At 51.3% G+C, this 257,400-nt stretch overlaps 9 protein-coding genes across 28 annotated transcripts; 4 read left to right on the top strand and 5 right to left on the bottom strand.

The window, feature by feature from the left end:
- Positions 1-3,411: 3,411 nt before the first annotated feature.
- LOC129469500 (TBC1 domain family member 3G-like) lies at positions 3,412-20,736 on the top strand. Of its 2 annotated transcripts, XM_063629679.1 has the most exons (16): positions 3,412-3,535; positions 6,115-6,268; positions 6,546-6,618; positions 6,781-6,863; positions 8,131-8,170; positions 8,644-8,724; positions 9,177-9,284; positions 9,611-9,720; positions 10,976-11,024; positions 11,550-11,670; positions 12,385-12,476; positions 12,871-12,936; positions 13,399-13,498; positions 13,868-14,020; positions 15,001-15,439; positions 15,480-20,736. In XM_063629679.1, the coding sequence occupies exons 3-16, from the start codon at positions 6,547-6,549 to the stop codon at positions 15,610-15,612; spliced, it is 1,647 nt and encodes a 548-aa protein (XP_063485749.1). In that variant the 5' UTR covers positions 3,412-3,535; positions 6,115-6,268; position 6,546; the 3' UTR covers positions 15,613-20,736. The 2 variants fall into 2 exon arrangements, with proteins under 2 accessions (XP_063485749.1, XP_063485750.1); XM_063629680.1 differs by having other exon boundaries at positions 12,385-12,479; positions 12,865-12,936; positions 15,001-20,736.
- Positions 20,329-63,657, bottom strand: SHPK (sedoheptulokinase). 5 transcript variants are annotated; one of them, XR_010118319.1, is made up of 9 exons: positions 62,998-63,419; positions 57,134-57,275; positions 50,985-51,168; positions 50,274-50,426; positions 48,023-48,198; positions 43,241-43,441; positions 37,274-38,926; positions 33,062-33,803; positions 20,329-20,704 (listed from the first exon to the last, which is right to left on the bottom strand). XR_010118319.1 is itself a non-coding variant. In XM_063629713.1 (7 exons), exons 1-7 carry the CDS (start codon positions 63,163-63,165, stop codon positions 38,514-38,516), a joined length of 1,437 nt encoding a protein of 478 aa, XP_063485783.1. In that variant the 5' UTR covers positions 63,166-63,657; the 3' UTR covers positions 36,847-38,513. The 5 variants fall into 5 exon arrangements, 1 of the variants encoding a protein (XP_063485783.1); XR_010118318.1 differs by lacking the exon at positions 33,062-33,803 and having other exon boundaries at positions 20,329-20,509; positions 20,598-20,704; XR_010118317.1 differs by lacking the exon at positions 33,062-33,803.
- CTNS (cystinosin, lysosomal cystine transporter) lies at positions 63,645-88,233 on the top strand. Its single transcript, XM_055256181.2, has 13 exons — positions 63,645-63,777; positions 64,053-64,260; positions 67,118-67,197; positions 74,331-74,409; positions 75,736-75,820; positions 81,892-81,995; positions 82,114-82,245; positions 83,294-83,393; positions 83,483-83,602; positions 84,811-84,981; positions 86,554-86,671; positions 86,932-87,046; positions 87,313-88,233. The coding sequence occupies exons 3-13, from the start codon at positions 67,137-67,139 to the stop codon at positions 87,428-87,430; spliced, it is 1,203 nt and encodes a 400-aa protein (XP_055112156.1). The 5' UTR covers positions 63,645-63,777; positions 64,053-64,260; positions 67,118-67,136; the 3' UTR covers positions 87,431-88,233.
- Positions 88,234-89,576: 1,343 nt separating this feature from the next.
- On the bottom strand, positions 89,577-94,761 carry TAX1BP3 (Tax1 binding protein 3). Of its 2 annotated transcripts, XM_055256188.2 has the most exons (4): positions 94,518-94,660; positions 91,338-91,457; positions 90,872-90,949; positions 89,577-90,563 (listed from the first exon to the last, which is right to left on the bottom strand). In XM_055256188.2, the coding sequence occupies exons 1-4, from the start codon at positions 94,554-94,556 to the stop codon at positions 90,426-90,428; spliced, it is 375 nt and encodes a 124-aa protein (XP_055112163.1). In that variant the 5' UTR covers positions 94,557-94,660; the 3' UTR covers positions 89,577-90,425. The 2 variants fall into 2 exon arrangements, with proteins under 2 accessions (XP_055112163.1, XP_055112164.1); XM_055256189.2 differs by lacking the exon at positions 90,872-90,949 and having other exon boundaries at positions 94,518-94,761.
- Positions 94,727-95,695, top strand: EMC6 (ER membrane protein complex subunit 6). 2 transcript variants are annotated; one of them, XM_055256191.2, is made up of 2 exons: positions 94,727-95,042; positions 95,128-95,695. In XM_055256191.2, exon 2 carries the CDS (start codon positions 95,177-95,179, stop codon positions 95,507-95,509), a length of 333 nt encoding a protein of 110 aa, XP_055112166.1. In that variant the 5' UTR covers positions 94,727-95,042; positions 95,128-95,176; the 3' UTR covers positions 95,510-95,695. The 2 variants fall into 2 exon arrangements, with proteins under 2 accessions (XP_055112166.1, XP_055112165.1); XM_055256190.2 differs by having other exon boundaries at positions 94,742-94,929.
- Positions 95,696-98,772: 3,077 nt separating this feature from the next.
- P2RX5 (purinergic receptor P2X 5) lies at positions 98,773-114,976 on the bottom strand. 11 transcript variants are annotated; one of them, XM_063629701.1, is made up of 13 exons: positions 114,517-114,976; positions 110,039-110,189; positions 109,351-109,422; positions 108,999-109,074; positions 108,821-108,917; positions 108,526-108,606; positions 107,905-108,043; positions 107,061-107,194; positions 106,454-106,547; positions 105,815-105,880; positions 102,932-103,014; positions 101,451-101,645; positions 98,773-99,390 (listed from the first exon to the last, which is right to left on the bottom strand). In XM_063629701.1, exons 1-13 carry the CDS (start codon positions 114,651-114,653, stop codon positions 99,381-99,383), a joined length of 1,335 nt encoding a protein of 444 aa, XP_063485771.1. In that variant the 5' UTR covers positions 114,654-114,976; the 3' UTR covers positions 98,773-99,380. The 11 variants fall into 11 exon arrangements, with proteins under 11 accessions (XP_063485771.1, XP_055112151.1, XP_055112148.1 ...); XM_055256176.2 differs by having other exon boundaries at positions 98,773-100,037; positions 114,517-114,901; XM_055256173.2 differs by having other exon boundaries at positions 98,773-100,037; positions 107,905-108,163; positions 114,517-114,803.
- Positions 114,977-132,201: 17,225 nt separating this feature from the next.
- Positions 132,202-206,206, bottom strand: ITGAE (integrin subunit alpha E). The gene is made up of 32 exons (XM_063628408.1): positions 206,061-206,206; positions 205,793-205,869; positions 195,054-195,174; positions 180,839-180,930; positions 178,249-178,316; positions 177,734-177,851; positions 177,344-177,508; positions 176,522-176,637; positions 175,753-175,904; positions 174,080-174,233; positions 173,341-173,491; positions 172,207-172,274; positions 171,219-171,363; positions 170,061-170,203; positions 169,565-169,705; positions 168,063-168,287; positions 166,829-166,959; positions 163,660-163,790; positions 162,375-162,538; positions 160,084-160,212; positions 156,446-156,519; positions 151,800-151,932; positions 149,724-149,822; positions 148,462-148,541; positions 146,814-146,891; positions 145,590-145,653; positions 145,404-145,511; positions 141,254-141,310; positions 140,853-140,948; positions 137,854-137,949; positions 134,249-134,359; positions 132,202-132,516 (listed from the first exon to the last, which is right to left on the bottom strand). The coding sequence occupies exons 1-32, from the start codon at positions 206,204-206,206 to the stop codon at positions 132,421-132,423; spliced, it is 3,729 nt and encodes a 1,242-aa protein (XP_063484478.1). The 3' UTR covers positions 132,202-132,420.
- Positions 141,412-145,400, top strand: HASPIN (histone H3 associated protein kinase). The gene has a single exon (XM_055256163.2). It carries the CDS (start codon positions 141,502-141,504, stop codon positions 143,872-143,874), a length of 2,373 nt encoding a protein of 790 aa, XP_055112138.1. The 5' UTR covers positions 141,412-141,501; the 3' UTR covers positions 143,875-145,400.
- Positions 206,207-209,946: 3,740 nt separating the features above from the next.
- Positions 209,947-254,120, bottom strand: NCBP3 (nuclear cap binding subunit 3). Of its 3 annotated transcripts, XR_010118312.1 has the most exons (15): positions 253,804-254,053; positions 250,847-250,912; positions 247,634-247,739; positions 236,440-236,565; positions 233,311-233,439; positions 233,007-233,083; positions 232,183-232,291; positions 229,386-229,485; positions 228,680-228,783; positions 225,695-226,004; positions 224,115-224,269; positions 222,303-222,464; positions 221,120-221,282; positions 210,607-220,657; positions 209,947-210,270 (listed from the first exon to the last, which is right to left on the bottom strand). XR_010118312.1 is itself a non-coding variant. In XM_055256164.2 (14 exons), the coding sequence occupies exons 1-14, from the start codon at positions 253,984-253,986 to the stop codon at positions 220,549-220,551; spliced, it is 1,899 nt and encodes a 632-aa protein (XP_055112139.1). In that variant the 5' UTR covers positions 253,987-254,120; the 3' UTR covers positions 209,947-220,548. The 3 variants fall into 3 exon arrangements, 2 of the variants coding, with proteins under 2 accessions (XP_055112139.1, XP_055112141.1); XM_055256164.2 differs by having other exon boundaries at positions 209,947-220,657; positions 253,804-254,120; XM_055256166.2 differs by lacking the exon at positions 210,607-220,657.
- Between the last annotated feature and the right edge of the window lie 3,280 nt (positions 254,121-257,400).

The raw sequence follows: 257,400 nt of genomic DNA, 5'->3' as shown, positions 1-257,400 counted from the left end.
AGAAAGGTGACCACAAGGACCTTCTCCCGGGCGGCGTGTGCTTGGAGGTGCCAGTGGTTGTGGGTAGGAAACAGCCCAGCCTGGCCAGGTCTACCTGTGCAGTCTGGTTCTGGGATCCTGGCCTGTGCAGGTTGCACAGAACTCTGGGTGTGTACTCCAGCCACCTGAGGACAAGTCTCCCTCTGGAAGGGACCCGAGGGCCAGAATGCCAGCCCCCACCCACCTCCCAGCTCCCCAGCCTCCTGCATGCCAGGGAGGACTTGGGAGGCCGTGGATGTGGAAAGTCAGGGCCAGGGATGCCACAGTTGCCCCTTGTTTCTGCGTGCCAGCAATGCCATGGCCTGCCCTGGGCCAAAAGGCACATACGTCTGGCATCTTAGAGAAGCTCCCAGACGATAGGTGGCCGGGCAGAGGCGCTCCTCACTTCCCAGACGATGGGTGGCCGGGCAGAGGCGCTCCTCACTTCCCAGACGATGGGTGGCCGGGTAGAGGCGCTCCTCACCTCCCAGACGATGGGTGGCCGGGCAGAGGCACTCCTCACTTCCCAGATGGGGCAGCCGGGCAGAGGCGCTCCTCACTTCCCAGATGGGGCAGCCGGGCAGAGGCGCTCCTCACTTCCCAGACGATGGGCGGCCGGGCAGAGGCGCTCCTCACCTCCCAGGCGATGGGTGGCCGGGCAGAGGCGCTCCTCACCTCCCAGACGATGGGTGGCCGGGCAGAGGCGCTGCTCACCTCCCAGACGATGGGTGGCCGGGCAGAGGCGCTCCTCACTTCCCAGACGGGTCGGCCGGGCAGAGGCGCTCCTCACTTCCCAGACGGTGGGCGGCCGGGCAGAGGCGCTCCTCACTTCTTCCCAGGCGGGGCGCCCGGGCAGAGGCGCTCCTCACTTCTTCCCGGACGGGGCGGCCAGGCAGAGGCGCTCCTCACTTCTTCCCGGACGGGGCGGCCGGGCAGAGGCGCTCCTCACTTCTTCCCGGACGGGGCGGCCGGGCACAGGCGCTCCTCACTTCCTCCCGGACGGGGCGGCCGGGCAGAGGCGCTCCTCACCTCCCAGACAATGGGAGGCCGGGCAGAGGCGCTCCTCACCTCCCAGACGATGGGTGGCCGGGCAGAGGCGCTCCTCACTTCCCAGACGGTGGGTGGCCGGGCAGAGGCGCTCCTCACTTCCCAGACGGTGGGTGGCCGGGCAGAGGCGCTCCTCACTTCCCAGACGGTGGGTGGCCGGGCAGAGGCGCTCCTCACTTCCCAGACGGTGGGTGGCCGGGCAGAGGCGCTCCTCACTTCCCAGACGGTGGGTGGCCGGGCAGAGGCGCTCTTCACTTCCCAGACGGGGCGGCCGGGCAGAGGCACTCCTCACTTCTTCCCGGAAGGGGCGGCCGGGCAGAGGCACTCCTCACTTCCCAGACGGGGCGGCCGGGCAGAGGCGCTCCTCACCTCCCAGACGATGGGAGGCCGGGCAGAGGCGCTCCTCACCTCCCAGATGGGGCGGCCGGGCAGAGGCGCTCCTCACTTCCCAGACGATGGGTGGCCGGGCAGAGGCGCTCCTCACTTCCCAGACGGGGCGGCCGGGCAGAGGCGCTCCTCACTTCCCAGACGGTGGGTGGCCAGGCAGAGGCGCTCCTCACTTCCCAGACGGGGCGGCCGGGCAGAGGCGCTCCTCACTTCTTCCCGGACGGGGCGGCCGGGCAGAGGCGCTCCTCACTTCTTCCCGGACGGGGCGGCCGGGCAGAGGCGCTCCTCACTTCTTCCCGGACGGGGCGGCCGGGCAGAGGCGCTCCTCACCTCCCAGACGATGGGTGGCCGGGCAGAGGCGCTCCTCACTTCCCAGACGATGGGTGGCCGGGCAGAGGCGCTCCTCACTTCCCAGACGGGGCGGCCGGGCAGAGGCGCTCCTCACTTCCCAGACGATGGGAGGCCGGGCAGAGGCGCTCCTCACTTCCCAGACGGGGCGGCCGGGCAGAGGCGCTCCTCACTTCCCAGACGGTGGGTGGCCGGGCAGAGGCGCTCCTCACTTCCCAGACGGTGGGTGGCCGGGCAGAGGCGCTCCTCACTTCCCAGACGGTGGGTGGCCGGGCAGAGGCGCTCCTCACTTCCCAGACGGTGGGTGGCCGGGCAGAGGCGCTCCTCACCTCCCAGACGATGGGTGGCCGGGCAGAGGCGCTCCTCACCTCCCAGACGATGGGAGGCCGGGCAGAGGCGCTCCTCACCTCCCAGACGGGGCGGCCGGGCAGAGGCGCTCCTCACTTCCCAGACGGGGCGGCCGGGCAGAGGCGCTCCTCACTTCCCAGACGGTGGGTGGCCGGGCAGAGGCGCTCCTCACTTCCCAGACGATGGGTGGCCGGGCAGAGGCGCTCCTCACTTCCCAGACGGTGGGTGGCCGGGCAGAGGCGCTCCTCACTTCCCAGACGGTGGGTGGCCGGGCAGAGGCGCTCCTCACTTCCCAGACGGTGGGTGGCCGGGCAGAGGCGCTCCTCACTTCCCAGACGGTGGGTGGCCGGGCAGAGGCGCTCCTCACTTCCCAGACGGGGCGGCCGGGCAGAGGCGCTCCCCACCTCCCAGATGGGGCGGCGGCCGGGCAGGGGCTGCAATCCCAGCACCCTGGTAGGCCAAGGCAGGCGGCCGGGGGGCGGAGGCTGCCGCGAGGCCAGACCACGCCACCGCACTCCAGCCTGGGCAACACCGAGCACTGGGTGAGCGAGACTCCGTCTGTAGTTCCAGTAGCTCGGGAGGCTGAGGCGGGCAGAGCACTCGGCGTGAGGAGCTGGCGACCAGCGTGGCCAAGATGGCGAACGCGTGCCTGCAGCGAAAGGAGAAAAGGCAGGCAGCGGTGGCGCGTGCCGGCAGACCCAGGGAGTCCGCGGTGCGGGCAGCAGCAAACCGAGTAGATTGCAGCGTGGGCCCGAGAGGGAAAAGAAGAAAGAAAGAAAGAAAGGAAGAAAGGAAGGAAGGAAGGAAGGAAGGATATTTCTTTATAGCAGTGTGAAAACGAATGAATACCCCTTCCCCGAGACGCCTTCTCGGAAGGAAGGAAGGAAGGAAGGAAGGAAGGAAGGAAGGAAGGAAGGATATTTCTTTATAGCAGTGTGAAAACGAATGAATACCCCTTCCCCGAGACGCCTTCTCCTTAGGCAACCAGCTGCCCCCATGCTCCTTCTCTGCCCCCTGTTCTTTCTTTTCCCCCATGAGGCCCAAGTGATAAACAGGGCCAGCCCCAGCCCCAGCCCCAGCCTACCGCAGGCCTGTGTGGCTGCTGGAGAGGCCGTGCTCCTTTCCTCTCTCCGAGCCTGCCTGATATGCTTTCTGGATCCTGGAGAAAACTGACCCACTATTCTCATACTGGTGCAACATCTTCCAAGACCTCAAAAAGCTGTACCATTTGAGCCAGTCTTTTTTCTTGTCTCCACTTGCTAGGGTGTCATTGGGACAGTCCTAGAGGGTGGTGCCAATGGATGAATGGATGGATGGACGGTAGTCCAGGGATGATGTCCCTGTCTGTCCTGAACCGGGCCCTTCCTCCAATGAGAAGCCTTCCTGAGTGAGTATATACAGTCATCCCTTGGTATCCATGTCGGATTAGTTCTAGGGTCCCCGGGAATGCCAAAATCCATGGGTGCTCAAGTCTCTGATATAACATGGAGTAGTACTTACGTATAAGCTATGCACATCCTCCCGTAGACATTAGACCATTACTAGATTATTTATGATATGTAATACAATGCAGATGCTACATAAATGGTTGTGGTACCGTATTCTTTAGGGAATGATGACAAGAACAAAGTCTGCACATGTTCAATAGAAACATAACCATCCAATTTATTTTCTGAATATTTTCCATCTGCTGTTGCTGAATCTACAGATGCAGAGCTCCTGGATATGAGAGCCAAGTGTGCTTTGAGAGTCGGGTGGGTGAGGTTGCTAATGAGTACAGGGGAGCAGGTGTTGATCAGGAGGGCCCTGCACTGGGGCATCTGGACGTCCTGCCTCAGGACTTGAGACTCCGTTTGGATGGCACAGGCAGACTCAGGCCAGGTCAAAGCCCTCCCCTTGAAGGTTCATTTTATCCCGAGCTCTTTCTGGCCCCTGGAATTTGGCATGCCCTAGGCCCTGGGTGGAAGGACAGATGAGCCAGGTTTTAGATAACGTGTCTAGAAGAGTGAGCCCCTACTGTGTGCCCGGCACTTTCCCCACAGGATCCTCTAGCTAGAATAGCCAAGGGTCATGGAGAGAAATACGCAGCTAAAATGTCAGAAATGAAAAAGCGATACCATTAGAGACGCTAAAAAGACCATTGGGTAATAGTATTAGCATTTGTATTCTGAGATCCAACAGCAGCAGTCACTTCCCTCCACCCCTATGTGTATCCCAGGACCACCCTCGGTGGGGAGGGCTGAGGTTAGGGAGCACCCATGGATGCTCTGATGCTGGCCCTGGGCCTCGGGGGTGACAGTGATGAGGAACTGGGTGCACACATGAGTGGGGCAGCCGGGCCTGGCCAGAGAAGCAACACACACGTGCACAGACGTGTTTACCCACGTACGCGTGTGCACACACGTGCACACATTGCAGGCAGGCATGTTGACGCCCCAGGCAGCGGAGGACCCTGACTCTGGGCCCTGCTGACCCGGGCAAGGCCCCATTGTGATGCGTGCCATGACCTCAGAATGCCACTGGTGCTTAGCATCTATCCGCTCTCCGGCCTGCCTTCTGTGTTCTGCGGCAGTTACACACAGGCAGTGGGGTTTGTGAGCACCAGTTTTCTGGGTTTCTCCCTGAGGTTTTCTCCCTGAGAGGCATACGTAACCCAGGCCAGCTGATCAGAATCAGGTGAGTGTGACCTGCTCTCTTCCCTCCAGGCTGACTTGGGGACAGTGGCTATGGTATGGGCGGTGTTGGCCTCTGGGCAGCTGCTGAGGAGGAGGGTCATCCCTGAGCACTCACAGGGAGCCCGTTCTACACTGCCTGTGTAGATGATTTTCTCTTTTGTCCTCACGGTGGCTTCGTAGAGTGGGTGCTGTTCCCGAATGTACCCATTCGACAGGTGAGACGTCTGGGGTCAGAGAGGCGGTAACCGGCCGGAAAATCCAGACATGACTGTGGGTTTTGCTCTCAGCCCTGCTGTGTGCCGTGCTAGACTTCAGGCCTCAACCCTGTGACCTCCCTGCTCGAGATCCCAAATCTGCCCAGATTTCCGATCCCGATGGGGCAGAGCCTGGCCCTGGCAGAGGCACTGAGGTTAGGGAGCTCCCATGGATGCTCTGATGCTGGCCCTGGGCCTCGGGGGTGACAGTGATGAGGAACTGGGTGCACACATGAGTGGGGCAGCCGGGCCTGGCCAGAGAAGCAACACACACGTGCACAGACGTGTTTACCCACGTACGCGTGTGCACGCACGTGCACACATTGCAGGCAGGCATGTTGACGCCCCAGGCAGCGGAGGACCCTGACTCTGGGCCCTGCTGACCCGGGCAAGGCCCCGTTGTGATGCGTGCCATGACCTCAGAATGCCACGGTGGGTGGGGAGGAGGGAAGGGTCCTCAGAACACACCTGGAGCTTAAGCTGGGTCCTGATGGTCACTGTGGGACCCACTGGACACACACGGTCCCTTGTCTGGCAGTGGCATGGGGAGCCTTCTGCCCTTGGGCAGTTGTGGAAAGTGAAGGAGCCCTGGAGGGCTGGCTCTGGGGAGACTATCTTCCCTTGTGTTCGAAGGGGTCCAGGCACTGGGCTTCTCCCCAAGTATTTCTTATTCTGTCTGGCCTCGCTTTCCTTTTGCCCTGAGTATTCTCAGGAGGGACGGTCCATCTAGACGTTCTCCAGGAGCAAGGACCCACTGTTCTTCATCATTGACCCAGGAAAATGAAGCCCCCTCCTATAGGGACAGCTCAGAATGGTGGAGTCCACAGTCCCTCCCCGAGAGATGTGGTTTCCATGAGCGCAGTGGCTGCTTTGGAGACAGTAGATCATTTTCATCCCTCATCCCCAAAACCAAACACACTCCCGCTCAAATGGCGTTATTCCTAAAGCAGCTTCACTGGTTAGACCGAAGGGCCACGGTAGCCCAAGTGATGAGCGAGGTAGAACGGAGCAGTCAGGAGAGACCTTGTTCCCCATAGGAAACTGGGCATCTCTGTGGCCCTGAGTATCCCAGGAGGCTGATCGTACAGAGACCTCTGGTGCCTGACCCCAGTTCGCATCCACAACCCTGGAATAGCCCATCACAGGCCCTTCACCCTTGGCAGGTGGACACCGTTCAACCTGCTGGGGCAGGTATGTGCCCGTTTCATGGCATAAGGGGAAAACGGGATTCTCTGTCCAGGTCCCACTCTTCTCGAGTCCTTGGGAAGATGCTCACCCCTGCTTGCGGCTTCAGACTGCAGAGACCCATGGAGGTGTGGGCCATGGGGTTTGGCCCCTTTTTACCAGAGTGCAATGGTGGAATGAAGGTTACACAACCAACCAGCATCTGGGAGCCCGGTGGGAGCGGTTCAGGTGTTCTCCGAAGCTGTCGGGTACAGTGTAACCTTTAGCCAATTTTGTCTCACAGGATGAACATGGTGGAGGATGTAGATAGTTGGCGGGCGCAGGAGCGAGAGGACGTCATCAGGAAATATGAACAGGTACAGTTCGGTCTGCTTCTTGGAGGGAGGCCTCTTCCAGTGCGCCCTGGTCAAAGGGTCCTGGGTTCCCTAGGAGCACAGGGCAGGGACGGGTGGCCAATACCCCCAGGCCCTTGCACCCTTTACCTTGGACCCCTCACCAAGGCTCCCTCTGGGTTACAGGGGCACCAAGCTGGGCTGCCAGAGGACAAGGGGCCTGTGCTTATCGGAATGTTCGAACACATGGATCCGTTTGGGATTGTGCAGTGAGTCCTCTGTGCTCCCCTCACCCCTAAAGCATCTGTCTCAGCTCAGGGATGGGTTTGCTTTTAGAAAGGCCTTTCTGACACAGGACATGTCTCGCCAGCTCGGGCCAACCTCCTTTCCAGGGTCAGAACTCCCCCCTGGCTCCCCTGCAGGTCCAGCCCGAGGTTGTTGTTAGGCCAGAGGTGCAAGGCCCATCTAGGGAGCCGGTGGGAATGGAGACTGGGCTAGGTCAGGCCCCTGGGCTCTCAGCAGTTCTGTCGGCAAGTCAGCACAAGAGGAGCGGGGCAGCCTGAGGGTCTGGCCCTGTCTACCAGGAGACAACCCCAGTGAGATCCAAGGGTTGTGGCCACAGCCTCGGGGCTGTTGTCCAGCAGGTCTCTCAGAGCCCACCTGCCCCTGTCCTCCCCCATTTCCCTAGAGCTACAGCCCTCACTGTCCCCATGGGGAAGGGAGAAAGGTGTGGGGACAGTGGGGGCCTTGGCCCTAAGAGAATGGGGGAGAAGACGGGCAGGGCCCCGCTCTAGGCATCTCAGGGTGAGGCCGGGGAGGCAGCAGGGCTTGTGACTAAAGACCCTGGGTCTGGTGCTGGGAAGGGATCTGGGGCCAGGTAAGAGGAGCCCAGCCTGGAGCCCATCCCTCAGGGATCAGAGGATGGAGAGACAGCGGATCCCAGGGGAAGTAGGGTGGGAGGGAGCTGATGAGCCGTGCCACTTCTGAAATGCAGGGTGTGTGGCTCAGATGCAGGGAGAGGCAGGTGGATGCTGGGAGGTCAGAGCCTGCAAGAGCCTTGGGGCTGTCAAGTGGGATGGGCCCCTGGTGCACCCAGAGTACACCGGGCAGGTCTCAGGGCAGCCTCCCTTGACCCTGGCGGGGTGATGTGGCCAATCCCTGAGGGATTCCTGTCAGGGCCCAGTCGCCCACCTTGGGCGGCCCCCATCCCATCTCAAGGCTGACCTTTCTCAGCTCCAGCAGTAAGCACCACCTCGAGTCCAGGATGGGCAGCCCCATTGTGCAGCCTGACCAGCCCCCACGCCAGGGGCCCCGGTAACCCCGGCCAGGCAGTCCCCGCACTCCTTCTCCCAGGTCCTGCCCCTCCTGGGAGTCAGCCCCACAGGAAGGCCCTTGTCCTCCCTTCCCTGTGCCTTCTCCCGGGCTGAGCCCTGAGCTGGGTAGGGACAGAGCCAGTCCTTTCTGGGGGTCGGCTCCCAGGCTGGGGTGGCTCCAGGCCCTGTGCAGGTCCTCAGCGCTGCCTGGGTTGCCTTACAGTGAGATGGAGCTGCCTTCTCTGACTGCGCGGGAGGCAAAGGTAAGAGCCTGATGCATGGAGGGGCTGGTCCAGGGACGTAGGGACTGGGCGGGTGGTCAGTGAGGCAGAGGAAGCAGCCGGCCTGGGCGGTGGCGGGTGAGGGCAACACTCTGTCACTGGGAGGGGCAGCAGAGACCTGACCCCAGGTTGATTTAACTTTGGCAGTTTGATACAATTCCAAAGTGAGAACCACAGTCCTGGCTTGAGGGTGGCTGCCCGCTTGTGTCAGGACCCCACCGAGAGGCTGGGACCTAAGACTGGTGTGTCTGTGGCCCAAGGATGGCACATCCCGGGGTCCCAAAGCCAGCCCACTGGTGCTCATTTGCTCAAAGGCTCTCAGCCCTTAGGGTCTGCCCTTCCCTGGCTCCTTCCAGCTGGGTCCCACCAGGGCTCCAGAGCCCAAGACCCAGCATCCACGGGCAGCTCTGGGAAGCCCGGCAGCTCCACTAACTCCAACATTCCTCATTTGACAGCGAATTCGGCGGGAGACAAGGAGAAACAGCAAGTGGCTGGAGATGCTGGGCGAATGGGAGACGTACAAGAACAGTGAAAAGGTAATGTGTGGAGGGAGAGGCCCCCGGAAGCACTCTCTGCAGAGACAGGGGACAGGCACCCATGGCTGTGGCCTGGCACCGTCAGCCTCTCAGAGGGTGGGTGGCACACTGTCCTCGCCCGGAGGACTGCAGGCCTGGTCGCCAGATTGCCTGCCTATTCGTGCAAGCGTCACCTTGCTGGGAGGGAATCTGAATCTAGGGCTCGGACCACCTGGAGTTCAAGGCTAGGGATGTCCTGGTGACCCCAAGGAAGAAAAAGGTTCAGATCAGAGTTTCAACTCTGAGTGTCCATCCACTCTTTCAGTCCTGGGAAGGGAGACCGTGTCCCAGCTCGATCTCACCTCTACTGAGGAATCATGGGGCCAAAACCGACAATTCCCAGAATCCCCGGGCTCTGGTCCTCACTGGGGTCACCCCGTGGCCTGTGACACCAGACTGTTTTCTGCCCACAGCTCGTAGATCGCATATACGAGGGAATTCCCACGAACATCCGGGGCCCGGCGTGGTCAGTCCTCCTGAACATTCAGGAAATCAAGTTAAAAAACCCCAGCAAATACAAGGTACGCTCAGCCAGAGCACAACAAACAGGACAAGCCGTGTCAGGGGTCCAGGTCTCCAGCTGGAGGGAACGCCAAGCCCACCCTGGGGGGTGGGGTGAGGGGGAAGGTCAGATGAACACCCTGGGCACAGATGGTGATACAGTCACCACAGACAGAAAAACTCGGCTCTGGTGACCCTCCCTGGCTTCAGTAACAAGCCAAAAAGCAGCTTTCTGCAGAAGGAAGCCTTCTTTCCCAAAGTGCTGACTGTGGGCCGACTGCCATTTGGGGCAGGGAGTCTTCCATCTGTTCTGAGGCTGCTTCCTTCTCTTGGCCCTGCCCTACAGCTCGTGAAGCAGAAGGGCAAGAGGTCATCTGAACACATCCACCAGATCGACCGGGATGTTAGCAGGACTCTCCAGAACCATGTCTTCTTCAGGCATCGATATGGAGCCAGGTAAGCCTACGGGAGCCACAGGGTCCCAGTGGAGATGGGGTGAACGAGAGGGATGGGGACTTCCCCGGAGCAGAAGCCAGGGTCACCCAGGAGGGATGACAGAGCTGCCAAGAGCTCTCCTGGCCCAGGGAGCAGCCGGCACCATGAACCGAGCACCTCCCTGTTTCCAAGCCCTGGGCCAGGCTGGAACATGTGGGGCCGGAGCCCAGGAGGATCCTGAGGAGACAGAAGACAGCAAAGAAAATCATGCACAATGGTGAAAGGTGCTCTCCCTGACCCACGGGGACCCGTGGTAGGACCCACGGGAGGGTGGCAGGATGGAGGGCCCATGAGCCTACCCAGACAACACTGACAGCACCAAACGCTGGGAGAATTATGGGCCCTGGAAACTCTCATCCAGGTCTGCTGGGAACATGACACGGCACAGCCACGTTGGCAGCCAGTTGGGCAGTGGCTCACAAAGCTCAATGGACTTGAACCACGTGTCCCCAAGGTGTCACAGATATGGAACCCACTGATTTGGAAACTGACATCCACATGAAACCTGCATGCCAGGTTCACTGCTTGATTCACCGTCACTCACACAGCGAGCCTTCGGGGACGGCCTTCAACACGTCGTGGGGAGAGCAAGGCTGGTCCTCCCTTCAAACAGAAGACCCAGTGAGAAAAGGGAACGAGCCAGTGATGCCCACACGAACGTGGGTGGATCCTAGATGCATTTTGCTAAGGGAAAGAAGCCAGACCCAATAAGCTACCACAGTAGCATTCCCATTCCTAGGCCATTCTGGAAAAGGCCAAACCACAGGGACTGAAAAGCAGTCTGGGTGGCCAGGGGCTGACGAATCGGGGAGAGGCTGGGTGCATAGGGGCCACTCTGGAGACTTGGAGGATGAAGGAGTCACTCCAGGAGGGGCTGGAGCGGTGGCCAGGAGACTCCGCACGTTGGTTTGGAACTGTGGAGGAACTGTACACCCAGAGACTGAACTGGCATGTGCGCAAACTGAAAAAAAAAAAAAAAAAAAAATCATTCAGAGTGAAAAGGATCGGTCAACTCACTACAACTGGGCTATTTGCATGTCACGGATGTGGATTTTACTGAAACATTTCTTCAACAGTCTCAGGCCCTGAAGAGCTCACTGCTTATCTGGTGAATCATCTGAACCTGAAATGGGATTTGTCGTTAGGATTTGTAGACAAAGTGAAAGTAACAGCGTCTGCACAAACCAAACCATAGCCCCCTTTCTCTGTTTCCTAGGCAGCGGGAACTCTTCTACATCCTCCTGGCATCTGCGGAGTATAACCCGGTGAGTATTCCCGGCAGTGAGGTTCCCGGGCCGTATTTCCACATTCACAGGAGTGGGTGTCTGGTGGGGGTGTCATTGCTTCTTTTAAAGTTAGTATTTGTGACCCACCAGGTTATAGGAGGTAGGATTCCAGCTCCCCGCTGGCATAAACCTCCAAGCAAGGGGGTGGTCTCAAGGGGTCAAGCTGAGACACAAAGGAGTTGGGGCCTGGACTCCTGGTGTCACCTGGGCCTGACCACCACTTCTCAGAACAAGAAATGACGCCCTCCTCCTGGGGCTGCCCCAAAGCCTGGGAGCTTGGCAGCGTCACACGCAGGATGGTGGTCTCAGGAGACATTTTGGACAAGGTGCTGAAGTGCCTGATGGACTTGGCTCTTGTCATGAAATGAATTTGCATCCTGAGGAAGCCTCTTCATCAGAGGAAGCCTGTCCAGTCACCTCTGCCCTCTCCAATGACATGAGTCCTCCCAGGTGACCTCAGCCCTCCCAGCTGATGTCCTTCCATGGTGACTCTGGCTCTTGCAGGAGGTGGGCTACCACAGGAACCTGAGCCACATCGCCCCCTTGTTCCTCCTGTATCTGCCTGAGGAGGACGCATTCTGGGCACTGGTGCAGCTGCTGGCCAGTGAGAGGCACTCCCTGCAGGGTAGGTGAACAGCTGCCCCTGGGGCCTCACGCAGCCAGACCCGGGGACGGCCACCGTGGCCAGGTGATCTCGGCTTTCAGCCAAGGCACTCTCCTTGTGTCGCCGGCTCGTTGGGAGCCTTTAGGACGTCTCTGCTGAGGGTCCCACAGGAGTCCGCAGCCGACCCCCCACAGCCCAAGTCAGACACCTTTCAACCCCATCAGCAGAGGGCATCTCATCCTCCCCGTGGCCACCCTCTGTGTCCCGGAGCCACGCCCTCCGGCTCTGATTCTGTGCAGCTGACTCTCCCCTCCCTGAGAGTCCTCCTGCCCTCCAACTGCCAGGGCTCCCGCTGCCCTTGGTGCACACGAATGGGCCGAGCAAGCCCAGGTGGCAGCATCTCCCCATCCCGTGTCCCCTGGCCCGACCCCACTTCCAGGAGATGACCAGGAAGCCCAGTACCCACGCTGTTCTGGCCACCCTATTGTGACCTCACAGTCAGCCTTGCCCTTTTTGCACCCTGGCCCAGGAGGCCTCCAGGGGAACCTCCAGCCAGGCTCCAGGGGATGTTCCCGCCCCACCTCCCCAGGGTAAAGGCCGCATGGTGGGGTCACCAGATGGGAGGGTGGGAGGTCTTCAGGTTTGGGAGCCTCTCAAGCTGTCCAGCTCTTGCAGCTGATGGCTCCACATCTTGGGAGAAGGCTCTGATTTCATGATGGGCTGGGGGCTTCTCAGGATTCCACAGCCCAAATGGCGGGACAGTCCAGGGGCTCCAAGACCATCAGGAGCATGTGGTACCCACGTCACAACCCAAGACCATGTGGCATGTGGTGAGTTTATGGTCCCCTCGGCTCTTCCCCAGAGGCCCTGCATCCCGTGGGGCTGGAGGAGCAGGGGGGCTGGAGCCCCTCGTGGGGCTGGTGACTGGCTGAGTCCCAGCCAGGGCCTGACCTGGGATGCCGGGTTCTGCATGGGCTGGGAGTTGGTTTCCTTTCCTGCCCTGGAGGAGACAGAGGCACAGGGATGGGGCCCCAGCTCCCGCAGAGCAGGGCAAAGGGCAGTGTGTCCACCGAGAGTGCGGGAAGGGGACGGTGTGGCGGGGAGCCCTGGACACTGCCCAGTGTTCTGCACTAGGCATAGGTTCTTCAGAGGCCCTGGAAGAGGGAGGTTTTTAGGGCAGCCCAGTGGCCTGAGCACCTCTGTTGCTCCCATCAGGACCAGGACATAGACGCTGGTCTATGCGGGCAGTGTTTCTCGTTAGGCTGGCTTCTCCGGATGTTAATGAAGGTAAGGTGGCATAGGGAGACCCTGGCTCAGGGACCCTCGTTGCCCTGCAGTGCCCTGCTTCCTCAGTCCGGCAGTCTGGTTCACCCCAGCCCACAGGAGGCTCAGGCGGGTCCCCGAAGGACACGCAAGCAAAACCCTCTGCCTAAGAGGGGTCATCCCAGGGCAATGGCTGGGGCTCAGGCCCAGCCTCATGGGCAGACTGCGCCAGGACCCGACTCGAGAGGGCTCAGGGAAGCCTCAAGCGCTGGGCAGGCCCCTCTCTCCAGGAGCCACATCTCCACTCATATGAGTGCCCCCCATGAGGAGCTGCAAGACCTTGCCTGACCCAGCGTCCTGGAGGGCCCAGGCGACGCTCATGGGGAAGGCCACTGACTCTGGGGACTGAAACCCCAATGGGCACAGCTCGAGCCACCAGTCCCAGCCTGGAAGGGCCAGGTTCTCCCACGCCTGCTGTCTCCACAGATCTCTCTCGGGCTGACCCTGCGCCTGTGGGACGTGTACCTGCTACAAGGAAAACAAGCACGGATGCCCATGACCACCATTGCGTTCGAGGTGCAGAAGAGTAAGTCTACGTGTGCCTAATGGGGCCTGGGGAGCCCCGGGGTCAGACCCCGACTGGCCCGAAGGCAGCTTCCTCACACTGTCCTCACGATCCCCTGTTCTGGCTCAGAGGGAGGTCTGGCCAGGTGGGCCGGGAAGGGCACTGTGACAGCGAGCCCATCCGCCACATGACCCAGATGAAAGTCAGGAGTGTGGCGGGCACTTCCCTGTCCAGATCGCCCCCCAGTCACAGCCTCCTGTGCACATCTGGACCCCGGGGGTGGCCACAAAAGGATCCAGCACCACCCAGTGAGAGGCTGAAGTGGCCACGGGGTATGGGCTGGCCCCCTCCCAGGGAACTCTTCTGGCCTGATGTCCACCCTGTCCCTAGAGCGCCTCAAGGAGACATCCAGTTCTGGCCTGTGGGCGTGCTTTCGGAGCCAGTTCTGCCGTCACTGGGCCAGGGATGATGACACGGTGCTCAAGCACGTCAGGGCCTCTGTGAACAAACGAGGGAGGAAGCAAGCGGACCTGCCACCCTCAGGTGGGCTCCAGTGCCGTGTCCCCTCCCATGTCACCCTCTGGGGCAGTCAACAGTGGGGGAGGGCCCGGGACCTGCAACCCTACTACCTGGGCCTTCCTCTTCACCTTTTCTTCCTCCTCTTCCTCCTGGACTCTAAGAAAGTACAGGAGGCCCACCGGTCCTCAGGGCAGGCACTCAGTGCCTGTGTACTGGACGTGTTGTGCACGCAGGAGGGGGATGTGGGCAAGACCCTCCCTCGAGCCCCCCCCACTTTCCACGGTGTCTGGCTCTCCCCCTCACAGGGCCCTCAAAGTTACTAGAGGAGCCAGACCCATTTGTGGGAGACCCCGCCTCTCCCTGCCAGCACCCACAGCCTCAGAGAGCAGCAGAGGCCCCTCACTCCTGCACGCTCCTCCAAGGTTGCCAGGACAACAAGCCTTGAGCCAGGGAGACAAGGGAATTGGGGGCCCCTGACCCCCAGAGCATTCAGGGAGAGGGCACAGGCGGGACTCCGGGCCCAGAGCCAGAGCCAAGAATTCAGCCCGATGTGGGAACAGTCAGTCCTGGCATGGACTGGGCAGCCCAGGAGGGCAGAGAGTGACCCACGTCCGGGCCCAAAAACCCACTGCAGAGACGGGTCCCCATGTGAGGTGGCAAGGGGCTGGGTGACATCCAAGGACCCTCCCACCTGAGTTCTGACTGGGGGCCGTATCCCAGGCCCAACAGCCCTGGGACGAATGTGTGTGGAAGGAAACCCACAGCCAGTCCCAACCCTGGGGGCAGTCCCAGGAGCCACCCGCCATGCCACGACAGCTTCCCCATGCCAGGGAGCGCATACCCCTCCCTCTGGGATCAGCAGACTACAGGCTTGTCCTCAGTGTCAGGCCACGGGGGCCACACGGAGACCCCGAGGACTACAGAGACGCAGGCAGGTGGGGCCCAGCCCGGAAAGGCCTGCATGGGCTCCCTGGAGACGCTGACCACATCTGCTTTCCTTTCAGCCAAAGCCGAGCAAGGGTCCTCGGCACCCGGGCCTGTGCTGGCTTCACGTGGCGGGAAGACCTTCTGCAAGGGGGACAGGCAGGCCCCTCCAGGCCCACCAGCCCGGTTCCAGCGGCCCATTTGGTCAGCTTTCCCGCCACGAGCACCTCATTCTTCCACACCCTGTCCTGGTGGGGCTGTCCGGGAAGACAGCTACCCTGTGGGCACTCAGGGTGTGCCCAGCCCGGCCCTGGCTCAGGGAGGACCTCAGGGTTCCTGGAGATTCCTGCAGTGGAACTCCATGCCCCGTCTCCCGATGGACCTGGATGTAGGGGGCCCTTGGTTCCCCCATTATGATTTCGAACAGAGCTGCTGGGTCCGTGCCATATCCCAGGAGGACCAGCTGGCCACCTGCTGGCAGGCTGAACACTCTGCCGAGGGAGTGAGATTGGCTCTCGCCGAACTGAACAATGTGGGCATGGACTTCCGGGCCCTGCAGTGCACCCAGCACTGATTCCGACCAGGACACCTCCTTCGCAGCTAGGGACGAGGAGCAGTGCACTCCCACCTCAGGGCCTTATTATTTAGTTAATAGGATTGTACTCATGTTACATCTCTCAATTTTTTTTTAAGAGATAAAGTCTCACTCTGTCACCCAGGCTGGAGTGCAGTGGTGCAATCATGGCTCACTGCTTCCTGGAACTCATGGGCTCCAGCAATCCTCCTGCCTCAGCCTCCTGACTAGGTGGGACTATAGGCACACGCCACCGTGCCTGCTAATTTCTTGGACTTTTCTCTAGAGACAGGGTCCACCCGTGTTTCCCAGGCTGGTCTCAGACTTCTAGACTCAAGTGAACCTGAACCTCCCGCCTCGACCTCTCAAATTGCTGGGATTACAGGTGTGAGCCACCACACCCGGCCTGAATTTCTTATGTGCCATGCTACTACAAAACGTCATTAGGGCTTCCTTCCCCTCCCTCCTTCCCTCCTTTCCTTCCTCCCTCCCTTCCGTCCTTCCTTCCCTCCCTCCCTCCCTCCCTCCCTCCCTCTGTGGCCCCGGCTGGAGTAAACTGGGCTCGCTGCAGACTCCCTGCCTCCGGCTCCCGTGATTCTCCTGCCCTGGCCCGCGCGCTGCCTGGGATTGCCGCCGCGCGCCACCACCCCTCCCTGGTTTTTCTCCTTTGGCTGGAGGCGCCGTTTCGCCATGTCGGCCAGGCTGGTCTCCAGCTCCTGACCTCCACTGCTCTGCCCGCCTCGGCCTCCCGAGGTGCTGGGACTGCAGAAGGAGGCTCGGTGTGGCCCGGGCTGGAGTGCGGTGACGTGGTCTTGGCTCGCTGCAGCCTCTGCCTCCCAGCCGCCTGCCTTGGCCTCCCAGGGTGCTGGGATTGCAGCATCTGCCCGGCCGCCACCCCGTCTGGTAAGTGAGGAGCCCCTCTGCCCGGCCGCCCCCCCGTCTAGGAAGTGAGGAGCACCTCTGCCCGGCCGCCCCATCTGGGAAGTGAGGAGCACCTCTGTCCGGCCGCCCCCCCGTCTAGGAAGTGAGGAGCGCCTCTGCCCGGCCACCCCGTCTGGGAAGTGAGGAGCGCCTCTGCCGGGCCACCACCCCGTCTGGGAAGTGAGGAGCGCCTCTGCGCGGCCGCCCCGTCTGGGAAGTGAGGAGCGCCTCTGCCCGGCCGCCCCTTCTGGGATGTCAGGAGCGCCTCTGCCCGGCCGCCGCATCTGGGAAGTGAGGAGCCCCTCTGCCCGGCCGCCCCGTCTGGGAAGTGAGGAGCGCCTCTGCCCGGCCACCCCGTCTGGGAAATGAGGAGCGCCTCTGTCGGGCCACCACCCCGTCTAGGAAGTGAGGAGCGTCTCTGCCCAGCCGCCCCGTCTGGGAAGAAGTGAGGAGCGTCTCTGCCCAGCCGCCCCGTCTGGGAAGAAGTGAGGAGCGCTTCTGCCCGGCCACCCATCGTCTGGGATGTGAGGAGCGCCTCTGCCCGGCCACCCCGTCTGGGAAGTGAGGAGCGCCTCTGCCCGGCTGCCACCCCATCTAGGAAGTGAGGAGCGTCTATGCCCGGCCGCCCCGTCTGTGAAGAAGTGAGGAGCACCTCTGCCCGGCCGCCCCGTCTGGGAAGTGAGGAGCGCCTCTGCGCAGCCGCCCCATCTGGGAAGTGAGGAGCGCCTCTGCCCGGCCGCCCCGTCTGGGAAGTGAGGAGCCCCTCTGCCCGGCCGCCCCATCTGGGAAGTGAGGAGCACCTCTGCCCGGCCGCCCCGTCTGGGAAGTGAGGAGTGCCTCTGCCTGGCCACCCCGTCTGGGAAGTGAGGAGCCCCTCTGCCCAGCCGCCCCGTCTGGGAAGTGAGGAGCACCTCTGCCCAGCCACCCCGTCTGGGAAGTGAGGAGCGCCTCTGCCCGGCCGCCTCGTCTGGGAAGTGAGGAGCGCCTCTGCCCGGCCGCCCCGTCTGGGAAGTGAGGAGCGCCTCTGCCGGGCCACCACCCCGTCTAGGAAGTGAGGAGCGTCTCTGCCCAGCCGCCCCGTCTGGGAAGAAGTGAGGAGCGCCTCTGCCCGGCCACTCATCGTCTGGGATGTGAGGAGCGCCTCTGCCCGGCCACCCCATCTGGGAAGTGAGGAGCCCCTTTGCCCGGCCGCCACCCCATCTAGGAAGTGAGGAGCGTCTATGCCCGGCCGCCCCGTCTGTGAAGAAGTGAGGAGCACCTCTGCCCGGCCGCCCCATCTGGGAAGTGAGGAGCGCCTCTGCGCAGCCGCCCCATCTGGAAAGTGAGGAGTGCCTCTGCCCGGCCTCCCTGTCTGGGAGGTCTACCACAGAGGCCAGAAGCAATGTGGGGGCTGGATGTGGTGGCTCACGCCTGTAGTCCCAGTACTCTGGGAGGCTGAGGCGGGTTGATCACTTGAGGCTAGGAGCTCGAGACCAGCCTGGCCAACATGGCGAAACATGAAAAACACAACTGTCAAACCAACCAACGAACGAAGCGACAACAAAACAGTTCTACCCTGGAGTCATACTCTAATTTTTTCTATTTTCCTCCCTTTCTGATCCTTTATCCCACTTTCTTTTTCTTCCTCTTCCTTCTCCTTCTTCTTTGTCAAATAGAGGATTGAGTTATTATCATTGATCCATACAAAGTCCCTCTCTCATTTATTTTCTTTAATTCCCACCCCCCATTTCTATTCCCCGTCTTCCCATGTGCCACCTTCCTAATATGTTTGATATGCATCTTTTTGTTAGTATGTAGTTTTAGAAAATGTTTATTGTTTTGTGTGCAAAAATAAATAAATAAATAAAATAAAAATAAAATTTAAAAAAAGTCATTATGAGGGGAAGTTGGATGGAAGGTGCAGGACGACGCTGTAGTGCCTTTACAATACTTCTGTATATCTAAAATCATTTCAACAGGAAACATTTATTTCAAAACGTGAAGGTGGTTCTCCTTCCATGAGTTTAAAGTACAAAGGCAGGCTCATGGTGTCATCAAAACCTTCACGTTTTGAAATAAATGTTTCCTGTTGAAATGATTTTAGATATACAGAAATATTGTAAAGGCAGGCCGGGCGTGGTGGCTCATGCTTGTAATCCCAGCACTTTGGGAGGCCGAGGCGGGTGGATCACGAGGTCAGGAGATCGAGACCTCAGTGAAACCCCGTCTCTACTAAAAATACAAAAAATTAGCCGGGTGTGCCGGGCGCGGTGGCTCACGCTTGTAATCCCAGCACTTTGGGAGGCTGAGGCGGGCGGATCACGAGGTCAGGAGATCGAGACCACGGTGAGACCCCGTCTCTACTAAAAATACAAAAAATTAGCCGGGTGTGCCGGGCGCGGTGGCTCACGCTTGTAATCCCAGCACTTTGGGAGGCTGAGGCGGGCGGATCACGAGGTCAAGAGATCAAGACCACGGTGAAACCCCGTCTCTACTAAAAATACAAAAAAATTAACCGGGCGTGGTGGGGGGTGCCTGTAGTCCCAGCTACTCAGAGAGGCTGAGGCAGGAGAATGGCGTGAACCCGGGAGGCGGAGCTTGCAGTGAGACGAGATTGCGCCACTGCACTCCAGCCTGGGCGACAGAGCGAGACTCTGTCTCAAAAAAAAAAAAAAAAAGAAATATTGTAAAGGCACTACAGCGTCCTCCTACACCTTCCATCCTGCTGCCCCTAATAATGACGTTTTGTAGTAGCATGGCACATAAGAAATTAAGGCTGGGTGTGGTGGCTCACACCTGTAATCCCAGCAATTTGAGAGGTCGAGGCGGGAGGTTCAGGTTCACTTGAGTCTAGAAGTCAGACCAGCCTGGGAAACATGGGTGGACCCTGTCTCTAGAGAAAAGTCCAAGAAATTAGCCAGGCACGGTGGCGTGTGCCTATAGTCCCACCTAGTCAGGAGGCTGAGGCAGGAGGATTTCTGGAGCCCATGAGTTCCAGGAAGCAGTGAGCCATGATTGCACCACTGCACTCCAGCCTGGGTGACAGAGTGAGACTTTATCTCTTAAAAAAAAATTAAGAAGGCTGGGCGTGGTGGCTCACGCTTGTAATCCCAGCACTTTGGGAGGCCGAGGCGGGCGGATCACAAGGTCAGGAGATTGAGACCATGGTGAAACCCCGTCTCTACTAAAAAATACAAACCATTAGCCGGGCGTGGTGGCGGGCGCCTGCAGTCCCAGCTACTCGGAGAGGCTGAGGCAGGAGAATGGCGTGAACCCGGGAGGCGGAGCTTGCAGTGAGCCGAGATTGCGCCACTGCACTCCAGCCTGGGCGACAGAGCGAGATTCCGTCTCAAAAAAAAAAAGAAAAAAAAACAAAACACTTTATGAACAGGGCCACAGGTTTGCATGAGGCTTGTCAGTGGACCTCCAGGATGAAGACCAAAGTAATTGTACAATTTCTAGTGGAATAATTGACACTTAAGATCTTATTTATTTATCAAAAGACTGCTGTGAGGTATGAATTCTTAACCCCAATTTGCAGAAACTGAGACTATGCCTGACACCACAGAGCTAGGAAAAAGTGGGCATAAGATCCTCACCAAGTCTGACTTCCAAAGGAAGGTTTGAAAAGAAACCTCCTTGCTACCTGCCAAATCTCTGTAGAGCCAGCAGCCATGTTCACACATCAAACAGGACAATGACAATAGCGCCAGGAATAGCTACTCCTGGTCAGATGCCCTCATGAGCTCAACTCCTCAGGATGGGGACACTGGGCCCTGCCTAGGGGAAAGGAAGGGGGTTTGTAGGGGAAGCCCAGCCAGCCAAGCAACCAGAGATGGGAAAAACCTATTGGGAAGAACTTGCTTGCTCTAGCTGGGCTTTGCAAAACACAGGAAAAGATGAGTCTGCACAGACGGAAATGGTCTGGAATGGCTGAATGTTTCATGTAGAAATTTTATTTTATGATGAATACACTTGTGCCATTTCTTAGAATCATTTGCTTGTTTAATTCTAGTCTATCAAGTGATAATTTTGTTGATATTTAGAGGCTCCTCCTCTTGTTAATTTCTGTGGGATTTTTGGTTATATTTAATAAGGAAAATAATATTAAATGCCTAAGAAAAAAAAGAAACAAAGCCAATTATTCCTGAGAATGTTTAAATGTATTGAAGTACACTTGTTAATTGTTAGTATAGAACCTACATTTCATAATAGAAAACCTTGGACTTGCCAGTGGTAGCTGCTGGAATGAGGTGTTTGTCCAGTACATCCAGAACGTCGCCGCAGATTAACTTTAGCTCAGTCTCAACCTGAAAAAATAAAAGTAAATTTAAAAAAATCAGATCCTTGAAGTCTAGAAATTCTGTAAATTATTACACATTCTGTACCTCTGTTTTTGTGGAAGAGAGCTTAGTGTTACAGAGAATTCCTTTCCCTCTCCAAACTCCCTTCTTCCCTTTTGACATGAAAGCAGAGAAAAGCTGCCTGTCAGTTATCAAAAGTATCTTTTCCTTTCTCCACGCAATGAAGTGCTACACACACACACCACCCCCCACCCCAACACCCCCTCACAGTCCAACTGCAGAATCACCAATGACTGAAACTGAACACTGATGCTACTTGGTAAATGCTGGTCAATTACATGACTCTTTCACAAGGTAGCAACTATTGTGTCCATTTACTTGGGAAGACAGAAGCTAAGACATTTGCTCAAAGATCATCCCCTTAAAAGAACTTAATAAGCAGAGCTAGGATTTGAAGCCAGGCAGGGTGCAAGGGACAGAACAAAATTCAAACCCAGGCAGTTTCCCTTCAGTACTTAGATTCCTAAAAACATTCAACAGGCAACCCTGGAGGGAAGGAGGAAGGGAGGGGAGGGAGGGAGGGAGGGAGGGGAGGGAAGGAGGGAGGGAGGGGAAGGCAACCAAACTTAGGAATGTGGGTGCAAATAAATTCACTGGTTTGGTGGTCAGAAGTTGAAGGTGTTTCCAACCTACGGCTTCCATTTTCACTGTAAAATGGGATAAAACCAACTACAGCTATTGATACGGAAGTGGTGGGGTCACAGGTTTAAGAAGTATGATGGTTGGGAGGGAGCCAAGATGGCCGAATAGGAACAGCTCCGGTCTCCAGCTCCCAGCCCCAGCGACACAGAAGACGGGTGATTTCTGCATTTCTGCTTGAGGTACCGGTTTCATCTCACTAGGGAGTGCCTAACAGTGGGTTCAGGACAGTCAGTGAAGCGCACTGTGCGCGAGCCGAAGCAGGGCGAGGCATTGCCTCACTCGGGAAGCGCAAGGGGTCAGGGAGTTCCCTTTCCTAGTCAAAGAAAGGGGAAACAGACGGCACCTGGAATATCGGGTCAGTCCCGTCCTAATACTGCGCTTTTCCAACGGGCCTGGAAAACGGCACACTGGGAGATTGTGTCCCGCACCTGGCTCGGAGGGTCCTATGCCCACAGAGTCTTGCTGATTGCTAGCACAGCAGTCTGAGATCACGCTGCAAGGCGGCAACGAGGCTGGGGGAGGGGCGCCCGCCATTGCCCAGGCTTGCTTAGGTAAACAAAGCAGCCAGGAAGCTCGAACTGGGTGGAGCCCACCACAGCTCAAGGAGGCCTGCCTGCCTCTGTAGGCTCCACCTCTGGGGGCAGGGCACAGACAACCAAAAACTCAGCGAGAACCTCCACAGCCTTAAATGTCCCTGTCTGACTGACAGCTTTGAAGAGAGTAGTGGTTCTCCCAGCACGCAGCTGGAGATCTGAGAACGGACAGACTGCCTCCTAAAGTGGGTCCCTCACCCCTGAGCAGCCTAACTGGGAGGCACCCCCCCAGTAGGGACAGACTGACACCTCATTCAACCGGGTACTCCTCTGAGACAAAACTTTCAGAGGAACTATCAGACAGCTGAATTTGTGGTCTCACGAAAATCCGCTGTTCTGCAGCCACCGGTGCTGACACCCAGCCAAACAGGGTCTGGAGTGGACCTCTAGTAAACTCCAACAGACCTGCAGCTGAGGGTCTTGTCTGGTAGAAGGAAAATTAACAAACGGAAAGGACATCCACACCAAAAACCCATCTGTACATCACCATCATCGAAGACAAAAAGTAGACAAAACCACAAAGATGGGGAAAAAACAGACCAAAAAAACTGGAAACTCTAAAAAACAGAGCACCTCTCCTCCTCCAAAGGAACGCAGTTCCTCACCAGCAACGGAACAAAGCTGGATGGAGGATGACTTTGATGAGTTGAGAGAAGAAGGCTTCAGACGATCAAACTACTCTGAGCTACGAGAGGAAATTCAAAACAATAGCAAAGAAGTTAAAAACTTTGAAAAAAAATTAGAAGAATGGATAACTAGAATAACCAATGGAGAGAAGGGCTTAAAGGAGATGATGGAGCTGAAAGCCAAGTTTCGAGAACTACGCGAAGAATGCAGAAGCCTCAGTAGCAGATGCGATCAACTGGAAGAAAGGGTATCGCTGATAGAAGATGAAATGAATGAAATGAAGAGAGAAGGGAAGTTTAGAGAAAAAAGAATAAAAAGAAATGAACAAAGCCTCCAAGAAATTTGGGACTATGTGAAAAGACCAAACCTACGTCTGATTGGTGTACCTGAAAATGATGGGGAGCATGGAACCAAGTTGGAAAACACTCTGCAAGATATTATCCAGGAGAACTTCCCCAATCTAGCAAGGCAGGCCAGCATTCAGATTCAGGAAATACAGAGAACGCCACAAAGATACTCCTCGAGAAGGGCAACTCCAAGACACATAATTGTCAGATTCACCAAAGTTGAAATGAAGGAAAAAATGTTAAGGGCAGCCAGAGAGAAAGGTCGGGTTACCCACAAAGGGAAGCCCATCAGACTAACAGCTGATCTCTCAGCAGAAACTCTACAAGCCAGAAGAGAGTGGGGGCCGATATTCAACATTCTTAAAGAAAAGAATTTTCAACCCAGAATTTCCTATCCTGCCAAACTAAGCTTCATAAGTGAAGGAGAAATAAAATACTTTACAGACAAGCAAACGCTGAGTGATTTTGTCACCACCAGGCCTGCCCTAAAAGAGCTCCTGAAGGAAGCACTAAACATGGAAAGGAACAACCGGTACCAGCCCCTGCAAAAACATGCCAAATTGTAAAGACCATCGAGGCTAGGAAGAAACTATAGCAACTAACGAGCAAAATAACCAACTAACATCATAATGACAGGATCAGATTCACACATAACAATATTCACGTTAAATGTAAATGGGCTAAATGCTCCAATCAAAAGACACAGACTGGCAAACTGGATAAGGAGTCAGGACCCATCAGTGTGCTGTATTCAGGAAACCCATCTCACGTGCAGAGATACACATAGACTCAAAATAAAGGGATGGAGGAAGATCTATCAAGCAACTGGAAAACAAAAAAAGGCAGGGGTTGCAATCCTAGTCTCTGATAAAATAGACTTTAAACCAACAAAGATCAAAAGAGACAAAGAAGGCCATTACATAATGGTAAAGGGATCAATTCAACAAGAAGAGCTAACTATCCTAAATATATATGCACCCAACACAGGAGCACCCAGATTCATAAAGCAAGTCCTCAGTGACCTACAAAGGGACTTAAACTCCCACACAATAATAATGGGAGATTTTAACACCCCACTGTCAGCATTAGACAGATCAACGAGACAGAAAGTTAACAAGGATATCCAGGAATTGAACTCAGCTCTACATAAAGTGGACCTAATAGACATCTACAGAACTCTCCACCCCAAATCAACAGAATATACATTTTTTTCAGCACCACACCACACCTATTCCAAAATTGACCACATAGTTGCAAGTAAAGCTCTTCTCAGCAAATGTAAAAGAACAGAGATTATAACAAACTGTCTCTCAGACCACAGTGCAATCAAACTAGAACTCAGGATTAAGAAACTCAGTCAAAACCGCTCAACTACATGGAAACTGAACAACCTGCTCCTGAATGACTATTGGGTACATAATGAAATGAAGGCAGAAATAAAGATGTTCTTTGAAACCAACAAGAACAAAGACACAACATACCAGAATCTCTGGGACACGTTCAAAGCAGTGTGTAGAGGGAAATTTATAGCACTAAATGCCCACAAGAGAAAGCAGGAAAGATCCAAAATTGACACCCTAACATCACAATTAAAAGAACTAGAAAAGCAAGAGCAAACACATTCAAAAGCTAGCAGAAGGCTAGAAATAACTAAAATCAGAGCAGAACTGAAGGAAATAGAGACACAAAAAACCCTTCAAAAAATTAATGAATCCAGGAGCTGGTTTTTTGAAAAGATCAACAAAATTGATGGACCGCTAGCAAGACTAATAAAGAAGAAAAGAGAGAAGAATCAAATAGATGCAATAAAAAACGAAAAAGGGGATATCACCACCGATCCCACAGAAATACAATCTACCATCAGAGAATACTACAAACACCTCTATGCAAATAAACTAGAAAATCTAGAAGAAATGGATAAATTCCTCGACAAATACACCCTCCCAAGACTAAACCAGGAAGAAGTTGAATCTCTGAATAGACCAATAACAGGTTCTGAAATTGTGGCAATAATCAATAGCTTACCAACCAAAAAGAGTCCAGGACCTGATGGATTCACAGCTGAATTCTACCAGAGGTACAAGGAGGAACTGGTACCATTCCTTGTGAAACTATTCCAATCGATAGAAAAAGAGGGAATCCTCCCTAACACATTTTACGAAGCCAGCATCGTCCTGATACCAAAACCTGGCAGAGACATAACCAAAAAAGAGAATTTCAGACCAATATCCTTGATGAACATTGATGCAAAAATCCTCAATAAAATACTGGCAAACCAAATCCAGCAGCACATCAAAAAGCTTATCCACCATGATCAAGTGGGCTTCATCCCTGGGATGCAAGGCTGGTTCAACATACGCAAATCAATAAATGTAATCCATCACATAAACAGAACCAATGACAAAAACCACATGATTATCTCAATAGATGCAGAAAAGGCCTTTGACAAAATTCAACAACCCTTCATGCTAAAAACTCTCAATAAATTAGGTATTGATGGGACGTATCTCAAAATAATAAGAGCTATCTACAACAAACCCACAGCCAATATCATACTGAATGGGCAAAAACTGGAAGCATTCCCTCTGAAAACTGGCACAAGACAGGGATGCCCTCTCTCACCGCTCCTATTCAACATAGTGCTGGAAGTTCTGGCCAGAGCAATCAGGCAGGAGAAGGAAATAAAGGGTATTCAATTAGGAAAAGAGGAAGTCAAATTGTCCCTGTTTGCAGATGACATGATTGTATATCTAGAAAACCCCATTGTCTCAGCCCAAAATCTCCTTAAGCTGATTAGCAACTTCAGCAAAGTCTCAGGATACAAAATTAATGTACAAAAATCACAAGCATTCTTGTACACCAATAACAGACAAACAGAGAGCCAAATCATGAGTGAACTCCCATTCACAATTGCTTCAAAGAGAATAAAATACCTAGGAATCCAACTTACAAGGGATGTGAAGGACCTCTTCAAGGAGAACTACAAACCACTGCTCAATGAAATAAAAGAGGATACAAACAAATGGAAGAACATTCCATGCTCATGGGTTGGAAGAATCAATATCGTGAAAATGGCCATACTGCCCAAGGTAATTTATAGATTCAATGCCATCCCCATCAAGCTACCAATGACTTTCTTCACAGAATTGGAAAAAACTACTTTAAAGTTCATATGGAACCAAAAAAGAGCCCGCATCGCCAAGTCAATCCTAAGCCAAAAGAACAAAGCTGGAGGCATCACGCTACCTGACTTTAAACTCTACTACAAGGCTACAGTAACCAAAACAGCATGGTACTGGTACCACAACAGAGACATAGATCAATGGAACAGAACAGAGCCCTCAGAAATGATGCCGCATAGCTACAACTATCTGATCTTTGACAAACCTGACAAAAACAAGAAATGGGGAAAGGATTCCCTATTTAATAAATGGTGCTGGGAAAACTGGCTAGCCATATGTAGAAAGCTGCAACTGGATCCCTTCCTTACACCTTATACAAAAATTAATTCAAGATGGATTAAAGACTTATATGTTAGACCTAAAACCATTAAAATCCTACAACAAAACCTAGGCAATACCATTCAGGACATAGGCGTGGGCAAGGACTTCATGTCTAAAACACCAAAAGCAATGGCAACAAAAGCCAAAATCAACAAATGGGATCTCATTAAACTAAAGAGCTTCTGCACAGCAAAAGAAACTATCATCAGAGTGAACAGGCAACCTACACAATGGGAGAAAATTTTTGCAACCTACTCATCTGACAAAGGGCTAATATCCAGAATCTACAATGAACTCAAACAAATTTACAAGAAAAAAACAAACAACCCCATCAAAAAGTGGGCAGAGGACATGAACAGACACTTCTCAAAAGAAGACATTGATGCAGCCAAAAAACACATGAAGAAATGCTCCTCATCACTGGCCATCAGAGAAATGCAAATCAAAACCACAGTGAGATACCATCTCACACCAGTTAGAATGGCCATCATTAAAAAATCAGGAAACAACAGGTGCTGGAGAGGATGTGGAGAAATAGGAACACTTTTACACTGTTGGTGGGACTGTAAACTAGTTCAACCATTGTGGAAGTCAGTGTGGCGATTCCTCAGGGATCTAGAACTAGAAATACCATTTGACCCAGCCATCCCATTACTGGGTATATACCCAAAGGACTATAAATCATTCTGCTATAAAGACGCATGCACACGTATGTTTATTGCGGCACTATTCACAATAGCAAAGGGTTGGAACCAACCCAAATGTCCAACAACGATAGACTGGATTAAGAAAATGTGGCACATATACACCATGGAATACTATGCAGCCATAAAAAATGATGAGTTCATGTCCTTTGTAGGGACATGGATGAAATTGGAAAACATTATTCTCAGTAAACTATCGCAAGGACAAAAAACCAAACACCGCATGTTCTCACTCATAGGTGGGAATTGAACAATGAGAACTCATGGACACAGGAAGGGGAACATCACGCTCCGGGGACTGTTGTGGGGTGGGGGCAGGGGGGAGGGACAGCATTAGGAGATACACCTAATGCTAAATGACGAGTTAATGGGTGCAGGAAATCAACATGGCACATGGATACATATGTAACAAACCTGCACATTGTGCACATGTACCCTAAAACCCTAAAGTATAATAAAAGTAGATATACATTAAAAAAAAAAAAGAAGTATGATGGTTTTGAAATAACAAAATATGATAGTTTTAAAAAATAAAACAAAACCAATGAAAGAGAACAGCTGGACAGTAACCAGGGTTGCTATAAACATTAAATCAGACATGTATGTAAGGTGCACGGAACTTTATAAATATGCACGTCCTTCTCCCCTCCTACCACCATCTTAAGTGGAAGAAATTCTTATATTTGTATCATCTGTAATTGCCCATCCTTCATGTTCAATTGTTGTTGAATTGGTTCTAAATCTTCACACATAGTAGGTGAGATACATTTTTTGAGTTGGACTGAATCCTTGCTGCAGAACTTTGCTGTTACTGTCAGAGGGGGTGCTGGTGCAGTGAGAAAAATGGTCGTTCTTGATACTAGACTAAACTAAGCTTCAGAGAACCTGGATCCTCCAGCCAGGAAAAAGGATTGTGAACTTCCCATGTCATTCCGTCTGTCTCCAAGTCTCAATCTCCCTACCTGTTAAACCGGGATACCACACTCACCAAACCTACAAAACAATAACCAACATGACTGAAAGAGCTCTGTAAACGGTGTAGCATACAATCTCAAAGGCTGAACACATTGATGGAATCCTTTGGGGAGGTAATTTTTCACAGTATCAAGAACCATAAAAATGTTGAAACCTATTGACCTAGGCATCTCCTTCCCAGAAATATATCCTATGACAAGGGTTTCCACCCTTTTTCTACCCATCCACCCAAAACATCCCCACGGATGGCACATTCCTGGGTTTTGGACTAACGCCTATTAAGCTAGGATGGGAATCACGTACAATCCCTGTTTGGTTGCCACTCAACAAGATACATCCCAGTGCCCCGTCTCTACTAAAAATACAAAAAAAAAATTAGCCGGGCGTGGTGGCGGGCGCCTGTAGTCCCAGCTACTCGGAGAGGCTGAGGCAGGAGAATGGCGTGAACCCGAGAGGAGGAGCTTGCAGTGAGCCGAGATTGCGCCACTGCACTCCAGCCTGGGCGACAGAGCGAGACTCCGTCTCAAAAAAAAAAAAAAAAAAAAAAAAAAAGATACATCCCAGTGAAGGAAGTTATTCTGGGAATCATCTGAATTAAGTAAATAATTCACCAAATGCAGTATTTCACTTATTAACAAATCGGTTGCAAGTTCCACAACCCATCAAGACAAGCATTCAAGACTTGGCGTTCAAGTTGAGAACAGCCATCCTTATGAAATAACTCAAAGGAATGAAGAACTGCATATACCTATGAATTAGGCTTATCGGTAATAATGATAGTAACAACGTCAGCTCTTTCCTTTCCATTCTCTCATTGCCTCCTCGTGAAAATCCTGTGTGGTGGACAGGAGGGATTTATACCTTCTGTTCTCCAGGTGGAACCATGGGTTTCTATTCACTCAAAATAATTTGACAGCCAACAGCCATGATGGATAGAGCCCTCTTATTTTTTTATTTCTTCCAAGAAAAGGGGGGCGGGATATGGGTACAGAACATGCAGGTTTGTTACATAGGTATACGTGTGCCATGGTGTTTTGCTGCACCTATTGATCCATCCTCTAAGTTCCCTCCCCTCACCCCCTACCCCCCAACAGGCCCTGGTGTTTGTTGTTCCCCTCTCTGTGTCCATATGTTCTCAATGTTCAACTCCACTTATGAGTGACAACATGTGGTGTTTGGTTTTCTGTTCCTCTGTTAGTTTGCTGAGGAAGATGGCTTCTAGCTTCATCCATGTTCCTGCAAAGGGCATGATCTCATTCCTTTCTATGGCTGTATAGATTCCATGGTGTAGATATACCATATTTTCTTTATCCAGTCTTTCATTGATGGGCATTTGGGTTGGTTCCATGTCTTTGCTATTGTAAACAGTGCTGCAATAAACATGTGTGCATGTGTCTTTATAGGAGAATGATTTACATTCCTTTGGGTGTATACTCAGTAATGGGATCCCTGGGTCAAATGGTATTTCTGCTTCTGGATCTTTGAGGAATCGCCATACTGTCTTCCGCAATGGTTGAACTAGTTTGCATTCCCACCAACAGTGTAAAAGTGTTCCTATTTCTCCACAGCCTCTACAGCATCTGTTGTTTCCTGACTTTTTATTTTTTTTTATTTTTTTTTTTGAGACGGAGTCTCACTCTGTCACCCAAGCTGGAGTGCAGTGGCGCCATCTCGGCTCACTGCAAGCTCCGCCTCCCGGGTTCACGCCATTCTTCTGCCTCAGCCTCTCTGAGTAGCTGGGACTACAGGCGCCTGCCACCACGCCTGGCTAATTTTTTTGTATTTTTAGTAGAGACGGGGTTTCATCGTGTTAGCCAGGATGGTCTCGATCTCCTGACCTCGTGATCCACCCTCCTCGGCTTCCCAAAGTGCTGAGATTACAGGCGTGAGCCACCGCGCCCAGCCACCCCCGAGAACTTCTTATACAACCATAGTGCGACAATCAAACCAGGAAATTGACATTGGTACAATACTCTTTTTTTCTTTTTTGAGACAGTCTTGCTCTGTCGCCCAGGCTGGAGTGCAGTGGCTCTCTCAGCTCACTGCAACCTCTGCCTCCTGGGTTCAAGGGATTCTCCTGCCTTAGCCTCTCAAGTAGCTTGAAGCACAGTTGCGTGACACCATGCCCGGCTAATTTTATTTTTATTAGAGATAGGGTTTCACCGTGTTAGCCAGGGTGGTCTCGATCTCCTGACCTCGTGATCCGCCCACCTAGGCTTCCTAAAGTGCTGGGATTACAGGCGTGAGCCACCGCGCCCAGCCACAATACTCTTAATGAAACTACAGCCCATATTAGGATTTCACCAGGGCTTAGGGCAATGTCTGGCACATAGTGAACCTTACACAGGTGATAAGGACGTCACTACCATGATGATGATGATGAGGAAGATGATAATGATGATGTTGGACTTTCTAGCACAGCCAGATTGATCTGGTGCCTATTTTCAGAGCATGCCATGTTAGTTTCTATTTCTAAACCTTTTTTGGCCTTAGCTCCAAGGAACTGAAAGCCAACATGGTTGCCTGGACAGTGGGAAGCCATGAGTAGCTTTGGAAGCCTGGGGGGCCGGGTGCTAGTCTTTGCTTTCTGAAGATAACACCCTGTCAAGGACTGTTCACAGTGGGGACAGCCTGACAGCGCTTAAAAGTCACCAGAAGTGAATGAGAATCAGAAACATTGATGCGTCTGAGCATGTGCACAAAGCAAACACGGTTCTCAGGACTCGCATTCCTTCACCCACTGAATTCCCACAACATCCCTAAGAGGGAAATAGTTCACCGATGAGGAGACCGAGGCACAGAGCAGTTATGGCACGTCCCCGAGGTCACACAGTCAGAGCAGTTATGGCATGTCCCTGAGGTCACACAGAGCAGTTATGGCACGTCCCCGAGGTCACACAGTCAGAGCAGTTATGGCACGTCCCCGAGGTCACAGAGAGCAGTTATGGCACGTCCCCGAGGTCACACAGTCAGAGACGGAACCAGGACTTGACCCCAGGCAGGCTGGCTCCAGGGCATCTGCAATGCTCCACCACCATGATGGAGGTCTGGGGCTCGTTCTCAGCTGTTCAACTCAGACCCAGACTCCACAGCAGGGCCTGGGGGCCAATCAGAATAGGCCCTCTCACCCTCAGGGCTAGGCGTAAGACCTGAACCTGAAGCACCTCCCGCTCAAACAAGCAGCTCAGGAACCCCGAAATGCAGTGTGAGTAAGACCCAGGCCATACCCACGTCTGGCTGTCCCGGGGATGTCTGTGGTTTCCAAGAAGAAGCTAAGAATAAGAATAGGGGCTGCTTGTTAGGCAGCCCAGCAAGAGAGCACCTGTCAGCCAGAGCCTCCCGTGAACCTTTCAGCAACGTTGTCAGCGGCATTGCCTCTTCCTCTGACCGGTCCCAGTCCAACCAAACCCAGCCAACAGGAAGCAGCCTGGATTGTGCTATCATTCAGTCAGTCGACAAACGCTGAGTCTATACTGCACACTCTGCACCTGATTCCCTACTGGAAACCAAGCTTCTTCCAGGGAACGGGGTGGGACAGGAACCGAGGGGTCATGTGCCCTGGGCTGGGCCGGAGAAGAGGGTCAGGACAGCCCTCCACTGCCAGGCCCGGAGTGTACCCTGCACCTGAGCCCGTGGTGATGCACCTGTCACCGCAAAACATTCTACAGTGATCAGGGCAACTTCTACCGTGATTTAGGCAAACGAGTGTTGGCTGTGTGATGGAGATGGTGATTGTGGTTTACACAAGATTCACAAACTCATCAATGTGGACTAAAGGACAATCCTAAAAAAATCGATTTTGCCCACAGATACCTGGTATGATCTGAGTCTTTCTCAACTCTAAAGCCAGAACAGATACTGCCCACCCTCTGGGGGAAGGATCCCTTCTCTCCCCAGTGCAGGTGGGACAACCTGGGGTGTGGCTCCCCTGCTCCCCTCTCTGCCCAAAGCATCCATCCATCCATCCATCCATCCAAGTTCTTGGGAGCACCTCCCGCTCGCCACTGGGGACTTTCTGGAAGCTGGGAGACGCTGGCCCAGGACCCAGCCAGATTATTCTCAATAGCCCCTTCTCTCAAAGGGAGGCAGTAGACTGCGGGCTTCCCAACCCAGGGGTGAAGAACAAAGAGATAGGACAGCAGCACAAGGACCCAGCGTGCCTGCTTCCCGGCCCTGCGCTCGGCCGCTCCACAGAGAGGGCGACGCGCTGAAAACCTCCGGCCACACACCAGCAACCTCAGCAGCAGCTGCAGCCTCCTCCCCCGAGGACGGCTGGTGCAGGAGCAAGAAGAACAAACCCCGATAACAACAGCCTCCGCTCTCACCTCCCAGGTGCTTCCCAGGAGCCAGGCTGAGGGCACCACAAGTTCACTTCAGCCTCACGACCACCTTTGAGGCAGCCACTGTTACTACCCCCCGTTTTCAGATGAGGTAACTGGGGCACAGAGAGGCGAGTGGACCTGCCCACAGTCGCACAGCTGGAAAGTGGCAGGGCCCAGCTTTTGGCCACTCACTATGCCAGCCTAAAAGCTAACGTCCGCATTGGCCATCAAACAAAGAAAGGGACTTACCAGCTAGACGCAGGCACACCCCAGGCCCACGGGTGCTCGTGAGCTCGAAGGCGGTTGCTACTCGAAGGGAGAGCTGGGCTCGTGTGGGAGAAGAGTGGTCTCCCTGCCTCCGTGGGGTCCCAGGCCCGGCCTGGCAGCAGCTGCCCTGCACTGGCAGGAGTGGGCTGTGGGTGCCCTTCGGCACTCAAGGAAAAAACGCTTCCAGCGATGCAAGCAGCTGCCTTTGCTGCGGCTCTGATTCCCAGAGGATCCCAAAGCTTTTCCCATCATTTTTGCCCTTTTTCAGAAACCACTTAGCCGCTGCCCCTCCTCCAGCCATGCCAGGGCTGCAGAGCACTTACCAGAGCCAGCCAGAGCTGCAACCTCAGCTCTCAGGGAAGGAGGGTGCTGCTCGGCCTCCCAAACCTGTGGCTCCTGAGCCCGGAGGTCTGGGAAACGGCTCCACAAATGCACATTCGCAGCCAGCGACATCAAAACTAGCGTCCTGTAACTGTTCCGTTTTCAAAATAAAGAAGGAATGGAGGGTCGTGCCGCTCGCCACGCAGTCCTGGCCTGGCATTAGGGACTTGTTTTGAGAGTCAGAGCAACCTTGAACTAGTCCCCAACTCTCCTAGGCCTCTCGTTCCTGGTCCCCAAAACTGGAGTAGGCGTTTGCGTCGAGAAAGTCTTCTGGGTCAGCCAGGTCCCAGCCTTTCTTCTCAACTGGGGGTTCCTCAGGGAACCACAAAACACAGATAACTATGAGTGTCTGTTTCCTTTTTTTTCTTGAGATGGAGTCTCACTCTGTCGCCCAGGCTGGAGTGCAATGGCGCGATCTCAGCTCACTGCAACCTCCGCCTCCCAGGTTTAAGCGATTCTCCTGCCTCAGCCTCCCAAACAGCTGCAATTGCAGGCACCTGCCATTGCGCCCAGCTAATTGCTGTATTTTTAGTAGAGTCGGGGTTTCGCCATGTTGGCCAGGCCGGTCTTGAACTCCTGACCTCGTCATCCACCTGCCTCGGCCTCCCAAAGCGCTGGGATTCCAGGTGTGAGCCACCGCGCCCGGCCACCAGTGCCTATTTTCTCACTTCCCTTCGTACCACCCTAAATGCACAGGAGAGAAGACCCACAAGAGAGAAACGCACAGGAGAGAGTCGCATACAGCAGATAACTAGAACGATAGGTTTCATTCTCTCCCAGACCCTGGCTGAGAAGAACAGCGAGGTCTAGGTATGCATCCAGGCTGCGGCCCAAATGCCCTGCAAAAACCATCACAGCAGCTGCCCGCGGGACGCCAACAAGCTATGGGGCCGGCCCAGCCTGGAATGAGCAGCCACTGCCCGAGGGGCCCTCGTAGCCCTGCCTGGGGTCGCTTGAAAGCTCTGACCCCTGAGTCAAGGCACTGAAGTGTGGCCACCCCATCAGTTCTGCACAACAGTTGACAAAGAGCTTTCCCAAACCTGCTCTCGCAGGCCGGGAAGCAACCCTGGGCAGTGGGAGGGCAGAGACTGTCACCCATTTTACAGGTGAGAAATGTGTGATGCTGGGCAATTAGACAACCGATAATTAGATAATTGCCCAGTCCGCAGTGTTGGTCTAGGCATATAAGCCAGGCCCGTCACACCATGCCACACCCCACCATACCCCTCACTTAGTCACTTTTTTTTTTTTTTTTTTGAGATGGAGTCTCGCTCTGTCTCCCAGACTGGACTGCAATGGCGCAATCTTGGCTCACTGCAACCTCTGCCTCCCAGGTTCAAGCAATTCTCCTGCCTCAGCCTCCCAAGTAGCTGGGATTACAGGCACATGCCATGACGCCTGGCTAATTTTTGTGTTTTTAGTAGAGGCCGGGTTTCACCATGTTGGTCAGGCCTGCTCTCAAACTCCTGACCTCAAGTGATCCATCTGCCTCGGCCTCCCAAAGTGCTGGGATTATAGGTGTGAGCCACCGCACCTGGCCACTTAGACACCTGTTTATGCTATGTGTGTCATGTTAGCTTCAATTAATATGAACGTTAGAATTCATTCTTGTTTATAAATTGTGGCAAAAGGCTGGGCGTGGTGGCTCCTGCCTGTAACCCCAGCACTTTGGGAGGCCGAGGCAGGCGGATCACCTGAGGTCAGGAGTTTGAGACCAGGCCTGACCAACATGGTGAAATCCCATCTCTACTAAAAATACCAAATTAGCCAGGCGTGGTTGTGGGCACCTGTAGTCCCAGCTATTTGGGAGGCTGAGGCAGGAGAATCGCTTGAACCCAGGAGGTGGAGGTTGCAGTGGGCTGAGATCATGCCATTGCACTCTAGCCTGGGCAACAAGAGCGAAACTCTGTCTCAAAATATATATTTACATATTATAATAAATTGTGGCAAAATATATATAACAAAATTTACCATATTAACCATTGTCAATGGTACAGTTCAGTGGCACTGAGTACATTCACATTGTTGTACAACCATCAGCATCATCCATCACAGAACTTTTTCATCCCAAACTGAAACCCTGCACCCATTAAACACTAACTCCCCTTCCCGACCCCAACCCCCTGACGACCACCATTCAACTTTCTGTCTTTATGAAATTTTTTTTTTTTTATTTTTGAGACAGAGTCTCATTCTGTTGCCCAGGCTGGAGTGCAATGGTATGATCTCGGCTCACTGCAGCCTCTGCCTCCAGGTTCAAGCAATTCTCCTGCTTCAGCCTCCCGAGTAGCTGGGATTACAGGCACGAGCCACCACACCCAGCTGATTTTTGTATTTTTAGTAGACACGCGGTTTCACCATCTTGGCCAGGTTGATCTTGAACTCCTGACCTCGTGATCTACTCACCTCAGCCTCCCAAAATGCTGGGATTACAGGCGTGAGCCACCGCACCCCACATCATATCAACCATTTTTAACTGTACTGTTCACTGGCATTGAACACATTCACATTATTGTACAACCATCAGCATCATCCATGCACAGAACTTTTTCATCACCCCAAACTGAAACCCTGCACCCATTAAACGCCAACTCCCCTTCCCGACCCCAAACCCCTAACGACCACCATTCAACTTCCTGTCTTTATGAATTTAACTATTCTGGGAGTCCTCTGGTCACGAATCAGACAGTATTTGTCTTTTTGTGACTGGCTTCTTTCACTTAGCATAATTTCCTCAAGGTTCATCCGTGTTGTAGCCTGTGACAGAATTTCCTTCCCTTTTTTTTTCTTTTTTTTTTGAGAGGGAGTCTGTCTCTGTCCCCCAGGCTGGAGTGCAGTGGCGCGATCTCAGCTCACTGCAAGCTTCACCTCCCGGGTTCACGTCATTCTCCTGCCTCAGCCTCCCGAGTAACTGGGACTACAGGCGCCCGCCAACACACCCGGTTAATTTTTTGTATTTTTAGTAGAGACGGGGTTTCACCGTGTTAGCCAGGATGATCTCGATCTCCTGACCTCGTGATCCGCCCTCCTCGGCCTCCCAAAGTGCTGGGATTATAGGCGTGAGCCACTGTGCCCGGCCATGAATTTCTTTTTCTTTACAACTTCACAGATAGAAGATTCAGCATATGACTGTTTTCTTCCCATCTTTTCACTTAAAGGAAGCACCTTACGGTTTCTCTTTGGCATATCCGAACAGCCAGCATCACCACCAGCATCACTACTCTGGTGCTTTGGGGCCCTTATGAAGTAAAAAAAGACTGATCTGAACACAAGCACTGTGATACCAGGACGGGCGATCTGATGACCAAGTGACTGACTGGCGGGGAGCATCTATGGCCTGGACGCGGGGGACACAGGGATGGTTTGCACCCCAGATGGCACGGCAGAGACTCTCCATCACACCGCTCAGAACAACGCACAACGGAAAACTTGGGAACTGTTTGAAGAATTTTCCACTTAATATTGTCAGACCGTGGTTGACCGTGGATAACTGAACCCATGGAGAGAGACACCGTGGATAAGGGGGGACTACTGTGGACAGCTTTCCTGGGTGATGGGCAGGCGTTTGTCTGGTAGAACATCAGGGCAAGGCTTTTCTGAGGACGATCTACAAATGCTCCCCAGAGCACTTCAACCTCCCGAACCAAGCTCTGTGGCTGTGCCATTGCACAGTCTTCCTAAAGCAGAGAGGTGTGTGTTTTATTTAAGGTACAAGACTCTGGAAGAATGGGCTTTGTAGTTATTTATTTATTTATGAGACAGAGTCTTGCTCTGTCACCCAGGCTGGAGTGCAATGGTGCGATCTCGGCTCACTGCAGCCTCTGCCTCCCGGGTTCAAGTGATTTTCCTGCCTCAGCCTCCTGAGTACCTGGGAATACAGGCATGCACCACCACGCCCGGCCTGTATTTTTAGTAGAGACAGGGTTTCCCCATGTTGGCCAGGCTGGTCTTGAACTCCTGACCTCAGGTGATTCACCCGCCTTGGCTTCCCAAAGTGCTGGGATTACAGGCGGGAGCCACCACGCCCGGCCAAGAATGGGCTTTAGTATCTGACATTTGGCCAACATGATCAGGCATTTGCTCTCATCTCAGAGCTTCCAGATAATCACATAATTTGTAAAATGACATTTATAAAAAGACAATATGTTTCATACCTGTCGTGGATACTGAGAGAGAGAGAGAGAATACGACTGCTTCCCAAACTCATGGTTTCCGGGGTGCCTCTGGGCCAGGCCTGCTCGAGCCTGGGCTCCTTTGGGAGTCTGGGAGTAGACGCGGCGATGGCGGCCCCCTCGTGGAAGCCACCCCACAGCCATCCCTACCAATCACAGGAAGGCTTACGACGCTCTGGGATCCCTACAGGGATGCTGACTCAAATGGATGTTTCTGCTGAGCCAGGAACACACAGTGGGCCAGCAAAGCCCACGCCAAGCAAAAGGAGAGCCTAGGTCTATGGGATACAGAGTTCTCTTTGGATAAATTACCTGCCCCATCTGGCAGGAGTCTGCCTGGCTGCATCCCTTCCCATGAGGGCTTCTGGGACGTGCAGGGGCAAAAACACGGCTGCACAGACATGCTCCTAGCAAGGGGTCCTGCTGGTGCCTTGTCAGGTTCTGGAGTGGTGTGAGACGCACGGCATCGGTCCCCCTTGCTGCTCATGCCATCCGCCTCTCCTTCTCTGCAACCTGCCTTCCAGGCGGTTGTGCCGTGAAGACCTGGGCGGCCCGGGAGCAGCAAGCTCTCCTGAGGCTGAGTACACGCAGCAAGAAGGCTGGTACACAGCCCCGCATCGTCCTCTGAGCCAGCCTGCTGCATCGCACTTGGGTCAATCCGTGCCCCAGCTAAGCATCTGCGGCCAGGGAAGGATGAGACTAGTAAAGGGGCCTCTGGTCACATGTTTCAGTCCAGGAGAGAAGAACTTTTCCAGAAGTCCATATGACCCGAGTGTGGGCTTCAGGTCTCTAAAAACAATAATCAAAAGCTGGGCATGGGGCAGGTCTCTTTTCCCACTTGGGACCAAATCCACCAGACTTTCTGGTGTCTGAAGTACACATTGATCTGCTCTCTGTCTACAGGTGAACCACAGATGAGCCTGCTGACCACAAGTCTGGGCTACTGTGCTCTCAGGCTCTCTCTCTCCCACATGGACATTTGTAAATAGCTCCCAGGTGGGTCAATTTCGGAAGGCACTCATTTGGGATCTGGCTGACAGCTCCTGGCTGCATCATTAGAGTGTGTTCTGAAGGTAAGTTCTTGGCCGAGATGGGACCTCACAACAAGCACTGCTTAAAAGCTGTCCACTGAATGGTCCAGGGAAAGGATGACCCACAGATGGTGTCAGGAATGTTAATCAGGTAAAATTCACAGCAGTCGTTTGGCAAAAGAGTTTGCTGTCTAAGATTCCTTCTGGTTGAGGTGTCTCCGGAGCATGACCAGAGCTGCCCCGACAGCTGCATCCACATCCTGCCCAAAGGACACGGGCAACGGGAAAGCCCTCTGCACCTCCTGCTTCAGCACCTCATTCCTGGACAGCGCACTCCCACTGCCCATCACCCTCTCCACGCCCCACTCCTGGAGCTGCTGAATCGGAAGCATGGAGTGCAGGTTCTGAACAATGCCTCGGCACAGAGCCCGGGTCACGTGCCCCAGGGAGAGGTCAGAGGAGGAGATTCTGGTTACTGAGGCCAGTTGGTCTGGCAGGTGCCTCTCCCCCAGCACTGTTGGGGTGATGGTCAGGTGGGTATCTCTCTGCCGCACAGCTGCCTGGATCATGCGTGAATACACAGTGGATTCTTCAACCTCCAGGCCTGCCAGAGACAGAGAAAATCTGTGTGAGCTCATGTGTCCCCCTCAATGCAGGCTGAGATGGTACAGAATTCCCACAGGTGGGAACAGCGCTACTTGCTGCTTCTCCTCCCGCTGCAGCTGGTGGTTCTGGGCTCAGGGACTCCTAAAGCCAGGCTAGCTATACTCTGCCCTGGATCCCTGCCTGCTGTCTCAGTGCAGACCCCAGCCAGACAGCAGGGTGAGGTCTCATAAGTGCTGCTGTAAGCCCTAACCCTAACACAGGCTTCTTAACCAAGGGGACCAAGTGCATATACTGATAAATAACTATCATTGGCTGGGCGTGGTGGCTCACGCCTTTAATCCCAGCACTTTGGGAGGCCAAGGCATGCAGATCACCTGAGGTCAGGAGTTCAAGACCAGCCTGACCAACATGGTGAAACCCTGTCTCTACTAAAAGTACAAAAATTAGCCAGGCGTGGTGGCAGGCACCTGTAATCCCAGCTACTCAGGAGGCTGAGGCAGGAGAATAACTTGAACTTGGGAGGCAGAGGTTGCAGTGAGTGGAGCTTGCACCACTGCACTCCAGCCTGGGCAACAAGAGCAAGACTCCATCTGAAACAAACAAACAGAACTATCATCATGGATGTCATTAGGGTCGTTAGCAGCATCAGAAATCACAGGATCCAGGACGGATCACTGTCTGGGCCACCCTTGTTATGTGCACAGGGCACCTGAAATCCAAGGAAGAAGGATGAGTTGACCATCCTACAACTTGCTTTTCGGTGTCAAGCCAGAATCCCGGTCGGACTTTTCTCCCTGACACCACGTTAGCTCTGCGTTTTGTTTTTGTTTTTGTTTTCCTGAGACTCACTGTGTCTCCCAGGCTGGAGTGCAGTGGCACATATCCTATCGGCTCACTATAACCTCTGCTTCCCGGGTTCCAGCGATTCTCCTGCCTCAGCCTCCCAGGTAGCTGGGATTACAGGCCCACACCGCCACACCTGGCTAACTGTGGTATTTTTAGTAGAGACAAGGTTTTACTACATTGGACAGGCTGGTCTCAAGCTCTTGACCTCAAGTGATCTACCTGCCTCAGCCTTCCAAAGTACTGGGGTTACAGGCGTGAGCCACCACGCCCAGCCATCTCTGCATTCTTAAAACAAACAAACAAACAAACAAACAAACAAAGGCCAAGCACAGTGGCTCACGCCTGTAATCCCAGCACTTTGGGAGGTCAAGACAGGCGGATCACTTGAAGTCAGGAGTTCCAGACCAGCCTGGACAACATGGTAAAACCCCGCCTCTACTAAAAATACAAAAATTAGCCAGGTATGGCAGTGTATGCCTGTAGTCCCAGCTACTTGGGATGCTGAGGCATAAGAATCACTTGAACCCAGATGGCAGAGCTTGCAGTGAGCTGAGATGGTGCCACTGCACTGCAGTCTGGGTGACAGTGCGAGACCTGGTCTTAAAAAAAAAAGTCTTCGGTTTCAATACACTTTGACCTTAGAATCACTTTTGATCTCTAAGCTCGCATTACCTGAGGGAAAGCAAACATCGCCTGGATAAGAAGAAAGTTATCAGCATCGTGGTTTCCTGAGAGCATCTGGGCCCCATCTCCAGACTTTCTGATTTAACTGGTGTAGTTTGCAGGCTGAGGGCTGGAATTTGTAAACAGTTGAGCGTGATTCTTATACACAGCCATGCTGGGGAGCCCCCGACCTAGACCTAGGGCTTCTCCAGCCTGAACATACAGATGAGTCACTCAGGGATCTTTTTTTTTTTTTTTGAGATGGAGTCTTGCTCTGTCACCCAGGCTGGAGTGCAGTGGCGCGATCTCAACTCACTGCAACCTCTGCCTCCCAGGTTCAAGCAATTCTTCTGCCTCAGCCTCCCGAGTAGCTGGGACTACAGGTGCACACCACCACACCAGGCTAATTTTTGTATTTTTAGTAGAGACAGTGTTTCACCATATTGGCCAGGCTGGTCTTGAACTCCTGACTTCGTGATCCACCCACCTCAGCCTCCCAAAGTGCTGGGATTACAAGTGTGAGCCACCACGCCCGGCCAAGGATCTTTTTAACACATAGCTTGGACTCAGATTGCCTAGGGCTGACCCTAATGTTCTGCATTTGTTAAAAGCTCCCAGAGGAAATTGTACTCCAGGCCTGTGGACCAGGCTTTCTGAGGAGAAAGTTCTAGAGCAGTGCTTATTAACACTCCAGGCCTCAGAATCACCTGAGGAACTTTTATAAAACATCATGCTCAAGGCCCACACCCCAGGTCCAATGAATCAGCATTTCTGGGCGTGGCACCAGGAGGCAACGCTGTTTCTAAACTCCATAGTACTTCCAGGGTGTGGTCGGTGCCGAGACCCACCAATCTAGAGAGTCACTGAGGAGTCACACCGTGGGAACATTTAACCTCTGCAAATGCATAGGCGCAGTGGCATTATTTCAGCTCACTGCAACCTCTGCATCCCAGGTTCAAGTGACTCTCCTGCCTCAGCCTCCCGAGTAGCTGGAATTACAGGCGTGTGCCACCACACCTGGCTAACTTTTGTATTTTTAGTAGAGACAGGGTTTCACTATGTTGGCCAGGCTGGTCTCAAACTCCTGACCTCAGGTGATCCGCCCACCTCAGCCTCCCAAAGTGCTGGGATTACAGGCATGAGCCACCGCGCCTGGCTATTTTATTTTTTAAATCATGTGCTTATCTTTCTTTAGTAAAAGTTCAGGAAAAAAAGGTTTTTTTTTTTTTACAGACAAGGTCTTGCTATGTTGCCCAGGCTGGACTTGAACAACTCTGAGCTCAAGCAATCCTCCCGCCTCGGCCTCCTGCGTAGCTGGGATTACAGCCACGTGCCACCATGCACAGCGCCAAAAAAAGGTTGTAAGGGAAGGTTAAAACATATTCTTCATCCTCTCTGGGAAATACTTGGGCCATGACCCAAACTCTGGGGTTCCTGAGGGAAGGTGCATCCCAGCTGGAGGCCTGGAAGAGAGGCCTGGCCTCTAGCAGAGTGTCTGTGTCCTCAGCTCCCCCAATCTATTTAGTGAGGGCTAACGGAGGCGAAAGCTGCTATGAGCTGTTGAGTTAATTTTAACCCAAGGACTTAAGACCACAAGACACTGGAGATGGGAAAACACAGAAGGGAAGGGACTTGCCAAGGCCAAATAATGACTCAGGGACACAGCTGGGAACCAAAACCACTCTCCTGGGTTCCACCCTGCACCGTGCTTCTTTAAGAAATGCCTACATCAGGCCGAGCGCAGTGGCTCATGCCTGTAACCCCAGCACTTTGGGAGGCCGAGGCGGGTGGATCACAAGGTCAGGAGACCGAGACCATCCTGGCTAACACGGTGAAACCCCATCTCTACTAAAAATACAAAAAAATTAGCTGGGTGTGGTGGCGGGTGCCTGTAGTACCAGCTACTTGGGAGGCTGAGGCAGGAGAATGGCGTGAACCTGGGAGGTGGAGATTGCAGTGAGCCGAGATCGCACTACTGCACTCCAGCCTGGGCAACAGAGCAAGACTCCGTCTCAAAAAAAAAAAAAAAAAAAGTAATGCCTATATTAGGCCGGGCGCAGTGGCTTATACCTATAATCTCAGCACTTTGGAAGGCCGAGGCAGGTGGATCACCTGAGGTCAGGAGTTCAAGACCAGCCTGGCCAACATGGCAAAACCCCATCTCTACTAAAAATACAAAAATTTGCCAGGCGTGGGCGCATGACTATAATCCCAGCTACTCGGAAGGCTGAGGCAGGAGAATCCCTTGAATCTGGGAGGCGGAGGTTGCAGTGAGCCAAGATCATGCCACTGCACTCCAGCCTGGGTGACAGAGCGAGACTGCATCTCAAAAAAAAAAAAAGGAAGAAGAAGAAGAAAAGCTTGCATCGCACTTCCTATGGGCCAGGCTTCTCAGGATATAAGTGCATTGTAAGTGAAATATGCACCATTGTAAGTCGAGGAGCATCTGTCCATGGAGCACAGAGAAAACTTCATCAATTCTACCCCAGGAATAGAGAAGGGAGCAGGAGGGGAAAAGAGGGAGCAGGGAGGGCGGGGGAAAGCTGGGGAGACTGTTAGGAAGGTTCACAGTCAAGGTTGGGGGAAGGGTGCCCGACCCAAAGAAGAGAGTAGGTGATGGCAGCTCGGAGGACAAGAAGAAAAGAGGCTGCAAGCTCACATCCCAAAGGATGGGAGAAATATGCCAGGACCTGGCAGGGTCTGAGACCTCAATGTGGACGCTGAAACTGCACGTGAAGCTCCGAGACCCTGCCGGGTAGAAAGGACAGGCAGAGAACACAGCGCTGTGTGGGCCACACCTTACCTAGATCTGCCATCCACTGAACCAGCATGTGGACGAACGTGGCCAGCACATTGCCACCATTGAGTGACGCGGCCACCCCCAGGTAGGTCCTGTCGAAGTATGGGAAGTAGGCGACTGGGGCCGTAGGGTCTGGAGTCTGTGCAGGCTGGAATCCTGAAGGCATGGAGGCTGCCAGCTGAACCGAGGTGCTGATGTTGAGAACTGGGGTCCGGAGAGAACAGAGCTTAGGCCTGTTGGGCTAACTCAGAGGTCACAAGTCACAGTTTGGCAGTGAGGGGGGTGGCCTGTCGGGCTAACTCAGAGGTCACAAGTCACAATTTGGCAGTGAGAGAGGGTGGGGTTTTAAAAATACGTCCAGGATAGTTAGAAGGGCAAGGTGTTGAAGAGATGTTGATCGAAGGATTTTTTTTTTTTTTTTTTGAGACAGTCTCGCTCTGTCACCCAGGCTGGAGTGCAATGGTGCCATCTTGGCTCACTACAACCTCCACCTCCCAGGTTCAAGCAATTCTCTGCCTCAGCCTCTCGAGTAGCTGGGATTACAGGAACCCACGACCACGCCCGGCTAATTTTTTTATTTTTAGTAGAGATGGGGTTTTACCATCTTGGCCAGGATGGTCTCAAACTCCTGACTTCATGATCCACCCGCCTCGGCCTCCCAAAGTGCTGCGATTACAGGTGTGAGCCACCGTGCCCGGCTGATACTCCTCCTTTCAAGAGGTAGAACCTGATTCCCCCCCTCGTTGAGAGTGGGCTGGACTTAGTGACTCACTTCTAGTGAACAAAATAAAGCACAAGAGACAGTGTGTGCCTTCAGAGACTAAGTCATAAAACGCACTGCGGCTCCTGTCTCAGTCACGCTGTCTTGTGGGTCACTTGCTCTCGGGGAAGGCAGGTGCCACGTCGTGAGCAGCCCTGTGGAGAACCTCACGTGCCAGGGAACTGAGGCCTTCTGCCGACAGCATCACACATGGGCTCGGCAGCAGATCCTCCAGGCTCAATCAAGCCTCTGGAAGACTGCAGCTCCAGCGTGAATCCAACCTCACAAGAGACCTTGAGCCAGGCCATCCTGCCCCACTCAAACTCCTGACCCTCAGAAACTGTCCAAAATAATAAATGTCTGTTGTTTTAGGCTACTACGTATTAGGATAATTTGTTACACAGCAAAAGAAAACTATGACAGGGTAAGACCTCAGACCAAGGGCTGTATTCTCTGAGGAGGTTTCATTCATTGGCAGTAAATACCACTCTTGCTCATTTCCAAAGTATTCTCTTTTTTGTTGTTGCTTTTGTTTTTGTTTTTGAGACAGTGTTTTGCTCTGTCGCCCAGTCTGGAGTGCAATGGCACGATCTTGGCTCACTGCAACCTCTGCCTCCCAGGTTCAAGTGACTCTCCTGCCTCAGCCTCCCGAGTAGCTGGGATTACAGGCATGCACCACCACACCCAGTTAATTTTTTGTATTTTTATTAGAGGTGGGGTTTCACCATCTTGGCCAGGCTGGTCTTGAACTCCTGACCTCATGATCCACCCACCTCAGTCTCCCAAAGTACGGGGATTACAGGTGTGAGCCACCGCACCCAGCCAAATAAACTTTTTAAAATTTAAATGCATTTAAGTCTTTCTTCTATCCAACATTCAATCCTTTTTTAGCTATGTGTATATACCACATTTTAAAAATTCATTCATGGCTGGGCACGGTGGCTCACACCTGTAATCCCAGCACTTTAGGAGGCCAAGGCAGGCGGATCACAAGGTCAAGAGATCGAGACCATCCTGGCCAACATGGTGAAACCCCCTCTCTACTAAAAATACAAAAATTAGCTGGGTGTGGTGGTGCGCGCCTGTAGTCCCAGCTACTTGGGAGACTGAGGCAGGAGAATCACTTGAACTCAGGAGGCGGAGGTTGCAGTGAGCTGAGATTGTGCCACTGCACTTCAGCCTGGGTGACAGAACAAGACTCCATCTCAAAAAAAAAAAAAAAAATTCATTCATTAGTTGATAGACATTTAGATGGTTTCTACTTTTTGGTTATTATAAATAATGCTGCTGTGAACATCTGTGTACAAGTTTTTGTGTGGATATCATTTGTTTTCAGTTCTCCTGGGTGTACTTCTAGGAGCAGAATTGCTGGGTCCTGTGGTAACTCCATGTTTAACATTTGAGGAACTACCAGCTGTTTTCCAAAGAGGCTGTACCTTTTTACAATCCCACTAGCATGCTCTCACATTTTTTTTTCAAGTTTAATCATTTTGTATTTAAGCACTGATTTTACAAAACATAGTATATAAAGGCAAACTAAATTTATACAACTTAAATTGTTATTTTTCTTTTTTTTTTTCTGCCTCTAGAGATGATGCCTTAAGAACTCAATTTGTTCACGTAAATTGCCTTCAGCCTACATTGCAGCTAAGATGTGTATAAGATTTTAAATGTCTTTTGGAAGAAACCACACAGAAGAAGCTGCTTTTTCAATAAACACGGCCAGCTTCCCATCTCTTTTGGTCAGTCCACCACAGTCATGTGGGGTGGGAGTTATCTGGACCTTGTTGTATACACTGAACCATTCTGGGTGATGATTCATCTTCTCTGCTTGTAGGGCAACTTGGGACATAAAGCCAAACGCCTGATTAAAAATTTGGAAGGAGAGGCCGGGCACGATGGCTCATGCCTGTAATCCCAGCACTTTGGGAGGCCAAGGCAGGCAGATCACGAGGTGAAGAGATTGAGACCATCCTGGCCAACATGGTGAAACCCTGTCCCTACTAAAAATACAAAAATTAACCAGCCGTGGTGGTGCGCGCCTGTAGTTCCATCTACTCGGGAGGATAAGGCAGGAGAATCGCTTGAACCCGGGAGGCAGAGTTGCAGTGAGCCGAGATCGCACCACTGCACTCTAGCCTGGGCAACAGAGTGAGACTCCATCTCAAAAAAAAAAAAAAAAAATTTGGAAGGAGAAGCTTTGTAGATGGCATCTCTCTCTCTCACTTCATTCCGACCATCCTGCTGCTTTTAAGATTGAGTATAGCTTGGTTCCTCTCTTCTGCTGTCAACCTGTGAGCACCTGACAACACGGCCACCAGCCCTGGGCTCTGACCTCGCAGTGCCGCCAAGCGCCATATCGTCCCACGTTCTCATGTTTTTAAATGGTTGAAAAGAATTTAAAAAAAGAATTTTTCGGCCGGGCGCGGTGGCTCACGCTTGTAATCCCAGCACTTTGGGAGGCCGAGGCGGGCGGATCACGAGGTCAGGAGATCGAGACCACGGTGAAACCCTGTCTCTACTAAAAATACAAAAAATTAGCCGGGCGTGGTGGCGGGCGCCTGTAGTCCCAGCTACTCGGAGAGGCTGAGGCGGGAGAATGGCGTGAACCCGGGAGGCGGAGCTTGCAGTGAGCCGAGATCGCGCCACTGCACTCCAGCCTGGGCGACAGAGCGAGACTCCGTCTCAAAAAAAAAAAAAAAAAATAAAAAAAAAAAAATAAAAAAAAAAAATAAAAAAAAAAAAATAAAAAAGAATTTTTCATGACACATGAAAATTATATGGCATTCCCATTTCAGTGTCTATGAACAATGTTTTATTGGAACACAGCTACACCCGTTCATTTACATATCGTCTATGGCTGTTTTTGAACTCCTACAGCAGAGCTGAGCAGTTACAACAGATACTGCATGATCCACAAAGCCGAAAATATTTACAGAAAATATTTTCTGCCCTTTAGAGTAAAAGAGCCAATCCCTGCCCTAGACATGGCTGCTTCTACCTCACCATGATTCCCTTACTATGAATACAGAAAAAATTCTGCATTTTTTTTTTTTTTTTTTTGAGACAGAGTCTCGCTCTGTCGCCCAGGCTGGAGTGCAGTGGCGCGATCTCGGCTCACTGCAAGCTCCGCCTCCCAGGTTCACGCCATTCTCCTGCCTCAGCCTCCGGAGTAGCTGGGACTACAAGCGCCCATCACTACGCCCAGCTAATTTTTTCTATTTTTTTAATAGAGACAGGGTTTCACCGTGTTAGCCAGGATGGTCTCGATCTCCTGACCTCATGATCCACCTGCCTCGGCCTCCCAAAGTGCTGGGATTAAAGGTGTGAGCCACCGCGCCCAGCCGTTTTGTTTTGTTTTGAGATGGAGTCTCGCTCTATCGCCAGGCTGGAGTGCAGTGATGTGATCTCCGCTCACTGAAACCTCCGTCTCCCGGGTTCAAGCAATTCTCTGCCTCAGCCTCCTGAGTAGCTGGGATTACAGGCACCTGCCACCACACCTGGTTAATTTTTGCATTTTTAGTAGAGACAGGGTTTCACCATCTTGGCCAGGCTAGTCTTGAACTCCTGACCTCGTGATCCACCCGCCTCCGCCTCCCAAAGTGCTGGGATTACAGGCGTGAGCCACCGCACCCAGCCTATTCTGCACTTCTAATCAGATCTGACATCACTTCCATTACAAACACACAGTAACCAAAACCCTCATCAGCTCATCTGTTTTCTTGGGCCTGGAGTCACATAGAAACCAGACAGCTAGAAAGAGCCGTTCCCCTCACCTGGCCCCAGAGGGGGTCGGCACAGATGATCGGTGCTCAGGGACAGAACTTGCCCTGCTGGCCTGTAAGCTCCCTCAATAGAGGATTTTACCTGCAAGGATGAGGGTGCTTTTCATCTTTACAGAATAATGATCTCCAGCAGGATGCCAAGACTGCTAAGCTCTGTGTGCCCTGCAGACTCGCACAGAGCTGGTGCTTATGAGGCAGGCGACAGTGTAAGTCTGAGGACAGAACAAAACAAAAACTTACCTGCATCTGTCCTCTGGGCCATGCAGGAATAGACAGAGGCCTGTAAATCACCCAAGGCCACTCCCACATGCGTCCCCTGTGGGATTTCAAACCACATGTGGGAAGTTCTGCCTGCCACACTGCCAGGCTCGGCGATGTCTGGGAGCAGGTGGACAGGAAAACCCGAGCTCCTCAGTCTGTAAAACAAAAGTGGGCACCCACATGGACCCACACTCAGGTTTCTGGAGTTTAAGGGATCTTTCCTTCCTCCCTCCCTCCCTCCCTTTCTCTCCATTCCTCCCTCCCTTCCTTCCCTTCCTTCCCTCCCTCCCTTCCTTCCCTTCCTTCCCTCCCTCCCTCCATTCCTTTCCTCCCTCCCTTCCTTCTCTTCCCTCCTTCCCTCTTTCCCTCCCTTCCTTTCCTCCCTCTCTCCATTCCTTCCCTCCCTCCCTTCCTTCCCTTCTTCCCTCCCTTCCTCCCTTCCTTCCCTTCCTTCCCTCCCTTCCTTCCTCCCTTCACCCCCTCCGTCCTTCTCTTCCCCTTCCTTCCTTCCTTCCTTCTTTCCTTCTTTCTTTCTTTTTTACTTATTTATTTTTTTGAGATGGAGTCTTCCTCTGTTGCCCAGGCTGGAGTGCAGTGGCACCATCTCGGCTCACTGCAACCTCCACCTCCCAGGTTCAAGCGATTCTCCTGCCTCAGCCTCCCTAGTAGCTGGGATTACAGGTACACATCACCATGCCCGGCTAATTTTTGTATTTTTAGTAGAGACGGGGTTTTGCCATGTTGGCCGGGCTGGTCTCTAACTCCTGACCTCACATCATTCACCCGCTTCAGCCTCCCAAAGTGCTGGGATTACAGGCGTGAGCCACTGCACCCAGCTCCTTCTTTCTTTTTTTTGAGACAGGGTCTCACTCTGTTACCCAGGCTAGAGTGGAGTGGTGTGATCACTGCTCACTGTAACCTCAACCTCCCAGGCTCAAGCAATTCTCCCATCTCAGCCTCCCAAGCAGCTGGGATTACAGGCCTGCACCACCACACCCAGCTGCTTTCATTTTCGTTGTTGTTTGTTTGTTTCCAGGAAACTCTGCACGGGAAAGTGCTATAGGACACACGTGGCCGAAGGGGGGGATAGGATTCAGCGCCATCACAGGCAGCTTCTCTGGCTTTTTTAAAATCAGGAGTTCAGGCTTTGTCAATAGAGTACACTGGCTTTCATAAGCTTAGGATTCACCTTCCAGGAAAGAAAACAAACAACATAGGCAGCTGTGATCAAGTCCAGCCTCCCGTGTTTGAAGGGAGCTCAAAAACTCTGCAAAGGGGGGCAGCCAGAGGTTCGGCGCCGTTATGGTTGGTGAGCACAGTCGAAACCAAAGTCAAATGCAGCAGGCTCCTGAATATCCAACGTGTTAGTCACTCAGGGTTAGTGAATGGGGGCTGTCAGTTTCACACAACATGCTGGAAAGTCCTTTACCTGAACTACCAGGTGCTTTTTGTTTTATTTCAGAGCTCAGAATTTGGGCCCTGAAGGAAGTGAACTTACAGGGCACTGGACTTCTGTACCTGAAAAGGCAAATGATTGTTCAAAAAGAACTTAAAAGGCATCCTTCAAGCCTACTATCTCTAGTTCTTTTTTCTTTTTTCTTTTTTGAGACAGAGTCTCTCTCTGTCCCCCAGGCTGGAGTGCCGTGGTGCAATCTCGGCTCAACGCAACCTCTGCCTCCCAGGTTCAAGTGATTCTCCTGCCTCAGCCTCTGGAGTAGCTGGGATTACAGGCACCCACTACCACGCCCAGCTAATTTTTGTATTTTTAGTAGAGATGGGGTTTCTCCATGTTGCCCAGGCTGGTCTCGAACTCCTGACCTCAGGTAATCCACCCGCCTCCCAAATCTCAGCCTCCCAAAGTGCTGGGATTACAGGCGTGAGCCACCGTGCCTGGCCCTCTAAGTTTAAGTATTCAAGAGTGAAAGCTGTACTCTGAAACCTACAGACTGGGCCCATGGTCACAGAGAAGGGAGAGCCCACCTGGGGTCTGGGCAGCTATGAAGGAGCAGGACAGCATGGCTGAGGCCCCTACCCCAGGGCTCAGGGCCGCGCTTACACTGGGCCTACCCATGCCCCGTGACTGGGACAGGCCGGGGGCACTGGACCCCGATCCTGGCCTCTGGGAACCCTCCACCACTCCCAGATGGGAAAGCTCCCACTGAAGCACTAGCTCTGGGGTTGCCCTTTGGATTGGAGCAGGAGGAACAGCCTGCAAGGATGTGATACTCACATCTCCACGTTCCAGCTTTGGCTCTGCGTGTTGAAATAGCCCCAGCTGGCAGCATTCTGGTCGGACATCAGGGGTCTTGGCAAGCCACACAGCATGGCAACCACATAGTCGTGGATGGTACCAGCTGCGTCATAGGACTTCAGGAACTCTGGGCTGTTTTTCATACCAAAAACAACTCAACATGGTATAACATGAACTCGGAAGCATGTGCCGCACTTAGCTGCAGGCAGCGGGGACCAGCTGTGCCATGGCCAGGTGGCAGCCACAACCGCACATGCTATGGCTCAAGTCCAGCTGGGTCCCTGGGATTAGGACCTCCCAGCTGCCCCAAGTAAAGCCAGCCTAAGTCAGCCCCAGGGGAAAGGCCTGAGAGGAGGAAGCGTCAAGCCTGGGAAAGCAGACGTAGGCCTCCTCAGCAGCCTCGCAGGCCTGAGCACACTGCAAACTCTCCCCGTGACCCTTAGCAAGTGACTTGCCCTCTCTGTCCCCTCCTTTCCCCCATCGGGGTGGGAACTGGATAACCAATAGAGAGCCTTCTGCAAAAGGACGCGGTTCTGGACCCAATCTAGGTCCAGGCCATGCTCCATCTTGTCCTGCCAGGACACACTCACTGCGGCACAGCCCAGCAGGCGGGGTGATGCTGACGCGGCCCTGGCCCATTCTCATTCTCCCGGAAACCCAGCACCCGAGTCAAAGTACAGTTGCCCATACCGGTATTTCAAAAGCCAGAAGATGGTTGCGCAGCCGAAGCCCGTGGCCACACTGAGATGAGACTTCGGCTGGGGCAGAGAGGCCAGGAATTCGCTGCTACATCGGCCATCCTGCCACGTGACCAGGCGGCTAACAGCTCTGGGCTCGAACACAGGGGTAATCCCTCCCTCTGTCCATTCACAGCCTGGAACAAAAGAGATGACCAAAAATGAAAAGAGCAATTGACTAGGCATGGCGCGGCCTTGATACTACTCTGCTGGTGAGTGACAAAATATGTGTGAATCGTCCCATGATAAAGCCTGGAGCACCTGTGGGTCCTGATAGCACTGGCTTTAGTACTTGGCTCTACCATATAATGACTGTGGGACCCTGGGCACGTCACATACTCCCTCTGTTTGCCCCACTTCTCTGTTTATTTTTATTCTTTTTTGAAGTTGATACCATATCTCCCCACATCTCATAAGAGAAGATGTTTGGCACAATCTCAAGTCCCCTGGTCTCTGTCCCTCCAACCCTCATCATGACAACATTATCTAGGCTTCCTGCTACTTGATTACCAGTAAATTTTCTCTTTTCCTTAGGTCTTAGCTGATTCATCTCATCATCTCATCTCATCTCATCTCATCTCATCTCATCTCATTCTTGAGATGGAGTCTCACTGTGTCCCCCAGGTTGGAATGCAGTGGCACAATCTTGGCTCACTGCAACCTCCATCTCCCAGGTTCAAGCGATTCTCCTGCCTCAGCCTCCCGAGTAGTTGAGACTACAGGCCCACGCCACCATGCTCAGCTAATTTTTTGGACTTTTAGTAGAGACAGGGTTTCATCATGCTGCCCAGGCTGGTCTCGAACTCCTGAGCTCAGGTAATCCACCCACCTCAGCCTCCCTCAGTGCTAGGATTACAGGCATGAGCCAGCACACCTGGCCCTGATTGATTTTTAGACATCCAAATTTACTTTAAAAACATGTGACCGTCAGATTTTTTTCATTTGTGCTTTGTGACATCCTCTGGATTTTTCTCTGCTCTTATTCAGTGATTTCTCCCAAGGCCAATTTCAGTGTCAGTCTTTCCAGGCAGTGTCTGAAGGCCCAGATGCCTCCAAATATTTCTCATGTTCCCATCTTTGAATGCCAGTTCGATCAGTTATAATAGTCTGGTTCTAAGTTCCTTCCCTTCAATGCTTCAAAGCACTTTTTGTGGTCGATTGTCACAAATTCTTCACTACTCCTCCCATTAAGAGGTGGCATCTGAATCCTCTTTCCTTGAATATAGAATCACCTTGGTGACGTGCTTGACCAGGAGAATGTGGAGGCAGTGACATCTTGGGACTCCCAAGGCTAGGTCATAAGAAGTACTGCAGCTCCCGCCCAAGCCTCTTACACCACTCTCTCTGGGGGAATCAGCCTTCAGGTAAGAAGGGTGACTACGCCGAGGCCGCCATGCTGAGGAGACCACGGGCAAAGAGCGGCCAGCAGACCGTTTCCAGGTGAGCCCAGCCTCCAGCCTTCCCCACCAAGGTACCAGGCATTGAGTAAAGCCACCGTGACCCCTCTGACCAGTCTGTCCACCAGTTGAACACTAACAAGCAACCTCCACCACCGCCATGTAGAAGCAGCAGTGGGCTGAGCCCTGCCGAATCCCTGACCCAAAAAATCATGAGAGATGATAAATGCTTGTTGCTTTCAGTCACTAGGTTGGAGGTAGTTTGTTGTGCCACAATAGGTCATCAAAATACTACTCCTGGTCAGGCGCGGTGGCTCATGCCTATAATCCCAGCACTTTGGGAGGCCAAGGCGGGCGGATCGCCAGAGGTCAGGGGTTCAAGAACAGCCTGGGCAAGATGGCAAAACCCCATCTCTACAAAAAATACAAAAATTAGCCGGGCATCGTGGCGGGTGCCTGTAATCCCAGCTACTCCGGAGGCTGAGGCAGGAGAATCACTTGAACCCAGTAGGCGTAGGTTGCGGTGAGCTGAGATCGTGCCACTGCACTCCAGCCTGGGCAACAGAGTGAGACTCCATCTCAGAAAAACAAAACAAACAAAAAAATGCTACTCCATTGTCTTTTCACATAGAGTGTTGCTGTTGAAAAAACTCTAATGTCAATCTGATCCTTATTCTTTCATATGGGATCTGATCTTTTGCTCTGCAAGCTTTTGGAATTCTGTCTTTGAAATCCTTAAATGTCCACTAGAATATATCTAGCTGGGGGTTGTCTTTATCTCCTCTTTGACATTCTATGGGCCCTTTCAGGCTGGGGTGTTCCATCTTATTTTGTCAATTATAGGAAATTTTTCTCCATTATTTCTTCAAAGATTTCCTCCTCTCCATTTTTACTTTTCCCTCTCTGGTCTCCTATGATTTAGATGCTAGTGCTTCTATTTGTATCCTCAATATCTCTTAGCACGTCGGGCGCGGTGGCTCACACCTGTAATCCCAGCACTTTGGGAGGCTGAGGCGGGTGGATCACTTGAGGTCAGGAGTTCAAGACCAGGCTGGCCAACATGGTGAAACACCTTCTCTACTAAAAATACCAAAAAAAATTAGCTGGGCATGATGGCGGGCGCCTGTAGTCCCAGCTACTAGGGAGGCTGAGGCAGGAGAATGGCGTGAACCTGGGAGGCGGAGCTTGCAGTGAGCAGAGATCGTGCCATTGCACTCCAGCCTGGGCAACATAGCGAGACTCCATCTCAAAAAAAAAAAAAAAAAAAATAGCCAGGCGTGGTGGCGGGTGCCTGTAATAACAGTTACTCGGGAGGGGAGATTTAGGCAAGAGAATCACTGGAATCCAGGAAGCAGAGGTTGCAGTGAGCCCAGATTGCACCATTGTACTCCAGCCTGGGTGACAAGAGCAAGACTCCATCTCAAAAAAAATAAAAAACAAAAAAAATACCAGTTTTCCACTCCCTTTGCCAACTCTTGACATTACTGAACATTTTGAGTTCTTACCATCCAGTGGGTGGAAAATGATGCTTTGTTGTTTTCATCTGCACCGCTCTAATGACTGACAATGCTGAACGTCTTTCCAGATGTTTATCAGCCATCGGTATTTCCTCTTCTAGAAGAATCTATTGGTAACCCTCGCCCGTTTTTCCACAGGGCTGCTTGTTCTCTCTTAGTTACTGGTTCTTTACACGTACTGACCTGTCCTTTGTCCACTATTCACTACCAGATATTTCCTCCCTGTCTGCTGCTCGCCTTTTAGCTTTCTTTTATGATCCTGGTTTCTCTTCTGCTTTTACTGAGCCTGAAAATGGAGTCTGGAAACCGGCGTAACCACAGGCCTTTCAGAAGACACTAATCACTCCGTCTCCTCCCCTCCAGCTCGCTCCGGGTGCCCTCACTGAAGCACTTAGCTCTCTGCTCAAGTTACTCCTGCCCATCTGTGTTGACTGTGTTTTGGAAGGTAAAGGCTGCATTCCTTCATTTCTATCTCTCCCCCAGGGCCTAGCAAAGGGCTTTATATGTTGTAGGTAGGGAAACCAAAGTGAATTAAGGCTGCCATTAAAATCGACAAGACTGGATCCCAAATGTGATTTCACTTGACTCCACTAAGCAGGTATCACCATCACCACACTGTGGCTTTCCTCCTTCCCAGAAACAGAAAACAATCCCAGAAGGCATGTGGGCTGGCTCAATAAAATATTAAGCAGCTCTTTCCAACGATGTGGCTGATGGTTTGTGTGGTTGTTAGGGAGCCCAGGAGACAGGCAGAAAGGAAGGCATGTGAGCGGACCACATCATCAGCTCTCTGCTGTCCTCTTTGGGAAGGGTTTTAGTATTAAAAGGACATTTATTCTCATTAATGCAAAATTAAGGAGTTTTAAAAGCTTTTACAACCTAGACTCCCTCTGAGAGGTTAGCCTTGATACCCTAATCGCCTTCTGCTCCTGCCACTGCTCGGTGCCAAGCAGCTCCCACGGCCCTGGTGGGCCTGATGATAGGCGGACAGGAGGGAGGAAGGGGAGGAGGAAGAGCCTGCATCAGCTCCTACGATTGCCCAGCCCCATCCTGGGAGTGATTAAAGGGTGCATCACTAAATGCCAGTCCCACTGACGGGCAGGTCACCACGCACTTCAGGGCACTCTAAATTGCCGACTCTCCACGTAGAAAGGGATGAATCAAATGTTGAAATCCTCATAACTACAGCCCCCCAAAGTAGCCGTCCATCTTCTGCTTAAAATGTTGATCTGCAGTAAAATGTTGATTTTGTTGAAGCTGAGTGATGGGTATATGCTGGTTCATAGCACTACTCTCCCTATTTTTGTTTGTCTAAATTAAATCTTTTACAATTTCTTTTCTTTTTTTTTTTTTGAGATGGAGTCTTGTTCTGTCGCCCAGGTTGGAGTGCAGTGGCGCGATCTCGGCTCACTGCAACCTCTGCCTCCCGGGTTCAAGTGATTTTCCTGCCTTAGCCTCCCGAGTAGCTAGGATTATAGGCACACACCACCATACCTAGCTAATTTTTGTATTTTTAGTAGAGATGGGGTTTCACCATGTTGGCCACGCTGGTCTGTAATTCCTGACCTCGTGATCTGCCCGCCTCAGCCTCCCAAAGTGCTGGGATTACAGGCGTGAGCCATCGTGCCTGGCCAATATAATTTCTTTTAAAGTTTGATTTGTTGTTGTTGTTTTCTGAGACAGGGTCTTGCTCTGTAGCCCAGGCTGGAGTACAGTGGAGCAATCACAGCTCACTGCAGCCTCAACCTCCAGGGCTCCAGTGATCCTCTCACCTCAGCCTCCCAAGTAGCTGGGACTACAAACATGTTGCACCACACCCAACTTATTTTTGCATCTTTTGTAGAGACGGGGTCCCACTATGTTGCCCAGGCTAGTCCTGAACTCCTGGCCTCAAGCAATACTCCTCCTGCCTCGGCTTCCCAAAGTGTTGGGATTTACAGGCATGAGCCACCACGCCTGGGCTTAAAGTTTTTTTAATGCCTGCCATAACAGGGAGCTCCCAACTTCCTACAGGAGCCTCATACTTCCTTGGGCATTCTGCTGGGAAGTCTCTCACTGAGCCACTGTGTCCCCTGCAGCTCTGGTCCTCCACCAAAAACAACCCTGCCAGGCCTTTAAAAGCTCCTCGGACAGACTTGGATTCAAAAGTGGGGTTCACTTGCTGAAATATGACCCTGAGCATATTATTCTAACCTCTCTGAACCTCAACCTCTCATCCACACAATGGGGACAACAGTGTAACCTATGTCACCAGGTTGTTGGGAATATCCGATGAGATCATGCAGCTGATGTCCTCAGCCAGGCACCAGGCATGTGAAGTGCTCATCGTGGCTTTACTGTCTTAGCTGTCCTCTTCAAGGCCAAATAGAACAGGTTACCCACCTCTGCACTGTGGCAGATCTTCATAAGACAACCAACTAGAAATGCTTAGCAACTGAACCCATAAAAAGGATATGCCAGCGGGCGCGGTGGCTCACACCTGTAATCCCAGCACTTGGGGAGGCTGAGGCAGGTGGATCATTTGAGGTCAGGAGTTCGAGACCAGCCTGGCCAACAAGGTGAAACCCCGTCTCTACTAAAAATACAAAAACCAGCTGGATGTGGTGGCAGGCACCTGTAGTCCCAGCTACTCTGGAGGCTGAGGCAGGAAGATCACTTGAACCCGGGAGGCAGAGGCTGCAGTGAGCTGAGTTGCGCCATTGCACTCCAGCCTGGGTAACAAGAGTGAAACTCCATCTTAAAACAAACAAACAAAAAAAGATATGCCCTGGAATTTTCAAAATCACAAATATGTAAACAACGACAAATGTGCCCCAATTCAAAAGCGTGCCCTCCATGTCCTGGCATCTCTTGCAGCTACAGCCAATCTCTCGGTTGTCTGCACTAACGTTCTGAGATACTGACCCAGTAAAGAGAAAGCTATGGAAAATGCACTCCGCTGAATCCTTCAGGAGAATCCCAGAAAACACTCTCTTCCCTCTGCCTGTTTGTGGATAACGTGCTGATGATGTGGGAGTGGGCAGTTCCCTTGCTCACTTCACATTGGTACAAACAGAATGCTCACCCACGCAGGAGGCAGCCTGTGTTCGTCCATTCCAAGAAACAAGACCCTATTCCCACCGCTGGATAACCCGACCCTTCACAGAAAGCCCTGTGCAGCACTGCTCTAGTTCTGGAAGACAGCATACCTTGGCCTGTCTTCCAAAACACGACTCCATGCATCTGGCCCGACACCCCGATGCCCACGACGCTCCGGAGCTGGGGCCTGGGAAGGGCAGCAAGGCACTCGTGTAGGGCTTGGAGGATTCTACTCACATCCTGCTCCCGCCCCTGGAAGCAAAAGAGAACACACGGGCAGGGGCAGACACACAGGCAGGGGAGGGGTGCAGGCCTCCCAGGATGTCCTGGAGTAGGAATGTAGTGGGTAGAGTCCACTCTCTAACTTCACAGTTGAGGCACTGCTGCAGGTGAGTTGCAGCAAACTGCCCGGGCCTGCCCTCCACTGGGGTCAGCCTCAGCTGAGAACAGCATTCTCTGTGCTATAAATAGAAGAAATAAGTCCAGGCACAGTGGCTCAAGCCTATAATCCCAGCACATTGGGAGGCCAAGGTGGGCGGATCACTTGAGGTCAGGAGTTCGAGACCAGCCTAGCCAAACAACATGATGAAACCCCGTCTCTACTAAAAATACAAAAAATTAGCCGGGTATGGTGGCCTGCACCTGTAATCCCAGCTACTCAGGAGGCTGAGGCAGGAGAATCGGTTGAATCCGGGAGGCAGAGGTTGCAGTGAGCCAAGATCGCGCCACGGCACTCCAGCCTGGGTGACAAAGTGAGACTCCATCTCAAAAAAACCAACTAGAGGAATCTACAGAAAGTTCAGAAGAGAAGAAGGGGAAGAGAGTTGTGGCTCAGCTCTCAATAAATGTCAGCTTTTTGAGGAACTAGCAAAGCTAAGGTCTTAGAAAGGCATCTGAAGGCTGAGTTCTCAGACGTCTTGCTTCCCTCCAGGGAGTGCTGTCTTCTCCTCCCCGGAAAACCTCTCACTTGCCCCTGTCAGTCTGTGGCTTTGGTCAGGGGCAGCTCTTGGCTCCTAACAAGCAGGAAGAAAGAAGAGGAAGAAGGGAGGAGAGGAGGGGCAGGATGGAGCAAGGAGTACAGGGGAAGCACAGCCTTTTCCTAGGGAGCAGCCCCAGAGCCCAACAAGGATTCTACATGCAAGAGACACCACAGCCAAGAGGAAGTGGAAGACAAGAGGCACAGAGGAGCCAGGTGGCTACGCAGGATCCCCAGAGGGAGGAAAGAAGAGCAGGGTGGGGACAGGGGGGTGGGGGGCAGGAAGAAGGGTCCTGGGAAGAGACATTTGTTTAGACCCTCACTGTCCAATACCAAAGTCGTTAGCCACGTGGCTAGTCTGAATGGAGATGTAAATGTAAAACACACACTGGACTGCAATTTAGTATGACAAAAAACATACACTATCTCATTTAATACTGTTTTTTTTTTTTTTTTTTTTTTTTTAGAGATAGAGTCTCGCTCTGTTGCCCAAGCTACAGTGCAGTGGTGTAATCTTGGCTCACTGCAACCTCCGCCTCCCAGGTTCAAGTGATTCTCCTGCCTCAGCCTCCTGAGTAGCTGGGATTACAGGCTCACACCACCATGCCAGGCTAATTTTTGTATTTTTAGTAGAGACGCGGTTTTACCATGTTGGCCAGGCTGGTGTCAAACTCCTGACCTCAGGGATTCGCCCGCCTTGGCCTCCCAAAGTGCTGGGATTACAGGTGTGAGTCACCGCGCCCAGCCTTGATTATCACACACCAAAATGATAATGTGTTGGATACACTGGGTTAAATAAAATATGCAATTAAAATTAATTTCACTTGTTTCCTTTTATTTCTTTTAATAGGGCTGCTAGAAAATTGAAAAGGCCACACCTGGCTCCATTTGTAGGTTACATTTCTTTTTTTTTTGAGGGAGGCTCGCTCTGTCACCAGGCTGAAGTGCAGTGGTGCGATCTCAGCTCACTGCATCGTCTGCCTCCCAGGTTCATGCGATTCTCCTGCCTCAGCCTCCTGAGAACCTGAGACTACAGGCACATGCCACCACGCCCAGCTAATTTTTGTATTTTTAGTAGAGACGGGGTTTCACCGTGTTAGCCAGGATGGTCTCCATCTCTTGACCTCATGATTCACCCGCCTCGGCCTCCCAAAGTGCTAGGATTACAGGCGTGAGCCACCGCGCCTGGACCGCAGGTCATATTTCTACTAGACAGAGCTAGTTTAAAGAGTCCTCCCAGCTGGGCGCAGTGGCTCACGCCTATAATCTCAGCTAATGGGAAGGTTGAAGCAGGAGGATCACTTGATCCCAGAAATTTGAGACCAGCCTCGGCAACACAGTGAGACTCTACATGGCCGTGGGTTGGCGCGTCATCCCAGGACAGAGCTGCTGTTTAAAATGGGCCCAGGGTGAGTGGGTGCATGAGTTGTGTGGGTGGAGACATGGGAAGAAGTAAGCAGGCTGGATGTGGTAAAGACAAGGAGGCAGTGTTCAGCAGTTAGAAACAGCTTTAGGGGTGGGTGTGATTAGGGAGTAGCTCTTGGACAGACCCCCAGTGTAACAGAAATAGGCGCTGTCCCCACTCCTTGGCTCAGAATATCGGTTGGTCCACATCCACATCAAATCCTCAAGCTTTAGACTTGCACACCGTACTTAGAAGCTCATTCAATCCTAGTCCCCAGGCCTCTTTTTACAGCGCAGGAAACTGATGCCCAGAGAGGAAAAATAAATATAAACTGTGAAAGGGTCACAGAAGTGCCCTCAAAAACCTTGTATTTTAAATGGGCAAATACCAAAAACTATGATTGTCTGCACAGCTGCCAAGCTTGACCCTGGTATAGCTAATACTTATGAGTGAAAAGTATGAACTTGAGGAAAGAACACAGCCAGCAGATATTACTTTTTTTTTTTTTTTTTTTGGAGTCAGAGTCTCACTCTGTCGCCCAGGCTGGAGTGCAGTGGCGCAATCACAGCTCACTGCAACCTCCGCCTCCCGAGTTCAAGCGATTCTCCTGCCTCAGCCTCCCGAGTAGCTGGGATTACAAGCATGCATGACTATGCCTGGCTAATTTTTGTATTTTTAGTAGAGACAGGGTTTCACCATGTTGGCCAGGCTGGTCTCGAACTCCTGACCTCAAGTGATCCGCCTGTCTCAGCCTCCCAAAGTGCTGGGATTACAGGCGTGAGCCACTGAGCCTGGCCACAGATATGACTATAGATCACTGGTTTCTACTTGGGGTGATTTTGTTTCCTACTTTGGGGAACATTTGGCAACATGGAGACAATTTTGATTGTCACATCTGGGGAAGAGGGGCAAACGTGGTTGGCATCTAGTAGGCCAGAGATGCTGCTAAACATTCTACAACGTGCAGGACACCCCTCACCACAACAAAAACTATGTAGCCCAAAATGTCAGCAGCACCAAGGTTGAGAAACCCTGCTATATAGACTAACTCACAGCAGTGCTGTTTGTCCCAGAGCACGATTCATATGTGGCGTGGGGGGGTTAATGACTGGCCTCCGCTAAGCACTTCATTAGACAGGTGTGGCATACCGGGTGAGCCTGTAAGCACAGAACAGCCTACTGAAAGCTGGGCAGGGAATGCAGAAAAGTTTTCAAGAAGTGGCCATGTGGGCGGGGTGGCTCACACCTGTAATCCCAGCACTTTGGGAAACCGAGGTGGGCGGATCAGTTGAGGTCAGGAGTTTGAGACCAGCCCTGCCAACATGGTGAAACCCTCTCTCTACTAAAAATACAAAAAAATTCGCCAAGCATGGTGGCACACACCTGTAATCCCAGCTACTCAGGAGGCTGAGGCACGAGAATCACTTGAACCCGGGAGGCAGAGGTTTCAGTGAGCAGAGATTGCACCACTGCACTCCAGCCTAGGTGACAGAGCGAGACCCTGTTTCAAAAAAAAAAAAAAAAAAAGTTGCCCTATTTCAAGAGAAAGGGGCACTTTCTGAGCCTACTCTCCCCTAACCCCAGCTCTCCTGCTCACCCCGCCAGGGTCAGAGCCAACTTTGCCTCCCATTCATAGTCCTTTAAGTGAGAATCCTTTTAATATGCCCTAATGCCCCAACCAAACTAATCTTGAAAGCTTCTATGTAGATACAAAGTGCTCCTGAAACCCTTATCCTCAGAAATGCTTCTGAGCCAAATGGGCTCTGAACCCTAAACAACCGTGTCCATGTATGTGGCAAGAGCTTGTGACAAACAAAGCTCGGCCAGGTGCAGTGGCTCACACCTTCAGCACTTTGGGAGGCTGAAGTGGGTGGATCACTTGAGGTTAGGAGTTCAAGACCAGCCTGGACAACATGGCGAAACCCTGTCTCTACTGAAAATACAAAAATTAGCCGGGTGTGGTGGCTCACACCCGTAGTACCAGCTACTCGGGAGGCTGAAGCAGGAGAATCGCTTGAACCCGGGAGGCGGAGGTTGCAGTGAGCCAAGATCACGCCACTGCACTCCAGCCTGGGCAACAGAGTGAGACTCGGTCTCAAAAGAAAAAAAAAAAAGAAAAGAAAGAAAGAAAAAGAAAAAAGAAAAGAAAGCTCTTGGGAGTGGATCTTGCCTCAGAAAACCAAGGTTTGTGGCTGAAAGGGGCCTTAGAGGCTGCCTATTGCAACTCAGAACAAGCTGAGGCCCAGGAAAAAATCACGTGAGGTTACACAGAAAGCCCCTTGCTCTTAATTTCTATCCTCAATTAACTGAACACAGTTCACTTTTCCTTTTTAGGGAATTAACGGGACCCAGCTCTGAAGATTAACATCTTTTCTGAACCTACCTACATCTCCAACAGAGCCCACGATCCTGAAATTGTCCATTTCTACCTTGTAGCTTTCACAAGCCAGTAATTGTAGTGTATACTTATCAACCTCACCCTTTTTAAAAACAAATTTTTAAAACTTTTTTAAAAATGTCTATATGCTCTCAAGATGTCTTTCCTGCAGGATGTCTCAGCTTTTGAGGCTGGGGGTCTTTGGCTGACCAGGGTTTCTTTTTTTTTTTTTTGAGACAGAGTTTTTAACTCTTGTTGCCCAGGCTGGAGTGCAATGGCACGATCTCGGCTCACCGCAACCTCCGCCTCCAGGGTTCAAGCGATTCTCTTGCCTCAGCCTCCTGTGTAGCTGGCATCACAGGCACGCGCCACCGGCTAATTTTTTTTGTTTGTTTTTTGTTTTCTTTTTTTTTTTTTTGAGACGGAGTCTCCCTCTGTCACCCAGGCTGGAGTGCAGTGGCGCGATCTCGACTCACTGCAAGCTCCGCCTCCCGGGTTCACGACATTCTCCTGCCTCAGCCTCTCGACTAGCTGGGACTACAGGCGCCCGCCACCACGCCCGGCTAATTTTTTGTATTTTTAGTACAGACAAGGTTTCACCGTGTTAGCCAGAATGGTCTTGATCTCCTGACCTCGTGATCCGCCCGCCTCGGCCTCCCAAAGCGCTGGGATTACAGGCGTGAGCCACCACGCCCGGCAGACCAAGGGTTTCTTGGTCCGCATTCTGCTTCTGTGGAATGAGCCAGGAGCCAATTAGGCCTGATTTGGCATCTGATTTCCGGAGGAAAACCCAGACTCTGCCCTGGGCAACAAACTGAATCCTGAACTTGAGGTCACAGGGCAGGTGTGAGGAGCGGAGAGCAGCAAGAATGAGAGGTTGGCCTGTGGTCATTCCATACACACAAGAGGTTCAGTTCCTCCAAGGTCAGGGGACAGAGAGCACAGGGATCCAGCACCAAGCGCAAGGACCCCAGAGGAGGCCAGAGAGTCGCGGCGGGGTGGGGGGGGATCGGTCCCAGCGGGTGGGAAGGATTCTGGAACCAGACCTAAGGGATCATGAGCACAGCTGCTGCAGGCAGAGGGGCCCCTGGAGAAGCTGGGGACAAGCTGGAATAGAGACTTCATTGCGGGAAGGGCTGTCAGGGAGGCCTCCTGGGGTGGAAGAGGGTGGTCAGGAGGCTTCTGGAGGCGGCGCAGCCCCGGGGCGCTACCTCACCTGGGTCCCGGCCACCGCGCTCTCGACCGCCGCCTCTGCCCGCGCAGCGCGGGTACAGCTCGCCAGCACCTCGAACCCAGATGGGTCGTCGGGCGCGGCCCTCAGCAGAGCGGCCTTCACAGATGTGGTGCCCAGGTCAATGCCGAGGGTGATCGGCCGCGCAGCCATTATCTCCCTGACCCGCGCAGCTCCAGTCCGCAGCCGGCGGCCCCGCAAGTCCGCGTTCTTCGCCCAGCGGGGCGGGGCAGGGGCGGGGAGTCGCCTGCCAATCTTTCAGCCACACCCAACATGGAGGCTTCTCGTCTTCCCATTGGCCGGGGAAGGCGAGCTTCCACGCAACCCTCGCGGCGGGCTCCGACTATAGGCGGAGAGGCAGCGGAAGGCGGGACCTAAAGGGAGCCCCGCCCCGCGGGCTCTGGTTTCCGCCCAGTGGAGGGCGGTCTGAGTTTCACTCACCAAAGGAGCCGGGAGGCGCTGGCGTGTCAAAGAGCCTCTGCGTCCCTGGCAGCGGTCCTCATCTTCCCTCACGCCGGAGCCCCGATCCCTGCGCCCCGGCCCGACCCAGCTGCGTTCTGTCCGGCTAAGACGCGCGGAAACTACAACTCCCAGAGCGCATCTCGCCGAGATCGGGCCCCAAGAGTCAGATGGCGGAGGTCAGGTGACAGCGGACCCGCCTCTGCCAAAGTCTAGCCGGGCCGGGGAACGCGGTGCATTCCAGACCGGCACCTGGCGAGGCTCCTGCGTCCCGTGAGGGCGGTTCCTCGAGCCTGGGGGGCTCAGGTGAGAGCGGGCGCGGCCTCCCCTGTTTCCCAGGCGGGCCCCTTGAGGCACAGCAGGTCAGCGGGGCAGCCTGCCGGGGGTCCAGCGCCCTCAGCCGCGGCGGGCTCCGTTCCCCGCCACTAGTGCTGGCCTCGCGACACGGGACAACCTCCGGGTGGAAGGGCCCGAGCGGTGGTCAGCCGAGGTAGGGACAGCGGGCTGCCGGGGTGGGTGCCGTTCCCGGCCCCTTCCCTTCTGCTCAGTTGCCGCCTGGGTCTGGGTTGGGGAATTTGCAGATTGCTTTGGAAACGCTGAGAGAACCTTTGCGAGAGCGCCGGTTGACGTGCGGAGTGCGGGGCTCCGGGGGACTGAGCAGCACGAGACCCCATCCTCCCCTCCGGGTTTTCACACTGGGCGAAGGGAGGACTTCTGATCTCTGCCTCTTCCAGTAACATTGAGGATTACTGTTTTGTTAGAGCTCGCTAGGCGCCCTAAGCAACAGAGGTAACCACTTTATATCCTTGTTTCTCAACCTCATTATCCCTACCCACCCCTCTCCCATAAAATTTAATACCACTAGTACGCTATGTATTTGTTTATGTGGCCACAAACCATTGTAATAGCCAAATTTCTTCACCACCATCCCAAGCCAATTTTTTTTTTTTTTTTTTGAGATGGAGTCTCCAGCCTCTGTCACCCAGGCTGGAGTGCAGTGGCGCGATTTCGGCTCACTGCAACCTCCACCTCCGGGGTTCAAGCGATTCTCCTACCTCAGCCTCCCGAGTAGCTGGGACTACAGGCCTGAGCCACCATGCCCAGCTAATTTTTGTATTTTTAGTAGAGACGGGGATTCACCATGTTGGCCAGGCTGGTCTCGAACTCCTGACCTCAGGTGATGCGCTCACCTCGGCCTCCCAAAGTGCTGGGATGACAGGCATGAGCCACCGTGCCCAGCCTACCCCCAGCCAATTTTAGTCCCACTTGACAATGCGTGCTTTACATCTCATTTAAGTCCTCTGAGGTAGTTACCACTGTCCCTGTTCAGCACCACAAGGTCACATAAGTAATAAATAGGTCAAGCCTGTCTCCAGTGCACACAGCCCTTACCACTATTTGTGTACCCTCTCCAAAAGCAGGAGACCCAGAGAGTTCCGGGTCGTAGAACAGAGGACAGGACCAACTCATACCTGGCAGAGGGGAGCTGCCACACTAGACCCCTAGCCCCAGGTTGCTCCTGGGAAGGGACTGAATGGGTGAGGAGCCTTCTTGAAACCTGTGACATCTGAATGAGGCCTGGACAATAGTTAGAACTTACATAGGAAGGGCACGCCAGACAGAGCCCATTGTCAGGAGATACTTCATTTCTATCTTGTAGCTTTCACAAGCCACTAGTTGTATGTAATTATCAATCTGTTTTGTTTTTTGTTTTTTTTTTAATTTGAGATGGAGTTTCACTCTTATCACCCAGGCTGGAGTGCAATGGTGCAATCTCGGCTCACTGCAACCTCCACCTCCCGGGTTCAAGCGATTCTCCTGCCTCAGCCTCCTGAGTAGCTGGGACTACAGGCACATGCCACCACGCCTGGCTAATTTTTGTATTTTTAGTAGAGAAGGGGTTTCACCATGTTGGCCAGGCTGGTCTCGAACTCCTGACCTCAAGTGATCCAACTGCCTCAACCTCCCAAAGTGCTGGAATTATATGCACGAGCCACTGCACTCAGCCTAATCTGATGTTTTTTAACATTTTAATTGACTTACCTCTCAATGTCGTTTTGTCTCTGCTGGCATCGTTCCTCCAGGTGTCTCAGCCTTTGAGGCTTGGGAATGTTTGCTGACCAAGCCTGTGAGTTTGAGAAGCTGGTTAGGCCTGATTCTGCATCTGATTTCTGGAGAAAAACCAGACGCTGTCCTGGGCAACAAACTGAATCCTGAACTTGAGGCCACAGGGCAGGTGTGAGGAGCAGAGAGCAGCAAGAGTGAGAGGGAGGCCTGTGGTCATTCCATACACGCAGGAGGGCAATTCCTCCAAGGTCAGGGCACAGAGAACAGGGATCCAGCGCCAAGGGCAAGGCCCCCAGAGGAGGCCAGAGAGTGGGTACAGGGTCATTCCCGGCTGGTGGGAAGGGTCTCAGATGGGGCAGACCTGCAGCAGGCAAAGAGAGAACCCTGGAGGAGACAGGGGCCAACAGAGGTCAGACAGCTGGAGCAGCCAGGGAGACTTCTTGAGGAGTGTGTAAGGCAGATGTCAGGAGATGCTGGAGGCCTTGGGGAAGCTGAAATCAGAGTGGCAACAGGGATGTCTCCACACAGACCTTACCCAGAGCTTGCAGGAGGCCCGGGAGACTGTGTACTGAGGCAGCACAGAGACCAAGCTACAGAAATCCATGCGGCCTGCCTGCTCTGGACCCGCTGTTCACCTGCTGTGTGTTGGGGTTACAGGAATGCAGCTGCCCATCTTCCACACTAAACCAAGGAGTTGCTCTGGGGCTCGTCCCTCCCCAAGTCCTCCTTGTGAATGACCCCAGCCAGTCCTGGAGTGGTGACACTTGTCAAATAAAGTCTTGACAGGCGTGGTGGCTCACACCTGTAACCCCAGCGCTTTGGGAGGCTGAGGCGGGCAGATTACTTGAGATCAGAAGTTTGAGACCAGCCTGGCCAACAGGGTGAAACCCCATCTCTACTAAAAATACAAAAGTTAGCTGGGCATGGTGGCAGGCACCTGTAATCCCAGCTACTCAGGAGGCTGAGGCACGGGAATTGCTTGAACCCAGGGGGTGAAGGTTTCAGTGAACTGAGTTCTCACCACTGCACTCCAGCCTGGGCAACAGAGCAAGAATCTGTCTCAAAAACAAACAAAAATTTAAATATGTATATTTAAAAAAATTTTTTTTTAAGTCTTAAGGGTCAGTTGGTGTCATCAGCCCTTAGACTCTTATCCCAGGACAGGAAAGGAAATTAATTTCATTGAGGTTTGTAGGTTCACAGTGTCAAATATCTGACCACAGTTTTAACAACTTTTGGAGAAAAAGAATCTCAAGCCAGTAAAATTGCATTCTTTCCTTCTGCTAAGTTTTTGCAAAAAGCAATTGAAGAGGGAAAAATTCTGGTCTTTGTTCACTTCCTCAGGGGAGCACTTTACACAACCCATTTGTCTGCTCCGAGCCCGTTTCCCCCATATATCAAAGAAAGATAAGTCCTCTCTAGGGTGTCCCTCTGAGGCTGTGATGCAAAGCCCTGAGGTCAGAGCTGTCAAGTGGGAGTCCTTTATGAGCCATCCATGCTCCAGAGGGCAGATTGTCTACAGGGAGCTGAACTGATTCAACATTCACCTGAACTTCTCTCTTGCTGGTTTTCTTCCTAGTTCTGAGAAATCAAGAAACATGATAAGGAATTGGCTGACTATTTTTATCCTTTTTCCCCTGAAGCTCGTAGAGAAATGTGGTAAGTTTAGAAATGACACGTCAACTTTGCTAAAGAGGGAAATGGTGGCTAGAGGAAGGAGTAATCTGATCTGTTTGTTGCCACGGGTTTAGAATCATTCAGACCACATGTCTCTGTCTGCCCCTCGGCCATATGGCCACTGGGGTGGTGGAGTAGACCCAGGTCTGGGATCCAGGTGTTCGGCAAAGAGCCAGATAGTTCCACATATAATTGGCCTTCTGCCCTGGTATCTCTGTACCCTTCCTGTATCAAAGTGAACAGTTGGTTCTTAAAGTCAGACTATGCAGCTGATTCTCAAAGTCAAACGGTAGAGCCCCAACAACCTGGGATAATATCTTAAAAGACTGGCTCAGGCTGGAGCAGTGGCTCACGCCTATAACCCCAGAGCTTTGGGAGGCCGAGGCGGGAAGATCTGTTGAGGCCAGGAGTTTGAGACCAACCTGGGCAACGTAGTGAAACCCCATCTCTACTAAAAAATAATTTTTAAAAATTAGCTGTGTGCGGCGGCTCATGCCTGTAGTCCTAGCTACTTGGGAGGCTGAGGCAGGAAGATCACCTGAGCCCAGGAGGTGAAGGCTACAGTGAGTTATGATCACACCACTGCACTCCGGCCTGGGCAACAGAGTGAGACCCAGACTTTAAAAGAAAAAAAAAAGAAAAATGGCTTATGCCCCTGCCCTGTGGACCTTGCAGAGAGAGTCTTGGGTCCTGGGAAACACCAGGAAGCAGGAGAGGTGGCCAGCCTGTTGTACCTGCTTCTGCCAGGCACAGATCACCTGAGGAGTCTGCCCAGCATCCCCTTGTAAGATGAGAAAACCTGTCCCTTAGAGAGGGGCTGAGGAACAGGGTGCAACAGCCCAGCAGGGCTAGGGGTCACTTGGAACACAGGCTGGGATGGAGTTACACGTCCTTGTAGGAGGACTGACCTTCAGTGCAGGCCTCTCTGAGGCCCGTGCCCTTCTAGCAATTCTCCCACTGCCCAAAACATCTCTGGAATTCCTTCCATAAAGAGCCATGTTTAGCACTTCAAAGGTGCCGGGCCCATTAATTTGATCCTCAGCTTGCCTGTTGGGTCAAATACAAAAATCAGATACATTTTTTTTTTTTTGAGACAGAGTCTCACTCTGTCGCTGGGGCTGGTGTGCAGTAGCACGATCTCAGTCCACTGCAACCTCCACCTCCCGGGTTCAAGCAATTCTCCTGCCTCAGCCTCCCGAGTAGCTGGGATTACAGGCACCCGCAACTATGCCTAGGTAGTTTTTTGTATTTTTAGTAGAGATGGGGTTTCACCATGTTGGCTAGGCTGGTTTCGAGCTCCTGACCTCGTGGTTCGCCTGCCTCCCAAAGTGCTGGGATTATAGGCGTGAGCCACCGTGCCTGGCCCAGGTACATCTTAAATTCCCATTTCAAGTGAACCTTGACAAACAATACAAATCCTGCAGAGGTTTCCCCAGAGCCTAGCACCATTGCCTCTTGCATCTGTGAGGAAACACTGGTCACGTGATCATCTCTTCCAGGTTTATTAAACAATCAGTAATGTTTGTAGTCACAGCTTGTAGATAAGCAATTTCCGGGAAAGGTAGGTCTTTCAGACCCTGGAATCTGGTGTTTCTTAATACAGATGTCAGAACCCTGTCCCCACCCTGTAGGATCAGACTTTGTGAGACTGAGGCTGGAGCATTTGCATGTGCCCGGGAGTGTGCGCGGGCACGTTTGCCTGGGCGTGTGTGTGTGTGCGCGTGTGTGCGCCCGGGTGTGTGTGCGCATGTGTGCCTGGGCGTGTGTGTGTGTGTGTGCCCAGTCGCTCATACATACTCTTTAAAGCCCCATTAGTAATGCTGATACATTCCCCTAAGAGAAAAACAGAAAATCCAGCTACCACCACTCCAGTTACCCAGAGGGGAAGCAGACCCAGAGAGGGTAGAAGGCTTCCCCAAAGTCACACAGCTAGAAAGTAACAAAGCTGGGACCTGCATAGGATCCCCGCTGCATGAGATCACTTTGCCTCCTTTCCTGAATGCCATTAGAAAAGAAGAATGGGCCAGGTGCTGTAGTTCACGCCTGTAATCCCAGCACTTTGGGAGGCCAAGGTGGGGTGGATCTCTTGAGGTCAGGAGTTCGAGACCAGCCTGGCCAACGTGGTGAAACCCCGTCTCTACTAAAAATACAAAATTAGCTGGGCATGGTGGCGGGCGTCTGTAAGCCCAGCTACTTAGGAGGCTGAGGTAGGAGAATCACTTGAACCCGGGAGGCAGGAGGTTGCAGTGAGCTGAGATCACGCCACTGCACTCCAGCCTGGGCAACAGAGCAATTCCCCATCTCAAAAAGAAAAAAGGAAAGAAGAATGGAAGCTACCATAAAATCAAGTCACTGGAATTGAATCTCCAACCTCATTTTGCCCTTGCTGTTTCTTTCTTCTCTTTGCTTTGGGTAGTAATTATGAAGGACCACAGATGAGATGACTGGCCTTCAGACTTGTCTGTCTCTGACTTCTCTGGGTGGAATCTTGAGGCAGTGCAGCCTCGTGGCAAGAACCTAGGCTTTGGACTAGACAGGCCTAAGTCTGAATCCCGCCCTCACCATTTTCAAGCTGTGTAGGCAAGAAACCTTTCCTCTTAGAATGCCCAGTTTCCTGAAATGTAAAATAGGAATAATAATGCCTACCTCAGCCGGGGACGGTGGCTCACGCCTGTAATCCCAGCACTTTGGGAGGCCGAGGAGGGTGGATCACAAGGTCAGGAGATCAAGACCATCCTGGCTAACATGGTGAAACCCCGTCTCTACCAAAAATACAAAAATTAGCCAGGCGTGGTGATGCGTGCCTGTAATCCCAGCTACTCGGGAGGCTGAGGCAGGAGAATTGCTTGAACCCAGGAGGCAGAGGTTGCAGTGAGTCGAGATCGCGCCACTGCACTCCAGCCTGGGCGACAGAGCGAGACTCCGTCTCAAAAACAAAAAAAAATGCCTGCCTCTCACTTTTGCAATAATTAGAAAATGGGAGCTAGGAGTATAGCAGAGTAGCTGGTATTGGGTAAGTGCAGAGTGGGAGAGAGGCCTATAAGAATTAATTCTAAAAACCTGTCCAAGCATGGTGGCTCATACCTGTAATCCCAACACTTTGGGAGGCCAAAGAGGGAGGATCACTTGGGCACAGGAGTTTGACACCAGCGTGAGCGACATAGTGAGACCCATCTCTACAAAAAAAAAAAAAAATTTTTTTTGAAACGGATTCTCGCTCAGTTGCACAGGCTGGAGTGCAATGTGGCGTGATCTCAGGCAACCTCCGCCTCCCGGGTTCAAGCAATTCTAGTGCCTCAGCCTCCCAAGTAGCTGGGATTACAGGTATGCGTCACCACACCTGGGTAATTTTTGTATTTTCAGTAGAGACAGAGTTTCACCATGTTGGCCAGGTTGGTCTCAAACTCCTGACCTCAAGTGATCTGCCCGCCTCGGCCTCCCAAAGTGCTGGGATTATAGGCGTGAGCAACCACACCTGGCCAAAAACATTTTTTTTAATTAGCTGGGCGTGGTGGCGCATGCCTGTGGTCCTAGCTACTGAGGTGAGAGGCGGCAGTGGTGGGAGGATGGCTTGAGCCTGGCCGGGTCAAAGCTGCAGTGAGCCATGATCACTCTTTTTAAGAGGCACTCAGGATGGTGTCATGACTCATTTTGTAAATCTGATACAATGTAAAGATTTTAGACTTATGGGGCCAGCTTCCTAACTGCCTCCCACCTTGGGCTAAAAATATCCTGCAGTTATCATGTGATGATAATAATAGTAACAATTATTTTGCATCTGGGCTTTGTGGAAGACACTTCACAAGCATTGCTACATTTTATCTTCACAATGACTCATTGAGATAGGTCTCGCCATTCTCCCCATTGTACAGATAAGGAAATGGAGGCTTGCAGAGGGTAAGTACCTTACCCATGGTCACACAGCTAGGAAGTGTCAGAGCCAGGATGGAACTGTGTGACTTTGGAGCCCAATATCTCAGTTGCTGAGCACCTCAGTTTTCTGTGGTGCTAAAGAAGGAGGAAATAAAAATTCTCTGCAATGGTTCTTGGAGTGTTCACAAACTCCTATTTATTTATTTTATTTTATTTTGTTGAGACGGAGTCTCACTCTGTCACCCAGGCTGGAGAGCAGTGGCTCAATCTCAGCTCACAGCAGTCTCCGCTTCCCAGGCTCAAGTGATTCTCTTGCCTCAGCCTCCCGAGTAGCTGGGACTACAGGCGCCCGCCACCATGCCCAGCTAATTTTTTGTATTTTTAGTAGAGACAGGGTTTCACTGTGTTAGCCAGGATGGTCTCGATCTCCTGACCTCGTGATCTGCCCGCCTCGGCCTCCCAAAGTGCTGGGATTACAGGCGTGAGCCACTGCGCCCGGCCTAATTTTTTGTCTTTTTGGTAGAGACAGGGTTTCGCCATATTGGCCAACCCTGGTCTCCAACTCCAGACCTCAGGTGATCCACCCACCTCGGCCTCCCAAAGTGCTAGGATTACAGGTGTGAGCCACTGTGCCCGGCCCTCAGCCTCCTATTTTATAATGCAAAGATTGTAGGAGCTCTGTGGCCATGTAGATTTCCCACTCACCTTGACCTGCACTACCTCCGGCAGAGCCCTAGGGATCCAGAGTCTGGCTGGCCGCCCGGCATCACTTTGAGCATCCTGTCCTGAGCAGTGGCTGGTTCTGGGACTTGCTTATCTGGCGTGGTCCTCAGCTCTAGGCAGAATTGAACTGGTGGTACAGGAAGTCCCAGCTATGCAAGCCCAGAAGAAAGCCTCGGAATGACCTCAGAACAGTGAGCCTGAAAAAGAAGGGCAGAGTCACCACAGTGGCCTCCAGGCCCTGAGGCTCCCCATAAGGAAGGGACTGCCTTTTGCCGCTCTGAGCACCTTGGCCTCTCTGCAAGGGCCAGGGGACATCCTGTTCGGAGGAGCCCAGCCAGCCAGCAGGGGACTGGAGACTGTGGACTGTGGGGACCTACGGACTTGGGACAGAGCTTCCATCTGCATTCACATGTGCTGAGTATGGAGAAGGCAGCTCTCAGGGTCTGAGAGGCTCCGGGTAGCAGAGCCTGGCCTGGCAGGGCAAGCTTCAGGCTGTGATCTCCTTAGAGGAGATGAGGTTACAGAAGAAGAGAAACTACCAGGTAGGAGTATTGAGGCGGAGAATCAGAGGTCAAATTGGGTAACTTTAAGTTTCCTTCCGGGCCAGGTGTGGTGGCTCACGCCTGTAATCCCAGCGCTTTGGGAGGCCGAGGCAGGTGGATCACCTGAGGTCAGGAGTTCAAGACCAGCCTGGCCAACATGGTGAACCCTCGTGTCTACTAAAAATACAAAAATTAGCCAGACGTGGTGCCGCATGCCTGTAATTCCAGCTACTTGGAAGGCTGAGGCAGGAGAATCACCTGAACCCGGGAGGTGGAGGTTGCAGTGAGCAAAGATCATGCCACTGTACTCTAGCCTGGGTGACAGAGCGAGACTCTGTCTCAAAAAAAAAAAAAAAAAAAAAAGTTTCCTTCCAACCCAAGCATCTAAAATATCAGATCTCAATTCATCTGCCTTTGAGGGCTCTGAGTGTCAGGGTCTGGGTGGGGGAACCGGGGCTGCTGGCAGCCTTTGAGGGGTCTGAGTGACGGGGTCTGGGTGGGGGAACTGGGCCTTGGGGTCTGAGTGACGGGGTCTGGGCTGGGGGAACAAGGCCTGCCGGCAGCCTCTGCCATTGCGAGGACCCTCCTCATCACAGTCATGCACCTGCTTCCCCGCCCAGCCTAGAGTCCTGATCATGACCCCCAGGCTGTGTGTAACCCTGAAGGCAGTCAGGCAGGGGAGGTGAGATGGCAGGTGTGGCATGGGCCTTCCAGCACCCCTGGGAGCAAAGGCTGGGACGGGGCTGCCCAGAGAATACGGGAAGCACACAAAGAGAGGCTTACTTAGCCTGATGCCCTGGGCTAGTTGGCATTCTTTTTTTTTTTTTTTTTTTTTTTTTGAGGTGGAGTCTTGCTCTGTCGCCCAGGCTGGAGTGCAGTGGTGCTATCTCAGCTCACTGCAACCTCCGTCTTCCAGGTTCAAGCAATTCTCTACCTCAGCCTCCCAAGTAGCTGGGACTACAGGTGCGTGCCACCAAACCCGGCTAATTTTTTGTATTTTTAGTAGAGACAGGGTTTCACCATGTTGGCCAGGATGGTCTTGATCTCCTGACCTTGTGATCCACCCGCCTCGGCCTCTCAAAGTGCTGGGATTACAGGCGTGAGCCACCACCTATGCCCAGTGTTCTTTCTTTTTTTTAAGAAAATATTTTGTAGAGACAGAGTCTCTCTGTGTTGCCCAGGCTGGTCTCCAGCTCCTGGGCTCAAGCGATCCTCCCGCCTTGGGCTCCCAAAGCGCCAGGTTTACAAGCATGAGCCACCACGCCCAGCCCCAAGATGGTTTTCTAAGACCCTAAGACCCAGACCTGCTTCCTCCCTCATCCGGGGGGCCTGTTTGTCAACTTGATTCTGAGTTAACAGCTTAATGCCAAGAAGAACTCTCTGAGAGTGAAACAACTATTCACCCTTCTTCCTCCGGTCCCCCGCAGTCAGCCCCAGGAAGGGGACCAGTGCCGGGGTGAGCTGGGTTAGGAAGGGACCCCAAAGGGCTCTTTAGAAACTCATTAGCTGGGCCCATGTGTCTCTCTGAGAGTGCAGAAAAGGGGCTGGCCCAGTTCTTCAGGGCATTTTGACTTCATGAACAGAGGAGACCCCTGTGCTTTCCATCTGAAGAGGTGGTTCATGGCTGCCTTTTACGCTCCCAGATCACGCTTGAATTCCCCTGTAATGATTTTTGGGCTCCATGGTTCTCTAACGGTCTCTGGGTAACTCAGCCGCAGACTCTCAGAGCCTGTCACCCGCTGGGGGAGGAGGACGCTCCGGTGTTTCCTGCTCAGGCCTGTTTTCTTCCATCTCTGTCTCTGGCAGCAGGTGGGGAAGGAATCTAACCAGGGCCTGTGTCTGCAGTCCCATCACAGAATAGGGCCTGTCAGAGACTCAGAGCTCAGGAGTTCAGATGTCAGGGGTTTCGGCCCAGTTTCCTGTCACAGGCCCGAACTCTGACCCAGTGCCTCATGTCATTGATTTGGGTCCTTCCAGAGTCAAGCGTCAGCCTCACTGTTCCTCCCGTTGTAAAGCTGGAGAACGGCAGCTCGACCAACGTCAGCATCGCCCTGCGGTAAGTTCCTGGGCCTGGCGCTGTGCTCAGCTCCGCTCAGGCCCCGCAGCTGGGTCAGGGCTGGCCCCTGGCTCAGTCTGTTCAGATTTCAGATGCGCTACTCTTATCTCTTACCTGTAAGACGAGCCCTAGAAAAAGGGATGGTGCTAGTCCTGGGCTGCAGGATGGGACTGCAGAGGCTGACCCCCACGCTGAGTCCTCACTTCCCTGGGAGCAGAAGGAAGGGGTACTTCTCTCAGAGATGTGGGTCTTTTCCCAGCATGGGAAGAGTCCTGTGTGACCGGTTCTGAGGCCAGATTTCAAAGCGATTCTTTCTAAGACTAAGTATTTGAAGAGAGCCCTGAAGGTCAAGGGGCAGGGGGCTGAGCAGCTGGTCAGTGCTTCTGAGGTTGCTTTCAGAAGCAGGAGTGGCCGCGTCGTGTGAATGCCGCTCATGCTGGGCCTTGTCTGGAGTCTCACTTGCTGCCATCTGCTGGCTTAGGCACAAGCGTCGCGACCTAGTCCAGTCCGTGCCAGGGAGGCTGCCTCTGCCTTCTCTGCTCTTAGCTGCTTTGTCCTTCCCTTGCCTCCCGGCCGTGAGGATTCCCTGATGAAGAAGACCTAGAGCCCTCTCCTTCTCTCTTTATGCCTCTCCCCCTTCCTCGCCTCTCCTGCGAGATCTGGCCTGAAAGCAAAGCTTTGGTTCCGAGGCCCCTAGCAGGCCTGCCATTCCACTCCTAGCTCCTTCTGTCTCTGCACACCCTCCCCCTGCAAATCTTACAAGTCATCTCTTACCACAACTCTCCAGGCCCCTGGAGCGGCCTCCCACTGCCTTTCAGATTAACTCCAGGCCTCTAAACCCAGAGCCAGGGCCCAGGAGACGGCTTCCAGCCAGCACGTCTGCCTTCTCCTGTCAGATGCCTCTCCCAGCTTTCCAAGTCCGCACTGCTCCCTTCTCGTTCCCTGCCTGAGCCCTCTCCTCCTTCAGCCAAATGCTGGCCCTCACACAAGGCCCCACTCAGACCCGACAACCTCTGGGAAGCCTTTCCCACCGGAGCAGGGAGCCATGGCCCTGGGCCTCCAGATGCCTCCTTTGTCATTCACACCCAGTTTGCTTTCTTCTCTATTCTCACCCTACGCTGAAGGGACAGACACCTGGTCTCCTGATAAACACAGGAAAGCCTATGGGAGCAGGGTTTCCACCTGGCTACCTGTCAGGGTGGCGCACGTAGTATTTCCTAAGCCTAACTGCTTGAGAGTTGAAGGCCAGATGTGAAATCCAGAGGGTTGGTTGAGATCTCACTGTGTCCAGCTTCTCAGCAGTAATTAGACTCTTGTCCTCCACAGGCCACCATTAAATGCAACCCTGGTGATCACTTTTGAAATCACATTTCGTTCCAAAAATATTACTATCCTTGAGCTCCCCGATGAAGTAAGTAACCAATCTTAATGGATGGGTAGGGAAATGCTAGGTAACACAACACATTTGAATTAAGAGCTGGTGGAAACAGGTCTCCTAGGCGGCCCCTGTTCCATCAACCTAGAAATCTGTGATTTTGGCTTTGTTGGTCTCTTTTGGGAATGAGTATCATATGCCATTAGATGGAATTAAGAAGGTGATAGTGAGGAACCTGAGGCAAAAATAGTTCTGGGAATGTAAACATTCTTACCGGGAGTGGTGGCTCATGCCTGTAATCCCAGCACTTTGGGAGGCCAAGGTGGGCGGATCACCTGAGGTGGGAAGTTCGAGACCAGCCTGGTCAACATGGTGAAACCCCATCTCTACTAAAGTAAATACAAAAATTAGCCAGGCGTGGTGGCGCACGCCTGTAATCCAAGCCACTTGGGAGGCTGAGGCAGGAGGATCACTTGAATCCAGGAGGCGGATGTTGGGGTGATACTAGATGGCGCCACTGCACTCCAGCCTGGGCGACAGAGTGAGACTCCGTCTCAAAAAAAAAAAAGTTCTTACAATTTTCTAAGGCCTGGCTGCTCAAAGAGCATTCAAGGACCAGCAGAATTGGGCTTCCTTAGGAACACAGCATCTCAGGCCCCATCCGAAACCTACTGATTCAAAGTCAGCATACTAGCAAGATCCCCAAATGGTTTGAGTCCACATTAACGTTTGTGAAGCCTCATTCTGAGACACCATTGGTTGGGTGTCATTTCCAAAAACCAGTGCCCGAGGCTGTGTGATCTAACAGTGATCATTACCCGTAGCTTTATGCATGTATCTATTTGTGTATACCCTGCTTCCACCTTACTGAGGATTTGAGCCAGTTGCTATTCAATTAGATAAAAAGCATCCATAGAGGAGGTGGTAAATAAGGGTTTAAATAACAAGATGAATGCAAGTCACTCAGGGTGCATAACTTGTGGAGAGCTATTGTACAATATGGCGATACAGTTAATAATCACGTATTACTGCGTGCCTAAAAACTGCTAAGAGATTAGATCCTAAATGTTCCCACCACAGCTGGGTGCAGTGGCTTGCACCTATAGTCCTAGCTACTCATGTTCATAACAACAACAAAAAAAAGATAAGTATATGAGATGATATTAATTAGCTTGATTTAGTCATTTCACAATGTATGCATATATCAAAGCACCATGTTATATACTGCAAATATATACACTTTTTATTTGTCAATGATACCTTAATAAAGCTGGTGGAAGCAGGAGAAGAATGCAGGGATGAGATCAGTAGCCATGAGGCACATCGAGATGGGCTGCAGATCAGCACTCTGAGCCCCCTAGGAAGCAAACAGGAGTGAAACACGATCAGTCTCAAGCATGTGGGAATCTGTGATCTGAAAAATATAGCATCACTGGCTGCAGAGATGTGTACCTGTAATCCCAGCTACTTGGGAGGCTGAGGCAGGAGAATCACTTGAGCCCAGGAACTCAAGGCTGCAGTGAGCCATGACTGTACCACTGCCCTCCAGCCTGAGTGTTGGGAGCAAGACTCTGTCTCTAAAAAATTAAAAATAAAATGTTTAAAAATAACAGCATTGCTGAGTGAGGATCTCGGAGTGTCCAGCTAAGGGGACCCCGCATGAGAGGGAGCTCTCCCCACTGGTGAGCACCTCGTTAGTGCCATTTCCCACACCTCCCCTCTTGCCCAGGGTGTGAGGCCAGCATGCAGAGCCGGTGGGTTCTAACAGCACAGCCCTCTGATCCACAGATTAAATTCTGACGCTGGGAGGAACAGATGCTGATTGCTTCGTTTAGGGCCCAACATCTAAGTCAAAGTGTCATCTTTTTATTTTTATGTATTCATTTATTTTTTATTTTACTTATTTATTTATTTAGAGCCAGAGCTTCACTCTTTCGCCCAGGTTGGAGTAAAGTGGCGCAATCTCAGCTCACTGCAACCTTCACCTCCCAGGGTCAAGCGATTCTCCTGCCTCAGCCTCCCAAGTAGCTGGGATTATAGGTGCCCACCAGCAGGCCCAGCTAATTTTTGTATTTTTAGTAGAGATGGGGTTTCACCATGTTGACTAGGCTGGTCTCGAACTCCTGACCTGAGGTGATCCACCCGCCACGGCCTCCTACAGTGCTGGGATTACAGGTGTGAACCACTGCGCCCGGCCATTGATTGATTGAAACAGTCTCGCTTTGTAGCCCAAACTGGAGTGCAATGGCGTGATCTCAGCTCACCGCAACCTCCGCCTCCCGAGTTCAATCAATTCTCCTGCCCCAGCCTCCCGAGTAGCTGGGATTACAGGCACACACCACCACACCCGGCTAATTTTTGTATTTTTAGTAGAGATGGGGTTTCACTATGTTTGCCAGGCTGGTCTTGAACTCCTGGCCTCAGGTGATCCGCCCACCTTGGCCTCCCAAAGTGCTGGGATTACAGGCATGAGCCACCACACCTGGCCAAAGTGTCCTCTTTTTTAAAATCAAAAAAGACACCAAACAAGCCTTGGCTGTAGGAGTCCTTGAACCTGAAGCACAAACCATGGTGTCAGTCAGGGTAGCAGTGACCCTCGGGGCCAGGGGAGGCTGGAGGAAGCAAGCGGGAGTTCCGAGGACTTGGGAATGTTTCATTTCTTCATCTGGGAGCTGGATGCATTCAGTCTGTAGACATTTCATCAAGCTATGATGTGTGTGCTTTTCTACCCATATGTCATAGTTCAGTTTTTTAAAAAGTCTTCAACGGTGAGAGGCCAGGCACGGTGGCTGACATCTGTAATCCCAGCACTTTGGGAGGCCGAGGCGGGCAGATCACCTGAGGTCAGGAGTTCAAGACCAGCCTGGCCAACATGGTGAAACCCCGTCTCTGCTAAAAATACAAAAATTAGCCAAGTGGTAGTGGTGTGCGCCTACAATCCCAGCTACTCAGGAGGCTGAGGCAGGAGAATCACTTGAACCTGGGAGGCAGAGGTTGCCATGAGCTGAGATCACGCCACTGCACTCCAGCCTGGGTGACAGAATGAGACCCTCTCTCAAAAAAAAAAAAAAAAAAAGAAAAGAAAAGTCTTTAACAATGAGAGCCAAACCATTGGTGTGAGATGGCATTTATGGGCCCCAACCTACCTCTTCAGGCTCCTGCCTCACTGGCCCTTCCCCACCCACCTCTCACCACTCCCCTCCACTACCTGTGATGCTGGAAGCCTCTGGTTAGAACATGGCAGTTGGGTGGTCTAGGAGCCAGGCCTGTGAGCCTTGGGTAAGGCACTTCACCCCGATACAGCACTGTCTCCTTATTCGCAGCTGTACGGTGAATAATGTCTACTTGACAGCCTTGTGAAGATTAAAAGCACTAGCAAGTGTAAAATGTCTAGGATTGACTGGGCGCGGTGGCTCATGCCTGTAATCCCAGCACTTCGGGAGGCCGAGGCAGGCAGATCATCTGAGGTTGGGAGTTCAAGACCAGCCTGGCCAACATGATGAAACCCAGTCTCTACTAAAAATACAAAAATTAGCCAAGCGTGGTGGCGAGTACCGGTAATCCCAGCTACTTAGGAGGCTGAGGCAGGAAAATCACTTGAACCCGGGAGGCAGAGGTTGCGGTGAGCCGAAATCATGCCACTGCACTCCCACCTGGGTGACATGAGCAAAACTCCATCTAAAAAAATAAAAATGTCTAGGATTGTCCCTGGCACATAGAAAGCACTCAGTGAAAAGTAGCGATTATCATTTCATTCTGTCTTGTATTGGTCAATCGACCGATTTTCTCCCTGCCTCGTTCCAGAAGGGATTTAGTGGCCACTTAACAAATATGCAAGCAACGTTGCAAGGAATATCTGTTAAAAATAAGAAGAAGTGAGTGGCAGGAAAATAAAAGAGCCAGGAGTGGCACGCGTTATGAAGACGTACCTTGCGAGACGCGGATCGTAAGTTGGACTCCGGGCTTTGCTGCAGCCGCTATACCATTTCAATTGTTCTGCCAAAGCCCCTGCTTTCTGGTGCTAAGAACAAGAAGGCAGTGCTTCAGGGGTCCTCATTAAGAAGCCACTGCAGGGTGCGGTAGAGTGCCTGTAGTCCCAGCCACTCAGGAGGCTGAGGCAGGAGGATTACTTGAGCCCAGGTGTTGGAGTGATCAGTGAGCTATAGTCGCACCACTGCACTCCAGCCTGAGCTACAGAGCAAGACCTGCCTCTTGGAAGGCCGGGCGCAGTGGCTCACGCCTGTAATCCCACCACTTTGGGAGGCCGAAGCGGGTGGATCACCTGAGGTCAGAAGTTCGAGACCAGCCTGGCCAACATGGCGAAACCCCATCTCTACGAAAAATACAAAAAATTAGCCGGGCATGGTTGTGGGCACCTGTAATCCCAACTACTCAGGAGGCTGAGGCAGGAGAATCACTTGAACCCTGGGGGCGGAGGTTGCAGTGAGCCAAGTTCGTGCCACTGCATTCCAGACGGGCAACAGAGTGAGACTCCGTCTCAAAACATATATAATAAAAAGCCACTGCAGTCTAATGAGCCAGATCCTCACGGTACCTGCAATATGGGTGGAGTATTATCCAGGGAGCACAGAAGCTGGAGACCAGGGGAGACAGTTGGGTTCAGTAAGGATGTCATCCTGCTCCCCATCACTGCAGCAGGATTTAAGAGTCTCAGGAAGGGCTGGGCGCGGTGGCTCACACCTGTAATCCCAGCACTTTGGGAGGCCAACGTGGGTGGATCACTTGAGGTTGGGAGTTTGAGACCAGGCTGACCAACATGGTGAAACCCTGTCTCTACTCAAAATACAAAAATTAGCCGGACGTGGCGGCACACGCCTATAATCCTAGCTACTCGGGAGACGGAGGCAGGAGAATCGCTGGAACCGGGGAGGTAGAGTTTGCAGTGAGCTGAGATCGCGCCATTGCACTCCAGCCTGGGCAACAAGAGCGAAACTCCATCTCAGGGAGAAAAAAAAAAAAAAGAGTCTCAGCAGGAATGCTTGGGAGATCAGATGTTGCAGGCAGGCTTCCAGGTACTTTTTCTTGAAGCAGAGCATTTGCCAAATATTGGGGAGCAGCAAGGGTGAAAATGCCCTCTTTGCCAAGTGCCTCATGTATGTGCCTCTTCTGCTTTGTCACTTGGCAGCCAGGCTGGCACAGGGCACACATGGTTTTGTGGACATTGAGGAGCGTAGTGATGACGGAAGTAGAAGTGATGGTATTGTTGTAGTATAGCAGTGGCCCCGTTTGCTGTGCACCAGGCTCTGCTATCAGCTTTCTGGACATCCTGTCATTCATGGCAGCCCTGAAGGGTAGACACTTTTGTTAACTTGCTTTACAGATGAGCAAACTGAGATCAGAGCTTCAATAACTTGCCCAAGGTGACATGCCCAGTGAGAGGACGAGAGCCATCCCTCCTTCCCTCAGAGATAAGCCAGAGGAGGGCAGGAGGACAAGTCCATAGCTCTGCTCAGAAAGCCTCACCCAGGCCAGGCGCGGTGGCTCACGCCTGTAATCCCAGCACTTTGGGAGGCCGAGGTGGGCGGATCACCTGAGGTCAGGAGTTCGAGACCAGCCTGGCCAACATAGTGAAAGTCCGTCTCTACTAAAAAATTAGCTGGGCATGGTGGCGTGCACCTGTAATCCCAGCTGCTAGGGACTCAGGAGCCTAATGCAGGAGAATCACTTGAACTCAGGAGGCAGAGGTTGCAGTGAGCTGAGATCGCTGCACTGCACTCCAGCCTGGGTGACAGAGCAAGACTCTGTCTCAAAAAAAAAAAAAAAAAAAAAAAAAAAAACAAACAAACAGGAAAGTCTCACTCAGGCCAGGCGCGGTGGCTTACGTCTATAATCCCAGCACTTTGGGAGGCCGAGGCGAGTAGATTGCTTGAGCCCAGGAGTTCGAGACCAGCCTGGGCAGCATGGTGAACAAGAGGTTCAAGTCGGCTGGTGGGCACCGCGTCTCTCCTTTTGCTTAGTAAGCTCTTGGAAGATGAGGCTGCGGGTGATGCATCCCTCCGTTCCCTAGTGTGTAGCATGGCGCTAGATGCCAGCGGGGCCTCAGTAACTGTACATGGCATCGGATTGAACCTCAGTCTTCCTAACAGGTTGTGGTGCCTCCTGGAGTGACAAATTCCTCTTTTCAAGTGACATCTCAAAATGTTGGACAAGTTACTGTTTATCTACATGGAAATCACTCCAATCAGACCGGGTAGGCTGGCCTCAGCGCGTGCGGGCCTCACATGACAAGAAGGGGGCCGTGCTGGGTGCGTGCGAGTCTCCTTTGGAAGCCCAGCTCAGCTCATCCCCGTCCCCAAACTCCTTTCCAGCCCGAGGATACGCTTTCTCGTGATCCGCAGCAGCGCCATTAGCATCATAAACCAGGTGATTGGCTGGATCTACTTTGTGGCCTGGTCCATCTCCTTCTACCCTCAGGTGATCATGAATTGGAGGCGGAAAAGGTAACCCCCTGGGCCGTACATGCAGGCTCTTGGGGCCCCTAGGAGCAGGGTGTTCCAGCAAGGCTGCCGATGGCGCAGCCTCCGACGTCCTGTCTACCCTTCTGTCTGCCTGTCCTTTCCAGAAAGTTGTCCCAATGGGAAGTTGTCCCAATGTGAAGGCTCGGAGAGCCTGGGTCGGACTCCCGTGCTGGGCGTTTCATCCCTTGCCCAGCTCAGCCCCTCCCTGGGAAAGCAGCAAAACATGGGAAACAGGGCTCCTTAGTTTAGTGGAGAATGGGCGGGGGAGGGAGGGCAGTCCATCGTGAATCTCCTCTGCGCTGGGTCCATGCGGCCCTGGAGGATTGCGGCATCAAGTCCTGTAGACTCGGCCTTTGGGACGAAGCTGTCCCACCTTGACTTGCAAGGACACAAGCTCTCCTGCAGTCACCCTGGCCATGTGGGCCTCCTGGGGGGATGGCAAGCAGAGAGCCGGGAGGAAGACGCTTTCTTCTGGAGGCCTCCCGACTCCCCTCTGGAGCCAGGACTTGAGGGGCAGAGAGATCCTGGGCAGGGGAGGAAGGGAGGAGGGAAGTAGCTCTCAAGAAGGCAGGGATTGTGTGGCATCCGTGTGGGAGCAAGAGGGACCTAAGGACAGTACCCTGCTTGAGAAGGGCCGAGTCCTCCGTCCCCGTGGCCTGGGAGCCCTGTCCCTCCCATTCCCCACAGTGGTGCCAGTCCTCACCCTTGGCCCTGCCATGCCCTTCCACCCCCACCAGCCCTCACCCCCTGCCCTGCCCCTCCACCCCAGCCAGTCCTCACCCCCTGCCCTGCCCCTCCACCCCAGCCAGTCCTCACCCTCTGCCCTGTCCCTCCACCCCAGCCAGTCCTCACCCTCTGCCCTGCCCCTCCACCCCAGCCAGTCCTCACCCCCTGCCCTGCCCCTCCACCCCAGCCAGTCCTCACCCCCTGCCCTGCCCCTCCACCCCAGCCAGTCCTCACCCTCTGCCCTGTCCCTCCACCCCTGCCAGTCTTCACCCCCTGCCCTATCTTGCCCCTCCACCCCCTGCAGCGTCATTGGTCTGAGCTTTGACTTCGTGGCTCTGAACCTGACGGGCTTCGTGGCCTACAGTGTATTCAACGTCGGCCTCCTCTGGGTGCCCTACATCAAGGTACGGCCTTGCCTGCCCCACATCTCTGCCCACGTGGCGTGGTGGCCCGGCTGCCCCTCACCACCCAGCTTCTCCCACCCACCAAACAGGAGCAGTTTCTCCTCAAATACCCCAACGGAGTGAACCCCGTGAACAGCAATGACGTCTTCTTCAGCCTGCACGCGGTTGTCCTCACGCTGATCATCATCGTGCAGTGCTGCCTGTATGAGGTGAGACCAGGCCTGGCCGCCCACAGGCCGCCCCAGCCAACACCCACCACCCCACCTCACCTTTGACAGAAGACGCGGCAGAGCCTGGGAAAGGAAGGGTGTGTGTTCATTCATCCGGGTCCCGTGCTGGGCATAGAAGACACCCATGAGTCCAGGCCCTCAGAGCTCCCCAAGTCTGGGGTGAGGGACTCAGGGAGAGGCAGTGGCTGGACTCAGGCTGAGAGCCATGCGCAGAGGAGCACAGACAGCTCATGGAGGAGCGCAAGGCCCTAAGCCCCGCCAGGGAGGAGGGAGGAGGGCAGCGAAGGGAGGAGGGCGGAGGAAGACGTTTGGTTGGGCTCCAAGGATGAGTGAAGTTCCTATGGAGGAGGGGAGGGGCCAGGGTGGGCTCTCGGAGGGGTCAAGTCACAGAGGCCAAGGGGCATTTGAGAAGGACCCTGAGCAGGTGGGTGCAGCTGGGCTCCAGGGTGCCAGGAGGGGCAGGCTCCTGAGTGGTCAGGAGGGGCTGCGTGCAGGTGGAGGCACCTGTATTCAGCTTTGTTGCTGGAGGCCATGGGTGTCAGCAGGGCAGGGCCCCGCCAAGGCTGGGTCCGGGGACCCCTGATATGACAGCTTTGCTTTCCCTTCTCTCAGGGAGTTCCCTTCACACCCTAAGGCCAGCCAGGGGCTGTCTGGTCCCACCCGTATGAACCTTCTAGGCTTTCTTAGCTTTTGGTGTGAAGCGAGAGTGAAGGAGGCCCACGTTGGGCCTGTGTTCAGGGAAAGGCAAGGCGAGGGAACAGATTCCTGAGATCCTCAGGCTGCCGCCGGGTCGTGGGACGAGTCAGTACCTGGCTGGGAGAGGCACCAGGCCACCAGAGGTCAGAGCCCACGTCTCCAAGTGAGTGCTGAGAGGCGCCTAGTTCTGCCAAGTAGGAACAAAGCAGACGGAGCTTGAGAGTCCAAGCGGCCTGAACAGGAGGCCCTGGCGATGAGAAGGTGTGGTTGGTGCTGGGGAGATCCAGCACCAACCCAGGTGTGATGCTTTCTGTGGCCCGGATGTTCCCCTGCCACAACCCCAGTGCAGCCCCAACCTCGCAGGGGCTCCTTCAAGGCCAGGGTCCGGCCTCCGTGCCCCTCTCTAAGCCCGCCCTATCCGGGGCCGTCCTTGCTCAGCCCCAGCGTGGCCTCTGTGTGGGTCCACATCTCTGCCCTCCTCTCGCCCCCAGCGCGGTGGCCAGCGCGTGTCCTGGCCTGCCATCGGCTTCCTGGTGCTCGCGTGGCTCTTCGCATTTGTCACCATGATCGTGGCTGCAGTGGGAGTGACCACGTGGCTGCAGTTTCTCTTCTGCTTCTCCTACATCAAGCTCGCAGTCACGCTGGTCAAGTATTTTCCACAGGTACTTCCGGGGCCCTGTTCACATGGCCGGTGGCAGGAGAGGCGAGAGCTCCATGGCCCAGGCCCTGCTCCGATGCGGCAGCTCCTGCCGGGGCAAGGAAACAGGATGGAAAGCCACAGGGAGCCCGGGAGCCCAGCAGGGGCAGGGCGGTGGGGAAGCCAGCCTGCCGCTCTTCCCCCGGGCTGGAATCGCAGGAGCTCGTTAGCAGAGGCCCCTGGGACCCCACGCTCCCCTAAGCATCAGGCGTGTGCGGGTGGTTCCCCTTCTCCACACCCCAGTCTTTCCTGATGCCTTTGCCTCTGCCCCCACCACTGCCCCCATTTCCACAGCAGGAGACTCTGGAGAGGTGAGGTGGGAGGAGGGAGCCCCTTCCTGCACAGAGCTCAGCCCGTCCTATGAGCACAGCTGGTCCTCTTCAGATCCAGGGACTCAGGGTCCAGCACATCTTGCCCCATGGCCTGGGACAGGTTCGGGGCTGAAGTTGCTGCACCCGGGGATCTAGGGCCTCATTTAACTCACCCCATTCCCAAAGGGAGGAGCCTTGTTCCCGTGTCCCCAGCCCTGGCAGCCTTGTGTTCTGTGAGCTCAGGAGGGCGAGCGTTCTGACTGGGAGGCAGGGCTGGACTCGGGCTGAGCAGGACTAAGTTCTGTGGACAAGGAGCCCGGGCATTCCGCGCCAGGCCAGCCTGCGCAGGGGCTGGGGCGGGACATGGGGAGGTAGTGGGGATGCGGCTGGTTGAACAGTATTGAGCGTGTTGAAGCTGGGAAGCTGGGGTCAGGTCCCGGGAGCTGGGGAGGGCTGCCAAGGAGGGGAAGGTTTGGGGAAGTGGGCCCCAGTCCCTGAGGGTGGGAGGGCTTGGGGCCAAGAAACCGGGGATGGACGTTTGGAACTGTCCAGGACTGGAGGGACGGCAGCAAGTACGGAAGAGGGTGAGCCAGGACACAGACAGGGACCGACTGGAGGCTCACTGGGAGGCCACCAGAGAGGCCAGGACCTCTCAGGACATCCCCACAGACCCGCCCCCCAGACCCAGGAAGCCCCGGCCAGGCCTGGGGGGGTACTTAACCCCACTCTACAGATGGGGAAACCAAGGCTAGGAGAACTGTCACTTGCCCAAGACAGCAAGCTCCGGTGATGGAGCCGGGATTCCAAACCAGAAGTCCCACTCCCACCAGTCCCTAAGCACACGAAGTCCAGGCTGAGTTTGGGGACAGCCTTCCCTGGAGGTAAAAAGAAGAATCATAGCTGCAGGGAAACTAGCGGAGGGCCTTGGCCCCAGGGATGTGGAGGAGACGGGGAAGGCCGCATCGGCCCCGCCTCCGCTGGAGGTGTGAGGTGTGGGGGCTGGGGGCCTTTGCTTGCTGTACATGCAGATGAGACGCCCACCCCCAGGGCCACCCCAACTGTTCCTTGGCTGAGGCCTGTCATAGCCCAAAGGTCACTGTGTTCCTTGGAGCCAAGGCCCCAGTGGGAGGAATGAGAACCGCTTTTGTTTGGAGGGGCAGTCACGAGGCGCATGAGGCAGCCGCCCAGTCCTCACCGCCCTCTGTCTGTCCGTCTGTCTGGCCCAGGCCTACATGAACTTTTACTACAAAAGCACCGAGGGCTGGAGCATTGGCAACGTGCTCCTGGACTTCACCGGGGGCAGCTTCAGCCTCCTGCAGATGTTCCTCCAGTCCTACAACAACGGTGAGTCAGCCAGCGGGCTGCTGGCCACCCTGTGGCTGGAGCATCGGGCGGGGCCAGCCTTCCCGGGACCCTCCAGCCAGGGCTCCACCCCCACGTGGGATCCAAGCCAATCCAGCCCCCAAGGAGAGACCCACCTCGGGGCCTTCATAACTGGAGGATCTGTGGTTTTCTGGGACCCCTACCTCCCACCACCCCACATGCTCCAGCTCCCTCAGGAGCTGCCAGCCTAACGCCAGCTTCTGTCCCCCGGCTGCTGACAGACCAGTGGACGCTGATCTTCGGAGACCCAACCAAGTTTGGCCTCGGGGTCTTCTCCATTGTGTTCGACGTGGTCTTCTTCATCCAGCACTTCTGTTTGTACAGAAAGAGACCGGGGTATGACCAGCTGAACTAGCACCCAGGGACCCAGTGTACCCAGCCCCTGGCCTCCTGCCCTGCTGGGGAAGGCCTCACCCAGCGAAGGCCGGAGAAGCGGTTGGGCCCTGGCACGCAGGGCTGGCTCAGTGTGCGGACAGAGGAGAGCACTCTGCTCCTGGGGCCAGAGGCCATTCAACAGCCTGCCTTCGTCCGGGCCCCTCCTGGGCCTCCCCGGCCAGGCACATGGCACCGTCACCTTGACGCCGCCATCTCTTTTCTTTAAGGCTTCAGGCAGCGCGCACAGGCTCTGGCAGCCGTCTCAGGCAGGACTGGGCACCGAGCTTGCAGCCGAAGGCCTTGCCCCAAACTACCAGCGTTTCTGCGAGCAGCTTGAAGGGCTGACCTTGCAGCCGGGAGAGCCAAGGGCACTTTGCTGCCACCGCTGCGTTCCCAGAGACCAAGCAGCCAGGTGCCGTGGCCCGTGGACTCAGAGGTGCTGGTGGAGGGGCTAGGACTTTGGGGTCAGGCCGTGGGGCTCTTTCTCTGAAGGCCACTTTCCTGACATACTGTCTCTACATAACTCGGTGTCCGCGACTGCAGCAACAGCTGGCCCTACCCAGAGTATTTCTGAGCCCTGAGGGGCCACCAGATTGGTTCTGAATTGGACTCGTGCCCAGCAGATTAGCAGAGTAACTCCTTTCAGATTTTTTGGAGGGACGTTTGGAAGTGGCCTACTCTCTTCTGCCCTCTCTCCTACCTCCACCTTCTCAGATGAGCCCCGTCTGAGCACATCCAACTGCTCCTTACCCAGCATCTGGAGTACAGGACACATCCCTCTCCTGCTACCAATCTGTGCCTTAGAGGTCTCTTAGGCCTGCCAAACGGCGACCAGCTCCCCTGGAGGGAGGGCAGGCCCCCTTCTCTCTCTTTCCCCAGACCCCTACTTGAGACCAATTTCTGGCCTGTTCAGGAGCCTCAGATAAGTATTTGTACTTGAGACCACTTCACACAATCTGTATGGGCCCAACCCTGATCTCAAACCTCCTTCCCTCCGCCCGAAGTCATCGTCCTTCCTATGGCAGGAGGGGGGTCCCAGGACGTGCCTCATACATGACTTGAGCTTGTCAGTCCACTGAGTTTCCTTCTACAAGATCAACGCGAGGGGCCTGTATCTTGAATTAAAACCTACTCGCTTCCTTTCTGCACTCTTGAGTGTGTGCTTGATACAGAAGGCAGGTGTGCTGGCCTTCAGAGCCAGGTGCCCTGCTCCCCTCATGTAAGGAAGCGCATAAGGTTGTGAAGTTCACTGACCCAAGAGGGCTGCGTGCTGACCCCACACTTCACTGGGGAGCCCTCTTGGGTAGTGCGAGACGCCTGCCCGCCCAGGGCCAGGTCAGTCTCCCAGGCTCCATGTCTTCACCATTACCAGGGCATGCCACTCAATCTGGATGTGAGCCGGGGTGGATGAGGTTCTGAAGGGCACACCAGCACTGGGAGCGGGGGCAGTGGGGGTCTTATTCTCCAGACGCTTCCTCTATCTAGTTGTAACAAACATCAAAGAATGTCAGGTCTTGTTTCTGTAGAGCAGACTTTGGCCTGACCGGATCCACAGACCTGTTTCACTTGCGTCACCCAGTAAATGTGTTACTTGGTGCCATACTTTAAAAATGAGAGATTTCAAACGATTGACTTTTCTGGCCGAGTGCGGTGGCTCACGCCTGTAATCCCAGCACTTTGGGAGGCCGAGGCAGGTAGATCACCTGACGTCAGGAGTTCGAGACCAGCCTGGCCAACACTGCAAAACCCCCTCTCTACTAAAAATACAAAAATTAGCTGGGCATGGTGGCAGGCGCCTGTAATCCCAGCTACCTGGTTGGCTGAGGCAGGAGAATCACTTGGACCCGGGAGGCGGAGGTTGCAGTGAGCCAAGATCGCGCCACTGCACTCCAGCCTTGGCAACAAGAACGAAACTCCATCTCAAAAAAAAAAAAAAAAAATTATTGACTTTTCTTTAATATCTGATTTGGCAGTGCTAGGTAGGCCCAGGAGTGCTAACACCTTCCCAGAGCTGGTACACAGGTAGTCAGGTGCTCTCTGGCTCACCCGCATCTGGCCAGATCACAGCCCCCAGCAACGCGTGGGGTTGCGTCCCTCGCTGTGATACGTGGAGTGCCCTTAAGAGTCTTATAGGCAGGGGTCTCTCCCAGGCACCCCTGGGTGTCCCTATGGCCCCTCCCAGGTGGGAGCTGAGGCTAGGTTGCGAAAAGGAAGTTGGGAGCAAGTAGGGGCTTCACAATAACCCAAGAAAGCACACGCACCCCAGGGTCCCACCCCAGTGCTCCCAGACGCTCCCACAGATGTGGTTCAGGTCAAGCGCAGTGCAGCTGCTACGGCTCCACCAGCCCCGGGATTTCCAGACAGGTGGGCCTGGGAGTAGTTGAGCTTTGTCCCAGAACAGTGGGGGATGGGGCCATCATTAAAACCACAGCTCTGGTCCCAATATCCCACCCCCCAGATATCCCAGCCCATGCCTCAGCAAAGCCCCCTGTGAATTCCAGTACTGTTTATTGAGCACACCACGTCGGGGAGGGGCGGCAGTGGTTTCCACGGTAACCAAAGTAAGGCTTGTGCACTTGCTGAGCTTCCAGATGCGAATTAGTAAAAGCTAAATTCAAAAGTAGAATGGGCATCTCCAAAGAGTACGGTAAAATCATTTTGTATCAAACTTGTGATTAAAAAAAAATACAAAAGTTAAACCCACAGGCAAAGAGGAAAATGACAATCCTGAGAGCTGCCCTGAAATGTGAACCTCGAACCCCGTCTAAATCCTGTAAGAAGGCAAATCCTGGGGAGGCCAGCACCCCTCGGGAGAGTGGGAGTGAACGGGGAGCCCACCTGGCTTCATCTGGGCAAACCTTCATAGCGCCTCTGGCAGGATTTGTGTCCAGTCCCCCGATGGGCAGAGGCACTGCGGGGTGGACACACAAGGGCTGGGGGGCAGAGGCGGAGCCGAACCCTGCAGCCAGGGAAAAGCAGGAAAGGCCTGGCCCCTCCGGCATTTCCCAGCTTTAGGGGCCCCCAAGAGATGGTGGTTCCCACTTGCCCAGCCACTGCTGTGGCCAGGCAGCAGGGTCGGACCTGAGCCTGTGGTCACAGCAGACCGGCTGCCACTCAGCTCCAGGCTCTTGTTTCCGATCCTCAGTGTCCAGGGGAGAAAGCTGGTCCCAGAGGCCCCAGGCCAGGGGTGAGAAGGAAGGCCAGGCCAGGCCTCTGGGACCAGCTATAGCCCTTCAGAGCTGGGGCCCAGCGCTCAGCGGAAGCCAGATGGGGACAGAGTGTGGAAGTGGCATTACTGTACAGAGAGGCGGCAGGCAGGAGTCGCAGATGGTGGCGGCTGCTAGGACAGCATGGACTGCTGCACGGCCTTCTGCAGCGACTGCCGCGTCACCAGCAGGCGCACCACCTCCTCCGAGCGCTTGGTGAGCCGCTTCCGGGCCTGGTCGTGTGTGACCATGGTCATGTCCCAGCCGTTCACCTGGCCCCGGGAGAGAACACAGGCCCACCTCAGCTCCCCGCCCTCTGGGATCTGGAAGCAGAGGGCTTTGGGGGCCCAGGTCATTCAGCAGGCCCCCAGCCTAACATCCCAGGGCTGCGAGACACCAAGCACTGTGGCTGAGACACACAGGAGAGAGAGCCAGCGTCCTCTGGGGCAATACCAGCATGGGTTCCCAATTGGCTGCAGTGAGTCTCTCCCAGCTGGCAGGCTGGGGCAGCTCCCCACCCCCACGTGCTTCAGACCTGCTTGCCCAAACCTTGTTTTTCCTCCTTTGGGACACCTGTTACCTGCATGATCTTGTCTCCAATCTGCAGCCCAGCGATTTCAGCAGGGCCTCCTTCGGACACCCGTGTGACATAAATACCCTGGAAAGGGGCAGCCCAAGTCAAGCCCTGTGGTCACTGGACTGGCCCCTTATCCACAGAGCGGAAGCCACCATGGCACATTCTCAGCCGTCCCTCTGTCGCTGCACGCAGCCTCTCCCAGCACACACGGTCAGGGAGGACTATTCCAAGAGCCCCACCATGCACCGGCCCTGCTGACGGCCGCCTCCTGCTCCTCCTGGGCTCTGTCTGAGCAGCCCTTCCTCACCCCACCCGTCCTTATTCTCACTAGGTCGCTTCTGATGCCTTCTTAGAGAGCATGGTTTGAGAGATGAGGTCTGTTCCTTCCATGCCGGCCCAGGAAGCAGAGACCCACCATCTCAGGCCCCTGTGCCCCACGGAGCGGTCCCAGGACCCCAGACCCCCTCACCTTGTCCGTCTTGTCTTCGGAGAAGGGATTCTGGGAAGGATCCTGGTCAATTCCACCTCCAATGCTGAATCCCAGGATTAAGTTCTCACCTTGACGCAGCTTGTGAATTTCAACTCTTTGCTGGCAAAGAAAAAAGCCAGTTGAGGGAAGTGGGTGGTTGGAGAATTAGGCTGGTAGGTGTCCCCAGCAGCAGCCTCAGAGCCATGACAAGGGGGTGGGTCCCAGGCCCCTGCAGGAATCCAGCTGCTCACCAGCCTGGGAGGCTGAGGAGCTGGCACTCAGAACTTGGCCACATTGATCCACCCACACAGCCCTCTGTCCTCAACCTGTCCCCACTTCCCCTGTCAGTCTTAGGCACTAGTCTTGATCAACATGTGGTCGAAGCCCCTGCTGGCCCAAGTCCAGGTGCTGTGGCTTCTGTGGGTGGGAAGCCCGTCTCACAGGAGGTGCTCTGGAAAAGCAGAGATCAAACTTGCATAGAAAGGAGAGGAAGGGCTTGCCAGCCACAGGGACCAGAGCACAGGCTTCAAGGTGCTGTGGATACGTGTTCATGAGACTGGAGTGTCCAGTGCGGGACACAGAACTGGGAGGCGAGATGAGGCTGAAAGTGTAAGGCTGGGGCCAGATCCCATCCTGGAAGGGGAGTAGGGGTGTCTCCCTAAGCCCCAGGCCCTGCTCTTGTGCAGAAACAAGAGTGTTCTGCAGCGCTCCCACCATGCTCTGGGGCTATGGTCCCCAACTGTGCCAGGTTCCTTTCAAAGCCCTTGGCAAGCATTGTCCAGTCAGCAGATGCTGGGAGCCAGACCTGATCACTCCCAAAGTAGAGTTTTAACAGGAAGGAGAAAAGAAAAAAGCAAAAGACAATCTAGACTAGACCTGAAGAAGTTTCCCAAAGGGGGGATTATTTGCATCAGGCTTTGAGGGGGTAATGGATAGCCTGACCTTGATCCTGAACCCACTGGAGTTCTCAGGAATGGAGTAGGGTAGGGCATGGTCAGGTTTGCTGCTAGAATGACCACTCAGGTAATCAGAAGAGGAACGGGCATCTCACAAAAGCAGGATGCAGAGGCCAGGGGACATGGAGCTACCTGAAAATGGAGATCTACAGACTTAGTGACCACTCATGGAAGAGAGGAGTCAAGAGGAGCACCCAGCCACCTCCCCTGGCTGAACACACATCACTCAGATGGGGACCCAGGAGGAGGAGGAGCAGGTTGGGTTGGAGTGCCAGGAGCTGCGGGGCAGGTGTCCAGAAGGCAGATGGATCTATGGAGCCAGAGTTCAGAGGAATGGCCTAAATGTCTTTAACATTCTCAAAATTCTACATGGGGGAGGGTGGGGACTGGGGAGTGAGGCTGCCCAAACCCATCCCCAGTCCAAGACTCAAGGGAGAGGCCAGACCATACACACCACGTTCAGGCACGTTCCTGGTATTACCAGAATTGGGAGGCATGGGCCTGCAGTTTTGGGGAAGGCCCTGGGACCAGTTATGGCATAAGGGAGGGGGGCAGGAAGCATGAGGCCCACTGTGCCTGGGTCCTCATGCCCCAAACTCAGCTCCTCCAGGCCTGCTCCGCCCGCACAGTCAGAAGATTACAGGCCCTTGGGTTGGGAGACAGGGCTGTCACTGATTTGCTGGGCAAGGTCACGCAGAAGGTGGCTTGCTCTGGCTCCTCACCTGTCCCCGCCCCACTTCTAGCTAAAGAGCAAACCTGGTGCCTTCTCTCTGGGGCAGGGAGGGATTTAAAAAAGCCAGGCTGGGCTGGGCGCAGTGCCTCACGCCTGTTATCCCAGCACTTTGGGAGGCTGAAGCGGGTGGATCACCTGAGGTCAGGAGTTCAAGACAAGCCTGGCCAACATGGTGAAACCCCGTCTCTACTAAAAATACAAAAATTAGCTGGGTGTGCTGGTGCTACTCGGGAGGCTGAGGCAGGAGAATCGCTTGAACCCAGGAGGCGGAGGTTGCAGTGAGCTGAGATCGCGCCACTGTACTCCAGCCTGGGGAAGAGAGCAAGACGGTCTCAAAAAAAAAAAAAAAAAAAAAAAAAAAAAAAAAAAAAGTCAGGCTGGTGCAGGGAGGGTGAAGCTTAGGACAGCTGTCAGCTGGTCCAGCAATGTTTCCTTCTGGCCCAGGCCTGAGCCAGTGCTCTAAGCTCAGCCTCACGTGTCATCTTTATCAGTGGCTTCTCTGCCTCCAGCCACCTGATTGCTGGAGCTTCTCCAGCACACCCATCTGAGATAAGACACCCAGTCCTTATGGCTCCAGGGCGGGGGCTTGACCTCATGCCCATAGAGCAGGCATTTCTTCTCGTTCTCTGAACGCTGTCGGGAGGTAGGCAGGAGACCTGAGTCTTTCTTGAGGTGGTCTTTTCTGGCTGAGCACTTCTCTCTGGGACTCCCCACCTCTGTCATAGGGTTGTGTCCCGCTGTGACACCGGCGTCTGAGTCTAACGTCCCAGCCTTCCTTCCTCCCTCTGCCTAGTCTAATAGCACCCAGCACCTAAAACAAGCCAGAGGGCGGCCAGGGGCCTAGGCTAGCCCCCAGAGGGTCTACTCAGGACTCAAGTGCCAGGAGGGAGGCCTGGACTTTTTTGCCTTACAGGCTGGAGACCCAAGAAAAGTTCGAAGAGGGAACGCTCATCGCAGCTATACGAGCGTCCACCCTGGACCAGGCGGCGAGTGGGTCGGAGGAGCAAGGCTGGACAGGAAGGGGGCAGGGGCTGCCACGGCAGGCTCGGGACAGCCCCACCCCCAGATCTCCCTCCGGGCGGCGGCGCAGGCTGCAGCGGAGGAAGCATTTCCTCATTCCAGAGGCTGCGACTCATGGACGTCGGGATCGGCGCCCGCCCCCCGCAGCTCCCCGTCTGGGGACACGGAGGCCCGGGAAGGGGGCGCTTTTCCAGGCTCCCGCAGCCGGGCCTTTCCCCGTGGCCCTCCCCGCCCCGCGCACGCAGTCTGGGCTCCGTCCAGGGTCTCGGGAGGCTCTCGGGTCCCGGCCGTCCCTGTTTCGTGGCTGGGGGAACTGCGGCCCGCTCCGGCAAAGCGGGGACCCGAGCCCTTGCCGCCGGTTCGCAGGAGCCCCGGGTTCGATGCTCTGTCAACCTGCTTGGGGTGTCCGTTTCCCGCTCTGCGAGGTGGGGTCAGGTCAAGACGAGGAGGAGCCCGCGCAAGCGCACTCACCACCACGGCGGTGACCGGCTGGCCCGGGATGTAGGACATCTCGACCCCGCTTTGGTCGCCCAGCGCCGCTCCGAGAAGCCGGCAGCAGAGTACCCGCGGCCGCGCCCTCGCTGCTTAACAAAGGCCGCCCCGCTCTGCCCGCCCCCTCATGAATAGTTAACAAACCTCCAGCCAATCACTGGCTGGAGCGCCACTCCGCTTTCGGAAGTCCCGGCGCGTGCGCAGAAAAGCGAGCAGCGGGTGGAGCGTGTCCGGGGCGCCCACGGCGCAGGCGCGGAGGGCGGGGCGGGATCTGGGCGCGTGCGCAGCCCGGGACCTCCCGGCAGCCTTCCGAGCAAGATGGCGCCGCGGGCATCTCCTCCCCTGCCTGTGTGAGGGAACGCTAAGTACTGTGTCCGGCGCCGTGTTCAAGGTAACTGGGCCAGCGTGGCCGGGGAACGCAGACGCGCCACCACCTCCCGGCCGGCCCGGACCCTCAATCTCCTCGGCGTCTTTGGAAGATCCGAGGCCCAGGACTGGTGCCAGGTCTCGGAAGCTCCAGGGGGAGGGGGCGGCGTGAACCCAACTCTCGGAGCTCCGGGCGCCACTTGTAACTTGATTTTCTCCGCAGCTCCGCGTTGTTCCGCGAGAAAGCGAGGGGCCGAGCCCCGGCGGGTGCGATGGCCGCGGTGGTGGCCAAGCGGGAAGGGCCGCCGTTCATCAGCGAGGCGGCCGTGCGGGGCAACGCCGCCGTCCTGGATTATTGCCGGACCTCGGTGTCAGCGCTGTCGGGGGCCACGGCCGGCATCCTCGGCCTCACCGGCCTCTACGGCTTCATCTTCTACCTGCTCGCCTCCGTCCTGCTCTCCCTGCTCCTCATTCTCAAGGCGGGAAGGAGGTGGAACAAATATTTCAAATCACGGAGACCTCTCTTTACAGGAGGCCTCATCGGGGGCCTCTTCACCTACGTCCTGTTTTGGACGTTCCTCTACGGCATGGTGCACGTCTACTGAAATGGGGGCCCGGGGGACTTTTTTAAAAAACCAGATCGGGAGGACTGTGGCCAGCAATTAACACCGTGTAGACTTCCTTAGTTCTTAAGTGGTTGAATTCGCAGCTTGTTCTGTAACGTTATAAATAATTTATATCTGAAGACGGAGAGCCTGTAATATTCTTCAGATTAAATGAAGCGTGAGACACTTTGTGGAGTTCTTTCCTGCCGTAACGCTTAGTCTGCCACTGATGCAAAATCGCCAAGATTTGACTCCTGGAGAGCAGGGACGGGGCCATAACCTTGTGTTAAGTCCTTGCATTTACACATAGGCCATCCAGAAACGGGCCCTAAGGGCCTACATAAGGAAAGAACTTCTTATTAACATCCTAAGAAGCAGTAACAGTTAATATGTATTAAGAACTCCCTGGGCCGGGCACGGTGGCGCATGTCTGTAATCCCAGCACTTTGGGAGGCCGAGGTGGGCTGATCACCTGAGGTCAGGAGTTCAAGACCAGCCTGGCCAACATGGCAAAACTCCGTCTCTACTAAAAATACAAATATTAGCCGGGTGTGGTGGCACGCACCTGCAATGCCAGGTACTCGGGAGGCTGAGGAAAGAGAATCGCTTGAACCCTGGAGGCAGAGGTTGCAGCGAGCCGAGATCGTGCCACTGCATTCCAGCCTGGGTGATGGAGCAAGACTCCGTCTGTCTCTCAGGGAAAAAAAAGAAGAGTTCCCTATATGCTGGCATTGTGACTTCTACTTTTTATACCGATCCTCTCATTTAATTTTAGCAATAACCTTACAGGGTAGATGTTATCGTTAGCTCCCTGATAAGGAACCTGAGGCTCAGAGAGGTTAAATACTTCTCCCAGAGGAGACACAGCTAGGAAGAGACAGAGCCAGGATTCAAATGCAGGTCTCTTAATTTGCTCTTGATATGTTTGCTGGGTGTACCTTTCACAGGCCAGCGTTCCCTCCCACTAACCACTACTTTCAGGTATATATGGTGTCATTTTAGTTCCATTTCATTTAGTGACAGTCTCTTCCATAAGAAAAAATAAAGTCAAGCTGTATTTTTTAGAATATGTCTAGGGAAGATTAAACATTGGACATTTAGGCCGGGCACAGTGGCTCACGCCTGTAATCCCAGCACTTTGGGAGGCCGACGGCAGGCAGATCACCTGAGGTCAGGAGTAGGAGACAAGCCTGGCCCAACATGGCGAAACCCCACCTCTACTAAAAATAAGATGCAAAAATTAGCCAGGTGTGGTGGCGGGCACCTGTAATCCCAGCTATTGGGTGGCTGAGGCAGGAGAATCGCTTGAACCCAGAGGTGGAGGTTGCAGTTAGCCAAGATCACACCACTGCACTCCAGCCTGGGTGACAGCACGGTTCCATCTCAAAAAAAAAAAAAAAATTTGTTTGGACATTTAAGTTGAACTTTGGGCTGGTTTAGGGTGTAAACACCTCCATGTGTTAACCCATGATCCCTTCTTGTCAGGAGGGTTATCTTAGAATAAAACGCATTTGTGGCCGAGCACAGTGGCTCATGCCTGTAATCGCAGCATTTTGGGAGGCCGAAGTGGGCGGATCACCTGAGGTCAGGAGTTCGAAACCAGCCTGACCAACATGGAGAAACCCCATCTCTACTAAAAATACAAAATTAGCTGGGCGTGGTGGCGCATGCCTGTAATCCCAGCTACTAGGAAGGCTGAGGCAGGAGAATCGCTTGAACCTGGGAGGCGGAGGTTGCGGTGAGCCAAGATCGTGCCATTGCACTCCAGCCTGGGCAATGAGTGAAACTCCATCTCAAAAAAATAAATAAATAAGTAAATAATAAAACGCATTTGTTTAATTGAGGAATAAATATTGCATTAGAATTATGGTAATTGCCTGAGTGTAGTGGCTCATGCTGTGATCCCAGCACTTTGGGAGGCCAAGGCTTGAGCCCAGGAGATCAAGACCAGCCTGGGCAACATAGTGAGATGCCCATCTCTACAAAAAAACATTTAATTAGCCAGCTGTGGTGGCATGTGCCTGTAGTCCAGCTACTCAGGAGGCCGGAATGAGAAGATGAAGATCACTTGAGCCCAGGAGGTTGAGGCTGCAGTGAGCTCCCATTTGCCCTGGCCTTATCCTCAGAGCAAATGGGGGAAGCCTTTGGAAGTTTTTAGTCTGAAGTGATGTAATCACATTTGGATTTTTAAAAAAAAAGAATCTGTTTTAGATTGGAAGGGGATCTGAGAGCTCGAATCCAAGTCCTCTTTTGACAGATCATAGATAGCCCATGGCTAGTCACAGAAATGGATCTGGCACCCAGACCTGTTAAATCCCGTTTCGGCTTCAGGAACACATGCACACGACACCAAGGAGAAGCTGAGGCCATAGTGTTGCCCCCCATCCCAGTGAGCCCTTTCTCTGCCCCCACTGAAAATCCTCAGGGGTTTGCCCACCTCAGTGCTCAGAACCTCCTCTGAGTGGGAAGGAAAGGTTCAGTCCCGGTGTAAGGGAGAAGCAGAGGGAGTCCTCGGCCCGGTGGGAGAGGAGGAAAAAGGAAGAGGGGTAAGTGAGCTGATGTACTTAACCATTTCCCTATCGTTGGGCAGTAGGTTTGAAATGTTCACTACTATAAAAAATACTCCAATGAATGTCTGCATTTATATTGTTTTGAGAAATTTAATAAGTTCATACGGCAGAGGATAAAAATTTGATTCCAAGTGACTTCCAGAGTTGTGTTGGATTACATTAATTGAATGAAAAGTACCAGTTTTATCAGTGCCTTCCTAGTCTATAATTTTAATAGTTGTTCATTTAAAGCATTTCCATAATTTGAATTTCTTTGCAAGATAATGAGGAACATATATATTGCTTACTAATTGTTTCTTGTGTCTGCCTCTTTTGATCTTGCCTTCTTACATTTTCCTTTAAAATGCTGGTAAAAATGGGCCAGGCGCGGTGGCTGTCGCCTGTAATCCTAGTACTTTGGGAGGCCGAGGTGGGCGGATCACAAGGTCAGGAGTTCAAGACCAGCCTGACCAACATGGTGAAACCCCGTCTCTACTAAAAATACAAAAAAAAATTAGCCGGGCGTGGTGGTGCACTCCTGTAATCCCTGCTACTCAGGAGGCTGAGGCAGAAGAATCACTTGAGCCTGAGAGGCAGAGGCTGCAGTGAGCTGAGGTCGTGCCACTGCACTCCATCCTGGGCTACAGAGCGAGACTCCATCTCAAAAAAAAAAAAAAAAACGGGTAAACATGAAGAGAAAAAAATCAGGACACGTTTGAAATTGACACCATTTATTGTTTTATGACCAAATGAGAGTGTCAGAGAATACATACATTGGGCAGGTCCCAGAGTACTGGCCTAAGGGCAAACAGCTGGCAGGAAGGTGGTGTCTTTAGGAGAGAGAGTCCTTGGATCCACTGGAGAGTATGCTCTGAGGGAAGTGGCGGCACTTGGAGAGGGGAGTGGTGTGGAACCAACTGGAGCCCTTTTCGGGACACGCACGATGCCATTCCCAGTGAGGTAATCCGGGAACTCCACAGGGCACTGCAGTCCTTAGCTGAGGTGCTCAAGGACTCGGGAAGGAAGCCATGTTCCCCATTTACAACCCATTCCCTAGTGCGGGAAGCCAGCCACGGAGAAAGGAAGAACTGACGGCAGGGGGTGGGGCAAAAAGACAGCCATGATGGGTCCGTCCTGATGCCCCCAGCATCAGACGTGGAGGTCACTTTGCTCTTTCATGGCTGGTCCCTGTGATGTGACATTGATAGCACCCAATGTACAAATTTCCCGTTGGGCAGCATCATGGCATTCCCAAAGGCATGGGATCCCTCGGTGCTAGACGGCTGGGTTTAGGATAGGGCCTGAACGTAAGCAGAGGCAATTCACGTGCTCCTGGAATATCAGAACAGAAACGAGCTCTTGAGAGGCTGGCACTCTCCTCTTCCCAGTGAGGCAACCAGTGCCCAGGGAGAAGGGCCTTCCCAAGTCTGAGAGGAGCTTCAGTTCATGCTTCACTTCTCCCCATTTCAAAGCCAGTTTCCGGCCAGGCGCGGTGGCTCATGCCTGTAATCCCAGCACTTTGGGAGGGTGGGCGGATCACGAGGTCAGGAGATCGAGACCATCCTGATTAACACAGCGAAACTCCATCTCTACTAAAAATGCAAAAAAAATTAGCCGGGCGTGGTGGCAGGCGCCTGTAGTCCCAGCTACCCGGAGAGGCTGAGGCAGGAGAATGGCGTGAACCCGGGAGGCACAGCTTGCAGTGAGCCGAGATCGCGCCACTGCACTCCAGCCTGGGGGACAGAGCGAGACTCCGTCTCAAAAAAAAAAAAAAAAAAAGACCCCAAAGTTCAGGAGAGATGACTGCGCCCGGAAGCCCCTGTGTCATGCAGGCACAGACTCCTCTTCCCAGTTCAGAGCTGCGGGTGGTTCTGGCCCCAACGTCTTCAGCGATAAGGCTGGTAGCCAACAGCCCTGGCTACGTCTCCACTGTCTGCAGCTGCTCCAAATTCACCTGTGCATTCTGCAAATGGCCAGACCTGTGTGTAGGCGGGAGGGGCGCACAGGGCACAGAGGACTGTTGGGAGCCGGTAGGTAGGCCAGCCTCACCGGAGGCAGCAACACTCCTGGCAGGGAGGCAGGGTTCCTGCGGAAGCCCAGCACGCAGATGCTCGGGCAGAAGCCTCTGGAGTTGCCCTGGCAAGGAGCAGCAGCAATTGCAGGGGCAGCTGGAGTCTGGGCCTGTGAGTCCGGAGCCTCCCACAGCCGCAGCGAGGCTCAGCCAAGACAAGCCAGGTGGTCGGGCTTCCCGCTTGCTCAGAATAGGAGCTCAAGTGAGCGCCCAGGAAGTAAGAGTCAGCTCAGGGAGCACAGGCGGGCTGCCAGGCTCTGGGCCTACCCCATACGGACCCCTAGCCTCCAGCTTCCGTACCCCACTGCTGCAGCCCCTGCCTCTCTCTCTTCACTCTTCTCCAGCCCAGTCTATTTCTCGCTCCTTCCCTGCCCGGGCCCAGCTCCCAGCTGAACACTGCCAATTCCTGAACCAGCAAGGAACAAAAGCTGGGCCAGGAGAAAGGCCACCAAGGTCAGTGAGTACCTGGGGTGTGGTTGGCAAGAGAGTCACAGAACCCCAGTCTGACTGAGCGGGAGGTGTCCAGCCCCCACTGGGAGGGGAAAAAAGGGAAAACAAGGCACAGGGAGGGCCAGGCACCTGCTCACTGCACAGGCACTCCGCAAGGCAGACGCAGAGCAGGCCCGGGACAGGCCCCCCACCCAGCCAGACGCCCTCCCCACACAGGCTGAGCCCCGTCTGCAGAGAAGCCAGCGCCCCCAGAAAGCACGGCCCGAGGACCCGCCTGGCAGCACGGCCAGCACCCTCCCGAGGCCAGGGCAGCCCCAGAATTGCACACAGAAGAGGGATTGAGGGGGGGTCATCTGAGCACAGAGATGTTCGGCGAAGGCAGAGTAACTCAGGAGAACCGCATCCTACAGACACTGCCGAGATTCAAATCCCAGCGCTGCCATTCACCAGCTGTGTGACTTGAGCAAATTACTGAGCCTTTCTGTGCCTCAGCTTCCTCATTTGTAAAATAGGGAAGATCGGCGTCTACCTCATTCACTTGATTACATGAGTTAACAAATACAGAGAGTACAGAGGGGTTCTGGGCAGAGAGTGAGTGCTGTGGAACAGCACGCTGTTATCATCTGAGTGCCGGCATGGCACAGCACGCACCCCTAACCACCCAGGGCCTCGGGAGCTAAGGGGGACCTTGGGGGGTAAAGCACCAGCCCCTTCCCACACAGGCTCTCCCAGTTCCTAGATGTCCTGCCTTGTGGCCAGGTCACCCCAGAGCAGAGGGGTCCACTGGTGCTGCCAGGCATGAGAAGCCCCCATTGGGGACGCCTCCCTGCAGGACCCAGTTCTCGGGCTCTCTGCCTAGCAGTGGCCTCACCTGCGGGGCTCCAGGAGCTGCGGGCACACAGATCCGTTCCCCTTCTGGCTGCTGCTTCCACGCTTCGCCTCAGGCGGCTCCTGCAGCTCCTGCTGCTCTGGTACTCCCAGCAGCCCCGGCCCAGATGTGAGCTGCTCAGACAGTCCCAGCCCGGATGCCTCGTCCTCAGCCTCCTGGGCACTGTCTTCTAGGCCCCTGCACAAGATACAATCTGTTCACCTGGGACGGCAATGCAGGCTGCCTCCCCGCTGAGACGGGCGGGGTGGGCCTTGAAGAATCCCTCGCCCTGCAGGCCACCACCCTGCGTCCTCCACCCTGCGTCCTCCACCCTGCTTCATCCACCCTGCTCCCTCCACCCTGCATCCTCCAGCAGCACAGTCAGGACTGTGGTTGGGGTTCAGCCTGCGGCCGGGGTCAGGGCGCACCCTATAACCCAGGGCTGGGGTTCAGGCCGCAGCTGGAGTGCAGTAAGGCGAATGACACAGGCAGACCCTGCACCCACTGTCCCAGGCTGTGGGAGCGCTGAGGGAGTACTAAGGTGTCTGTCCCAATTCCCATTCTGATCCCTGCTTCTCCAGAAAGCCTTCCCCAAAGGCCGAAGCCACAGCCCCTTCCCCTTCCCGCCCTTCCACAGTCCTCAGGATTCCCCACCCATGCTGTGCTCTGCCGCTGTGAACACACACACCCCACCGAACCCAGGGCCCAGGAAACTCCAGAAACAGCCTCCGTGTGGAAGAAAATACCCGCTTTTAGGCCGGGCGCGGTGGCTCAAGCCTGTAATCCCAGCACTTTGGGAGGCCGAGGCGGGCGGATCACGAGGTCAGGAGATCGAGACCATCCTGGCTAACACGGTGAAACCCCGTCTCTACTAAAAATACAAAAAATTAGCCGGGTGTGTTGGCGGGCGCCTGTAGTCCCAGCTACTCGGGAGGCTGAGGCAGGAGAATGGCGTGAACCCGGGAGCCGGAGCTTGCAGTGAGCAGAGATTGCGCCACTGCACTCCAGCCTGGGCAACAGAGCGAGACTCCGTCTCAAAAAAAAAAAAAAAAAAAAAAAAAAAAAAAGAAAATACCCGCTTTTCTTTCCTTTACTACTCCAGCTTCCCTCAGCCCCAGCGCATCAGCACCACCAAGTCCAAGAATCCCAAAGCAGAAGTGCTGCAGACACCATTTGATTCATAAACCAACTCCGTCATCTCCCAGATAGAGAAACCGAGGCCCAAGGAGGCCTGGGGCTTGCCCAGAATCAGGTGGAACCTGTGAACTGTCTCCCGCCTCGTGGCCCACAGCGCCCTCCCCTCCCGCTGCTGCCGAGGCCGAATCCGGTTCTGCGGAGCACGACTCAGAACTCCTCTCCTCCCCGGGCCCTCCAGCCCCTGCCTCACACCCCAGCCATCAATATCACATCAGGGCAGAGGCTCGAAGCCATGCGGGTGCTCCACAGGGCTGCCCTTGGGCCGCCGGCCTGGAAGCAGAACTGACCTCACTTCCTCGTACTTCTTGTCGCGGTAAAACTCTCTCTTTTTGATGAGGTAGATGAGTACCAGGTCGCAGAAGAAAGCACCCTGCAAAAGAGGGGTCCCTGATTCAGAATCCTAGACCTCTGAGAGCACTGTTCATTTGGGGCACTTCGCCCCTTCGATCCTGCAACAGCCCCTAAGGGAGGCATCACTGTCCCCATTTAACAGATGAGGAAACTGGGCTCAGCAAGGGGCACCCTTGTCCGAGACCACAGAGCTGGTCCACGGTGGAGCTCAAGCTGGACTGGAGCTCCCCCGATCCCATAGGCCAGGCACTCCCCGACCCCGCACCACCCAGACCCCATCCAATCGTTCCTTCAACACATTTGCTGGGCACCCAGCACGTGCCAGGGTCTGCGCCGAAGTACAGAGAGGATCTGGACAAGAGAGACCTCCTGGGGACTCCCCCTCTGGTGCAGGAGACAGGCGTGTCGATGATGACCCAGAGAGGACTTGACTCAGCCGGGGGAGGGTCCCTATTCAGTCCTTAAGGACTAAAGAGGTGGAAGGACATCATGGAGGGAGGAACAAGCCTGTTGCACCCGGGAAATGCCGCAGGGCCTGTGCGGGAAGAGAGGAGGTGCTTCTGGAGAAGGGGATGGGGACTGGCCTGTTAGGCTTCTTAGAATGTTTCCGAGGCATCGTTCCTCATCCTTTAGGTGAGGCAGAGGCACCACAGCCCAAATTTTGGCATTTAGAAAGATCCCTGTGGTAGTCAGTGTGAGATAGGTTGGAAGGGTTCTAACTAACAAGGACGCTATGGTCAAAGAAAGATGATGGGTGCCACGTGCGGTGGCTCACGCCTGTAATCCCAGCACTTTGGGAGGCCAAGGCAGGCAGACCACCTGAGGCCAGGAGTTCGAGACCAGCCTGGCCAACACGGTGAAACCCCGTCTCTACTAAAAAATACAAAAATTAACTGGGTGTAGTGGAGCACGACTGTAATCCCAGCTACTCAGGAGACTGAGGCAGAAGAATTGCTTGAGGCTGGGAGGCAGAGGCTGCAGTGAGCCAAGAGCATGCCATTGCACTCCAGCCTGGGCAACAGAATGAGACTCCGTCTCAAAAAAGAAAAAGAAAAAAAGAAAAAAAAAAGTGATAGCTGAAGGTGGGCCTTCTCTAAGAAAGTAACAGGTGCAAACATCCGGGACCCTCCCAGTGACTGTCTGCAGGTAGGGATCCATGTGGGGCTCACTTTTCTTGACCCCCTCCCAGGAGTGTGCTCTCTGAGTCCTAGTACGGGACACAATTTTCCCGGCCTCAACAAAAGTCACCCCTGGGTCCCGATGGACTTCTCCAGTGGGGCTGTCTTGCATGCACAGGCAGAGGAATGAGGGAAGAGGCCACCGGAAACCTGGGAAAGGGACCTGCCGGGATGAGCACTGACCACTTCCATGGCTCTCAAAAACTCCAGAAGGACCACGGGGCAGTGCAGACTCAGGACACCTCTCCCTGCCCTCAGCCCCTGCATCTCCTCCCCTGTGAGCCCCTCGTGGCCCCGCTGAAGGGCCACCTCTAAGGAAGAGTCACAGGGCCGTCTTCCCTGCCTCTCAACCTTTCAGTCGGGTGGTTCTCAGCCAGCTGGGATTTTGCTCCATCACAACTGCAGGGGAGGGTGCCCCTGACATCTAGTGGGTGGAAACCAGGAACACTCTTAGACATCCTACAATGGGCTGGGCGCGGTGGCTCACGCCCGTAATCCCAGCACTTTGGGAGGCCAATGCCAGAGGATTGCCTGAGCCCAGGAGTTCAAGATCAGCCTGGCCAACATAGTGAGACCCCATTTCTACAAAAAAATTAAAAATTAGCCACACGTGGTGGTGCACCTGCAGCCCTGGCTAGTGGGGAGGCTGAGGTGGGAGGATCACTTGAGCCCAGGAGTTCAAGACTGCAGTGAGCCATGATCATGCCACTGCACTCCAGCCTGGGTAACAGAGCAAGACCCTGTCTCTGAAATCAACATCCTCAGGGTCTGGGAAGATAAATAGTATCAGACTGGAAAAGTGTGAAATATGAAATAGAAAACAAAACAAACAAAACAAACGAAAACATCCTACAACACCCAGCACAGCCCTCTGTGCATTGTGGAATGTTTAAGCGTATGTCAAAGGATGTGCGTAAGACCACAACACAGAATTATCCGACCCAAAAAGTCAGCAGCACCCAGGCCAAGAAACTGTCTGCAGCCTAATCCTGCCCTCTTTTTTTTTTTGGAGATGGAGTTTTGCTCTTGTTGTCCAGGCTGGAGTGCAATGGTGCAATCTGGGCTCACCACACCTCCACCTCCTGCCTCAGCCTCCTGAGTAGCTGGGATTACAAGCATGTGCCACCACACCCAACTAATTTTTGTATTTTTAGTAGAGATGGGGTTTCTCCATGTTGGTCAGGCTGGTCTTGAACTCCCAACCTCAGGTGATCCACCTGCCTCGCCCTCCCAAAGCATTGGGATTACAAGTGTGAGTCACTGCGCCCGGCCTAATCCTGCCCTCTTTTAGCAGGAGTAGAGATGGAGACTTTAGAAGTTCAGGGACTCACCTGGGATCCCAGGGATATCCCAGCCACGCCTTGGCTGGGGACTGACCTAAACCCACCCACAGCTGCAGAGCTACTGGCACATGCCTCCCTCGCTCCGGAAAGAGACTCGGGCTGTCACTGCTACCTGGGGACAGCTGGCAGAGCGTGAAATCCCAGAAAGCCTTCTTTTCCCGTGCCCATTCTGATCTTGCCAGCTCTGGTTCTTTCTGGGGGCACTGGGACATGTTCCTTCTGAACAGTGGCCTCCCCCTCCCTGCCAGTGCGGCCGCCGGAGAAAGGGTGGGAAGCGGGGAGGGAGGGGGGTACTCACAGCACCCATTAGTGCCACCCCAGAGCCCACGTTGATGATGGTGGGAATGATGCTGAACTTCCCTGCCTGGAAGATACAGACAAGGCGAGTGAGCGGGGCCCCCAGGGACCCTCCCAACGTCCCCCACCGCCCCCACCGCCAAGCCTCAGAACAGGAGAACGCACAGCGGGACCCCCAGGGACCTTCCCAATGTCCCCCACCCCCCAACCAGCCTCAGAACAGGAGAACACACAGCGGGACCCCCAGGGACCTTCCCAATGTCCCCCACCCCCCAACCAGCCTCAGAACAGGAGAACGCACAGCGGGACCCCCAGGGACCTTCCCAATGTCCCCCACCCCCCAACCAGCCTCAGAACAGGAGAACGCACAGCGGGACCCCCAGGGACCTTCCCAATGTCCCCCGCCCCCCAACCAGCCTCAGAACAGGAGAAGGCACAGCAGGGCCCCCAGGGACCCTCCCAACGTCCCCCGCCCCCCAACCAGCCTCAGAACAGGAGAAGGCACAGCAGGGCCCCCAGGGACCCTCCCAACGTCCCCCGCCCCCCAACCAGCCTCAGAACAGGAGAAGGCACAGCAGGGCCCCCAGGGACCCTCCCAACGTCCCCCGCCCAGCCTCGGAACACGAGAAGGCGCACACACCTTGCCATTCACCATCACGTCAAAGCGGATGCCGTAGGCTTTCATCAGGGTGCGGAACTCCACCCCGGCTGCGTCTCGGTAATATCTGGCAAATCTGAGGGAGACAGGGCCCAGGGGAGGCCTCAGCCTGCCTGGCCTTCCCTCTTTTGGCAGCACCGATGTGGCTGCTCTGGGGACATAGAAGGACTCCCGGGACCCTGACTCTCAGCAGCCCCAGGAGCCGCTTGCAGACCTTCTCACTGAGCCAAAAACAAAGACACATCCAGCTCTTTGAAATCCCTGCCAGCCATTCCCTGAGGAGCAAGGGCTTCCCCACCCTACTCTGAGCAACCCCTGGGTCGCCAAAGCACAGATGGAAAGGATGCAGCAGAGGCAGCAAGACTTGGCTTCACGGAGAGAACAGCAAGAACATATGCTCTCCTCTCCCAGAGGCACCCCCAGCTTCGGTCGCTGGCCGTTCTGCTGGGGTCCACACCTCTCCTGGGCCATCTGTCCCTGCACCTCCCACTCTGACGCCCACCCCCAGGAAGAGAACTCATAGTGCTGGCACCCAGAGGAGTGCCACTGATCATGGTCAGGTCACAAGGGGGCACAAGGCAGCGGTTACCTGAAGTTGTACCCGGAGGAGACAGACTTTGAAAGCTTATTGTCCAGACGGCTAAAAGAATAGTGAGGGTGGCACTCAGAGGCAGCTTTATCAAGATCACAGTTCCATTCAATATTAATTCCTATCACACCACCCTTGATAAAAGAGAGATGAGGGTCAGCACACAGAGCTTTCCAGAGACGGACAGCATCCCAGGCCAGCCCTTCACTAGCACTGGACAATAGGAGGAGGTGCTCGGGCTCGAGGTCAGCCCCTCAAGACCCCCCTCCGGGAGGCTTAGTCCCCCCATGGAGTGGCTGAGAACACTGCATCGCCCCAGCCCCAGGGCTGCCTCCCTCATTCTTCAGGGAGAAGGGAGCTGCCCAGGGTGGGCGTCTCTGGACAGGCACTTCACACTCCAGCCAGGATGTGCCAAAGGGGCTCCTTCTGCCTCAGCTTCAGCTGGTGCCCCAAGGACTCAGAACTGCACAGCAGGTGCCAGGTCTGGCTCTCACTGAGTGCCCATGGTCTGAGTGCTGCCACAGCCAATTCTGAAAACACTGAGTCCCTGGGGGCAAGTGACTTTGCAGGACCCCCCTCGCCCACTGCCACAGTCGGCCTGTGTGCCACAGCCAATTCTGAAAACACTCCCTGGGGGCAGGTGACTTTGCAGGGCCACCCTCGCCTGTTGCCACAGTCTGCCTGTGTGCCACAGCCAATTCTGAAAACAGTGAGTCCCTGGGGGCAGGTGACTTTGCAGGGCCACCCTCGCCCCACGAGTCCCCGTCCACACCTTCTTCGTCCCAGAGCCAGTCCCAGCGCCCCCAGGCCCTCAGGGAGGGCTCCCTGCGTGCACCCCACCCACCTCCAGGGCTATATCCTGGAAGTCGCTCCCAGCCCAGCGGATCACGGAGCCCAGTCGGAAGATGGGGCAGTAGTGGTTCTTGGGGCCAAAGTGGCATGATTTCAGGAAAGATCTGTCCTTGACGTCTATCACATTGCTCCTGGGTGAAGGCCACGGGCGGCCGAGAAGTGAAGTAAGACTTGATGTTCCCGGGCCTGGCCAGGAGTCACTCGGTCCCTCACCAACCTGAGCGCTGACAGCTCCCTGCAGCAGCACCCTACTTTACAGCAGGGGAAGGGGTACCCCAGTGCCACCCACTGTTTATTCACATGCAGACATTACACACACACACGCACACATGCATGCACACATGCACACACGAACACACACCTGTGCACGCACACGCACACACACGCACACACATGCACGCACACACACACATACACGCACATATGCGCGCACACACCTGCGTGCACACACGCACACACACGCATGCACACACATGCACACACACGCACACGCACACACACATGCACATGTGCGCGCACACACACACCCCCCAGGCACAGACCCGCGGAGTGCCAGCCCAGGCCCCTCATGGACCAAGGCCCACCCCTGCCCCCAGTGGCCAAGCCCACATACTTGGAGAAGTTGAATTTGGGGAAACGGATGTGGTTCTTTATGAAAATGGTGAAGTCTTCGGCCTCCTTCAGGAATGGCTCCCTGAAAACCAACCCAGAACAGCCTGTCCAGGAGGCCCCACCCCTGTACCCCTCCCCGAGGCCTGGGCCAGTGTGAGGCCTGTTCCTTGGGTCCCCTGGAGCCTCTGTCCAGGACAGTTAATTTGCTGGGACCCACCGCGCGGGGCCGGGAAACGCTGGGACCCACCGCCCGGGGCCGGGAAACCCCTCAGGGTCCCGAGGCTGCAGCCACTCACTCCGGCCTGGAGCTTGTCTCCAACGGGCACCAGGCAAAGATCTCACAGGTGCCCCTGGCCGAGTTGTCTCTCCGCAGGCAGCGGCCGGTCTTCACTCCTGCAGGGGTGGGACAGGATCAATGCCAGGAGCCTCCCACTCCAAGTCCTCCTTCAGCCCCTGGCTGCTCCAGGCCCTCACCATTTCCAGCTGTAACTGCCTCCCCAGGGTGGCAGTCACTGTCCTTGGAGCACACGCCATCAGGAATGCCTTCATTCTGCCGGGAGAGAAGGGGCACCTGGATGGGGGGGATCCCCCCAGCTCAGAGCCGGGTCCCACTCCGGGAGTTAGAATAGGGGTTCTTCTTTGGCCTGGCCCACACACACTTTGAGAATCTGCTTCTCCCCCATACAATGCAGGAACCACACACGGGTGCACACAGCCTCCCGAGACCCTTGGAGTGGACAGCCACCCTTGCTTCAGAAGAGAGTAGACCCCAACCACTGCCGGTGGCTCTCCCACCTCCACGCCAGGGCCCCTCACCAAATCAAACCTCAGCACAGACGTCCTGCCGCTGGTTGGGGGTCACAATCAGGTTGGTGACCACAAAAAAGACGTTCTCTCCCTAAGGAACCAAAGAGGCACTAAGGAACCTCCTCCTGCCCCTTAAGGACCACCCCACCTTCCCAGCGTTACCTGAAAGAGGGTGGTCCCTCTGCCTGGGTATTGGGGATAATGGGGCCACAAGCTTGGTAGACTCTGCCCATCTGCTCATGGACCCCGCAGTCCCCAAGTAGAGTCCATTGATAGATCTCCCCCAGACTCACAAACCCCAACTGCCCCAGGATCCAGGAGAAGTAGGGGCAGGGCTCAGGCTGCCCTGGCCCTGGCCAACTGTGAACAGGCTGGAGGGCTATTCCCAGAGGCAGTGACTTAGAAGGAGGGTTCTCTGTGCCAGCCCACCTGACTCACAATGACCTGAAAGTTCTCTGGGTCCCATTTGTTCTCAACAGACTCAGATAGAACAGAGCAGTCGCCCCCGGCACAGTCAAAGAGGGCAGGGGTTTGGCATGGGAGGTAGGATCTGGACAGGGTCGCTCTCTGCAAGCCCTGGCAGGTGTCTTGGGCCAAGGGAGATGATAGATGGGGGTCCCAGCGTATCCAAGAAGCTTCCTGTGTGACCCACCCGAACCAGGCAGGCCCTGACAGCCCTGGCTGCAGTGCTAGGTGGGGACTCAGACCTGGGCTGGAATGACATAGTCGGCGACATCCCAGATCCGCTGCCCGAGATCCGAGGTGTTGGTGAAGGCCACGCCCTTGACTTTGGTGATGACAGCACTCTGCAGGGAGGTGTCGACGTCTTGGTAACCCTTCTTTATCAGGAACACCCATCTGTGGGAAGGGGGCCGGTACGTGGGCATCAGCCACACTGCTGCCTTCAGGGAGCTTCCCCAGGCCTGGGGGGTGGGGCAGCAGTCACAGCAACTCCTAGTTGAGGTGGGGCAGGCTCAGGGCTCCACCTGTCCCACCAGCTCCTGGGCAGGGGCCACAGCTCCCACTGCTGACTGAAACCCAGTCCTGCAAGCAGCAGAGGCGACAAGCAACCCTAGAGATGGGGGCCCTAAAGAAGCAAAGACCAGCCGGGCACGGTGGCTTACGCCTATAATCCGAGGCAGGCAGATCACGAGGTCAGGAGATCGAGACCATCCTGGCTAACATGATGAAACCCCGTCTCTACTAAAAAAAAAATACAAAAAACTAGCCAGGCATGGTGGCGGGCACCTGTAGTACCAGCTACTCAGGAGGCTGAGGCAGGAGAATGGCGTGAACCCGGGAGGCAGAGCTTGCAGTGAGCCAAGATCGCGCCACTGCACTCCAGCCTGGGCGACAGAGTGAGACTGTGTCTCAAAAAAAAAAAAAGAGAGGCAAAGACCACTGTCCACTCAGAGGCCTCAAGTGGACAAGCCTGGGCTGAAACCAGCTCAGCCACGTACTGGTTTGGTGACCCCAGGCAAACCAATTTCCCATACATAACATGGGGTGACAGCGCCTCCCTCTGGGGTTGTGATGGTGGTTAGATGAAATGGTGCCTAACCTGAAACCAATCACAAGGAGACCTCAAACAAACCCAAACTGAGGGGCATTCTACGAAATAAGAGTGCAGGCCAGGCACGGTGGCTCGCGCCTGTACTCCCGAGACCAAAGCAGGAGGATCGCTTGAGACCAGCCTGGGCAACATAGTGAGACCCCATCTCTATGAAAAATGAAAAACTAATCTAGGCATGGTGGCACCAGCCTGTCATCCCAGCTACTCGGGAGGCTGAGGTGGGAGGATCCCTTGAGCCTGGGAGGTCGAGGCTGCAATGAGCCATGATTGTGCCACTGCACTCCAGCCTGGGTGACAGAGTGAGAACCAGCCTCAAAAACAACAACAAAATAATGAAATAAGAGTACAAATCCCATACTTGTTGACACTAAAAACACAAGCAATAAAAGAAAAAATAGGTAAGTTGGACTTCATAAAAATTTAAAACGTTCATGCATCAAAAGACACTCTCAAGAAAGTGAAAAGACAACCCACAGAATGGGAGAAAACATTTGAAATAATGCAGCTGGTAAGGGTTTAGTATCCAGAAGACATAAAAAACTCCTATAATGTAACAATAAAAAGGCAAACAATCCAATTTAAAAATGAGCAAAGGATTTGAATAGACATTTCTCAAAAAAAAAAAAAAAAAGGTCGGGTGCAGTGGCTCACGCCTGTAATCCCAGCACTTTGGGAGGCCGAGGCGGGAGGATCACGAGGTCAGGAGATCGAGACCATCCTGGCTAACACGGTGAAACCCTGTCTCTACTAAGAATACAAAAAATTAGCCGGGCGTGGTGGCAGGCGCCTGTAGTCCCAGCTACTCGGGACACTGAGGCAGGAGAATGGCGTGAACCTGGGAGGCAGAGCTTGCAGTGAGCTGAGATCGTGCCACTGCACTCCAGGCTGGGGGACAGAGCGAGACTCCATCTCAAAAAAAAAAAAAAAAAAAAGATACACAAATGCCCAATTAAGCATATGAAAAGATGCTGAACACCATTGGTCATTAGGGAAATGCAAATCAAAACCACAATAAAACACCACTTCACTTCCACTAGGATGGCTATAATTTTTTAAAAACTCTACAGATAACAGATGTTGATGAGGTTGTGAAGAAATTAGAACCCCCGTATATCACTGATAGGGATGTAAAATGAGGTAGCTATCTTAGAAAACAGTTTAGCAGTTCCTCAAAAAGTTAAGGATCGAGTTACCACATAAGCTAGAAAATTCCCAAGAGATTGAGAACATGTCCAAGCACAGTGGCTCACGCCTGTAATCCCAGCACTTTGGGAGGCCAAGGCGGGTGGATCACCTGAGGTCAGGAGTTCGAGACCAGCCTGACCAACATGGTGAAACTCCGTGTCTACTAAAAAAATACAAAAATTAGCCAGGCTTGGTGGCACATGCCTGTAATCCCAGTTAATCCAGAGGCTGAGGCAGGAGAATCTCTTGAACCCGGGAGGCGGAGGTTGTAGTGAGCTGAGATCATGCCATTGCACTCCAGCCTGGGCAACAAGAGCAAAACTCGATCTCAAAAAAAAATTAAAAATTAAAAACTTGAAAACATGTCCACACAAAAAACTTGCACATGAATGTTCTCAGAAGCATTCTTCTTCTTCTTCTTTTTTTTTTGAGACAGAGTCTCGCTCTGCTGCCCAGGCTGGGGAGCACTGGTGCGAGTAGCTGAGATTACAGGCACTTGCCACCACACCCAGCTAATTTTTGAATTTTTAGTAGAGACGGGGTTTTACCATGTTGGTCAGGCTAGCCTTGAACTCTTGACCTCAAGTGATCCACCCACCGCGGTCTACCAAAGGGCTGGGGTTACAGGCATGAGCCACCACACCCAGAGGTGTGAAAACCATCCAAATGTCCATCAGCTGATGAATGCATGACCACAATATGGCAGCCCCACACAGCGGGATAGTATCAGCCACAAAGAGGAATCGAGGGCTGATAGATGCCACAACATGGGTGAGCCTTGAAAACATGACACTAAGTGAAAAGAAGCCAGAAAAAAAAAAGGCCACATACTATATAATTTCATTTATACGAGATATCCAGAATAGGCAAATCCATAGAGACAGACTCTCCTGCCTCAGCCTCCTGAGTAGCTGGGATCACAGGCGCCACTATCATGCCCGGCTAATTGTTTTGTGCTTTTAGTAGAGACAAGGTTTCTCCATGTTGGCCAGGCTGGTCTCGAACTCCTGACCTCAGGTGATCCACCCGCCTCGGCCTCCCAAAGCGCTGGGATTACAGGCATGAGCCACAGCGTCCGGCTGCCAGTTTCCTAATTTTCATACTTGTACTTAGTCAAATATGTCCTGCTTTCCCTGCCATGTGAGGACACAGCGAGAGGGTGGCCATCTGCAAGCCAAGGAGAGAGCCCCCCAGAGACCCCGGACCGTGCTACCACCCTCATCTCAGATTTCCACATCCAGGACTGCGAGAATTAAATTTCTATTGTTTAAGCCAAAGCAACTCCATTTATTCATTCACGCGTTCATTTCACAGCTATTCCCTAAACAGTTAAGTGCTGCTGGGCCCCACCCTTAGGGCATTCCCGGACTGACAGCGACATTAGGCAAATGATCCCCCAAATTAGCCCAATAATTACACTGTGGGAAGGCCAGGGAGGAAGGGAGAGGGAGTTACTGGAGAGCCCAGATCTGGGGGCTGAGTCGATGCTAGGGGAGTGGAGGAGGACAGGCAGGCCTGGCTGAGGAACAGCACAGCGCCTACGAGGCCGCTCAGGTGGGAGGCGGCCAGGGGCCTGGGGATGCAGCTCAGAGAATGCGGACTGCTGGACCTCCGAGGGACAGCCAGGCGTCAGGGCTGCCCTCCCAGGAGGAAGCGGGAGGAACTCCACCGCATTTACTGAACGAGTGGAATGAGGCGCATCCCCATTGTCCAGCGCTGCTTTCCCCCTCCACCTGCTCATCCCCCACCCACCCCGGGGTCAGGGCTCTGAAGGCGCCTGGCAGAGCAGCCTCCACAAGTTGCCCCTTTGGCTTTGTGGCGCCAGGTCCTGCCAGGTGGCATGAGGATGGCCGAGCTGGGTGCAGAGAGAGAGGCCTCTGGGCAGGACCCCCAGCTGGACACCAGAGAGGCTGGCCGCGGGGGGGCAAGCTGACCGGAAGGGAGCTCAGGCACATGCCGGGCTGATGAGTTTCTCCAGCTCTGAGTAGGCAGTGACACCCTGTGATTATAAATAACCTGCCGGCGCCTGGGTCAGCTGCCAGGCCAAGGCCCAAGGAGGCTCCTGGGGCGACAGCTGCCACCCAGCCCCCTGGCATCCCTGCCCCCTTCCCATGGCCCTAACACGTGGGGACCCGACTCTGGGAGAAGTAGCTGCAGGGAAAGCCTGATAAATCGAGGAACCCAGAAGGCCCTTGCCCACCTCTCATCACCTCTAGCGCCAGTGGGGGAGTGGAGAGCCCCCTCTCTACACCCTACTCCTACACCCGAGGACCCGAAGAGGACCCCCACCGCAAGCAGGCTCACAGACCCCCACTACGGGGAAAACCGCGTGCACGCCTGCGAATTCCAGGACCCTGGAGAAGGACGCGGCGGCTGGCACCCGCCCTGCCCCTCCCCCGCCTTCCCAAAAGTCCGCGGAGAACTCACACGACCAGGTACAACAGGATGAAGGCCTGCAGCAGCCGGTACAGCAGGCCCACCTTCTTGTTCTTGGCGATGACATACTTCTCGGTCTTGTAGTCGAACAGCGACAGGCAGAGCCCCTTGCAGCCGGCCTGCCCCATGGCGCGCTCTCAGCCGGGCTTGCGGACCGCCCGGCCCACGTGCGCTCATGGGGAGCCCTCGGTCCCTCGGTCCCCGCGCGCCCGGCGCCCGCCTCGGCCCGTCTGCGCCCGCCCAGCTGCAGCCCGGGGTGTCCAGCAGGGCTGCGGGGCGCGGGGGTGGGACGGGGCAGCCTTTTATTGGCGAGCACCGGAACCTCAGACCGCGACCTTGCCGCCACCTCTTCCACCTCCTCCTCCTCCCCTGACACAGTGACACCCCTGCAACCTCCTCCCCAGCCACCGGTCTGGGAGCGCAGCCCCGGATGCGCAGGACCGCGCTGTGCTGTTGCCCAGCTGAAAGCAGCGATCGCGGAGAAGAGGAAGTGAAAGGGGGGAAGGGCTTATTTTTATTTTATTTTAAATTTATTTATTTATTTTTGAGACGGAGCCTCGCCCTGTCGCCAAGGCTGGAGTGCAGTGGTGCGATCTCAGCTCACTGCTACCTCCGCCTCCCGGGTTCAAGCGATTCTCCTGCCTCAGCCTCCCGAGTAGCTGGGACTACAGGCGTGATAATTTTTGTATTTTTAGTAGAGACGGGGTTTCACCATGTTGGCTGGTCTTGAACACCTGACCTCAGGTGATCCGCCCACCTCGGCCTCCCAAAGTGCTGGGATTACAGGCGTGAGCCCCGCGCACGGCGGGAAAGGGCTGCTTTTAAAGCAAAATTCCTCTTTCTCTCCTCGCAAAGAAATCCCAAAGGGTTCTTCCTATTGAATAGATGGGGAACTGAGGCCAGGGGAGGAAGGAAGGGGACACAACAGGTTTCTCCATTCACCTGGCGCCAGGTCTCCTGCCAGGGAGATACATTCTTGCTCCGTGGCGGGGTGGGGCGGGGGAGGGAGGGCCCACACGCTGGAAGAGACAAGACTTGTCCCACCTGAGGCTGCCTGTGTCTGCTGTGACTAATACGCATTTCTACTGCGGCAGCTGCTGCAGGTTTAAAAGCCCACACTCCGGCAGAGTCGGTGGTCAGGCAGGTCCCCAGTACCGGCAGCAGGAAGACCTCCGTCCCACACTCAGGGCGGATGGGGTGGGGGCGGGGAGACACAGGCAACCCACCCTAGGATCCTAAAAATATGCCTGGAGAGTGCGCATGTACCAACTGTTTGGAATGGTTCCCAACGCACAAGAACTAGAGCTGATCCATGCAGCTATGACTGCAACCCTCTCAGTATGTGGAATTCAACAGGAATGGGAGTGGGATGAGGGAGGGCCTCCTGGGGGGCAGGTTTAGAACTCCTGACAGCCAAAGACGTAGGGCCCTAGGTGAGCGCGGTGTGGTGAGGAGCTGCGTACGCTTATTTTCTGCATCCTGCAATCTGACCACAAGCAGTCCTGCTCCTCTCCCTACCCCTGGCTTTCACACACAAAGAGGCTCCCTTCCCTAAGCCACAGACTCGGGGAATTGGAAGGTACCCTGAAATTCACCAGTGTGATTCTAAAGTAAAAGCCCCAAGGAAGGTCTCCAGTTTCAAAGTACACGGGAATCATTTGGAAGAAAAAAAGGCAAATTCCTAGGCCCTGTCCCTAAAATTTTCATTCACGAAATCTAAGATGGGGCTGGGAACCTGTATTTTGCTCTCAAACTGTCATTTGGGGAAGCGTGGATCTTTGCATCTTTTCATCCATTTCAACTCAACTGCCATTTCTTCAAAAAGGCATGTTATTATCACCCACCCAAAGTAGCCCCTGGTCCCAGCCCAGCCACTTTCTATCCCATTATTATCTCATCTTATTCCCTTAGAGCACCTGTCACTATCCAATAGGATCTCGTTAACTTAGTGACTGTGTCCCCTGCTAGGACCAGAAGCTCCCAGACAGCAGGGACCATGCCTTTGGACATCTCTCTATGTCCCTGTGCCTGCCACATAATAGTTCTAGACATATTATTGAATGAGTGGACAAAAGTGGCCCTGATTTTTTTTTTTAAACAGGGAGGGCATTTCGATTCCACCCTAGCCCAGTCATGACTGAGAATTTTAGGGGCTGAAGTCATCTTGGCTCTCCTGCCAGCCTCCTCCTCAGCCCCCTGCTGACACAGCGCTCCAACGCTCACCAAAGCAGCTGCCACCGAGTGACATCACACCTAAGAAGATGCCCGTCACCCTGACAGTGCTGCTCCAGGGTAAGGTATAGAGGGGAGGTGGACTTTCAGAGTCTCACAAGAGTTGCCTGAATTGCATCTGCCCTGGAGAAGAGCTTCCCCGTCAACCCAGGACAACATGAGCATCACATAGATGGTGCCACACTGAGTCTCTCCACTCCCCAAGGGAGCTCCAGGTTTTGTTCCAGGGCCCATTTGTTCTTTGGAGGGGTCTCTAGAGACCAGGACCTTCATTTTTCGGGGGGGATTAGGGAAGGAGTGAGTAAGTGAGGCCCCAGAGCAGAGCCTACCACTAGCTGTAGTCCCAGGCACTCTGCTGTTCTTGATTCATCAAACCTTTGAGTGCTGCTGGAGAGGCTGAACTGCCAGCCACTTGCCCTCCATGTCCTGTCTTAACTGCCACTGTGGCTTTAGAGAAGGGCTCTGCTCTGACTTCCCCTCCAGTACAGGCAGCCCCTCCTGAACTCCCCACAGCACAGCCAAGACCAGGCTGCAACTTCTGACGGAACTGTCCTGAAGCTTTAGAGACCACATGAGGGGCATCTAGAGGGGACAGGGCTCTCGGGGACAGGACCAGGCTCATCCTTACGGGGTCCCTTACTGCACAGCTTCAGAGACTAGATCCAGACCCACTGGTGAGGCATGACATCAAATTACTGGGTGACAACCAGCATAAAAAAAAAATAGGTTGGGCACAGGTGCTCATGCCTGTAATCCCAGAACTTTGGGAGGCTGAAGCAGGAGAATTGCTTGAGCTCAGGAGTTCAAGACCAGCCTGCGCAACATAGCAAAACTTTGTATATATATATATACACACACACACACACACACACACACACACTCACACACACACACACATATAATTAGCCAGGTCAGGCACAGTGGCTCATGCCTTTAATCCCAGCACCTTGGGAGGCCAAGGCAGGAGGACTGCTTGGGCCCAGGACTTCAAGACCAGCCTGGGCAACATAGGGAGACCCCTTCTATACAAAAAATAAAAAATTAGCTGGATGTGGTCGTGCATACTTGTGGTCCCAGCTGCTTGGGAGGCTGAGGCAGGAGGATCACTTGAGCCCAGGAGGCAGAGGTTGCAGTGAGCCAAGATCGCGCCACTGCACTCCAGCCTGGGTGACAGAGCGATACTCCATCTCAAAAAAAAAAAAAAAAGAAAGAAAGAAATAGAAAATATTACTGTATTTAAGGAAGTGTTGGTGTTATGTGAAACTTTTGTTTTAAGTATGAGTGTCCACGTGTGGCATTGTGATGTGGAATATACTTCTTCCTGTGGGTCACAGTCAAAACAATGTGGAAAACACTTACAAGCTGTGGCCCTGGTATCTGCATTCTATCTCCCCATGGCTGAGGCCAACTCACCGCCCTCACAAGCACATGCCAAACACCCATTGTGCCCAATGGGGAGACGAGGACTTTGCTTTTTACATCTGCCTTATTAAAAGTCCAAGTCAGGGCCGGGCACTGTGGCTCACGCCTGTAATCCCAGCACTTTAGGAGGCTGAGGCGGGCAGATCACGAGGTCAGAAGTTTGAGACCAGCCTGAACAACATGGTGAAACCCCGTCTCTACTAAAAATACAAAAATTAGCCAGGCACGGTGGAAGGCACTTGTAATTCCAGCTACTTGGGGGAGGCTGAGGCAGGAGAATCGCTTGAACTCGGGAGGCAGAGGTTGCAGTGAGCCGAGACTGTGCCACTGCACTCCAGCCTGGGTGACACAGTGAGACAATGGCTCAAAAAAAAAAAAAAAAAAAAAAAAAAATTCCAAGTCAGGGACATTTCCAAAACCAAGATGAATTCTCCACTTGAGAGAAAAATGCCTGCTGCTTTCGAGTGATACAGTTTGGATGTGTGTTCCTCTAAATCGCATGTTGAAATGTGACCTCCCATGTTGGAGGGGGGCCTAGTGGGCGGTGTTGGGTCATAAGTGTGGCTTCTTTATGAATGGCTTGGTGCTATCTCCCGGATAATGAGTGAATTCTCCCTCTGGGAGTTCACACGAGAGCTAGTTGTTTAAAAGGACCTGGTACCTCCTCCTCTGTCTCCTGCTGCCTCTCACCCTGTGACATGCCAGCTCCTCCTCTGCCTTCCACCATGATTGGAAGCTTCCTGAGGCCTCCCCAGAAACTCCCCTCACCCCAGCCAGGGGCCCAGGGCGAATGGCTGGTCTTCAGAGCAGTCACAACCACCTCACTGCCTCACCACGGCACCCCTCCTTCTCCTCCCTCACAGGAGTCCACATCACGCTTCCCTATAATGAGTATAATCCCTTCGTGTTCACCTGAAATAAAGGACGGGATGAGCAGTGACTGTTGTTCTGTTGTTGTCTGATTCACAAGCCTTTGTCTAGTTCAAGCTTGTCTAACCCTCGGCACAAGGACGGCTTTGAATGCGGCTCAACACAAATTCACAAACTTTGTTAAAACATTGTGAGGTTTTTTTGCAATTTTTTGTTTTTTTTTAGCTCATCAGCTATTGTTAGTGTGAGTGTATTTTACGTGTGGCCCAAGACAATTCTTTTTCCAATGTGGCCCAGGGAAGTCAAAAGATTGGACACCTCTGGTCTAGTTGGATGATTTAAGGTACCTGCAGTGAAGTGATGAGGACTATAGAATGAACTTCTAAAGAGACATTTTCTCTCTTTTTTTCTTTTTTTGAGGCAGAGTCTTGCTCTGTCTCCCAGGCTGGAGTGCAGTGGTGCAATCTCAGCTCACTGCAACCTCTGCCTCTCTGGCTCAAGTGATTCTCCTGCCTCAGCCTCCCGAATAGCTGGGACTACAGGCACACACCTCCATGCCTGGCTAATTTTTTTTGTATTTTTAGTAGAGACGGGGTTTCACCATGTTGGTCAGGCTGGTCTTGAACTCCTGGCCTCAAGTGATCCACCCACCTGGGCCTCCCAAAGTGCTAGTGAGAGGTGAAACCAGCTGGACTTCCTGGGTCGAGTGGAGACTTGGAGAACTTTTCTGTCTAGCTAAAGGATTGTAAACGCACCAATCAGCACTCTGTAAAAACGCACCAATCAGTACTCTATGTCTAGCTAAAGGATTGTAGATGCACCAATCAGCACTGTGTAAAAACGCACCAATCAGTGCTCTGTGTCTAGCTAAAGGATTGTAAATGCACCAATCAGATCTCTGTAAAATCGCACCGATCAGCATTCTGTGTCTAGCTAAAGGATTGTAAACACATCAATTAGCACTCTGTAAAATGGACCAATCAGCACTCTGTAAAATGAACCAATCAGCACTCTATAAAATGGACCAATCAGCAGGATGTGGGTGGGGCCAAATAAGGGAATAAAAGCTGGCCACCCCAGCCAGCGGTGGCAACCTGTTGGAGTTATCTTCCATGCTGTGAAAGGTTTGTTCTTTCCCTCTTCACAATAAATCTTGCTGCTGCTCACTCTGGATCCACACTACCTTTATAAGCTGTAACATTCGCTGTGAAGGTCTGTGGCTTCACTCCTGAAGTCAGCAAGACCACGAACCCACCGGAAGGGGGAAACCCTGGACACATCTGAACATCTGAAGGAACAAACTCCGGACACACCATCTTTAAGAACTGTAACACTCACCGCGAGCGTCTGTTGCTTCATGCTTGAAGTCAGCGAGACCAAGAACCCACCGGAAGGAACCAATTCCGGACACGCTGGGACTATATGCATGAGCCATTGTACCCAGCCTGCCATTTTCTTTTTACATCATCTCACTTGCTCCTAAGACTTGCCAGCATTTTAAAGTCTATTATTGTGGTCTGGACCCACTCTGGGACGTCCTGGTCTGCTCTGAGACCTGGGACAGTCTCTGATAAAATCCTGGTGGACTCCCAAATGTATCCAGTAAAAGCTATGAGGGAGCCTCAGACAGAGCCTTCCCCTTCTCCAAAGAAATGTGCTGGGGGCCCCACCTGGGGGAAACCAGACCCTCCTGCCTCTGATCCCAAACTTTCCCCACACCGGTCTCTGTTCCTTCTACACATTTTATAGATGAAAAGGGAGGATGTATGGTGCAATGGGCTGAGCCTTTAGAGACAGGGGAATTACTCCTCAATTAAGAAAAACTAAACAGCAAACGAGGCCAGGCCCAGTGGCTCGCACCTACAATCCCAGCACTTTGGGAGGCTGAGGCTGGAGGATCACTTGACGCCAGGAGTTAGAGACCAGCGTGGACAACAAAGTGAGACCCTTGTTTCTACCTAAAAAAAAAAAAAAAATTTAAAATTAGGTGGGCATGGTGGCAAGTGCCTGTGGTCCCAGCTCCTCAGGAGGCTGAGGTGGGAGGATTGCTTGAGCCCAGGAGATTGAGGCTGCAGTGAGCTGTGATCATGCCACTGCACTTCAGCCTGGGTGACATAGAGAAATGCTTTAAAAAAAAAAAAAAGAAAAAGAAAATTTCTCATTCCTCTATGGGATGAGGCGCTTCCAAGAGGAAAAATGTCAGCTGCAGGAGAGTTGCCAACAGCATCACTGTTCCCAGCAGCAGCTTGGAGGTGTCCCTTGGTCACCCATGCAGCCTCTGAAGACACGTGGGTTCTCTCTTCCCCTCCAGACCTGGTGAGGGTGAAATAACACCTCCCCCTTAGCCTGAGATTCCAACAAACCCAAAAAACATTCCCCACAAAATTAAAGGAAACAAAACAGAAAATAAACAACATTAAAAAACCCCAGCCGGGCATGGTGGCTCACACCTGTAATCCCAGCACTTTGGGAGGCCGAGGTAGGTGGATCACCTGAGGTCAGGAGTTCGAGACCAGCCTGACCAACATGGAGAAACCCTATCTCTACTAAAAATACAAAAAAGTAGCCGGACGTGGTGGCACATGCCTGCAATCCCAGCTACTCGGGAGGCTGAGGCAGGAGAATTGCTTGAACCCAGGAGGCAGAGGTTGTGGTGAGCTGAGATGACGCCTTTGCACTCCAGACTGGGCAACAAGAGCAAAACTCTGCCTCAAAAAAAAAAAAAAACCACAAAACCCAAATCTCATAAAATCATACGGTTCTTGGAGTAGACGTTCAGATGTTACTTCCTTGTGGTGAATTCTATTTCCCACCTCAAAGGAGCAGGAAGGCCTGGAAGGAGGAATCTCCCCTGGGGCACACAAGGAGGTCATTCCGAGATAAGGGGGCCAGGGGCAGACCCAGCCTTCCTGCAGAGTCCCGAGGAACTGGGTGGCCCAGAGAAACAAGAGTGGGGAACGGTGGTACCGGAAGAGTTTCACCAAGTGCCTCCCAGGGCAACTCGCCCTTTTCCTTTTGCTAAGGTCCTGCCATGATGGACATATCCCATTAATAGACATTACTGATCCACTTACGTGGCAGATGCATTATTAACGCTATTTAAATGCAGTCAACAGGAGGCAGGACGCTCCTCTCTGTGGGAGGCACTTCCGTGTCCATCAGCACCTTGTGTGACCCACCGTAAATGATGGGTTGGTACTCAGTACCCAGCGCCCAATATTTGAACTGAGGAAAATTCCACTGAGACAGTAAACACTTGAAAGAGTGAAGAGCCAAATGCTAGTCCACTGGGCACTAAAAAGGATAAAGATTCAGGCCGGGTGTGGTGGCTCACGCCTATAATCCTGGCACTTTGGAAGGCCGAGGTGGACGGATCACCTGAGATCGGGAGTTCGAGACCAGCCTGGCCATCATGGAGAAAACCTGTCTCTACTAAAAATACAAAATTAGCTGGGTGTGATGGCGGGCACCTGTAATCCCAGCTACTCGAGAAGCTGAGGCAGGAAAATCACTTGAACCTGGGAGGCAGAGGTTGTGGTGAGCCGAGATCACGCCATTGCACTCCAGCCTGGACAACAAGAGCAAAACTCTGCCTCAGAAAAAAAAAAAAAGAGCATAAAGAATCAAACTCGAGTCAACCAAATCCACAAAGCAGTGACGACTCTACCACGGTACCTCTTAGAGCTACGCGCATCTCGTTCTAACTCCAGCTCCCGGCGCTGGCTTCCCCCACAGCATGAGTGAACTTTCTTTTTTTTTTTTTTTTTTTTTGAGACGGAGTCTTGCTCTGTCCCCAGGCTGGAGTGCAGTGGCGCGATCTCGGCTCACTGCAAGCTCCGCCTCCCAGGTTCACGCCATTCTCCTGCCTCAGCCTCCCAAGTAGCTGGGACTACAGGCGCCCGCCAACACGCCCGGCTAATTTTTTGTATTTTTAGTAGAGACGGGGTTTCACCGTGTTAGCCAGGATGGTCTCGATCTTCTGACCTCGTGATCCACCCGCCTCGGCCTCCCAAACTGCTGGGATTACAGACTTGAGCCACTGCGCCCGACCTATGAGTGAACTTTCTCATACGCATCCGCTCCTCTCCACTCCCAAGTTCCAGGACTGTAACTGGTAATGCAATGAGGATGAGTGTGAAACCCACGTATAAAATACCACGAGTGCACATGTCTTCCCATAGTTCCCTGTACACGATTCGGATCCAATGCATGGTCCTACCTGCCTTCCCAGCCGCACAGTCCCCACTGCACACTCTGCCTCAGCCAGGTCGGCTCGTGGGCTTAACCACAGTTTTCAGCGTCCGGCTTCCCTACCTCCGCCCAGGTGGATCTCTCCTCTGTCCTTCGTGGCTTCGAGGCTGAGCTTACAGGTGTCTGTCTCCTTCATGAAGACCTCCTCGATTGCTGTCCTCCTCCAAATGCCCACATGATAGGATCTGTACCATTTAGAGAATTCATTGCTTTCTCCCTCGCTGTCACAGTTGGGTACATATCTGTCAAGTGGGGGCTAAGCGGGCAGGAAAGGCCTTCACCAGTCTGACCACAGGACCTGCATGAAGTAGGTAGTCACTGAGGCTTGTAGAATGATGAACGAAGAATGAATGAATGAAATTTCTAATCACCCATTAGCCTGTTATACTTGAAGTGTCTGGGGTAGAGTGACTAAGTGACTTTTATTTTTGTGCGTATATTAATAGAAGATTACTTTTTTCTTTTTTGAGATGGTGACTCACTCTGTCACCCAGGCTTGGGGTGCAGTGGCACAATCATGGCTCACTGCAGCTTTGACCTCCCTGGGCTCAGGTGATCCTCCCACCTCAGCCTCCTGAGTAGCTGAGACTACAGGTACATACCACACCTGGCTATTTTTTTTTTTTTTTTTTTTTTAAGACAGAGTCTCGCTCTGTCAGCAGGCTGGAGTGCAGTGGCACGACCTCAGCTCACTGCGACCTCTGTCTCCCGGGTTCAAGCAATTCCCCTGCCTCACCTTCTTGAGTAGCTGGGACTACAGGCACCTGCCACCATGCCTGGCTAATTTGTTGCATTTTAGTAGAGACGGGGTTTCATCGTGTTGGCCAGGACAGTCTCGATCTCCTGACCTCATGATCTGCCTGCCTCAGCCTCCCAAAGTGCCGGGATTACAGGCGTGAGTCATCACGCCCGGCCCCTGGGTAATTTTTATATTTTTTGTACAGATGGGGTCTCGCCGTGTTGCCCAGGCTGGTCTCAAACTCCTGGGTTCAAGCAATCCGCCCGCCTTGCGCTCTCAAAGTGCTGGGGTTACAGCTGTGAGCCCTTGTGCCTGGCCCATAGAAGATTTCAACAGAGGTAATTCTACCAGAGCATTAAGTTAAAATTCATCTCCTGAAGTAGCTTATTCATCACCAAGACTCCAAGTCTGTGCTGAATGCTGCCCATTGACAAAGTGTAACCAGATGAACACATACTGATCCCATAATTAGCATCTCAGCCAGGCGCGGTGGCTCACGTCTGTAATCCCAGCACTTTGGGAGGCCGAGGCGGGCAGATCACGAGGTCAGGAGATCGAGACCATCCTGGCTAACACGGTGAAACCCCGTCTTTACTAAAAATACAAAAAATTAGCCGGGCGTGGTGGTGGGCGCCTGTAGTCCCAGCTACTCAGGAGGCTGAGGCAGGAGAATGGCGTGAACCCGGGAGGCGGGGCTTGTAGTGAGCCGAGATTGCGCCACTGCACTCCAGCCTGGGCGACAGAGAGAGACTCTGCCTCAAAAAATAAAAATAAATAAAAATAAATTAGCATCTCACGGGGTGTGGCTTCCACATCACCAGCACCGGGAGCACATGCCAAAAAATGTGGAGGCCCAGATCCAAGCCAAGCTAGAGCATCAGAGCCTTCGGGGGTGGAGGCAAAGAGCCAGAAGAGCTGAGTTCACAAGTCATTCTTCCACCCGCCAAAGTCTAAAACACCACTCCACTCTGAGGCTGTCACCGAGGCCCTACCCAGTCTGCGTGAAGCCTTTGTGGAAAAGCATCAGAGACGATCCAAAAGCCTTCCTTTGGAACAGTGGCTCTGCCGTATGCTAGCCCTGTGGGCCTGGCCGAGTTGTTCTCTCCTCTGTAAAACAAAGAACGTCATATCCACTCCATAAAACGTAATATCGCCTGGAGTGATCATGAGGGTTAGCTGCAAAAGTACACAGCCCATGTAGGACACGTGCTTTTGCAGATGGGACCGGAGTAGGAAGTCTGTGAAGTTCACACGTCTATTTTTACTAACCTTCAACTGAAATGTAGCATTCCCTTCAATTATGAAGTAGGCAACAACCCTAGTAGTATCAGCAGCACCTGCAATCTTTTTTTTTTTTTTGAGACGGAGTTTTGCTCTTGCCGCCCAGGCTGGAGTGCAGTGGCATGAACTCGGCTCACTGCAACCTCCGCCTCCTGGGTTCGAGCGATCCTCCTGCCTCAGCCTCCCAAGTAGCTGGGATTACAGGTACCCGCCACCACGCCTGGCTAATTTTTGTATTTTTAGTAGAGACAGGGTTTCACCATGTTGGCCAGGCTGGTCTCGAACTCCTGACCTCAGGAGATCTGTCCACCTCAGCCTCCCAAAGTGCTGGGATTACAGGCGTCAGCCACTGCGCCCACCTGTAATCTTGAAACCAACAGAAATTGTATATTCCTGTCACATTACAGCTACCACAGGTATCTCAAAATATAATGTAAGCTCATCACCACTTTGGAAGTAAGGTAGTTATTAGACCTGCTGCTTTAAGGCATTAATAAAGATATACATACATCTCTATATAAATTTTTAAAAACATTCTGATTGTTAGATTTCAATATAATTGATTTTTGTAAACTTTTATTGTTTAAAAATAAGCTGATAGACGGTTGGGAAAACGCGGCAAAACAAGCAGAGGAAGATGCTAACAGCAGAAACTAGGTGGTGGGCAGACCAGTGTTCACTGTAGAATTCGACTTTTCTGTATATGTGAACATTTTCATAATGCAACGTTTGGGAAAATACCTGACAAGGGGTTGCTGGACCGCCAAAAGGATCCATGGCCCACCAAACAGTCAGAAACCCCTAACCTAGAGGTACTGGTGTCCTTAACCAGCTAGCCAATCCACTCAGTTCTTCATCCAGGAGCCAAAAGACCCCAGGCCCGGGTGTCCCAATTCCACTTAGGCTGGCAGCCTTTTGCCAGACGAAGAAATCAAAAAGGTTTGCAGCACCAAAGTGGGCCAGTGGTGTTCTCTCTCACTCATCCCAGCACTCCAACCTTAGCCTCAGATCTCACAGCTCTAAAGAGAGGAAAGATCGCCCCGAGAAACCAAAGCCAAGAGCTCGAAAACGTCTGCCAGTTCTGGGCAGGCCTAGTCCAGGCCCCCTCTCGGCCCTGGACAGAAGATGAGGCGTCCACAAAGACCACACCTGCAGTCCCCCGACTACTCTGCCCCCAGGACTGCAACTGGCTGCAGGGTCCTAGGAGATGATTAACAAGGAATCTCGGCCGGGCGCGGTGGCTCACGCCTGTAATCACAGCACTTTGGGAGGCAGAGGTGGGTGGATCATGAAGTCAGGAAATTGAGACCATCCTGACTAACACAGTGAAACCCCATCTCTACTAAAAATACAAAAAATTAGCCAGGCGTGGTGGCGGGTGCCTGTAATCCCAGCTACTCGGGAGGCTGAGGCAGGAGAATGGCGTGAACCCGGGAGGCGGAGCTTGCAGTGAGCAGAGATCGTGCCACTGCACTCCAGCCTGGGTGACAGAGGAGGCTCCGTCTCAAAAAAAAAAATAAATAAATAAAACCAGGAATCTCCTCCTCAGGGACAGAGGGAGGGCAAGGGCAGGGCCTCTCCCAGAAGCGGAAGGGCACCGTGGTCCTGTCTTCTGCCTGGTGGTACTTAGGCAGATTGTTTTTCAGACAGACCACCAATGATGACGGCTGCTTCCTAATGCCCACCACCTCATCTGTAAGACTTAGTTCCCTGACTTTGGAGAGCACATGGCTCTCTAATCCTATTAAAGTCAAATCACCCTTACTTGCCCAGAGGCTCAGAAGTTCAAAGGTAGAAATGCACCTCTTCTACCCCAGACGCAGGGAGCAGCTCAGAAAAAGCTAATGAGAAAATACCAGGGTCATGTTGTTTGAACTGGACAAGAAAGAAAAAGCATAGAGAAAAAAAAAAAGTCATCTTAATTCATGGAAAAATACATGGCCTTGCCAACAATCAAAGAAAAGTAAAACTGAAACTATAATTATATACCCATTAAGCAAACAAATTAAGTAAAAATGGAGATTCCAGAACAAGTTCACACTGCTGATAACCACATAAAGTGGTCCGGTCTTTCTGGAAAGCACTTTAGCACCGCAGAGCAATTACAAAAAGTTTTTCATTCCACTCTTGGAAAAAGCTAAAAGGGCTTCTTCACAAATTGTAAAGAGCTATATAAACGTATGTGACTAATTCCTCAAAGATTATGTTAACCCAAGATGATACCCCTCCCTCTATTCCCCCACCTGACCCCCAACATTTAGCAGCAGCACTTAGCTTCTGACATGGGTTCCTGGAAAATGGTCACAAATGGCAGAAGATGGAATCCTATTCATGCAACCCGCCCTCAAAAAAAAAAAAACCTTTGTATTTAGATATAAATTTAGAGATGCACAGAATATGATTTGTTTTTTTTTTTTTTTTTTTTTTTTTGAGACAATCTTGCTCTGTCGCCCAGGCTGGAGTGCAATGGTGTGATCTCGGCTCACTGCAACCTCCCCCTCCTGGGTTCAAGCCATTCTCCTGCCTCAGCCTCCCAAGTAGCTGGGATTACAGGCGCCTGCCACCACGCCAGGCTAATTTTTGCATTTTTAGTAGAGACAGGGTTTCACCATGTTGGCCAGGCTGGTCTTAAACTCCTGACCTCAGGTGATCCACCCGCCTCGGCCTCCCAAAGTGCCCGGCTCAGAATATGGGTTTGGAAAGATACACGTTAAACCAGGTCATCTCAGCCTCTAAGGAAGAGCATTGAATGAAGCAAGGTTGCGACAAAGGCAAATTTTCACTTTTTACTGATTTCACTATGAGAAATGTACCTATTACTCATGTACGTTACAAAATTTGCTCCCACTAATAAAAAACCAAAGCAAGTCAACCGAAGTTGGGAATTATCCATTTAGGTGCATCCTCCTGAACTCTATTAGGACGACGATGCTTCCTGAAGTGATTAAGTTTCCCTAAGCCAGGCACAGTGGCACATGCCCTTAGTCCCAGCTACTGCAGATCACTTGAGCTCAGGAGTTCAAGTCCAGCCTGGGTAACAAGGTGAGACCCCAGTCTCCAAAAATAAAAATTAAAAAATTTTAATAGCCAGGTGCAGTAGAGGCTCACACCTGTAATCCCAGCACTTTTGGAGGCCGAGCTGGGTGGATCACGAGGTCAGGAGTTCGAGACCAGCCTAACATGGCGAAACCCCCTCTCTACTAAAAATGCAAAAATTAGCTGGGCATGGTGGCGTGCGCCTGTAGTCCCAGCTACTCGGGAGGCTGAGGCAGGAGAATCGCTTGAACCCGGGAGGCAGAGTTTCCAGTAAGCCGAAATCATGCTACTGCACCCCAGCCTGGGCGAAAGAGCGAGACTCTGCCTCAAACAAACAAAAATTAATAAAGTGAAAGTTTCCCTTAATTCCATATACTGAATCTGTTCCTGGTTCAAGTATTGGTAAAATTCTGGTGCCATTACAATATAATTATGACTAGAAGACCCAGAAAATCTTAACCAAAAACCCCTCCTTGTAAATGTATTAGAGACGTGCACAGAATAATGCAGTAGTGCAGATCATTTAAGACAGCAGGAGGCCGGGCGCGACGGCTCATGCCTGGAATCTCAGCACTTTGGGAGGCCAAGGTGAGTGGATCACTTGAAGTCGGGAGTTCAAGACCAGCCTGGCCAACATGGTGAAACCCCATCTCTACTAAAAATACAAAAATTAGGTGGGTGTGGTGGCGCACCTGCAGTCCCAGCTACTCAGGAAGCTGAAGCAGGAGAATCGATTGAACCTGGGAGGTGGAGGTTGCAGTGAGCTGAGATCGCACCACTGCACTCTAGCCTGAACGAGAGAGAGAGAGAGACCCTGTCTCAAAAAAAAAAAACAAAACAAAACTGTTGGGCTCAGCCCTGTGGAGTAACCTTTCCTCATAATCGAATAAGGCCTAAATAACGTGACCAGTTTAGGTTTTCACACCTGCTTGGTTTTATCCCTCCAATAACTGCATCCAAAGTTCAGCGGGTCCCAGCTCAGTCCTTTTCTGGGTAGGAAAGTGGCCCTATGGCATGACTCACGTTCTCAGTTCTATGCAAGCTCTACCATTTCTTGTTCCAGGCAGAGGGTGAAAAGGAAACGAGAAAGGCCTAGCACCAAAAAGGCAGCTTGTAGAAGAAAGACTGGCTGGGAAAGTACCCCGTGTTGCTTTCTGTTCTCATTTGATAGTGCAGATTCGAATAACCTGTTTCTCTCATGATACAATCTGCACTTTGGAGGGATGAAACCAAGCAGGTGTGAAAACCTAAATTGGCCACGTTATTTAGGCCTCATTCGATTACGAGAAAAGGTAACTCCACAGGGCTGAGCCCAGCACTTTTTTTTTTTTTTTTGAGATGGAGTCTCACTCTGTCGCCCAGGCTGGAGTGCAATGGCACGATCTCGGCTCACTGCAAGCTCCGCCTCCCAGGTTCAAGCAATTCTCCTGCCTCAGCCTCCCGAGTAGCCGGGATTACAGGCATGCGCCACCAAGCCCAGCTAATTTTGTATTTTTAGTAGAGATGGGGTTTCTCCATGTTGGTCAGGATGGTCTCAAACTCCCGACCTCAGGTGATCTGCCCATCTCGGCCTCCCATAGTGCTGGGATTACAGGCATGAGCCACTGTGCCCGGCCTCGTTTTTTATTTATTCATTCATTTTTTTTTTTGAGACACGGTCTCACTCTGTTGCCCAGGCTGGAGTGCAGTGGCACGATCTTGTCTCACTGCAACCTGTCTTGTGGGTTCAAGCGATTCTCATGTCTCAGCCTCCTGAGTAGCTGGGACTAAAGGTGTATGCCACAGACCTTGGCCCAAGCCATAGCATATGAATTTGTAAAATCTAACCATGTCTGCACTTAAAAGCGTCTTCCTCCTCACTGAGTAGTTCCTGATGGAGTCCCCTGATTACAACTGCCTTGCTTAACGCCACAGATCAGCATAGCTCAGTAAGTCAATAGCAGGCTTCCCTGTGACAATGAGAGTGGGGTCTTATTTGCAATTTTAAAGAGTATAAAAGCAGGGACTTTTATGTAATATTGAAAACTTGGACACAACTCCTGAGCCCAACGGGAAAATAAGCAAACTTACCTGTGTGTTTTCCCTCAAAGGCAAATTCCACTGAAACAACCCAAGAGTTACAAGGAAGGGAAAAGGCCGGGCGCAGTGGCTCACACCTGTAATCCCAGCACTTTGGGAGGCAGAGGCTGGCGGATCACGAGGTCAGGAGATCGAGACCATCCTGGCTAACACAGTGAAACCCTGTCTCTACTAAAAATACAAAAAATTAGCCGGGCGTGGTGGTGGGCACCTGTAGTCCCAGCTACTCTGGAGGATGAGGCAGGAGAATGGCGTGAACCCGGGAGGCGGAGCTTGCAGTGAGCCGAGATTGCGCCACTGCACTCCAGCCTGGGCGACAGAGCGAGACTCCGTCTCAAAAAAAAAAAAAAAAACAAGGAAGGGGAAAAGCCTGTGGCAGCACTGGAAACCAGAGAACAATATAATCAAGTGACCGATAGCACAGAGGGATTTCTGCACGAAATGAAGATGATGGAATCAGATCAACAGGGAAGCAGATCATGCCCAACAGCCTAGTGACATAACACCAGCAAGCTACGGGGCTCCATGAGAGCTGAATGGGCTGCTCCCACCAAGCCCTAGAAACTACCCAAAGGCACAGCAGCTGGGGCTCGGATGACAGGCAGGTGTGAGGCAGGCAGAGGAGGGCTGGAAAAGCCCTCCCATTACAACCAGGCACACGGTTTACTTCTCGGAGCTCTCCACGTCCTAGTCAAAGAAGTAACGGTAGCCAAAAGTAGAAATATCAGAAAGACTCCAAATGCCATTATTTGCAAATAGAATTGTCTCCTTAGAAAAATCCCAAAGAATCAGCTAAAGAGTGATTAAAAAACAGTTTGGCCAGGCGCGGTGGCTCATGCCTGTAATCCCAGCACTTTGGGAGGCTGAGGCGGGTGGATCACCTGAGGTCAGGAGTTCGAGACCAGCCTAACATGGTGAAACCCCGTCTCTACTAAAAGTACAAAAATTAGCCGGGCATGGTGGCGGGTGCCTGTAGTCCCAGCTACTTGGGAGGGTGAGGCAGGAGAATTGCTTGAATCTGGGAGGTGGAGGTTGCAGTGAGCAGAGATCACCCACTGCACTCCAGCATGGGCAACAGAGTGAGACTCTGTCTCCAAAAAAACACCACATTTCAGTAAGATGGCCAGATAAGAGAAACATTCAAAACCACCAACTGTTCTAAGTGCAAACTCTCAACAGTCAGGGGGAAAAAACGGTATTTTCTCACAGTAGCAACAAAAGCATAATACAGGCCAGGCACAGTGGCTCATGTCCCAACACTTTCAGAGGCTAAGGCAGGAGGATCACTTGAAGCCAGGAGTTTGAAATCAGCTTGGTCAACATAGCTAGATCCCATCTCTACAAAAGAAAAATTAAAAAATGAGCTGGGCATAGTGGCCTGCACCTGTAGTCCCAGCTACGTAGGAGGCTGAGGCAGAGGACGGCTTGAACCCACAAGTTCAAGACTGCAGTGACCTATGACTGCATCACTGCCCTGCAGCCTGGGTGACACAGTGAGACCCTCGGACTACAGGCACATGCCACTACGCCCAGCTAATTTTTGTATTTTTAGTAGAGACGGGGTTTCACCATGTTGGCCAGGATGGTCTCAATCTCTTGACCTCGTGATCCGCCTGCCTCAGCCTCCCAAAGTGCTGGGATTACAGGTGTGAGCCATCACGCCTGGCCACAATCTATCATTTTTTAAAAATAAGAATGAAAACTTGCCCTATCAGGCAAAATGTACTGCAGATCATAATACTGTATTTCCAGAATAAAGGCACTACTGCAAAGAAAAGTGTAAATTTATTTAATACCAAATGTTTCCTAAGTTTACTTTTTGCACAATGCACAGACACTTTTGGGACAATGTATGGTTAAAAACTAATATTCTACAAACAGCTCAATGCTGCTCTAGATCATCCTGAAGGAAAAAGTCATCCAAAGGATGCTGGGGCTCTAAGTCCCAGGACTGGCTGATAGCCTCTTCCAGTGGATAGCAGGCCCTAATTCTCTTCTTCCAGCAGATTCTCTGATTTCAGCTGGGCCTTCCTGATGCTCTCCAAGTTCAGTTGTTGATATTTTCTTTTAAAAAAGCCACACTGAAACAAAGGAAGTCCAGTTACAGGCCAAAGATAGCCATCTGTTTCAGAAAACCGGCATTCTGGCTGTTGCCTAATAGCCCCTATATTCCTCTGCTTCTCATACTTACTACTCCCTTCTACCTTCGTCTGAATCTCTCCTGGATAGTCCAATCCTTCAAGACCTCTGGTGCTCATCCCTCAATCAGAACCGACTCCACTTTCCTCTGAACCCTGCTCTCCTGAGCAGTTGAACCTTTTTAACTTATTTTGCAAAGCATGATAATTTCGGCTGTACTGGATCTAATCTTACTTATGCAAAAATACTCAGTATAGCCTATGATGCTGAAGATAGAAGGAAATCAAGTACAGCTTCCTACATCAAGCTCATCATCTAGTAGAAAAAGAGATAATTACAATACAGTGTGATAACTGCCATTTGGAAGGGTTTCCAGAAGGTAGCTCACAGGAAACGCACAGAAGCCTGCAGAGAGGACGCAGGAGTCTCTAGACCGCTTTCGGGGAAGACAGTGAGGGAAGTGAGCAGACATGGAGGGCATTCCTGACAAGAGAAGCGGCCTAGGCGTACACAGAGGCACGAACCTATTTAGGGAATAGTTTGACTTGTTGGGAGAAAAAAGAAGGCCAGGCGCTTATGCCTGTAACCCCACCACTTCGGGAGGCCAAGATGAAAAGATCGCTTGAGCCCCGGAGTTTGAGACCAGCCTGGGCAATATAGGGAGACCTCATCTCCACAAAATTAAAATTAAAAAATTAGCGGCTGTGGCGGCATGCACCTGAGTAACAGTCCCAGTTACTCAGGAGACTAAGATGAGAGGATCACCTGAGTCTAGGAGTGCGAGGCCGCAGTGAGCCTTCAACTGCGCCACTGAGCTCCAGCTTGGCGGACAAAGACCCTGTTTTTTATTTTTAAAAAAAGAGGCTGGGAGTGGTGGTTCATGCCTGTAATCCCAGAACTTTGGGAGGCCGAGGCGGGAGGATCACAAGGTCAGGAGTTCGAGACCAGCTTGGCCAATATGGTGAAACCCTGTCTCTACTAAAAATACAAAACAATTAGACAGGCATGGTGGCACATTCCTGTAATCCTAGCTACTCAGGAGGCTGACGCAGGAGCATCTCTTGAACCCGGGGTCAGGGCGGGGGGACGAGGAGGTTGCAGTGAGCCGAGATTGCGCCACCGCACTCTAGCCTGGGCAAAAGAGTGGAACTCCATCTCAAAAAAAAAAAAAAAAAGCAACACTTAAGGGCAGAGGGGGTAGCAGACAGAGAGGAGAGGATCTTAAATAGCAGTAGAAGAGTTTGCACGTTGAGACAGGGGAAGGCAAGGAAAAGATTTCAATAGGGGAACAACAGTCACATCTGTTTTAAGGCCTTACCATTAAGGCCTCTTCTAATTAAGTTATAAATGCTGGCCTAGGGTTGCCCTTCCAGGCCCTATTTAACTCACAGGTAGCCAAACACAACAGGAGTAAGTTCTGGGCCTTGAGAATAGAGAGGTACCAAAGAAATAGATATAAAATCACTCTTTATTATTCAATTAGAGTTTTCTCTTTTCAGACAGAGACTGTTTTACTCATTTGTCTAAATAGGGGTGTGTAGTTGAAGGAAGAGAAAAAAGTGGCCACGAGGCCAGGGTAGCTGCTCTAAGTCAGAGGTTGGCTGTCCTAAGGAGTCCTGTGCCCAAAACCAGAGCCCAGTCTTCCCTCACCGTGATGCCATAAGTAGAACTGACCTTGAACAGGATGACCAGAATCACAATCAACACCAGAAGTCCACCAACGCTGCCTTTGATGATGACAGGCAAAGAATGGTACTTCTCATCTTTCAGGAAGACGACAGTGATCTAGACAAGATAAAGAGATCGCCCAATAAATCAGGTGAAGCAAATGAGGGAAAAATCCTACACGTTATTTTAAGGAGCAAAATACGAGGACTTGGCAACAACCCGTGTATTGATCAAAGCTGATGACAGTAAAGCAAAAAGCTAAATATTCCCTGATGCAGCATTTTAAATCATCTAAAACTACCCAATCATCCAAACACTTCGTAAGAAACTATTCTGGCCCCTTATCTAGAAGGGCTAGGTCTGTCAGGAGATTATGACCTTCTGTTAAAGATGCTCTGACAGCTTGAAAGAGGGTCCCACAGAATCCGGTCTCAACACGAACTGCGAGGCTGTTAGGCCGCTACGGTGCTCTATGTCCCTGAGCCCCATGCCTATTCTCTTTAAAATGATGAGTTCCTTTAAATGATCTCCAAGTCCTTTCCAACTCCGTTCTGACGGCTCTTTTTGATCTTGCAAAGATCCCTAAAGGCTTTGGTAATATTTTCCCCACACAAAATATGACAAAAGTACTGGTCTTCTCCTCACCAGACTAAAAAGTGTATGTTACCTAAGGGACACACTAAATGCAAAATGACATCCGTGTGTACTACCTGTAGAGCTCAGCTATTAGAAGTCATCTCAGGTTTTGTTTTCCAAAGCCTCTCCCAATTTCGGGAGTCTAGTCTCTCTTCTGGCAGGGCTTAGCTAGAAAGTTCAGGGGATATACTTCCTGACACCCAGGTGTGGCCCTTCCAAGTTGTGGCCAGAGCAAGTTCCCAGGACTTAGGTGGGGCCAGAGAGCCAGCAAGACTTCTCTGTCTGCCCAGAGCAACCCTTCACGTGTATGTTTAAGCACCAAGGTCGGGGTGCTTTGGAGAGGTTTCTGTATGGGGTGAAGGGCTGGACAAACTTACCTTTAAGGCCTCTTCCAATTAAGTTATAAATGCTGGTTGACCTAAAGTTGACCTTCCAGGTCCTATTTAGCTCATAGGTAGCTGAACTTAATAGGAGTGAAGTCCTAGGCTTTGAGAATAGGGAGGTACCATAGCAATAAAGAGGGAGGAAGAACAGAAAGAGGGCTGGAATATTCTTCTACAGGAGAAGGAGGGGGACTCAAGACTCTGGGTTTGGGAAGTGAAAGGAAGTCCCAAGGTGACTCGGGAATCAGGCCAGATTTGAGTAGAACAAACGTCCCTGTTTCTCAAAGCCACCTCCCTTTATCTTCTTCTAAACCCACAGATTCCCAGAAGTGCCCCGAAGATGCCCAGGTAGAGGTTAAGGGAGAAGCAGGGCACCGGGTACTACTGTTTGCAGCAAACACGGATGCTGGCCCGCCCAGGGGCCCCTCTCTCCTTTCGGGTTTTATTCAGGAATCATGGTTGGTCTCAGGTGATCATGACACAGCTATTCTCCTTTGCCAGTGACTGACATGAGATTCAGATCTCACTAATAAGATGCAAGAGGATGTCTCCTGGGAGCTTTTGGAAACGGTTTCATCCCTGAAAAGGGAAGGCACATGAAGAAAAATCCAAAATCCTTTTGCTACTGACTTCTTGCTTCCTGTTTTGTATCCTGCCATGTGAAAATACAGCATTTGGAGATGTGGCAACTTTGTGCTGGCCATGAAGGAACGCGTCCCCCACACGGCAGAGTACAAGGACCAAAGAAGCCAGGCCGTCGCCCCAGGCCGGCCTCCCTCACTGGATAAACAGCATATGACCTTATGCTGCATGAGCTGGATTTTCCCTTTCTTGTGGCTGAAATGCATTTGCATACAGTTTGTCTATACTCATAGTCACCGTAAGTCAGGGGCTTATTGTCAGGAACTACTTAATACTTTGCTTAGGATATTGGATTTAAAGAAAGGAATTTTGGGGAATCCATGCTATCGAAATAAAAGTATCAGTAAGTAAGAGGGGGAAATATATAAATTTAAAATGTGCACATAAGAAACTTAATAGTAACTCCTCCCTGCTGGGAGCATGGGAAGGGAGAAGTGAAGGAACCATTATTTTTTATTTGGTACCGTTCTCTGTATGGCTCGGATTTTCTTGCTATTACTTTTATTTGTTAAAATCGGGGCAGTACAATAATGGGGCACTTCTATTTCTTCCCTTTTCTGTATTTTCCATTTCCTTCTATTTTCTGTATTAGAAATACACTACTTAGCCGGGCACGATGGCTCACACCTGTAATCCCAGCACTTTGGGAGGTCAAGGCGGGCAGATCACCTGAGGTCAGGAGTTCGAGACCAGCCTGGCCAACATGGTGAAACCCTGTCTCTATTTAAAAAAATAAATAAATTAGCCGGGCATGGTGGTGGGCACTTGTAATCCCAACTACTCAGGAGGCTGAGGAAAGAGAATCACTTGAACTGGGGAGGTGGAGGTTGCAGTGAGCCGAGATGGCACCACTGGACTCCAGCCTGGGCGACAGAGTGAGATTCTTCCTCAAAAAAAAAAAAAAAAAAAAAGAAATACACTACTTAAAAATAACAGGAAATGTCATATTGGCATGTCTAGAGAATTGCTCCTTTCTGTTCCTCGGAGGAAAACCGGGGACCTTATATTTAGCAATCTAGCATCTCTCTCCTGACATTCCCTCTAGTAGAGAATCATGCCTAACTAAAGAGCTCAGAGCTCACAGATAGATCACCTCTGAAGCCATGTCCAGGCAAGTGTCAACAAGAATGAAAACACAGCGTAACACACAAAGCACTCAGTCCATAAATCACAGGCATCAGTCTGACTTCTAGTCATACTTTTGCAAAAAGAATTCCAAGAGTTCCAGTATCTAGTCTAAATCTTGTAAAAGATTTATGCATTCCTGAGTACTGTTTAATACTATAACTAAACACTGATATAGCACACTAAGACAGTTACTGTATACAAAAAAAATTTCTCACTTAGGTAATTTATTTTTTATTCTTTTTATTTTTTTTTATTTATTTATTTTTTTGAGACTGAGTCTCACTCTATCACTGAGGCTGGAGTGGAGTGGTGTGATCTTGGCTCACTGCAACCTCTACCTCCCAGGTTCAAGCGATTCTCCTGCCTCAGCCTCCCAAGTAGGTGGGATTACAGGCACCCACCATCAGGCCCAGCTAATTTTTGTATTTTTAGTAGACACAGGGTTTCTCCATGTTGGCCAGGCTGGTGTTGAACTCCTGACCTCAAGTGATCCACCCGCCTCGGCCTCCCAAAGTGCTAGGATTACAGGCGTGAGCCACTGGTGCCCGGCTGCAAAAATTTTTTTTTTAATCCATTTTCAAATCAAAGTATATACTGCAGATTCCAGCCCAGTTATTTCAACTCAGAACTCCTCAGCTTAGGCCTCTTAATTGCCTTATTTCATAAGAAGCTGACTCAAGGTCACAAAGGCAGCGATGGCAGAGCCAAGATCAGAAGTGTTAAGGCTGAAAACAGGAAGAGGGCAACAGAATGTCTGTGGAGGCGCTCAAAGGTTAGGCACAATTTTCCTTGGGCACTACTCAGAAACCAGCCAGGACTTACCTTAGTTCTGTGGTTCTCCGCATTCAGTCCCTCATATAGAGATTTGTTGAAAGATATTTCACCAAGGATCTGCAGTTCAGTTACATCTTTTAGTAACTAGAAGATGGGGAAAGGAAGGAGGGAAACAAAACATATTTTAGACATGAACTCACTGTGTTTGAACGGCCTTCACCACCTTTCCCTTTAAAGGTATTCCTGGGCTTAGTTAATGGCCCTAACGTACACAACACTACACAAAGTTACCCAAACAAGACATCTGCAGTTATTCTTCAACTTCTTTTTTTTTTTTTTGAGATGGAGTTTTGCTCTTTCGCCCAGGTGGAGTGAAGTGGTGCGATCTCGGCTCACTGCAACCTCCACCCTGCCAGGTTAAAGCGATTCTCCTGCCTTAGCCTCCCGAGTAGCTGGGATTATGGGCGTGTGCCACCACGCCCGGCTAATTTTTGTATTTTTAGTAGAGATGGGGTTTTGCCATGTTGGCCAGGCTTGTCTCGAACTCCTGACCTCAGATGATCTACCCACCTCAGTCTCCCAAAGTGCTGGGATTACAGGCGTGAGCCACGGCGCCTGGCCTTTTCTTCAACTTCTTTTCCCTTGTGCCATCCAAAGTCAGTTCTTGACTGACTGACTTATTTTTGAGACAGGATCTCGCTCTGTCACCCATGCTAGAGTGCAACAGCATGATCATGGGTCACTGTAGCCTCAACCTTCCAGGCTCAAGTGATCCTCCCACCTCAGTCTCCCGAGTAGCTGGGACCACAGGTGCACCCCACCACACTGGGCTAATTTTTGTATTTTTTGTAGAGATGGGGTTTTACCATGTTGCCCAGGCTGGTCTCAAACTCCTGGGCTCAAGCAATCCACCCACCTTAGCCTCCCACAGTGCTGAGATTACAGGCATGAGCCACCACACCCAGCTTATTTGTTTTATTTAACGTAAGAGTTTATTTATTTAACGTAAGAGTTTTTTCTTTTTTTTTTTTTTTGAGTTCTTTCTTTTTTTAAGAGTTCTTTCTTTTTTTTCTGTTACCCGGGCTGGAATGGAGTGGCTCAATCATAGCTCACTGAAGCTTCAAATTCCTGGGCTCAAACGATACTCCTGCCTCAGCCTCCCAAGTAGCTGGGACTACAGGCATGAGCCACCATGCCTGGCTAATTTATTTATTTTTTTAAGAAATGGGGTTTCACTATGCTGCCCAGGCTGATCTTGAACTCCTGGCCTCAAGCAATCCTCCCGCCTCAGCCTCCCAAAGTATTGGGATTACAGATGTGAGCCACCACACTCACAATTCTTTTTTTTTTAAATTATTTCTTGTACCTGTCCCTTTCTTTTCCACCCCCATTGCTACTTCTTCAGTTGAGACCTCACAAATGTCACCTGGATCACTGTAAGACATTAAACTTGGTCACTTGATCTCTAGTTCCCACTTTAGAATAAGTGATCAGGGAAGGCCTCTCTAAGAAAATAACACCTGTGGCCGGGCGTGGTGGCTCACTCCTGTAATCCCTGCACTTCGGAAGGCTGAGGTGGGTGGATCACCTGAGGTCAGGAGTTCAAGACCAGCCTGACCAACATGATGAAACCCCATCTCTACTAAAAATACAAAATTAGCCAGGTGTGGTAGCTCATGCCTGTAATCCCAGCACTTTGGGAAGCCAAGGAGGGCGGATCACCTGAGGTCAGGAGTTCAAGACCAGCCTGACCAACATGGAGAAACCCCATCTCTACTAAAAATACAAAATTAGCCGGGTATGGTGGTGCATACCTGTAATCTCAGCTACTTGGGAGGCTGAGGCAGGAGAATCGCTTGAACCCGGGAGGCGGAGGTTGCAGTGAGCCGAGATTGTGCCATTGCACAAGAGTGAAACTCAGTCTTGAAAGAAAGAAAAGAAAAGAACACCTAGGTCGGGCGCAGTGGCTCACGCCTGTAATCCCAGCACTTTGGGAGGCCGAGGCGGGCGGATCACCTGAGGTCAGGAGTTCGAGACCAGCCTGGCCAACATGGTAAAACCCCGTCTGTACAAAAAAATACAAAAATTAGCTGGGCGTGGTCGCCGGCGCCCGTAATCCCAGCTACTCGGGAGGCTGAGGCAAGAGAATCGCATGAACCCGGGAGGCGGAGGTTGCAGTGAGTAGAGATCGTGCCACTGCACTCCAGCCAGCCCGGGTGACAGAGCAAGACTCCATCTAAAAAAAAAAAAAAAAAAGAAAGAAAGAAAAGAACACCTGAGCTAAATTTAAGAAGAAACCACGTACGTGAGGACCTAGGGGAAGAGCAGTGTCAAGCAAAGGAACAGCAAGTACAAAGTCTTGTGGCCAGAATAATACTGCATTGGCGAGCTAGAAGAACAGGACAGAATAACCCGATTATAAAAGGGGCAGTGGGAGAGAAAGGCAAGTACTAGGAGATGAAGAATTAAGCAGAGACCAGATCAAGTAGTGCCTTGCTCTGGCCATGAAAAAAGTATGGATTGTAGTCTAAGTGTGCTCAAGCACCAGTATTTTTGTTTGCTTGTTTTTTGTTTTTAATAAGCAGGGGAGTGGCACAATCTAATGTCTGCTCTTAGAAGATGGATAGCTGTTACGTGGGAATTATTTGTAAAGAATGTGGGAAAAGCAGAAGCGAGAAAAGTAGGCCGAAGGTTATTGCAACAGGCCTGGCAAGAAAAGGTAGCTTGAATTACAACGGCAGTGGAAACGGAGAGAAGTGAATGCATTTAGGATATATTTTGGCCCTGAAATGGCAGGGCTTGCTGCTGGAATAGACGTGGGGATGTAGGAAAGGGGAGTCACAGGTAATCCCTAGAGTTCCTTGTACTGTAACTGGAGTATATCTCCCTCCTGAGGATAGCTAAGGAAGGGGTTGGGACAGAGGGTTGGTTTTTTGCACCAAAAGACCTATTTTGGACATGTTATACAAAGATGCTATTAACTCTTCTAGGGGCGATGCCCGTGAGCAACTGGATAATCAAATCTGGAGCATTTCAGTCTCAAATACCTCCTCAGAGTGATCCAAGGAGATCTCTGCAGCCACGGTCACATTTTCTTTATCTGAAGCGATGACACAGCTCACTGAATGCCATTCTTCCACATGCTGGAAAAGCAAGGTCTAGTGAACATAATTCCTTTCCGTGCGGAAAGTCTGAAATGTTTAACACTTTGGACACAGAGCATCGTAAGGTCCCAGAATAGAGGGTGTGAGCAATTTCAGCGCTCACCTCGGCCCAAGCAAAGCTCCAGGGGGAGCAAATGAGACCCAGGGACGAAGCTAGGGAGGGCCTGGCAGCCCCCGGCACTGGCCGGCACGGGTAATCCTGGAAAAACAGTCTCTTGGCCTCTCGTGTCACCCCGCTTCAGGCCCTCCGCCCTCCCCTGGCCTCTCGGGACGGCCGCGCTTACCTGAACCGGACTGTACCCACAAGCGCGCTCCTGACTCCAGCTGCACACCGTGGAGGCCTGGAACGACAGCCATGACCGCGACGCGCTGAACAAACCAAGCCTCCAGTTTTCTGCCCCGTCCCGCCCCCAGCCCTGGGGAGGTGCGCATGAGCAGAGCCGGGAGCTAGGACCCCGCGGCAGGCGGGCGCGTCCGCGTCGCGCGGAAGTCTCGCGATGTTTGCGTTTGAACGTCTTGGCGGGTGCCGGCCATGGCGGCTTCGCTCCCGGGAGCTGGGAGCCGGCTTTTCCGCACTTATGGGGCTGCGGTCGGCAGGAGACAGCGGCGGCCGGGCCGGGAAGCCGCGCAGTGGTTTCCGCCGCAGGACCGGAGGCGTTTCTTCAACAGCAGCGGCAGCAGCGACACCAGCATCGGCGACCCCTCGCAGTCCGACGATCCTGACGATCCCGACGACCCCGACTTCCCCGGCAGCCCGGTGGGGCGGCGGCGGAGGCGTCCCGGCGGCCGAGTCCCCAAGGACCGGCCCAGCCTGACCGTGACCCCAAAGCGCTGGAAGCTGCGAGCTCGCCCGAGCCTAACCGTGAGCCCAGGACGCCTGGGGCTGCGAGCTCGACCCCCGCAGAAATGCAGCACACCCTGCGGCCCGCTCCGACTTCCGCCCTTCCTCAGCCGGGACCTCAGCGTGTGCGGCCAGCCCAGGGACGGCGACGAGCTGGGCACCAGTGCCTCCCTGTTCAGCTCTCTGGCCTCTCCCGGCCCCGGGTCCTCAATGCCAAGGGACAGTGTCATCTCCATCGGCACCTCCGCCTCTCTGGTTGCAGCCTCAGCCGTCCCGAGCGGCCTCTACCTCCCGGAAGTCTCCCTGGACCAAGCATCTCTCCCCTGCTCCCAGGAGGAAGCGACAGGAGGAGCCAGGCTCACCAAGATGGTCCACCAAACCCGTGCCAACCTCAGGTCAGCTCTCTTTGGCCTTATGAACTCAGGAACACCTGAGGATTCTGAGTTTGGGGCAGATGGGAAGAATATGAGGGAGTCCTGCTATAAAAGGAAACTGGTGGGAAATGGACCGGAGGGTCCAGATCTGTCAAGCACAGGCAAGAGGAGGGCCACAGGCCAGGACTCTTGTCAAGAGAGAGGGCTTCAAGAGGCCGTCCGGAGAGAGCATCAGGAGGCCAGTGTTTCCAAGGGCCGCATTGTGCCAGGGGGAGTCGACAGGCTGGAGAGAACTAGATCAAGCCGGAAGAGCAAACATCAGGAGGCAACGGAAACCTCTCTCCTCCATTCCCACCACTTTAAAAAGGGCCAAAAGATGGGAAAAGATTCGTTCCCCGCCCAGGACCTGACTCCTTTACAGAATGCCTGCTTTTGGACCAAAACCAGGGCTTCCTTCAGTTTCCACAAGAAGAAAATTGTGACTGATGTGTCAGAGGTCTGCAGCATCTATACAACTGCCACTTCTCTCTCTGGCTCCCTCCTATCAGAATGTTCAAACCGGCCTGTCATGAACAGAACAAGTGGTGCTCTGTCCTCTTGGCATTCCTCCTCTATGTATTTGCTAAGCCCCTTAAACACTCTAAGTATTTCAAACAAAAAGGCATCTGATGCTGAAAAGGTTTATGGGGAATGCAGTCAGAAGGGTCCTGTCCCCTTTAGCCATTGCCTTCCCACAGAAAAACTACAACGCTGTGAGAAGATTGGGGAAGGGGTGTTTGGCGAAGTGTTTCAAACGATTGCTGATCACACACCTGTAGCCATAAAAATCATTGCTATTGAAGGACCAGATTTAGTCAACGGATCCCATCAGAAAACCTTTGAGGAAATCCTGCCAGAGATCATCATCTCCAAAGAGTTGAGCCTCTTATCCAGTGAAGTGTGCAACCGCACAGAAGGCTTTATCGGGCTGAACTCAGTGCACTGTGTCCAGGGATCTTACCCTCCCTTGCTCCTCAAAGCCTGGGATCACTATAATTCAACCAAAGGCTCTGCAAATGACCGGCCTGATTTTTTTAAAGACGACCAGCTCTTCATTGTGATGGAATTTGAGTTTGGAGGGATTGACTTAGAGCAAATGAGAACCAAGTTGTCTTCCTTGGCTACTGCAAAGAGCATTCTACACCAGCTCACAGCCTCCCTCGCAGTGGCAGAGGCATCACTGCGCTTTGAGCACCGAGACTTACACTGGGGGAATGTGCTCTTAAAGAAAACCAGCCTCAAAGAACTCCACTACACCCTCAATGGGAAGAGCAGCACTATCCCCAGCCGTGGGCTGCAAGTGAGCATCATTGACTACACCCTGTCGCGCTTGGAACGGGATGGGATTGTGGTTTTCTGTGACGTTTCCATGGATGAGGACCTGTTTACTGGTGATGGTGACTACCAGTTTGACATCTACAGGCTCATGAAGAAGGAGAATAACAACCACTGGGGTGAATATCACCCTTATAGTAATGTGCTCTGGCTGCATTACCTGACAGACAAGATTCTGAAACAAATGACCTTCAAGACTAAATGTAACACTCCTGCCATGAAGCAAATTAAGAGAAAGATCCAGGAGTTCCACAGGACAATGCTGAACTTCAGCTCTGCCACTGACTTGCTCTGCCAGCACAGTCTATTTAAGTAAGCTAAATGTGTCTTACGGCCCCGAAATGAGAGGAGACTGGTCTAGAAGCCTCTGGTGCTGTTTCAACCTCTGTCCCCACAGCAGGGTGGAACTCCCATTCTCACAGGTTTCCAGTCAGCTTTTCAAACAAGAATTTTGTTTCCAAATGGAAACTGAAATATTTGTTGAAATGTTTAAATTTGCTGATAGCAAATGTTCTGAAAGAAGTAAACTAGCGGGCTGCAGTGGTGTGCGCCTGTAGTCCCAACTACTCGGGAAGCTGAGGCAGGAGGATCGCTTGAGTCCAGGAGTTCATATCTAGCCTGGTCAGCATAGCAAGACCCCTGTCTCTATTTTTTAAAATAAATAAACTACATATGAAAACAAATGTATATTTATAAACCCTCTTTCTTTCTTTCTTTTTTATTTTATTGATACAGAGTCTTGCTCTGTCACCCAGGCTAGAGTGCAGTGGCGCATCTCAGCTCACTGCAACCTGTGCCTCCCAGGTTCAAGCAATTCTCCTATTTCAGCCTCCCGAGTAGCTGGGATTGCAGGCGTACACCACCATGCCCAGCTAATTGTTTGTATTTTTTTAGTAGAGATGGGGTTTCACCATGTTGGCCAGGCTGGTCTCGAACTCCTCACCTTGTGATCCACCCACCTCGGCATCTGAAAGTGCTGGGTGATTACAGGCGTGAGCCATGGCACCCGACCTATAAGCCCTCTTTCTAGTTGTCAGCAGAGTCCTTTCTGTAAATTCCTTTCTATTTTTTGAGCCTTAACACTTATATAGTCTGAGCAAAAAAAAAAAAAATGCCCAGGCTTCAGCTGTCATACTGAGCAGAGCCTGTTGCTTCAGGTATCAAGGCTAGCTTTGGGAACCAGACTACAGATGAGATAACTGAAAGCAGAGAGGCTGAGGCAAAGCAGAAACCAAAAAAGAGTCTCAGGGGAGAAGACGGGAAGCTAGTAAGCAACTTATAGGGGGCAGTGTAAGAAATGTCACATGTTACATCAGTCACACAGAGAAGCAGAATTTATCAATTTTCAAAGGGAAAATGTCTCTGTCTACTGACAAGGTTTTAATTTTTGCTCTGTCACCCAGGCTGGAGTGCAGTGGTGCGATCTCGGCTCACGCCATTCTCCTGCCTCAGCCTCCTGAGTAGCTGGGACTACAGGCGCCCGCCACCGCGCCCAGCTAATTTTTTAGTAGAGACGGGGTTTCGCCGTGTTAGCCAGGATGGTCTCGATCTCCTGACCTCGTGATCCACCCACCTCGGCCTTCCAAAGTGCTGGGATCACAGGTGTGAGCCACTGCGCCCATCCAATTTTTGCTTATTTTTCCTCAAAGGGAGGAAAATGACAGGTTGCTTTAAGAGCTGAGTGATTGAGATTCCTTCTGAACAGGACTTTGGTAATTTACTCCTAATCTTTTCCCATGGTTAACTTGTCTTTACTCCATTTCTAGAACTCTGGTTTTTATACTTGAGAATCTGTAGTCACTCTGCAAAGAGATGTGATTGTGATAAAGAACTGCCTTTAAATACCTGAGTCCTCGTCAGGTTCTTCACTGTTACAATCTGGAGACCTCGTAATTTGGTTGGGACACAAATTTGCAACTGGTATTCTGCTCCAAAGAGATTTTCCCCATGTATCTGCAAATTAAAATCAGAGTAGGAAATCAAAGCTGGTGTTGCTTGGCCACCTATAGCTTTACAATAATAAGTACTTACATGGAAGAGGAATTCCTTGTGGTGAGAAAGCCCCTGGCCTGTGTTCACGTACATTATGGATGGTCTGCAATTGAGAGGACATGCGTCAGCCCCTGAGGACTCTTTCTCCCTTTTTTGGAGACAGGGTCTCACTCTGTTGCCCAGGCTAGAGCTCAGTGGAACAGTCATGGCTCAATGGCAGTGGTGTGGTCTCGGCTCACTGCAACCTCCGCCTCCTGGGTTCAGGTGATTCTCCTGCCTCAGCCCCCCGAGTAGCTGAGATTACAGATGCCTGCCACCACACCTGGCTAGTTTTCATATTTTTAGTAGAGACGGGGTTTCACCATGTTAGCCAGGCTGGTCTTGAACTCCTGACCTCAGGTGATCCACCCACCTCGGCCTCCCAAAGTGCTGGGATGACAGGCGTGAGCCACCGTGCCCGGCCTTCTCTTTTTGAATGAACTTGAGTGCTTTCAACTGAATACATTAGGACAGAGGGCACCAGACCTTTACGAGGAATGAGGCTGGGTGCAGTGGTTCACGCCTGTCATCCCAGCACTTTGGGAGGCCGAGGTGGGCGGATCACCTGAGACCAGGAGTTCAAGACCAGCCTGGCCAACATGGTGAAATCCCTGTCTCTACTAAAAATTTTTTAAAAATGAGCTGGGCCTGGTGGTGTCCACCTGTAGTCTCAACTACTCGGGAGGCTGAGGCAGGAGAATCGCTTGAACCCGGGCAGCAGAGGTTGCAGTGAGCCGAGATTGCACCACTCCACTCCAGCCTGGGCAACAGAGTGAGACTTCATCTCAATTAAAAAAAAAAAAAAAGGAATAAAAGCTGAATGTCAAAATGTAAAGTGGTCGTAGCGCAGTTGGGGTGAGGTGGAATATTTGAATTCTGTATAGTTGGGCTGGTTCATTTTCTAATTATCCCTCAAATGGCCTTACTCATCCCCTCCTTACTTCCCAGTCCCACAGCTGCTTTCTTCCCTCCACAGCGTCGTGTTAATTCCCTTTTGTAGCAAGACTAATTGGCAACACACCTCCTTTGATGACCACGGTGGGGTTTCTATGACCCAAATGTTAGTACCCTAGAGATCAATATCAGAGTCTGGGTTCTAAGCAGGCTCCTCTCAGGACAGTGTCCACACTCATCCTGACCACCAGCTCCATCTACGAGAGAGAGCCCAAAGCTGTCCCCTGGGTGATGGAGTCACACTGCTGCTGGCCCCTTGGGAGTACTTACTTGGAGAGAACTGCAACGAAGGCATGCCTGAATTGAAGGGTGTGGGTCTCGTTGGCCAAAGACCGTCTTTCATTGGAACTAGGAATAAGAGTGTTAGTTCACAGCACACCTGCTTTGTACATAGCAAGCGCTTCTTAAAAAGGGCCTCGCTCTGTTGCCCAGGCTGGAGTGCAGTGGTGCGATCTCAGCTCACTGCAACCTCCGCCCCTGGGTTCAAGCAATTCTCATGCCTCAGCCTCCTGAGTAGCTGGAATTACAGGCATGTGCCACCATGCCCGGTTAATTTTTGTATTTTTAGTAGAGACGGGGTTTCACCATGTTGGCCAGGCTGGTCTCAAACTCCTGACCTCAAGTGATCTGCCTGCCTTGGCCTCCCAAAGTGCTGGGATTACAGGTGTGAGCCACTGCATGCGGCCTTTTTTTTTTTTTTTTTTTTTTAAGTTCCAGGGTACATGTGCAGGATGTGCAGGTTTGTTACATAGGTGAACGTGTGCCATGGTGCTTTGCTGCACCTGTCAACCCAGCACATAGTTACTAAGCCCAACACGTATTAGGTATTCTTCCTGAAGCTCTCCCTCCCCCTGCCCCTCCCACAGTCCCCAGTGTGTGCTGTTCCCCTCCCTGTGTCCATGTGTTCTCACTGCCTAACAGGTGCTTCTGCATCTGGCTCCCCAGGGTCACTGGGAGTCAGATAAGAAAAGGCTCTCAGAGGCCAGGCGCGGTGGCTCACACCTGTAATCCCAGTACTTTGGGAGGCCAAGGCTGGTGGATCATGAGGTCAGGAGTTCAAAACCAGCTTGGCCAAGATGGTGAAACCCAGTCTCTACTAAAACTACAAAAATTGGCTGGGCGTGGTGGTGGGCGCCTGTAATCCCAGCTACTCGGGAGGCTGAGGCAGAGAATTGCTTGAACCCGGGAAGCAGAGGTTACAGTGAGCCGAGATCATGCCACTGCACTCCAGCCTGGGAGACAGAGCGAGACTCTGTCTCAAAAAAATAAATAAATAAATAAATAAATAAAAGTCTTTCAGAGGTAAGCAATTGGAGTTCAGAACTGTCTCTAGAAGACCACACTTAGAAGAATACTGATTTTAAAAAGGTTTCTCAGCCTCCACACTATTGACATTTTGGGCCAGTTAGTTCTTGGTGGTGGAGGCTGACCTGTACTGCTCTGCGTGCTGTTTGGCAGTATTCCTGGCCTCTACCCACCAGATCTGCTACTGAACACCCCCCTCCCCAAGTCATAGCAATCAAAACAGGCACGGCCTCTGGTGGGCAGAATCACCTCCCTTTGAGAACTTCTTCCCTACAGCAGTCCCCACCTTACCCCCAAACAGAGGTCTTGCAGATAACAGAGCTATCCCAAGCTATTCCAAAGCTGAGTGAACCAGAACCAGAACCCCAAGGCTCATTCCGCCAGACTGTACTACAGTTTTACTTTGTGTGTGAACAAAAGAACATTTTAATTATCTCTGGTAACAAGAAGAGAAAGTCGAGTCCCTGCAGGGAAACAGATGCCTTCTGTGGGCTCACTGGGGTTTCCTTTCTCCCTGGGCGTAAGGGGGCCGTTCCTCTCACAGCGTGCATGTGGCAGGGAGATGACTTCCCGGGTCATAGCCTGACTCTGCTGTGACCCAGGCAGTACTTACTTGGTGACAGCCACAGTGATGTCTGCTGTCCTGTTTGGAAAGGCATTCTCCTCTAGCTGCCAAACGACTGAAACATGAGCCTATTTTAAAGGGGAAAAAATGGTCACTTGATTCCTCTCTATGCCACTCACGATTCAGACCGCTAGCTACTCGTGGAACAGACCTAGGAGACGATTCCTCAGATTTTCACATTCCTCACATATTTGTAACACAGCAGGTCTCCTTCCTTTCTTTCTTTTTTTTTTTTTTTTTTTTTTTGAGATGGAGTCTCGCTCCGTCACCCAGGATGGAGTGCAGTAGCACGATCTCGGCTCACTGCAACCTCTGCCTCCCGGGTTCAAGCTTTCTCCTGCCTCAGCCTCCCAAGTAGCTGGGATTAAAGCCATGCGCCACCACACCCGGCTAACTTTTGTATTCTTAGTAGAGACGGGTTTTCACCATGTTGCCCAGGCTGGTCTCGAACTCCTGACCTCAAATGATCCACCCACCTTGGCCTCCCAAAGTGCTGGGATTAGAGGCATGAGCCACTGCACCCAGCCCCGTTATTTCATTTAAGCCTCAAATACAAATACGGAGTAAGCAGGGCAGGCAGCCTCATTCCCCTTCTACAGTTGAAGAAGCCACTTCAGAGATTTCCCACAGCACAGAGATGATGAGTGACAGCTCAGGGTTAATAACTTTTGGTCTTGGCCGGGCATGATGATGGCTCATGCCTGTCATCCCAGCACTTTGGGAGGTCAAGGCAGGTGGATCACTTGAGGACAGGAGTTTGAGACCAGCCTGGCCAACATGGTGAAACCCCATCTCTACCAAAAATATAAAAAAAATTAGCCAGGTGTAGTGGTGCACACCTGTAATCCCAGCTGCTCAGGAGGCTGAGGAAGGAGAATCACTTGAACCCAGGAGGCGGAGGTTGCAGTGAGCTGAGATGGCACCACTGCACTCCAGCCTGGGTGACAGAACGAGACTCCATCTCAAAAAAAAAAACAAACTTTTGGTCTGACACGCCCTCCATACTACCCACAACTTCACTCTGCTTCACCGAGGTGAGCAGGCAGTTCATCTAGGGCTGTGTACTGGAAAGCTCTCGTCCCCATCACCCCGTACTTTCAGAGCCAACTTAGCCACTGTAAGCACTGCTGAGGTCAGACTGCAGTCAAGCAAAGCACAAAGCTGGAACCGAGAGATTCAAATGAGACCAAGATGCAGAAGACGCCAACTGCAGGGTGGTGAGAAGAGCGAATCAGTCCAAACCGACTCACAGATGACCTCTTGAGGACGGGGTGACCAATCCTGCAGTTCATGATCAGGACAGAAGCAACCGGCTGAGGGTCATCACACTGAATGTTTGGAGAAGGAGGCTGTTAACAGAGCAGATGACATTCTCTTAAAGAGCCAAAAACAAACAAACAAACAAACAAAACGCCGTTTCCTCATACCATTTCAGCAAACATTCACTAATTTTTCTGCCTGCCATACACCCTGCCAGGAGCTGAGGAAACAAAGCCCGCTTGGTCTCTGTCTTCCTCACAAACTGGACAGGCGGGGTCAGCAGTAGTCCCCAAGGAATTTAAATACAAGGTCTAAGGGGTGCTTCTGTGAGGGAGCTGCAGAGAACAGCAGTGGAGAAATATGAATTCCAACTCGGAGGAATCCGTAAGGTCTTCCTGGAGAAGGAGGCATTTGAGCTGGGCCTTGCACTGATGCAAACATAACCCACAGCCTGGCTGGAAGGCCGGCACACACCAGCACTGCCATGTCGCCACCAGGGCTCCCCACTCGGACCCCTGAGAGGCATATGATGACTGCAGTGACTTTTCTTAATTCTCCCAGGGACGGTCCATCCCTAGTTCCCCTCTAGATGCCTGGGAGATTGTTTTTTGTTTTTTTTGTTTTTTGTTTTTTGAGATGGAGTTTCGCCTTTTGCCCAGGCTGGAGTGCAATGGCGCGATCTCGGCTCACTGCAACCTCCACCTCCCGGGTTCAAGCAATTCTCCTGCCTCAGTCTCCCGAGTAGCTGGGATTATAGGTGCCTGCCACCACACCTGACTAATTTTTTTGTATTTTTAATAGAAACAGGGTTTCACCATGTTAGCCAGGCTGGTCTCGAACTCCTGACCTCAAGTGATCCACTCACTTCAGCCTCCCAAAGTGCTGGGATTACAGGCGTGAGCCACTGCACCCACCCAAAAACTACACTGTTGTGTGTATCACTGAATAACGGAAAAGGCGGTTATTAAAGGACTCTAGAGAAGGGTGGAGTTCAGATGAAATGTAAATAAAGTCACATTTTGATACCAAAGTAGGGCCGTGTGTCAAGGAGTCAGTCAACATCAGGGCAGCCTGTCAATCAGACCCAGGGCCCGCTTCCTTGGAAACCATTAATAGAGTAGAAAGTTCGAAGTAGGCCCAGGGTTCGCTTCCTCGGAAACCATTAATAGAGGGTAGAAAGTTGACAGACACTGTATCTGAAGCTCTGTACCTCAGGTGGAAACAGACTCTTCTCTTGGTCAAAATGACTTACACTCTCCAGGCAAGAGTGATAGGGGTTCATAATTACTGACGTAACTTCAAATAGCAAAGTTTTCTTTTTTTCTTTTTTTTTCTTTTTGAGACAGAGTCTTGCTCTGTCGCCCAGGCTGGAGTGCAGTGGCGCGATCTCGGCTCACTGCAAGCTCCACCTCCCGGGTTCACGCCATTCTCCTGCCTCAGCCTCCTGAGTAGCTGGGACTACAGGCGCCCGCCACCACGCCCGGCTAATTTTTTTTGTATTTTTAGTAGAGATGGGGTTTCACTGTGTTATCCAGGATGGTCTCGATCTCCTGACCTCGTGAACTGCCCGCCTCGGCCTCCCAAAGTGCTGGGATTACAGGCGTGAGCTACTGCGCCCGGCCCAAAGTTTTCTGATCTGTGATTTTAGAGAACAAAATTTCTCAGTGTGGCGATACTTGTCAACCACAGGGTGTCCTTGGGAAACAGACTGTTTCCTAGTATCCGGGTCTGTATCCAGCTTGGGGAATGGCAGGGCAGATTTTCACCTTCCCAGTCTAAGCTAATTTTTATTTTCTCAGTGTCTTAGGGCATTAGAGCTCACTTCTCTCTCAGAGCCCTGGTGAAGAAAGGCTGCACATAAGGAGGGTGGTAGCGCAGCAGAATGTGGTGCCTCAGGAGGCATGGAGCCGGACTGGCAGGGATTTATCTGGTTATTAACCATCTATTGGTTGGACCAGGAGGAGGCTGGAGGCAGGGGTGCCGGTGAGGGGGTCGCCACGGAAAAGCAGGCATGCAGCGAGGGAGGGGCGTGAGGGACCTGTTTCCACAGCCGCCGTCACAGTTACCTTTTGCATCCTCTTAAACTGCAAGTTTCTGGGGTAATTCAAGGCCATGCTTGTCATGTAGGAATCTTCCCCAGAGTTAGTTAGGCTGATGTTCAGAGTCAGCTCCTTTGTGAGACCCACCACCAATTCCTGCCTGCACAGGGTACAGATAAAAATGTTAGTTTATTTAATCTGTAAAAACTTCAATGCAATAGAATAGCACTTTTTTTTTTTTTAGACAGGGTCTCATTCTGTCACCGAAGCTAGAGTGTGGGTGCCATGGTGCAATGATCAAAGCTCACTGCAGCCTCCACTTCCTGGGCTCAAGTGATCCTCCCACCTCAGCCTCCCGAGTAGCTAGGACTACAGGCGTGTGCCACCATGCCCAGCTAATTTTTGTATTTTTTGTAGAGACAGGGTCTCGCCACGTGGCCCAGGCAGGTCTCAAACTCCTGGGCTCAAGTGATCCACTTGCCTTGGCCTCCCACAGTGCTGGGATTACAGGTGTAAGTCACCACACACAGCCCAGAATAGCACCTACTTAAGTAACTTCTTAGATAAGTTGCCTAAGGAATACGTTTAGCTTAGACATTCTTCCTCTCAACATAAGCAAACAGCTGGACTGCCACACCCATCTCAGTTGTTGCATGAGATGACGATAATAGCTGCCATTTATTTAGTGCTTACCATGTGCCAAGGACTGTGTTTCACACGCTCTACCCTCATAGTAACCCTGTGAAATAGTATAGCTACTCTCCATTTTATAGAAGAGGAAACAGAAGCCAAGACAGGCGAATTACCTGTCATCCCAGCACTTTGGGAGGCCGAGGTGGGTGGATCATCTGAGGTCAGGAGTTCGAGACCAGCCTGGCCAACATGGCGACACCCCATCTCTACTAAAAATACAAAAATTAGCTGGGTGTGGTGGCAGGTGCCTGTAATCCCAGCTACTTGGGAGGCTGAGGCAGAGAATTGCTTGAACCTAGGAGGCGGAGGTTGTAGAGGGCCGAGATCGTGCCACTATACTCCAGCCTGGGTGATAGGATGAGATTCCATCTCAAAAAAAAAAAAAAAAAAAAAATTAGCCAGGCGTGGTGCAGGCACTTGTAATCCCAGCTATTCAGGAGGCTGAGGCAGGAGAATTGCGTGAACCCGGGAGGCGGAGGTTGTAGTGAGCCGAGATCGCACCATTGCACTCCAGCCTGGGCAACAAGAGTGAAACTCCGTCTCAAAAAAAAAAAAAAAAAAAAAAAAAAAAAAAAAAAAAAGAAGGCTAATTAAATGCCTGGAGTCTAGCAGCCTCCAAAGAGTTGAGAGAATTGTACACAAATCCTCTTTCTACCACCAATTCACTGTGATGCTAGGTGAGGTACTCTATGACACAAATTCATCCATGCCACAATATTTATGGGGCACTGCTGTGCACTGGAGAACACTGTGCATAAGACATACTGTCCCACCCTCTTTCTTGGCCTCAGCTTCCTACCCACAAAATCATTCAGACCCTTCCCTGTGGTTTAAGACATGAGTCCGTGTGGCCTGGAAAAGAGGGTCCTGGGGATGTGTGAAAGGCTCCTCCAGAATGCCGAGGTATCACGGGGACCCGGAGTGCCGAACCACTCTCAGTAGCTGAGATCGACAGAAAAACATACTAGCAATACCAAGAAAACTGTTTTCCATCTGAAATGTCCGAAGATGAGATGTGCAGATCTAGGAAGTAATGTGACGTGTGTTTTGTTCCCATTGTTTGGTTTTGGTTTGGTTTTGATCCCAGCTGAGAAGAGGATGGATTGACTGGAGGGAGAGACAGGAAGCAGAGACACAGCCTGCCGTCTTCACCCAAGAGGTGATACATGCCTGAAATAAGGAAACAGTAGTGGACAGCTGGACACGGTGGCTCACGCCTGTAATCCTAGCACTTTGGGAGGTGAGGCAGGTGGATCACTTGAGGCCAGGAGTTCAAGACCAGCCTGGCCAACATGGTAAAACCCCATCTCTACTAAAAATACAAAAATTAGCTGAGTGTGGTGGTGTGCGCCTGTGATCCCAGCTACACAGGAGGCTGAGGCAGGGGAAGCACTTGAAGCCGGGAGGTGGAGGTTGCAGTGAGCCAAGATCGCGTCACTGCGCTCCTGCCTGGGTGGACAGAGTGAGACCCTGTCTCAAAAAAAGAAAAAAAAAAAAGACAACAGTAGTGGAGAAGGAAAGAAGTCAGAGACAGTAAAGCAAACGAAACTAAAAAGAGGCAGGGGAGGGGGGACAGAGGAGTCAAGGGAAAGTTCTGAGTTTCTAGCTCAGGTGGCTGAGTGGTGCCATTGACTGAGGGAGGTAACATGGGAGGAAGACCCGAGGGTGGAGGAAGATGCGTTCGGTCGGGGACATGACAAGAGGTGCACACAGGATAACAAAGCAGAGATGCTGACGTGTCAGCTGGACGCCCTATCCTAGAGCCCAGGCGTGAGACCTCAGTGTCATCAGAATTTTTAACAGCGTTGCCCCATCTGAGGCCTAGGGACCGTCTCAGAGGGCCCGGAATGCCAACATTTATGTATGCACATGTGATCTTCTAAGGAGAGAGGTCTGCAGTCTTCATTAGATTCTTTAGGGGATCTATGTCCTCAGAAAGGTCAAAAACCACTGAGACAGCTGGACACCGATGACCAGGCTCACTAGCGTTTTTGAAAGAGAAGCGTTTGCTTGCTATGTACACTAGGGGGCGATGTAGGGCAAGCCGTGCGTGCTGTTCTCTACTACCCCAGTAGCTGGCTGGGAGGTTGGTTCTTGGCTGTAATTAATTCCCTGCTGGAAACAGCTGTGCCTGCTTGTTAGGCTGGATTCCAGAGCACTTGACAGTCTTCAACTGGTCCTGCAAATGTCTGTGAAAGGGCTGACCAGGACTTGGGGAACTGCATTCTTCCCCATATACGGCAACTCCGGCCAGCTGGCCATCAGAATCACAATACATACACAGCTCTAGTCAGGGACGCTTGTTTGTTTTGTTTTGTTACCCCCCCCCCCCCCCGCCCCCGCCATATGGAGTCTTGCTCTGTCGCCCAGGCTGGAGCGCAGTGGTGTGATCTCGGCTCACTGCACGCTCCGCCTCCCGAGTTTGAGCGATTCTCCTGCCTCAGCCTCCCCAGTAGCTGGGATTACAGGCGCCCACCACCATGCCCAGCTAATTTTTGTATTTTTAGTAGAGACGGGGTTTCACCATGTTGACCATGCTGGTCTCAAACTCCTGACCTCGTGATCCGCCCACCTCGGCCTCCCAAAGTGCTGGGATTACAGACGTGAGCCACCGCGCCCGGCCTGGGAGGGCATTCTAAGATCACTACATGTCTAAACCCAAATTCATGTGCTTGGCAACACTGTCATTCTGGAATTCACTGTGGTCCAACAGAATGTCTGCAGCGATGGAGACAGGCGGTATCTGCGCTGCCCAACACCACCAGCCACAGGCGGCCACTGAGTCTTTGAAGTGTGGCTAATGTGACTGAGGAACAAAATGTCTCCTTGTGTTGAATTTTAACTCATGTACGTGTAAGCAGCTAAGTGTGGCTGGTGTGTTGGACAGTGCAGTGCCGCACGCTCGGGCTGTCGGCCTCTTTCCTCCCTCCGCCTCCACTCTGTCAGCGCATGCTATGGGCTGTCACTTTAAACCGTTACCCCGTCATGGCCCAGCCCCCATCGCCTCTCACCTGAGTGGTTACAAAGGGAGCAAGTGCCGCCCCTGCGCCCACCTTTGCTCCTACACTCTCTTCTCAGCTCAGCAGCAAGAAGGATCCTGCTAAGCTGCGTGAGCATGTCACTCCTCTGACTTCCCAGCTCACAGCAAAAGCCCTTCTGAGGGCTTCAGAAGCCCCATGGCCTCTTCCCCCTCCCTCCCCTTCCCTCATTACTGCCCGCCCCACTCCACTGCAGCCACTATGTCCTCACCCTGCCCCCCACCCGCCAGGCAGGCTCCCAACCCAGAGTACCTGCAGCTGCTTTTCCCTTAGACACCCATCCACATAGCTCGTTCCCCTACCTCCTCCAGTGTGTGCCAAAGTGTCACCCTCCCTGACCACCCCATTGAAAACTTCAGCATCAGCCGCCACCCAGCACTCCCTCCCACCTTCCCTGTGTCTTCAACGTTCATCTCATCAACATAGAATTGACCTACTTACCATCTTCTCCCCCTCAGAGCACCAGGAGGGCAGGGATTTTTGTCTGTGTTGTGCACAGAGGTATCCCCAGCACCTAGAGTGCTTGGCACAAAGCAGATGGTCCAGAAATATTTGATTGATTAGCTAATTTGGCCAAGAGGTGGGCCAGGAAAGAGGTTACCTCTAACTGAGGTAGAGGTCAGCCTGGCTGTGAAGAACGCTGGGTTCTGAATATAGCATTGGCCAGGATGTCAAGAGACCCAGGTTCCAGTCCACCAAATGGCCTATGCAGGGCCCTGGGCAACTGAGTCTGCTTCCTAATCTTGAAAGTGGGAAGACAGATCTCTGTCTTGCCTCCCTCCTAGGGTAGCTGAGGACATATTGAGATAATAAGTGCAGAAGCCATTTGCGGGCCACGGGGAGAGGGGAAGGGGGTGTGCAGGGTGTCCTAATGAAGGAATTGCCCAGGCGAGCGTTCGGGAGAAGGTTAATCAAGGAAACTGACGGCTGCATCCAACTCACTGAGAGACGGTGGTGGCCAACTGTAATTCTGCGACACAGAACAGCTTATTCTTGCAGGCCTTCTCATAGGGCAGCTGTAACCAGACAGACAGTCCCATCAGCCCAGGCCCCGCCTTCCCCAGCAGCCCTGCCTCTGGCTCTTCTCCTTATAGGACGTTTAGGGCTGTGCTTCCTGCTCATTCTGAGAAGTGCAGTTACAGGGAGGTGAGGGGTGCAGGCTGGGATTACCCCTGAAGAACAGGGACTGTGACATTCCTCGGTGACATTCCTGGATCTGCCCTATAAAATGGGCACACTGTGACCCAGTCCTCTGGCCAAGGTAAAAACCGGGGTGACCGGCCGGGCGCGGTGGCTCACGCTTGTAATCCCAGCACTTTGGGAGGCCGAGGTGGGCGGATCACGAGGTCAGTAGATCGAGACCACGGTGAAACCCCGTCTCTACTAAAAAATACAAAAAAATTAGCCGGGCGCGGTGGCGGGCGCCTGTAGTCCCAGCTACTCGGAGGCTGAGGCAGGAGAATGGCGTGAACCCGGGAGGCGGAGCTTGCAGTGAGCCGAGATTGCGCCACTGCACTCCAGCCCGGGCGACAGAGCGAGACTCTGTCTCAAAAAAAAAAAAAAAAAAAAAAAAAAAAAAAAAAAAACCGGGGTGACCTTCATGGAATGTTAGGGGTTCCCATGACATTTACATCATGCGAATTAAGCAGCAACACACAACTTTGTGCATTTAGGGAGCAGACACCTACGTGAAGAGAAGCTTCCTTAGTCTTTTCAGATGTAGGCAGAACAGCCCAGGCAGGAATGGAGGATACCTAGCCAAATATTGTCAAGGTCCAGGCCTTGGAGGTTCTCTTCCTCACGGCTAGTCATCTGTTTTTTTTGTTTGTGTGTTTGTGTGTTTGTTTGTTTGTTTGTTTTCAGATGGAGTCTCGCTCTGTTGCCCAGGCTGGAGTGCAGTGGCACGATCTTGGCTCACTGCAACCTCCACCTCCCGGATTCAAGTGATTCTCCTGCCTCAGCCTCCCAAGTAGCTGGATTACAGGCATGTGCCACCACGCCAGGATAATTTTGTATTTTTATTAGAGAAAGGAGTTCGCCATGTTGACCAGGTTGGTTTCAAACTCCTGACCTCAGGTCATCCACCCGCCTTGGCCTTCCAAAGTGTTGGGATTACAGGTGTGAGCCACCACGCCCGGCCTGGCTAGTCATCTCTGTAAGCTAACTATTTCCCTTGCCTACACATAACCAACTAATTCTGAAAGCCACATTTCAAAAGGCCCCATGGAGGTTGAAAAGCTCCAGTTCATGTTTTTAAAAATTCCAGTGTTCTAAAGTAGCTGGGTCTGTTTTTGTATTATGAAGGCACAGCCTCTGCACTTCGCACTTCTCTCCCGGCGGCCACCTCGGCAGCTTTCTGCAGGTCTCTTCCCATGGCCTAGGGTGGGAACGAGAGCCCAGGGCTTGAAAGGAAACTTTCTACTTCCTGTGAAGGGGGATGCCATTTGCAGAAGTCAAAGCGTGGCGCTCTCTCTAAGTGGGTCAACAGTTTCATGCAGGGTTTTTTGTTGTATTTTTAATATAGCCACGTAGCCTGATCTCTTCCACCTAGCCCCAGTGAAAGAGAATGGGGTTAAGCCAGCTAAACTCCCAGCTAGAACGCACTTTCTGGTAACATCAATGTGCCTAACACCACATGATTTTTCCTCACCCATTTTATACAGGGAATAAATTTTTAAAAATCTCTTTGCCATAGCATAATAGTCATCACTGGTTAAGGAAAGACACATAAAGAGATGTTAAGCAGGATACAATCTCAAGGCATCTCACCATAAAATGAGATGTGCTTATTAATGACACAGGCAAACAGCACTAGGAATGGACAAATCCACATTAGGTGCCTCCTGAGATAGTGTACTGAGAAGGACACACTTTACTTCTGTGATATTCCTGCCAAAAATGCATAACCTGGCTGGGCGTGGTGGCTCACGTCTGTAATCCCAGCACTTTGGGAGGCCAAGGTGGGTGAATCACCTGAGGTCAGGAGTTCGAGACCAGTCTGGCCAACACAGTGAAACCCCGTCTCTACTAAAAGTACAAAAATTAGCCGAGCATGGTGATACATGCCTGTAATCCCAGCTGCTCGGGAGGCTGAGGCAGGAGAATCACTTGAACCCGGGAGGCAGTGAGCCAAAATCACGCCATTGCACTCCAGCCTGGGCAACAAGGGTGAAACTCTGCCTCAAAAACAAAACAAAACAAAACAAGAATGCATAACCTGAATCTAATTATGAAGAAACATCAGACTAATTGAGGAACGTTCTACAAAAGGACTGGCCTGTACCCTTCAAAAATGTTAATGTCATTAAAAGACAAGGAAAGACTGAGAAACTCTTCCAGATTAAAGGAGACTAAAGATAAATAACTGTAGAACGCTGTGAATCATCCTGGACCAGAACCCTTGTTTTTCTTTTGCTACAAAGGACATTAATAGGACAACTGGCAAAATTTGAATAAAGTTTGTAGATTAGATAATAGTATTTTATCAATGTGAATTTCCTGATTTTGATTATTGTACTATGTTAAGACAATGTCTTTGTTTTGGGAAATATATATTGAATGTTTTTTTGTTTTGTTTCTTTTGAGATGGAGTCTTTCTCTGTCACCCAGGCTGGAGTGCAGTGGCACAATCTTGGTTCACTGCAACCACCGCCTCCTGGGTTCAAGCAATTCTCCTGCCTCAGCCTCCTGAGTAGCTGGGACTACAGGCATGCACCACCACACTGGGCTAATCTTTGTATTTTTTAAATTTTTTACTTTTTATTTTTTTGAGATGGAGTCTTGCTCTGCTGCCTAGGCTGGAGTGCAATGGCATGGTCTTGGCTCACTGCAACCTCTGCCTCCTGGGTTCAAATGATTCTCCTGCCTCAGACTCCCTAGTAGCTGGGACTACAGGCACGCGCCACCACACTCGGCCAATTTTTGTATTTTTAGTAGAGACAGGGTTTCACCATCTTGGCCAGGCTGGTATCGAACTCCTGACCTCAGGTGATCCACCTGCCTCAACCTCCCAAGGCATTGGGATTACAGGCATCAGCCAGGGCACCCGGCTGTCAAAAGTTTCTTATGACACTACCCGCCTGTCTAAGCTGCACTGATGGGCGCCAGGAGGAGAGGCTAGGATACAGGTTTGGTGGGGCCATTCAGCCTGAAGGCCCTGGCAGGGCGTGAACAGGCAGGTGCGCCAAAGGGCATCCTCTCTGCAGTGCAAGACACAACAGCTCCAGTCTAGTTCCCACAAGGGGCCCCCACCACAGCGTCATCAGAGCCGCTTGTCAAGTGAGGTCCCCAGGATGCAATGTATGCATGTGCCTCGTGAAAGATGCAGGAAGCGCTTTTGTGAACATATAGGAACAAGCCCCAGGGGCAGATGGAGACCTGCGTTACCCATGAGTCCTCACTCACGGGTACACATGAACACCATCGCAGGGACTCAGTTTCACCATGTGTGCGGTGAGGGGCCCAAATGCCGTCTGAAGACATTCCCTCCCAACTCCAACATTCTTAGAAGTTAGGGGAGCAGGTGCTTTCTGTGGGATGGGCTCTCAAGAGGTCTGGGTACTGGCTGTGGGTAGAGTCACCTGGAAGATGGCAAAGGGCTCAGCGTAGCGGTCCAGGATGGGCTGGGGATGGTCCGTCTGTCCCTCAGGGGTCTGGAGCTGGTAGCTGACTTTGACACTGGCATTGGAGAAGCAGTCCTCCTCACAGACCTGTGGGGTCACCACGGAAGGCAGGGTTAGAGTTGGATGTGGGGGAGAAGATGACAACAATAATGCTTTTTTTTCTTTTTTCTTTTTTCTTTTTGAGATGGAGTCTCGCTCTGTTGCCCAGGCTGGAGTGCAGTGGCGTGATCTCAGCTCACTGCAACCTCCGCCTCCCGGGTTCAAGCAGTTCTCCTACCTCAGTCTCCTGAGTAGCTGGGATGACAGGCGCCCGCCACCAAGCCCAGCTAATTTTTGTATTTTTAGTAGAGATGGGGTTTCACCATGTTGGCCAGGCTGGTCTCGAACTCCTGACCTCAAGTGATCCGCCCGCCTCAGCCTCCCAAAGTGCTGGGATTATAGGCGTCAGCCACCACGACTGGCCTCTTTTCTTTCTTTTTTTTTTTTTTAGATAAGGTCTCACTCACTCTGTCACCCAGGCTGGAGTGCAGTAGCACCATCATGGCTCACTGCAGCCGCAACCACCTGGGCTCAAGAAGTCTACCCACCTTGGCCTCCCAAAGTGCTGAGATTCCAAATATGAGCCACTGCGCCTGGCAAGAATACTTTCTACTTTGATGTCATCATAAGAAGAAATAAACAATAAAAGTGGTGGGTCACAAGTCCTAAGCATCTTCCAAATAAGCCAGGCTGAAGGGACACGTCCTTCAAGCAAGCTGCCAAGTGCTTTGGGAAAAATCTCCTTCGTTCTACTATGGTTTTGTGTCTCATAGCTGCTATGGTTCTCACCCCAATCACAAAGGGGGAAAGAACTGGCTCAGACAGAAGGGAAGAGTTACAGCCACACCTGTGTTTATCAAGATCTTTCTCTTTTTTTTTTTTTTTTTGAGATGGAGTCTCGCTCTGTCGCCCAGGCTGGAGTGCAGTGGCTCGATCTCGGCTCTCTGCAACCTCTGCCTCTTAGGTTCAAGGTTCTCCTGCCTCAGTCTCCCAAGTAGCTGGGACTACAGGTGCATGCCACCACGCCTGGCTAATTTTTGTATTTCTTTTTTAGTAGAGACAGGGTTTTACCACACTGGTCAGGCTTGTCTCGAACTCCTGACTTCAGGTGATCCGCCCACCTCGGCCTCCCAAAGTGCTGGGATTAGAGGCGTGGGCCGCCGCGCCCAGCCAACCAAGACCTTTCTCAAAGCAACATGGAGGACATATGAGAGAGGTAAGAGAGAAGATAAGGGATGGCTTAGCATACCATTTGCCACTCCCTTTGTTTAAATGAGCCTTTCTGCTACCATAAGAGCCTGGAGCCCATGGGAGTAGGTGAGCATGATTCTCTGGTAGAGAATGTGATTGCGCCTTTATTTAAGGAAGGCTGTAGACTTGCTAGAAACTTTCTTAATCAAATTAACCATCACTTTGGGGGTAAATGTGTATTCAGAAGAATAATTCATGCATTTGTTTATTGGAATAAATGATCCATGTAGATCTAAAGTTCTAGATCCTGTCAGGGTTTGAGTCCCGACATACTTTTTTTCCCCCATGTCTCTGGGCATCTTTGCTAGGAGTAAACCTTTCTAGATAGTCATTTCTATCTTTTTATTCTTCCTTTTAGTTGTTCACTTTTTCTGATGCCAATCGACATTCAGGCCCTCGGTCCTAGTTATTATCAGGTGAGGTCAGATAACGGATGCCAAGAACACCTGGCATTCCTGAGTTACCAAGAAAAACGTCAGGAATGACAGCATCTCCATCTTCTGTGTCATTATGTGGTTCTTGATTTATTATTATTATCATATTATTATTATTTTGAGATGGACTTTCGCTCTTGTTGCCCAGGCTGGAGTACAGTGGCATGATTTCGGCTCACTGCAACCTCCGCCCCCTGGGTTCCAGCGATTCTCCTTCCTCAGCCTCCCGAGTAGCTGGGATTACAGGCGCACACCAGCACGCCCGGCTAATTTTTGTGTTTTTAGTGGAGACAGGGTTTCACCTTGTTGGCCAGGCTGGTGTCGAACTCCTGACTTCAAGTGATCCACCCGCTTTGGCCTCCCAAAGTGCTGGGATGACAGGCGTGAGCCACTGTGCCTGGCCTGTTAGGATTATTTTAATCACCTCATTTGTAGGTCTGGGTATGTGCCCTTCACTGCATCACATCAAGTCCTTTCTCAATGACAAAGACCCCTCTGGACTCCCATCCAAACTCCCCCACTCACCTCTCCCTCTGTGGGCATGAGCAGGAGGTCCTCACAAAGCTGGGATCCGCTGCTCCACTCCCTCAGGCAGCCCAGACAGCTTCTTACGTCTGAACACTGCAGCCTTCTCCTCTGCTTCCCCACATCCACGTCCAGCGTGAAGTTGAGAGATGCCCCTCGGAGGCCTGGGAATGAAGACCAGACCTTCCCGATGAGGTGGGGACGAACCAGCTGCAGACAGAAGGCTCCCAGCCTGCCTGAGGTTCCTTGTAGCCCCTGCTGAACAGTGTCCCCATGCAGGTACTTCCCCGGGGCTGGACTCCTGCATCGCTTTCTCAAAGACATTTTTCTCACTGTCTTCTGACACCTGACCAGGGTCTCTGAGTGCTCCAGCCCCAAACCCGGAACAACACATTCCCAGGACTGAGTCAGCCTTCCTTAGGGAAGGAGGGCTCGGGAAGGGGATCGAGACTGAAGAAGAAAATAAGGAGGAAGAGAGACAACAAAGAGAATGGAGAGGGAAAGAGGGACTCTATGGAGGAAAACCCCGGGACGGCAGAGCTGGAAGCACCGTGGAGGTTCTGGGGCCGCCTCTCTTACTGTACAGAACAGAACCAGCTCAGCTAGGGAAAGACACTTGCCTAGCATCACACAGCCCATCGAGCTCTGTGTCCTGGAAGGGACAGGTCTGTTATTTTCTTTTTTTTCTTTTGAGACGGAGTCTTGCCCTGTCGCCCAGGCTGGAGTGCAGTGGCGTGATCTCGGCTCACTGCAAGCTCCACCTCCCGGGTTCACACCATTCTCCTGCCTCAGCCTCCCGAGTAGCTGGGACTACAGGCGCCCGCCACCACGCCTGGCTAATTTTTTGTATTTTGTTTAGTAGAGACGGGGTTTCACTGTGTTAGCCAGGATGGTCTCGATCTCCTGACCCCGTGATCCGCCCGCCTCGGCCTCCCACAGTGCTGGGATCACAGGCATGAGCCACCGCGCCCGGCCTTCTGAGTCTTTTTTTCAGAAACTCAACCCTTCCACCCTGAGGAAGGGCCCCAGTGTTCCTCTTCCCAACAGTGTCAGCTCTAAACCCCTTCCGAGTGTGGACATAACCTCAGACCACCCTTTCTTGAGGCAGTTTGCATTTAACAAACCTGGAGACTAAGGAGCTAAGCTCTAATCGAGGAATTCAAGCACCAGGACCTCAGACCAACACCCACCCACCCCCCGCCCCAGTCCTCTTTCCCCGCCCCTTACAGAAGCCAAAAAGGAAGGACCATCACGTCAGGCCGGGGGTAGCTGGACCATCTTTTACCTGACTCAGAGGCTGTGGTTACAGAGCTGATTTCAAAACATAAACCGACATTCACGACGCCGTTGAAGCCGATGGGCAGTGCGCTGGGGGTGAAGGCCATGGAGACGTTCAGGCGAACCACAGGCCGGGAGCTAAACAAGACAGCAAAGAGGATGGGAGAAGTGACTGCTCGGCCTCTGGGTCAGGGCCTGGCTGATTGGTTCATGCATTCAATGGGTCGCTATCAAACATGCCCACATCCAGGTGACCCCTGAGTCTCAGGGTACAGTGGGGAAAGAGACAAGTTTCTGCTTTCGTGGGAAAGCAGACAACAAGCAAATAAACGAGAGAAACAGGGAAATACTATGCATTGGCAAGGCTATGACAAAAATTAAAATACTGTTGGCCGAATGCGGTGGCTCACGCCTGTAATCCCAGCACTGTGGGAGGCTGAGGCGGGCGGATCACCTGAGGTCAGGAGTTCGAGACCAGCCTGGCCAATGTGGTGAAACCCATCGCTACTAAAAATTCAAAACTTAGCTGGGCGTGGTGGCGGGTGCCTGTAATCCCAGCTACTCGGGAGGCTGAGGCAGGAGAATTGCTTAAACCTGGGAGGCAGAGGTTGCAGTGAGCTGAGATCCTGCCACAGCACTCCAGCCTGGGTGACAGAGCAAGACTCCATCTTAACAACAACAACAAAAATACTGTAATAAAGACTGAGGGCTACTGAGACTGGGTGGTCAGAGATGGTGTGGCTGATGAGGAAGCATTTCAGTTGAGATTTGTTAACAAGAAACAGCCAGCTGTGTGAGGATCTGGGGAAGAGCACTCCAGGAAGAAAGCACAGCCAGTGCCAAGGGCCTGTGGCAGGAATACTTTTGGTTTGTTTGAGGAGCACAAAGGTCAGCGTGCCTGGAGCCTAATTAGTGAGACAGAGGATGGGAGGAGGAGATGGGAATGGAGGGGCGGGGTGGGCCAGGCCACGAAGAGCCCTGTAAAGTCATGGTGAGGAATTGGGATTTTACTCTAAATAGGAGCCGTGGAGGAGTTTCAGGAAGCAGAGTGAAGGGATCGGGCTGCTGCTGTGTGGAGAATGGAGCGCAGGGGCTGGGAGCAGGGAAGGCTGTCGCAGCAGTGTCCGGGGAGTGAAGACAGTGCCTGCGCTGGGAGGAGGTCTGGAGGCAGAGCCAACTGACTTGTTGATGTGGTGGAAAGGAAGGAACAAGAGGCATCAAGGACAACGCCTAGTGAAGGGGTGGCCTGCCCCTCCACACCTGTGGGTATTTCTAGTCGGGTGGGAGAGACTGAGAAAAGAAATAAGACACAAAGTATAGAGAAGCAATAGTGGGCCCAGGGGACCGGCGCTCAGCATACCAAGGACCCGCACCGGCACCGGGCTCTGAGTTCCCTCAGTTTTTATTGATTATTATTTTCATTATTTCAGCAAAAAGGAATGTAGTAGGAGAGCAGGGTGATAATAAGGAGAAGGTCAGCAAAAAACACGTGAGCAAAAGAATCTATGTCATAATTAAGTTCAAGGGAAGGTACTATGCCTGGACGTGCACGTAAGCCAGATTTATGTTTCTCTCCACCCAAACATCTCAGCGGAGTAAAGAATAACAAAGCAGCATTGCTGCCACCATGTCTCGCCTCCCACCATAGGGCGGTTTTTCTCCTATCTCAGAATAGAACAAATGTACAATCGGGTTTTATATCGAGACATTCAGTTCCCAGGGGCAGGCAGGAGACAGTGGCCTTCCTCCATCTCAACTGCAAGAGGCTTTCCTCTTTTACTAATCCACCTCAGCACAGACCCTTTACGGGTGTCAGGCTGGGAGACGGTCAGGTCTTTCTCATCCCACGAGGCCATATTTCAGACTATCACATGGGGAGAAACATTGGACAATACCCCACTTTCAAGGGCAGAGGTCCCTGCGGCCTTCCGCAGTGCATTGTGCCCCTGGTTTATTGAGACTAGAGAATGGCGATGACTTTTACCAAGTATACTGCCTGTAAACATTTTGTTAACAAGGCACGTCCTGCACAGCCCTAGATCACTTAAGCCTTGATTTTATGCAACACATGTTTTTGTGAGCTCCAGGTTGGGTCAAAGTGGCTGGGGCAAAGCTACAAATGAACAACATCTCAGCAAAGCAATTGTTTACAGTACAGGGCTTTTTCAAAATGGAGTCTCTTATATCTTCCTTTCTGTATAGACACAGTAACAGTCTGATCTCTCTTTCTTTTCCCTACACCTAGGTTTTCATCCTGAATTGCTAGGTGGATGATGGTGCCATTTGCTGAGACAGAAAGCCTGAGGGCAGGACAGATTTGGGGGAACGAAGGGTGGGGGGAGATAAGCGCTCTGTTTTTAGACATGTTCACTTCAGGATGACTGTGAGCGGCAGCCCAGAGAGGTGCTGGGTAGACAGCGAGTCTGCAGCTTGGTGGAGAGGACGGGACAGACGGGCGCTCCGTGAGCTCATTTACAACCACAGGACTTGATCATTCACTGAGGGATGGGGCACAAAAACTCTGCAATTCTTGGCCGGGTGCAGTGGCTCATGCCTGTAAGTCCAGCACTTTGGGAGGCTGAGGCGGGTGGATCACGAGGTCAGGAGTTCAAGACCAGCCTGGCCAACATGGTGAAACCCTGTCTCTACTAAAAATACAAAAATTAGCCGGGCGTGGTGGCAGATGCCTGTAATCCCAGCTCCTCGGGAGGCTGAGGCAGGAGAATTGCTTGAACCTGGGAGGCAGAGGTTGCAGTGAGCCGAGATTGCATCACTGCACTCCAGCCTGGGCAAAAAAGGAAGACTCTGTCTCAAAAAAAAAAACACAAAAAAACAAAAACAAAAACAAAACTCTGCAATTCTGAGTAATCATAGCCATCGCTGAGCACTGTGCTAAATACTTTGCATATATTCACTTGCCTGATCCTCATAGCTCTGGGAGGTAGGTGCTCTTATAATTCCTAGGTAAGGTCTTAGAATTAAATAGCCTGCCCAAAGGCACACTGAGAGGGCTGAGAGCTGAGATTCAAACCCAGACAGGCAGCCTGCAGAGCCTGTGCCCGCAACCACGGTGCTGGCTCCCTCCCTCGGTGCCCAATGTCTGCGGGGAGCTATTTAGAGCAGGGCAAATGGGTGAGGCTGGGCCTGGGGCCCCGGAAAGCAGGACAGAGCCCTACCGGAACACAACCGCCCGGCCCAGAGTGCCCACAGTGATGTCGGCAAGGCCGTCGCCACTGATATCAAAGCCACCAGCCATGGACATGCCGAAGTACTGGAGTCCTGGGGCCACCGTGGAGGCTCTGATCCGCTGTGGAGGCAGAAACACAAGGCGTGGGGAGAGGGAAGGGAGGGAAACAGGGCAGGGAGTCCTTTCATGGTCTATCCCGATCAGCACTGCAGGCACCATCCAGCCCCAGGGAGCCCCCACTCTAGCACCAGGAAGGAGGGGGCAAAGCTTGCCCAGAGGAAGTGGCATTTGGATGGAGCCTGGAAGGGCAGGTGGGACTTGACAGGGGAGAGTAAGAGAAAGAGTAAGGCGTGGGGAAAGAGCAGGGCCATCTGAGAAGCAGCCAGGGCCAGGGACGGGGTGGACCGCAGGGGATTGGGGTACAAGGAGGCTTGATGTGGGGCTTGGGGGTGGGGATGTCAACAAAGGTTCTGTTGTTTCGAAGTGACATAATCAGGATAACACTTTAGAAATGGCACTGAAGACACTGGGTGGAAGATGGAGAGGAGGAGGAAGCTGGGTGGGCTGGGAGAGGGATGGCAAGGCCTGGGCTGGGACCACAGGGGTGGGGATGGAGAGAAGGGGCCGGAGTTGGGAGACAGCTAGAATCATGAGGACGTGGGAATTGACAGGCTGTGCGGGGTGTGAGCGTGCTAGGGACCATCTAAGGTTTCTGGTGTGGGGTGTGGAGGGGGATGAGGTCTCAGAGGAGCATCAGGTCTGGGGGAAGCAGGTGCTCTCAGATGGGCCGTTTGGGAGTGAGATGCCTGGGGGCCATCCAGGTGGAGGTGCTCAGGAGGAGCTGGAGGTGGGTGGAAGTGCCCGTAATACATGCAGTATGAGAGGCTGGCAAGGGATAAGGCGCGGAGGTGCTGGGTGGGAGATAGGAGCAAAGGACAGAAAGAGAGGAAGCAGGGACCCGAGGCAGGTGGGTGGAAGGAGGGGGTATAGGCCAGGGAAGGAGACAGGTAACGCCACAACCTCCCCCCAGCCTGAAGGGGCTGAGGTGAGGCCCTGGTCTGGAAGCTCCCCCCAGCCTGGGGGACTTCTTTCTTTCACTGGGTATTCCCAACCCCCGAGACCTGCCCAGCACTTAGGACTGAAGCCGACCTGGGGCTTGGGTCATCATATCTGGGAGAGGTCAGAGCCCCAGAGGAGAGGAAGGAGAGGGCCCCATGGGTCACCTGCGAGGGGCTGGCGGAGAGGCCGTCCCAGTGTCCGTTGTAGATATACACACTGCCGAAGCTGGCACCATCATCTGCCCTGAAACCTTCCAGGGGGGCCCCGATGGCCACATCTGTGAGCTTATCCTGACTGAGATCCCCCATAGCCGCCATGGCAAAGCCAAAGCGGGCATTGGTGAACCCGGGGTGCCCACTCAGTATGCGTGCCAAGGAGAAGGAACCATCCTGTAAAGCAAACAAACAGCTCAGCCCTCAAGAAGGGGCGCTAGGTGCCCACTCCATTGCCACCCAGGATGCACGCTCACTGGGCTGGTGGATTCTGATTCTCCAGCAGGGAGCTTGAGCCCCAGAAAAGGCCAGGGACCTACCCAAGGTCACACAGTGAGCACGAGGGGAAAGCTGGGGTCCTCCTACCTGGAAGTTCAGGACTCAGAGCCCGCCCCCCTCTACTTCCATGGGCAGGGGTGCATTGCTGCAAATGAGAGGCCTGGGTTTCACTCGTGGCTCTGCCACACACATGCTAGGTACACTTGAGCAAGTCTTGGCATCACTGAGGCTCACCGAGCCCCAGCTTCCTCACCCGTAAGATGAGAGTGGCAGCTACCTCCCATAGTTACTGTGAGAAACAAGAGAGATCCTGGACTAAATGGGCTTTGCCAACCATGCAGCTGTAAGAGATGTTATCAGCTGGGCGTGTGACTCACGCCCATAATCCCATCACTTTGGGAGGCCAAGGTAGGTGGATCACCTGAGGTCAGGAGTTCGAGACCAGCCTGGCTAACATGGCGAAACCCCATCTCTACTAAAAATACAAAAATTAGCTGGGTGTGGTGGCACATGCCTGTAATCCCAGCTACTTGGGAGGCCGAGGCAGAAGAATCACTTGAACCCAGGAGGTGGAGGTTGCAGTAAGCCAAGATTGCACCACTGCACTCCAGCCTGGACAACAGAGTGAGACTCAGTCTTGAAAAAACAAAAAATGCTGGGTGAGGTGGCTCACGCCTGTAATCCCAACACTTTGGGAGGCTGAGGTGGGTGGACCACCTGAGGTCAGGAGTTCAAGACCAGCCTGACCAACATGGAGAAACCCTGTCTCTACTAAAAATACAAAATTAGCCGGGCGTGGTGGCCCATGCCTGTAATCCCAGCTACTCGGGAGGCTGAGGCAGGAGAATCTCTTGAACCCCAGAGGCAGAGGTTGCGGTGAGCCGAGATCATGCCATTGCATTCCAGCCTGGGCAACAAGAGCAAAACTCCATCTCAAAAACAACAACAACAACAAAAGAGATATTAGAGATATTATCATCAACGATTGCCCTTGGGTAAGAAAGTGGGTACGGAGAGTGATGCCGCTGCCCCGCCCAGCCGCCATCCAGCCTGAGCACCTCCCATCACTGCCCACTGGTGCCAGGCAGGGCCAGGGCACTCCCAGCCTCCATCACCTCTGTGTCAGGCTGAGTGCCAGAGCCTCAGCAAGCTCATGAAGATGGAGACTCTCCCACCTGCTCGCTGAGACGGTACACGTAGACTCTGCCTTCTTCTCCATGAACGTGGTAAAATGGAGCACCCACCAGCAAGAAGTCCGTGGTTCCATCCATGTCAATGTCCACAGGGCACAGCTCAGAGCCAAAATAGGACCCCATCTACAGCCCAGGAGGAACTCAGCTCACCAGGAGCCCCGCTCCTCCACCCCTCCCTCAACAAGGCTACAACCCTGCCCACGTGCTTCCTGGACCACCCAATTTGGGTCGTTACATATCAATTTGCTCACTGAGAGTAACAGAAGAGTGGAGGGGCACCCCAGGCCCCACAGTGGAGGAAACTGCCTAGCAATCAGACATGCAGAGCTGAGGCAGAGCCCTCGAGCTCCACTCAGGAGCCTGAGTTTTACCCAGCCTGGGCCTTGGCCCACTGTGCACCGTGAGACCCACCCCTTTCCCTTGGGGCCTCCAGATTCCCCATCCGTCATAAGGGGTGGAGGCTTTCCCCAGCAGGTACCTGCTCTCCCTCCAGCACTGGCAGGAAGCTGGCCTCTCTGCCCTCCTTCTGGAACTCAAACACGGCCCCATGATGTTTGTACTGTGGAGCCCCCGCGACGTAGGAGAGGCTGCAGGTCTTGTGCAGCACGGCCACAGCGTAACCTGGGGCAAGGGTGGTGTGGCTGTGAACACACCGTGTGCTCCCACCTGGCCTCTCTCTTGGCCCCGGCACCTTCCCAGTCAGGCCTTCAAAGTGGCCTGGGGAGGGGGGCAAAATAGGAGAGACTGTCTTTCTCACTATATTAAAAATCGGCATCAGCGAGCGCTCTCACTTTGCCAGTCACACACATCCCCATCACACAGATGTGATGCGCATGCTGCGTCACGTATGCAGCTTTGCTCAAAATACTCGTTCGCACACATTCACTACCCACGCTCACACACACACCCTAGCAGGACCGAGAAGAGGGGTGAGAGGACGCCCACCACTATTAGTATTTTTATTTATTTATTTATTTATTTTTGAGACAGAGTCTCGGTCTATCCCCCACGCTGGAGTGCAGTGGCACAAGCTTGGCTCATTGCAACCTCCACCTCCCGGGTTCAAGCGATTCTTGTGCCTCAGCCTTCCGAGTACGTGGGACTACAGGCATCCGCCACCACGCCCAGCTAATTTTTGTATTTTTAGTAGAGACAGGGTTTTGCCATGTTGGCCAGGCTGGTCTCCAGACCTCAGGTGATCCGCCCGCCTCGACCTCCTGGGATTACAGGCGTGAGCTACTGCACCACTATTATTAATGGAGAGGCCCCGCCCTCCCCTGGGTGGCTGCTCTGCCTGGTGTACCTGACAGGCCCTGTACCTACCTATCCAGGAGGCTGCAGTTCAGCCTCAGGGTCCCTAACGAGGACCCGCCCCTCGGCCCATGTGACTGACCAGATCCCGCCCCCATTCGGAAACCTCAAGTGCAGCCTAATGCGCAGCCTCGGTGTCCCCATCTCGGCCCCGCCCTTGCCCAGGTGGCCTCTAGGCCCCGCCCTCCCCAGGTAACCTCCAGGCCCCGCCCTCTCCCAGGTAGCCCCCCCCAGGCCCCGCCCTCGCCCAGGTAGCCTCCTGGCCCCTCGCTCCTCAGCTCCCAGGCCCCGCCCTCCCCAGGTAACCTCCAGGCCCCGCCCTCACCCAGGTAGCTGTACTGCGCAGCCTCCGCGTCCGCCGCCGCCGCCGCTGTCTGGTTCAGGAAGTGGCCCCGGCGGCTGCGTGTGTCGTAGAGCAGCGCCCCTCCGGACCAGTCAAAGGCCCCGACGGCGCCGAGCAGCACCTGCCGCTGAAGGGGACGGGGATGGGGCCCAGATGAGTGGGAGGGACCCAGGGCCGGGCCACGGTGGCCGCGGGTCTCTGGGCCAGCGCGGCTAACCTGGCTGGGAGAAGGGGGGCGTTCGGTGGTCTAGTGCCCGCCTGGCCAGAGATGCAGGCGGGAAGGTGAGATGGCCAACACTGGGCTCCTGCCTCGTGCCCTTGCACTCCCTCCTCCAGGAGAAGCAAGCAGTTTGGTTGGCAAGCTGACCCAGGCCGAGTCCTGTTGACTGGTCTGTATTCAGGGGAACAACTGGATGTTTGAGCACACGGAAAAAAGGGACCTCCTGTAATCAATATGGCCACCCTTTTGTCTATCTCAGTGGTCCAGATTAAGGTGAGCAAGCAGAAATGTTTCCCTTTATCCTAAAATGGCTCTTTCAGGCCGGGCGCGGTGGCTCAGACCTGTAATCCCAGCACTCTGGGAGGCCGAAGCCGGTGGATCACCTGAGGAGTTCCAGACCAGCCTGGCCAACATGGCGAAATCCCGTCTCTATTAAGAAAACAAAAATTAGCCAGGCATGGTGGCACGCGCCTATAATCCCAGCTACTCGGGAGGCTGAGGCAGGAGACTTGCTTGAACCTGGGAGGCGGAGGTTGCAGTGAGCCGAGATTGCACCACTGCACTCCAGCCTGGGCGACAGAGCAAGAGTCCGTCTCAAAATAAATAAATAAATAAAATAAAATGGCTGTTTTAGAGGAATCACCACAGGTAGGGCAGAGCCCTGGATGGGAGGCAGGAGTCCCTGAATCCTAGGTGTCCTGGGCCCCTCCCCAATGGGCAAGCCTGCCTGGTGCTGAGTCAGCCACGTACCTCATCCAGGATCTGGGCACTGAAGCCGATCTGTGCCAGCTGGTAGTGAAGGGCGTCTCCGACCGTGCCTGCAAGCCAAGAAGCCCAGTGAGACTGCTGTGGGCCGAGGTGAAGGGAGAAACTGAGTCAGGGGACAGTCCAGCTTGGCCTCACTCCCAGAGGGAACTATGCTTGGTTTAACAGGAAGAGCACCCGGCTGAGGGTAGAGACCCAGGTTCTCCTTGAGCAACTACTGTCTGGGCAGTTCACTCTCTCTAGGCCTCAGTTTCCTCCTCTGTGAGCTCCTGGGAGAAGGGACTATGCCCCAGTCATCCTTGTTTCTCCAGCACCAGCTCAGTTCATCAGAGCGTCATGGAGATTCTGGGACGCAAGGAGGCCTGGGGATATTGTTGCTTTTTTTTTTTTTTTTGAGACAGTGTCTCGCTCTGTTGCTCAGGCTGGAGTGCCATGGCTCAATATCAGCTCACTGCAACCTGCGCCTCCCGAGGTCAAGTGACCTAGTGCCTTAGCTTCCCAAGTAGCTGGGAATACAGGTCATGCGCCACCACGCCCGGCTAATTTTTTTTTTTTTTTTGAGATGGAGCCTCGCTCTGTCACCCATCCTGGAGTGCAGTGTGCAATTTTGGCTCACTGCAACCTCCGCCTCCTGAATTCAAGTGATTCTTCTGCCTCAGGCTCCTGAGTAGCTGGGATCACAGGCGTGCACACCACACCTGGCTACATTTTTTTGTATTTTTAGTAGAAACAGGATTTCACCATGTTGGCCAGGCTGGTCTCGAACTCCAGACCTCAGGTGATCCACCGGCCTTGGCCTCCCAGTGTTGGGATTACGGGCGTAAGCCACCACACCCGGCCCCAGCAAATTTTTGTTTTAGTAGAGATGGGGTTTGGCCATGTTGCCCAAGCGGGTCTCGAATTCCTGGCCTCAAGCGATTCACCCGCCTCTGTCTCCCAAAGTGTTGGGATCGCAGGCGTGAGCCACCACACCCGGCCATTCCCTTTTTAGACATGGAAGAGCTGAGGCTCAGGGAGATGATGGGAGTTGCTCAGAGAAACCACATGAAGATGGGGCAGAGGCAGGGCTGGAGCACAGGCTCGGGCCTCCTGCGGTGGCGTGGGTCCCGGAGCCCTCACCTTCCATGCTGATGATGTTGTGCCGCAGTTTGCTCAGCAGCCCATCCAGCGCCATGTAGTTGGTCACCTTGAAAGCATGGGTCTCATTCGGGTCTGAGGCGATCTGGTTCAGTTCCCTCTCAGTCCTAGCACTCTTAAATTCTTCTCCCACCTGCACAGAGGGCCTGGGTCAGCAAGTCAGCGCCGCTTGGATTCCCCAGTCGCAGGGAGAGAACTGAGCCCCTCCACCTGGCCTCTGGGGCCCTCCGTTACCTGTCTCCTTCCTTCCTTTCTCCTCCTTTCCCTGCTCCCTGTTCTGCACACACTCTGGGCAAAATTCCAGTTTTACCAAAGTGGTAAAACTGTGTAAAACAAGTATATTGTTCTGAACACACCAAGCTCCTCCTCACCTCTGCACATGCTGTTCCCTCTGCCTGCAGGCCCTTCTCTGCCTCCCCTGTGCCCTAGGCCAGCTACTCCCGTTTGTCTGGCAGGACTCAGCTTGGCATCACGGTCCTCCAGGAACCTTCCTTGGTGTGTTTCCTGTGGCTCTCCCATCACTATTTGGCCAGTAAGCTGTGACCACTATGGGGAAATGAGCCCTCTCTGGGATGACAGGGCATGGGGAGAAGAGGAGCATTTGTGAATAGAACAGGGTCTGGATAAGCTGCTTACAGAAAAGCCCCCATCGACAACCCTGGCTCCCCCCCACCCCAGGCTGTGCAGGTTCAGGAGGTGCCTCCTGGCTCCTGGCTCTTACCCCAATGGCAAAGCGCTCAACACCCTGCATTTTGGGGGAGTTGATGACTGTCGTAAGGTCAAGGGGGTCCTCGAATATGCCACCATCGGTGAGCACCACCATGACCTTGGATGCCTTTCTTCTGGAGCCGTGGCTTGAGGTGAAGATGCTGTCTCTAAGCAGGGGAGAGTAAAGGGATGACCGAGCTCCAGGAGAGACTTTATTCTCTGACCTGTATCAGAATTGGGAGGGTTCACAATCCTCCCGAAAGACTCAGAGAACGGGGTGATGCCCCCTTAAGTCACGCAGCGAGGCTGGGCAGAGGGAGGGCTGCAACACAGGTGTTCTTGCTTCTCACCTGCTCCCAGCAGAAAGGTGCTGGCTGGCAGTCTATTCCTCTTGTGTGCGTACAGGAAAAGTAATGATATTAAGACGATAGATAATACTCACATGGCACTTATCATGTGCCAGGCACTGTTGTAAACATTGTATATTTTAACCCATCCAAGCGTCAAAATCTATCAGGCAAGTGCTATTATTTTTCTTTCTTTTTTAGAGACAGCGTCTCACTCTGTCACCCAGGCTGGAGTGCAGTGGTGTGATCATGGCCCACTGCATCCTTGAACTCCTGGGCTCAAGCAATCCTCCTGCCTCAGCTTCCTGAGTAGCTGGAACTATAGGCACAAGCCACTGCTCCAAGCTGTGAGTACTATTATTATTCTCATTTATTATTATTATTATTATTATATTATTATTTTTTGAGACAGATGGAATCTCGCTCTGTCGCCCAGGCTGGACTGCAGTGGCATGATCTCAGCTCACTGCAACCTCCGCCTCCCAAGTTCAAGCGATTCTCCCTGCCTCAGCCTCCCGAGTAGCTGGGATTACAGGCACCCACCACCACACCCAGCTAACTTTGTAGTTTGAGTAGAGACGGGGTTTCACCATGTTGGCCAGACTGGTCTCGAACTCCTGACCTCAGGTGATCCACCTGCGTTTGCCTCCCAAAGTGCTGGGATTACAAGCATGAGCTACTGCGCTCAGCCTATTTTTCTCATTTTTAAAGTGAGGAAACTGAAGCACAGGTCACAAGGTCCTTCAGTTTGCCCGGGGTCACACAGACACAAACCAGAGCTGAGGCCGGGCGCGGTGGCTCATGCCTGTAATCCCAGCACTTTGGGAGGCCGAGGCGGGCGGATCATGAGGTCAGGAGATCGAGACCATCCTGGCTAACACGGTGAAACCCTGTCTCTACTAAAAATACAAAAAATTAGCTGGGCGTGGTGGCGGGCGCCTGTAGTCCCAACTACTCGAGAGGCTGAGGCAGGAGAATGGCGTGAACCCGGGAGGCGGAGCTTGCAGTGAGCCGAGATGGTGCCACTGCACTCCAGCCTGGGTGACAGAGCGAGACTCCATCTCAAAAACAAACAAACAAACAAACACAGAGCTGAGATCTGAACCCAGCCAGCCTGTGCACTGAGCACTCTGCTCTCCTGCCTCTCACAAGAGGGAGTCTTTGGAAGGCTTTTTGGAGGACAGCCTTGAGGTATCATCCCTCACGTTCTCTCTCAGCCAGGGAAAGGCTGGAGCCCTAATTCTCTTCTCCTGCAGTTCTGTCCAGCCACTTCCTCCAAGCATGATGCCACAGAGACTCTGAGCATGGCCAGAATAATTCCTGCAGCCCCCACACTCACAAGACGTGTTGCATGGCTGAGGCAGTCTTGGTGACACTCCCCACTTGAGTGATGTTCTGGACTCTGGCGAGGGAGGCCATCACATCCTGGCTGTCCCGAAGGTCAAACTCAGTCTGGATCACTCCTCCATACTGCACCAAGGCAAAGTTGCACTGCAGGGGATGGGCAGGAGGGCAGGAGTTTGGAAGAACTGCCACCTCTGCCCCTGAAATGGCTCCCCCTGGAAGCAGCAGAAAAATCCACTCCTTCTACCTTATCCCTGGGCAGAAAGAGATGCTAAGGCAGAGCAAAATCTCTAAGCGAGTCGGGGTGGAGAAGGGTGCGATAGTAAGGCCCCCAGTGAATCACAGGCTTCTCCCTAGCTCCCTGTGTAGTGCCCTCCATACTGACGATGAGATTGGCCATATGACTGGCTTTGGCCAATGAGACATCAGCAAATGTGATGTAATTAGAGACTTGAAAAATACTTGCATGCATTGGATCTGGCCCTCTTAGAATGTTGCTGCCATGAAAAAGTTGGGCTGGCCTGCTAAAGACACATGGTCCAGACAAGTGAGTGAGGTCATCTTAGGCCATCCAGCCCCAGTCAAGCAACCAGATGCCTGCAGCTCCAGGGTAACTCCAGGCAAGATGGAGAGAAGAATCATCCAGCTGAGCCCAGCCCAAGTATCTGACCCATAGAATTGTGAGCAAATGCGGTGATTGTTGTTCTGAGGTAGGGCAATTCTCAGCAATAGATAAGTGATAACCAGCTCTTAGGGAAGCCCACCTCAAAACACTTTTCATAGAAGTTCCTCATCATATTGGAGATGAAGTCTTTGGCTCTCTGAAAGTCCGGAGGATCAATGCTTCCTGAGCCATCCAGGATGATGGCAATCTCGGTGCCTGGCCAAGACAAAAAGGTCAGGAGTGGGCATGGGATGTGAGGCAGATGTGAGGGCAGTATGTATAGGGCACATGCCCCCATGCAGCCCTGAGGGCTCAGTTCAGGGAAGAAGTTGGAGAAGCTCCCAAGAGGGAAGCTTTTTTTTTTTTTGAGATGGAGCTTCACTCTGTTGCCCAGGCTGGAGGGCAGTGGTGGGATCTCAGCTCACTGCAGCCTCCGGCTCCCGGGTTCAAGCAATCCTCCTGCCTCAGCCTCCCAAGTAGCTGGGACTACAGGTGCACACCACCATGCCTGGCTAATTTTTGAATTTTTTAGTATAGTTGGGGTTTCACCATGTTGGCCAGGCTGGTCTCAAAATCCTGACCTCAAGTGATCCGCCCACTTCGGCCTCCCAAAGTGCTGGGATTACAGGCATGAGCCACCACACCTGCCCCAAGAGAGAAGCTTTTGTCTCCCCCTTCAAAAAGAGAGCTAGAACCTGGTCAAGCTTTGCGTGCTGTGTGAGCCATTCCCATCACTACCACTCTCTGAGCCTCAGTTTCCCCATTTATAAGAAAGAGTGGGTGGAGCTGGTACTGGTCAGGCCTGTAAAGTCCAGCCACTGCTCCCCATCTCTCAGACTGAGGCACACCTCACCCTTGGAGGCCGCCAGCCTAGGAGTTGGCTCTGATAGACTCAGAGCAACCCAGATCTGCCTCTTCTCACCAGCTTCCTCCTCCTCCTCGTCTTCCTCCTCCTCCTTGTCTTCCTCCTCCTCCTTCTCCAGAGCCCGGCGCCGCCTGGCTGTGTTCGCGTCCTCTCCTCCGCCGCCTTCTTTGTTGCTATAGCAGTCTCCAGTGTCCACACGTGTATCTGGATCCAGGAGATTTTCTTTAAAAACATACATGGAAGAGCTCAGAGTCAGAAAGGCTCCATCCTCGCCTGAGCACACTCACACATGGTTCTGCCCTGATTCCTTTCATGTGACGCCTCAACCCTGCCTTGCTCCACTGTGGGTCTGTGTCCCACTGCATCTGCCGTGAGCTGGTGCCTTTTCTTGGAGACCAAGGAGCTCTCTTTGGAGCTATCCAAGGCCAGTGAATGTCCAATCCTTACCAAGGTCGAAGAAGTTGGCCTGAGCCTGGGGACGGAGGTCAGGGCCCAGGAGGGTACAGGTGCCTGTGAGTTCTGAGCTGAGGCTGTGAGGCTTCCGGACCAGCACTTGAATGCATATCTGGGGGAGGGAAGAGAGGGTAGGGAAACACCAGATCACCCCCTGTTCCCAAGCCACAGCCACATTCTCACCCCCATTCCAGAACTCAGTGGCTCAACCAGGCAGGGGGCACAGGAACGGCTGGCCCACCCCTCACCAGGTGTAGGAGTCAGTGCTGGGGTCAAGGCTGAGGCCGACACCTGCAGGAGTGTGCTGGGTCACAGGGAATACCTAGGTCAGCCCTGGTATCAGCACAGGTGGTCAGAGCTACAGTGAGCCCTGGGGTTGGCACCAGGGAGACGCTAGACTCAGCCTCGGGAATAGCACGCCAGTCAGAACCGGTCTCAACACCAGGGTCAACCACGAGGGTTAGCACCAGCCTCCCTGAGGCCCTCCCTCCTCTCGCTCAGGCACTCACCAAAACACCGTGGTGGCTCCGGACAACGGTCACTCCCCTGTGCCTCCCCTTGGGGATGGGGACATGCTCTGAAAAAGTTAAGCCCCGGTGAGGAGGAGGGGACTCTGGGAGGCAGAGACCCGAAGCTAAGGTCAGAGGGCACAGAGCCACCTTGGTCAGGCCCCCATGAGGAACTGCTGGCCACTCAGAGAAGCCTCTAGAAAGCTAGAACGGGGGCCTCCAAGGTCAGGACTGGACACATTCAGGGCCGAGTGCCCATCCCCGGGGCTCATTTGCTGACCCTTTCAACACATGTCCATTGACGTCTGCTCTGTGCCCAGCCTTGTGAGCCTGGTGATGGGCGTTCAGCAATAGCTGATACCTGCTGCTTTTCCTCAGTGGGCTTGGTCGGGCAGGTGGGTGGAGAAGCACTGCCTGGTGGGTACATAAGTGCCAAAGAATGTGCAAGATACCGTGGGACTGGCTGTGTGGACCGAGGAACTGCCAGCGGGACTGGCTGTGTGGACCGAGGAACTCATCAGCCTCACAGACCCATCCTGGGGAATCTTACTGCCCCAGCATCAGGGGCAGAAATGGTAGCTCCTTCCTCGTCCTCCCCACTGTCAGCCTCAGGATACTGTCTTATTTTTCAGTCATGGAATCACTCAGTCAACCCTACTGGACTGATATTGAGTCTGTTCAACTGAGTGCCTCTTAGACAAGGATTTTTTTTTTTGAGACAGCGTCTTTCTCTCGCCCAGGCTGGAGTGCAGTGACGCGATCTCGACTCACTGCAAGCTCCGCCTCCTGGGTTCACGCCATTCTCCTGCCTCAGCCTCCGGAGTCCTCCCTGGTCCTCCCAAGTCCTCCCTGGGACTACAGGCGCCCACCACCACGCCCGGCTAATTTCTTTTTGTATTCTTAGTAGAGACGGGGTTTCACTGTGTTAGCCAGGATGGCTTCGATCTCCTGACCTCATGATCCGCCCGCCTCGGCCTCCCAAAGTGCTGGGATTACAGGCGTGAGCCGCTGCGCCCGGCAGGATTTTTTTTTTTTTTTTTTTTTTTTTTTTTTTTTGAGACGGAGTCTCGCTCTGTCGCCCAGGCTGGAGTGCAGTGGCGCAATCTCGGCTCACTGCAAGCTCCGCCTCCCGGGTTCACGCCATTCTCCTGCCTCAGCCTCTCCGAGTAGCTGGGACTACAGGCGCCCGCCACCACGCCCGGCTAATTTTTTGTAGTTTTAGTAGAGACGGGGTTTCACCGTGGTCTCGATCACTTGACCTCGTGATCCGCCCGCCTCGGCCTCCCAAAGTGCTGGGATTACAAGCGTGAGCCACCGCGCCCGGCCTGATTTTTTTTTTTTTTTTTTTTTGAGACGGAGTCTTGCTCTGTCCCCCAGGCTGGAGTGCAGTGGCGCGATCTCGGCTCACTGCAAGCTCCGCCTCCCGGGTTCACGCCATTCTCCTGCCTCAGCCTCTCTGAGTAGCTGGGACTACAGGCGCCCGCCAACACGCCCGGCTAATTTTTTTTTTTTGTATTTTTAGCAGAGACGGGGTTTCACCTTGTTAGCCAGGATGGTCTCGATCTCCTGACCTCGTGATCCACCCACCTCGGCCTCCCAAAGTGCTGGGATTACAGGCTTGAGCCACCGCGCCCGGCCGGCAGGATTTTTTTTTAAAACAGTCTTGCTGTGTTGTCCAGGCTGGAGTCCAGTGATGCAATCTCAGCTCACTGTAACCTCCACCTCCTGGATTCAAGCGATTCTTCTGCCTCAGCCTCCCAAATAGCTGGGATTATAGGCACGCACCACCATGCCTGGCTAATTTTTGTATTTTTAGTAGAGATGGCGTTTCACCATATTGGCCAGGCTGGTCTCGAACTCCTGACCTCAAATGATCCACCCGCCTCAGCTTCCCAAAGTGCTAGGATTACAGGCGTGAGCCATGGCGCCCAGCCTCAGACATGGATTCTATATATATATATGGCCAAGAGGTTGTCAGTAAATCTGTGACCTGAGTTTGATTGGGTAGGATGGATAGAGTTTAATGAGTGAATCAGGTTCATTCATTCATTCATTCATTCAAATGGCATTTATTGAGCACCTAATATATGTCAGGCCCCATGCTAGTTACTAGGATGGCCACAGTTAGACTGAATAGGTAGGGGGTGAATTCCACTGAGGTGTGATGAGTTGTATCAGGAAGGGCTAGAGTTTCTAATCAGCCACCAACACTAAAAGTGTGAACTTGGTCATATTGGCAACCAAAAGACTTACATTCTCTGAACTGTAGCTTCCTCTCTATAAATGGTGTGGTTTTGAGGATGAAAACGGAATGACTCAGAGGACTGCCGGGCACATGGTGGGTACACAATACATTGTAGGTATCGTTTCTGTTGCTAGGATTGCATCAGGAACGGTGGCCGGGGATTAGGATTGGGTTGGGGTGGGGACTGGGCATTGGGATGGAATCTTGCTCTGGGTGATGCTAGAGTCAAGGGGTGAACGGGCTGGATTAGGCAGGCTGGGGTTGGAATGGTTTGAGTTTAGATGAGGGGGATTTTGCTAGCAAGGGGGTCCTGGGGAGCATTCTCTGGAATTGGGGCTGACTTACCTACAGGATGGCAAATGATTTCATCCTGGACAAGGGAACATCGATGGAGGGGCCCTGGTGTCCTCTTGGTTCTGGGGCTGGTGACCAGGAGCCTGAGTGGGAGGGGAGGTTGCAAAGCTGAGCTGGCTGACGTTCCTTGTCTCCTCGCTGCCTGCCCAGCACCCTTCCCATTCCAGTTGCCTGGGCTCACAGGCTCCCTGTCTGGCCGGCAGATTCCTAGCCCAGACTCTGGATTATGGGGAAGACATTTGCCCAACCTCTGCTTCTACACAGCACCAGGCAGGAAATGGTTAAATGCAACCCCTCTCTGCCTGCTGCCCACCCTGACAAAGAAGGGGTGATACTGATGGTTAATTAAAAACTCTGCTCTCTTGTGGGGATAGGGATGGGGAGGCCAGAAAACCACCAGCGTTGGGGTTGGTTCTGTTGGGGGGCAGTGCCGGCTTCCTGGTGGGCCACCCAGGGGGCCTGCCCTGCCTGGCCTTAGTTCCTGAGAAGAGTATGCTGGTGCCCATCCTGTGGGTCCGTCAGAACTGGAGGTTTGGAGGCCGGGCGCAGCAGCTCACGCCTGTAATCCCAGCACTTTGGGAGGCTGAGGCAGGTGGATCACCTGAGGTCAGGAGTTTGAGACCAGCCTGATCAATATGGCACAACCCCGTGTCTACTAAAAATACAAAAACTAGCCAGGCATGGTGGCATGTGCCTGTAGTCCCAGCTACTCGGGAGGCTGAGGCAGGAGAATCGCTTGAACCTGGGAGGCGGAGGTTGCAGTGAGCTGAGATCACGCCACTGCACTCCAGCGTGGGGGACAGAGTGAGACTTCGTCTCATAAATAAATAAATAAATAAATAAATAAATAAATAAATAAATGAACTGGAGGTTTGGGGGTGGCTGCCTCAGCCTGATTAAGGCAGCCTCAAGAGCTGTGCCTCCTGACTGCAAACTTCTTGCCCCCACCCAGGCCCAGTCCAGGGAGATGGCAGATTCCAGGGACAGCCTCAACATTCTCACCATCCACGTTGCCCAGGAGAACTGCGCTGTCCTGAGACAGAGTGAGCTCTGGGGGTTGTCATAGAGGATGGTGGGGAGGGGACGGGGGGCTTGGTGGTAACAGTGAACCAAATCCAAGGTCTTTCTGTGGAGGGCAGTAGGAAGCCATGGAGGACTTTATAAAGGGGAAGAGCATGATTAGCTGTGCTTTCAAAAGGTCATGATGAGGCTGGGCGCGGTGGCTCACGTCTGTAATCCCAGCACTTTGGGAGGCTGAGGCGGGCAGATCACGAGGTCAGGAGATCGAGACCATCCTGGCTAACGCGGTGAAACCCCATCTCTACTAAAAATACAAAAAATTAGCCGGACGTGGTGGCGGGCGCCTGTAGTCCCAGCTACTCGGGAGGCAGAGGCAGGAGAATGGCGTTTGCAGTGAGCCAAGATCACACCACCGCACTCCAGCTTGGGAGACAGAGCGAGACTCCGTCTCAAAAAAAAAGAAAAAAAGGTCATGATGTGGCTACAGTGGGTTGGTGGGTTGGGACAGACTAAAGAGCATAGGATGGGGGGCGGAAATGAGATACCATCTCCACTTCCTCGACTCCTATCACCCTACAGTTTAATACATTATGAAATATATTCACGGATCGGCATGGCTTACAGAACAATAAGAAAGTCTGCACCTGTGCATCCATCTGCCCATCCCCAACTGAACCCACCCCAAGCTGACTTCCCACCCTCTGAGTCAGTTCCTGTGAAGGTCACCAGGGGTCCCCACAATGCCACATCCAACGGACCCCTCTCTGTCCTCATCTTCCTCGACCTCTCAGGAGCCCCAGACATGAGTAACCATCTCCTTGAAACACTTTCTTCTAGATTTCCGTCTACTCTCCTCATTCCTCAGGCCTTCGCTGGTGCCTTCGCGTTCTGACCTCTATCTGCCACCAGGATCGGGGGGCTGGGTCACTGTCTTCCTCGCCGGCACAGTCTCCCTAGTGATCGCTTCCGAGCCCATAGCTTCAATACACCTATAAAGGCTGAAATTCCCACCTCTCCATCTGCTATCGTAGGCAGAATAATGGCCCCCCAAAGATGGCCACATCCTAATCTCCAGAACCTGTGAATATGTTGCCTTTTATGGCGAAAGGGACTTTGTAGATGTGATTAAGTAAATCAAGGATCATGAGATGGGGGGGTTATCCTGGATTATCTGGGTGGGCTCCGTGAAATCACAAGGGTCCTTCTATGAGGGAGGCCCCGAAAACGGGGCCGCAGGGTGGCATAGGCGGGCCGCAGGGACTCAGGGGGACGATGAGGCAGGCAGAGGGGAGAAGCGGCGAGACCGCAGGGAATGCTGGGAGCCTCCCAAGGAGGCCCCTCCCATCCCAGAAGCCCCCAGGGCTGTCCCGGGTGGGCTGTAAAGCCCCAGTGTAATCACAAAGGTCCTTCTACGAGGGAGGCAGGAGAATCAGAGTCGGAGAAAGATGTGAAGCTTGTTACGCTGCAGGCCTAAGGAGGAGGAGGAGGCCGTGAGCCAAGGAATGCAGGCAGCTTCTAGAAGCCTAAAAAGGCAAGAAAACGGATTCTCTCCCAGAGCTTCTAGAAGGGACCCAGCCCTGCTGACACCTTTTCAGACTTCTGACCTCCAAAACTACAAGATAATAAACTTACAGCTGGGCTCAGTGGCTCACACCCGTCATCCCAGCACTTTGGGAGGCCGAGGCAGGCGGATCACCTGAGGTCAGGAGTTCAAGACCAGCCTGGCCAACAGGGTAAAACTCCGTCTCTACTAAAAATACAAACATTAGCTGGGCATAGTGGTGCATGCCTGTAATCCCAGCTGCTCGGGAGGCTGAGGCAGGAGAATCACTTGAACCTGGGAGGTGGAAGTTGCAGTGAGCCAAGATCTCACTGCTGCACTCCAGCCTGTGTGAAAGAGTGCCAAATGATAATTATTATTATTATTATAATAAACTTGTGTTGTTGTAAGCCACTACATTTGTGGTAACTTGTTACAGCATCAATAGGAAACAAACAGAACTTGTGGTCTTTCCTGTCAAGCCTGCTTCTTCTCATCTTCCCCCCACAGCAAATGGCATCAGCAACAACTAAGTTCTAAAGGCGAAGCCCAGCAGGTATCCTTGCTTCCGTCATGTTTTCACTCGTGCCCTACATCCATTCCACCTGCCAACCCCATTGGTTCTTTCTCCAAATTCTTTCTTTTTTTTTTTTTTTTTCTGTTTTTTCGAGATGGAGTTTCACTCTTGTCACCCAGGCTGGAGTGCAATGTCGCGATCTCAGCTCACTGCAACCTCCGCCTCCTGGGTTCAGGCGATTCTCCTGCCTTGGCCTTCCAAAGTGCCACGATTACAGGCGCCTGCCACCATGCCCAGCTAATTTTCGTATTTTTAGTACAGATGGGGTTTTCACCATGTTGGCCAGGCTGGTCTTGAACTCCTGACCTCAGGTGATCCACTCACTTCGGCCTCCCAAATTGCTGGGATTACAGGTGTGAGCCACCACACCTGGCCAATTTTTATATTTTTAGTAGAGACAGGGTTTCACCATGTTGGCCAGGCTGGTCTTGAAATCCTGACCTCAAGTGATCCACCCATCTCAGCCTCCCAAAGTGCTGGAATTACAGGCACGAACCACCGCACCCGACTCTCCAAATTATTTCTAGAAAGCAGCTCTTCTCCAAATGCTCCTTCCATCATTGTCCTGCCTTGTCAATGGTAATAGCCGCCTGTTATTTTGTGGGGTTTGTTTGTGTTTTAGGTAGAGTCTTGCTCTGTTGTCCAGGCTGGAGTGCAGTAGTGTGATCACGGCTCACTGCAGCCTTGACCTCAGGCTCAGCGATCCTCCTACCTCAGCCTCACAAGTTGCTGGGCCTACAGGAGCGAGTTACCGTGCCCAGCTGATTTTGTTCATTTGTTTATAGAGATGAAGTCTCACTGTGTTGCCCAGGCTGATCCTCGGCTCAAGCACTCCCGCCTTGGCCTTCCAAAGTGTCGGAGAAAGACGCAAAGCTTACTATGCTTCAGGCTTAAGGAGGAGGAGGGGGCTGTGAGCCAAGGAATGCAGGTAGCTTCTAGAAACCAAAAAAGGCAAGAAAACAGATTCTCCCCCAGAGCTTCTAGAAGGGACCCAGCCCTGCTGACACCTTTTCAGACTTCTGGCCTCCAAAACTACAAGAAAACTTCTATATTAATAGAAGTGAGCCACCGTGCCTGGCCCATTTATTTGGTTTTTAATTTATTCGCGTGATTTTTTTTTTTTAAGACAGAGTCTCCTTCTGTCACCTAAGTTGAAGTACAGTGACGTGATCACGGTTCACTGCAGCCTTGACCTCCCAGGCTCAAGCGATCCTCCCACCTCAGTCTCCCAAGTAACTGGGACCACAGATGGCGTGCCATCACACCTGGCTAATTTTCTTATGTTTTGTAGAGACGGGGTTTTGCCATGTTGCCCAGGCTAGTCTCGAACTCCTGGGCTCCAGTAATCTTCCTGCCTTGGCCTCCCAAAGGGCTGGGAGTGAGCCCAGTGAGTTACAGTGAGTTTCAGGCATGAGCCACAGCACCTGGCCCACTCATGTAGTTTACACCTTGTCCCTTCTGTCAGTGGCAGCCCCAGTTCCTGGGCGACCAGTGCCAGCATTTCCTGCCTCAGGCCTTCCACCATGCTGTTCCCTCCACCGAGCTGTTCGTTCGACTGCGCTGTTCCCTCCACGGCACTGTTCCCTCCACCACGCTGTTCCCTCCACGGCACTGTTCCCTCCACCACGCTGTTCCCTCCACGGCACTGTTCCCTCCACCACGCTGTTCCCTCCACGGCACTGTTCCCTCCACCACGCTGTTCCCTCCACGGCACTGTTCCCTCCACCACGCTGTTCCCTCCACCGTGCTGTTCCCTCCATGGTACTGTTCCCTCCACCACACTGTTCCCTCCACCGTGCTGTTCCCTCCACGGCACTGTTCCTTCCACCGTGCTGTTCCCTCCACCACGCTGTTCCCTCCACCACGCTGTTCCCTCCACGGCACTGTTCCTTCCACCGTGCTGTTCCCTCCATGGCGCTGTTCCCTCCATGGCACTGTTCCCTCCACCGTGCTGTTCCCTCCACGGCACTGTTCCTTCCACCGTGCTGTTCCCTCCACCACGCTGTTCCCTCCACCACGCTGTTCCCTCCACGGCACTGTTCCCTCCACCGTGCTGTTCCCTCCACCGTGCTGTTCCCTCCATGGCACTGTTCCCTCCACCGTGCTGTTCCCTCCACCGTGCTGTTCCCTCCACGGCGCTGTTCCCTCCACCGTGCTGTTCCCTCCACCGTGCTGTTCCCTCCATGGCGCTGTTCCCTCCACCGTGCTGTTCCCTCCATGGCGCTGTTCCCTCCACCGTGCTGTTCCCTCCACCGTGCTGTTCCCTCCATGGCGCTGTTCCCTCCACTGTGCTGTTCCCTCCACCGTGCTGTTCCCTCCACGGCACTGTTTCTTCCACCGTGCTGTTCGTTCCACCATGCCGTTTCCTGTGCCCAGAGCCCTCAAATTCCACTCTCCCCAAGGTTGGCTTATTCTCCTTCCCCAGCCTCACCTGTCACCTCCTCATAAGTGCTTTCTCTACCCAGCCCCGCCTCACAACCCAGTTACTCTGCCTCGCATCACCCTGTTTGATTTCCTTCTCAGAACCTGTCATCATCTGATAGTGCCTATTATCTGTCTTCTCCACCAGGCAGTAGGTCCCGAAGGATCTTGTCTATCTTCTTCACCATGTTATTCCCAGGGTCTGGAGCAATGCCTGGCACAGAACAGGGGCTCAGTAAGTATTTGTTGAGTGGCTACTGAACAACAGCCCAGGTAACAGCTAAGGGGACTCATCTGGGGCAGGGCTGAGGGGCGGAGGGCTGGGTGCAGCAGAGAGCTGCTCCTCTGTTCCGGCTCTGCAGCTGAGCCCCCAAATTAGGTCGCTTCCTTAGCAACCCTGCCTCTCTCCCCAGCCCCGACCTCAGCCCTAGACCCAGAATCTCCTTCCCTGTTCCCCCATGAAGGGTGGGGTCAAAACTGGGCTCCACGGCAGACCCCGTGTTGGTGGGGTAGGTGCAGGCCTGGACCCGCCTCCAGTCTCCCTCCTCCTCAGTCCTCTGCCAGGACTGTTTCCTCTGCCTGCGATGCCTCCTCCTGCAGACAAATCATCCCAAACCCCAGCCCCTCAGGAAGCCCTCCCAAAGGAAGTGCAGCCTGATCCCCTCCAGGCCCTGCAGCAGCCCTGACTATAACACCCCACCCCCACCCTTTCTTCCCACCTGGACTGCGTGTTCCCAGGAGGCCATCATGAACAGTTGTGCAGGGTGTGCACTGCAGATCCCAAGATTGCCATTCATGTCGCCATCATGCAATGACATGGCCTGGGCCCTCTGAGCTACCTCTGCTCCCCACACCTTTTATCCGCCACTGCCAGGAGTCTGCAGGTTTGTTGACCACGTGACTGACAAACCATTGACCGACCAGCTCTGACAGACGACTAGCCATCAGCTGACAGCCACAGGGGTCCTATTACACCCTGAGCTGGGTACAGCCCAGCAACCCTTGTCCATCTCCTGCCTTTATTTATTTCTTTAGTATTTTTTTCTTTGTTTGTTTTTTGAGACGGAGTCTCACTCTGTCGCTTAGGCTGGAGTGCAATGGCATGATCTCGGCTCAATGCAACCTCCACCTCCCGGGTTCAAGTGATTCTCCTGCCTCAGCCTCCTGAGTAGTTGGAATTACAGGCACCTGCCACCATGCCCAGCTAATTTTTTTTTTTTTTTTTTTGTATCTTTAGTAGAGATGGGGTTTCACTATATGTTGGCCAGGCTGGTCTTGAACTCCTGACCTCAAGTGATCTGCCGGCCTCAGCCTCCCAAAGTGCTGGGATTACAGGTGTGAGCCCCCGTGCCCGGCCCCCAGGGTCTATTTCCATGTCTGCTGTCTGTCCCACACATACCTTCTGTGGCAACCAAAACCCATGATGCTGCCAGCCCTGGTCTCTTACATTTTAAGAGAGACAATGTGACTGACAGGCAGCGTTTTCTGTAACTGTCTCCTGCCCAGTTCCCTCCCACCAATACCCCAGTGACCCCATGTCTCAGCTCCAGGTCCCACCGATGTGGGAGCTGGAACCCAGCTAGAGCCCAGCCCCTTCCTTTTTCTAGGGCCGAGTCGGCCAGCCAGTGCACTTCCTGCCCTGTGCGACATGCCCGTGGTCTCGGGCCCCACCATCTGCAGCAGAAACCCGAAGTGCCTCCCACCACATCCTCCTCCCCAGCACGTGCAAGCCTGGTAGCCCCTCTCTGCTTCAGCAGGTGTTCAGGGAGGTTTGCTGTTCAGGGAGCCCCGCTGGGCCCTCCCCCAGCCCCTGGTGGACTCAGAGCCCTCTGCGCCACGGCTCCAAACTCTCTCCTGCACCCTGGCCTTTGGGCTTCTGAGGGAGGGGCTGTGAACATCGGTGGGACCTGGAGCTGAGACGTGGGGTCACTGGGGTATTGGTGGGAGGGAACTGGGCAGGAGACAGTTACAGAAAACGCTGACTAAAACCTGCTCACGCCCTGCAAACAGTTTGGAAAACTGAATGCAGAACCAACTGCGTAACTTCTGACCCAGCAGTTGCACTCCTGAGCACATATGCCCTCCCCCAAAATGAGTACATTCTTTGGGATCAACTCTGAGGGGTAAAAAAAGAAAAAAAAAAGAACATTCATCCATCAAAAGGAGGTGCACATCATTGCTATTCATCACAGCCCAAAGAAACTGCCCAAATGCCAATCATCAGTACTGTTGACGCAATGTAACCCTGGCAACCAGAAGAAGTACCGCCTCGGGCAACACGATGGATGAAATTCACAGGCCTTACGTGGAGAGAGAGGAGCCCGACGTAGCGGGGCACACACTGTATGCCTCATTGATATTAAATTCAAAACCAGGCGAGACTAATGCACGGAGATGAAAGTCAGCTGGAGGTTACTCTTGGCAGCAGATGTGTCTGGAAGGGAGTGCAGGGCTTAGAGGGGGCTTAGGCGCGGCAGCTCACGCGCCCTGGATCTGCATGCTGCTTCACTCTGTGGATGTTCACTGAGCTGCATGCTTATGAGGTGTGCACTTTTCCTTCTATTTTTTTTTTTTTTTTTTTTTTGGAGAGACAGAGTTTCATTCTTGTTGCCCAGGCTGGAGTGCAATGGTGTGGTCTTGGCTCACTGCAACCTCCGCCTCCCGGGTTCAAGCGATTCTCCTGCCTCAGCCTCCCAAGTAGCTGGGATTACAGGTGCCCGCCACCACGCCCGACTAATTTTTGTGTTTTTAGTAGAGACGGGGGTTTCACCATGTTGGCCAGGCTGGTCTCGAGCTCCTGACCTCAGGTGACCCACCCGCCTCGGCTTCCCAAAGTGCTGGGATGACAGGCGTGAGCCCCCTCGCCCAGCCGGGTGTGCATTCTTCTGTATGGCATATGTTGATAAAATTTTACCCAAACCAAACACAATCTGGACCTTTAATTCATCTTCCTGCAACACAAAACTCCCTAAAAACCTCACCGCCCCTCCCGGCTTCAGACCTTCTAGTTCCTCCAAACCCTCAGTGCCTGGGTGACGAGGCACCGCACCCCCCCCCCCACCCGCTTTCCCAGCTTACTTTTCATCACTCTCAGCTTTAGCCACACATCATTTTCTCAGTTTCCTGACCTTAGCCGGCCTCCAGGCTTCTGACCAAGCTGTTCTCGGTGCCTGCCATCCCCTTCCCTTTCCTTCTCATGCTAATTCCCAGTCACCCTGCAAATCCTAGTAGACGCTGATGAACACACCTGCCTTGATGCACCCCCCGTACCTCGGACGTCCCCCAACGGAGCTGTTATTTGGTGGGGTTGTTGTCACTCTTGTCATCGTCTAGCTTGTTTCCCTCATGAGCCCAGGAGCCTCATGAAGGCAGTGACCATGTCTCCCTCTTATTCCCCAAATATTGCCTGGTACTGAGTAAATGCTCCATCAATACTTGCTGAATGAATGAAGGAATGAATGAATGAAGGAATGAATGAATGAATGAATGAATTGGCCCCATCCTAACCACTTAAATCTAATGGTGAGCAGACTTTTTTCTTTTCTTTTTTTTTTGAGACGGAGTCTCGCTCTGTTGCCCAGGCTGGAGTGCAGTGGTGCAGTCTCGGCTCACTGCAAGCTCCGCCTCCCAGGTTCATGCCATTCTCCTGCCTCAGCCCCCAGAGCAGCTGGGACTACAGGTGTGCGCCACCATGCCCTGATAATTTTTGTATTTTTAGTAGAGACGGGGCTTCAGCATATTGGCCAGGCTGATTACAAACTCCTGACCTCAAGTGATCTGCCCACCTCGGCCTCCCAAAGTGCTGGCATTATAGGCGTGAGCCACCGCGCCTGGCAGTGACCAGACTTTTGACTGCACAGATGAAACCAGGATCCAGAAAGGACTCTCTAATGATGTAGGAAGCATCGAGCTCTGTTTCCCCTGCAACTGTCACAACACAGAACAGTCCAGGGACCCCAGGTGGGTGGGGTTTTCCCTCCACACCAGGCAAGCAGTCCTTCGGCAGCCAGCTCCAGCTGAGGGTCCTCACGTTCAACTCAATTCCCACATGCTCCACCTGGAGGTGACATCAGACCTCACAGGTAGAGGGCTCAGTCCCACAAGACTGCCCCCAACTTCCGAGGCCAATCACAAGTCCCCAGTTATTTTACCTGTGCTTGTGACCAAACAAATATATCAGGGTTTCTGTGACCCTTTCCTTGGGCTTGATTAATTTGCTAGTGTGGCTCCGAGAACTCAGAGAAGCCCTTACTTACATTTACTGGTTTATTATAAAGGATATTACAGGCCGGGCGTGGTGGCTCACGCTTGTAATCCCAGCACTTTGGGAGGCTGAGGCGGGCGGATCACGAGGTCAGGAGATCGAGACCATCCTGGTTAACATGGTGAAACCCCGTCTCTACTAAATATACAAAAAATTAGCCGGGCGTGGTGGTGGGCGCCTGTAGTCCCAGCTACTCAGAGAGGCTGAGGCAGGAGAATGGCGTGAACCCGGGAGGCGGAGCTTGCAGTGAGCCGAGATCGCGCCACTGCACTCCAGCCTGGGCGACAGAGCGAGACTCCGTCTCAAAAATAAATAAATAAATAAATAAATAAATAAATAAATAAATAAATAAATAAAGGATATTACAAGCCGGGTGCCTTGGCTCATGCCTGTAATCCCAGCACTTTGGGAGGCCGAGGCGGGCGGATCACGAGGTCAGGAGTTCGAGACCAGCCTGGCCAACATTGGTGAAACCCCATCTCTACTAAAAATACAAAACTCAGATGGGCGTGGTGGCGGGCGCCTGTAATCTCAGCTACTAGGGAGGCTGAGGCAGGAGAATCGCTTGAACCCAGTGGTTGCAGTGAGCTGAGAGTGCGCCACCACACTCCAGCCTGGGTGGCAGAGCAAGACTCTGCCTCAAAAAGAAAAAAAAAAAGATATTACAAAGGATACAGATGAGGAGATGCATAAGGCAAAGTGGGGGTGAGGGGCAAAGTTTCCATGCCCTCTTGGGGGCTACCCTCCAGAAACTTCCACATGTTCTGCTACCCAGAAGCTCCCCAAACCCTGTCCTTTTGAGTTTTATGGAGGCCTCATTACATAGGCATGATTGAATCATTGGCCACTGGTGATCAACTAAACCTTCAGCCCTTCTCCTCTCCCAGAAGAGGGGTGTGGGGCTGAAAGTCCCAACCCTCTCATCCTGCCTGGTTCTCTCCAGTGACCAGCCCCCATTTTGAAGCTATCTGGGGGCTGCCAGTCCCCTGTCAACTCATTAACAAAGAAAGACATTTATTACTTTGGAGATTCCAAAGATTGTAGGTGTGTATGCCAGAAAATGGGACCAAATGTTTATTTTGAGACCAAATATATTTTTATTTGTTATATTGTAAAACATATATTTAGTCTTGGAATACCAAATATACATTTCACAGTATCACAGGATCCAAGTCTGCCTGGCTGTCAGGGTCAAGGCCCAAGTCCCAGGGCCTATGAGGCTGCCTCAGGAGCCACCACTGCCCACCCATCGTCTGTCAAGCAAAGCTCCTGCCCTGCCCAGCCAGGAACCCTGAGCTCCTCACCTGGCTCTGCCCCCAGTGCCTGTTTGAACCCTGGGTTCACTTGCTCCAGTGTGCTGGGTATGAAGGAAACCCTTGACCACTGACCAGAAGCAAAGCAATCGGGTGGGCTGGGGTAGGATGAGGAGGTAACCGTCCTAGGCTGGGCCCGCTCAGCGGGACAGTATGCACAGGAAAAGCCCTATGACCACCCAGAAAAAAAGGGGGGAGAAATCACTGCTTTGGATTGAAATCAATGTCAGAGACATAACAGCAATACATAACACATAAACCTTGACCAGATCTGGCTTTAAAACGACACAGCTCTAGAAGTCATTTTGGGAACAGGTGCGGTGGCTCATGCCTGTAATCCCAGCAGTTTAGGAGGCCAAAGTGGGCAGATCATTTGAGGTCAGGAGTTCAAGACCATCCTGGCCAACATGGCGAAACTCTGTTTCTACTAAAAATACAAAAAATTAGCCAGGCCTGGTGGTGGCACCTGTAATCCCAGCTACTTAGGAGGCTGAGGCAGGAGGATCACTTGAACCCGGGAGGCGGAGGTTGCAGTGAGCTGAGATTGCACCACTGCACTCCAGCCTGGGCGACAGAGCAAGACTCTGTCTCCAATAAATAAATAATAGGTAAATAAATAAAAGTCATTTTGATGACAACATGGGAAATTGAAATGAGCCTCAGATCTCATGACCCTTTACACCAGAGCTTCTCCTAACTACAGACATACTCCTACATCTGATGCACACGGCCACCATCGCCATCTGAGGGAATGCATATTTTACTTACTTACTTTTTTTTTTTTTTTTTTGAGACAGGGTCTCGTTCTGTCACCCAGGCTGAAGTGCAGTGGCACAATCGCAGCTCACTGCAGCCTCGAAACCCCCCCGGGCTCAGGCAATTCTCTCACTTCAGCCTCCCAAGTAGCTGGGACGGACTACAGGCTTAAGCCACCACATCTGGCTGATTTTTTAATCTTTTTTTGTAGACAGGGTCTCACTCTTACCCAGGCTGGTCTCGAACTCCTGGGCTCATGTGATCCACCCGCCTTGGCCTCCCAAAGTGCTGGGATTACAGGTGAGCCACTGCACCCGCCAACCTTTGTATATTAAATTCTACAACTTGCCTTTTTCAACTCACAGTATGTTTCTAGACGGATCCAGGTAAATAACCATTGCACTGACTTCATTCAGGGGATCTGCTTTTAGTATCGCATTGTATGAGTCATATCAGTATTTTTCTCGTTTTCCTAATGAGGAATATTGTCAGTCTTTCATGATTCCAAACAATGCTACCACAAACATTTTTTGTTGGTAACATTTTGTTTGTTTGTTTTTCTTTTTCTGAGACAGAGTCTCACTCTGTCACCCACGCTGGAGTGCAATGGCATGATCTCGGCTCACTGCAGCCTCCACCTCCTGGGTTCAAGCAATTCTCCTGCCTCAGCCTCCCAAGAACCTGGGATTACAGGCGCCCACCACCACACCCAGCTAATTTTTTTTTTTTTTTTTTTTTTTTTTTTTTTGTATCTTTCATGGAGACGGGGTTTCGCCAGGTTGGCCAGCCTAGGTCTCAAATTCCTGACCTCAGGTGATCCACCGGCCTCGGCCTCCCAAAATTCTGGGATTACAGGTGTGAGCCACTGCACGCGGTACACAAACATTTTTATATGTGTCTGAGAATTTCTCTAAAGCTGGGATCGGGGAGTGGAATTGTCAGAGGCCACGTGCATCCTCAACTTTACCAGATATGGCACAATTGCCCTCCAAGATGGTGATAGCAATTCACACTCCTACACGTCCCTATTTCACCGCAACCTTACCAGCAATGTTGGTGGATTTTATATTTTCTTATCTAATAGGTGGGTATAGATGATATTTAAAAAATGTAAAGTAATGTTTATTGAGCATTAATGTGGCCAGAAATTGTGTTAAGCCCTTTTTTTTTTTTTAAGACAGAGTCTTGCTCTGTTGCCCAGGCTAGAGTGCAATGGCATGATCTTGGCTCACTACAACCTCCACCTCCCAGGTTCAAGCAATTCTCCTGCCTCAGCCTCTCGAGCAGCTGAGACTACAGGCGTGTACCACCACGCCCGGATAGTTTTATATTTTTAGTAGAGACGGGGTTTCACCGTGTTGGCCAGGCTGGTCTCGAACTCCTGACCTCAAATGATCCACCCACCTCAGCCTCCCAAAGTGCTGGGATTACAAGCGTGAGCCACCGCACCCGGCAGAAATTGTGCTAATCCCTTTACCTGCATTATCTCAAATAGTCTTTGCGACAATCCTGTGAAGTAGGTAAATCCCCACGCTGATTGCAGAGAAGGGAAACTGAGCACGTTGCTCAGGCTGCACAGCAAATACACAGTGAAGCTGCCACTGAACCCTGGGTGCCAGAACCACAGCCTACCTCTTACCCACTACACTCTTGTGCCTCGTAGTTTCAGGGTTTTTGTTCTGGAGACAGGCTGGAGTGCAATGGTGCAATCACGGCTCCCTACAGCCTTGACCTCCTGGGCCCAAGTGGTCCACCTGCCTCAGCCTCCCGAGTAGCTGGGACTACAGGCGGGCACCACCATGCCCAGATAGTTTTTGTTTTTTTTTGAGTTGGGGGCCTCACTATGTTGCCCAGGGTGGTCTTGAACTCCTGGCCTCAAGCAATCCTCCAGCTTCAGCCTCCCAAAGTGTTGAGATTACAGGCTTGAGCCACGGTGCCAGGCCCACTTTTTTCTTTGTTATTTTTTGTTTCCAAATGTTCTAGATTGAACACGTGTTACTTCCATAAGGAACAAAAGAGCCTTAATATGCTTTATTTTAAAATTGTCTTTAAGTCCACCCTCCCCCTAGGCAATGGAGCAGGGAGAGGCCCAGTGAGGCGTGAGGTTGGGGTTCCGTGGACCCCACAGACTGTCCCGATGCCCACAGCCTCTCTCACGCCTTCTCTCTTTCTCCTGCATGCCCTTCTGAAAGAGAAAGGAGTTCCTCTCCTGACGGTGGGGTGGGGTGGGGTGCCATGGCCGTCTCTGGGGCCCAGCTCAGATTCCCCGGAAGCCCCCTCCATCTGAAAGCCTCCCGCCCACCGGTCCTACTCACCAGGTCTGGTTGGTGCTGGGGTCTTGGTGCAGAAGGGAGCTGAGCACGAAAGGGGCACCTCCCTTGGGCGTGAGCCAGGGCCGGGCCACATCCACATTGAAAGCGGCCAGCAGGGCCAGGCCTGCGGGGAAAAGGAGCGTTTAATGAAAGAGGCCTTTTACTCCCATTATTCCAGCAAATCCTGTGGCGTCATGAACCCCGTTCTACAGCTGAGAAAAGTGAGACTCCCCAAGGATCTTTATGTGTGTGCAAGAGAGAAAGACTAGACACAGGTGTATCTGCCCCAGAGCCTCTGATCCTCCTACACTAAACCAAGCTGTACCAGTACCCGAGCCCCCCTCCTCTAAGAAGCCGCCCCAGCTCTTCCCAAAGAAGCACTTCCCACCTCCTCACACCTCTTACTGTCATTTCCGCACCTGACACACAGCGTGTACTCACGTCACCGCATCTTGTATCGAAGTTACAGTAGACTGTGAGCCCCAGGAAGAGGGCCTGCATATGTTCTATGTACCCCCTTCAAGCAACCCACGAGAAAACATGTATCCCTAAAACTGCCTGCACAAGAATGTTTTATACCAGCTTTATTCGGAAGAGCCCCAAACTGCAAACGACCCGAATGTCCATCAACAGGAGACTGGAAAAACCCACTGTGGTATATTCCTACAGTAGAATCCAAAGAGGAATCAACAACAGATACAGCAGCATGATGAATCCCAAAAATCATTATGCAGGCCGCGCGCCAGTGGCTCATGCCTGTAATCACAGCAGTTTGGGAGGCCGAGGCGGCCGGATCACTTGAGGTCAGGAGTTCGAGACCAGCCTGGCCAACATGATGAAACCCCGTCTCTACTAAAAACGCAAAAATTAGCCGGGCGCAGTGGCACATTCTTGTAATCCCAGCTACTCAGAAGGCTGAGGCAGGAGAATCGCTTAAACCTGGGAGGCGAAGGTTGCAATGAGCCGAGATTGCACCGCTGCACTCCAGCCTGAGCAACAGAGCGAGACCCCGTCTCAAAACAACAACAACAAAAATCATTATACTGAGCGACAGAAGCCTTACGTCTTTCTTCTTCTCATTTCTGTGATTTTTTAATTTACAGCAGAATAGGGTCGTGAATTCTATTTTATTCAATGGTTATAATCTGTTATCACTATATTGGTTCTCAAACTGTCCCTTATTTGGCCTTTCCATGAAGAAATAATTGGTACTGGATTAATTCTTTCACCATAAACAACTGGAATACTGGACACAACCTATAAAACGTTTTCAGACATTTGACAACAAGCAGAGCAGGACAGTGATCTCTAGAAAACATGGACAAGTAACACGAGCCCTATCATTACCCTCAGCTTTCTTTCTGGAGGAATTTTATGACCCCAATGCAGGGAAAGGGAATTCAAACAGAGCACAGCAGATTTGTTGAGCTAAGGCAACAAAAATCATATCGTATAACTCCATTTATATGAGGTTCTAGAACCAGCAAAACTAATCTATAGTTAGAAAAAAAATGCTTGAGAGGATGGGACTAACTTGGGAAGGGGCTAGAAGGAACTTTCTGGAATGATGAAAATATTCTATATCTTGATAGATGTTTGAATTACCAAGGTGTGCATGTGTCAAAACACACTCAATGAATGGTCCACGTAGAATTTGTGCATGTCACTGTATGTAAATATTACCTTAAAGAAGAAGCACAAACACATTTTGTTGATATGTATGCTGAAATGTTTAGAGTTGAATTATACTTAAGTCAGCAATTTATTTTTACTAATTTCTTTTTTATGAGACGGGGTCTTGCTCTGTTGCCCAGGCTGGAGTACAGTGGTGCAATCTTGGCTCACCACAACTTCTGTGTCCCGGGTTCAAGCGATTCTCCTGTCTCAGCCTCCCACGTAGCTGGGATTACAGGTGCCCACCACCATGCCCGGCTAATTTTTTGTATTTTTAGTAGAGACAGGGTTTCACCATGTTGGCCGGGCTGGTTTCAAACTCCTGACTGCAAGTGATCCACCTGCCTCGGCCTCCCAAAGTGCTGGGATTACAGGCATGAGCCACCACGCCTGGCCTCTTCTTTAATTTCTTATGTTTGAAACTTTGGTCCATCTGGATTTTTTTTTTTGAGACAGAGTCTCGCTCTGTTGCCCAGGCTGGAGTGCAGTGGCATGATCTCAGCTCACTGCAAGCTCCGCCTCCCGGGTTCACGCCATTCTCCTGCCTCAGCCTCCCAAGTAGTTGGGACTACAGGCGGCCGCCACCACACCCGGCTAATTTTTTGTATTTTCAGTAGAGACGGGGTTTCACCGTGTTAGCCAGGATGGTCTCGATCTCCTGACCTCGTGATTTGCCCGCCTCGGCCTCCCAGAGTGCTGGGATGACAGGCGTGAGGCACCGCGCCCGGTTTTAATTTGCCTTTCTCTGATGTCTGAAGTCTCCTTACATGATTTCTGACTATTTTGATAATCTCTTTTGTGAAATGTCCTTTTTCTGTTTGTGACATGCCTTTTTCTTATTGATTTGTAGAAATTCTTTACATATTCTGAAGTTAATCTTTTATCAATTTGTGTTGCAAATATTTTCTTACTCTGTGGTTTGCCTTTTCACTTTTTTTTTAATAAACAGATGTTCTGAAGTTTAATGAAGTTCAAAAAAAATTTTTTTAGCCCCCAAGGTTGTACATTGTATGTTTTCTTTCTTTTTTGCTTTTTGAGACTGGCTGTCACTCTGCTGCCCAGCCAGGAGTGCAGTGGTGTGATCACAGCTCACTGCAGCCTCAACTTCCTGGGCTCAAGTGGTTTTCCTGCCTCAGCTTTTCCAGTAGCTGGGACTACAGGCCTGTGCCACCAGACCTGACTAATTTTTTTTTTTTTTTTTTTTTTTGTAGAGGCGAAGTTTCACTGTGTTGTTCAAGCTGGTCTTGAACTCCTAGTTTCAGGTGATCCTCCCACCCTGGGCTCCCAAAGTGCTGAGATTACAGGTGTGACCCACTGTGCCCAGCCTGTTCTGTTTCTTGATACGGGTGTGACTTAATATGAAAATTTACTGATCTAAATTTGTCTGTTTTTCTGTATGTTGTACTTTTAAAAAGTCTACATTAAAAATAATAATAATTATTAAAATAATTATTTAAAAATAATAATTATAATTAAAATAATATTATTTAGAATAATAATTACAAGTATGTGAAACACACTGAATATATAAAACTTTCATAAGTTCATGATATTTACAAGAGAGAGAAAAATAAAAACACAAGAAATCAAGGTGACTCACGCCTGTAATCCCAGCACTTTGGGAGGCTGAGGCGGGCGGATCACAAGGTCAGGAGATCAAGACCATCCTGGCTAAACACGGTGAAACCCCGTCTCTACTAAAAATACAAAAATTAGCTGGGCGTGGTGGCAGGCACCTGTAGTCTCAGCTACTCGGGAGGCTGAGGCAGGAGAATGGTGTGAACCCGGGAAGCGGAGCTTGCAGTGAGCCAAGATCGCACCACTGCACTCCACCATGGGTGACAGAGCGAGACTCCGTCTCAAAAAAAAAAAAAAAAAAAAGAACAGCCTGACCAACATAGTCAAACCCCGTCTCTACTAAAATTACAAAAATTAGCTGGGCGTGGTGGTGCACGCCTGTAGTCCCAGCTGCTTGGGAGGCTGAGGCAGGAGACTCACTTGAACCTGGGAGGGGGAGGTTGCAGTGAGCCGAGATCACGCCACTGCACTCCAGCCTGGTGACAGAGCAAGACTCCGTCTTAAACAAACAAACAAACAAACAAACACACACACACAAAAAGAAAAAGAGGTGAAATAACTGCAGGAAGTAGGGCAAAACCCTCACAACTGCTTAAAGTATGCTCGCCAGAAAACTGAAACCTGACGTTAAACCTCCAGTTTTTAGGCAATTTGGGGAATAAAAAGACAAATCACACCAAGAGGAAGCAAACACACAAATCCTAAACGTAGATATTCTGCAACACACGTGACCAAACTCTGCCATAAATCAAAGACATGAAAGCAGAAAATGGGGATGGGGGTGCACTCTAGATGGAGAGAGCCACAGCAACCACATGTCATGTGTGGACCTTGTTTGGATCTTGCGTTGAACAAACCAACTGTTAAAAAGACATTTTGAGGCCAGGCGCGGTGGCTCATGCCTGTAATCCCAGCACTTTGGGAGGCGGAGGTGGGTGGATCACCTGAGGTCAGGAGTTGAAGACCAGCCTGGCCAACATGGTGAAACCCTGACTCTATTAAACATACAAAAATAAGTCAGCGTGGTGGTGGGCACCTGTAGTCCCAGCTACTTGGGAGGCTGAGGCAGGAGAATCGCTTGAACCTGGGAGGTGGATGTTGCAGTGAGCTGAGATGGTGCCATTACACTCCAGCCTGGGATACTGAGGGAGACTCTATCTTATGGGAGGCCGAGGCAGGCAGATCACGAGGTCAGGAGATCGAGACCATCCTGGTTAACACAGTGAAACCCTGTCCCTACTAAAAATACGAAAGAAATTAGCCGGGTGTGGTGGTGGGCACCCATGGTCCCAGCTACTCGGGAGGCTGAGGCAGGAGAATGGCGTGAACCCAGGAGGTGGAGCTTGCAGTGAGCAGAGATCATGCCACTGCACTCCAGCCTGGGAGACAGAGCGAGACTCTGTCTCAAAAAAAAAAAAAAAGACATTTTGAGACAGAGAGATTTGTATATAGACTAAGTATTTGGTATTAGATGATACCAAATAATTAATTTAGTTAGGTGGTAAGAACATTGTGGCTATTTAAGAAAACGTCCACTTTCTTTATTTTTGAGATGGAGTCTTACTCTGTCGCCCAGGCTGGAGTGCAGTGGTGCGATCTCAGCTCACTACAACCTCTATCTCCCGGGTTCAAGTGATTCTCCTGCCTCAGCCTCCTGCGTAGCTGGGATTACAGGGGTGTGCCAACATGCCTGGCTAATTTTTGTACTTTTAGTAGAGATGGGGTTTCGCCATGTTGGCCAGGCTGATTTCAAACTCCTGACATCAGGTGATCCACCCACCTTGGCCTCCCAAAGTGCTGGGATTACGGGCACGAGCCACTGTGCCCGCCCTTCATGTTCTTTAGAAATGAAAATGTCCATGCTTTTGGGGAGTGAAATGACACGATGTTTGGGGTTTGGTTTAAAATAATGTTTCTGAAACATTAACGTGCAAATGAATCATCGGAGATCTTGTTAAAATGCAGATTCTGACTTAGCAGGTAATGAATCAGAAAGGGGCTGAGAGTCTGTTCCAACAAGCTCCCAGACGATGCCCTCACGGCTGGTCCTCAGGTCACATTTTGAGCAGCCAGGCTTTAAATACCTTGACAACAAAAATGAAAAAGGGAGCACAAAATAAATTCAGCTTGTGTGGCAGGATCTTGATCATTGTGTCATCTGCTTGATGGACATACTGGCTTTGTTAAAGTTATCTTGTTTACCTGTGTACATGCTTAAAATTTTATTGTCCAAAAATCAACCTTCCAGACTTGAGGAGGAGGAGGAGCCTGGGGAGAGCGCTCTGCATCTCTCATCCCTGCATTTCCAGGCCATTTCCCTGAGTCTGGCACAAAGTAGATATCGATATTTAATTTTATTTATGTATTTATTTTTTGAGATGGAGTCTGGCCCTGTTGCCCAGGCTGGAGTGCAATGGCACCATCTCGGCTCACTGCAGCCTCTGCCTCCCGGATTCAAGTGATTCTCCTGCCTCAGCCTCCCGAGTAGCTGGGATTATAGGCACGCACCACCACGCCTGGATAATTTTTGTATTTTTAGTAGAGATGGGGTTTCACCATATTGGCCAGGCTGGTCTTGAACTCCTCAGGTGATCCGCCTGCCTTGGCCTCCCAAAGTGCTGGGAATACAGGCGTGAACCACCACGCCCGGCCTGATATCTGTATTTCATTCCTTTTTCTTTATACCTCTGCCTTGCCTGGAATGATTTGTGGTGATTCATAAAAATACATAATACAGGTAAGATAAAACTCGCTTAAAGTAATGGGGCAGGCAAAAAAGGACAGAAGGAAAATGATGGTTTAAAAAAAGAGGGGGATACAGTAAGCCAGGAAGGAGGCCACCAGCTATAACACGTAGATCACGCACTGCCAGCACTTTCTATCACGTGCCCCACTTTTGGCTCTGAACGCAGCACTGCCTCACAGAAGTGTTCCTAAAATCCTTTGACTTCATAAAATCATTTGTTGATTCAACGCATACATGAATGAATGAAGCTTTCTTGAAGGTGATAACAACATGAAAAAGATCAGTTAATGCCATGCGGTGTCCACAAAATTCAAAAAACAAAACACTTCCAGGCAAAGCACAACCAGTCCGGTTATTCAAATCAGAAAACAACTGTCCCTAAGGGTCCTTCGTGAGAACACCACGAACACATCCCTGCAGCCCAGCTTTTCCACAGCTGTGATTTGTGTCCTCCCTGCCACTGCCCCGAAGTAGAAAACACAGGAAACATAACCAGACCAGACGCTCTTGTTCAGGGGTAATGGATCCCTTTGAGAATCTTTTTCTTTTTTCTTTTTTTTAGATAGAGTCTTACTCTGTGGCCCAGGCTGGAGTGCAGTGGCACAATTTTCAGCTCACTGCAACCTCCGCCTCCCAGGCTCAAGAGATTCTCCTGCCTCAGCCTCCCCAGTAGCTGGGACCACAGGTGCCCACCGTCATGCCCAGCTAATTTTTTGTATTTTTAGTAGAGACGGGGTTTCGCCATGTTGGCCAGGCTGGTCTCCATCTCCTGACCTCGCGATCCACCCGCCTTGGCCTCCCAAAGTGCTGGGATTACAGGTGTGAGCCACCGCGCCCGGCCCTCTTTGAGAATCTGATGGAAACACTGGAGCCCTTCCTGATCCCCTGAGTGCACGTGTGCAAAACCCTCCCCTTGCCTGAAGTTCTCTGTCCTCGGCCTGTCTCCTGGCTTCCTCTTCATCCTAATTTTTTTTTTTTTTTTTGAGATGGAGTCTTGCTCTTGTCGCCCAGGCTGGAGTGCAATGGCACGATCTCAGCTCACTGCAACCTCCGCCTCCCAGGTTCAAGCGATTCTCCTGCCTAAGCCTCCCGAGTAGCTGGGATTACAGGCACCGCCACCACGCCCAGCTAATTTTTGTATTTTTAGTAGAGACAGGGTTTCACCATGTTGGCCAGGATGGTCTCGAACCCCTGACCTTGTGATCCGCCTGCCTCGACCTCCTAAAGTGCTGGAATTACAGGCGTGAGCCACCGCGCCTGGCCTCTAATTTTTCTTTTTTAATTTTTTGTAGAGACGGGGGTCTTGCTATGTTGCCCAGGTTGGACTCAAATTCCTGGGCTCAAGTGATCCTCCAGTCTTGGCCTCCCAAAGTGCTGGGATTACAGGCGTGAGCCACTGTGCTCGGCCTTCCTTGTTTCCCTATTGCCAGTGACTGCCCCTGCCACCAGTGAGTCCAATGGGGGCACACACTGCATCTGCCTCGATCGCCACATTATCTCAGGGCCTGGCATGGTGGCCCACACTCGGGAGCTGGGAGAGTGGCCGCTTGCAGCCTACACAGACTCTCAAAGGTTCCAGATCAAGACCCCCAGGCAGGGAAGAAGGTTGTACTGTTCCCGCTGCCCGCCCCCCGCGACGAATCCAGAGCTGAGATAAGGGATGCCCAGTAGGGAGTTTGGGCTCCGGCCCTGGGGCCCACGTCACGTTGAGCCCTGTGCCTCCCGGTCAGTCAGTCACTCTGGGGGAGAAACAGGATGTCAGCAAACTGCCTAGAGGAGAATTAAAAAGTGCGAGCTGCCAACATGTTACGAGGGGTGAGTGGGGGGCCTTCTTCCCCCCATTTCACTGTCGGTATAACTGAAAGGCACGAGTGGAGACCACAGAGCTAAGTCCAGTCTCCTCTCCTGGGCGTCCGTGGCACCCTCCCGCTCTGCCCAGTGCACCCTCTGCACACTCCTGCCTCCAGGCCTCGACACAGCTGCTCCCTCCACCCAGCAGGCCTGCTCACCACCCTCCACCTCTGTCTGCAAAGCCGCCTTTTTTGGCCCTGCTCGGCCAGCCAGGAGCCAGGAGCCAATCAGACTCTGTCAGAGTAACTCCCGGGTCCCTGAGCCCCCTCAGCACCCTGTGGTCTGTCTGGCTCTGACCAAACCCTGAGCCCCCTCAGCACCCTGTGGTCTGTCTGGCTCTCACCAAACCCTGAGCCCCCTCAGCATCCTGTGGTCTGTCTGGCTCTGACCAAATTCTGTCTGGATCAGGGTGATCTGTGATTCAGTCTGTCTCCCCTGAACCGTGATGTGATCTGAGTCACACACGACACCGCCAGCCACAGAGCCCAGCTCAGCACAGGGCCAGGCCCAAAAGAGGTGCTCTAAAAATGTCAGAGTGGGCCAGATATTCCCTTTCCTCACGCCACCCCACCCCCGTGTTCACTTTGTTCATCAGAGAGATCTTGTTCAACTGAGGGTTCCGCTCCCCCAGAGCACCTGTTGCCTTCCAGGCACCACGCTAGGTGCTGAGGCTGAGAGAGGGGTGTGGTTTGCACATGGCCCATCAGAAGATTGAATATTTGTGTCTGGGGCTCAGCTTCTGTGTTTGTGCCCGATTCCAAAGCCTTTGGTAAAAGCTGGAGGCACTGAGGGGTTGGTAAACAGAGAGAGGGCAGGGTCACAAATAGCCTCAAGAAGCTGGGCACTGCTCCTGCTGTGCTGGCGGCTCACCGAGCTGGAGCTGACTTCTGCTTAGAGGGCTGGTAACTAGGTCAGCAAAAGCCTGCTGCAGAGGCACGGTGGCATGAGAAACTGTTTACATGCGTGTGTGTGCAGCCGTGTGTGCATCTGTGTGTGTGCATCCGTGTGTGTGTGCACGTGTGTGCATGTGTGCATCCATGTGTGTGCATCCATCTGTGTGCATCCATGTGTGTGCATCCGTGTGTGTGCACATCCGTGTGTGCATCCATGTGTATGCATCAGTGTGCATCCGTGTGTGTGCATCAGTGTGCATCCGTGTGTATGCATCCATGTGTGTGCATCCGTGTGTGTGCATCCATGTGTGTGCGCATCCGTGTGTGTGCATCCATGTGTGTGCGCATCTGTGTGTGTGCATCCATGTGTGTGCGCATCCGTGTGTGTGCATCCGTGTGTGTGCATCCATGTGTGTGCGCATCTGTGTGTATGCATCCATGTGTGTGCATCCGTGTGTGTGCATCTGTGTGTGTGTGCAGCCGTGTGTGTGCGTGTGTGTGTGTGGGTGTGGTGGGGGAGGTTGCCGTATTTGCTGGGCTTTCCCTGAGAGCCAGTTGGTGCCCAGGTCTGCCAGGCCTGGCTCAGCTTGTTTCCTCAGACTGGACTCGCCTCAGGCCGGACAGTTCACCTTTGAGCTGCGCCTCCATCAGGAAACCTCCTCCTGTTGCATTTCCCACCGGGACTCAGAACACAGCACTGTCTTGGTAGATGGTCTTGAGTTCAAATCCTCACTGCCTCGGAGTCACTGAAGGACCCTGGGCTTGGCACCTCACTTCCGTCTCCCCTCTGGGACATGGGGCTGTGCTGATCAAATGGGGCGACACGCAGCCCCAGGTCTGACGCAGGAAGCTCAGCACGTGGAGGCTGAGGTTGGAGAGTTATAACCACAGGCGAGGGCTGGCCCTCCCTCTCAAGCCCCCCTCATGTGCTGTCTGACTTACAGACACAGCTACACCAGTGTCTGTCACCACACTACCCACAGGACCACCTCTCTGAGCTGTCCCCAGCCATGGAGGCCTGCTGAGTCAGACCGAGAACCCCCTCCATCCTGTCAGCCACCACTGTCTCCCCTCAACCCTGTCTCCTCCAGCACACTGGGCAATTTAAACACATATTCTCACAGTACAATAAGTACCATTATTCCCAATTTAGGAAACCGAGGCCCATGGGGCATGATTTGCCCACACTGATACCAGGAGCTGCAGAAGTGGGACTAGATGCAGGGGTCCCGACGCCCCGCCCAGAACCCCCAGCAGGACCTCGTGGGAGGACTGTGCCTCAGAGCCATCTGCAGCCAGCCACAGTCCCCCAACCTCGATCTTCTACATGGAGCCTCATCAACTCCACCCCAAACCTCACAGTCAGCTGAGCCCATCTCTCTCCCTCACCCTTCATCTCCCTAATAACAAGAATGTCCAACAGGCCTTGAGCACTACTGTGTGCTGGAAACTAAACATTTCTTTTTTTTTTTTGAGATGGAGTCTTGCTCTGTCGCCCAGGCTGGAGGGCAATGGCGCGATCTCGGCTCACTGCAACCTCTGCCTCCTGGGTTCACGCGATTCTCTTGCCTCAGCCTCCCAAGTAGCTGGGATTACAGGTGCGCACCACCATGCCTGGCTCATTTTTGTATTTTTAGTAGAGATGGGGTTTCACCATGTTGGCCAGGCTGGTCTTGAACTCCTGATCACAAGTGCTCTGCCTGCCCTGGCCTCCCAAAGTGCTGGGATTTCAGGCGTGAGCCACCGTGCCCAGCCAGGAAACTAAACACTTCTCATGAGTGTGTCCTCCTCCCCACGTCCGCCTTCCCCAGCACCCGCGGATGGGGCCAAGGCAGCAGCCTCCTCACGGGCCTCTCTGCCTCCCCTCTCTCCCAGATTCCAACTACCACACAACATACAAGTCCGCCGCCACCCTGCTCAAGACCTTCTGTGGCTCTCCACTGCCCTTGCAGGAGCTCCAAGCTCCCCCGGGCCAGCACTCAGGTCCCCACGTTCCTCACCACCTCCACCGTGGGCCTCTCGGGCCTGGATGCCTGCGTCCCTCCACTCACACCACACCTGCCCCACGAATGCAGACCTCCCAGAGAAGGGCAGGGATGTGGGGCTCCCACACGGCCCACACTCCCCCAGCCAGCTCACCCACACACACTGCACTCCGCCGGCATTTCACCTTTGCTTGGGCTGCCCCTCTGCCTGGAGTGCCCCTTCCCTACCCCGGTGTTGTGAGACCCTGCTGGGGCTGGGGAGGCTACTGTGTGCACAACCTGCCTTCTCTTCACACAGGGGGCCAGGACAGGGGTAGCCTCGCCACTGCCCGCACCTCCAGGTCCCAGCATGTCCCGACTTGGGGCGGGGCTAGAAGGGAAAGCTACACCAGAGACCGCCTTCTGCTCCCACTCACACTTCGCCTCCATCTTCCTACAAACCAGACTCCTCACACCCCAGGGCTGGGTCCCTCCTATTCCCCCTGCACAGAAGGCCCCTTTGCTCGCCCCCCCCCCCCCCGCCTGTACTTGCCAAGGGCCTCCCCATCCTTCAGAGCCCACCTCAGATGCTACAGTCTCCCACACCCCAAGGACTGAGGTTTTCTGTCACACACAGGCCCCGGGTGATGCCCCGCAGAGCCCCAGGCCTCAGCCGGAGTGCGCGCCACCAGCAGAGCGGGCCCTGGACTTCTGGTTCCTTCTTCTTCACCCCTGTAAGGTGTTGTAGGCTGACAGGACAGGCCTCTTCACGCAAGGGTGGAAACTCAACCTCTGAGACCCAGGATGGAGGGGTGAGTTGATGTGATTGCAGAGTGAGTCAGGGGTGAAGACTGACTTGGGGACGGCAGGCCGCAGGGTAAGAGGGCATGATGGGGCTGGTGGTCAGGGTGTGGACAGTTCCAGGGTTTCAGTGTCTGTCTGCACCCGACGCTTCTAAAATCTCCCTTAGACAATTGCTATTATTCTGTCTGCTGCCACGAATAACAAGAAGTAGGCATCACCAGAGTGGGTGGCAGGTCAGGGCCAGGCCAGTCCTGGATTCTCTCCAGCCTAAGGAGGCCCAGCCCGGCACGGGATACAGGGCGCAGGGCCCGGAGCCACAGTCTGAGGGAGTTCTTCCTCCCAGCAACTCCTGGCCATTTTCTTTCTCAGATTCTCCTCAGCGCCCAAGACTCAACACCACCTCACCTCCTCCAGGAAACTCTCCCGGATGGGCCCATCCTAGTCTCAGGACCTCACAGCATGGAGCAGAACGGCAGCAGCCTCGTTTCCGCCACCCGCACCGGAGCTGCTGGGGCCCTGCTCTCGTCCCCTTCCCGTGGCTGAGCTGAGCTGTGGGCTAAGTGGTCTCATGGCAAGTCTGCTCCATCATCGCTCTCTGCTGCCCATCAGCTTGGGAAGGGCCTAGGCCTCAAAAGAGGTGTGATCAATGCCACCTGCTGGAAAAGGCGCTGAGGTGATGGGTGGTGGTCTCAGAGGCTGCAGGAGACAGATGAGCCACAGGAATATTCTGGAGCCACGCGAGTATTCTGGAGCTGGGAGGCAGGACAGAGGCCTGGACTTGAGCCACGTGTCTATTGTCAGTTGCTTGCAAGCCTGGGTAGTCACTGCCCGCTCTGTGCCCCAGTCACCTCCTCTGTACTGGGAGAGGGTAGACGAGAGTCTAGTCTAAGCATCTGTTCCAGATATTCTTGGTAATGGGAGATCAAAGCCACAAGCCATAAAAAGAGTGAGACTCTCTCCACACCCCACATGTAACTAAAAAACAGAGAAGTCTAAATTGTAAAATAAAGGAAGTTCAACAAACTGTTGACCTTTCCATGGTGACTATTCTGATGTGTTTGAAATATAAAATATTAGGCCGGGCAAGGTGGCTCATGCCTGTAGTCCCAACACTTTGGGAGGCCGAGGCAGGTCGATCACCTGAGGTCAGGAGTTCGAGACCAGCCTGACCAATATGGTGAAACCCCGTCTCTACTAAAAATACAAAAATTAGCCAGGCGTGGTGGCAGGCGCCTGTAATCCCAGCTACTCGGGAGGCTGAGGCAGGAGAATTGCCTGAACCTGGAAGGCACAGGTTACGGTGAGCCAAGATCCAGCCTGGGCTCTAGCCTGGGCGACAGAGCAAGACTCTGTCTCAAAAAATAAAATGAAACATAAAATATTAAAATCTGTCCAAAAACGTATGCCTTACTGGTACCCTACACATTGTGGCCTGCTTCCTGGGTGATCTGGCCCCAGGTGGGATGCTAATCCCAAGTCCCCTCCCAGCACAGCCTCAGTCCATCTTTCAGGGAGAACTCAGCTACCAGGAGCCTTCCATCCACATAAGCTTGATGCCCATCCAATTCTCCAGCCAACCTCCGGAGCGGGGGCAGGCGACCCATGGGAAGTCTGCTCAGATCACTAGGCAGGACCACCCTGCCCTCCGGCTTGATCTTAGCAGCCTCCAGGGGCTCACCTGACCGTGCTGTCTCATCACCGGGGACCCACGAAAGGATTCATGGCTTGGCTTGCCCAGAGGCTTCCATGGGACAGTTAAAGGCTAAAATGGGACCCCCCAGGCAGCAGAAGTGCCTCCCCCCACCCCACATTCGTTTTCACCCTGGGCCTGACAACACAGGAAGCAGGCTCCCCGCCAACACGCTCACCCTCTACCATACAGACACTTGCCCCCAGTGTCTCATCAACACTCTCACAGGGTCCTCACCCTCATCAGCCCAACCCCTTAACAGAAGGGAGCTCTGCCAGGCGGATCCCTCACACTCAGAGAACAAACTACAGAGGTAAGGACCTGCCCCACGTGGGTACCACGGGAAGAGGGCCTCGGTGGCGGGGGGAGGCTGGCTGGAGGAGGAAGAGAATGGCAGAGCCCTGGAGTCCAAAGCCCCTGGCTGTCAGAACTGGCAACACAAAGCTTCAGCCGCCCTTCCCAACAAGCCTGGGGATCTGACCCACCGCGCAAGGCCCCTTTCCTGCAGGAGCTCTCACTCTAACCTCTGGCTCTCACTGAGCCCCATGAGACACAGACAGACAGTCAAGGCTGTGGTCTGCAGACACCTGGCTGGGGCTGAGGGCACAGCAGCCCCTCGAGGCAGCGGGTGAGGGGACTTACTGGCCATGCAGAGCACAGTGTGGAAGAGCCACATCCTCGCTGGAGCAGAGGCAGCTGCGTGGGAGCCGAGGCGAGTGCGACACATGGGCCGTGGCCCACTCAGCTTCCCCTCAGCCAGGAGGCCAGGAGGCGGGGACAGAAGCACACACACCAGCAAGGACCCGCAGACAGGCACTTTCAATCAAACAGAGACACTCCGGCTCATACACAACCAGCCGTGTGGCTTCCTCAGTTTTGGGCTGGACCCTGGGAGCTTAGGGGCCACTGTCGGCCCCACTCTACCCCCCATACTTTGAGCCACACTTTCATGGAATGGGGAGCTGAGCTTTGGCCAGGGCCACAGTTCTAGGCGTCCTCAGCAGATGCTGGAGGTGCAGGAGCATCGAGAATCCAGCCTGCCGCCCGTATCATCCATTTGAGTCGGTCCCCTGTCCTGCCTCAGAACCTACTACCAGGCATCTCAGCCCAGCTTCCAGCCCAGGGTCCTCGGTGGTGGTTGCCTCAGCATTGAGACGGGGGTCCCCCTCCCATAGGAAGTGCCCCCCCCAGCCAAAAACTGGGCTCCTGTACCAGCCCACGCACTCAAGGCCCTGGGGTTCTGGAGGGCCAGGTGAGTGGAAAGACCCAACGCACTGAGTGAAGTCACTGCCTCGATTCAACTTTGGCTGCGTTCATTCTCTTTAAAACCAGGACAGCATCCTGATGCGGAAACTGACTGAACAGGACTCTGAGTTACCAGAATAACAGAAGAAGTAAAATTCTATACATCTTCCAGCATACCTCTGATGCATCCCAGCATTCCACAGAACACGCCGTTGACAGTTTGCAGTCGTATCTAAGTGCTGATCTGTCCGATCTGTACCGTGTGACCAAGTCTGTGACACGGAAGGAACTCTCTCCTGCACCCCTGCTCCCCAGGCTGCTGAAGTGCACAGCGGTGCCGTCAAACAGAACTCTGCGGAGGGATGCAACTGTTCTAGGTCGACATTGTCCAGGATGGTACTCATGAGCCACATATGGTACTAAACTCTTAAAATGTCACTAGAACAACTGATGAACTGAATTTTATATATTTTATTTAATTTTAATTAAAGGTAAAAAGGCAGGACATTCCAAGTCTCTCTCACATGAGTGTCTGCAGCCCCATTCACTCTGAAATGTGAATGTGTTAACACAGAGTGGACAATGGTGTTGACTTGATTACTAGATAAAAATCCATGTGATTTTGTTTCTCGCACTGAAAGGTTGCTTGGCTAAGGTTCTGTGAAGATCCGATGACATTTCCAACACTCTGCCTTGTCTGCTTTGCTCTGACAAAATGCTTATGACTACTAGATCTTGCTCGGTTATGTGAGATTACAATTCACCGGTTTTCATCCTGTATGAAACAGAAGTTAAACAGCAGAGAAGTTAAACAGTTGTAAAAGCAAAATTCCAGGTCTGGTGGTTTTCCTGCCAGGTCATGATGAAACCATCCTACTTCTGTTGAACCTGGTCCCAGGCGGCATCGGGGCCTGGGGCCCACAGCCTGTCTTCCCAGCACTCCAGGGCTCGTGACCCTCCTCCTCCCCTCACTTCATTCTGCGCTCCAAGGGCACTGGGGAGAGTCAGAGGCGTCTCCTCTCCCCAGCACTGGCCTAAAGCGGGAAGCGGGCAGCCCCGTCACTGAGCAGATCCCTGGTAGGGCAGGGCTGGAACCCAGACTGCAGCTCACTCGAGATTCCTGAGAGAAGACTTTGTGTTTGGAGTGTGAACGTCAGGGTGCCTCGGGAAGCCAGGGAAAGCTGATGACTGGATGCTGGACAGGGAGCAGGGCCATTTCTGTACCTTTGCAGACTTCTAGAATGCTGACTCATCCTGCATCCATCCAATACGTATTTATCCAAGCGTCAGTGCCTCTAGTCATGAGACACATAGGGGTCCGTAAAGCCCACCTGGCGGTAGCTGCTTTCCCCACAAACCCAAACTATATCCCCGGGGTCAGGGCCAGGCTCTGTTGCGTAATGCTCCCCATCACAGCACCCAGTGCAAGGCTGGGTGTTTGGCGAATATACACATAACCAAAAGACACGTGAATGTGGTTTCCCAACTCACTTTAAACAAATATTCCAGGACCAACTTCAGGGACATTCTACAACAGAAACTGCAATGCACTCTTCACATGCATCAATGCCACGAAAGACAAAGAAAGGCTCAGGGCCTACTCCAAAGGAAAGGAGGCTGCAGAGAGGATAACGAAAGGCATCGCCTGATCCTGGACCGGATCCTGGACCAGAAAAACAACGGCTTTCAAAATCATGACTGGGACAGCTGGCAAATCTGAAACAGGAACTACAAACTAGCGACTCTTGGGCTGATCAGAGAATATTACACATTTCCTGAATTTGAGAACTGTACCACGGGCATGTGAGAGGCGGTCCCTGTTCTTGGGAAATGTTCACTAAAACGTCTTATGGATAAACGAGCATGATGTATACAAATAACCCTCAAATGGTTCATGGTTCAGAGGATGGGAAGAAAAAGGGGTGAGGGAGAAGAGGAGGGAATGAATAAAGGAGAAAATGTGGCAAAGTGTTCTTTGTTGTACCCTTGAAACTGCTGTGATTTTGAAATTATTTCAAAATAAAGTTTTAGACATTTTTTAAAATCTTTTTTCTTTCTCCCCTTGATACCAGGAAGAATAAAGTTTTTAAAAAATGGGCAGGTGGGCCGGGCGTGGTGGCTCACGCCTGTAATCCCAGCACTTTGGGAGGCCGAGGCGGGCGGATCACGAGGTCAGGAGATCGAGACCATCCTGGCTAACACGGCAAAACCCAGTCTCTACTAAAAATACAAAAAAAAATTAGCCGGGTGTGTTGGCGGGCGCCTATAGTCCCAGCTACTCGGGAGGCTGAGGCAGGAGAATGGCGTGAACCCAGGAGGCGGAGCTTGCGGTGAGCCGAGATCGCACCACTGCATTCCACTTGGGCGACAGAGCGAGACTCCGTCTCAAAAAAAAAAAAAAGGCCAGGTGCACTTGCAGTCCCTGTTACTTGAGAGGCTCAAGCTACTTGGGAAAGCTTGAGCCCAGGAGTTTGAGTCCAATCTAGACAACATAGTGTGAACCTGTCTCTTTAAAAAAAGTTGCAAAATGTTCATGGATGGAGGATAAGTGCTCGGCGTGAGGTGAAAGGGCTGCCTGTGGGTTGGGCGTGGTAGCTCCCACCTGTAATGCCAGCACTTTGGGAGGCCGAGGTGGGCAGATCATCTGAGCTCAGGAGTTTGAGACCAGCCTGGGCAACACGGTGAAACCCTGTCTCTACTAAAAATACAAAAAGTAGCCAGGCATGGCAGCGTGTGCCTGTAGTCCCAGCTTCGGGAGGCTGTGGCAGGAGAACTGCTTGAACCTGGGAGGCAGAGGTTGCAGCCAGCCGAGATTGCGCCACTGCACTCCAGCCTGGGTGACAGAGTAAGACTTCATCTCAAAAGAAACAGAAAGGGCTGCCTGCCGTCTTCAGAGTGAGTCAAAAGCACTAAGGCACAGCCTTCAGAGGCAGGAAATGGTTCTATTCCCCCACTTGCCTTCTGAGTCTTAGGAAGCCAGAAACAGCGATGACACTGCTGAGACCAGAGCCTAAGGCTGCAGAGCAGTGGCACTCACGACCTTTGAACGCTCAGTAGGAGTGCCTGCTCAGTGCCAAGGCCTCATAGGCGAGCACTCGTCTGAGCCTCTCAGTCACCTACAAGGTCAACCCGATTTCTCAGATGAGGATGACTGCTCCAAGAGGCCACACAGCTAGTGAGGAGCAGAGCTGGGACTCCAAACGGTCTGTTTCCCCCAGAATCAGGACTCTGAACCACCACAAACTCTCCTGCCTTCAGCTCTTTTGGTGTGTAAACTTTTTTTATTTTTGTTTTTGAGATGGAGTCTTGCTCTTTCATCCAGGCTGGAGTGCAGTGGCACAATCTCGGCTCACTGCAACCTCTGCCTCCTGGGTTCAAGCGATTCTCCTGCCTCAGCCTCCCGAGTAGCTGGGACTACAGGCGCCTGCCACCACACCCGGCTAATTTTTGTATTTTTAGTAGAGACGGGGTTTCACCATGTTAGCCAGGCTGGTCTCAAACTCCTGACATCAGGTGATCCCCCACCTTGGCCCCCCAAAGTGCTGAGATTACAGGCATGAGCCATGTGCCCAGCTAGGTGGTGTGTAAACTTTAAAAAAGCAGAGATTTCATCCCACAAATGCAGACTGGGATCTCCACATGACCAGGTGCTGTGGACTGAACTGTAACTGTCCTCCAAATTCATATGTTGAAGCCCTAACCCCCCAGTGTGGCTCTTCTTGGAGATATGGCTTTTAGGAAGTAATTAAGGTTAAATGAGGTCATAATCCAGTAAGATTGGCAGCCTTACAAGGGCCCTGTGCAGGCACCAAGAAAAGCCTACGTGAATAAGACAGCAAGAGGGTGCTCACCATGTTGGCGTCCTCTGGCCTCAGATCTGTGGGGGACTGAGGGGGTAATGGGACAGGGAGAGAACAAGGAGTGGATTCTCTTGTCCTTTCTAAGGAAGGGGCTGGGAGGGGGAGGGCTGCACGGGGTGCTGGGACCAAGGGTCCAGGGGCTTGGATCTCTTGTTTACAAACCCCTACTTCTTTCCTGCTGTCTAGCCCACACCCCTGATGCTCCCTGGAAAGGAGAGCAAGGGTCCTCGAACACACATTAGCACTAGAAGGAAACTGGAGCTCATCCCAGTTGAGCCCTCCATTTGACAGACAGGGAAGCTGTGGCCCAGGGAGGTGACGGGACTTGCTCAGTCTTTCCAATTGAGTATGTGGGGCAGAAGGAGTCCCCAGGGCCCTGGCCCCAGCCGCCATCCTATTTGACTTTCCCCAACAGGCATTCTACCCGAGCTAAAGATGCTTCCTGCCTCTCACAGGCCTGGAGGAGAAGATGGCCACATCATAGGATTGAACACTACCACGAAAATCCTAGGAAGGGACAAGAAGGTGAGAATTTTTTTTTTTTTTTTTTTGAGACGGAGTCTCACTCTGGCGCCTAGGCTGGAGTGCAGTGGCGCGATCTCTGCCTCCCGGGTTCAAGTAATTCTCCTGTCTCAGCCTCCCAAGTAGCTGGGACTAGAGGTGCCCACCACCATGCCCAGCTAATTTTTGTATTTCTAGTAGAGATGGGGTTTCAACATGTTGGCCAGGCTGGTCTTGAACTCCCGACCTCAGGTGATCCACCCACCTCGGCCTCCCAAAGTGCTGGCATTACAGGCATGAGCCACCGCGCCCGGCCCAAGAATTCTTTTCTGCCAATGGTGTGGGCCTCTCGACCTCACTAACCCACACTGGCCCAGAGGTGTTGGTGACAATTTGAGATAACACAAAGTCTCAACTATTTAAGAATCTGGTCATCCAGAGAGGGCCCCTGGAATTGCTCAAATGAACAGGTAAGAATCCTGAGGCAGGGTACTGACCTTAGTAGGTGAAGTACCACCTATACTCTCAAGTTTTATGGATAGTGCAGCCAAATTCCACTCTGATGCCTCACAACTACTTAAAATCGGCTTTTTGAAGCAGCATTTCCCTAACTACTCCCAGGAACAAAGTTCTGTGAAATGTTCATAGAGTTTCATTGAAAAAAAAAAAAAAAGCTACAATATTTTTTCTTCTAAGATTTATTTTATAAACATGTAAGAAAAGTTCTAGATATTTATTGTGGGTCTGGTTATGCAAGAACAATCTGCCTTGACACAGTGTGCGATTCTCAGTATCAAAAGCATTCTCTTCTTTCAGTTTGTAAAAGAAAAACATGGTTTAACTTCTAATTTACTTCTTGTTATTATAAGGTTTAAAAGTAATTACTGTACTTACGTACCAAACTCATTTGTGTAGCAACTAGTTCATCTGTGAAGCCACGGTTTGCTGTGGCTTCACAGTAAATTTTGACTTAAGTCTAAAGTGCGTGTTAGCATCTCACTGTAACTTAATGCTTCGAGTGAGAAGTTTGAGGAATGCTGCTTTAGGCAAAAGAGCCACCGCAGGAATGAGCTCCGCTCTTTTCACGTGCTCTGGACTGCTGTCACTTTCCTCACCAATAGGACCACAGGCTTAAGAACTGGCTCAGCAGTACTTCTTTAGGGCCTAGTGCCTAGCGCCTGCCTACCAGCTTCCTCTACTTCTATCCTGGGACAGATGAATGCTTTTCTAAAAAATATTTTGGACCGGCCGGGCGCGGTGGCTCACGCTTGTAATCCCAGCACTTTGGGAGGCCGAGGCGGGCGGATCACGAAGTCAGGAGATGGAGACCACGGTGAAACCCCGTCTCTACTAAAAATACAAAAAAATTAGCCGGGTGTGGTGGCGGGCGCCTGCAGTCCCAGCTACTCGGAGAGGCTGAGGCAGGAGAATGGCGTGAACCCGGGAGGCGGAGCTTGCAGTGAGCCGAGATTGCGCCACTGCACTCCAGCCTGGGCAACACAGCGAGACTCCGTCTCAAAAAAAAAAAAAAAAAATATTTTGGACCATCTGCATGATTCCCTAGCAAATGCTTTAAAGAGCTGGGTAAGCTTCAGCTCCGACATGGCCAAATCATCAAAATTTGAAGTTTACTCAGGTCTATTTAATGAGATTTTTTTTTTTTCCTTATACAACCATATGCACTTCTGAATAATCTTCCCTTTTTTGAATCTGGGGCTTTCATCTAGAATTAGACTAACCTGCAGACCACGATGCCAGAGCTGGGCTGGGTTACCATAATTCATTCATTTACCGACCACTTTCGAAGCACTACTTACTCTGGGCTGGCCTGACGAAAGGATACAGAGATAACACCACAAAGAAACTTGCTCATTAGGAGCTTGCTTATGGCTAGAAAGGAAAATACAACATGAAAATAAAGCATTGTACGTACATGGCAGAAAAATGACTAGCCTGTCAGAGGGCCCCAGAGCCTCAGAGGATGGAGCCATTCCTGAGGCTGGAGGGTTTACAAATTCATCCCATCTTTACAGAAGACCTGCTAGATGCCAGGCATGCTGGTAGGCACCGGGAAAAGCCCACTGAACAAGCAGACACGGTCCCTGCTCTCACGGAGCTTACAGTCTAGCAAGACAAACTAGGAACAAGAAATTACAGTCCAGTGTAGAGGTGTGCAGGGTTGTGGGGTACAGTGATTTGGCATTATACACACATTTCACTTAAACACAACGGTATTTGTCTGAAAAAGATTTAAAAAAAGAAAAACAAATCAGTTGTTTGGGCCATTCCGCTGGCCCCTCCTTCACTCCATGAGCATAGACAGGAGGGCGGGCCGGGGCAAGCTCATGAGTCTGCTGCACCTGTGGCCTGCCTCAGTTCCCAAGCTCCCCAAAAGTGATCTTCTCGCCTAAATATGGTTCTAATACCCAAAAACAAGTGATTTTTGCACAACGCAGCCCTAACTGCAGGCCAGTCACTTCACCTGGTACTCAGCCAAACAATAATCTGTTCCCACATGGGCAAGAAATGACTACACGGGACCTCAAGATGTTGGTCTTCAATAGGGCACCTTCCTTAGATTTCTAAGAGGAACTTTAATTACACTCCATTTTTATCTGAGGCACTGACCTTAGAACTGAATCCTGGAGACAGCTGACTCTTCTGTGGCAGTACCATGGGACACATAGAAGTAGCCTATACCCCGGCTCTGGAAGTTGGGGACTGCCTCCTAGAAGGGCCCCTAAGACCTTAAGTTGGTGAGGGGAAAATTGAGGCAGGAGGGGGAGAAGCCTGGGGGGAAGTATGTCGCTGGAGGTAGAAACAGCTCTGTGCACAGTCTGTAGGGCTAGTGAGATCAAGATGCATTTGGGGAACTGGTGAGCAGAGGGCAGGGGAGATGGGGAGAACAGGCCAGGGATACTGCCAGAGGATAGACCTTGGTGAGCCTTATAACATGCTATCAAAAAGGGTGGAATTTATGTATGTATGTATTTTTTGAGACAGGTCTTGCTCTGCTGCCCAGGCTGGAGTGCAGTGGCTTGATCACAGCTCACTGCAGTCTTGAATTCCTGGACTCATGCGATCAGGAGTGTGGAATTTATTCTCAGGGTAATAGTGAAGCTTTGGAAAAGTTTCAAGCAGAGGAATAACAGAATCAGATTTATATTTAAGAAAGTTCATCCTGATGCATGTGAAAAGGTGCCCGACATCATTAGTCATTAGGGAAATACAAATCAAAACCACAATGAGGGCCAGGCATGATGGCTCATGCCTGTAATCCTAGCACTTTGGGAGGTCGAGGCAGGAAGATCACTTGAGGCCAGAAGTGTTAGACCAGCCTGGGTAACATAACGAGACCCCATCTGTACAAAATGTATTTTAAAAAGAAAAAATAAAAATAAAAAACTACAATGAGATACCACTTCACACCAGAAAATAATGAGTGTTGGTGGAGATGTGGAGAAACTGGAACCCTCACACACTGCTGGTGGGAATGGAAAATGATATAGCTCCTTGGAAAAACCACCTGGCAGTTCCTCAAAAGGTTAAAGATAATTATGACCCAGCAATTCCACTCCTAAGTATACACCCAAGAGTCATGAAAACACTTGTCCATGCAAAAACTTGTTCGGGAATGTTCGTAGCAACATTATTCATAATAGCCAAAAAGTACGGCCAGGTGCGGTGGCTCACACCTGTAATCTCAGCACTTTGGGAAGATGAGGTGGGCAGATCACCTGAGGTCAGGAGTTCGAGACCAGCCTGACCAACATGGTGAAACCCCATCTCTACTAAAAATACAAAAAATTAGCCAGGCGTGGTGGCACATGCCTGTAATCCCAGCTACTCTGGAGGCTGAGGCAGGAGAATTGCTTGAACCCGGAGGCGGAGGTCGCAGTGGGCCAAGATCGTGCCATTGCACTCCAGCCTGGGCAACAAGAGCGAAACTCTGTCTCAAAAATAAATTACAGAAATAGAAATAGAAATATATATATATAGCCCTAAAGTAGAAACAACTCAAATGCCCGTTAACCAATGAGTGGACCAAAAAAAATGTGGTGTACCCATAAAATGGACTATTATTCGGCAATTTTAAAAAATGAAATACTCATATATGCTATGACATGGATGAACCTCAAAAATATGTTAAGAAGCCAGTCACAAATAGACATATAGTATATGATCCCATTTATATGAACTGTCCAGAATTGGCAAAATCCACAGAGAGAGAAGGAAGATCAGTGGTGGCCAGAGGCTAAGAGGGAAGAGGGAATAGGGAGCGTTGCTAATGGGCTCAGGGTTTCTTTGGGTGATAAATGGAGACAGGGCAGAGACCAGCGAAGAGGCTGCTGTACAAATGCAGCTGGAAAGGGCAGTGGCTGAAGAACGGGGAGGGGTTCACAGGATCAGACTACAAGGGGGCCAGAGGATGAGACTACATCCTGAGGACGCCACAAATTATCCTGGGTACCTGGTAACTCTCCAGAGAGGAGAATGGGAAACAAATGAGGTATCTGCAATTATCATCAAGCAGCAAACATGTATGTAAAATCTCCTACACATAAGACTAAGAGGAACACACACAGTGTGCAGCCCTGTGCCCACATGTGTGGGGAGCGTCCAGGGTAAAAGCACGCCCAGCTGCCTGCCAGGGGCCTGTCCTGACTCTCCATTCTCACTCTTGAACTCCAAAGAAAAGGCCTCGCCATTCAGGACGCACTCGAGATGTTGCAAGATCGGAGTGACTGAGAGTGGGCAGGAGGGTTAGAGAGGCTAATACGGCCAGTAACTCTCTGAGAGTGGGCAGGAGGGTTAGAGAGGCTAACAAGGCCAGTAACTCTGAGAAGCAAAAATCTTTAAAGCTGCCTTTCTGGGTTCTCTCTGTGTGTCTGTGAAAACTGTAAGGCTACTCAAGTGTGTATTTTTCTTGGTTAGATCAAAGACCCAGTTTTGGCTGCACGCCACCTCCTTCCAGAATGTCTTTGCTGATCTCCAGCAGGAGACTGGTGAGTGCTGAAGGGCCATGGAACAAATGGACCTGAGCTGCTGGTGGAAAAGCAGAAGGCAAGTCTGTGAAGGAGCGTATTCTACACCCTGCAGAGGCCATGCCAGCTGGGACCCTGACCACAAGACATCTTTGCCCCATTAGTAGAAGCAGAGACTGTGCTGGGATGGGAATGAGCCCGTCTACACCTCATGCATGCCCTCAGTTGTCTCCCTGGCGCTTCCTCCACCTGCAGTAGAAATTAATGCTGGCGAGCCCACTGCCGTCACAGTTTGGGAAGAATCAACCGCCACTGAGACGCACCAACAAAGCCAGGAATTCTGGTGGCAGCCTGCTCAACTGCTAGACGGGAAAACTGAGGCCCAGGTCCATGGAGCAGAGCCAGGCGTTGGCATCCAGATGTCTGATTCTCAGGCCCCCGCACTTCTCACTCTACCAATTCCCCAAACCCTGACCCTTCCTAAGAACCTGGCTCTCAGCCGTATGCTTCACAAGGAAAGAAAAGCTGAGAAATCTCAGATGCCTTAAGTCTCAACTGGCAGAGAAACCAGAATCATCTCCTTCCTAGAATCCTATTAAGAAGCTGAAATATATCATGGTTATATCCTCTAATCTCTCTAAAGGGAGGGAGAAAAAGCAGGTTAATCAACAAAATATGGGACAATACAGTTTTTGTTGCAGCTCTCAAATCTTGCAGCCCTTTACTTCCTTTATTAATAACAGTGTTCTGCATTAATTCGTGCCACAGTGTAATCAACTATCAATGTGACCATTAGCTCAGCCACAAGTAAAGATCGACAGAATCCAGGCTGCACTGTGTGCGCAACAGCCCAGGCAGGTGAAGAGATGTGACATCGCAAAAAGGACCACGGCTTATTACCATCTCTAACTCCCATGTTCCAGCAAACCGAAGCAAAACACTGTTTCTTAAAACTGCAGAGGAATAAAAATTAAACACTACAAAACAAAAATCTGACAGGAAGACAAAACCATCTACCTCCTCCTAATGGTGAAATAATCGAAAGGAGTTTAACAATAAATGAACTAAACTTTTTATAACTATTATCTTTACTGCCAATTTTGAAGATGTCTTCAGGTGCCACAACTTGGGGACAGAAAGAATAAATATCAATGTATAACTTCTAGAGTGATAATAAACAACAGGACCCCATCTCAGATGGATGGATTTTTTTCCTACTGGAGCCAAAAAACAAGCTGAACTCTAGGTACAACAGACAGACTATACAACTAGGAGCATTTAAAAATAATAAGACTCCTCTCTCTGCCTTCTTCCAAAGAATAGAATATATATTTAACAGCACAAAAGAAGACACCACTTGAGCTTCCCCTTTAGCCAACAGGAAGAATTTCCACATATAAAAATTAAAAATTTAAACTTTCAAATCATTCATGTTTTAAACATAATACAGACTTAAAAATTCTTCAACATTAACCCATAATCCCACCCCTAGCACAAAAATCAACCCCAAATCCAGACGTCACAGTTTTTTGTTCCTAAAAATCCCACAGCACTGAACTTGATCTTCACATCAAGCTGACAGCAAGAGGCCCATGACATGAGCAATCCCCGAGGGAAGAATGGAAGCACAGTCAACGCTGCAGCTCTTATCTACCTGGGCGGCACTGGTGCACCTCTGAGGTCAGGTCCGTGAGATTCGCCCCCACACTAGGGTCCCGGAAGGGTGAGCTGGCCGCTTCCCTCCTCTTCCCCCTCGAAGGATGTCCAATAAGCACCTGGGAATTGACTTTTCTTGGGAAAAGGGTGCTGGTAACAGCTGTCAGGGCCAAGGCAATAGTGAGAAGTTCAGTTCTCTGCTCTTTGGATGAACTGTGTAAAACATTTCTTTTAAAAGACACAATGTTAAAAATATTAAGAAAAATGTCTACAAAATCTGGAGGGCTGCCTTTTTCTCAAAGGGTAAAGCCTGTGGGGTGGTGGGAAAGGAATCGAGGGCCCAGAACTACAACTCTGCAGCGAAAGATAGAGATGCCCTTGAAAATGTGTCACATTCTTAAGATGTCTTGCCGAAGCAGCAAGAGCTGAGGGTGACCGTGTGAGCAGGAGCGAGAGGGCGCCAGCTCCTGCGGGGGAGGGTCCTACTGCGCGCCCCACCCTGTGCAAGAATGTCAGGCTTTAGGGCAGCTGCCATAGGCCCCAGGGGCATCAGGACTCTGCCTCTGAACCAGAGCTGCTTTCCCGACTAACTTCAATCTGGAGAGATGGTAAGTTATCTAACCGGCTCTTCTTTTGGCGAGACTGCTCTTTCTCCTTAATCAGAGCCCCCCACGCCCTTTGCAGCTCGGAGTCGTCTTCCTCAGCGCCAGGCGCCCTGTGATCCACTTTCTTCGTATTCTTTTCTTTGGTCTTGGGTGCAGATCCTAGGCGAGTCCATAAATTACCTGTTTGGATGAGATGGCATTTCACTTTCACAGTCAGCGCTAAGAACCAGGGTAGTACTGAGGGGGCAGCAGCACTGCCAACACCTGCTGTGCAGGAAACGCCAGCAGTCTGTGGCACCTGCCACCACAGTGCAGCCTTGGGTAGGTAAAATCTCATTTCCCAGGCAAACAGAAGGGTCTGGACCCAGCAGGGGATTCTCACCGTGGGGGACAGGTCAGGTTCCTCCCTGTCACCAGACACATCAGAATCACCTGAGAGGCTGTTTCCTCCTACTCCTGCCCTTCCCTGCCAAGACACCACCCTGTGTGCCAATCCATTCTGCCAGGAGTAGGCCACTCCCAGATCCCTTCCATTAATTTTTGAAATATATTTTATGAAAATTCAGCAATAGAGAAATATGTGTTTAGAATTTTGTGGATAGCCACATTATAAGACAATTAAAAGTTGTTTTTGTTTCTGTTTTTGAGACAAGGTCTTGCTCTGTTGCCCAGGCTGAAGTGCAGTGGTGCAGGCGCCCACCACCACGCCCGGCTCATTTTTGTGTTTTTAGTAGAGACAGGGTTTCACCATGTTGGTTAGGCTGGTCTCGAACTCCTGACCTCATGTGATCCCCCCATCTCGGCTTCCCAAATTGCTGGGATTACAGGTGTTGAGCCGCCATGCCTGGCCTAAAAGTTTTATTTAGAAAGATTATAAAATGTGGCAAACAACTACGATAAAATGCTATATGAAAAAAGTAGGATTTGCATGTGGACAAGACTGGAATAGCTCACATGAAACTAAAAAGATTTGTGCCAAACAGAAAGAGCCAGGAGTGTGCTATTTTTTTCTATTTTCTAAGCGTTCCTTACTGTTGGGATGATGCTGATGCTGATGATAACTATACCGGAAAAGGAATAATCACTTATGTTTGGCATGGGCTGTTTCTTGCCTTCTGCTAAGAAAGTATTTCTCCAATACACCCATTATCCTCTGCTCTCACTGAATCCCCATTCCCATCAGTTTTAAGGGTTACCAACCTGATTTCTTCTCCCGAGTATCAGCGTAGAGGCCTTTAATATCTTGCCTGGGAACACCTAACCTACTATGCACATCAGAAGAGGGCTCTCTCCGAACGACTGGGTTACTACTAAAAGCCTTTTCTGGAGAATGTGGTCTTTTTCCTAACCGCTGGCGTATATCTGAAAAAAACAGAAACAGTGCACCAGTGACCACGTGTGTGCTTCATGCTCGGCAGCAGCCGCCTGAGACCTCTAAAGGATCTGGCACTAACCCCCGCCCCAAGGACACAGGGGCTGACAATCAGGCTGCTAAGTATGCTTCCTTCTTCCTTTGTAATCAGTCTGGACTTCCCTAGGAAAATTCGGACATAGGGGCTGTCAGAGGAAAAATCCTCAACTGATTGCTCCAGAACTAAATTTCTGAAGAAACAATCTTTTTTTTTTTTTTTAGCAGAATCAAGAAGACTAAATAATTTACAAAAGTTTCAGAAAACAAAAAATCCTGTGAGCTCCCGGAAAGCTGAAGGCACAATCTTTGAACATATAAGTAGTTCCCAATAAACTTATTACATTTAACCAGTAAATATAAAGAGACTGGAAAAGGCAAAGCATCAACTGTGTTTTTCCCTCAATCCCCCCAGAAATCCACCTGTCCTCTTGAGTTCCCCCAACAACCGCAGCAACGACAGAAACACATTCATGGGTGAGGCCCTGTGCCGAGGTCTCCTCTCCCTTTAGCTACTCTCGAGAGCAGCACCCTGTTCTCTCTGGCCACTGAGACCTGAGCTCCTTTCCTCCAACACTTCCTAGCACTGAGTCTTCCTTCAAAGACCTCCTGTTCTCTATCCATTCTGTCTCCACCGACCTAGTTCAGGCTCTTGTTACTTTTTTAACTCTCTATCCCACCCCACTCTACCCTCAAGTTATCTTTCTAAAATAGATATAAGATCAGGTTACTTCTCATGTAAAAAAATCAGGTTTGCCAACAGAGATCCTACCCTCTCCAAGGCCTGGCTCTAACGCTACTTTCTCTAAGAAGCCTTTCACAATTTCCCGAGTAGATCTATGAAGGCTCTGCGTCTCCTCCAAAGGCTTCTCACATTCCTAGCACCTAGCCCAGGGTCTGGCACATAGCAGGTACGGCTAAAGACCTGCTGAATCAGTGTCTGAACATAGAAATGATCTAGTTCAAACTCTTAACCGTTCAGACAACCACGGAACTTAATTTCTATTATTCCTGTATATAAAGTATGCCAGTGTCATACACAGTAAAATATGGTTGGCCCTCCTCATCTGTGGGTTCCACAGCTACAGATTCAACCAACTGCTGATCGAATATATGTGGAAAAAAAAATAAGACATAACAGTACAGCAAAAAAAATACAAATTTTGCAAAATACAAGATAAGAATTTATACTGTATTAGGTATTATAAATAATCTAGAGATGACTTAAAGTATATGAGAGGATGTGTGTAGGTTATACGCAGATAATATGTCACTTTATATAAGGGACTTAAGCATCAATGGATTTTGGTATCTGCAGATTTTGGTATCTGTAGGCGGACGGGGGGGGTCCTAGAAGCAATCCCCCAGAGATACCAAGGAACAACTGTAATTATTTGGAATAAAAATATTTAAAGCTAGTTTTTCAGAAGTCTGATTATTTTTCATTTCCTAAATTTCCAACACCTAGCCCACAATTTAGACATGATGAACCAGGACAGCTACATCAGTTCACACATCGCACGTTTTACTCAGGAACCTATCTCTGCCCCAGTGTTCTTTCTGGAGCTCAGAATCCAGCCAGAAATCCAAGTGAAGAACAGTACCTGATTTAGTACTGCTGACTGGTGGCCGTGGACGGGAGTGCTGACGTTTCTCATCTAACAGATGTCGGACATCTGCAAATTTCTCAGGTGGTAATTTGTTACCAATTCGGTTTTTGATATTGCTTGAAGATACACTATCTGCCCTCATGGAGTTCCTTTAAAAAGGGGGTAGGACAGGGCACAGTTAACCAACTTCAACTGTGAGACAAGGCCCAAACAACAATCTCATACTTTGCAGGAAACAATTTAAGAAATCCAGTCTTACATGGCCAACATTCACTTACAAATCCATAAACTTATAATTATTTGCTTATGGAAACCATGATCTGCCTGCTCTAAAGAGACTGGTCCTGGTGAGCAGGTTTTCGAAGGTGGTTTCCACATGTGTATGCGCTATTACAGAGCACATAACTACAAGTCCCCCTTTTCTGGGACAAACGTTAAGTAGAAGCCTACAAAGAGACTGGGGCTTCCACTCGCACATGCTGTGGTTTGGCTGTAGTCAACACACAGTATAGTCTACAGTCTCTCTCTTTAAAGGGCAGACTTCTCTTTCATAGAGATATGCTACCATGCTAGGTGCCAGCACCGTTCCGGCAGCATTCTCTACCAGAAAGTTCTCTGAAAACTAAAAATAAAAATGTGAACAGGCTCGTGCCTGTAATCCCGGCACTTTGGGAGGCCGAGGCGGATGGATCACGAGGTCAGGCGATCGAGACCATCCTGGCTAACACGGTGAAACCCCGTCTCTACTAAAATTACAAAAAATTAGCCAGGCATGGTGGCAGGTGCCTGTAGTCCCAGCTACTCGGGAGGCTGAGGCAGGAGAATGGCGTGAACCCAGGACGCGGAGTTTGCAGTAAGCCGAGATCGTGCCACTGGACTCCAGCCTGGGCGACAGAGCGAGACTCCATCTCAAAAAAAAAACACACACACACACAAAAAACCTTTCTGGAAAAAAATAAAGCAATACTTACCATCTGTTTAAACACATATTGTTTTGTGTAATAACTGGACTTTGAGGAATTTATTTAGTTAGTGCAATTGTAAGAAAATAGAAACCTAAAGTCCATCAAAAAGGAATTGGTTAAATAAATCATGATACTTTCAAACAACAGACTATATACAGTTGAAAAAAATGTCTACAATATATTAAGTGAAAAATGCACAATGCAAAACTATAAATAGCATAACCTCATTTTTATAAAAAGTATACTTTTATACAAATATATCTATAGTTTTTCCCTGTGCCATATATATACATACACACACACACACACACACACACAAACACACACACACGCACAAAAAATAGCTGAAAGGTTATTTGCCAAATTGCTAACAGTAGTTATTGTTGGAAAGAATGGGAATACAGATGATTTTCACTTTCTATGTTGTCTTTTGTTTTTATAACAAGAATCACTGCTTCTATAGAGGAAATACTGGATGTGTTTATTAAACTCCTACAAGGGACTGAAATCGGAATAGATAAAAGATATTATAAAATTAGGAGGAATTAAGAAGTTATATTAGTATTTAAAATCAAATTAAAAGCTAGCATTGATAAAACAAATTTTTACCTAATATTTTTCAACTGAGATTCCACTTCGTCAGCATACATAGTCATTTTCATGCTTTTCTTTGGTGAAGGCGTGGAAATCATTTTCAGTTCTAGATCATAGTCCATTTCATCTGAGTCTGAGCTGCTGGCACTGGATCGTCTAGACGTGCTCCGCTCCCGGGGCTGCTTGAGAGCCGGGAGCTCCTCGTGGTACTCTACTACCACTCTGTCATCTGCATCCATGTCCTGGTCTTCTTCCTCCTCTTCCTCCTCCTCCTCCTCCTCCTCTTCCTCCTCTTCAATGGGTTCCTCGGGAACATTCACTAGCCCTGAAGAAATTTAACCAGAAAACATTAAGAAAAGCACTAAAATTAACAAGTATGATTTTCCACTCTGCATCGGTGACCTTTTTAAAAGGTGGGGTTCCCATCCCTGACATTTTATTGGAGCACTATGTATAATAGTGCTGAATGGACATTACTCTGATACTGCAACAGGAGGATGACTAGGTAAAGCATGATGCAGCAGCCTAATCAAATACCATCAAGTCATTTAAAATACAAATGACCCTTATTATTCACAGATTTTGTATTTGCAAATTTACCACATTTATGTGTAACTCCAAAATGAATACAAATTTATTTGAACTCCATGGTCATTTGCTGGCACGCACAGAGTGGCAAAAAAATCTGAGTCACCAGGCACGCACACTCCCAGCAGAGGTCAAACAAAGCAACACTCTGCCTTCCTGTCTCATCTCATGCTGTAAACAAGCGTCTGTTTCAGTCCACCGAGTGCCACATTTTTTACACTTCTGTGCCTGCTGCTAGTGATTTCACTGCTTAAAATGGCCCTGAGTGTCGTGCTGAAGTACTGCCTAGCGTTCCTAGATGCAAGGGGGCTGTGATGTGCCTTGTGGAAAAATACCATGTCAGGTAAGGCATTCAGGCATGAGTTATAGGGCTATTGGCTGTGAACTCAACGTTAACGAATCAACAATGTGTCTTAAATAAGGTGTCTTTAAAGAGAAACATACGGGCCCAGCGCGGTGGCTCACGCCTGTAATCCCAGCACTTTGGAAGGCTGCGGCGGGCAGATCACGAGGTCAGGAAATCGAGACCATCCTGGCTAACATAGTGATACCCTGTCTCTACTAAAAAATACAAGAAAAATTAGCCAGGCATGGTGGTGTGCACTTGTAGTCCCAGCTACATGGGAGGCTGAGGTAGGAGAATGGCGTGAACTCAGGAGGCGGAGCTTGTAGTGAGCCGAGATCGTGCCACTGCACTCTAGCCTGGGCAACAGAGCGAGACTCTGTCTCAAAAAAAAAAAGAGAGAAACATATGTAAAACAAGGTTACATATTGATCAACTGACAAAAATGATGTGACCAGAGGCTATGTACGATTCAGTATTTGCTAATTCAGTGTTCACAGTGACTTTATAGAACATAAGCACCGTGAATAATGAAAACGGAAAAATACAATAAACGAAAGAAGTAGAATATAAAGTATATGTTCACAAGAGTTATACTATTTATTATGAAAACAGACAAATGGGAAAAATGTAAGATGAACTCAGTCATCATACAGGGTACTAGAAATAGGGGCAATTTGCTTTTTAATTTCCTTAATATGGATATAAAAAGTATATGATGAAAATATTTTAAAGTAACTCAAATTGGAAAAGTGTAACCATGTAACAGAAAAGTATGTGTATTATTATTATTATTTTGAGACAAGGTCTTGCTCTGTCGCCCAGGCTGGAATACAGTGGCACAATCTTGGCTCACTGCAGCCTTGACCTCCCAGGCTCAGGCAATCTCAGCCTTCCAAGTAGCTGGGACCACAGTCATGTGCCATCATGCCTGGTCTGGCTAATTTTTAAATTTTTTGTAAAGACAAGGTCTCACTATGTTGCCCAGGCTGGTCTCAAACTCCTGGTTTCAAGTGATCCTCCTGCCTTGGCCTCCCAAAGTGCTGGGATTATAGGTGTGAGCCACTGTTCCCATCCTATGTGTATTATTAACATGTAGATCTCAAATATACAATTTTGTATATACACATTAAATGTCTAGACTTCATCCCTTTCTGTCCCCATTACGATGATAAATGTGTGTGTACGTTATTTTGTATGCTGACTTGGCTAGTTCTATTAGGCATGCAGAAGATTCCATAGATTAGGCTCAAAACAAGAACAATTCTTTATAAAACATAAATAAAATGGTTCTTTTACAATAAGCACCAAAAAAAGAAGAAAGAAACCCAAGTCATGATATCCCACTCTTCTGAGGCATTCACATGCACAAACCAATAAGCACAAAGCACTCAACACAGCAGCCTATTTTTAATACAGAAAAAAAAAAAATACAATCAGTTCATCTGACAAAATAACTTCAAAAATTGTTTTTGGCCAGGCGCGGCAGCTCACACCTGTAATCCCAGCACTCTGGGAGGCCGAAGTGGGTGGAACACAAGGTCAGGAGTTCGAGATCAGCCTGGCCAACATGGTGAAACCCCATCTCTACTGAAAATACAAAAGTTAGCTGGGCATGGTGGCGCATGCCTGTAGTCCTAGCTACTCGGGAGGCTAAGGCAGGAGAATTGCTTGAATCCAGAAGGCAGAGGTTGCAGTGAGCTGAGATCAAGCAATTGCACTCCAGCCTGGGAGACAGAGCGAGACTCTGTCTAAAAAAAAAAAAAAAAAATTGTTTTCATGCAGCTGTTGATATTAATAGTAGAAAAATTAGGATCCTAAGGAAAGTTTTGTTTTAATTTTTCTTATGTCACATTTTGCCTTTTTTGACAGCTTTTATAAAATCATTTGACTTCTTTGGGCAACTTAAAATTAATTGTGACTTGACTTACTTTCCTATATGTTGGCAGAGGGTGAGGGCAAGGAAGAGAGGATGATAAAGTTTGGAACCTTAAAAGATTGCATTAAGAATAAAAATATGATTTCAGGAGCCAAACATGTGTCTACCCAAGAGCTGAGCAGGCAACTACCAGAATGCCGATGTTTATACGACGTCAAGCCAACGTCATCCCCAATCAGGGCTCTCTTCTTGATCACGTCCCTCTGAATACGACGGGAATGATATCTTCGCTTCCTGCAAGAATGCCAAAATAAGCACACAATCAAAAACTGATAGGAAGGACCTTGAAATCCACTATTTCTATTTTTTTTTTTTTTTTTTTTTTGTGATGAGTCTCAATCTCTCTCCCAGGCTGAAGTGCAATGGCACCATCTCAGCTCACTGCAACCTTTGCCTCTTGGGTTCAAGCAATTCTCCTGCCTCAGCCTCCTGAGTAGGTGGAATTACAGGCACCCACCACCATGCATGGCTAATTTTTGTATTTTTAGTAGAGATGGGGTTTCACCATGTTGGCCAGGCTGGTCTTGAACTCCTGACCTCAGGTGATCTGCTGGCCTCGGCCTCCCATAGTGCTGGGATTACAGGCGTGAGCCGCCGCGTCCGGGCTCACTAATTCATTTCAACTACACATTGACACAATGTTAGGTCCTAACACAGATATTTTAAATGTAACTACAATTCAGCATTCCCCATCATTTACCACATCTAAGAATCTTGAATTCTTCCCTCTTGTCTTCCTTCCAGTCTACACAGAGTTCAGACATTTCACCACAGAATACCAACTGAAGGATTAAGAAAAACTTAAATACTATTGCATTTGAAGGTTTTGGGCTCACCATGAATTGCTAAGAATTCCTTTCATGCCTCCGTAATTTGGATTCCCATATTTCATGTAATACTGACTTCTTCTGGCTGCTCCAAGTTCCTTTTTGTCATCTAAAAATTAATGACAATAGTTACCTAGGATTTCCTGTGAGTGTGAAGACAATGTTGAATTTTTTTTTTTTTAATGTTTTCCATAGCTGGAATCAGATCAGCACAATTTGCCAACAAAAAGTAAAAATCCACTACCAACATTCACACTCTGAGTGCCCACTACAGCAATGCGGTGTAGAGGGGATAAAGCAAAATACAGAGACGAATGAGGTTAAAACTGCTGTTTGGAGCCAGGTGACTTAATGGAGAAAACAAAAATAAACAATACAAGATACAAGGTTCCAAAAGGCATAAAAGAGCTTTAGGTCATTACAGGTACCCAGGAATCAAAAAGACTTTCTCAAAATAGCGGCATTTTTGCCACCCCATGAAAGATGATACTCACTTCTGAAGGATCACATGCCAACAACACAGAATCAGGATTAAGGAAACAGACTACATATAATTCCATATATTTGGTAAATCATTTTTCCAGCTTATTGTGTTCCTCAAAATGGCTTAAAGAAAACAGCATAGTACTATACACGTAGAATGTAGTCAGCCACTCAAATGAGTAAATGTGGTAAAGATCACATTTGTCAAATTGAAATGTCAGTTAACAGGAAAGAAAGGTGGTCAGTCATCACAAATTTTTGTCAAAAGTAGTAATACGAAGACCTTCCACAGTTCTTGGACACTCTGACTGTAAAGAACACCACTGTAAATATATCCAGTGCTGTAGGTAAACGTGACAACACAAACCAGTATGTATAGCCCCCAGCCCCTGAACCCCTCAAACCATGCCCACCAGCTCCTTGGAGAAATGGCTGATTCCAGATGTGGAGCAGGTAAGACGCAAAATGAGTCTGGAAAAGCAAGATGTTTTGTTGTGCCATAAAGAAAGAAAGTGCTTAAAGAATCATGGAGTATGTCAACAGCTTGAAGGGGCTCTACTGGCCAAATCCAAGACAATTTGTAAATTAAAATACCGATATTAGGCCAGGCGCGGTGGCTCACACCTGTAATCCCAGCACTTTGGGAGGCTGAGGTGGGCGGATCACAAGGTCAAGAGATCGAGACCATCCTGGCCAACATGGTGAAACCCGTCTCTACTAAAAATACAAAAATTAGCTGGGCATGGTGGCATGCACCTGTAGTCCCAGCTACTAGGAAAGTTGAGACAGGAGAATTGCTTGAACCCAGGAGGCAGAGGTTGCAGGGAGGCAGAGGTTGCAGTGAGCCACGATCGCGCCACTGCACTCCAGCCTGGTGACAAAGCGACACTCCGTCTCAAAACAAACAAAAAAATAAATAAAATAAAATACTGATATTAATGGATGATAACCCACTGAATAAAGAATCCATGATTCTAAACTGATGTAAACAAACAAACAGGTAAAAACAGAAAGCTCTTCCTTACAGCACCTGTCTACTAGTAAAGAAATGATATAGTCAGAAAGGCATCAACAGATACTAAACCTACTGCATGAAGCCCTGATGAGCAACAGGCTATTTACATGATCTCAAAGTATCTGCCTACCAATTTTTTATTTTATTCATTTTTTTATTTTTTAAAATAGGGATGAGGTCTTGCTATGTTGCCTAGCCTGGTCTCGAACTCCTGGGCTCAAGTGATCCTTCTGCCTCAGCGTCCCAAAGTGTTGCAATTACAGGCATGAGCCACTGTATCCTGCCAGCCCACCAATTTTTAAATTACAAACGGAAAAATAGTAACTTTACAGTGGAAAAACATACTGATGATTACCTTAACCAAGTGAATAAAGTGAACGTCCCTAGGTTGGGACGAGTAAGTATCTAGGGCCTCCTGACATGATGCTCTGGAAATGACATAACATCGCTTCTGTGGCACGCCTGTCTCAAATGCACAACCCAAATTCAATCAGGAGAAGTCATCAGACAAACCCAAACTGAGGGACATTCTATAAAATAGTAAACCTATACTCTTGGAAAACATGGGAGGACAAAAGTAGTTTCAACTTAAGGGGGACTAAGGAAACATTACATACTTACACACTCAGTCCTGGATGGATCCTAGACCTGGGGCTGGGCGGGGAATATATAAAGGACATTATTGGAACAACTGACAAAATTTGAATATCGACTACGGATTAGGTAACAGTACTGTATTAATGTTAAATTTCTTGATTTTGTTAAGTGTGCTATGTATAAAACAATGTTCTTGTTCTTTGGAATACATTTGGGGTGATGGGTTTTTATCTTCAACTAACTCTCAAATGATTAAAAAAACCAATATAGTGTATATATATATACACATACACACACATTTTTAAATGCCCACCAAAAGTCACTGTGTGTAAACAATCTTATGAGAAGGGAATTAGAACTGAACGGTATACTGGCAATGTTCAGGAGGATGTTGCTGGAATAGATAAAGTTTCATTTTAAAGTTTTCATAATTCAGATGGTAACTGGCTGAAAATATATGAGGCAAACCAGTTTCAACAGCAAATAACTTTAGCCAGAAGTCACAGAAATATACAAATAGTTAATATTCACTTTTAAAGTCAGAAATTCCAACTCAGGTGACAAAGCAATTATTTCATAAGCGCAGAATATTATAGTTTGAAGGGAACTTTGAGATTACTTGATCTAACTTCTATTCAAAAAAGAAGGATGTCACTCCATAATAAATCATTTTGATTGAAAATACAAAACAATACCAAATGTTACATTTACCTTTTGTAGCAAATCTCATGAATAACCTATTTCCTTTAGCAAGTTTGTTAGCTGGACGAAGATCGTTTCTTAACAAAGACTCCTCTTCTACCTGAGACAACGTGTCCAACTTAAGAAAGAAGAGTATTTTTAATATAAAAATTAAAGTCCTTTTGATATTTCTTCAGTAGTAAAGCTACCATTAAGAAAAGCATTCTACCTTTAGTACTTCCAAGCATTATAGCACTAGTTCCGCTGTAGAATTTCTAACTCAGAGGTTTCCCCTGCCCACCTTGTCTAAAAGAACAGTCTCCATCATTCTCTATCCCCTACTCTTTCCACAACACTCATCGCCACCTGACACAGTATGAGGTATCTGTGCATCAGCGTATCCTCTGCACTCCCTGCTAGAATGCAGGCTCCGAGAGGGCCAGGACTTTGTTTTGCTTGAAGCTATATCCCTAGCACTTAGAATATGGTATATAATAGGTACTCAGTAAATATTTTTTAAATGAATGCATGTTAATATTTTTAACAATAGTACATAATCCATTAGGAAGTATGCCATTACTTGCTGTTTCTTCATTTTACCGATTAGATAACACTTCAAAGTACTTCTCAATAAAACTATTTTCTTTTTTTGTAGAAGCATGAGTACTGTTCTAAGATTTCAAGGTGAATCGCTATATCCACACGAACTTAAAGGACAAGAGCCTGGTGCACCCTCAGAAGGTCTAATGGTGAAAGCTAGAGAAAAAACACAACTAAGTCTTTAAGCTTCATTTAAAAAGACAGTAAGCAATTTTTTACAATAACTTTACATCTGTCTTTCCCCTATTACTAACCTCTACATCACTTGAGTTCTCATCTTCAACCTCTCCTTCTTCAGCTTCATCATCATCTGAACTGTCTTCCTGCTTGTCTAAAATGGAATGTGAAGGACAAGATGAAACAAGATAAAATATTTCATATAATGAGATACAGGATGAACTATCATATAATTTTAAAAGTCCAGTATTTTCTCCTATTTCCTGATGATCTCAAGCATCACAGATTAGTTCAGAAACACTTGGTGATGAGATGCTATATAGAGCTCTGTGTAAAGAAGAGGACTTTCAGACCCCAGTTCCCTCCTTTGTGTTCAGTTACCTTTTTTCCTCTTCTCAGCTGACTTGTCCTCACTGGCATCCCTGCTTCTTATCTTATCCTGTGCAGGCAGAGAGCTCATATTGATAAGTGCTCGTGTGGCTGTCATTTCATCCAGCCAAACTACATTACCTAAAATAAAATGTAAAACAAGACATTACATGGCATGCAAATGGTAAGCTTCTTGAGAGCAGATTCTGCATCGCATTCATCACTACAGCCTCATCCAGCAACAGATAATCATCAGTAAATATACAAACCAACTAACGAAAAGAAATATAGGCCAGGCATGGTGACTCATGCCTGTAGCCCCAGTACTTTGGGAGGCCAAGGCAGGAGACTCGCCTAGATTGAGATCATCCTGGGCAACATAGTGACACCCTGTCTCTACAAAAAATACAAAAGCCATGGTAGCATGAGCCTGTAGTCCCAGCTACTTGGGAGGCTGAGGTGGGAGGATGGATTGAGCCCAGGATATTAAGGCTGCAGTGTGCCAAGGTCACACCACTGCACTCCAGCCTGGGTAACAGGGTGAGATTGTCTCAAAAGAAATGAAAAGTTAAAAATAAATAAAAAAGAAAGACAGAAAGAGAAAGAGAGAAGGAAGGAAGGAGACAGAGAGAGAGATGAAAGAGAGCGAGAGAAAGAGAGAGAGAGAGAGAAAGCACTTTGGGAGGCTGAGCCGGGCGGATCACGAGGTCAGGAGATCGAGGCCATCCTGGCTAACACGGTGAAACCCCATCTCTACTAAAAATACAAAAAATTAGCCAGACGTGGTGGTGGGCACCTGTGGTCCCAGCTACTCGGGAGGCTGAGGCAGAATGGCATGAACCTGGGAGGCGTAGCTTGCAGTGAGCCAAGATGACGACACTGCACTCCAGCCTGGGCGACAGAGTGAGACCTTGTCAAGAAAAAAAGAAAAGGGAAGGGGGGAGGGAAGGGGGAAAGGGGAAGGGGGAAGGGGGAAGAGGGAAGGGGGAAGGGAAAAGAGGGAAGGGAAAGGAAAAGAAAGAAAAGGGTAGTAAAACCTCTCTGATGAAATTAGCCTAGAGCTGCATTTCCAAACTGGGTTCCACAAAATAACTTAAGTATTCCATGAAAAAGAGTTGTTATATTAAAACTACTTGGAAGAGAACACAGGTAGTTAAACATTTAATATGTAAGTATTAGCAGTTCTTGATAACTGTCAAATAAGTTTGGACTGTCCTTTACGCTACCGCCCCCTACAGGGAAGCCCTTTGCTGTTCCTTGTCAGGACATACTAAACGAATTCCCCCTTCATCATTCCCATTGGGAAATGTGGGTGATGAAGGCATCCCTGGGGTATGTAGAATGGAGGCATGACAGCCAGTTGGCTTTGTAGCAACTAATTTAATGTGCCCCTTTAAGGAAGATAATTTAGCAACAAACGGGCTTTGAGAAATCTTATAGAAAATAAACCTCTTTAACTCTGTTTAAAAGAGTATTTCCCAAAATTATATGTCCCCTGTACCTCAGTTTGGGAAATGAAAGTCTGAGGCTCTCACTTCTGTTACTAATGTGCCATGTGCCCTTAGGCAAATCTGTTCCCTCCTCTGTTTCTCACATTCTGATAAATAATACAAGATAGGTGAACTACATCATTCTGAGAGTCCCCCCAGTTCTAATATACCTTAGCCACAGTTTTAATGACTTAAATCAGGGTTAGTAAACTATAACCCGCAAACAAAATCTAGCCCACCACCTGTTATTTACATTTGTACCAGCTTTATTTAGGTATAATTAATGTACAATAAACTACACATATCTACCACCTGTTTTTGTTTTTGTTTTTTTTCTTTTTCTTTTTGAGATGGAGTCTCACTCTGTTGCCCAGGCTGAAGTATAGTGGCACTTTCTTGGCTCACTGCTGCCTCTGTCTCCCGGATTCAAGCAATTCTCCTGCCTCAGCCTCCTGAATAGCTGGGATTACAGGTGTGCATCACCACACCAGGCTAATTTTTGTATTTTTAGTAGAGACGGGGTTTTGCCATGTTGGCCAGGCTGGTCTTGAACTCCTGATCTCAAGTGATCCTCCTGCCTTGGCCTCCCAAAGTGCTGGGATTACAGGCGTGAGCCACTGTGCCCGGCCTACCGCCTGTTTTTGTAAATAAAATTCTACCGGAAAACAGCCAGACTCATAGTTTATGTATTATTTATAGTTGCTTTCATGCTATCACAGCAGAGCTGAGTAGATGTGACAGAGACTGTTAAGCCTACAAAGCCTCAAATATCTGCATTCCAGCCCTTTAAAGAAAAAAGTTTGCCAATTCCTGATTTGGATAGTGTAAGTTAAACAGAAAGAAAAAAGGAGAAAAATGTTTCACTCAGTCATGTTTGTCTTTCAATGAAAACATCTTCCTACGATAGCAGCTAAGAAAACCAGGCTGCCATCTAGGGTGCCACCTAGCAGGTCAGCCAGCTGGCAGCAAGTAAAGCCAGATTAGAAGTGAGTCAAGACAAGAAGCCAGCAAAGCAGTAACAAGAGGTCAGGCCAGACTTACAGTAAGCAGGCAAGTTAAAAATTACAGTTGGCCCACAAGTTGGAAAGCTCATGGGTTAGGGCAAGCAGATGACATTCTAGAACACACAGTTCAAGGCAGGCAGAAATGAGAGGTCTAGTCGAGTGTTTAGCTCTAGGTCATTCTGTCTATTCAGAATGACACTCTGTCCAGTGTCTATTCTGGTCTATCTCTAGGTCAGAGACACAGGCAGAGTCAGCCCTCTGAGTAACGGTACAGAAGGCAGTAACGACAAAGTCCAAGGCTCTGAAAATGCAGCCCCAAGTCTATGCAGTTGGATCCTCTCCTTTATTGGGAAAAGGTGAGGGTTAAAGAGGCCTCAATCAAGAACGGCAGATTCAGATGCCAGTAACCCACCTCCTAGAGCCCTGGCCACCACCTCTCAGCTGACGTGGGATACTATGGGGTATGAGCTGGCAGACTGGTAAGGACATGCTGGGTTTCACTGCTCGACAATTTTTTCTCTCCTGGACTAACAGAAGTTAGGCATAAACAAATAGTATGGGCCAGAATCATTCACCATCTCTGATGGCAAGAACTCTTGAAAAATCATCAGCAAAAGCATATTCACAGGAAACTCAGGTGTACTTACAGGAGGTATCATCCAACCATTCGATGTGAGCTGGAGGATATTCTTTAAAATAGGAAAAGACATCTTGGGTGCTCATCTCATCTACTCCGCAAATATAGATTGTCTCCAGTCTCACCTTGGGGATTGCTAGAAAGACAAGACACAGAAAAGATGATAGAATTTTCCTGCCCGCAACTGCACGTCCCATCCGCACTCCTTCCTAACAGTTCAGACAACACGAGTTTAGAAAGAAACATGCTGAGAGAAACTACAATTATTTCAAAAGAGCACGAGACATAACAGTAAAGTAAACTATCTTAATTTTTATCACTCAACGACAGCATTAATTCAGAACAGGCGTATCAGGCTCAGAAAGATTAAACAAAGGGTGTTGATAAAATATGTGATACCTCTCCCCACATTAATCTGTAGCAATCAGAGCACTATCAAGCTCAACAGGAGTATTTGTTGAAGTTAACCAGCTGATTCCAAAATTTTTAAACGTATGTTAAAGAAAAACGTGCAGTAGTGGAGACAATTCTGAACGAGAAGAGATGCTGCCCGTGACTATGTCAAACCATGAAACTAAAGAGATCCTACAAGTCAATTAAGAAAAAAAAGACAACCCAAAATAAGATGGGCAAAGGACATGAGTAAGCAATTTACATAGAAGGAAATACAAAAGGCCAATAAATATATGAGGAGATGGGTTGACTTCATTACCAATCATTAACATGCACATGAAAACAAGAAGATACCAGTTTTCACGGACCAGATTTTACATCTTATTTCTCCTGCGTCTCTGGTACTTGAATCGAGATATCTTACATCTTTTAGTGTGAAATGTTGGCAGTAAGTAGGGGAAAGAGTTACTTCCCCGGCTGGTGGGCATTGTCACTCTGAAGGGCAAACTGGAAGGGTCTATTAAAAACGTAATTTTGCACATGCCCTACAGATCTAGGAATTCTATTCCTCAGTATTGACCCTAAACAAACACATACATGTGGGTTCACAAAGTAGCTCACACGAAGATGTTTGCTAAGGCACTATTTCTAATAACCCAGTAGTTACCAGGGTAATAAATTATGCTTTATCCACATTATAAAATATTATGTGGTGAAAAATGAGATAATTATATACCACAGAAAGATACTAAGATGCATCACAGAGTGAAAAAACAAGTCGTAAAAAATTACATGCAAGGTGATGACATTAAACAATACCAGACATTTACTAAGGGTACATATTTATGTACACAGACACTTAGAAAAGGCCAGTATGAGTCACACTAATAACTGCTGTTACTTCTGAGGAGGCAGAAAGGTTGAACGCTATGGTCAAAAAAGAAACTTCGCCTTATCATGACTGCATACTTTTTTTGTTTTTTGAGATGGAGTCTCGCTCTGTCGCCAGGCTGGAGTGCAGTGGCACAATCTCGGCTCACTGCACCCTCCCTCCGCCTTCCGGGTTCAAGTGATTCTCCTGCCTCAGCCTCCCCAGTAGCTGGGACTACAGGCACACACCACCACACCCGGCTAATTTTGTATTTTTAAGAGGTGGGGTTTCACCATGTTGGTCAGCATGGTCTCCATCCCTTGCCCTCGTGATCCACCCGCCTTGGACTCCCAAAGTGCTGGGATTACAGGTGTGAGCCACAGCACCCAGCCAATTGCGTACTTTTTTTTTTTTTTTTTTTTGAGATGGAGTTTCACTCTTGTTGCCCAGGCTGGAGTGCAATGGTGCGATCTTGGCTCACTGCAACCTCCGCCTCCCGGGTTCAAGCTATTCTCCCGTCGAAGCCTCCCGAGTAGCTGGGATTACAGGCATGCGCCACCACGCCAGGCTAATTTTGTATTTTTAGTAGAAACGAGGGTTCTCCATGGTGGTCAGGCTGGTCTCGAACTCCCGACCTCAGGTGATCTGTCTGCCTCGGCCTCCCAAAGTGCTGGGATTACAGGCATGAGCCACCGTACCCGGCTTTTTTTACTACATATTTTACGTACATTATCTCCTTTCATCTTAATTGCAAAATATGTAAATATATCAATAAAAAATAAACTTAAGGTCGGGCGCAGTGGCTCATGCCTATAATCCCAGCACTTTGGGAGGCGGAGGTGGGCAGATCACGAGGTCAAGAGGTCGAGACCATCTGGCCAACAAGGTGAAACCCTGCATCTACTAAAAATACAAAAATTAGCCGGACATTATGGCACATGCCTGTAGTCCCAGCTACTTAGGAGGCTGAGGCAGGAGAATGGCGTGAACCTGGAAGGTGGAGCTTGCAGTGAGCCGAAATCGCACCACTGCACTCCACCCTGGCGACAGAGCAAGACTCCATCTCAAAAAAAAAAAAAAGAAAAAGTAAATTTAAAATATCTACATATCTACTACCTAGCTTTATGCTTAATTCCTTATAAGATCTCAGGCACACAAAACATGACATATGAAACTGGGGCCCATATTACCTCTCCACATCCCTTCTTTCCCTTCCTTCTCTGAAGCAATTCTGTCAAGGGAATGGTTCATGGGTCCATAAAAAATAGAAAGAATGAATAAGATCTACTGTTTAATAGCACAGTAGGGTGACTACAGTCAATAATAATTTAATTGTAAATTTTAAAATAACAGAGTGTAATTGGACTGTTTGTAACTCAAAAAGACAAAAGCTTGAGGGGGCCGGGCACAGTGGCTTATGCCCGTAATCCCAGCACTTTGGGAGGCCAAGGTGGGTGGATCACTTGATGTCAGGAGTTCGGGATCAGCCTGGACAACATGAGGAAACCCCGTCTCTACTAAAAATACAAAAATTAGCCATGTGTGGTGGCATGTGCCTATAATCCCAGCTACTTGGGAGGCTGAGGCAGGATAATCACTCAAATCTGGGAGGCAGAGGTTGCAGTGAGCCGAGATTGTGCCACTGCACTCCAGCCTGGGCGACAGGGCAAGACTCCATCACAAAAAAAAAAAAAAAAAAAAAAAAAGAAAGCTTGAGAGGATGGATACCCCATTCTCCATGATGTGCTTATTTCACGTCACATGCCTGTATCAAAACATCTCATGTACCCCATAAATATACCCACCTACTATGTACCCACAAAAATTAAAATAAAAAAAATGTAAAAAAGAATTTAATGGCCGGGTGCGGTGGCTCACGCCTATAATCCCAGCACTTTGGGAGGCCAAGGTGGGCGGATCACGAGGTCAGGAGATCGAGACCATCCTGACTAACACGGTGAAACCCTGTCTCTACTAAAAATACAAAAAAATTAGCCAGTTGTGGTGGCGGGCACCTGTAGTCCCAGCTACTCAGGAGGCTGAGGCAGGAGAATGGCATGAACCCAGAAGGCGGAGGTTGCAGTGAGCCGAGATCACACTACTGCACTCCAGCCTGGGCGACAGAGCGAGACGCCATCTCAAAATAAAATAAAATAAAATAAAAAATAAAAAGAAAAAAAGAATTTAATGTCCATTACTACCAAGCATGTTTTTACATGCTATTAACAAAATTTAAAATTTTTTTTAGCCCATCCTTCTTCTGCAGATATATGCTATTACTTCTATTAAAAACAAAAAAAATTTTACAAACAAAAAATGTGTTTAATAATTTTAAACACATAATAATTCTAAATCTCAAAGAGTTAAGAGATGGGTTTAACAGGAGCCCATGTGAGTGTGGCCAGACTAACTCAGTTGAGTGCTTTCCTGACATCCCAGATTTAAAAAGATAAAGATACCATGAAGATTTATGAATCCAGGTGGGCATGGTGGCTCACGCGTGTAATCCCAGCACTTTGGGAGGCTGAGGTGGGAGGACTGCTTGAGCCCAGGAGTTCGAGAGGCCAGCCTGGGTAACATAGGGAGACCCCATCTCTACAAAAAATTTTAAAAATTAGCTGAGTGTGGTGGTGTACAGCTATAGTCCAAGGTACTCAGGAGGCTGAGGTGGTAGGATCGCCTGAGTGCAGGAGGTTGAGGCTGCAATGAGCCATGATCGCACAACTGCACTCCAGCCTGGGCAACAGAGTAAGACCTTGTTTCAAAAGAAAAAAACACCATGCTCAGCAAATTTTTTTATTTTTTGCAGAGATGGGGTTTCACCATGCTGCCCAGGCTGGTCTTGAATTCCTGACTTCAAGTGATCTGTCTGTCTCGGTCTCCCAAAGTGCTGGATTACAGGCGTGCACCACTGCACCCAGCGCCTGCATCTCTCTCTTTTTTTGTTCTTTGTATCTTTACCCGCTTCTTTTGAACAGGATTATCCATTGCCCAAGTTTTGATGTGTACGACTTTCCCTAAATTAAAATAGACATGTGAGGCTGGGTGCAGTGGCTCATGCCCGTAATCCCAGCACCTTGGGAGGCCGAAATGAGAGGATTGCTTGAGCCCAAGAGTTTGAGACCAGCCTGGGCAACACAGTGAGACCTTCTCAGTTTTTTTTTTTTTTAAAAGACATCTGAGGCCAGAAATTTTGTTCCTTACACTCTTTCCTGTTTGCTTTTAAAGTATTTCTTCACCTGTAGGTTTTTTTTTAATGTTGTAATGTTAGAACAATGTTATGATGCCCTTGATAATTATTTTTGTCATTTTTTGGTCTTTGTTTTCTATGCTAGTCTCATTTAAAATTAATTATTTTGTCAGATCAACAAGTCTTCCCGATGTTTTCTCCCTAATCCTCAGTCTGTTTCCTCTACTATCACTCGGGGCTCTCCTTGCTTTCTGCTGCCTTCTAGGAAACCATCTCTTTACTTCCCTTAGGCTCTTTCTGTTCCAAAGTCATGGCTTTTAATTCCAAGAACCGAGAAGGCCCCTGGACTCAATAAACCTTATCCGCATTTAGGCCTCTGTTCACGATTGCACTGCCAGTCACTAATAAGGATTTCCTGGGGTTCCCTAGAAAAGAGAAGGTAGCGAATTTTAGGTGAGCATAACTCGCCAAGGCACACATGTAGGAGAGAGACAGATTACAATGAGAATGGCACGAATCTGAACGACTAATGCCAGGCTATACAGTAACATGGAAATGCTGACCGTAGACTGTCCAGGAATGGAAAAAAAGCAGTGTGACTACAAAGAAGAAAAACAAAAGTTCACGGCCATAAGAGATTAGAAGGAGACACACAGAATGTTGACAATGACTGGGTTTGGATGGTAGACTGTAGGCAACTTTTCTTACTGTTCTATGTTCCAAATTTTCTTTGGTGAGCATGAACTGTTTGTAAAAGAGCTAATGAAGAAAAGATTAGAGTCCAGAGAGAACAGGCTCATCAAAAATGCTGACAGCAGGCTGGGCGCGGTGGCTCACACCTGTAATCCCAACACTTTGGAAGGCCGAGGTGGGCAGATCACCCGAGGTTGGGAGTTCAAGACCAGCCTGACCAACACGGAGAAACCTCGTCTCTATTAAAAATACAAAATTAGCCAGGCGTTGTGGCTCATGCCTGTAATCCCAGTGCTTTGGGAGGCTAAGACGGGAGGATCACTTGAATCCAGTTCAAGACCACCCTGGGCAACACAGTGAGACCCGTCTCTAAAAAATAAATAAATAAATAAATAACCAAATCTTTCCCACAGGAAACGACAACAGTTCCGTAAGAAGCAAGCTCCAAGCCTGTGGATAAAACAACAACAACAACAAAAACAAAAACAAAAAGAAGAAGAAAGCCACACTAACCTCATTTCTTTTTGGTAGGGTTTCCAGGTCAAGAAATTGAGAGAATACATAGATGGTGCTCTATTTCAAGTTCATTAAGGCATGTAATCCAGTTCCTCACGACAGTAACATGAACTGTGGGCCTTATGGTAATAGAATAAGACTCATGATACTGGAAGACACTGCCCACCCTTCACCAACCACTGGATGAAGAAACAGAAGCCGCGCGTACACAATGGAGAGCAAGAAGCTGAGGAGTAGAGCCAGGAACTGAAAGGTAGAGTTTTGATGAAAATGTATTCAACAGACTGAAAGCAGAGGTTTGAAATCAACAAGATGTAATTTAATAGGAATACATTTAAAAGCAATTTTTTAAAAAAAGTGCCTCAGGCCAGGCGCGGTGGCTCATGCTTGTAATCCCAGCACTTTCGGGAGGCCGAGGCGGGCGGATCACGAGGTCAGGAGATCGAGACCACAGTGAAACCCCGTCTCTACTAAAAATACAAAAAATTAGCCGGGCGTGGTGGCGGGCGCCTGTAGTCCCAGCTACTCGGAGAGGCTGAGGCAGAAGAATGGCGTGAACCTGGGAGGCGGAGCTTGCAGTGAGCCGAGATTGTGCCACTGCACTCCAGCCTGGGTGACAGAGCGAGACTCCGTCTCAAAAAAAAAAAAAAAAGTGCCTCAAGTACATGATGAGAAAGGCTGTTCTGACAGGCACAATTCCTGGGAAGAAGACCAGAGTGCCTTGGCTGCATATAGGATGAGTGCAACACTGAAGTGGCTGAGACAGAGACAACGCTGAGGAACAGTCCTGCCATTCTCTCGGGAATCCAACCATAACTGGAACCCATATCTCGCCTCAGGAAGAACATTCAGCAACAGCAAAGTGTTTAGAGAAGGGAGACCAGAAAGTCGCGACACATGAAGCCACGCTGAGCGAATGGGCAGCAAGCCTGTGCTTCCACCACCCGAAGGGCTACTGTGGGCAGCAAGCCTGTGCTTCCACCACCCGAAGGGCTACTGTATGAAAGAACCTCACAGTCACACGGTAACTGACAGACAGAAATTACTAGAAGGCAATGCTCAACACAAATAAGTATCCAAAAATAAAGTTGCCTGCCTCATAAATAGTTCTCACACCATCACTTAAGAAACATTCAGGCAGCCGCCAAAAGACCATTAGGAAGTTTGCCAAAAGGCCTGCAGGGCTGGGCAGAAGGTTAACCTAGATGACCTCTGCGGTCTCTTCCAACCATGAAAGTTTGAATCTTCGGCATAAAGTGACTGAAGCTTTTTGACACTGAATCATTCAAATGTAGCAAGTCACTCTTGATGCAGAATAGTCTAGTGTATCACATCCCAAACTGTTTGAATGCTGGCAGAGCAGTTAGGAGCACAGGTTTCAGTCAGATCAGCCTTTGAACCTCAGCCTTGCTACTTACACAGCTGTGGGACTATGAGCAAGTTTCCCAACCTCTCAGCACCTTAATTTTCTCCTCAGTGAAATGGAAATAATCAACACCTTCTCCTCACAGGGCTGTTGAAAGGATAAGTTAATTACACAGCAGAGCGACTGGCACATAGTAAGCACTTAACAAACGTTATCTTTTATTATTGTTGTTGGTATTAATAACAAATAACTTGAACTTGACGCCTAGTGTGGATGCAGGAGTCAACATGCTTATTCCAATTTCCTCACTCGCCCAAGAAGCTAGGTCACTTAAATGACAGCTGGGAAGATGGAGAATACCAGATGATGATAATAAGTAACATTAACTGGGCACCCGCCATGTGCCAAGCGCCACTCTACGGACTGTAACATTTTGTTAGAGTCTCCCAGCAGCCCTATAAGAATTTCTGTCATTGGCCGGGCACAGTGGCTCATGCCTGTATTCCCAGCACTTTGGGAGGCCAAGGTGGGTGAATCACAAGGTCAGGAGTTCGAGACCAGCCTGGCCAACGTGGTGAAACCCCGTCTCTACTAAAAATATAAAAATTGGCTGGCCGTGGTGGCAGGTGCCTGTAATCCCAGCTACTCGGGAAGCTGAGGCAGGAGAATCATTTGAACCTAGCAGGCGGAGGTTGTAGTGAGCCGAGACTGCGCCACTGCACTCCAGCCTAGGCAACAGAGTGAGACTCCGGCTCTCAAAAAAAAAAAAAAAAAAAAAAATCCCTGTCATCTGCCTTTCCAGATAAGGAAACTGAAATTTTTAGAGGCTAAATAACTTGCCTGAGGCCACAGAGCTAGAAAGTAACAAGTTAAGATTTGACTCCAGGTAACTGGGCTTCAGAGCTCATGCTCGTAACCATGAAACCAATGGTTCTCAATCCTGTCTGCACATTAAAAGTACCTGAAAAGATGGCCGGGCACGGTGGCTCACACCTGTAACGCCAGCACTTTGGGAGGCCGAGGCGGGTGGATCACGAGGTCAGGAGATCAAGACCAGCCTGGCCAACATGGTGAAAACCTGTCTCTTATTAAATACAAAAAATTAGTTGGGCATGGTGGTGTGCGCATGTAGTCCCAGCTACTTGGGAGGCTGAGGCAGGGGAATCACTTGAATCCGGGAGGCGGAGGTTGCAGTCAGCCGAGATCGTGCCACTGCACTCTAGCCTGGGCGACAGAGCAAGACTCCTTCTCAAAAAAATAAATAAATAAATAAATTACCTGAGAAGATATAAAAAGAGTAACTATCAGCCAGGCGCAGTGGCTCACACCTGTAATCCCAGCAGTTTGGGAGGCCGAGGCGGGTGGATCACAAGGTCAGGAGTTCAAGCCCAGCCTGGCCAAGATGGTGAAACCCCATCTCTACTAAAACTACAAAAATTAGCTGGGCACGGTGGCAGGTGCCTGTAATCCTAGCTACTCAGGAGGCTGAAGCAGGAGAATCGCTTGAACCTGGGCGGCAGAGGTTGCAGTGAGCCGGGATCACGCCATTGCACTCCAGCCTGGGCGACAGAGAGGAAAAAAAAAAAAGGCTGGGCAGTGGCTCACACCGGTAATTCCAACACTTTGGGAGGCCGAGGCGGGTGGATCACGAGGTCAGGAGATCGAAACCCTGTCTCTACTAAAAAATACAAAAAATTAGCTGGGTGTGGTGGCACGCGCCTGTAGTCCCAGCTACTCGGGAGGCTGGGGCAGGAGAATCACTTGAACCCAGGAGGCAGAGGTTGCAGTGAGCCAAGATTGCGCCACTGCACTCCAGCCTGGGCAACAGAGCAAGACTCTGTCTCAAAAAAAAAACAAACCAGTAACTATCCCTGGGACCTATCCAACTCCAACTGATATAAAGTGGTCTGAGATGGGCAGCAGGGTTCCCAGGGCTCAGGAACACTATCCTAGGCCATGCCACCTCCTGGACAAAGAATTGATTGAAATAAGCAAGCTTCCTCAGCTGACATCCCACGGCCGACCTTACTGCCTTTTTTAGGAATATCTTTAGAACCGTAAGACTGGAGTTGTATTTAAAAAAAAAAAAATTTAAATTAAAAGTTAACCCCAAAAGTGACCCTATTAAGGTAAGTATCCTATTTCCATTTTACAGACAAAGAGACTGAAACTAACAAGGCTCAAGAACTTGTCCTCAGTCACAAAGGAACTGAGACTAGATTCCACGAGGCTTTCGCACCCTAAAGAGCTCCAACAGATGTGAGAAAACACTTGAAGTGGGTGAGCAGAGATGCTCCATGGGGGAAGTGACACCTGACCAGAGATAAAGCCTGGGACAAGGAAGGGCAAATGCGCAGAATGAAAGGCATGAGCCGTATCAGAGGCAAGCCGCCTCAAGGAATGCTCTCAGGACCAGAAGTCGACAGGTGTGATAAAGCTATGACGCCCTCGCGGTAGAGTTGTGAGACACAGGGATGCTTGCGCCCGGCCGTGCAGGCACATGAAGGTCAAGCCACATCTGGCCTTCACAGGACTTCTCCTCAAACAGAAACCCCGCCCACGAGGGAAGCGAGGTCGTGTTTCTGACTCGAACTGGTCATGCAGGACAGAGTGAAGCAGCTTCCAGAGTTCAGCTCTGCATCCACACTGCTGTGCCCATTAGAACTGACTGAGGAGGGACGCAATATCAGTCGATAGCACCACATCCTACATTACACTAAGCAACAGAGCAAAGGAGTTAAGGGCAAGGCTTTAGAGTCAAAGAAACTGGGTGTGAATCCTGACTCCACCTTTACTAGCTACATGACCCTGGGCAATTTATTAAACTTCTTTGAGCCTGCTTCCTCCTTTATAAAATACGGACAAAAATATATTCCTCATAGAGTTGTTGTGAGCAACAAAAAAGAAAGAAATACGTAATGTGCTTAACAGAGTGGTAAAAAAGCAAGTTCACAACAAATAGCAGCTATTCTTTCAATCATTCAATATATTTACAGAGCTTTTGCTTTTATCAACCAAACAAGGCTAGAGAAGCTCATACAATACAGCACAGGCCTTTAACATGCACTCAGAAGGCTGCCTACTAAACCCTTTATGAACACCCAAATTTGCAAATACCACAGAGGGAAGCCTTCTGCATTCATGGATTTATATTAGAGTAGAATAATAAATAAGAACATAGACTTACTAAAAAACTAGTAATTTTTCCTTTTATTTATAAATTGCTTTAGAAAACTGTGGCAGATTACCATATATGATAATTCGGGGTGAGTTCTAGGGAGCAAAGTACCCCAACAAAATACAAAGATCAAATCAAATCACAAGTCCAACTGTAAGCACAGGCTTAAAACTCAGGGCAGGATTAGTTTAGCTTTCTCTGACAACAGGATATTACTGAGTGGTTTATATATGTCAGATATTCAGATTATCAATAGATTCAGAATTTTTTTTTTTTGACAGAGTCTTGCTCTGTCGCCCAGGCTGGAGTGCAGTGGCGCAATCTCGGATCACTGCAACATCCACCTTCCGGGTTCAAGCAATTCTCGCACCTCAGCCTCCCGAGTAGCTAAGATTACAGGCGCCCACCACCACTCCCAGCTAATTTTTGTATTTTTAGTAGAGACAGGGTTTCACCATGTTGGCCAGGTTGGTCTCAAACTCCTGACCTCAAGTGATCCACCTGCCTTGGCCTCCCAATGTGCTGGGATTACAGGCATGAGCCACCACACCTGGCCAACAGATTCAGATTATCAACAAAAGTGTTAATGGCTTTTCCCCACGAATCTCAAAATTGCTCTAACTCCCCGAAAAGAAGGTCTCACTGTGATACACTTTCACTACACTTAAAGGCAAAGAAAAGTTAACACCTCTATGATAAAAGCAGAAGATGCGTAAGGGTCCTTAGAAGCACGGGTTCGAATCTCAGCTCTGCCACTAACTGGTTTTTCTGGGCCTCCTCAGAAAAGACAATCTCTTATTCCCCAGCTCTAACATCTGAGCCAGCTGACAGCATCTGAACTTTAAACAGGTGACCTCAGAAATGGAGCCTTCACAGGTCCCTTCTCACAGGAGTGTTTGGATAAGGAGTGGACACCCAAGGCAAGAAGCATGAGGCGATGGCAGGGAAAAGTCAGTCTGGGGAAATGTGGACAAATTTCCCGCAAAACACCCTGTACCTTTCTTCATCATGTCTCGGTCCAAGGCTACATTTCTTTGGGCGAGATTTACTTCCGATCGAAAATGGAAGCGCTTGGCTCGCTGCTCTTTCTTTTCAATTGCTTCCTAGAAAGTACAGAAAAAGTGAAAGTAGTAAAATATGGGGAAGGCAAGTTAAACGACAAATGCATCATGATGGGTCAGTGACAAACCTGAAATAAAAAAGAAGAAATAAGCAACACTACACCTTGAATAAGTTTTGCAGAGACCTGGATATTCACACTCAATGACTGGGGGGATACGTTAATATTGCTGTAATTTGCAACCATCTCCAACCTAACACAGCCTATCACTGTGCCTGGGACATAGTAGGAATTCAGTGAGTATCTGCTGACTGAATGAATAGTCCTTTACAGTTTATGAAGTTATATGACACTTCATTTGTTATTATCAACTATGCCAACAAATTACAACTAAACAATTTCAACATCCCAATTTTCCAGGTGCAGAAATGGAGGCACAAAAAAGCAAAAAGGTTTGCTGGAGATACTTCAGCTAGTAAGCAAGCAGATCTGATTCCAGTGCTATTTCTAGAAGCCCACCTACAACCATTTCACATTGTCTGTGGGCAATGGTAATCACACCTATCACGCTCTTCCACATTATATCTGTCTGAGCAGTCCACTCCCTAAAGCTAGTCTGTTTAAAAATAACACCGAAGCAAAGAAACTCTCCCTCCTCTTCCAGCCTCGTGTCCATGGAATCACCAGTTTTCATCTTTAAGTGATAAGAACCACTGACGCTTCACTGAAAAAATAATCAGCTTTGTTAAGTTTCTTCTAAGAGCTAAAATAAACCCAGGTCCAACTGTGGGTTTCTGATGGCTCTTAGGAGCCCTTCACTAATTGGTTTTGTTTGTTTGTTTTTTGTTTTTGAGACGGAGTCTCACTCTGTCGCCAGGCTGCCGCAATCTCAGCTCACTGCAACCTCTGCCTCCCAGGTTCAAGAGATTCTCCTGCTTAGCCTCCTGAGTAGCTGGGATTACAAGCACGCACCACCATGCCCAGCTAATTTTTGTATTTTTAGTAGAGATGGGGTTTCATCATGTTGGCCAGGATGGTCTCCATCTCTTGACCTTGTGATCTGCCTGCCTTGGCCTCCCAAAGTGCTGGGATTACAGATGTGAGCCACCGTGCCCAGACCCCTTCACTAATCATATATTGACTTTGCCACACTAATTGAAGGTCTGACTATAGAGAGCTTGTGGGGATTGGTAAAGTTGCAACACTTCTCTTATTTCTCAATAGTTACGCTCATTTTCTTCACTGAAGTCTTCCCAGTACAAACAACAATTTACCTTCCTTTAGAAACAAAGTACTAACTCTGAGACTATCAGCGTTTTCCCATATACCTGTTTCATATAATGGCAAACAGTGTAAGATTATGAATAGTTTACTTTTTCAATTACAGTAAGAAAAGATTTTCACTTTATTCTCTTTTCTTGTCTAAAAGATGACCAATTCTCTTTTTTTTCCTGGGCCTTTAAGTGATTGGAAACACACAGAGACACAGATAAACCATAAAAAGGTTAGCTGGGCATGATGGCATCCACCTGTAGTCCCAGCTACTCGGGAGGCTGAGGCAGAAGGATCAATTGAATCCAGGAGGCAGAGGTTGCAGTGAGCCGAGATTGCACCCCTGAACTCCAGCCTGGGTGACAGAGTGAGATTCTGTCTCAAAAAAAAAAAAAAAAACACTATAAAAAGGTAGGCATGAAATATATTTTTATTTTTGCTTTTATGTATTCAATATACCAATATATACTATTATTCAGAAATGTAATACAAAATTCTGTTCCAAACTTAACTGCACACATTAAAATCAGAAAAAATGTCTAAAACGGAACACCACTGATTAAAGCAACTTACAGGTATTGACTATATATAAGGAAAATAATAGGCTTGACTCTATGAGGTGCTACAATGAAGGTGGTAATCTGGTAATAGCAATCTATTAGATACAAGGCAATAGTCTTAGGTAGTGAGAATAATTCACTTGACTTGGGCTTCAGACTTTAGACAGCCAGGCAATCGGGAAGTCCTCTTTTTCTGGGTCTGCAGCTAATGAGGAATAAAGACTATTAAGGGCCTATTATGCCGGCATGGTGACTCACACCTGGAATCCCAGCACTTTGGGAGGCTGACGCAGGTGGATCACCTGAAGTCAGGAATTCAAGACTAGCCTGACCAATACGATGAAACACCGTCTCTACTAAAATTACAAAAATTAGCCGGGCATGGTTGCATGAGCCTGTAGTCCTAGCTACTCAGGAGGCTGAGGCAGGAGAATCACTGAAACCCAGGAGGTGGAGGTTGCAGTGAGCCGAGATCGCACCACTGCACTCTAGCCTGGGCAACAGAGCGAGACTCCATCTAAAAATGGGGGGCCTACTATCTGCCAGGCACTTTTCATGTTTTGTTTCATTTCAAGTGGAAACAGTACACATTTTTTTAGAAATGGACATACCATTTTAAAAAGCATTTCCAGTCCTGGACATTTTCTTGGAAATGGTTCAACACAGGTATCTAGGTAGAATGATTTTATCTTTTCATGGCTGTAAGAACACACAAATGCTGCCTGGACCGTTTCAGGATGCATGAAGACATCGCTGTATAACACAAACATTTTTTTTGTTGCCCACGCTGGAGTGCAGTGGCACGATTTCAGTTCACTGCAGCCTCAACCTCTCAGGCTCAAGCGATCCTCCCACCTCAGCCTCCTGAGTAGCTGGGACTACAGACCTGTGCTACCACACCCGGCTAATTTTTGTATATTTTGTAGAGACGGGTCTCACTATGTTGCCCAGGCTGGTCTCGAACTCCTCCCTGGTCCCAAGTGATCCCCCCACCTCAGCCTCCCAAAGTTTTGAGATTACAGGCATGAGCCAAAACGCCTAGCCTAATTTTTTTTTATTTTTTGTAGAGACAGGGTCTCACTATGTTGCCCAGGCTGGTCTCAAACTCCTGGGCTTAAGCGATCCACTTGCTTGGCCTCTCAAAGTGCTAGGATTACAGGCATGAGCCAGTGTGCCTGGCCAATAACACACATTTTTTTAGAAAAAAAATTTAAATCCAGCAGCAAAAGAGGAAATATTTACTGTTAAGTCCTAGGGATCAAGTTCATTAAGTTCACTTGCTTATCAAGCTGAATAAATAAATCATAGCCTGTCTTACCTTGGAGGTGACATCAATTCCAGTGATGAAGCTGCCAGCCTTGTTTTCATATCTTCTGCTTGTGTCCTAACACAAAGGGGAAGGAGAGAAATTCAGACAGCAATTGAGGAAAAACCTATAATAAAAGTCGGCCTGATAGCTGCTGGTTCTTTTTTCCTTTTTTTTTTTTTTTTTTGCGACAGTGTCTTGCTCTGTTGCCCAGGCTGGAGTGCAGTAGAATGATCACAGCTCACCGCAGCCTCGACTCCCCAGGCTCAAGCCATCCTCCCACCTCAGCTGGGCCCTCAGGCATATGCCACCATGCCCAGCTAATTTTTTTTTTTTATTTTGTAGAGACAGAGTCTCCCTATGTTGCCCAGGCTGGTCACCAACTCCTGGGCTAAAGCAGTCCTCCTGCCTCAGTCTCCCAAAGTGTTAGGATCACATGCGTGAGCCACCACAACCAGTCTGGTTCTTTTTGCTTTTTGTTTTTTGAGATGGAGTCTCACTATCGCCTAGGCGGGAGTGCAGTGGCACAAACTCGGCTCACTGCAACCTCTACCTCCTGGGTTCAAGCGATTCTCCTGTCTCAGCCTCCTGAGTAGCTGGGATTACAGGCATGTGCCACCACGGCCAGCTAATTTTTGTATTTTTAGTAGAGACGAGGTTTCACCATGTTGGCATGCTGGTCTCAAACTCCTGACCTCAGGTGATCCGTCTGCCTCAGCCTCCCAAAGTGCTGGGATTACAGGCATGAGCCACCGCACCTGGCCAGTCTGGTTCTTTTTGAATAGTCATTCTTTTCAAAACCCTTCCCCACCCCTGACAACCTTTTATTTAGAAGCCCCATCCCAGTGATTCCATGGTATCAATCAACCACTCCAATAAGAAGATGAGAGCCTGTCCAAAAACTGAAGTGATTCCATCAACTGCAAGTACCCATGTAAAGAAAATCTAAAGGCTTTTGTGGAAAATGTCAAAAGATGAAGCACAGTCACTTAGCTCCCCAACCTAGTGTGAACAAATTCCTCATGCCCAGCCACCAGGTGGAGCACAACCATCCACCTCAACGCAGAAGGTCCAGCCTCACCTAGAACTCCTGAGGCAAATACAGCACAGTGCAATGCAAAGGGGATGGGATTTGGAAACCAAGCGAGGACTGAAGCCTCAGCTCTGACGGTCACTAATTACAGGACACTGTATAGTTTCCTTGACCTCTCTGGGTCTCAGTTTCCTCCGTGGTATCTACCTGCTTTCCTGACCTCTTTTACTGCCCTTCCATTAGTGCTACAGAACTCTCCAACAATCCTGGACCCATCCCAGAGCATCTGTGCCTGTTACTGGCCCTGCTGGGGGAACTCCTTTTCAATCTTCACAAGGTTGGCTCCTTTTTGTCATTTAGAGTTTATATGGAACATCAACTCCAGGAGGGAGGTTGAGCTTGATCAAGCACCTAGGGCTGTGCCTTGGTACATAGTGGGGGATGCAATAAATACATGTTGGCCAGGCACGGTGGCTCATGCCTGTAATACCAGCACTTTGGGAGGCAGAGGCGGGTGGATCACCTGAGGTCAGGAGTTTGCGATCAGCCTGGCCAACATGGAGAAACCCCATCTCTACTAAAAATACAAAATTCGCCGGGCATGGTGACACATCCCTGTAATCTCAACTACTTGGGAGGCTGAGGCAGAAGAACCGCTTGAACCCAAGAGGCGGAGGTTGCGGTGAGCCGAGATCGCGCCATTGCACTCGGCTACTCAGGAGGCTGAGGCAGGAGAATCGCTTGAACCCGGGAGGCGGAGGCTGCGGTGAGCCGAGATCATGCCATTGCGCTCCAGCCTGGGCAACGAGAGCGAAACTCCGTCTCAAAACAAAACAAAAACCATGTTGAACTGAATGACTAAAGGGATGATAACATCTACTTCACAACTGCAGTGATGTTTATTTATTTTGGTTTTGTTTTTGAGATGGGGAGAGGGGAAAGGGGGGAACTCAAAGGGGTCTTGCTATACTGCTGAGGCTGGTCTGGAACTTCGATTCCTCAACAGCTGGCACTCAAGGCGTGCATGGCCAGTATATTTAAGTGACACAAGGTAGTGAATGGTAAATGCTACTATATTAGCTGTTGTTAATCATAATCATAACGTTTGCCATCTCTAGCGATCATACCTTAACCTTTCTCCGTAACTTCAGTCTAAATATGTTGACATGTGGTCAAAAGTAGTTCACGTTAGGTGAGAAATTAAGGGGAGTCATCCAGGCCTGAAACCAGCTCTAAGAACTGGATATACAGCCACCAAGTCACAAGCAAAACACCTCTCACCATCCCCAGCGCGGTAAAGGACGGACCAAGGATGTCTATTGGTCGTCTGCTAGTTTGCTTTCATTAAGAGTCAGATACTGGGGCCACGGTGTAGGTGCCATTGGAGCTGCGGCGGGGGGGGGGGGGGGCAAGATGACCCTGAAGTCACGACAGAAACAGTGAGTTTCTGCTGCTGACAAATGCAGCCCTCTCAAGACAAAGAGCGAGTGCCATGTTTCCCAGATACAAATTCCTCCGGGGTAAGACCCACAAGGAGACCTGCTTGCTGGCGCCACCCAACAGCTCCTTCTGGGCTGCCCCTGGTTCTGTTCCCGCCCAGGGCTCCCCCTTTCTCTCATCCTCCCAGCCCCTCCTCACTCACCCCCTTGCACAGCACGGCTCAGAGGGGGCAGCGGAGGGGGGTCCTCAACTCTCTCCCAGCTCTCCGCCACCCCCTCCAGCCCACTTAACACCCATTTCCGGCGCCCCGGCGTCCTTTCTCTCGCTCCGACTCCCTCCTCCAGCCCGGCGTCCCCGTCCCCAGGAGGCTGGCTCCCTCCTCTCTGGCTCCCCTGACTTCCCCGGCTGGGGCTCCGGCCACCGCCCCTTCCGGCCCCCTCCGGCGCTAGACACTAGCCCCGCGACCTCTTCCATGCCCCCCGACCCCCGCCCGTACCGGGATCAGTTCCTTGAGCGACCGCCGCACGGGCACGATTTCCAGCTCGCCCTCCTCCACCTCCATGGGCTCCGGCTCGCCACGATCAACACCGGACTCCACCTCAGGGGACGGGAGCCCCAGGGCCGACCCCGCCGGGGCCTCCGCCTTCACCGACACCCGCAGGCCCCGTACGGCCGCCATCGCTGCCTGCCGGCCGCACCACTGAAAGCTCGCCCCTCACGGCCGCCGGCTAGAGCGCCGCTGCCACTGGCCACAGAGGAGCTGCCGCAGCTACCTAGAGCGTCGCCGGCTTCGGCCAGAAGGCCGCCCTCGGCGCCGCCGCCCCCTAGTGGCGGGAGGAAACCGGACGGGCTGCGCGGGCGAGACCTGGGGAGGAGAAGGCGGGACTGAGCTGGGACGGGGGCGGGGCCTGCGGGAGCGACGGAGCTTGGAGGAGACCGGAGTAGTCAAGGGTTACAATGTAGCTGCGCCTTGAGGCTAAACCTGTACTAAAAGCCAACTTTACTGAGCGATCACTATGGGACAGACACTTCCAAGCTCTCGAACCCTTAGAACAACTCTATGAAGTAGATCCTATTATGACCCCCATTTCATATATAAGGAAACTGAGGCATAGAAATTGACCCAAGGTGACGCCATTTAAGGGATAAAAGCTGGATCTAAGTCTTCCAGAGTTTACAATGAGCCTTGATATATCACCTCTGGGCAATCTGTAGGTTTATAAAGTTACTTGCCTTGCCAGTCTTTGTCTCTTAAAAGTCTCCCCAAAATTGGCGCATGTTACATACACAAAAATTGAGACTCCAAGAGGGAGGGACCTGCCCAGAGGCCAGAACTTGGACGCCGATTTCCTCACTCCTGAAGGTGCCATCCACTGTAGACCTGTGAGCATAGTTTCCTGCGGATATTTCTAACGAGAGCCTGGTGGAGGAGAGGGGTTGTTTACGCGTCCCGAGGGTGTCACTGATCAGCTGCTGTTCTGAGTCCTGATTTTCTTTTTCTTTCTTTCTCTTTCTTTCTTTCTTTCTTTCTTCCTTCCTTCCTTCCTTCTTCTTCTTTTCTTCTTTCTCTTTTCTTTCCTTCCTCCCTCTCCTCTTCTTTCTTTCTTTCTTTCTTTTTTTTGTAGAGACAGGGTTTCACCATGTTGGCTAAGCTGGTCTCAAATTCCTAACCTCAAGCCATCCACCCACCTTGGCCTCCCAAAGTCTTGGGATTACAGGCGTGAGCCACCGCGCCTGGCCTGAGTCCTGATTTTGCATCTTACTCCCTGGGTAAACTTGGACAGGTTTTTGGGTCTGTTTTCCCATCTGAGGAGGGCATAGGTGAGACCCTACAGTCTCTGAGGCCCTGAGGCCCTACCAGCTCTGACCATGGAGGAGCAAATAATGATAAACCAAGGAAGAGCATGGTCAGCATCAGACACACCTGGGTTTCGAGTTGGCTGGCTGTGCCCCATCCACCTTAGGCAAGCTGCTTAGCACTTTGGAGTCTCAGTTCCTTCATCACTAAAATGGACCATTACCTACCTCCAAAGGAGGTCGTGAGGGTTAAATGTGATAGTTTATATGTAGATACAGGGTCCAACAGAAGGGAAGCAGTACATCACAGTTTTTCTTAAATTTGGGCTAAACCACAGGATAAACACAAGACAGAGCTCTTTAGAGGACTAGTTTTATTTGATGAATGGGACACAAAGTAGTTTTAAAAATTGGGTTGAGGCCAGGCGTGGTGGCTCATGCCTGTAATCCTAACACTTTGGGAGGCCAAGGTGGGTAGATCACGAGGTCAGGAGATCAAGATCATCCTGCTAACATGGTGAAACCATGTTTCTACTAAAAAAAAAAAAAATTAGCCAGGCATGGTGGCATGCACTACTCGGGAGGCTGAGGCAGGAGAATCACTTGAACCCGGGAGGTGGAGGTTGCAGTGAGCCAAGATCATGCCACTGCACTCCAGCCTGGGTGACAGAGGGAGAGTCCGTCTCCAAAAAAAAACAACAAAAAAAATGGGTTCAATGCATACATAGAATACATGTGGGTGTGTGTGGGTGTGTGTGTGTGTGTTTAATTTCAAACAAAATGTATAGTTGGGGTGGCCAGCTATAGGGGACAGTCACAGCCCCCACCATTATTACTAGGCTTGTGGGGTTAGGGGATGGGAGAGGAGGAAGCAATCCCTCCTCAGCTATGGACACCAGGAGGCCAGTAGAGAAGGCTGGGCAGGTCCCTCTCCCTCCTGGGGAGGCGCGTTGTTGCTTGAGGACGCAATTCGGTGAGGATTCAGTGTTGCAGTTCGGTGCCATTCAGAAGAGCCCCAGCGCCCTGGCACACCAGCTGGCAGGTACATGACGAGTCCAGGACAAGCCGGGACATCAGGCAAACATCAAGGCTCCTAGGCGCTTGTCAGGAAAGCCCTCCGTGCCTTGCTCTTTGTGGTCACCTTAGTCACCATCTCCCACCCCCTTTCCTGTTCTCAGTGCAGCCTGCTGAGTTGGAGACAGAGAATTTAGGAAGGTGGTAAGGGCTGATTTTCAAAAAGTTAAAAAACATGACTCTCAAACAGATGTAAAATGAGCACGTCAAAGCTGTTATCCAGTCACTAGTAAATGAGGAAACCAGTAGAAATAGTAAGAATAGTTTGAAGGGGAACTTGAATGAATATGTGGTTGGTCAGTCAAAGAAATGCTGAGATGAATCTGACAAGGCAAGTTAATGTCCTATAAGGCAAGAAACTATAACCTCCGGGATTCCCTTTACCACCAGACAGAAAACATTTGCATTACTACTGGACAAGAATTATTTACTTGTTTTTGTTTTTTTTTTTGAGACGGAGTCTCGCTTTGTCACCCATGCTGGAGTGCAGTGGCGCGATCTCGGCTCACTGCAACCTCCGCCTCCCCGGTTCATGCCATTCTCCTGCCTCAGCCTCCCGAGTAGCTGGGACTACAGGCGCCCGCCACCACGCCCGGCTAATTTTTTGTATTTTTTTTTTAGTAGAGACGGAGTTTCACCGTGTTAGCCAGGATCTCCTGACCTTGTGATCCACCTGCCTCTGCCTCCCGAAGTGCTGGGATTACAGTCATGAGCCACCGCACCCGGCCACTTGTTATAAATTTTCTATAAACCTCTACTCTCATTTGTAAAATACCCTAATCAATAGTGCATAAGAAGTCAGACAAAGCTACACATCTGTAGAGAATCAGATGGTTCCCCAGGCAGACAACACCTGGCACAGTACCAAGAGGGCATTTTCCTTCTTCCTATTTCCAAAGTCTGGATATATGTTTTTTTTAGATGGAGTCTCACTCTGTTGCCCAGGCTGGAGTGCCGTGGCATGAGCTTGGCTCACTGCAACTTCCGCCTCCCGGGTTTTAAGCAATCCTCTGCCTCAGCCTCCCAAGTAGCTGGGATTACAGGCACATGCAACCATGCCCGGTGACTTTCTGTGTTTTTAGTAGAGACGGGGTTTCACCATCTTGGCCAGGCTGGTCTTGAACTCCTGACCTCGCGATCCACCTGACTCAGCCTCCCAAAATGCTGGGATTACAGGCATGAGCCACCGCGCCCAGCAATAAATTTTAATTAACAGAGAAAA

This window comes from Symphalangus syndactylus, chromosome 20 (genome assembly GCF_028878055.3).
Source record: "Symphalangus syndactylus isolate Jambi chromosome 20, NHGRI_mSymSyn1-v2.1_pri, whole genome shotgun sequence".
In the NCBI taxonomy this organism is placed as follows: Eukaryota; Metazoa; Chordata; class Mammalia; order Primates; family Hylobatidae; genus Symphalangus; species Symphalangus syndactylus.
Note: the sequence above shows the minus strand (reverse complement) of the source record. Positions and strands in the feature narration are given on the sequence as shown.

Coding starts and splice junctions, on each gene's coding strand:
- ITGAE (XM_063628408.1), bottom strand. CDS start 206,206: ATGGAGGCGAAGTGTGAGTGGGAGCAGAAGGCGGTCTCTGGTGTAGCT. Junction 168,288..169,564: donor TGTACCGTCTCAGCGAGCAG/GTGGGAGAGTCT, acceptor TTTGCTTTACAG/GATGGTTCCTTCTCCTTGGC. Junction 145,512..145,589: donor ACAAGGAATTCCTCTTCCAT/GTAAGTACTTAT, acceptor TTTAATTTGCAG/ATACATGGGGAAAATCTCTT.
- P2RX5 (XM_055256173.2), bottom strand. CDS start 114,653: ATGGGGCAGGCCGGCTGCAAGGGGCTCTGCCTGTCGCTGTTCGACTAC. Junction 109,075..109,350: donor GGCAGGACGTCTGTGCTGAG/GTTTGATTTGGT, acceptor CTCTCCCGGCAG/AATGAAGGCATTCCTGATGG. Junction 108,918..108,998: donor GGCAGTTACAGCTGGAAATG/GTGAGGGCCTGG, acceptor CCACCCCTGCAG/GAGTGAAGACCGGCCGCTGC.
- LOC129469500 (XM_063629679.1), top strand. CDS start 6,547: ATGAACATGGTGGAGGATGTAGATAGTTGGCGGGCGCAGGAGCGAGAG. Junction 8,725..9,176: donor CGTACAAGAACAGTGAAAAG/GTAATGTGTGGA, acceptor TTCTGCCCACAG/CTCGTAGATCGCATATACGA. Junction 15,440..15,479: donor GGAGTGAGATTGGCTCTCGC/CGAACTGAACAA, acceptor CGGGCCCTGCAG/TGCACCCAGCACTGATTCCG.
- SHPK (XM_063629713.1), bottom strand. CDS start 63,165: ATGGCTGCGCGGCCGATCACCCTCGGCATTGACCTGGGCACCACATCT. Junction 57,276..62,997: donor GCGCGGTGGCCGGGACCCAG/GTGAGGTAGCGC, acceptor TTTTGCTTCCAG/GGGCGGGAGCAGGATGTGAG. Junction 50,427..50,984: donor TTCTGGCTTTTGAAATACCG/GTATGGGCAACT, acceptor TATGAAAAACAG/CCCAGAGTTCCTGAAGTCCT.
- EMC6 (XM_055256191.2), top strand. CDS start 95,177: ATGGCCGCGGTGGTGGCCAAGCGGGAAGGGCCGCCGTTCATCAGCGAG.
- NCBP3 (XM_055256164.2), bottom strand. CDS start 253,986: ATGGCGGCCGTACGGGGCCTGCGGGTGTCGGTGAAGGCGGAGGCCCCG. Junction 224,270..225,694: donor TCTCAGTTGAAAAATATTAG/GTAAAAATTTGT, acceptor CCCTTTTTAAAG/GAACTCCATGAGGGCAGATA. Junction 222,465..224,114: donor AGTCAGCAGTACTAAATCAG/GTACTGTTCTTC, acceptor TGTTTTTTTCAG/ATATACGCCAGCGGTTAGGA.
- TAX1BP3 (XM_055256188.2), bottom strand. CDS start 94,556: ATGTCCTACATCCCGGGCCAGCCGGTCACCGCCGTGGTG. Junction 91,458..94,517: donor AGCCGGTCACCGCCGTGGTG/GTGAGTGCGCTT, acceptor TTTCTTTGCCAG/CAAAGAGTTGAAATTCACAA. Junction 90,564..90,871: donor TTGGAGACAAGATCATGCAG/GTAACAGGTGTC, acceptor TCCCGGGGCCAG/GTGAACGGCTGGGACATGAC.
- CTNS (XM_055256181.2), top strand. CDS start 67,137: ATGATAAGGAATTGGCTGACTATTTTTATCCTTTTTCCCCTGAAGCTC. Junction 67,198..74,330: donor GAAGCTCGTAGAGAAATGTG/GTAAGTTTAGAA, acceptor GGGTCCTTCCAG/AGTCAAGCGTCAGCCTCACT. Junction 74,410..75,735: donor AACGTCAGCATCGCCCTGCG/GTAAGTTCCTGG, acceptor TGTCCTCCACAG/GCCACCATTAAATGCAACCC.
- HASPIN (XM_055256163.2), top strand. CDS start 141,502: ATGGCGGCTTCGCTCCCGGGAGCTGGGAGCCGGCTTTTCCGCACTTAT.